The sequence below is a fragment of the Lagopus muta genome, chromosome 1 (assembly GCF_023343835.1).
Source record: "Lagopus muta isolate bLagMut1 chromosome 1, bLagMut1 primary, whole genome shotgun sequence".
Lineage (NCBI taxonomy): Eukaryota > Metazoa > Chordata > Aves > Galliformes > Phasianidae > Lagopus > Lagopus muta.
The window spans coordinates 116974727-117263084 of record NC_064433.1 but is presented as its reverse complement, the minus strand read 5'-3'; the positions used below and the strand labels follow the sequence as shown (position 1 = coordinate 117263084).

Below are 288358 nucleotides of genomic sequence, written 5' to 3'. Positions count from 1 at the left end.
GTCTGTACATAAATCCTGGAAGGGGGATGTTGGTAAAGCACATGGTCTCCCATCACCCCTGTAAATCCCCATGTTTCAGAGGGGCCACAGCAGATCTGAATTCCTAATACACAGTTAAGAGGGGAACTTTTCAAGGAATTCCAATGAATCACTCCCTTTGCAGGGATTGCTGCTCTTCTTCTCTGGCAGTAGAGGAGAAGGAACACAAAGAAGAGGATGCACAGTGGTAGTTACAAAGGTATCTCTGTTCATTTCCCAGTCCTGTAAGCAGTGTGTACCCCAAGCCTGGCATTCACTCCTGGTGTTATATTCTTACCTGGTCCCATTCTCCCTCTGCACCACTATTCCCCAGCAGCTTCCTACAATTTCTGCATTTCCATTCATCTCTTTTCCTTGCCATTCCAGCCAGACTAATTCACCTCCCATGATATCAGAGGAGGATGCACAAAACGTATATACGTAAACAATCTAAACAATCTCCACGGACTTAGCAGAATTGCCAGGGACCAGAGCAGCCCCTGGCTTCCAAAAAAAGCTATTGCAAAGCCCCACATCGAGGATGCTAAATGCAGTGTAGTTTTAGCAGCCATCTCCTAGGAACCATCTGCTAAGAATGTGCAAATAGTGACTTTTGAGATTATTATGAGTTAGTGAATTTGGGAAGAACTTTACAGGAACAGCAAGAAGAGGCTCTAAGTACTACCATGACATAAACATTACAGAATAATGAAATCATGATTTTAGTCTTAGGAACAAAATTCTTCTCCCATGAACCAAAATGTACATCTGCAGCAGCTTTGAAGAAAAAGAAAAAAAATACTCTTAATGATTTCCTCAAAACTTAACAGTAAATTTCATTGAAATATAAAGCAATCTTTCCTCATATGATATTCCCATGCAGTCAAAATAAAGTGTGTGCTTTCAGGTGCAAAGCCAAACTCAATTAGTATAATACACAATCCAGAGCACATCCTGAATTCTGATCAGAGGCAAGCTGATGATTCATACTGCCATGGTCTGCACGTTCGTATTTGCTAGGAAAGCCAGTGTACGGATTGATAAGGGGTTTTTGATCTAAAAATAGGCATGCATGCCATTTTAAACATTTGCCTTAGAAAATTAGGTTTTGACATTCAGTTTTAATTGTGTGTCATCTAACGCTGATGGCACTTACCCAGGTAGAACACCAACTCCTTGTTTAAAATGTAAAATAACATGTTACATTCACAGCAATAATACAATTCTGCATTTGTGAGTGGAAAGTGCTGTTTGGAATGCAGCTTTCATAGAAAGCACAACCAAAAAAAACCCTCTGAAGATCAAATGGATGCTGTACAGCAGGAGAATCCCCTGCTTCTGTTATTACCTCAGGAGCATCAGGAACAATCAGAACATCAAGCCACTCCTGTGAAGGCATGCAAGAGAAATAGGAAGCTATTTTCTTACTTTGCATACACACCTGCTTAAATCTCTAGTACTTCTGAACTGAAAATGTGCTTCATAAGTGCTCTCCATCAATGCCCTATGCATCTCACCTGTTCATAAAATGTACACCTGTGACTTACTGCAGTGGGTTTCTTTCAGCACTGTATGTTTCTTGTTTTGTCATGGAAGCTTTCGTTACTTAAAAAGAACACCAGACAGGCTCTTGTCCTACTCTAACACAGCCTTCAGAAACCTTCAACTGCACACTCTCCGCTTGGCAGCATGGGATAAGTAAGTAACAGGGCATTTTGAAGTGCTATTGAAGAGCTACGATATGCTTTAGTGACCACATTTAGCATAATGTTAATCAATAATCAATAGCCCATCTCCTGCTTTTAATATATTTTGGTTCGCTTGTTTAGTTTGCTCCTTAAAATTCCTAATTGATCTTCTATTTTCTCTTGAAACTAGACAGTTCCCAACTTCATTCTTGAGTACTTACAGCAATGCAGAAAAAAAAGGCATGTTTGTGGAAAGAACAACAGCAGCTCAAGACGTGACAGTGAAACAGCACAGAGGTACGGCCAAACTCTTGCCAAGCACTTACCTGGTGCAACTGCCTGGTGTGTGCTGAGAAAGGAGGCTGGGGCAGGGCTATAACAGTAGTTATATGGGACGTGTGTTTTCCTGGGAAGCTGAAAATGGGCTGAGTACAGAGTAATTAAAACTCACTTCCCCTTTACTTTTCATAGGATTATTTGGCTCATTTCAGCACTTAATAACAACTGATAAAGCATAACAAAGGGGATGTGATGAACAATCTTATGAATAAGGTTTCTCTGGTCTGAACACTGTACAGGTCGACACTGCTGCATCCCATCGCATTTCCTACATGCTGTTAAATTGCTGATTCTGCTTTCTCCACTCCCAGTGAGCAGCAGCTTATCTCATCCCCATTTTAGAGAAAGAAAGGCACGGGAAGAAGTGGCAAAACCTGCTTCCCGGAGCTTTCAGTCCTTGGTCCATAATTCCACCAATGCTTGCATTTTGTCCTGTGATGATACAGATGATCTGTATGATGATACAGAAAATCTGTAATAGTTTAAAACATAGCTAACCTGATACCAGTTCACACACACACTCTGAAAAGCTGAGGAAAAAAATACAAGAGATTTTTTTTAAATGTCCTTTACTGAAGGTCTCTTGCTTTATAGCCAACTACATTGTCAATATGACTCAATATGCAATCTAGATGCAGGTGGACAAACGTGACAGAGCAGCATGAAGAAAATTCTGAGTCAGAGTGCGCTGTCCCAGAGCTGCACATCCGTAATTCATATTTAGATAATTCTCTTTGCTAACAGCTTTAGAGACACAAAGCTGAGCCAAAGGCTATAAAGGGCATCTAAGTCAGAATGCAAAGCATTAACGGGTGAGAGACTGACCAGTGCTGCCCCTACAGCCTGGCTGCTATGCCAGGGACTACCAACAAGCCTGTGATTTCTGTTCTTGTAGGTGAGCTATGGAGCTGTTTTCCATCTCAGTACTAAATGTCTCTGCATTCACAAGTCGCAGACTATTTTACTTTATCAGATGTGTGTGTGGGACACCTAACCTACTCTTGAGCTATATTCTAGATTCACAGAAGATAGTGCTGGTGGACAGAGACATCACAAGGACACCTCATCCATCCTTCTGCCCCAAAGTGGGATTAGCTATGCTCATGTCACACCTTACCAATTCATTCAGTTGCCTTTAATGTCCTCCAATAACAGAAAGTCTACATAGTTCTCAAATGACCCAAGTACCCTGCAAAAGATATTAACATCAGAAAGTTTTGCTAGTGTATGATTTAAATGTCCTTTATTCACTTATGTCTGCGTGTAAATATTTATTTACATGTACACTCAGATATATGTATACAAGTAAACATGCACTTCCACACATGCCATCTATGTGTATATACACGGTTGCATACACATATATGTGTATATAGGTGTGTATATGCATACATTTACTCCTGAATTTGAAATGAAATGCTATCCTATTCCAATATAGCCATGTGTGTTTTCTTTTGCTTTTACTTGCAACCTACTTGTTTTGCCCAGTTTTATGTGAAGACACATCAACAGAAAAGAAACATTCACACTATTCTTGGAGTTACGCTCTGCCAAAATTCCAGTGTCTCCAGACATATTTACTAAACTCCTAGTTAACATTTTGTTTTCTACTAAAACTTGCCTCTTTAAAACCAAAGAAGCCTTAATTTTATACACCTGGTGGTGAATTCCTGTTTTCCTAGAATAATTTGTCCCTAAATGATATTTGTTTTTTTCTGTTGGTCTCTCTTGAGTGCTGAATAATGTAATTGTTTTTCTGGTATTGTCAGGGTTGTTCTAATATGAGCTACGTGTTGTGCACACAGGATAGTAACCAAACATATACGCTGCTTCATTGGTCAAAAGACTTTCATCCTAAAGAATATATTGTTTAAGACTGTCCTCTGCTTCCTTGGACAAATTCATGTTCCTGACAAAATAGCATTTCCTATTTTTAGGAAGCTGCATCATCCAGTTATCTGCTAAAACTACATTCAATTAACATCAACCAGACTGGGACAGCGAGCAGATTTATTGTGCTGTCTTGTCTGCTTGTTTTACTTCTTAAAACGTAGTATGAAAGCTGTAAATTGACTCGTCTGCTTATATTAGGTGTTACATTTCAGTACATCAGGACCATTTAGACTGCATTTCAAAATAAGAACTTAATCCATCTTTCTGCAAGGAAGGACCTTTCTTTAGATTATTGTTGGCTGTGGTGAAGGAAAGACCCTTTCCTAATGCTGGAGGCAGTGCTGACAGAGATGTCAGCAGTCACTGTTTTGAAACGAACAGGTGAGAGGCCAGGATTAACAGTCTGGTCAGTCACGAGCATCAGAGAGCCTGGCCAAAAATACAGCCAGAGAATAATGGTCTAAAGGCTTTGGCTTAAGTGAGCCTGCATCTTACAGAATGCGGGAGAATCTCACCAAAAGCAGAACGCTGCTTTTGTGCAGCCTATGCCAACATCCAAGGGAACAGAATCATCTTTCCCCTCTACCAAGTTTTCATACAAGCAAAGGAAAAGCACAGCCTCACTGTGACACTACAGTTTTTCAGTCTGTTCATGCTAATGGCTCAACCAGGGATCTCCCATTTTTGCATCATCACTGCCAGCAGCCAGCTAATGGAGCATCTCAGAGACAGACCACAGAGCTGCAGTTCAGCCACACGGGGCACTTCCCTCTTTTTATTACACTCTATAAAAGATAAGTCACACACGCTTTCTCTTAGCAGTCTTCATGAATCAGCAAAGAGCTGCCGAAGAGTGACCATTAGGGCCCTCGGGAAAGACATGGGTATCAGCTGTCAAAGTACTACTTGGTGATTTACATTTTTTTTATATGTCTCCGTATCCACTAGGCCAGTGAGGAGCACTTATGCATTTGCATTTTCAAGACAGGCTGCAAAAAGCAGACGTGTTCACGCAGCACCAGGCGGGAGGATTTCTTTCCTTTTAGCTCATGCAAAAAGATCCCTCCTGGTTCCTGTGTCTCCTCCCAAGATCTGCATTAGCAAGTCCAATTAGCGTACATATAGCCTGCCATGGGTGGCAGAACATCAGGACACGCGAGACTGCAATGCCAAAGTGCACATGCAGCCATAGCAGTCATAGAATCATAGAATCACCAAGGTTGGAAAAGACCTAAAAGATCACCCAGTCCAACCGTTCACCTATTCCCAATAGCTCCCAATAAACCATGTCCCTCAACACAACATCCAGCCTTTCCTTGAACACCCCCAGGCTCGGTGACTCCACCACCTCCCTGGGCAGTCCATTCCAGTGCCTGACCACCCTTTCTGAAAAGTAATACTTCCTCATGTCCAGCCTGAATCTCCCCCGCCGTAGCTTGAAACCATTCCCTCTGGTCCTATCACTAATGACACGAGAGAAGAGGCCGACCCCCAGCTCACTACAACCTCCCTTCAGGAAGTTATAGAGAGCAATGAGGTCTCCCCTGAGCCTCCTCTTCTCCAGGCTGAACATTCCCAGCTCCTTCAGCCTCTCCTCATATGGCCTGTGTTCCAGACCCCTCACCAGCTTTGTTGCCCTCCTTTGAACACATTCCAGGGCCTCAATATCTTTCTTGCAGTGAGGGGCCCAAAACTGGACACAGTCCTTCACCGCTACCTCTTCTCACCCTCACCCTTCTGTTCAGTGAACATTGGGGGCTCACAGACACAAGAGGAAGAATTTCAACAAGGCTGATTGTGGCAGTCACCTGTCTCAGGAGGTAAGGAATCAGCCATCTTGAATTCTGGCAATGAAATCTGTGAGTGCAGATGACAACACACGTGGCCATCCCTTGGCCATGGTTCATTTATTAAATACAAACTATTATTTGCACCAAGACCAACTTACAACTTTCCGCGGTGTTTCTGTAACACCCTTTTCAGTATAAGCAAATCCTGTCCCTGTGCTGTACACATCAGCAAAGAGATCAGTACTTCTGGGTAATTTTCCCTCTGCAACAGGATCCAGGCTGGAATTAGGGATACCTTCGACTATGCTCTCCTGTTAACTGCAAATGGACAAAAACCACCAATCAGTTCTGAGGTTCCCTCACCAATCAGCAATGGGAGATTAACTTTGTCATTAACCTTGTCTGTGCCCTCACCAATTTAATTGGTGCTGGCCCAGGTCCCAGGCCTAAGGCCAAGAAATAGCATGCAGAACACAGCTGGGTGATAAGATGAGAATTGCTGCTTTCCCCAGCCACCTTGGGCTGGCCTCTTGGCATTCTGATCCCTTGGCACAAGCAGAATGTTTCAACATGTCATCACCAAGACTTTCTACAGGTACAAATGAACATAATATGGGGAACTTCAGTGAAAAAGGGTTTGTATCCCTTGCAAACCTAGCCAAAGTCTCCTTGGAAATTTTTCTTTTAGCTCCTTCTCAAAAACAAAGACAACTTTTGTTACCCATCTCCTCACTGTGGGTAACCTTGTTCCAGCTGGAACCTGCATCACACATCGCACATCACTCTGCTGCAAAAATCATTCCCCAGTCATAGCACTAAATCCACTGCGCACACTCCTAAAATACCTCCTCTGGTTCCTCAAGCCTAACAGAACAGCACAAAATCCCAATTCTCTCCATACCTCCTACAGCCATCCCAGCTGCTCTGCAACCTTTCCTTTCCCAGAGGCCCTCCTCGCTCATCTGAAATCACCCATCAGGAACCCCTCCTCCAGCACTTCTCAGCTTTTTCTTGCACAGGAGCCCTTTGGAAAGGGAGGAGGAAGGGGTTAGTAGTGCTAAGTCACAGGGATCAGCCCAGCATCGAGCATCAGACTCCTTGCACAGGTCTTGAAAGAGGCGTTCTGCTCTCAATAGCAGACCTAAACCCTGCGCAAATGCTGTCTCTATGAGTCATGCCTTTCTCCATCTCCCTTTTACACTGTCCCCAAAAGTGGCTGCCCTGAGGCATTCACTTTGAAAGGACATAATCACATTGCCCTCCCCCTCCTTATCCCACTCCCCAGCACCTGCACCTCATTGGATGGTCCTCTCTTCCCATTCTTCTCTCCTTAATTTAGTTTGGGAACTCTCCAGAGCAATGAGACATCATTACCTATTTTGTAAAGCGCCATTCAAAGCTGTAGTAAAGTGGCACACAGACGTGATGATGGAAATCCTGCCCTCCTGCTCCCTGCAGAAGACAGGCACAGCTGAGGGGTGCTCAGCAGAGACAGGGCTCCTCCCTACAGCCCAGGCAGGCCTGCAGACCCCCACCTCAGCATGCTGAGGGCTGTGCTGGGTGCCAGCTCCTCACATTGACTTTGCTGAGGTTGCTGTGGAGGAATGGCTGCCTGCTAAAATAATTAATAGTCCCCTTCATTTTGAGTAATGATAAAAGTCAATTAATGGAGACCAAAAGCAATATGACACTGCCAGTAGCAATGACAAGTGCTCTTTGTGAGCTGCCAATGACAAGGAGCACAAGGCATGACCCCCACTGGGTTGGAAGATGGTGAACTGGGAGAACCAGGGGACATCGGTGGGCATAGCCCAGCTCCACCCAGTCAGATGATCCCCTCACTGGCCGTGTCGGAAGCTACGAAACACTGGGTTAGCCTTCAAGCACAACCTTGTTGTGAGGGAAGAAGTGGGTACGATGGCAAGGTGGCTGTCTGTGTGACAATACGATCTCGGGTCAGACACTGTAGAGATGCACAGGGAGGGACGATGTCAGTCAGCCCAGCAGTAACCGCACCAGGCAGCCACTGCTGCTCACACAGCGTAACAGGTGTAACACCCTCAGATTGAAACTTCCCCTTCGCCCTCCAGCAGGCAGCACGCAGGGCAGCATCTGGGACCTCACACCAGCACCGCCGAGCTGACAGCTAAAAGCCGGGGGCAGCTGACGAGCGCCAGGAACCCCAACAGCCTCATACCCCTTATCAGAAACACACGTTTTCGTCCGCTCTGGTCGCTAAGCTCAACATGTGGTTTATAGGGAGATCGCGCCCCGTGCCGGGAGACACAGCCGGCGCCCGGAGCTGCCCGGGGGCTACTCGGGGGTCCGGGTACAGCGGCCCGGGCAAGCGCGGCCCCGCCGCAGGCTCCCGGCCTCCCTAATGGGCATGTGCGGAAGGCGCCGCACATGCCCACTCTGCCGCCTGAGGCCGGGGGCTGCCGGGCAGCGGGGCGCGCCGTCGGGCACCCCGAAGCGGCCGAGGGCGCCCCGTCCGCTCCCGGCGGCGGCTCCGTGGGCGGAGGGCTCCCGCAAAGCGCTCTCGGCTCCCTCGCGGGGAGCGGCCGCCCTCCGCCGCCCGTCGGGACCGCCCGGGTTCGCCGAGGCGGACGGGGATGTGGCGGCGCGGCGGGCGGGGCCGGGCGGCAGCCGGGCGGGGCGGGGCGGGGCGCGGCGTCCCGAGCGCGGCCCCGGCGGGAGGCGCCGCCCGGCGTGGCCCCTCGGCGGAGGGCGCCGGCGGCGGGGGCACCGCGGAGGGTTGTCCGCGCCCGCCCCGCCCGCCGCGGCCGGCGGATTAGTCAGCACTCTGCGGGCGGCCCCGCGCCCGCGCCAACTCCGCGGCGGGGGCGGGGAGCGGCGAGCGGCGCCGGCCGCTGCCCGCGGCCAGGGGCGGCGGCGGCGGCGGGGCGGTAGCCCCCCTCTCCCGTCCCCTCCCCTCCCCGCGGTCCGCGCGGCCGCCCGGCGGCCACAGGCAGGAGCGCCTCGGCCGCCCCGCGCGCGCAGGCGGGAGGGAGGCGGCGCGCCCCGCACGGCCGCACGCAGACGCGCGGCGGCGGCCCCCGGCCCCCCGCAGCCGCGGCCGGCGGGGAGGCGGCGCCCGGCGGGGCCGCCCCATGGTCTTACGGGGGCCGTGGGGGAGCCGCGGGGGCCCCGGCGCGGCGCTCGCCCTCCTGCGCGCCCTCCGCACTAGGATGTTGCGGCAGGTCTTGCACAGGGGGCTGGGGACGTCCTTCTCCCGGCTCGGCCACTTCGTCGCCAGCCACCCGGTGTTCTTCGCTTCGGCGCCCGTGCTCATCTCCATCCTGCTGGGCGCCAGCTTCAGCCGCTACCAGGTGGAGGAGAGCGTGGAGCACCTCCTGGCCCCCACCCACAGCCTGGCCAAGATCGAGCGGAACCTGGTGGACAGCCTCTTCCCGGTGAACCGCTCCAAGCACCGGCTCTACTCCGACCTGCAGACGCCGGGGCGCTACGGCCGGGTGATCATCACCTCCTTCCGCAAGGCCAACATGCTGGACCAGCACCACACCGATCTCATCCTCAAGGTAACCGCGGCCCCCGCCGCCTCCCGCAACAGTTGGGAAGCGCGCAGGGGGCACCGCACCGCCGGCCCTGCGCTCCTTCCCTGCGCTCGCGTGTGTTTTATCCGAGTTGGGGCGGCTCGGGAAACTCCGACTCAGCGAGCGGCTGGGAACACGGCGAAGGGCAGCACCGAGCCATCTCCCACAGCGAGCGCAGCCGGCAGCGCTGACAGCATCTATCTGCCCGCGGCGCGGAGCGGGACGTTCCCGCAGCGTGTGCCGGAGCGCTGCGCCGCGGTGTCGGAGCGGGGAGGACGGGAGCGAATGTGTGCCGGGGAGGGTCGAGCTCACCGGGCAGGGCTCGGGTGGTGCGCATAGCCCAGAGTTGTGGCAGGCTCACCCCCGCGTCCGCTCTGTTGCTGTACGGTGTATGGAAAGCCCGGGGACTCGGTACCGCTTGTCTCCCCTGTGTCGGGCTATCACACCGCGGAGAACCAGGGTAAATTCTGTTCAGCGGCTCCGGGGAGTGTCCCTTCCCTAGCGAGAACATCGGCGCAGATAGCGCGTGTAGGCACTTTGGGGAGATGCGCCCCTCGCTAAGCACGGCAATAACTGTTACAGTGGGCTCGTGGGTGTTTTATTCCAACTGTAGCCATGTAAAGAGCTGTAGTGCAGTGCCCCTCCGTGTGCTCCGTTTCCTTTTTTCTCTGTATTGCCCAGTAGCGCTGGACACACCGCGCTGCCGAGTGCAGCCACAGAAATGTATGTCACCGCCGAGCGAGAAAACTCCAGAGGCGGTTTTCATTCCTTCATTTCCTTGTGCCGTGGATTGCATCCGCATCCAGCGCACACAGTTACTCAGTCATAGGGTAATGATGGCAATGGATTTTTTTCTCTGCGCTGCTGCTTTCTCTGGAGATCTGTGGTTCTATCGATAGCACAGTGGCACACAAATAAATGCTACGCTGAAGCTCTCCACGAGCAAACTTCTGCGTCAGATTTATCATATCAGCCAAAGAGCCATAACTTAGAAAGTTGTCAGCATTTAACGCTGCCTCATTTTTTAACAGACAGAATTTGCCAACAGAATGATTATTTCTTATTTGGTGAGATAATGAACACCATTGCTGTTTGCCTGTTTACTCATACCGTTAATCTGACATTGTCAGGCATCTTTGATGCATTATTTCCAACTCCTTACTTATCTAATTAATCCCAGCTTGCCTTCTGCAGAAAAAATCCCATCACTTGTCCCAGCTGTGTTTCTGTCTGTGCAGCCTGAGGTGCCCAGCAGGTCAGCACAGCCATCCGGGAAAGAGAGCTCCTGGCTCCCCATGTCACCGTGCCGGCTGCGACGCAGGGCCATATCGTTCTGTATCAGCAAGGCTCACCAAGAGGAGGAGGCAGAGAGAGAGGGGCCATCAAGGCTCTCCTACACACATATCCATATGTGGAGGGCAAAAGGGAGCAAAACCATCTAAAAAAATTCCCTCAGGCCCCCGGGCAAAGCCATGCCCCTCTAGATGCTGCGCATCAGTGTCATCCCACCTGTGAGTGTTATTACACTGCTCACCTCCCCTTTCCTGGGGGAGCGTTGCCTTCCCAAGGAAGAGCTTTTCTGGGCTCCCTTGCCAGGCAGGGAGTGCCTAACGCTGCTATTGCTGCCCTGGTCTCATGGAGGGGAAAGAGATGTTCTCTGCAGCAGAGAAAGAAGTGAGCTTCCATTATCATCCCCTTGGTAAAAGGATATGAAGTTCTGGGGTCTGAACAGCTGAAACTTAGTGGTACTGTCAAAAGTTAGTCACTATAATACCCTAATTAATTCATTCATTATTGTGGTAAGTTCTTCGGTGGCTTCTCTGAAGTGCTGTGGTTAGTGCAGTGCAGTTCTGACAGGCGTGCTTCAGCCCGAGAAGCTCCAGGTGCCACAGCTACGCAGCACCCTGCCAGCTGGCTGGCTGTGGTGGTGAAGGGACCAGCCCCATACCCAAACCCCAAGCTGGAGCTGACAGCCCGTGTGTGCCAGTTGGCCTCCTTGGGTGTGCTAGCGGCTCCGTGCAAGACTCTGCGCTCATTAGCAGGGAAGCATGTGACTGCCTTCTTATAATAGCTTTGATTAAATTGGGTAAATGTCCATCCATAATTCCCATAACTCTCCCCATAAATGCTTGAACTGTTTTTGTGCCTGCCATCCATCGTGTTTCCAGGTGGTGTGGTCGTCTGTAGAAGAGAGACAGGGGCTTTGAACAGATAATCCAACTAAAGGCTCTGGAGTGTCTTGGTGGACAAGAGATGATCCTGAAGCTGAGAGATACTAGAGGGAAGTGATGAAATAGTGCTCTACAGCTGGGCACAAGGTACTAGCTGTCAGTGTGTAGGGCCTCTTTCTTCTTCAAGATTTCACTCTGTCAAAAGAAAGAAAGATTGGAAGCACTGATACCCAACTGAAGAAGTGCTTATCCCTGTATTTCCAAGAAGTATTTGGAGAAACAAAAATAATTTGGATTTTTGGTGTGCACCATCCTGCAGAAGTTCAGAAGATTGTATCATTTCTGTACAACTCATAGAAGCCTAGAATCCAGTCTGAAAAGAGTCGAAGAGCAGCCCCCTACCAGGTCATTGCCTTAATTCTACTTGCAGCTAGAAACTTGGCAGGTTCAGGACATGCAGGCTCGCAGGAAATGCGGACCTAACCAGGTGTTTTGAACCCTTGAAAGTACATCCTGACTAAGCCAGGATTTGAGACACCCATCGTTTTGAGCCTCTTCATTCCTCCATATTTACAGTGAGTTAACTGCATTATTCTACAATCTAATTTAGTTTTCTTATGAAAGCTTCCTTTTTTTTTTCCAGAATATCCTGTCTTCCACTTTTATTATTGTTCATTACATTAACACAGTACTTTTTATTTTTTTTTTTGCCAGTGACTCTATTTAAGATGCACAGATGAAAAGGAAATGAAATGTGACATTCCATACTGAAAAGGATTGTATTTACAGTTTGCCTGTATGAAAGTCTGTAGATGAAGGTTTATTTCTTAAAGAAACCTGTCCTGACTACAGAGTTTCAGACTCTGGTTATTGCCTCTTTCCTATGAACTGGCCATCAGTGGGTATAGTTAGCTGGTTAAATACCTAGTGGCACATGCAAGCAAATACTGAAATTAGTCATTCATATACAAGGACACATTTATTTAAGTGCTGCATAACTTGTGATTGTTGCAGAACAAGACAGCTGAACTCTAAATTTTTGCAGACCTCATACTTGTTTGGATTTCTTTTCCTCCCTCTGCCCCTTAATTGCTGTGTCTGTGCCCATGTGTGCCTGCACACTCTGTCCACAGCCTGCCCGGATTTCCCCATTTATTTTCTATGTGTGAGGAAACTCGTGGAGGAAACAGCTATGTTTATGTTCCCATGTTTGTGTTATCTCTAATTGTTTTCTGTACCAACATGGCATGCTGAAGCTATTGTTTCAGTGCTGGCTGTAGCAGAACTGAGGGTTGGGTCTGGTGCAGCTCTGACTAGCGTAAGCACCCAACCCTGCATTTCAAAACTTCGCTACTTCTGAATGCTTGGATGCAGACAGCCAGCTGCAGATCTAGCAATGGATAAGTAGTCTCCACCTTCTCTGCATAGCTCCCGCGCTAACGGCGCTTCTAAAGGAATTGCCAGCAGAACAAATAATGAATTCTGCCACAAAAATTAAAGGATGAAGTCATGTCTTCAGAGCAAGGCTGTAAGATGAGGGGAAGAGTCCTAATACAAGAAAAACAAGGGTGTGAAAGCAGCAGAAGTGCAAGCCTGTTGTCATAGCAGCACAATGCTGCAGGGCTAAAACGTATCTTATGCGAAAACAGATGAGAATTAAGATACACAGGTGAGATCTGGGCGCAGCCAGGGAAGAAGGACGGCCAGCAGCATGCTGCAGACGGGCAGCCACCAGACATGTGGTCATCACACCAGGTTCTGCCTCCTGTGGCACAGTGCTTGAGGGGACAGAACCTCTTGGGGGGATGTCATGCTCCAGAGGAGGGCCCAGGGGTCAGGGATGCCACACAACGTGGACACCAAGGCCTGCCCACTGGTGTCCAGGTGGTGTTGCAGGAGTGCAGCTGGCTAATGTGACCACGCAGAGGATTCCTGACTAAGTGACCTGAAAAACAGCCTTGACATTGGGGTGGGTAGGACAACCCCCTCACTCCTGCTCAGGCAGAGAATCAGGAGCAGATACATTGATGAACATGAAGTAAGAGCCATCTGCCATACCTCAGCTGAGGAGCCCTTCGTGAGGGTGGGCCACTGCATCATCTGCCCCCCAAGAGGTGCTGCAAGGACAGAGAGAAGACAAGCTGATGTGTGATCAGCACCAAGAGTGAAGTCTTCCTCTCCGTGCCAAACAATGAGAAGTGGATTTCAGAGCCCATGACCAGGCTCCACGTAAGGAGCCCACTTGTGCTGCTCACTCGTCACAGCCTCCAGTAGCAGTCTAAAGAATTCTTCTTAGTGAAATCCAGGTAAACTTGCCATGCTGCTGATCAGAATTAAGATCACATTCATTAGGAAAGCTTCTCCACTTCAGAGTAGAAATGTCTTCGCTCGCAATTACCAAGTGGATAGTCAGGAATGTGTACATATACGTGTATCTGCCAACATACATGTTTGAGCAACAGCAGTTGCCCCTCAGTTGATGCTTTGTGCTTTGAACAGTTTTAGATTTTAATTACGTGAAGATTGTTTGGAGAAGATACAATCCAAGTGTTTTAGGCAGCTAGAAAATTAGTTGTAAAAATACATCGCTTCCATAATTATTATCTTAGCATATTTGCAGGAAATCTGATGGTAAGACTGCTGGAAAAGGAGTCCAGCTACAATTTCTGATGTGTTCTTCAAGCTGTTAGGATCAGCAAGCCTATTCCCTTGGCAGTGCATGCAGCCCCCATCCTTGGTTAGGAGGTTGCTGGCACCAGCAACCCCTGAAGCCCTGATTTAATTTGCAGAAGGCCATGAATTTGTTGACAGATATCACTGGACCCAAGTGCCCAGGCTGGCCCCAAGGCCTGGCCCTTCTTAGAAGTTCCTTGCCTTCCCTGTCCACATTTCCTTCTGGTTAAAATACGTTCCTAGTAGTTTAATTCTGCCTGTGTCTGCACAGTTTTGTCTTCTGTAAAGCTCTGTCAGTCTTTTCTCTCATGTAAACCTTTTGCTTTTTCACTGAGGTGGTCTCTCAAAGTGAATAAAAAAGCACTCTGCAAAGGTAGGACATGACAAAGATTACTGAGATAGTAGAGAAAGTGATGAAATTTATGGCAGTCCAAGAAAAGTTTTTTCCTCTCTTCATTTTCCTTGGCACAAGTACCCCATAAAAATTATCAAAAGAATGAGCCAGCTTTGCATGAGAGTGAAGCCTGTATAGAGAACCACTGTTTCAAATCAGAAAGCAGTTCAGAGCTCAAATCAGAGCTGGGATTTTAAGTAGTAATGAGTTCACTCGTTACTTTATCTCTGAGCCATCTCAGGCCTTCGTCCACACATGTGATCAGTGAAAACTGAGGTTCTTGAAAAACACCACTTCAGGCGCCACTGATGCTCTAGGAAACCACAGATTTGGTAAAAATGACAAAAAAAAATAATGAGTTGGCAACACCGAAAAAGGTGAAGCTCGTATTTAGTTTTAACCATCAGACAAAGACTGAAGGAATCAAATGTTAGCAAAGGCAATGTAATACGGCATGGCAAAGATCTTACTCCCATGAGTAAAACATGACTCCGTGTGCCAGCTCATTTGCAATAGGGGAAGACATACGTATATCTCACTAGTTTTATCTAGTTGGCCATTCATCGACTATATGTCAAGTAACAAAGCATGTTCAGGTCCTTATGATGAGTAATGTCACCTATAAAACACTGCACAGCACTGCTCCACAGAAAAGCCAGACTAACCTTCTCACAGGCTGTATGACAAGCACAGGCTAGCTATGTGTACCCTTCATACTGCAGCTGGTGGCAGACTCAGCTCCCAGGGTCAGGCTGTCCTTCCACAAGTGAGAAATGGAATGAGAAACAGTAGTAGGGAGCTGGCACAGCTGCCCAGAGAAGCTGTGGTGCCCATCCCTGGAGGTGCTCAAGGCCAGGTTGGATGGGGCCCTGGGCAGCCTGATCTGATGGGGGGCAGCCCTGCCCATGGCAGGGGTTGGGGCTGGGTGGCTTTGGAGTCCCTTCCAATCTAAGCCATTCTATGATTCTGTGAAGTGGGAGCTTGATGAAGCTGACACATTTACAGGTCTCACCCACAGCCTCCATGCAGGCTGCGTGGAGGTCTGTGGTGAACCCTCTGATGGTCCCTGCCTCCCTGGACTGCACAGATGAGGAGCTGGGCCTTCATGGGCTTTCATTAGGCTAGCAGATAGCAAAACATAGCCATAGAGGGTTTCTGGGATCAGAGCATTTTGCAGGTGAATCGGCAGTTTCTGAGCCCTCCCTGCTGTGACAGGATCTGTGTGTCTTGTAGGAAGGTTCTTATAGTCTGAGCAAGCCATCAAACCCTGGCAGCAGATGCTTGCTTCTGCATTACAAAAAGGACTTCTATGCAAAGTGGTGGAGCTAGAGGTCTTCCTCTTCCCTTCATGTGGCTCCTTGGATCTTCTTCATGGACTGAGGAGAAAAAGCAGTATCCTGGCACCCCACCAGGCCCACAAGCCTCACCTGCTGCTGCTTGCAGGGAGGGATTTGTCTCCCTGTTGGAGCCACCTTTACTCCATTTGAAGTGAGCAGATCAGCAAGCATGGGGCTTAAAGGCCAGGACAAAGGTGTTTCTGTTGAAACATGGAGAGAGAGGGATATAAGTTGTTCTGCTGAGAGGTTTAGACTGGATGTAAGGATAAAGTTTTTTACAATAAGGGTAGTGAAGTACTGGCACAGCTTACCCAGAGAGGTGGTGGATGGTCTGTACCTGGAAACACTCAAGGTAAGGCTGAAAAGGGCTCTGAGCTCCCTGACCTAGCTGTAGGTGTCCCTGTTCATTGCAGGGGAGTTGACCTTTAAATGTCCCTTCCAACTCAAACCATTCTATGACTATATGAGTCTATGATTGTATGACTGAGCACTTTCAGCCAAAAGCAGCGCGTGAGGCCGTGGCCAGCAAGCTCCAGCAGTGCTGCACAGCCCTCGTGCTGCAGCACTCCAGCAGCATTCCCAGGAGGAGAGCTGCCTCCCAGGTCACTTGCGTTGCTTGCTAACCAAACGGGCTGTGAGCGATGAGCAAGCAGTACGTGTCTCCCTTCAAGGAAAGCTATTCAGGCAGCCTTTGATATTCTTTTAGCTCTCCATCTCTACTAATAGGATCAGCAAGGATAAGAAAACAGTTGGGTAAATGAGAATCTGGTGGATTTATTTAGGATATAGTTCCCTGCTGTTCAGAGCTGAGCATGATGACGTTGTTCCCATCAGGGCAATCCATCCTCCTACTGCTGGCAGACCCAGGCTTCTGGCTGCCCTGTTGCTGTGTCAGGATGGGAGCAGTGTGGGGCTCTGAGCCCAAAATCATTGTGCCCAAGGAGCAACAAGTATTCAGCCTTCCATCGAAGATGTTAGAGCAGCTGTGACAGCTGAATTTATTTTATAACCTAAATATTAAAAGAAAGTGGTTCAGATGTAAAAGGAAGCAAATGCAGCAGGGAGGAACGGTAGGTAAATAGCAGCACACACAGTTTGATAAAACTTGTGTGACAGTTCCCTTCCTCTGTTTTGTGTGACTTGATGGATCCTTTCTGAAGCAGTTGTACTGTTAATCCAGTACGAGCAGTAAATTCCTTTTGTTGCTCCTAGTTGTCCTCAGCTGCACTTCTCTATATGACATCTGGCTTTACAACTGTTGTCAATGAAATACATACAGCAACTGCCATTGTAAACAAATTAAAATCAGATGTCTGTCTTTGATTCAGTAAGCCAGAGCATTTTCCCCAACCATACCTTTGAATTCAATGCTCTAAAACAGCTCTTGAAGAACTTTTCAAAAGCAAGCAGGAAAGATGGGAAGAATTCCCAATGCAGGATCATTTCTCTGGCACTTTCTTGCAAATCTCTTTATTATGGTTTTAGAAGAAAGGTTGTGCAAGAACCCCTAATCTGTCACACAGAAAGTTACTTGTTCCCCCACCAAGATGGAAAATTTCTTTCTCACCATGATAAGGTCCTGTGTTCTCCCAATGCCATGAAAAGGTTCATTAGTTTGGTTCATTTCTCAAATCTGTCTTTCTAATGTCAGTACTGAACTGTTCTTGTGTAGAAAATAAAAACTGCTCAAGTGTGTAAAAAACACACCTCCAAACTGCTGGAGAAACGCTGAGATTATAAGAACTTTGTATTTTTGCAGATATAACATCATATCAACCTGAGGAATGGAGGCGGCTTGGTTAAATTTATACTCCATCACAGACAGTACAATGTAACTGTAAAATAATCAGATTGATAGTATCATCCAAATGGCATTGGTCTTATTTTTCTGCAAATAGGTCTGAAATGGCACAGAGATGTCTCTACAACCATTTAAGTTCTACAGGATTTTAGCCCTGAGTATTAGACGTGTCATCTGTTGTCACCAGACAAGTATATGAGCTGTGCTGCTGTGCCATGTGCTATCTGCTGCTTTATAATCAGCATTTCTCTTCAGAAAAAACTAGTTCCATTAGATGTCACTTAATCCCAGCCTCTACTGGGTGCAGCAACCTACTGTCCTCCTTGGGAAACTGTATACGGTTACAAAACAAGAAATTGTGTCCCCTTAGCCCATCCTTTTTGTCTTGCTCAAAATCTTAAGGCAGAAAGTGGCCATTCCCCTCTCTAGAGACAAGCTGAATGTGGGCTGGCAGCCTCAGGTGATGCCAGCACTGGACAGCAGAAGCAGTGATGTGTGGGGGTCCCAGCATTGAGGTTCAGATGTCCCCACACCCACTGCAGGACAGCAGAGGACACTCAGCCACTGGGGCTCAGACTTGGTGGGAGGAGAGGTGGTCCTGGCCTTGGCAGCACCCTTATGGGAGGTATTGGTGTCCTTTGCACAGTGAACACAGCACATCAAGAGTTGCATGGTGATAGTAATGATTCAAGGTATTTCATAAGGAAAATACCCCCAAACCAGCTTGCACTTTGCTAAGACTCCTTACATTAGCAAGCTCAGTGCTCTACTTCTGAAAAATACTGCAACCCCACTTGTTAGCGCTCTTCCCTTAATGTCTTTTAGATGTCATGTTTCTTCTGCATTAATTAAAATGGATTTAGAAGGGGTTGTATGATTTTTCTGTACTTTGTCAGAAGAGAGCATAATCTTTCTGCCCTTTCGATGCTCCAAAATAACTGAATGTGCTTTGGATCAGAGCTCATGGAAAATTTCAGCAGGATGCAAAGCGACTTTTAAAGGAGGGCTGCATTAAAAGCTGCCCGAAAGCAAACAATAAGCAGGGATAGCCCACAGGCTCTAAAATGAAGGCTTCCTCTGATAAACAGAGAGGAGAACAGTGGTGACTGTTCTGTGACTTCTTGCTCTCGGGTAGGCAGAGGGATTGATGGGGTCGAGCTGGAGACAAAAAGTGGATGGCTTAACCAGTGCCAGCTCCAGGTGCTGATGATCCTGGCCCTCCTCTGCAGGCTGCATCCCAGCTTCCTCCCGCAGCCTGGGGGTCACCAGCGTGACGACATCCCCTGTGCCAGCCAGGCTGTCCCTGCCATCCCACCTGCCCACGATACCAGCAAGGGACGCAGGAGAGTGATGCTGCTATTTTAATGCATGCTTCTTTTTTGCGCTGAGTTTGCCGTGAGTACCGCAGCCACCAGAACGCTCGCTGCTCTTGTCTGGCTGGAATAGGAGAGGGACGGAGGCTGCGAGCCGCTGTTGCTCTGGCTGCTGCCGAGCGGGATGAACTGATGAATAACGTCTGTGATTTCTCTTTCCCTTGTAGTTGCACTCTGCTGTGACCAGGATCCAAGTGCAAAGACCTGGTTTCAATTACACGTTTGCCCATATATGTATCCTGAACAATGACAAGACATGCATAGTGGACGACATAGTGCATGTGCTGGAGGAATTAAAGGCTGCTCGTTCTTCTAATCGAACTAATTTTGCAATCACTTATCCGATTACTCACTTAAAGGATGGCAGGGAAGTGTATAATGGGCATCAACTTGGTGGGGTTACTGTGCACAGCAAAGACCGGGTGAAGTCTGCAGAAGCCATTCAGCTCACCTACTACTTGCAGGCAATCAACTCCTTGAATGACATGGTGGCAGAAAAGTGGGAATCCATTTTTTGTGACACTGTTGAACTTTTCCAGAAATCCAACAGGAAAGTCAAAATGTATCCTTTTACTTCTTCTTCGCTGAAGGAGGATTTCCAGAAGACGAGCAGGGTGTCAGAACGCTACCTGATCACAAGCTTGGTCCTTGTGGTCACCTTGGCCATTCTCTGCTGCTCCATGCAGGATTGTGTCCGCAGCAAACCCTGGCTTGGCCTGCTGGGATTGCTGACCGTGACCCTTGCCACCCTGACTGCAGCCGGGATCATCAATCTCACTGGTGGGAAATACAATTCCACCTTCCTGGGGATCCCCTTCGTCATGTTAGGTAACTATCTCCTACTCTCTCTTTTGTGTGTTTGTGCCTCCCTGACGCCTTTCCCAGCCGGCGGAGAAGCAGCACTGCATGACTCCCAGTATCTGCTCCCTGTAACGCTGCCCCGTGCCAAATCCGCACCGCCTCATTTCCTAAACAGCTTGTGCCGTGCCCGGACGTTGCGATTATTTCTGGGTTTCTGCTGTATGGCGCAGTGCCCACGTGGTGGTGAGGACCAAGTACGTGCTGCTGCCATGCGCGGTGCAAGGAGCCCTGCTGCTGTTGCTCTGCGTTTCAGTGGCCAGCTTTAGGAGACCTGCGTGTGGCTCTCTTGCTGGACTGGCAGCATCGGCTGCCCTGACAAATAAAGGGCGGATGGAGAGCTCGCTCCTTGGCAGAGCAGAGCAATGCAGGGCAGGAGCTCCCTGTGTGTTGTGCTGCAGCCCCTTGCCGTGCTGCGGGATCTTTTCTGGAGGATGGGGAGGAGGGCAGGAGGAGGACGGGCAGCTCCCAAGCTGCGATCTCGTGCCTTTGTGTTGGTGCCAGTGGTTCAGGATGTTTGCCCTCCAACCAGACAGGCAGGGGCTTCCCAAGGGGCAGAAGGAGCTTTGGGGATCTCACAGCTTCTGTGTTTGTGTTTGGTTCATGAGCAGCGTGAAAAGCTCCATGTGCCGTAGGTGTTTAATGTGCCCTCGTTCCCAGCATTGTTCATTGGTGGAGAATAATGCATGCATTGATTTGATCACAGCTTTCCCAGCTGAAAATCAGTGCTCAGGAATACTTCAGATTTCAAGAGTAAGAGTGCCTTTGCTGACTTAGCTGCATCATGTAGTGATACGTCGCGTTTCAGCACAGCTGTTTTTATACTGAGCGCCAGGTTCCTGTGCCATGCCCATGCTGTATCTGTGGTATTGCTGCACTTTAATTAAAGACTATGCTTCAGTGCCTCACACTACCAGCTAATGTGCAGAATGTATTTGGTGACAAAGAGAGTTCAGCTGCATTGCATCGGCTGCAGCGTGTCACTCTTGTTTTCAGGTGATATCTGTGTAAATTGAACTGCCTCATAATCTAGAGGAGAAACAGCACAAGGAGTCAGAGTTGAAGGCTTTCTGACCCAGATCTTTGTTTTCTTTTATGGGTTCTTATGTTTATGCATGTGTTAGAAAAATCTCTTTCTCAAAGTAAGTAGTCTGTGTAAGCTACAGAAGAGTGGCCATAGCGGGAAAACAGTTTGAAGTACAGCCTCTGAAAGGAAAGTGCCTGGGGAAAGTTACTTTGAAATATGAAATATTACCTCTTTTCAGGGAGCAAGGCTGCTGCTTTCCGGGGCAGCCTTTCAAATCATGAGTTCACTGATAGTGGCTGCACTGAGATTTGGAATCCTTAAATATTACAGATCATTATGAAAAATCTGGTTGTGCTTAGTGAGTTTCAGGTGCACAGCTCAGCTCTCACTGTGAGCAAGCCAGGACAGAGCAGTGTGTTCATGGGAATCTCACATGCTTCCCTGGCTTCATTGAGGTTAGGAGTTTTTAATGAGAACTGCTTTAAAACAGTAATAGCTGGAAAGGCATGACTTTTCTTTCTTTTTTTTTTTGTTTATTTTTTTCTGCTGCAGTAACACAGCAAGATTCATCATGCATTTCAAAATGTGCTTCATTCCTATACATCACTTTGCTTGCAGACGATGGTTTAGCTCAAGGTGGCTGAAGGCTGGAGACACAAACCACTTTCCATTATAGCTGGCTGAACTACTTCCACTTAATTTCAGTGACCATCAGATTAGATCATAGATTAACTGACCTTTAGAAAGCTAAAGGATTTCTGGCTAACAGTGTAGTCCCATAGCTATTACTCATAATCTCATGGCTAAAAGCAGAAATTAGATAGAAAAAATGCTTACGCTGGACACATTTCAGGCAAGGCCCCTCTTCTAGTATAAATCATTAATGAAGTTTCCCTGGTTTGTAGCAGCTGAGGATTTTTAACTTTCCATCAGCTCTGTGAGTTGAGGGTGCTCCCCAGACATGGTCTGACCTCTGCTGCAGGACAACATCACGTCTTCCCCAGCTCTGTCTCCTTGGAGCGCTTCCCGCTGTCGCTCACTGTGCTATCTCTGCAGCATTGGCATCACGTCTAACCCGAATTCCCCTTTTGCAGCTCAGCTGCCCTTATTCATCCACAGCATCTGGAAAACAACGTGTTTTCTTTTTCTTGACGTATTTGGGAACACTTCCAGTTGTGCAGTCCTCTTCTGTTCCATCCCGGCTTCCCTCAGGTGGTTCTTCCTGGCCTTACAGCAAACTCATTGCTCTTGGCTGCTCCACATCCCCTGTGGAGTGCGGTGCCTGGAGCTGGGCGCAGGATTTGGGCTGCGGCTTTCAGCACCAAGCAAAGTGGGAGGATTATTTCACACATCTCACATATGGCACTCCTGTTCATATATCCCGACATGACATTCATTTTTTGCAGCAATCTGAAGTGGTTGGCACTCGGTTTGTTGCATGCAGTAATTCACCAACCATGCATGCTGCTTTCTGCCGTGTTTGCACAGCCGATTGTTCCAGCACGAGGTTTACCCTTGTCCTTGCTGAATGTATCATTTATGTCACACCACTGCTCCTGTTTGCTAAGTTCACCCCGATGTCATCACTGCTGTTCCAAGATACGTTCACTGAAGATGGTCGGCAATGTTTTGCAATTACCCACTTTCTCATATTTTCAGGAATTCCTTTCAGAATAGCTTGGGTTGTTTGTCCAGTCATAAGTTTGTGTTAATCATTTAGACAATATGGCCACAGAACCCTCGGTTCGGTGCGCTCTGTAATGCTCATTTTTACCCATCATGTTTCCCTTAGCATCCCTCAGCACCAGCCATTTCCAAGAACAAGCAATCTGCAGGGAAGGGTGCCAGCCTCTGTGTGTGTTCGTCCTTAACTTCAGCACCACTGGGACAATTACAAGTACTGAAATTAGCACAGCTGAGCAAGCTGCACTCCCAAGCTCTGACAGTGTGAGCAGGCAGAAACATCTTTTGCTTTCCCCACCTGTTAAATACAACATACTACTTTAAACCTCCTGTGCTTTGGATTTAATCACCTTCAGTGTACTGTCTCCTAATTTATTTTCCTCTTTAATTAAGGCAGATTACAGTAGCTCAGCTGATGAAAGGTAACTCATTGAGTTGTGGTAACGCAAGCACCAATTCCTGCCTGTACCCAGGGCCAATGCCTGTACTGGATTTCTCCTGCAAGGAGGCCAGCAGGCTGCATGCTGCCTGCAGCCTCCCTCTTCTCCAGGGAAGGCTCAGCAGGTCTGGTGGGGATCTTCTCATCAGCTTGGCAGGCTCCCACCATTCATCTGGGTGTATTTAGAGTTAGTGTATGCCTTGCCGATTCCGTGGAGCTGCTGCCACCTGCACTTAGCAGAGTCGTGTAAAGGCAGAGGTACTCACATGCCTGGTTCAGATGGAATACTTGGCTGCAGTAAGTCTGCCCACTTTTGACCCTAAGAATTATATATGAAAAGAACAAATTCTTCCTAATTCAGACGAATTGAAAATAGTCAAGTTGTTGTGCCAGCTGAAAAGCAGAAACAAAATTCTGATTTCCTGCTGCTCATTCCACTGAAATCTACAGATGTTTGGTCTGGCACAGATGCTAATGTATTCATTGCAAGTTTTCCTTTATGCATTAAATATTGTTTAATAACTGCCAATCCTATAAAAATACCAGTTTCCTCAAAAAAAAAAAAAAGAAAAAAAGCCACATAACAAGGCACAGAACAAGCAGCAGGGCTGGCTGAGTGAGATTCTGGCCTGAGTGTCTTACCTCCTGCAGGTGCAGCACAACACTAGACATGGGGGCTCAGAAGCAAACTGCACGCTGCTCTCTGTCCTTAAGGGGATACCCACAGGGGAGGGACACAGCTTTTCCCAGCCACCAGCTGGGTGGCAGGGCTCAGTTCTGTAGAGTGGTTGGTGGTGCCAGGCACTGCCAAATAGGGGAGAGACACAGGGCTGGCTCCACATGCTTATATTTAGCCTCGGGTCTGAGGTGGAACTGGCACGGGAAACACAGCTAGCAGTTAGGAGAGCAGCTTGAGTTTGAAGCTTTCTGTAAACTGAAGGGGAGCAAGCCTGGTGCCAAAGCTAACATAACAGGGAGGGACTCTCTTACTGTATCCCTCACTCCGAGCTCCTGTGTCATGGCACCCACGGCAGCTCCTGCAGTGTGGTTACAGCTTCTGGATACTGGGTTGGAGGGAGCACAGGGGCAGGACTGTTTGCTGAGGGCTCTGCACTGGGGCCATGGAGATGCTGGAGACTGGACAGCAAAGGTCAAAGGGAGGAAAGGACTGGAGCAGCCAGTGCGCAGCCCCTGGGGAATGCAAGTGCTGCAGAGCTGGGCCAGATGGGCTCAGGGTCCCTGATCAGTTTGCATGGTACCAGCCTCACTAGGGAGCTGTGACATATGCCAGATTTGTAAGCCCTAAAAGCATTCATTATCTCCCCTATCAAGCACCCATGTGTTTGCTATATTCAATAAAACCAAAGTGTCAACTTTGGTTACATATAAAGATTTACAAAGAGAAAGAAACATCTCCTGAGGTACCCTTCAGTCCACACGTAAAGGTAACAGACACACAAATGTTTGACTTTGTATAACATTTTTCCACCGTTTTCTCTGCTGTCAGCTAATAAAAATGTGAAGTGTACTGAGCCTCTCTTGTCTTTATTCCCTGCACTGAGCTCTCTCACTTCTCTTGCCAACCTAACCCTCCAACCCTGCCTGCTGGGGGAAATCTGCTCTTCTCATCTGGACATCACCCTATGTCCCTCATCCCATTCTCCTCTCCCCCATCTCAGTTGCATTTTGGGGCAGCCCCCAAAGCAGATCTCACCCATCTTCTCATCCCAGGTGCAGCACTCTCTTCCCTTATCCCAGCACTGTTCTCAGGGTATTTTGTTCTTCCCCATCTTTCTTTGTCCTTTTCTCCTTGGCCATAGCTGTATCCACTGCTCCAGCCCTTTTCTCAGTGTTCCTCAATAGCATCCTTAGCTCCCAAATAGTTTCCCACAATACCCTGCAGTAAGATTGCTGCTGCTTCAGTTTTCCCAGTGATTTCCACTGTTCCCTTGTATATTTTGCAGTGCCAAAGGCTCCAGGGACACCCTGGAAGCACACTGTCGTGGGGCTTTTTTTGTCACTCCATCTGCTCAGCCTTCCCAATTCAATCCTGCTCTGCTCAGTTATGTTCCTAATCAGTTTTTTTTTTGTTCCTCGTTCCTCTGAGCAGCCAAGCATCTTCTGCAGTCCCCCAGCCATCTCCTGGAGGGGAAGGCCCCTGGTGCAGCCCTTCTCCCTTTGGCTACTACAGTCTTCGCACCCAAACTATGGCTCTGAACCCACAGGCAGGTAGAAGAACCACCTCCTTCACCTGCTGGGCTCTCTCAATCCAGTTCTCCTCCTGACAGATCTGTTGCCCTAAATCCATTGAGGAACCTGAATACCAATGAGCCACAGAGGCATGGAAAGGAGGTTTAAAATACACACAGTAACAGTGTTTTAGACACTGTCATGACAACCCTTCTCTTGAGCAGTGCAAAAACTGCATGTGAAGCCAGTCAAGTGTGATAGCAGCACAGCCAGCATGCACCCATGTTCCCTTTTCACCACCACAGATACCGGTGAAGCCTTCACATGTGCATGGGCTCCTTGGCTTCAAAAGCATATCAGTGACTCAGGAAATACAGTGCTTTATGGAGAAGAGGAGCTGTGGCGTTCCGTCCCTGGAGGCGCTCAAGGCCAGGTTGGATGGAGCCCTGGGCAGCCTGAGCTGGTGGGGGGCAGCCCTGACCACGGCAGGGGTTGGGGTTGGGTGGGCTTGGAGGTTCCTTCCAACCCAAGCCCTTCCATGATTTTTTGATAAAAACTTTGCATACTAGACTGAGATGCTCCACGGAGACCTGGGAAAGGTCATTAGGAGTTGATGCAACTTTTCATTTTAGGTCTCTATCTCATTTAGTGCCTCTTGTAAATGGCATTCTCCAAACAGGAGATGGCTGACAGGCACATATGGCAGGGGGCTGTGGTTTTCAGGTGGTGAGACCTCTGTGTTCTGAAGGAGGACACTGGTGGAGATGGATTATGTTAAATTAAATTGGAATATGCGTAAGTTGTTTTGGTTTCAGCTTTCTCACCAGAAAAGGCAGCTTGAAGTGTGGTAAACTAATCCATATTCCACTGTACCGTTGTTCCACAAGGAAAAATCTCCTAGAAGCAAATGTTATTCTAGCTTGTGGGCTTAAAAATTGAAAAGAGATGTAAAAGCTGATTTTGCCCCAGATACGCTCACTGTGCCTTGCTCTGCCATCAGTAACTGTCAGGCACGGTGTGTCACTTGGCTATTCTGCTGTGTGGTGAGCGTTAACCTTTCACAGATGATTGCAGGTAGCTTTCATTTACCTTTAAGTTATTGGCTTTTTTATACAACGTGCATAAAATCTGTTGAAAGCTCACTTCAGGGGGAAAATCCATTTGCAGTTCTCTAAGCATGTCAGATGCAAGACAAGCCTGGTGATACTTAACTCTACATCTGACAATCCCCTTGGCCAGCAAGGCTTGAGTTTCATGCATCTCAGTGAAGCTTATTGGCCACACCTGTCATTTCTTTGCCACACTGGTGCAAGACTTCCCCATCCCAAGTGGCCACTCTACTCCCCATGTGTTCCTTCCAGCCAGACCGAGCACTTCTGGCTCTGCTTCAGTTCCATCAGGTCAGCTCTGCAGAAGGTTCAGATAGGGGGTAGACGATCATGCCGCACGGATGTAAATATTCCAACAGCTAAAATCAGATTTCATCAATGCTCAACTCCTTCCATCACACTGAGTGAAATATGACTTTCAACTTTTGCCAGGCCTTTTCCAAAAACAGAGGAAAGTAAGTCACACGTTTAAACAGACTTGACAGTCTGCTATTTAAGCACCAAAACAAGCCTTTACCCATTCTTCAGGGGAATGAAATATTCCCTGTATATCTAAAAGTAGATTTTGAACCATAACTTGCTTTGCTTATCTTTCTCAAAATAAAAAAAGCCACTCGAATTTCCTCTCAAATGTATTCTTGTTTTTAAAATGTGCTTATCTGACATTCCTGCTACCACTGTAACAACAAAAATTCAAATATTACACTCCTTCAAAAATAACGATCCAAGCAAAACACAGCATTTTCCCAAATGCTAAATCAGTCTTTTTAACCTGCATTCAAATAAATGGCACAATTCAAGATTAACCACATAGTTGCTGGATTACCCATATATTGTTATATAAGGGCTGCTCTGAAAATAATGCCTCCTACTTTATGGTGTTAGCCCATGATGTCAGAAGCAGGTGGTGGTGGCATGACAGTAGAGGTCAAACCATCCCAGCAATATTCTATTACGTTTCATTCCATGCAACAATTGAATTCCTCCACAGAGAAAAAAATGGCACCCACTGACATTCATTAACACTTACTGAATGTTTCTGGAGACTTAACAGCGAATGTGAGCACAGTGGGGGATGGATGGTGCATTTCAAAAGCAGTGACAGTGACAGTGAATCACATCCACTGGTGCAGATTTTTCAAAGAGCAGCATGCAGGCTTTTGTTCATTGCTGGTGAAAATGCAGAGCTCACAACACTGTTGAAAAATAGTCTTCTGTAGCTGAGAATTTGCTCTGTCAAGTAGTGTTACTGTGCTCTTTGTTGCTGTTGTAGCTTCCATGTAAATAAGTAGGAGGCATTACTTTTGGAGCAACCTATGTAATAACTGGTTTGGTTTGAGAGATTTGAATATAATTTGGTTTGATTTAAAAAAATATTTTGAAAATGCACTATTAAGTGAGAAGATGGCTTTTTATAATGTGTAGCTTTCATATCCACCGAAAGTTAAAAGTGACAAATGATGTTACTGTCATTGCTAATTAGTGGTCACAGTAACATGAGGACTGTGAGTACTGAGGCATTGTTTAGTTCTAGCTATTTAAAATACTTCTGCTCTTTGCTTCTCCCAACAGACAGAAAAAATACGGGAATAACTGCATCTGTCTTGCGTGTGTGCATGACTTCAGAGCTAAGGACCTCTGTCTAGAATGACTTCAGTTTCAGTGGTATCATGTAGATCATGCTCTTAAAATTAGCTTGTGCTTTGTATTGGCTTCTGAGACATCTGACTGTGCTGTGAGGGATGGTGTATCCTGTACCCCAGTATCACTGGTCCTGAGTATTTACAGCAAGACAGAAGGTGTGAAGGTGCTCCTTTCCATCAGCACATCCTTTGTGCAAATGTGCACTCAGAGTGATTCAGAAAGAGTGAGCCCTGACCAAAGCAGACAAAAGCACAGAGAGTGCTAATCCTATGCTGCATTCTCAAAAATTATCTTTAGAAACAGAGAGAAGATAGATGGGATATTAAATCAGACATTCAGAAAGCTGAGATCAGAACGATGCCGGGCAGCGGATCTGTGTGGGTGTTAGGAGCAAGCGAGCCCCTTTTGCGCTGTGCTTGGAGGCTCTGCGCAAGTCCTGAACAAGACAGAAACCTTGTGCTGGACTGCAAGAAACACACTGCTTTCCTGCCTACGCACTGAGCAATCCGAGCGCAAGCTGAACAGCCCAGAGAGTCTTTCTGCAAGATCTAAACCTAAAAATAACGCTGTGGTCTCCTAGCATAAAGCACGGAGCACCAGCTGATGATTTCTTCTCTGCGTGCAGCAGCTTGTGCTGCGTGGTGTGCAGGGACGCTTGCTCTGCATTGCTGAGCTCCTGTGGGCACAGCCACCCACAGCTGTGAAACACAGCAGATACTTCCAGCTTAGTATTAAACATCTCTCTTAGTTTCCTGCCAAGTAAATACAGCACAAAGCACAGTGATGATCTTTCAGGAGACTGAGGCAGGTTTTTGTTTGGTGTGAATAGAAGGTGCTTGTATTTGTGGTCCCAGCAGCAAGCTAAGGACCATGGGCTTAACCAGGGCTTTCTGGCCGGGATGGATCTGAGGGAGTCTGGGGAGATTGGCCCCAGCAATGGAGAAGATATGGCTGTATGCGGATGTAAAGCAGTCCCAGAGCCTGATCTGCTGCTGTTGTGCCTGACAGACATATATACAGACTGACATATATAATCTCAGGAAGTATGCTTCTTTTTGGGGGAGGATCCCAATAAAGTTTAGTAAACATCTGCAGGCATAGTGTACCTTATTAATATACATGTAAAATGTACTAGTCTTTCAGACAGTAACTGCAAACACTGAACCTACCCAGCAGCGCTATATGCTGCTGAGATATGCTGCCACAGCTGTTATCCAGATACGACGCAGGTTAAGGAAGGCACTGTGATCTGTACAGCATATACCTATACCAATACCACCTATCTTGTTTTTCTTCTATGCATTTCCTTACTAAACCTGCAGGTACGTTTACTTGCCCCTTAAGCCTGAGGTTGGAGGTGTGAAGAAAAGTCAGGCTATGTGTTCTTGGCACTTCACTCGGTTTGGGCAGGAGAACACATTCAAGACGATCAGCTGCCTACAGTCAGTGACCTGTAGGTGTTACTCTTCACTGAAATGGATTGCCAGAAACACCCAAACCAGCATAGAACAAGCAAGTTAGGCTTGCAGGGCATCCAAAGGAGGGCTGTAAAGATGAAGTGTCCTGAGGACAAGGCGTATTACAAGCAGCTGAAGTCCCTGTGTTTGCTCAGCACACAGCAGAGGAGCTGAGGGGAGTCCTGACGGCGGCTGCAGCTCCTCCCAGGGAGCGGAGGGGCAGCGCTGAGCTCTGCTCTGTGTGACAGCGACAGGGCCGAGGGAACGGCGTGGAGCTGCGTCAGGGGAGGGCAGCTGGGGGGCAGGGAAAGGGGCTGCACCACAGGGCGCTGGGCGGGGAACGGGATGCACAGGGCTGTGGGCACGGAGTTTAAGAAATGTCTGGACGACGCTCTCAGACATTGGGTTTGATTTTGGGTGGTGCTGCGTGGAGCCAGGGGTTGGACTCCATGATCCTTGTGGGTCCCTTCCAACTCAGGATATTCTGTGGGTCTGTGATGCTTTTTTCTCAGCAGAACTGCTTGGGACAGGAAAGTCTGCACACTTTGGGATGTCCGACTGTGCATGTCTGCCATCCACACCACAAAGCTGCGGTTTTACACACAGTGTATGGGCCACCAATTTCATCTAGAATGATCTTTGTATTGCAAGAATGTATTGATGGTGACTTAGCTGTTCAGGTCAATTCACACCACTAAATTGTGATAAACCTGGGGAAACCTGTTGTTTAAGAATTAGAATTAGAATTAGAATTGGTCCTAATTCTGTTTTTGTGCAGAAGGATCTGGATTTGCTCTACTGTGTTGTTATTTTAGTGTAAATAAGGGTCTGAAGCTGGATGTTTGCTTCAGCTGGATGCACTTTCTCTTGCTCTGTCTGCTTGTTCAGCTGCACTGTGAACCTGCGGTGTGTTCTGCATTAACATTGTGCCTGCTGGGAGAGGCCACCTGGAGCAGGTCACTTGTGTCCTCAGGTCAGTTACAACTCCTGTGGCAACTGGAGTCAGGATTAGGATTATTTCACTTGGCTTTTCATAAGATGGGTGCTGGTGAGCTCACTGATCTATCTGGAAAAAGTAAGTCAGCACAGGGAAATTGTCTCAGCCTCTTTGTTGACATTACTGTGGAAAGCAATCACGTAGCTGAGCGATGTACATTGTTATTTTTAATACTGTCAGCTAGGAAAATTCATTGCACCTTCATTATATCATATGTTATTACAGATATCGTTTTGGAAAGGGCAATTCCTGCAACATGATGCTGATCTCCCACACACTAATTTTGCACAAGTGCAGTTCCTGAGAGCTTGCCTGCTCTGGCAGCAAGATGGGATGTGAATTTATAGCATCCTAGCTATTCTATGTTAATTCACCCAGTGTTTGTCTCCATGGATGATATTTCACTCCACTTTGAATGTGAATTAAGTTGCTCTTCCAGATTTCCACAAAGAACACTGGTGCAAGATAGCCTGTGCTCTGTAAATTTGTACACTTCCTCACTGCACGCTAAATGCCTCTTGCAGGCAAGTGTTCTGTTCACTGGGATGATTTCTGACTTGCATTAACCTAAGTGAGACTGCATTGCTATAGCTGAACCGATAGTGTTGCAAGGATAGAGTCATTACAATACAGGCAAAAGCCTTAAATCAAAATCCCAGCTTAAGCCTAGCGACATCCATGCTTCCATGTCAGGCTTTGCTGGTGCAGTTCACAAGGACACATGTATGCATCCTGCCATGACTCATTCCCATTTTCAGCCCATCGTTCATGCCACTGGTGTCAGGAAAACAGCTTGGATTAAAAAGTAACTCTCAAAAAATCTTGTGAATCTTTCTAATCCCAGTCATCCTGCTAGTCTGGTGCAGAAGCAGCCCTAGGAGCAGGAGCCTTGGGAGCAACAGGCAAGCAGCAGGCTCAGGTAGGAGAGAAGGAGTGTAACAAAGGATGAGAAGGACCTCTCTCTCCAGTTTTGCTGCCAGAGCAGCCTACTGCCTTGGGAGCTCTCTGTGCTTGTACTGGAGCTTTGTGAGCTGGAATGCTAGTGGTCAGTGGGCATCGTCCATGTTAGTGTGACATTCACCATGGCTGAGGCAGAGATCAGAGGGCATTAAGCTTCGTATACAGCTGCCCTAAAGTGGGATGAATGAAATTAATTTGTCATAAAATGCTGCCTTCCAAAGGAAGTGCCAAGAATGCAATTTCAGGGCCTTAAGGGAGATTTTATTCCGAGTGTTTTTGCTCAAGTATCAAACACACACACAGGCACACAACCTTGCAAAGATCAAGAACAAGACCCGCATTGTGCTGTTATTCTGTGACTTCATAGATGGGTAAAACTGCAAGGAACCAAAACTTCACTCTAAGTCATTCCCCATGCTTTCTCTCACTGGAAGAGTCTGTTTGAATACTCAGACTTCCTCTTACTGTGATAAGTAACCAACCTCATTTGCTTTTAATGCCAGCCTGAAGCCTCAGCTGCCAGATGTCTCTTGCTTGAGCAGCCACTTGGAGGAAGAAAGGCAGTACTTCTTTTCCAATATTTTAAAATGGTGCTAAAAGGAATGGTCACAGTGCCTATACATAAAGTACTGTTTAAAATTATATAAGTAACAATAATAGTAAGTAATAGAAAATGTTGCCTTCGCTTTCACAACTCCCCACAAGATTTTTTTTCTCTTGTGCGCACTCTAACGGATTTTGCAAAGCATGTGTAGTTGATCCTGAAGAAGGCTAATGAAACTTTTTATAGCATTTTCAGGCTACTCATAAAAGCACTGTATTGAAACTAGGAATCACTTGTTTGATGACTGATATTGTTATTATTTTCTAAAATTAAAAATAGCCCATGCTAAATTTAAGGTCCTTCAAAATAATATATAATTGTGGCTATGCTGTGTGGGTTTTTTTTGTGTACAAAAGTCACAATTTCTGTCCTCAGTTGTCCAAGACATGTGGTAGCGGTATCTGCTACAATGAAAAGTAGTAGAAAAGGACAGCATGCACAAAAAGGTTTTGGTCCCTATTTCTTCCAATACCTTTCTCATATCCCTATAACATTTTCATTTGCCCATTCAGAATCTCTTTTCCATAAAACAATCCAGTCCTTCCTTGTACTCCGTGTGCTCAGCACATAGTTGTACAGCCTAACTGTAGGGCACGACCAGTGAATCATAATAGCAAATGTCAACAGCAAAAGATCTCCAATAGCCCATTAGCTGTTTGAGTTCATATTTGTTATTTACTGAGTGACGGTGAATAATGAACAAATTGCTGCAAATCATTACAGATTTGTGGCTAAGTCTCTAGTAAAAAGGGAAAATCGGTTAAAGTAATTACGTAATTTATTTGCAATGGAAAAATTGCCTTGTTCTCATTAATATTATATAGGTTAGACATAGCACTAGCAAGAGAATAAAATCAGTTAGGGATGCAAAAAATGGAAACAAAAATTAGAGGAGAGTGAAAGAAATTCTCACAAAATGCCTCCGCTAACCAATTATCAGCCCTAATCTCTGTTATTGAGACCCGTACAAGCATCAGACAGTGCTGTAGATAATCACTCCAAGTTTTGCCTGTAGTCAGTAGTTAGATGAGTACATTAAGTTAGGTACATCTCATTATAGCTAAATCTTTGGTCAGCCATCCTAATTTTTGTATGAGTTCAGATTTATCTTTATGGGGTCGGGCCAGTATGCAAGTCTGCTGGCCATCCAGGCAGGCCTTCCGAGAGGTAAATCAGAATTCTGTAGCTGTTGTACAAATGGGCACAGGAGTCCGAGAGAGTACCACTGAAGGAAAATGACAGTTCCCAGCATACAGATTGAGTAGTGAGGGGCCGAGCCTAAAATAGAATGGTATCTAGCTATTTTTCCATTGGCTTTGCGAAGCACACAAGGGGATGCCTCTTCATGCATTTGCTTGAACCGTCCTCCAAATCAATTGCCATTTTAGGATAGTCTCAAGAACTGTGTAGAGTGATGTCCCGAAAGTGTTTTTATGTTTCCTCTTTAAAGTAAATACAGGGTATCAGGAGTTAGTCTTATCAGACATTATGCAAAATCTTACGACAGATAAAAAATCCTGCTTCATATCTAATTAGCTCTAATATTTTTTTCATTGCAAAGTCAAAGGCTGTCCGAATTAATGCAGCTATCTGAATATTTTTAGTCAGGAGCCTATTAATGCTGAAATGTTGTTTTGCAAAAACGTGCTATAACTAAAGCTCATGATGGAAGTAATTTGTAATATTCAATGACCTCATTTTATACTGTTTTGCTCACTAGAAGCTAATGCATACGATGCCATGTGAAATTTTCAGAGAAGCCTGTCTGCAGGACTTATGGGAGCCATAAATGGATTAAACTTCTCACTCCCTGCTTTGGCAAGTGATCAGTTACATTTAAATAAAGGTCAGTCTGTCTTTACAAAGAACACACTGGAAGCAAGCTTAATAGCTTTCCCTACTGAGCCTAGAACATAACTATTTGACGCATAATTAACAGCAGGGTGCCAGTCACTGATTGTGCTTTTTGCTTTATTTTACGTCTGGGGAGTTCCAGTATTCCCCATTAGTTTTAAGAGAGGGCACGGTGCTAGTTATCAAATTGACAGTCTTGACCTGGCATCTGAAAGCAGCTGTAAAACATTGCCTAGGGCAATTAAGATGAAGGCCAAATGCCGTATCAAGACCAGGACTGCAATATTGCTACAAATTGGACAGTCGTGTTCCATGCCATGATTCCAGACAACAGTGTAGGCATGGTGTCTGCTAGATACGAGAGTGTGGACTTGTTTACTCTCATACCAGGTGATAGTGATAAGGAAGTAAACCAGATGTCCTATTCCCTTGTCTTTAAAGGTACTGACCACAAAAGGGTTAATTTGTAAAGTGACTTAAATATTTAGCCCAGTTAAGTGTAAACACAGTAAGTCCTGGTTCCTGAGGATATCCCATTTGTTTAGGGTTTCTTGACTGATATTTGTAGCCTCTGTGTCAAAAGTGATAACCATCTACATGTGAAGAGAACATGGCCGACAGAACAATTTTGGTAGCCTGCAGACAGCCTGAAGTTCTAATGGAGATCTGTGAATTGCCCTGACCTGCTGGACTGGAGCACCAACTTGAGCAGTCCAGTGACTGCACTTCACTGTCGTCGGTGACTAATTCTGCTCTGATCATTTCATCTAATGCTACCAGAAAATGGGTAAGAGCAAAGCGCTGGGTACTGGCTTGTGAGAATTTCTGAGATAAAACAAGAGCAAACTGGAAAGGTAAAGAAAGGACAGGGAAAAAAAAAAAAAAGCCCAAGGAGGAAGAGAAAAGACAGTGAATAGGGTAGGATTCAATGGAAAGCATCTATTATAACATGAGTATATTAAAGTCTTACACTTTTGTTAAGGCTGTATTTTTTTCTTTCACCTCTATGTAAAACCAACTTTCATCTCATCTACTCACATCTGATTCCTGCTTGATGACTGCACTCCTAACTCAGGTCTACTATGAGTGAGCAGAGGTCAGTAGCCCTAGACTGCATCTTTTTTATCAGTCATAAAATAGGAACCAGAAGAGAAGGATGGCCAACAGGAGATTAAAATAAAACCATCCAATTTTCTCAGTTTGTCTGCACTTCGAAGTTACCCACAGGATTTTAGTTCTGCTGGTTGTTATTTCTTTTCGTGAACACAATGTCCATTTTAAGAGTTAATTAATTAATTACAAAATATAGGAATTGTCAAGGGAAAAAGAGCTGCATTTGGTTTCACAAATCCTTAGACATGCTGAAGTAAGAAAACGAATGTCTTAAGCAGTTTCATGTCAATTCTGCATTTCTTCCTCTCTAAAAGTTATTTGTGCTTTTCTTTCTTTGTTCCATTTCTAGGATTTCTTTTTCCTGATGGAAAATCTGTATAGGAAGCGGAGAAGTCAGTGACTGATTTACTTGACAGAATTCAGCTTATATGAAGGTTTCATTTTTTGCAGTCATTCTACAAAGCAGCCAACTAATGCTCTGCTTCCAGCATTGGCACTTCAAGGTCATATTTCTTTGTTTCCACCACAGGTCAGATTCCATCACCAAGAAAAACTAATTTCAAAGCATCTTCCATCACAGGCACTCCAAAATATTGAAACAGAACAGCCAGCCAGAGAAAATACTTTTTTCTTTAACCCATCAACCCTGCATCAGTGAAGCAGAACTCTCCTCCAGCTCTGGCAGTAAGGTTTGCTAGTCAGGTAGCAAACACGCTTCAGTGGCTTAGAGCTCCATAATATTTTCTCTCTTCTGCAGGATGCTTACCTCAAGAATTGTTAACATCCAAATGTATCTCCTTGGAGACCTTTAGTATGTCCATGTTACCTTTTTCCACATGTTTATTTGAGCACTTTAAATACTACTTTAAATACTTGCTTTGTTCTCTATTTTAGGTCATGGGTTATATGGGACTTTTGAAATGTTGTCCTCCTGGAGAAAAACTAGAGAAGACCAACATGTTAAAGAGAGGACTGCAGCCGTATTTGCAGACTCCATGCTCTCGTTTTCCCTCACCACTGCCATGTACCTGGTCACTTTTGGAATAGGTGCCAGTCCCTTCACTAACATTGAAGCAGCCAGGATTTTCTGCTGCAATTCCTGTATTGCAATTTTCTTCAACTACCTCTATGTACTCTCCTTTTATGGTTCCAGCCTGGTGTTTACTGGCTACATAGAAAACAACTACCAGCATAGTATCTTCTGTAGAAAGGTACCAAAGCCAGAGGTATTGCAAGAGAAGCCTGCATGGTATAGGTTTCTTCTGACAGCCAGATTCAGTGAGGACACAACGGATTCAGAGGAAACGAACACTTACGAGAGTCATCTTTTGGTGTGGTTCCTTAAACGCTATTATTGTGACTGGATAACAAACACTTACGTCAAGCCTTTTGTAGTTCTCTTTTACCTTGTTTATATTTCCTTTGCCTTAATGGGCTACCTGCAGGTCAGTGAAGGGTCAGACCTGAGCAACATCGTAGCGACCGCTACACGGACCATTGAGTATACGGCTGCCCAGCAGAAGTATTTCAGTAACTATAGCCCGGTGATTGGGTTCTACATCTACGAGTCGATAGAGTACTGGAACACCAGTGTCCAGGAGGACGTGCTGGAGTATACCAAGGGCTTTGTGAGGATATCTTGGTTTGAGAGCTACTTAAATTACCTTAGGAAACTCAACATATCTACTGGATTGCCCAAGAAAAATTTCACCGATATGTTGAGGAACTCCTTCTTGAAAGCCCCTCAGTTTGCCCATTTTTCAGAGGATATCATCTTTTCCAAGAAATACAACAACGAAGTTGATGTCGTGGCCTCCAGAATGTTCCTGGTGGCCAAGACAATGGAATCCAAGAGGGAAGAACTTTATGACCTCCTGGAAACCCTGAGGAAGCTCTCTCTCACCTCCAAGGTGAAATTCATCGTTTTCAATCCATCATTTGTGTACATGGATCGTTACGCCTCTTCAGTGGGAGCCCCCTTACAAAACTCCTGCATTAGTGCTTTATTTCTGCTCTTCTTCTCTGCATTCCTGGTGGCAGACTCTCTGATCAATGTATGGCTCACTCTAACTGTTGCCTCGGTTGAGTTTGGAGTTATAGGTTTTATGACCTTGTGGAAAGTGGAACTAGATTGTATTTCTGTGTTGTGCTTGATTTACGGAATTAATTATACAATTGACAACTGTGCTCCACTGTTATCAACCTTTGTCCTGGGCAAAGAGTTCACAAGAACTAAATGGGTGAAAAATGCCCTGGAAGTGCATGGGGTAGCTATTTTGCAGAGCTACCTCTGCTATATTGTTGGTCTGATTCCTCTTGCAGCTGTGCCTTCAAATCTGACCCGTACACTGTTCAGGTGCTTGTTTTTAATAGCATTAGTCACCTTCTTTCACTGCTTTGCCATTTTACCTGTGATATTGACTTTTTTGCCACCGTCCAAGAAGAAGAGGAAAGAGAAGAAGAATCCTGAAAACCGTGAGGAAATAGAGTGTGTTGAAATGGTGGATATGGATAGCACTCGAGTGGTTGACCAAATTACAACAGTCTAACTTGTTTGTTTGTTGCTTTTTTACAGTAGGTCTTACTGAGAAAAAAATAAACCAGTACTGACTCAGTATCTGGAGAGAGAAAGGGGTTTGGAGGTTTCTCCTCCCCCCTCTAAGCTAAATCCAGGAATATTCAAAATGAGAAATTTAAAAAGAAAATAAAAGAGCCAGGGGATTGCACCTTGATCAGCTCCAATAACAGGTATTACGAGAGAATTTGCACACCTGTGCAAAGAGGGGATGAATTTCAGACGCTTGAAGTAAAATCTAATGAGAGTGGTTGGGTTCCTAAGCAGCCTTATGCATTGCTTGTGCTGCAGATACTGCAATTATTGTTGCTAAACCCCATCAGATTGAAAGGTCAGCTGTCAAGGATGAAGTAGCACTAAGTATTTGCTGGATGTAAAGGCTTTACAAACTTTCTGCAAAGCAATAACTCAAGTCACTGAGTCCACTCTTATAGGTCTTAGCCATCATGTTTAATTTTTCTTTTCTCCCCTAATCTAAACATTTATGCAAGACTGTATAACAGATAGCAAACTGTACTGAGAAAGAAGGCAGTACACAGCAACCAAACACTTTCCAAACACTTTTATGCTATAAATCACTTTTTTTTTCTTCTAAAAATATCCTTATTTTAAAATGTAAATCATCCTGCGTAACATTTTTAATCATGGTTTTATAGCTGTTTCTTTTTCTTATAAAAACAAAAAAAGAAGAAAAAAAAAAGAACAGAAAATCCCAGTGACTCTGTCACTGTAGAAACCATATAATTCTATTTTATAAATGTCTCGCTACTAGCTAAACACATAACCTGCTTTACCAACTGTAACCTTGTTAGCACTCTACTAATACATGTGAGCGGATCTAGCAGCAGACAGAAGACGGTGTACTGGATATTTCAGCGCCCAAATCCATGATGCAAACCTCATGTACTAAAACGTTGCCGAGAAAGTGAATGTTAGGGCTCTTTTGGTGAGAGCCTATTTCAGGCCATTCACTAGTAATGCACACTAAAAGGATTAGTAGGTAGTTTTATGGAATGCGTGATTTAATCCCTCCATCTTCCTGGAGTGCCAGTAAAGCAATAGACCTGACAGCTATGGGCTCTTCCAAGACGCAGCAGACCCTCAGAGTTGTACGTAACAAACTGAACAACGTGCCCAAAGAGCCCATATCAAAGCGGCCTATTGGAAACATCTCATCCGAGAGAAAAAAGAAAAAAAAAAAGTACCTTACAAAGATTATATTACTGATTCTTGTTGGAGCTGTGAGTTCCAAATAATTCCATCAGTGTCTCTGATACGGAGTAATACAGATAACAAAGCATTTCGTCCCACCCTGTGCCCCTCTACCCCTCAGAACTACGTGATTATTACTCAGTGGTTTGTTACCGGGTTGGGATACATGAGCCAATTCTCTGGGTTTTGCTGAGAGTGCTCCAGCTATAAATGGCCTGCAAAAAAACCATCTGCAGGAAGGTGACATGTGCGTCAGGCAATCTCATGAATGTACCGACCCAAGAGTGCTGCACAAGTTCTCAGCAGCTGGCGTGGTGCTTGCCAGTGCCTGGAGGTCATTGGGTCCTGCAGGAGCCCTGGTGCTTGGCTGCAGGGCACCAGCATTGCACAGACTTAGCGCAGCTCTGGCCGCAGCCTGGGGGTGCTGCTTTGTGTGAAACAGCTCTACAGCATCAAGTCCCAGCCACCCCCAGCTGCCCCGTGCAAAATGCATTAAAGCCACCTTGTGAATGTTAAATTTCAAGCAAGCAGATACTTCTAGAGCTTCCTCCGTCACAGATGAGAGATATTTTGCCCTCCCTGAGGCAGTCTGTTGCATTCTGAGTAGCAAAACAAGTTGGCAGTGCAGCTGGCAGCATTTGCCTTTCCCTGCATAACTCTTCTCTGACCAAAAGAGAAGGAAAGTGTGTCCAGGAATGCACAGGCTCTTTGCTTGAACGAGCACCATTTGCTGCAGTACCAGCTGAGAAGCAGTAACAACATCAGCCTTGGCAGAAGTCAGACAGGCAGACAATTCAGAGACAGCCAAATGAATGTGAGGTGAAGGGAGAGGCCTTTTTCCCCTCCTTAGACTCAGGTGTGGGGCTATGTTTTTAAGCCAGAAATCATTCCTCCCATGTACTTCCACTGTAGAATTTCTGTGGCAGTCATTATGTCATTTCAATTACAATTTCCCTATGTTCTGACTGTTCAACAGGCAACTGCAGTGGCTTTTAAAATTCAGATGGCATTAACTCAGTTGAGAGCTGCAGAGGAATTGCAAACCATTTCTGACAGCAGCAATCTACTGGCTTGTGGGACTCCTGGAAACAGGAGACGTGTGAAAGAGGTGGTTTGTACACGGTAGAGAGAAATACATGGCAAACACTGATTTGACACCTCTGCTACCCCTCATGCTATCAATTCCAAATACAGGATGCAAGGATGGCTTCCATAAGCCTCTCACATCTAATTGAAATGCATACATAGGAGAGTCTTTAAAGAGATGTCCAATGACAACCTTGTACTTTCACAGATATCATTAAATCTCAGCATGCGAGGCATTCAGAGATCTTCAAGGAAAGTGGTAAAACCCATGATAAAATTGCCTTTCTGTCTTCAGATCTGTTGGGGAAGGTGTATGGAGGCAGTGCCATGGCAAAATGCCACAGTACTGTGGATGCTTGGGCATCCACAGGGTGAGAGGAAGACCACATCTTTGCCCCAAGGGAGAGCTAATGATACTGAAGTTGTTTCTGGGGGATATTTGCTCAACCCATTCTAAAAATCTGTTTAAAGGCAGATTCCTCCCCCACCAGGTCTTCCGAGCACCATGTTACCCACCAGTTATTCATGCTGGCTGTCCACAAGTGGGATGGGGAAGAGGACCCATGCCTCTCTCTGCACAGAGAAGTCCATGTCAGGTGAGAGGCAGTTTCTGAAGCCTCACTGCCCCCTAGAAACCCAAAACAGAAACAAAACCAACTTACATACCTGTCTCATCATGTTCCACCTCAAGCTGACCTTCCATTCCCCGCTTGTAGGTTTGGTGATCTGAAGTCATGGAAATGCTTAGGGTGTTCTTAGCCAAAGTCTATGAGATTCCAGCCTGAATCCTGATGTTTCAGATAGACAACAAATGTTCCTTCTCTACAGGTAGTCCGAATACCTCAACATGAACCCTCAAGGTCTCAGACTGTGCTAACCCACTTTGCCTTCCTTCCCATAGGCTTTTTCCTCTGGAGCAATTGTCTCCACCAAAGTCAATTGGTATGTGCCACATCCACTGATAAAGGTGCAGGTACTGTGCTCTGTTCTCAGTCCAAAGCACTCCAAATGGCAAACTGTGCATCAGCTTTTACCCTCACTGGTGAGCCTCCGTTTGGAAGACTACCTAGGTTTAAGCAGTCTTTGTCACCTTCTTAAGAGGCTTTCTAGCCCAGGTTTCACTGTGGTTTTGTTTACAGTAGAGATGACCCACTTTTTGTATATATTCAGTGAGTAACAGTATTTATTATACACTGCCAGGCACTGACTAAAATTTAACAGCAAAAATTTTGACTACAGCAAAAGAGAATATATAGGACTGTGGCTCACTGAGAGCGTTTATCTTCTACAAACATTAAAATTTCCACACAATAAGGTATGGTGTACAGTATATTTTTACTACAGGGTAAACATGGGGAAAAAGAACCAACTGAAGTGCATATGTCCACTAACACCTCGCCAGTTTTTTTGTAAGATATTTTCTAATGTTGGCTTAGTACAAGCCCATTTTCAATTTACAAGTTCCCTAACTGGAAGAAAAAATGAAGAGAGAAAAGTTGGTATAGCTGGAATAATTTCACCATAAAAATTAAGTGATGAAGCCAGAATTTTCTGCCCAAAGCTTTAAGTGAAATTGTTCCACTTAAATTAAAATTGGAGCTGTGAAGGCTGAGAAAAACCTGCCTAGCAAAGAACTTCTTTTCCAAAGGCAAGCAAACGCATTTATCTTGGACAACTGCATGAACCCGGAGGGAAAACAACACCAGAGTGGCTTGAGGTTGCATTGAGCCATGTGAGGATTCGTATCTGCTCTCAGAAGCTTTCTGAGCCAGCACTGCATTCAGGTAACATGTGTACTGTAAATTGAAAGGTGTACTTTTAAAGGCTTTTCTCTGGGCTAGCTGTCCTCCGGCAAGCCACCAAATCCCACCACAGCCAACACCCCGTTTATTTTTATTAACCAAGGAAACAAAACAGTAGCAGCACAACTGAGAAAATTCAGGAGAGGGAGAAAGAAATTGTGATTTCTCTTTTAAACAGGGAGAAAGTCAGAAATGAGCTCTTTAGCATGTGATCTTTGCAGGGGGGAACTTTGAAAAGCAAATGGATGTTTATTTTCCTGCTGCTTAGCTTTGAAAATAGAGTATTCTTGGAGATCTGGGAAAAGGGAGCAGGGTGGAGGAGCTGGCTTTAGGTTTGCTGTGCACATGAAGCTATTGCAATTACCCAGGCAGGGACAGGAGCTGTAGGCAGGATGGGAGCACAGGAAGAAAAGAGGACATGCATTGGGTCAGAACCAGAGCATGGACACTGAGTGCATGTTACAGCCCTGCCCTGCAGAGCACACAGGGTGTGTACAGCCCAGAGCCTGTGCATAGAGCAAGCTCCTGGACTGCCTGACACCTCTGCAGCACCTCTCTGTTCTCTGCATCTAGAAGACCCTGAACAGAAAAGGTTGTCCAAAGCCTTTCCCTCCCCTACATACGTGGATATTAAAACCCAAACTCATACAAACCAAGTTGTACAATTTGGGCCACATACACCGGGGTGAAATATATGTTCCAGCATCTCCAATGAGAAGGAGATGCATCTGGGCAGCATTCTCCTCTCACAGCTGGGCATCCCACTATTTCCATAGGGCACCCTGGATCCCCAGGGCAGGCACAGGGGAAACCTTACTCCCTCTCCCTATCTCCAGTCTTGTTAGAGAATGGGGAGATTTAGTTCCAAATTTTGGCAGGGATGAGCATCTGTGATCCCATTCTCTGCCAGGAAAGTGCAAGAGAAAAATTGTTGGTTTTTTTTTTTTTTTTTGAAGATATGGCAAAGGCTTGGACCCAGGAGGGGATCTGGAGTGTGTTCCTGCCCAGCATGCACAGGTTGGGGCAGGGGGGTGTGGTTTCTGCAGAGGTGGCCCCTATGCAGCTCCCTGCCTGGGGGATAGCAGGTCAGTATCTCCTGGGGCACCCACTGGTATTCTGCAGGTCATCACTATTTCACTTCTGGGGGGTAAAAAATACAAAAAAATTAAAAAAATTTTAAAAAAGGAAAGTCAGTATAAATAATTCTAGGTTATTTAAGCTCCAAGAAGTCTTAATCTGTGTGTCACATAAATGGGTTGCAAGATGTCAGGGGTTTTCATTTGGGCTTTTTTAACCTATTTTTACTATTTTTGTATTAATTTAGGGAAAAAAATATTGTATAATGAATCTCAATGTACAGCATAAGCCTAAAATAAAATGGCTATCTCTCTCTTTGCTTCCTGTGCTCCCCAAATGCTGCAGAAGCCCATGTCATTGCTTTGCCAGCACAGCAATTTGCCTGTCCTCTCCAAGCAATCAGGCAGCATCCTCTCCAGCTGCCACCAGAGAGGGACACTGGAGCAGTTTGGGGCACATGTTCTCTGCTCACACAAGAACTAGCCTTGTCACAAGCTGGTGGTGATGGAACTTCCCAACACCTCAGCGTCCACAAAGCTAGGAAACCCCATCATTATCACAGCGCATCTCTCTCTCTGTGGTTGCTGCCCCAGGATCTTCCCATCTCTGCAGTCCATCACCCTTCTCATTTCACCTTTCTCCAGGGTTTCCCCGAGCAAACCCACTCAAGCCAACTGTTGCACTGGAGCAGCATGGCTCTGTGCCAAGTGACAGGGGTGACAGGCACAGCTGCTCTTGTTGCAGCTGGTTGCAGTAATGAGACAAGAATCAGTTCCCTCTCCAGGTGAGGGAGCCAAACCCAGGCCTGAATCACTGCGGACAGCATCAGGACTGGGAGCGGGCTGTGGGCAGTCATAGCACTTGCCAAGGCTTTCAGTCACTTTGGTTTGATGGGGAGTGCTCCTCAAGGGTGGCTTCTGTCACCCACTCCTGACCTAGTCATACCAATCATAGAATGGCTTGAATTGGAAGGGTCTTCAGGGATCATCAGGTTCCAACCCCCCTGCTGCCAGCCACTACAGCTAGTACTGGATCAGATTGCCCAGGATCTCATCCAACCTGGCCTTAAACACCTCCAGGGACGGGGCATCCACAACCTCTCAAGGCAGCCTGTTCCAGCACCTCACCACTCTCTCTGTAATAAAACTCCTTCCTGACATCTGATCTAGATCTCCCCTCTTCTACTTTAAAACCATTCCCCCTTGTCCTATCACTATCTACCCATGTAAAAGTTGATTTCCCTCATGTTAATAAACTCCCTTCAAATACTGGAAGGCTGCAATGAGGTATCCCTGCAGCGTTCCCTTCAGGCTGAACAAGCCCAGCTCCTTCAGCCTGTCTTCGTAAGACTGATGCTCCAGCCCTAAGTCCCTGTCACCTGTTCATTCCCACATCGTCAGAACACCATAATTCCATACCGCCACATTTCATTATTTGTACAACTACACTGCACACACATACTGTGCAGGATTAGGGATTTGAAACAGTGCAGTGTGCTCACATTTACATGATCCCTTGATCCCTTTAAATATCACTTAATTGCGTATAGGTGAAACAAAATATAGAATTTGTTATGGGGAGCTGGTTTCGATATGCTGATTTCTTTTTACTGGCACAGAGCAACTGAAATATGTGCTAAGCACCGATCTGGAAAGAGTAGAACATGAGGCCATCACTGGTTAAAGTGATGTAGCTGGGGGGCCACAGTGTGTAGAACGTTCTATTCTGATTCACTTCTGCCATATTCAGTTCCCCTGAATACAGCCTGTCCTGGGAACAGACATACTTCTGAGCAAGACTGACACTTGTGTTCCTAGAAATTACCACACTAAATGGGTGAAGTTTGCTGGAAACAAAATTTTGAATGTATATAAACAAAGTGATGCCAGAAAACACAATGTGCAAAAAAATATGCCTTCACATACATTTCATAATTAGCAATCTGTTCACTGATTCTGCAAGAAAAAATGATTTTGTCTTTGTTAGCTCTAATCAGGAAATGATATGTCCCACTAATACATATATAGTGCAGACACCCCCATACCAATTATGTATTTTATGTACACACAACTCAAGATGGCTCTGTGAGAAAAGGAGGAGGAAAATGCAATCTGAAAATATAGTTGAAAGCTGGTACGAAGAATGGTCTAGCTGTGCTGGAATTAGGAATGTATCAGCATGGATGGAACAAGAGAGAAGTTATGAAGGAGCATAGGAACAAAGAAGGGAGCTGCAGAAATGCAGAAGTGTTGAGAAAAAGAAATCTTTGGGAATAACTGTGCCAGGCGGATGGGAGAGAAATGGCACAAAAACTTCTGAGCTGCAAAGAGAGGTCTGAAGGAGAGGGAGGAGAGAGCAAAATTATATGAGGGCACGAAAGATTTGCATCTGTAATTTATACCAGGGCTGCCTAACAATACACAGGGTCTGTTCACATAAGGAAAATGAAAATTCACCGCTGCCTAATTATACGAATTCAAATATAGATTCAGTACCTCCTTGCTTCAGAATAAAAGGTGGATATCATTTGTAATGGACGCTGGAGCACAGAGCAGGAGACTTTCGCATGATATATACACAGTATTATACAGAAAAAGAGATCAGTCAGATGCACTCTGGCTCATAACTTAGTGCAAATAACAAATGGTCCCTCCATCTCTTTGAACAGAATTCTTACTCAGAGAAAAGCAGCTGACTTTTAATGTATCTGAAACAGACATACCTCCCTGATAAAATACTCATCTCTCTGAGGGATTTTTTTTTCTTCTGACAATGCAATCGATTTTCTTTCTGGACAAAAGGAGCCCTCATGCACATCACCTGTGGTAGGAAGTGGGAAATACCAGTTCTCCTAAGGTGATCTCCAAGTCAAGAGCATCTGCAATTGAATTTCCTTCTTTTCTTTCCTCGCAGCATGCGATGGCAAGCTGTCCTGGGTTTCCCTATTCTCAGCCCTGTGTAAATCACCATACTGCACCAAGGGACTGCCAGGAGGTAGGATTTCAAGATATTCCCATTGGTCAGCCCCTCTGATGGGAACCATTTCTGCCCATGGTTAAGACCTTACTGGGAGGGTTGCTACAGAAGCTATGGCAGGAAATCCAAAAACATTTTGCTGCGCTGGCTTTTCTCTGATACATGGGAGTGATGTGACGTATACTATTCAATCTGGAAAGGAGAAACATTCAAAGCCCATTGTCAGAACACCGTAGTATATTTATGTCCCCGTCTGTGTGGATGTTATTCAGCAGATTTATAATATGGACATTGCAGAAGTGGGGAGAGTAACAAGAGAGGCAGAGAGAGAAAAATACCTCTCAGACGACTCATTTGGCACTCTCCAAATCTCTCTATCTCTATAAGGAACGGTTATTGCCTCACAGTCAGGGGTGACGCCAAGCCTGAAGAATCTCATTTACAAGGAAAGGTTAAAAGAATTGGGCTTAGAAATGGGAAGTTTGGAGTTGACATGTGTGTCTTCAGAATTACAGAAAGGATTGCTAACATCTGTGAGTTCCTTTTCTTTTCCCAGCATGTGCTTCAAAAGCCAGCATCTCAGACTACAAAATATTTGAAGTGAGAAGCAAATAATAAATTTATGGAGGAGGTTTCACAGGTAGAACTGACAAATATATATTGGAAATTTGAGACAAAAATTGGACTCGGATCAGAGATATCTAAATTTACTATAGAGAACTCCATAAAAACCTGCATGGAAAAACTCTCAGATGTACTCACAGACCCGAAGAACTAACTCATCAGGTGGTCTGTTCCAGCACCAGGCTGAACACAAGGTAAGAGTTTTAAATTACTGACACCTACGACAACAGAGCTTTAAACTCTGGAGCCTGGGTAAGGGAGAAAACTTTCTAAATGATGAGAAAGAAATGTAATAGCAAACTCTTGGTATATATCAGCATCTCTCCATGGACTTCATAGGTCTAATATCACTAGGTTAAAGCATGGCTGGTCATTCTCCAGGTGACTATTTCCCTCTTCCCCTACCAGCCGAAGGCTGAGTTTCACATTCCAGCCCTCTTCCAAAGGCAGATAGCCCCTCTGATACTGCCCAGGTGCCCAAGTACCTGGGGCATGGAGCCAAGGCTGCACCAGTACAGCCTTAATGAGGGGCACCCCATGCCTGAGCTGCTGCTGGGCATAGCCTTATTACTCCTTCATCAGAGAGACATGCATTCATATTTCTACTGCTCTTTAAAGGCTTATAAGACAAATTGGCCTCTGTGGTACTCTGTAGATGTGCTAAAGACATGGACGTGCTATGGATGCTATCCAGGCCTACTTACACTTGTGCTTTTCCAGTGCTTAGTAACCTTTGGCTTCATGCCATGCAGCCCATCTGAGATTCATACTGCAGGTTTTACTGAGATAACTGTTTTTGTTTACATCAAACCGGTCTTTGTATACATGGATTGCTTCATTCGTCCCAGAATGTTTTTCACACCTGCCATCTCTGTCCTTTGTTAGTGCATTAGGAAATAGATGTGACAACAGCAGGAAAAACAATAAGTAAAAGTCTAGGTAGAAGTCTCATTATTTTTCCTAACTGGCAGCTGATTTTGTAAGGCTCCATTACCAGTAATTTTGTGAGGTTCCATTTCCACTATCCAATTTTCAAAAGATTCTTCATTCTCTGTTCCTATGCCAGGAAACCTCTGGGTTTTCAGTGTACTGATATGGCAGAGTATAACAACCAGCTCCAAAACACGTTGCCCAGCAGGTAAAAATAAAACATCAGAAACAAGAGGAAAGGAGGACAGAATTATCATTCCTCAGATTTTCAGCATAAAATATGGGCATTTCGTTAATAAAAAAGTTCACATTTTTGCCTTTGTTCTGATAAGAAAACCTACTGAGTAACAAACTCCGAGAATCATTATCACAGAATGGTTTGGGTTGGAAGGGATCTCAAAGCCCATGCTGTCCAACCCCTGCCATGGGCAGGGCTGCCCCCCACCAGCTCAGCTGCCCAGGGCCCCATCCAACCTGGCCTTGAGCGCCTCCAGGGATCATAGAATCATAGAATCACCAAGGTTGGAAAAGACCTAAAAGATCACCCAGTCCAACCGTTGGATGGGGCACCACAGCTTCTCTGGGCAGCTGTGCCAGCACCTCGCCACCTTGAGTAAAGAATTTATTCCAAACATACAGCCTGAGTCTCCCCTCTTTTAGTTTAAAGCCAATCCCCTTATTCTATCACTATCAGACCACATAAAAAGTCAAAACTTGAGGCACATAAAATCATTTACAAAAAATTCTGTCCAAACTAGGCAGTATTACTGACCATCCTTCAGGAGCTGTAGTGAATGAGAGGCTGCTGTGCAGGAGGGCAGTGGTGGGAGCTGAACTGAGAAAAGATTTGTCTTTTCTGAGTATATTATAAAGTCTCAGACCCAGCTAACAGCAGTATGCCCAGCACCAGAGCAGTGGAGTGTCTGTGTTTGGATACAATAGTTTTACAAAACAACAAATTGGTAAATAGTTCCCCAGTATGGAAGACACCCATCAAGCTTATTTCAAAATGCTGCTAAAGGAAGGGAAGGTCTTGAGGTCTGGCTCCTCCAGCAGAGGAAAATGCAGCAGACAAGCTGAATGAGCAGCACTGATCAGAAAGGCAATGACAACTGCAAACAGCAGCAAACCTGGTAGGCGTGAGGAAACACAGACTTGAATGCAGACTGCTAAATGTTACAATAAATACCCCGATCCAGGAAAAAATAGTCAGGGAAAGATGACCAAAGCCTGACTTCTCTCTACAGATCTTAACTCCTTGTTACACTTTGCTCAGCAGTTTCTTCATGCTTACGCACCATTCCAATCTATAACTGTTTCTTTAGACATAGTTTCCATTAATATGCATTAAATCAGCTAACAAAGTGTACTTAGGTGGCCAATCAGAGATAGTAAATTCCAGGGTCATCCTTCACAGCTACTGCTGTTACTAAAACCTATAGGACATAAATATATTTCACTAAATAGCAAGAAAGTCTTCACAAAATTCAAGTCTACCTGAATACAACAATTTGCTTCAAATTGGTCAAAGGGAAGTTAAGAATTAGTTCCAGCTAATACTTTCTTAAGTTTAAAATGTGAAGGTGAATTATTTCCATTCATGACTTCTGTATAGAATTAGAGAGAATGAATGTGAAAAAACCTCATGGAATGCAATTCAAAGAAGCAAGCAAGCAAATAGTGACCTGAGTGTGTCTGTAAAGCCTTGGCAGTTGACCTTCATTGGGTGAAGATGTTAAGTAGTTTGGAGAACCAGCACTTCATGAAATGGTTGAGTATATTTTCACCCCTATCAAAATATGAACCAGCTCTTCAGGTAAAAATTGATCATACAAGTCCATTTGCCTGCTCTCAGTGAGCATGAAAAAGACCTTGTTCCTAACTGAACCCGCGTTCTCTGCTGATTTTGATTACAGTTATACCCCTACTAACCACTAAGGGGAAGGAAATCCAAAATAAGAATGCTCCAAGCTTTAATTCTTTTTCCTTTCTAAAGAACCTATCCCAACCCTCCCATTAGCTTCTTTGCTGTGCCAGACCTCTCTGATGAAATTCCCCAATTTCAGCCAATTGGCTCAAGCGCTCCCCTAACACACTCTTGCAATTGTAAGCACTCAGGGGTTCCACTAAAAGGGTGGCTGGATGCAGCTTCAGGACTAAGCGTATCCTAAGTTATAGAATTATGCACCAACAGCTAAAAAGGACACAATGACAAGGTGAACTATTGTGACACACACTGTGTAATGTCATACAATCAAATGCAACGTTTAGTAAACATGAACCTCTTTGTCATTTTGTATTTATTTATACAGGTTTAAAAAATAATAATAATAAAGCACACATTTAAAAGATCCCTTTCTCCTTTGTGTCTGTATGGCATTATGCAACTTCCCAGAGAGGCCAATGGGCAGGCAGTGGCTCAGTGCTTGAGGGACCAGGCAATGAGTAGCCAGGACTACGCCATACCTACCGGGCTGAGTTATGCAAACAGCTGCAGGCTTACCAAGGGAATGGAAGAAAAAGAGGGGTTAGAGAAAGAGCTAGGGGGAAAGAGCTAGGAAGTGCCTCTAAGTAGTGACCTGCAGCTCAGCAGAAAGCCAGGCTCCTGCCAGTTCACCCAAGGATCCATGGCTTGGCCCACAGTGCCTCTGTGAGATGTGAAGGCACTGCCTCAAAGGCTCCCATCAGGACAGTCTCCCTCCCTCTCCTCAGGAAGTGACAGCACACGTTTCCAGACAGTTCTGCGCTTCTTTGGAAGAAGATTTACCTGGCACTTTGCCCTCCTGCGTTGCCATCCTCTCTCTCTCCCATCCTCATTTATGTTCATTCTCATTTATCTCACACACACGTAAGATATTCCAATGCAAGAGAGGTGATCTCAGCCCATTCCCCTCCAGCTTAAGCCAATGCAGCCTTCAAAAGCAAAGGAAAGTAATCTGTAATTCTGGCAAAGTGAACATCTTTCTTCTTTTCTCACTTAGCCACAGAAACAAAGATAAGCAATCTAAAGACTGATACCCAAAATACCGCAGAGGGAGCAAGGGGCAAGCAAGCTATTAATTTCTGCAAACACTACGTCACAAGTCTAATGTAAGTACAATGAGTGCTGGAATTACATCATTTGTAGAAATGATACGGTGTCATTTTTTCCAGTGGTTAGTGAATCACAGTATTTTGTGGTAGCAGCTTTGATCTATGCTCTGAATACAGAGCAATTATGGTGTCAAGTGGCGTTATTCAGCAAAAAAAAAAAAAAAGACTACAAAATTAAATTTTGTTTAAATGCCAGCATTATTGTGGTACAATACAAAATATTATGCTAAATTTTAACCTCATCTCTGTACCTCCTTGCTACGCACTTGCACTGCATGTCTGTGTGAGCACATATTTTGTGCACTCAGTGTTTTACTTAGCAGACACATGGAAGGGAAATCTCACATGGGCTGTCGAGGCCCAACTATGTTCAACGTTTTCATAACTACTAGCATGGTAGTCATGGAAGGGAGAGGATATTAATAAAGTAGTTTCTGTAGTACTAAGTTAAGAAGGACTACACAATTTCAGCGGTTGAATTTAGAAGTCAAAAGGCACTTGACACATTCTAAGAATTATATGATATCAACAATAAGAAATTCAGAAAAGACAAGTTCACAAGCAGAGAGAAATCAGTGGCACGGAGACAAGACATGGGAAAATCTGCTAAACAGTAGTTCTGTAGGTGAGGATCTGAGGTTCCGCTCATTTGCTGCCTCATTGAAAATTAGTTACAAAACCACAAAACCTAATCCTTACTACATTTATTAAACCAGTAACAGACATGGAAAACTTTTTTTTTTTTTTTTCTGTTTACCTTGAAGAAAAGTCTTTGGCCAAATACCTCAGGCACAGCACTTCAAGAGTACAGAAGCGAATGAAAATGAGGAGTTGGGAAAATGCACCTTCTGTGGGAAAACCTGCTTAGCCAAGTAGAGATTAATTTAAGGAAAATGACAGTAATACTATACTGTATGAAAAGGATATACAAGAACAACAGGTATCAAGTGTTTGCACACTCTCTGAAGGTGGAGTAAGACAAAATCAGCTTAATTTGTAGCAAATATAATTTAATTTCCACATCTTAATTCCAAGAATAGGCACGCAGTGGGAATATGCTGCCTCGGCTGCCAGTGGAAACATCTTTACTAGGGTTTCAAAAACAAGTAACACCAAAAAACTGCTCGAAACATCTTGGATAAAGATTCAGCCTCTTTTCTACAAACACAAATGTATAATCCAGTATTTTCAAACTTCAGTATGTTATAGTGATTTAGGTTGCCTCTAGCTATGTCCCTTTAAATTGGCTCAGTTTGGATATTCTTGAAACAGAGGCACTTAGAATGGCTTTTCCTATTATTTAACGTAAAAGCTGGGCTCTTGGCCTGTAGAGGCCAAGATGTGTTTTTTAAAAATGGGAGATTTATGTATCTGTAGCTAATACTTTTAAGTATGGCAATTTAAAAATTTGTAGCAATTCAGCCACAAGTAAGAGGAGAAAATGTGATGCCTTCTACAGTTTTCTGATGCACTTTAATATACAGCTATGAAATCCAGGCTCTTTGGCTCACAGGAAATCTCTGATGTAAAACATTCTATAAAGTAGTCCATGAAATACAGAATAACAGCAGAAAAAAAGAGGCAAATTCATTCACCGGAGAGACAATTACTGGAAGCTGAGAAGAAGAGAAATACCAATCTAAAGGTTTTCTCCATTTCCTTCTTGTAAATCAATCTTTGGGTGTTTAATGAGTTCCTATCTGCCTATGCAAATAATTCACAATGAATAATTTATCAGGTGTTTCTTTTTCTGTTTGTGGGATCTCTAAAGGCAAATTGGTTTCAAAATTTTGTCAGCACAGCTTTCTGTATGTTTCCATTGCAGTCACTTTGCTCCACAGTTGTATATTGATTCCAGCAGCCTGAAGCAAGCACTCCAACAGATTCTTTCCATTCTCCAAGCAGAGATTCTTTCATGCTACAGGAGGTCCTGCTTTCAGTCAGCCTCTGCAGGATCTTTCTCTCACTAACCTCCTAATCTGATCCCCTGAATAGGATGCTTGCATCTGGATTAAGATAAACAGCAGGGATTGCCACTGGTGCCAAACTAGGGGCCCACCTTGGGCTCCCACTTTCTGAATTAGCTGGCTGAAGGGAAGCAGTATTTACCAGAGGAGCAGAAGCAGCACTCTTCTATGCTTTCCATCTCTCCCCTTATGCCGCCATCTTTCGTATTTATGGCCAAGTTGTTCTATTTCACTGTCATATATATGCTTACACTTTATTTGCACTCAAATGCAAAGATTCTGACCTTAGTCTCAAGTCTCATCTTAATAGTACCTGCCAGAAGGAAACTATCACCATACCAGGAGCTACTCCCATTTGGAATCAGAGTATGGTAATGTTCAGCACATGGATTAACAGTGAGAACTCTCCTTCTGCTCAAGGGAACAAAGAATAAATGCTTGTGCAGAAAACTTTCAGTTCACATCTCTCATGAAATCTGGGGATGCCAGATAGGTCAGCAGGCCTATCTGCCATGTAACACACCAAGGATGCAGACAGTGCCAGAAAATTGACAAAGTTCCTCAGCAAGAAAACTCTGAAAAGAAAAAGGGAAAATTAAAGAAGACTACAATGTTTTTCTTCCAAATATGCTCAGATCTTTGGATGATCAGATTATATGGTGGGAGTTCTATTACAGTGACTTCAGTGGAGACAATTAAGGGCTACAGTAACTGAACGCTGCAAAATATTTGAGTGGCAAGGAGCATAGTTTGCGTTTGAAGAATCATCTTCCTCATAAGCACACCTCAGATATTCACTATTTCAGATTACTAGAAAAAAAAGTCATTCAAAGCTATGAAGAACATTTCAATTCTCAAATGGAAAGGTTCATCTTCTTTACCTCAAGATAGGCCATCTAAAACTGCCATTTGTTGCTGACTTCTAATGTAAAATTGGGAGAGCTTGCATGGTGAAAATAAAAAGGGGGGGGAAGGAGAGGACAGAACAAATGGAAGAATAGAAGGCATTCAAGGAGAGAAGGAAGATTAAAGGAGTAGAGGAAAAATAGAGGTAAAGAAATAAGAGGGATGGGGAGAGGAAAGGAGAAATATACTTGTATGATGTTTGCAATAACAGCAACAACAACAAAAAAGAAACAGAAAAAAAGGATACTGGCAAAATGCGGTGAAAATACTAGACCTTAAAACAGCTCTAAGAAAATAGTAAACGGTCTCAAAATCCCAATAATTGATTTTGTTGCCTTGAAAAGCCAATTACAGTTTTGCTTCAATGTTTAGCCATATAAAATCAAACGCCAGGTCTCTGACTGCGTGTATTTCTAAGTGAAATCAATGAGAATCAACAGCAATGGCAGCATTCAAATCTATGCTGTTTTCATTGCAGAAAATGTAAGCGCAATACTCTTTCTGAATCTGCACTTCTGTCTCTTTGCAGCCTCCATCACACTCCTAATATATGACTATCCCAAAACCACTGTTGTTAGCTTTCCTCTATTGATGGCATCTAGCTGAACAGAAGCCAGAAAAGGAGAGTGAGTACATTGTCTGTTCTTAATAAAGAATCATTAGAAGATACATCAACAGCACCCCTGCTTCCTCCAGCACTTAGTCTATTTGCCTCTAGTCACTGCTCTGCACTTTATCCCTATTCTTGCATAATTGAATACTATATTTTACCTTTTTTTTCTATGCAAGAACTACTCTTATCTGAAAAGTATTGCAAACTCATTCAAATTTCATGAACTCATACTGGGCCTAATGCAAACTAGCCAGGAGGTGGTACAGGGAAAAACAAATAAATGAATAAACTGACACCTCCGCACTGCCCATCAAGAGTTGTGCTTTTGTTCTTTCTGTCCATGGCTCTCCAGTCTTGCTTACCTCCCCCGCCTCCTCTTCTATGGAAACTGCAAAATTAATGAGCAGCCAAAACTTAATTATTTCAGTCTCTTCAGACTTACAACTTACTGCACAAAGCCTGTGTTCAAGCAATCAGATTTTCACACTGAGACTTCTCTTGAACTGTTGAAGTTTCCAGTCACTCCGCATGATGGGTCTGGTATGACAACCTGCAAACAAGGGTCAAGTGAGGTAGCAATGGAGTCGCACAAGAGTTAGAAAGATGCTCCACTGGTGGCACCAGTTCAAAGATCTCCTGACAGTTTAAACAAAAACTCAGTGTCACTGTACATGTGCTGGTAGCCTATGAGGTCCATGGCCATCTGGAGGGGCTGGCAAGAGACCAGATGGTTTCTGGAGGCTGTAGAATTCCCCGTTTCCCATTGACCTCACAGACAGTAGTAACCTTATTTCCTACAATCTCCCAGCCTATATTATCTCTCTGTGATGGACTTCCTATATTGAGTAGGCTCTGGCATAGCACAGCACCAACAGTCAGTTCTGGTTCCTTCAAGTAACCCCAATGTGTGCCTTCCAGAGGAAAGGGTCAGGCTGCCAGGCTGCCCTTGTGCTGCCCCATGGCTGCCCTGGAGCCAGAGGGGAACACCACTTCTTCTCAACTTATGGTTTCCATCAGATCAGCTCAGGTTCTTTATACTGACAAGGGGATGGGCAGAAGTACTACATGCATTGCTACAGGCAGTGGCTCAGTGGCCCTGCCTGTGTGATGGCACACAAGGAGTTCAGCACATCATGTACTACAGATCAGCACGAGTGGGATACACCATCATTTAAAAGCTCACCCTAAAACACAATAGGGTGACTGTGTCTTCAAGCCTATTTTGTCTGTGCAAATGTCGAATTATTCTTCCTTTTAACATAGTCTAGTTACTGGAGCCATGAAAATCCATGGGGAGACATCAGGCTTGTAGCCTTCTTTACATGTCTCACTGGGGATGGGAGGACAGATAATACACAATCATGTTAATTAGCCAGAGAGAGTGACTTACAGTCTCCTGTACTGTGTGCTTTGAATTCTGACCATGGTTGAGCAAGGGAACAAACTCAGGTATGTACTTGAGTTGTCTGTACAGTCAAATATATCCATCTCTAGGCCCTAACACAAGAGAAATATTTGCTTCCCTTTACAAAATCAAGGTCTCCAAGCACAAAATAGTGAAAGAAAGAAAACTTAGTATTTCCTTTTAGAAGTCTTTTAGCAAAAGAACGTGTCACTATGATGTACACAGATAGAGCAAGAAGACAAATTTGATAGAATAAGAATAGTGAATAAAGATTACTTTTAAGGACACTGTCCCAAAACATTTTTTGTTGTGATTCAAAGTCATGTATTTGATTTGCAGTATAGAGCCTTTCCAGAAATACTATATGACTTGTAGTATGCTGGGTAGTAAATCAGAGTCATCAATCAGGAGGCAGAACAAGTAGGTTTCTTATTTAGAAAAGGATACAGTTCAACAAAGCTGTGAGGTCAGCTGAAATGAATAAGCAATATTCTTTGAATTTTTCAGTCACTGGGGCTGAGGAAAAGCCTTTCTGAATTTTTCTCATTTACAGTGTGCTTGTGAAGCTTGCTGGTGCTCCTGATCTCACCACAGAAAGAACACATTAATTATGAGGAATCACTGTGGTTCTACAGTTGCCAAGTGGAACTTTGCATGAAATACCTTTAAGAGATGCTAGCGCTAGATTTGCTTAGGCTGAAAATTAGGAACTATTTATCATGCTGCATCTGTAAAGCTATTTGTATGACCATGAACTCCTGGAAAACTTGCTGCATGTCTACTCTCAATTTCTTTCAATTTCTGCCCTAATGACCACTTGTAATGTTGATCTCTGTCTCGAGTGTGTTCCTCCAGTATCTTTCACCAGACCTTCGTGGCTTCTGCTTGCCTTTCTCATGCAAGTTAAACTCAGTGAAATTACCAAGTTCAGTAAGGTGAGCCAGATTTCCCCATTAGCTGCTGGAGAATTAATCTGCTGGGGCTTTGTTCTCTGAATCACACAGCTTCTGTTCCTGTCTTCTCCACATGGTTACACACATGGCCATGATGATAACCTGGCTCTCTGACGTGCTGCTTTCTCCTCATGTACATCTGCCAGATGGTGTTGAGTATCAGCTCTGAGGATGAGCGCTAAGCAATAGTGCCTGCTTGTTGTCAGACGGGATCAGGAACACACCGGCTGTGCTCCCAACTATTCACTCTTTGTCTGGAGTTTCTCAGATATTTCAGTGCCAGCCATACATCACAAATTTAAGAGCTGAGGTGACAATTCCAAATATGAAAATCATTGCAGAGTAAATGAAGCAAATGATCATTTTTGACAAATACACATGAGTGTTGCACTCCGAAATCTGGCTTGAATGTCTCTAAATAATTAAATTTATCTACCTCAGTAACTGCATTTGAATTGCAAATTAACTCACAAGCTCAGCCCTGCTGCGTACGTGTGCACCTACTGCTACCTGGTGCTCTCCATGGCTGCCATCCTGCGGTGTGCCAGCACATGTGGCAAGCACATTTTAGAGTGAGCATGCCTGGGCAAGGATACCAGGCCCTGCAGTGTAGGAGCAGCTCAGAACCACTGCACCATGTTTTGTCAGCCTCCTTCCTTGTGCTTCCCTTCAGTGCTGGAACTCAGCACTGCTGAGGTTTTCTCTCTGTGTTGCTTCTGTCTTTGTTCAGTGCTTCACTGTTCAACTTATCATTCAAATCCAGATGCACAGTCAGAATTACCCATTTCCCTGCATACTCCTCAGCAATTTCCCCCAAACAATGACCTTGTTCCTAGGAGATATGACTTCCTTATGTCCATTTCACAAACAGAAAGCTGACATACACATATGTTAATGCCAACAAGGTCAACACATTTGAAACACTTAGAGTTTGACTTTCCTTCTCAGGGAACCTGGTGTCCTATTGTACTATATTTCTCTGGAGCAAGGCAGAGCTCTCCTGGATTCCACTGGAAGCTCCAAATGTTCTTCATCTCATTTCAAGTTAGATCAATGGGCTTAGATAAGAAACCCTAAAATTGAAGAACATGGGCATCACCTGTGAAAAATGTTAGTGAAGTGATGTGATTTAAATCTCTGTGGGATTCAGGCAGCATCAAGAAAAATTCTCCAGGGCAGTATTTAACAGCCCATCCCAGGAGGCTGAGCTTGCTCCATTTTACTCTACTTTCCCAGTTCCTGCAGCAAAAATATAAGGAGATCCTAGAGACAGTATCCTCTCTCATCACAGCCCTGACACATCCTTCTGGCCTTCTGAACCATTTGCAAGTCTGCTACAGCTCTCTGCTTTCCTTCTGCTCTATCCTTTGCACTAGCCCTGTGCATGCAGAATGAAGCAAGCAGAAATTGCAGTCTCGCAGGGGTGTTTTCACAGGGAGAGCAAGAGACAATTCTGACACCAGCCCAACTCTTCCCTCAGCTTACCAGTCCTGCTGCAAAGCTCTTCATGTGCTGTAAAGTTTGGAACTTTTACAGTCAGGTAAGGCAGTCATCTCTTTCTTGCAAAGATCCAAATTGCATTAGAGAACTAAAAATGTAGGCCCGAGATAACGAGGTGACTTCAGCTGACAGCTGAATGGAAGCACTGGTTAGTGCAGTGTCCTCAGGTGGATGGCCAGTCCTCCACCAGCTGAGTCTGCAGGGGTAAATTCCTCCTATAGCAACCCTTTTCTGCATGCAAAAGTGAAACCCACAGTTCTTCAGCAGCACCTCCTGTTTACCCTTTCCACTTACGGATTGTGCCATCTCCAAAATCTTCTCCTCTCTCTGCACAACAGCCAATTATATCACTCTCACCCCACCTGGGTCAGATCATTGTGTCTGTCTGTACCACAGTCAACACAATCAGCACCTGCTCTGCCAACCTCATACTCGCTAAACGTGCCCAAAAGCCATTATGGCCAAATGGCAAACAGTTCTTAATGAGATTTTGCTGGCCCATCTAAAGATTTAGGTGTATTCAAAAGTGTAGGGCAACTAAAGGATGCCAAGCACCTTCTGTCACAGTTACTGATGTCAGATAGCCATGGAGAGAGGAGGAGGCTTGTGTGGGCATGCACTGTGGGAGTATGCTCTGTGTATTTTTAGAATTTTGCTCAAATCTGTCAAATCTGTCAAATGAAGAAAGGATTTTATATCGATTCCAAGCACCTTCATTACTGCAGCTGGCAGCAAAGTGCTGAGTAGCTGCACTGCCTGGTCACAGACCCAACCCACCAGCCCATTGGTCCGCAGTAGAACCACCAGCACATAGACAGACTCAACTCTGCAGCAAGCCTAGATCCATGTTTACCCCAAGCCTGAGATCTGTCAGCAGAAGCTTGGCAGCGCTTCTGACGTGTTCCACTACTGCAGTAGCCAAACTCATGTGTGGCAATGGCTGCAGCAGCACCCACCAGCTCCAGAGATGGTGTTTTGGCTGCACCATGTGCACTTGCACTTGCAGCTCCAGGTGGTGTCCAAATGCACAAGGGAAGTTTTGGGTAAGATTCAGTCTGGGTAGATGTCAGTTCCCAAAATCATGCGTAAGAAGTTGAGGAAGTTGCTGTCTTAACCAGGAGCCCCCTCTGCTTAAATACATGCTATATGCTGAAGTATTTCATATATATGCATACACACACACGTAATATTTGAGAGTTGGACCAGATGACCTTTAATGGTTCCTTCCAACTCAAATGATTCTATGTTTCTATGAATATCTTTTTATTCAAGAAACCAGTGAAAAAATTGTTTTATCTTCTTCTGATATAGTAACATAGGTACAGCATCTGCAGTTATTTCACTGCTTGTTGAAACACTCTGGTGTTTCGTGCAAGTGATGTCTTTCTGGAAATAATTTTCTTTTTGACATAACTCTATATGTATAATTTTTTGTTTAGGCATCCTGCAGGTTAATAGAATTGAGAGCCAGATGCCTTGAGACAAATTAGCTATTAGTAAAGTATAATGCTTCACAGTTTGACTTACGGAAGACTCTGATCGCATGGCTTTGGGCTGCCCATGCTGCTTACTGCTATGTAAGCTCTGTTCCTATTATGGCCTTACCTCCACAGAGCATCTATCTTTAAGCAAAGAGTTTATCTAAATAAGAGCTGTGAATGATATCAGATGGCTCTGCACTGAAAAGACCCATCTGACTCTGCACTTGCTTAGTCATTCTGCAATGCATTCTTCATCTACAAGCTTCACTACATTCACACATAAAACCAGGATGTTTTTATAAATGTTTGAAAAATGACAGTGTTCTGAAGCTGTTTGGTATGGCTTACAAATGTATTTGTGTTGATAAAGATCCCTCTGATTGGACCAAACATTCATCCAAGCAACCACACATTTGTTAACAGACAACTTGAGAGAAGACAGATTGTGAAAAAGTTTTTTTTTTTGTAATTAAAAATCACTCTTATCATCTCCAATTTTTCTTGCTTAGTTATTATTCATGTCAGGGTCCTTCTCATCTGGGCTTTGGTTAAGAAACATTCATGCTCCAACCTACTTTCAAATAAATCAGTAAGATTAATTTCTAACCAGTGCAGTTAATTACAGAAGACCTGTTGCCATGTCATAGTTAAATTTAGCATGCAAAATGCAGTTTCACCCTTTACTGTTTACCATATATTCTCTTTTTAAAACTTGACATTTATGAGGTGTTTCAAGAAAAACAGTAATTTAGGCTCTAAGTGCTAAGTAATTAATAGTTTGATCAAAAAAGTTTGTGTTTTGAGCTTTGTGATTTCTTGAAGCCCAACTACACTGACTATGATAAAACTGAGTAGGAGAGAATGTTCAAATGCTGAGAGTTTATTTGTTTCTGGGTGACTGTACTTATTTTACTCAGTAACACTAGCCTTTAACATTCAGACTTCCAGCAGTCACAGAATCACAGAATCACAGAATCACCCGGGTTGGAAGGGACCCCAAGGATCATGTAGTTCCAACCCCCCTGCCTAGCAGGGCCACCAAACATACACATTCAGATCAGGTTGCCCAGGACCCCGTCCAACCTGGCCTTGAACACGTCCAAGGACGGGGCATCCACAACCTCCCTGGGCAGCCCGTTCCAGGGCCTAACCACTCTCCTAGTAAAGAACTTCCCCCTAACATCCAACCTAAATCTTCCCTCCTTCAACTTGGATCCATTTCCCCTAGTCCTGCTGTTGTCAGCCCTTTTGAAGAGTTTACTCCCCTCCTGGGTGTAGGTTCCCTTCAGGTATTGATAGGCTGCAATCGATCAACAGAAAATGATATTTCTGAAAGTTTCCTTCCACAGAATGTGAGAAACATTTAAACCAGATCAAGAGCAAAATCCAATGAGATCTGCTCACATAAGAGCTTTCACTGAGGCTCTCTGCCTCCAAAGCCAAGGAGACAAAAAAAAAATAAACTTCAGTAGGCTTCTTATAACATCAGAAACATATTTTCTGGGCATTCACTGCTGGTGTATTGAAGACAGAGGCCCCTCTTTCAAGATGGAAGTCCTCAACTGGCTGACAACAACTGCCTCAATGGAAACCAAGAAATCTGTTCATATATCAAAGCTCATGGATCTCTCATGGTGCCCAACCCACCCACAGATATCCCTTTGATTTATAACTCCTTGAACCCTGACTTGAAAACATGAGGTCCTTTGCACTCCCGTCCTGAAAAAAAATGATTTAAAAAAAAAAAAAAAAAAAAAACTTTTTAAAACAATAAAACAATTTTGATAAGTGTGCTGTTTCTCCTAGACTCCTAATGAGCAGAAAAGAAAAAGTCATGTTCCCACTAACACATTTCTTATCTGAGCAGTCTCAAGAGGACGCATTTCTCAGCTCATGAAGGACAAATCCCAGAGGTAAGTAACCACATCCACCCAAGTTCTGACTGCCATCATCCCCTTCCCTTCCAGAAATCAAACCCAGTACAATGTATCCTCATCCATGCAACCCTGCCATGGAGTTCAAACACAAGGAAAAGAAACAGGGGTGATGAAAGTAGCAGGAGAGTGTGGATATTCATTCACGGAAGCACAGATTCACCATTCAGCCTGTTATTAAAAGCAACTGAACCTGGTTTGGTGTGGGTACACAGCCACAGCTACTTGTAGTTGCTACCCCTGCAAAGTTATCTTTGGCCACCCTGCTTGTAGCTTCCAGTAAAGTTTTAGGCCACCCTTCCTTTTTTTACACACAATTATGAAGTGCTGAGGGTTAAATTTGTTTCAGCAAATGGGATTTGGATGGAAAGGGAAAATGTCCTGTGGAAAATGTGTCTAAAGCAGGGATCTTCTGTTCAGCACCTCAGAAGAGCAGAACCTCTTCTGTTCAGCGTGTGTTACAGCCTTGGAACCTTTGTCTGACAGAGGAGCACTTTGTACTGTTACATGTCTACCTTTGAAGGTTATGAAGGGAGGGACAAAGCTTAAAGCTGTGTGTTCCATAAAATGGTTGGAATGTATTTCTGTGAGTGCCCTCACTATAGAAAGTAGTTGCCCCAGCACTGTGACAGTGTAAAGAACAAGTATGCAGCCCAACAGCTTGATTTCAAAAGCTCAAAAGTATGCAACATATGAATGAAAAAATATGTAGATTAGTTGCATGATGTCACAGTGTTCACCTTCCTTCTAATTAAACTTTCTATTTAAGGAAAAAGAGAAAAGGGATTTAAATCAACATGAATGCCAGAAAACAGTTTATATTCCATACCTTCATATTTATCATGTTGATGGCTAGGAAGAATTCAGCACTGTCAAATTGTGCCACTGAGGAAATATTCTTGAAAGCCAAATGAAACAGTCAGAAAGTACAGATTTTTATCCAAAGAAGGAGAAAAATGATTGAATACATTTAGGGGAAAAAAAAAATATTAATGAAAAAGGGGATTTTATTTCCACCCGAATCCCCACCTCTTTTATTTAGCAGTCAGGGAAACAAGTGCCTGTCATTCAATATCTTCACAAATTACAGCCCAACCTGTAAATACAAACTGAGCACTTGATCCAATGCTGAGGTGTTTCTATTTTCTCTTTAATATTGTTTCATGCATTCATGTGCTAATAGAGGTTAAACTAGATGATTCTTCAAGCTACCCTCTATGTTTTATCTGCCAGAGCTACAAAAGCCAAAGAAAAATCGACGCTTTTATATTGCGAAAGGAGAAAGTCTCCAAACACTGCTATGAAGTAGGATATTTCTTCTCATGTATCATTTCAGCAGCAGTTGTTTAGAACAAAAATATTTAGTCAGAACTGGATTTTTATGAGGAATACTCATGTGTTACTAATGTTCTGCTGGCATCAGACTGATTCCCCCGAATCTTTCATTTTCTCCTGGTGAATCACTCTGCTCATAAAGCAAATTGCCTTGTCCTGACTCTGATTTCCACATTGTTTTTGAGTGTTGGCTTCAGGTGGAGGATATGCAGCAGCTTATCCTTGAGAAAATTCAGCATTGTTGTGCTAGCGCAATCTTCATCCTAAATCAACACATACGATCATCCCTATGCAATGAACAACACACACACACACAAAAAAAAAGGGAGGAATCCATTCCTAAATGCTTCCACTCAAGGGATGACTGCCTTTTCATCGCTGAGTCCAGAAGCAGACTCAGATGTGAAATTAAATACAAGAGAGACCACTTAACCACAGACAAGAGGCAAACCAAAGTTTTTATCAAACTTACTGCTTATGCCCTTTGAATTCCCAGCTTTACCTTCAGCCTCCCTAAAAGACCAATTAATCCTCCTTCATACCACAAATACATGAGCCCCTTTTTAAGCCTCCCAGCAGTCTTAAATATGGACCCAAAAAACCCTCTGTGGAGCCCCACTATAAGAAGCTGACAAGGTCAGCTTTTCAGATTTCCACATCTTCCCAAAGATTTGGAGGAAGGTTAGGAACATAAACGGCTGAGAAAAGAGATTCAGAATTGGAATAAAAGTGCTATAAGAAAAAGATTTAATGAAAATCTCTGTAACTCACAAAAATTCCCAGACTGCCCAGTGGAGAGGGAACCATTGAACAACCTGGAGAGAGCAACTGGGTTTAGCAAAAGTGCTTCATCTGTTTCAACTAATCTTCAGATCAGATAAACAAAGAATGGTTTGGGTTGGAAGGGCCTTGGAAGAACATTAGTTCCAACCCTCCTGCTGTAGGCAGGGACACCTTGCTCCAGACCAGGCTGCTCAGAGCCCCATCCAGCCTCGCCTTGAATGCTTCCAGGGAAGGGGCATTCACAGCCTCACTGGGCAACCTGTTCCACTGTTTCAGCATCCTCACAGTGAAGAATTTCTTCCTAACATCTCATCTAAATCTACGCTCTTCCAGTTCCGCTTGTCCTGTTGCTACATGCCCTTATAAAAAGTCCCTCCCCAGCTTTCCTATAGGGCCCTGAAATCTTGATGCCTCCACTGATTGGGTTGGAGAAAGAGATCTGATTACAGAAAAAGCAGCATATTCCTTTGGACAGAGCCAGTAAGAAGTCTACAGAGAAGTAAAAAAGCAAGCATATGCATAGCAAAAAAATTACAATAAATGCCTGTGTGTTACTATAATGTTTCATAATCAAACAGGATTAGACACCACAAACTAAAGGCCAAATTCTGCTTTGAAAGTGCAAGATAGCCTTGCATTTATAGCAGCAGTGATGCAGGAAATAAATTTTGACCATGACCTTCTATTTCTTTTGTGTCCTTTGTGCCAGAAGCCAGATTTACAAAGGTCTTTTATGAGCTACAATTGCGTATGGGCCCATTGACATAAACACAGGGACCTGCAGAAAATCATCCCAGGATGTCTGGAAAGGCTTTTTAAATTTTTAATAACAAATGAATCACATTAGAAAGAGTATACAGAATGAGAGCTGCTACCATTGCCACCAGCAATGGTATTTTTAAGAAACCATACTTAAGCTTGCTGATTCTAAGTATCGCAACCTCCTTCTTTCTGTCATTTGCATGCACACACTTAGTCTGACAAATCATCCACAAAATTAGAGCAGTGGATTTAATTAAAAAAAAAAAAAAACCTGCAATGAAGATTTTTAGAAAAATCCACCATGGTACAGTAAGATTATTTCATTATTTTCCCATCTTTTCAATTTAATCTGAAAAATGGACATTTTGCTACATCCTTCTCTCAATACACTTCCTATGCATCCAAATTACATTAGGAACGCCACTTTTTTTAACAACTGTAATCAAGCCAAATTTGAGTTTCTCCAACATAATTTTTCTGAACTACTTCCTTCTCTTTTCATATGCATGTATTGACTTGAATTGTTTTTTGCATTTGAATTGGAGCAAGTGACATTGAAATAGAGCAAAATATTTAATTTCCTTAGATCAACAGTTCTTTACACTTTCCAAATACGGTCTTATAATCTGGGGGGACAGTGTGAGTTGTTCTTCCTATCAGAGACCGAGTCTGGTAATTTCCCTGTGCAGCAGGCACTGCCTGTTTACTCTAGAAAACAGCTCATCTGTTGAAATATTGAGTTATGTTCTTTGAATGAAGTATTTTGTTGCATCGCATTGTTGGGTTTTTTTTTGCTGAAATGTCTTCCTTGAATGCTTTTTGACATAAATTGGTAAAATGTAGGTCATCTAAATGTCTACAGTTGCCTGCATCATCCTCTCTTTATTCACTGTAGACTACGATCCTTGAGAGTCTGCATTTGACAGCAGTGCCATTATCCAAGTCACTTACAGAGTAAACACTGCAGCCACAGCAAGAACTTAAACTCATGCTTCAGAGGGTTTTTTAGCATCCCTAATTATTGTTCTTTGGTTTGGGGTGGTGCTTGCAGCTCCTAACAGCAAAAATGATCCCTCACAGGTATCGGGTGATGTGTAAATGAAAACTGGAAAGGAAGATGAGCAAAATGACTTGTTGATGGGTATTTTTTCACAGCTGTCATTTATACACACACTCACGCTTTCTCTTCCATTTTTATGTTAAATGCTTTAATTTTGACTGAGCTTGTGTTCAGCTTCAGCACCATTCAAAATATTTAGGGTCCAATTTAAGCCCTATCCAAAAAACGTGGCCAGAAAGACTGACTTCATGTCTCTGAGGATGGCACCAAGATAGAGAAGGCTCCTACATTCCTGCGGTGGCAAAAGCCAAGCCCTGGGGACATGGCACTGCAGTTGGTCCCCGCATACATCCCCATAGCATGGCACAGGTTGCTGTAGGGCCTGGCAGCTGCAACAACACCACTTCAGCAACAAACCCACCATGCTTCAGCACTGGTGCTTTCCTGCTCTATTCCCCCTCTTCTCTCCCTGTCTCTGGCACTAACACCAGCCATTTTCATTCCTGACATCACACTGTAATTTAAGAAACCTCTTGTTCTACAATTTGAAAAACTATTTTTATGACTGCATCTATTCAGATAAATCTTCCTCAAGTCTTTGTACCAGAGCTATTGAAGCAAGCAGGAGTCTCAAAATGGTTCTGAAAAGTGCTTATTAAAATTGTTATATCTAAAAAAGGCTTGCTAGGAAATCTTTACACAGGCTTCAATTCCAGGAAACAACCACGATCTTCCCTCCAAATGCGATGATCAGACGAACAAAAAAAAAAACCAAAAAAAACAGAGAAATAAAAAAAAAGAGAGAGAAAAAAAAAAGTATAACCTGGAAAACATCACCCTGCAATCAGAAATAACAAAAAAGAAACTCCACGGGCTGCATAACATTATCTAGGACCCATCTTCTTGGTAGGAGCATCACAGGGCACGTCTTTGGGGGTGGCAGATGGAGGTGCAGGCCTGTGAGGTAGAAGCAGGGTGAATGAGTGAGAGCTACTCATCTTCTGGTGAGTTCCTCTCCCCCAGAGAGAGTTACAAAGCCACAGGATGTCCCCACGATTCAGAATTTGCATTCCCACTTCAGAGCTAGATGAAAGACTTGCAAAAGCATATGTATCCACATAGCTCCTTAATGACTCTGCCTCCCAGGGGGATTTTTGTGCATCACTTATTCAGGAGAAAGACAGCAATAGGTTGTACCATGTACACTTACCAGTAATAATTGCTTTTTAAGCAGCTGTTTTCTTCTGCAAAGAGCTTAACAGGCACCTACTATCAATCTTCACAATGAGGGAAGGTTACAGATCTTCCAGAGATGCAGATAGGGAGCTGCGGGATAGCAGCCGAAGCCATTTCCATAGCCTAAGGCAGCATCTACATGGCAATTAGTAAATACATATGGAGAGAAACAGTTGGTGCTGAGGACCTAATGCCCACATTATTCAGAAAATGGGGAGGATTTTCTTCAGACTGCTCCTGTCTGGGTTGGTGGGCTGAATGCCCATGGGCGGCTGGGAGCACTTGTCTCCATGTCCTCCAAGAGGAGTTGAGTTCATTTAGTTCTGAGACCGCTCTGCAATGAAAATCAACAATGTCCATGCAGACAGCTGCTTCAGGATGCACTCCTGATCTGAACAAAACCACTCCTGAAATGCACACTTTTTCATCCCATCTAGCATCCTGCTCCTCAATACCTTCAAGAGCACTGAAATAAGTCATGCACAAAGGTACAACGCAAGGAGAAGAAAGCCTGTGCAGTCATTTCTCTTTTGATTCGGCTCGTACACTTTTCATGTTGCTTTGATAATAAAGAGAGGGAAAATCTGAGGCAGAGCTATTCAGTTAAACCACACTTCACTGCCTTGTTTTGAAGAGAGAAACTCCAAGCTTTTCTATCTTAACTATCGAGCTGTTTTAAGACAGAAAATTTCCTATTCTTGGTATTTTTTTGCATTTTCCTCTGCATTATTGAGACATTTTTCATTTTCTCTCTGAGAATTCAGCAGTTTTCTGAAGTTAACAATTCTACTTCTTGTTCCCTTACCACCTATTTCTGCATAGCAGAGAATGAGCTGCTTTTTGTTCGGCTGCAGCTTTCTGGTTATCTGCTGCAGCTGCAGTGCTGAGCACCTTTCACAGCAATACCGAACTCTTCCACATGCACTGATTTTGCTGCAACAGAATTAGAGCTTCCAAAGCACTCTTCCCATGGCTGTGTAAATGAGGGCATGAGGAAGCCCAAGGCAGGAGGCACAGCAAGGTGGGCAGAGCTGCAGTGTTTCTTCACAAGGTTGGTTGTAGGGGCAGGTGCTTCTAGTCCTTCATTGTGCACCTTTCTGAAACTGGGAATTGCATATGTGAATAAATACATAAGCACTTCTGCTTTCCCAGTCCCAATGCACACAGCAACACCATTTCTTGTGGCAATAGGGAAAGTAAATGACAGCTTTCAATCAAAGTGACTCTGTTTAAACAAGTACATTTGCTTTTTTTTTCCCCACTTTTCCACCCTTCCACATGCTCTGGCAGGTGAAGTGAGGCCAGACAGCTTCTGACACAAGCATCTCCACCTGCAGCAAAAATGCCTTTGGTCAATATTTTCTAGTGATGAGCTGCTGAATGATCTTCTGCTTGGCTGCTAGACCCAGATACACCATACTTCTAAATATTTCACATTTTGGAGAATGGTAAACTGGTCTGTTTCTGTTATTTAGTGACAAGTGCGATAGCACCACAGTAGAAATATAGCACATGCCTTTCATTTTTTTCCTCTAAAGTTCTTGTGTTACTGCTTATTGTAATAACTTACTGAGTAATCTCAGTGCCCACAGAACCGAACAAGGGGAAATGGTTTTAAAGTAAAGGAGGAGAGATTTAGATTAGATGTCAGGGGAAAGGTTTTCACTGAGAGAGTGGTGAGGAATTGGCAAGCTGCCCAGAGAAGCTGTGATTCCCCATCCCTGCAGGCACTCGAGGCCAGGTTGGATGGGGCCCTGGGTAGCTGAGCTGGTGCGGGGCAGCCGTGCTCACAGAAGGGGTTTAGAAATGAGTGGGCTTTGAGGTCCTTCACAATCTGAGACATTATATCATAAAATGAGTATAAGTTGGCATCAAACCAAGGACAATGCAATCGGTGTTGTTAAATCCCTGACCAGATATTGTAATCCGGTATTCATTTAAGAGATTCCCATCCTAGTAAATTTTCATATTTCTTCACGTAAATGCCTACTTTTCTTGGATGCAAAACACCAGAAAATGTCTTTTTAGCACTAAGATTATCCAAAGCATACTATGCTGGTACGTACACAAGCATAACAGAACAATCGAGATACAAATTCTGGATCTATTAGTTTTAGTAGATGAAGACTGTCTTTTTTTAGAGGAAATCTATGCACAAAAGTACACAGCCTCTGCATATAGACACATTCCTTCAGCAGAGCAAACGCCTATAAGAATTATTCAGAGCTTCACTTGAAGTTGGTTACAAAACAATAAGCAGAGGAGGTCTGGCAGGGCAGAAGGGAGCAGCTCCCTGCTGGAAGCAGTGCTGGGGTGCCACTGGGAGACCCGGCTCCTGCACCCCCTCCCTCCCTCCCTCGCCCTCTCATCGGTCTTTTCCTTCTCACGACTCTGCAGAGCTTTCCAAATGATGAAGCTGTTTCCATGACACCAAACCCTTAATTTGAAGCATACATATAAACAGCCTAGGATTGTGATCACAATGCACCATTCCATATTTATTTTATTCTTTTTAGGCTCTGTTTTGGACGCCGCTAGAAAAGCCGTATGAAATCTGAGATAAAGATGTTGTGTTGTAACTGCTGAACGGTTTCACCATTGCTGTTCTACAAACACCTCGATTTTGTTCTCTGTTAAATTTCTTGTCATATTCAATAAGCTGAAAGAGAGGACTGGTCGGTTAATCAGTTGCTTTGTGCTTTGCCCAACCCGGATCAGTCTCTTCGGTGATTTTTGTGTGTTTTGTTTTTTTGTTGGTTTTTTGTCTTGTTTTGGGTTTTTTTTGGTGCAGTCTCAGCTCACTGCATCTTTTTTCCTGGTTATTTACTTTTTCTCAAAAGCTGTTTTCTGGTCAAACTCTTCCTTTCTCCGGAAAGCTGTTTTATAGTCTTCTATCATGGCAAACAGACAGTACAAAAGTACAAATGTAAATATTCTCATTCTCTATTTATCCCCAAGATAAATATGTATCTAAAAGATAAATAAAGACTCCCTTGCACATAAAAGCTGTAAGAAAGTATATGCCATATTAAGGAAAACATAATATTGAGCTGAGTAATGAGCAGCACTGTCATCAATGGAACTTAGGCGCAAAAATCCATTTTATTTTTAATTTCATAATTGTGCCTACTTAATCATACAGTTTCACTTTCTTAAAGGCAGACTTCAGTAAAAATATCTTCTGCTTGAAACACTCTGATTGTTTGACTTCCAATGGAAGTGGAAGGCAAAGAGCAGGAATGAAGGCTCTGTTCGCCCACAGCATCCCCTCTCACCCAGCCACTGCCATGAGTGAACAGCATGGGCAGCAGTGCTATTGCCAGAGCAGCTAAATACTATTCACATCCTTGGCTTCATTAACAAGCCCGAGACACCTACAGGATATCCACGCACACACACACACACACACACACACACACACACACACACACTAAGTCAGCTGCCGGGGAAAGAGCTCCTTTGCTGAATGCCTGATTTTCGGTCATTCAGCACCAGTGGGGCAGCCGCACATGGGATGCAGTGCCCTCTGCTCCCTTTTCCCACTGGAAGATGAGCAGGGCGGCCCATGTCCACCCACCACAGGGCAGGGAGTGTGCTGCAGTCGCAGCTGATTCCTGAGTGTGCATGGGGGACACAGGGAAAACTACAGGGTGGCACGTTTCCATCCGGCCCTTATTTGTATGCTCGCTGCTGAGCAGCAGCTCATACCTTTGGGCCGTGTCTTTCACTGTCCTGGAAGCCACAAAGCAACAAAGAAACAAAAATATTGGGAGCTGCATTTTAATGTGGAGGCCTGGAGACTCCTTCCTGAAATCCGTGAGAGACAGTGCTAAATAAATCAAGTGATTTAATGCAAGAACCAAACCAGAACTGGCCCTTTTCCTGTCTCCAGATTATCCAGAAATTCCCATGTGCAAAGCCCGTGTGGCTTTATGGAATGAGACAACCACAGATAGATTTGCAAGCTGAGTAATATATATGAGTAAAGGGTGCAGAGAGATTTCAGAATTGAAGCAATAAATTATTTTACAATGTGATGACAGCAGACAAGGTCCTCCCATCCTAGTGCTGCTGTGGTGTGCCTGGCACTCACCGCCAAGGGTCATCTCTCTAATTTGCTGGTCTATTTCCTGACACAGTATCATCTTTCCTCTTCAACTGGGATCCCTTAATCCCTCAAAAGAACAGCTAGGAAGGACAGAGAGGGTCTGCAGATGGCAGCAGTGGGCAGGCAGCCCCATCGCACCTTCTCACACAGGGGCAATTGTGGAAGAGGGTCAGCCAGATATAGTCTAGTGAGTCTTCATCAGCAGCCACCCTCTCAAGATTTATGCCAAGTTGATGTCTAGCTCATGATAGCAGAGCCACTGACCCAGCAAACATCAGTTTCTAAACCTAGACAGCTTTGGGACTTGAGAACAAGTATTTTGAGGGCATCGCTATCCTGTTGTTGGATTATTTATCACCTACTTTGCAGAAAACTTAGAAGAAAAGGAAGGTGATTTCACTATTTAAAGAACTCATGTGAGATCATAGAAGAGCCATGCTCAAGCCTGTTCCACTACAAATTCGCTTTGGAAACCTCAAGCAAGCTTTTTGGTCATCTGTCAAGGAGACAGCAGCATGGCCACACATCACAGAGGGGAGATGAAGACAGACATGGAATGTAGACAAGTCTGAGGAAGAAGAAGGTTTGGTTTGTATCCCTGCCTTGCAGAAGGGTTATCTGATATAGGAAATCTCAAGCACTGCCAGCATATTGACTAGTGGGTGAAGTGTGGCTCTGGTCCCACCGAGACTGCCCAGAGCTCTGGCCTTGGTGGATGTACTTGGGGCTTCTTCAGGGCTTGCAGTGAGCAGGACAGTCTCCATATATGATCTGGGCTGTGAACAGGGAATGAGAAGAGGCAGTGGGAAGATGTAGGAAAGAAGTGGGGTAACTAAGGAGGGACAGAGTTACTCACTGGATCACACGTATAGCACCAGAGAAAAGTAAGGATTTATACTATTAAGGTGCTGCCATTCCATGTATTGTTCTGAAAACTACTCACGTATCTCTATATTCTAGTTGAATTATATTTTTTCCCTTTAATGCACTTGTTTATTAAGTCACGCCATTTTAGCAGTATTTATGTCTATCTCTCCGTGTGCTTCCATAGCTATTGTCCTCTTACTTTTTCTCCCCTATCTGTAAGTCTTTTTAATTCTGACTTTTGTGTGAGCCCCGTAGGCCAGGGATCATACCTACTTCTATTTTTGGAAACCACCTACAGGGAATAAATTATGGTAATTAAGTCCAGCAAAATTAGATTGTAGTGACTGCCAGACATGGAATAGTCACTGTCAGATATCCTCAGAACAAGGTATCTGGTTTTTGCCCTCAAGGAAGACAGAAACAAGGAAGATGCACCAGGCCAGTATCACGGAAGAACGTATTTCTAATCTCTAGGAAAGCACCTGGTGATCTGCCTACAGCCAGGGAATCACAGAAAAAGCACCTGTCCTTTGGGCCTTACTGCAGAAAGGATGCAATAACCTCAATGAATGCTGAATTTAAAACTGCATTCTACTAGAATTTCCATTCGAAGCTACACTTATTCCCTCACCCAGGGCTTTGAGAGGGTAAAAGGGTGACAAAAGTCAGTTGAACACAACTTTCATTTTACACATTGATATTTGAAATGTTTCAAAATGATTAATGATCTACATTTGCCTCAGACAAGCAGTGGCTTATCTAATATTCTGTTTATGAAAAATATGAAAAGATGAAAATGCTATTTCCCATATATTTGAAGCAAAATCTTCCATTTCTATAATGGAAAAAACGGTCAATTGTCCTAACACAGAAGTAAGTTTGTGGCATAAGCCTCCCAGAGGAAGAAAAATAAGTTCCCATTTGAAGATGCTCAGTTTAGCAGTTTTAAGGTGAAGGATGCTGAAGCTGAGGTAGTCACACATTCATTCAGTTTAGACACTTCAAGTTGCAGTGGCATGATGTTCTAGAGGTAAGGCAATTTAAGAAGACAAGGTGCAGATTGAATTGCCCTAGCTTGCTGATGCTTTAAGTACTTTAAGCACTTGTCCTATATTGATGCATCTAAATACCTCTACAAGTTTAAACATGGCCTGTGAAGGGAAATAAATAGGAGGCATTATTTTCAGAGCAACCCATCGTCCTGAGTAAAAAGTATCAGCATAAACTGCAGCTTCATAGCCTGTCTGCAGTGGGTCCCCGTTGTACCAGGTAGGTGGAGCTAGGTGAAGGATTAGGTGTCCCTGGAAGTGCTTTTCTACCCAGTAACAAACCACTTGGCCAGCAGGAGAGCAAACTGGAACACTCCGAATATTTTTATTCACACTGAGGCATGATCAATGGATTATCAGGAGAGCAGAAAAGAACAGATATTTGGGGTATGTGCCAGATCTCGTTATGATCAACCCCTATGAGTCAGACTCACAGATTTCCACGGTGGTTAACATAAAAAGAGAGGAATTCAGCAGGCAACCCATGTCTGCTAAAATCAGTGCCAAAGCCCCATAGCCTCCAACAGGTCTGGATCTTTCCCCATGAGCCAATGACTGATTGCAGATTTTAAACCTCTACTTAACCACACACAGTAGTCCTAAGCAAGGAAGCATTTGAGGACATAAATCTCAGTAACCAGTTTCTTGAACGAACTCCTTCAGATCAGTCTGATCTGAATGTGTATGTTTGGTGGCCCTGCTAGGCAGGGGGGTTGGAACTACATGATCCTTGGGGTCCCTTCCAACCCGGGTGATTCTGTGATTCTGTGATTCTGTGATTCTGTGACTACAACCAACATCCCAAACTGCAGCATTACGGCAACCTGTGAAGAAGTTTCCATGCCCACAGAATTTCAGTTCCAGCACAGTCCTTGGAGCTGGTGCATTCCACTTTTAAGATCAAATGTGCCAATTATCTGGTACTGAAGGATAAACCTGGACCAATTATACAAACCTTTTAATTAATGCAGTTCTTGACAAAAGATCCAGAAGAGAATAGTGAAGTAACATCCATTAAAAGAAAACTGTGTTGCGACCACTTGGAATTACTTCCCAGTCATATAAAAGGTAATTGGATTAAGTGAAGGGGAAACAAATTCAATGTGATAAAGGTAATAGATATTTATTGCTACAAAGGATTAGCTGACATTATGATCAGGCACGAATTCGATGCTAGATTCGATAATTTGATAAGTAGAACTTGCCTTTCCATTTCGTATTTTATCAACTTTTTTTTTTGTTATGATGTACCATAACGGGGAAAAATATTACATTATGGATTTGCTGGCCTGTGGGATAACCTTGAAATTGTGCCACTGAATTCCTACATCTTTTTTTAGATCCTCAAGATGGGACCAAAATAAAGTTGAAAGTATGCGGAAGATTAAAGTGAGGAGGAATGCTGGTAAATACAGAGTGTGACCTTCCCTTTGTGTGGAGAAAGCCCCGCCACCTCCACTCATCAGGAGTCAAGGCACAAATGAAAGCTCCTGGGTAGGAGAGGAAGAGCACACTCAAACACATAGCAAAACTTACTCCACCGGGAGCATTCCTTATTGAATTAGAAATAATTATTTTAAGCTATCTCCCTGTACATATTATGTATATGTAAATACTGGTGACATACTCATTTCGCATCTATATTAATTCCTTGCCAAGGGTTGTGATGAAGCACATTATATTTTCCACTGTAAATAATGACTCATGTGCTATCTATATTAAACCAAGCAGAGAGGGGAGGCACGATAGATACAAACACAGAACAAATTTGTGAGTTTCATAATTCCTATCTTCTTTTAACCATCCTGTTCTACTCTCCTTCGAGGAAAAAAAATCATAAGCAGCAGTTTTGTCTGAATAAGTAATGGCATAAACAAGGAGTTGTGAATCTATATTTTATCTTCAAATCAAAATTGCTGACACCTACATCATTACAAAGCAATTGGATTCGTCTTTAATTGCTAAATTCCTCAGTGGTGGACCTGTGTCTGTAGGACTGTCCCCCAGCACAGTGGGGTTGCTAATACAACAGCAATAACAACCTGCACGCACAGCCCCAGGGATATGACTCTTTTTCAACAAAAAAAAAAACCAAACCCGACACACAGAACAATTGTATGACACCATCAGACACACTCATTCCAATTTGTTCTACCTCAGTACTGACATTTTTCCCCATTAGCTATCACATCACTGTGATTTTAATATAATTATTTCAGAACATTGCTAAGCTCCTGTCTGCACTTGGAAATTTACCAAAATAGCTACAGTTATTCCGAGATGGTTTATTTCAATATAAATCCCAAAGTGGGCACTCTTATTCCAAAATAAGAGTTCTTGATTCCAATTTAATTTAATCTAGTTCTAAAATATCCTCCTGGGAGCTTATGCTGGAATAGCTATTCTGGTACATTTCCAAATGTAGGCAAGCCCAAGATCAGGGATTGGAGGCTGCAGTTTGCTGAAGAGAAAACTCTATTTCCACTTTAAAAAAAAAAAAAAATTCAAATCAAATAAGCTTCAGAAATCCATCCATTTGAGAAATATAAGCCCTTATACAAAAAAGGATATGGATTCTAATTTAATAATGGTAGTTGCTTAACTCGGCACATGTTCATATCAATTAATGTCTCCCATCACAAATCCTCTTCAAAAGAGTCACTCAAACCTCACCACCCTCTGTTTTCATCTAAACACCTGCTCTCAAAGCAAAAACAGACAAGCAAACAATAAGAGAGTTGGAAACTAAACTAAGAAAATCATCTAGCCTGAGCAGCTTTTTGATCCCAAGAGAAGAGAAATGCCAAAATTTCTATTAGCTCAGCCAGGGGCTTCGCATCCACTGTTGATTTTACACAAAAGGGATTCAAATGCTGAGTTGTTAGGCAGTATACAAAACCTAAAATATGCAATCTTCGAGAAAAGTAGAAAGAAGCCAGTGCTCCTACCTGGAGGGCAAGAAAGGATAGCATCTGCTGCTTTTGAAAAGCAGCTATAGGTGTTTTTAGTCTAAACTTTTTAAAGCCCGTATATTAGCAGACAACATTTGTGCTAGCTTAATTTCTCATACAAGATATTAAGTTAAATATTTGGTTCTATTCCTGTCAGATTTCCACAATATTGCACTGCAGGCATTTAAACAAGCAAACACATACATAAAATAATAATCCTCATCATAATGAAATCAACAGAGCTCTCTCATTCACTGAATGTAGATATTTGACCCAAAACAGTTATTTCAATAGATACGTCGCATGGTTGCTAAGAGTTGTGGCCTGTCCTTTACATTCTGTTGGAGACTGGCAGCAACACAGCTTTTGGTTCACTTTATGCTCCTCAAACTAACAAGAGAAATCCAGGCTTTCTCATTTTTAGAGGCCTTTCTGCAACCTGACCATGCACAACACACGCACAGCAGCGTTAAATTATGCTTCACTGGCTGCCCACAGTGCCAGCACTTGTCAGATCTACCTTGCATCCCGTGGTCACCTTTGAAATCTGTCCTGGGTATCACTACCATGTGGATCTCCTGTGCTGGTGCATGTGCTCTGCTCTGGGATATCCCAAACCCTACCCTAACCCTGCATCTCCACAAGGACCATCCCCATGAGCCTTCTCAGCAGCCTGGCTTCACATTGGATCAAGCACCATAGGCAGCCAAGACCCTGGGGACAGGGAAGGATTCTCCTTTGCACAACATCCACTTGTTGAGGTTCAAACGTGTGGAAAGGCAAGGAGTACGTATAGTAGCTTTGGGTCACTCAGATCAGTGACACTGGCAAAAGAGCTTTCACCAGGTACGCAGAAGAAACGCCTTGGTCTCTGCTGCTTTGTTCTACAGGCAACATTCATCCCCTCTTCCTTCAGCTTCAGAGGAAGAGCAATGGTCATCCTCTCCCTCACGATGCTGAGCTGTGAGAGCTCTGCACGTCCCGAGCTGCGCAGGCGGGTCCTGATTGAGATGGAGAACGAAAGGGCAAGAAATAGCAATAACAGCTCCCACAGCAGCTCACAGTGCGCTCCTCTCCTTCATGCCTCAGTAGCATCACCGCTACCTGAAGCAGCACGAGATACAAGGCGTTGCAAAGTGAGCAAATAGCCCCATCTAGCGTCCCCGGGTACTAAAGAGCAATTTTCCACCCCTGATTTCTTCCAGCCTCCCTAACTCGGTGAGAAGGACTAACGAGAGACCGAAAATCTCCGCTGCCCATCTAACAGGCACTGTGCAAGCTCTCGGCCAGGGCACCACTGATCAGAAGGTTTCTTCAACTGCAGTCCGAGCTTTCTCTTGCTATTCCATCTTACGCAGTCAGTAACTGCCTTCTTGGCTTTGCTTTGCTAATCTGACCACAAATTGGCAAACTATTTCAAGAGGAGAATTCAAAGGGGTTTTCCTGTGGCCTTTGCCACCTCTTTTGCATATAATGCCCGATGGCCTCCTTAGCTCTTCTAGAAAAGCTCTCTGGCTACAGGAGCCTGTTATTTGAGGGTGAAACGCATTAGCCTCTGTTTGCTCCAGATTTAATTCATCTATTTAAATAATTTAATACAGCATCCATCAGCATGAAAGCTACGCAAATTGAATCCAAAGGATTTGAAGACACATAGATTTAATAAACTACCTTCAAATCCTGGCTCTCAAATTATCGCTGTCTCTGGATTAATTCTACCTTAATTAGACCAAATAATTTTCTCAAACTGATTAAATTAACAAAATAAGGATGAAATAAACATAAAGCAAAAGCAATTGGAATATAAACAGCCAGAAAGTACGAACCATAATACTGAGCATCAAATCACACACGAAAACTCAATCCATGTATGTTCTCATTGGAGTTCCTCAAAGTCCCTGAAGGGCTACCCCAAAATACAAGAACGATGGGGCACCACATGAAAATTCCAGACAGAGCTTTGAAACAGACAGAAGTGGGGTCTTCCTCCCAGGATGACCATTCCATTGCCAGACTCATTGCCACAAAATGCTGCACTCATTAAAAACACGAGTAGAATTTGACAAGTCAACAGAAGAAAAGTCTACAGAGAGCTATCAAACACAAAGATCAGAACATTTTTAAGCCATAAACTACTTTGGGGTGGGACAGCACACCGAGGAAATGTCTCTCAGTACTTTCTTTGCTGTTACACCCTTTCCCTAATTATCAGCTGCTCCTGTCAGAGACAGGATACTGAGCTTGACAGGCCTTTGGTCAAGAATAATGGGGCTATCTTTATATCTGACAAGTCATTAATTGAATATACTTTAAGTTGTTGACTCTGGCTTTGGAGCCTTATTGCAGAAAGTGACTAAAGCTAAAGCTCAGCTCATGGAATGTAGGATAACAACTAGTCTCACAGGCTTATCTAGCCTACAAGGGTTGTTCATGTTACAACTCCAGTTAACCATCAGATCCCTTATTATTGCAAATGCTAGGTCAACAGCTCGTGCTGACAGCTAATTACAACAAAATGGACAACAAGACTCTAGGAAAGATTCCAGGCAAGCAGATTCATCAGAAACAAGGACTTAAGGACTTTTTGGAGGAAGAAAAAAAAAAAAAGCATCTTCAAATAAGACCCACTATTTTGGGTACAGGATCCAAATATTTTACCATATCTGTCCCAACCAAATAGCTGGAAACTACAGTCAATATAGCCTAATTTTTTTCTGGAAAGTTCTTTGAAAGAAAGAATAAGGAGAGCACCTTGTGCATGTCCCAGTTGGAAGCAGTGAACAAGAGCACAGAATCATAGAATTATAGAATATCCCAAGCTGGAAGGGACCTTTAAGGTCCTGGCTCCACACAAGACCACTCAAAAATCAGACCATGTGTCTGAGAGAGTTGTCCAGCATGGAAGATCCAAGTCAGAAAGGTCTTTGCCCAGACCAGCCCCTGGAAACAAGAGGCAGAGCAGGCCACCACGCCAGAAGACAGTGCAGCCTCAGTGCTGAATTCAAAGAGATATATGGAAATGATCTATTTTTATACCCTTCCAGTATTCCAGGTGCAGACCCATATCCCTCCACCTAACAGGCATCACCACCTCCAGGCTGATTTATTCCATTTTGACAGCACTGGCAAGATTTCAGAGCAATAAAACATCCAGGCAGCTTGGTTTGAAGCCAGTTAGCCTAAGAAGCACTAACAAGGCCAGGCTGGATGGGGCCCTGGGCAGCCTGGTCTAGTATTAAATGTGGAAGTTGGTGGCCCTGCCTGTGATGGGGGTGTTGGAAATTCGTGATCCTTGAGGTCCCTTCCAAACTGGGCCATTCTGGGATTCTGTAAGAGAAGAGCTGCTGGGACTCGGAGAGCTTGTCCTAGTTTTGCAGTCTGTGCTGAGCTTCTTGTTGACACATACCTTGCTGGCTGCACCTGAGCTTGCTGAAAGTGCAGACTTACAGTGTGACATCCTATGAGAGAGTTGCAACCATTCAACCTATTTTAGACAAAGAGAAAAAGGTGTTCAGTCCTGAAGTTCTTCTCCAAGCCACAAAATGACCTGAGAACAAATACAGCTGTATATAGTCAGTATTACCACAGCCACATCACCTCCTGCCAGAGTCGGATCCCTACACTGACTGTATTTTGCAGAAAAGCCCATACATATTTTCAGCCACTAGAAAAATTTGTGTGTAGTAGGAAAAAAAACTAGATAAATAGAGCCTCTGGGCCTGATACAGTTCTCACTATCACCAACAGAAAAAGCCCCAGCAACTGTCAGGAGAGCTGGAATGACCCTTCTGCCCATTTTAGCACACTAGGGCCCCCCAAAGGCTAGGCGGGCAGCTGCCCAGAAGGTGCCATGCAGAAGGATGGATGGAAAGGATGTGTTCCTCACCATTCTGCTGCTTTTCACAGTGGCAGCAAAACAAGTTCTTTTTCCTAAGTTCCCCCTGTTCTCTAGATAGAATACGTGAAAAAATACCAGAATCCAAGCCTGTAGCCTCTCCTGCGAGAACTCATTAAAATCAGTAATCTTTACCATTTTCCTCAGGACTATGAAATCTATTGTTTTCCATACTACAGCTTTGGACTACTGTAAAAATATTACACACAGTAAATGTGCATTTCTGCACGTTCACAGCCAGAAAGAGGTATCGGCGTCCCTCTGCTTGCATACAACTTGCACTTTGCCCAGCATTTAGAGAAATATGTTGAACCTGGATCAGGAAAGGAATTCGGCCTGCAAAAAAAGCTGTCAGTATCTCTTCTGAAAAACAGCTGACACAATACAGCACAGGTTCATCTTCAACTTGGTCACCTTTCTTTCTGAGAACAGATATTTTCCTCAAATAAGCTTCTTTTATGTAAACTCTTCTGCTTCCACTTTCAACATGCTTCTGCTTCCAGATTGTTTTCTCCTCTTCTCTTTGCTCACCGTACAAGAAAGAGCCTTTGGAGGACACATCCAATCACTTGAAGGACTAATCCATCCATTGTAAGAGGGAAGATCTCCATAGAATAAGATATGAATATGTGAGATGATAGTATATGTGAGAATAAGAACAGTGGAGCATGCTTATTATGGTAAAGAAGAGTCACAAATAAAAAATTAGACGAAACAAGTACGCCTGAGCAACCTGTCCAAATTTCATTAAGGCTGTTTAATGTGTTCCTCTTGGTCAACTCCACATATCTATCACACTGCATTTGCATCTCAGTTAAAGGATACAGAAATGATCTGCAAGACACGATTTGAAGGGGAACAAGAAAACTTACTGCTTCTTTTCAAATGTCAGTGCCCAGGAGAGAATTAATACCAGGCACTTTGAACACAATAATAGTGTTTTCTATTGACATAGGAAAGCATAATATTTTGCCCTGCTCTTTTTAAACGGAGTTCCGCCATTAGAAATGAAGAAACGGGCTGTGCCAGCCCCTGTCTCAGCATGCAGTGGTTGCCAGGGGCACAACCGAATCTCAAAAAGCATGAGGTGGTTCTGCCTCTTGGTATTCTCACCCACGTTCAATTCTTTGATTTAAAAACCAATGCAATGAAATGTGCCAACTGTGTTTCCACAAGCAACAGGTGGCTTCTGCAGTAACTCCTCATGGTTAATAAGGTCTCGAGCAGCACATCAAGAGGGGATGAATGTTGCTCCCAGGGGCATCCTCAAAATTTGTCATGCTTTCATTTATACCAAAATAAGAAAAACAAAACCTCAGGGATGCCAAATATACATACATAAAAGGAAAACAGAAAGTGTCTGCAACAAGCACGGTCTCCTCTGCAGCAAAAAAAGGCTGTAGAGAATTTCAGCTCTGGAAAGTGATGCTCCCTGTTATCCTCATTTCCATGAGGTAAGGTGGTGCTGCTGTAAAGCATCCAGCATGCATTGCATGAAGGGCAGAGTCACAGGTGGGCTACGTAGAATGAAGTGCGTGCATCTACTCCATTTTCCAGGCACCTAAACATCCACTCCCTTCTTCATATCCTTTTTGTAAGGACGGATCGTGCCTGTAGCAATTGTGTTTTCATTAGTTAACACTGAATCTGCCTTTCCCAACAGGAAGAAAACCATTCATTTTTAAAATGATGATGCAAAAAGCGCCACTCCACTGCAGGATATTTAAACCTTTCCTAATCAGATGGAAATCATTAAAATTAACACTTATATAGTGCTCAGATCATATTTTCTTTAATTATTCAACCAGTAAAAAATTTTGTACTTTCTATACTGAGTCCTCCACTTCTCTTTCGGAGAGTATTCCACAAAGAACAGCTATGGCTATTCAGAACATGGCTGAGTTAAGCCTGTAGTACAAAACATAAACATCCCAAATCCTGTTCATATATATTCATGTTTTCAAAGTAGAAGTACATAAAAACCCTCATTAAAATACAAAACACTGAATATTTGATTACTGTTTTTGCATCACTACAGCTCCCAGAGGATGTGATATTTTCTGTCACTATGTGTCAATTGAATCCTTATTAGCAGCACTATTATTTTCCTGACATTGTAATTTTGTTACCACCTGCCCACAAAAGTTTTGGCTTTGGTTTTGTAACTTACAGTGCTTGACTAGAAACTGTACCATAGAAATTGACCTTGGAGTTCTTCTGTTCCTGGAGTAACAGCACATGCAACTGCACAGTGAAAGTTAGGATCTCCTAAAGAAAATCTGCAAAGTGAGTGAAAACTCCTGTTGTTAGGGGAGCCCGGTTGTGACAGACACTGTAGGTGCTGCTGTACAAACAGTTCTGGGCATGCACTGGGCATAACTGATAATGTAGCTGATAAGAGTAAGAAGACTATTAGCTGATAAACGCCACCCAAGTGAGCAATGAAGGAAAGTTAGGTCAAAGGGAAAAAGCACAAATCACCTTTCACTAAGCACTCTTCCAATTCTTTCCATCCTCTCAGATGTCTACTGCAAATTATGGGCATGAAATATGTGGCAACTTATTGTATTTATAAGATGAGGAGGAATCCAGAGCATCAGAAGCCTTATCCACCTGTATTAATAGGCATTTTTAACTCTCACAGATACAATGAAAGGTGTTTTATTGCTGGCTGAGCACAGAACTGCAGCTGCTAGCTGCAGTCTACAGGCAGACTGGGATAGTAAACAAATGTGCATTTCATCTGGCTCATGTGGTTTCAGCACAACTGGTTTAGTTATGATGCTGTAGTGCCAACACTACCAAGGAGGGAGTTGAAGGCGGGGGAGAAAGAAATGCAAAGAAATGGGCAAAGAAACCCTCTCAGAAGTCTGAAAAGATAAAAGGAGGTCTCCTCATTAACAAATTGACCAATATGAGAAAATCACAATCGTCCATTTCCATCCATGTAGATTTTGCTATTAATAATTTCACATGAGTTCATAAAGGCTTTCCATACAGTTCTCAGCCTGGCAGAGTGTGAGGCAGAGTGAGTTCTGAGCAGGTGGTAGGTATGTTTCAAATACATCCATGGCTTGGCTTCATTTCTAATGGTTTCAAACTGAAAGAGGGGATATTTAGACTGGATATAAAAAGAAGTTTTTTACAAGAAGGTGCTGAGACACTGTCACACGATTTACCCAGAGAGGTGGTGGCTGTCCCATCCCTAGAGACATTCAAGGTCAGGCTGGACAGGGCACTGAGCACCCTGATGTAACTGTAGGTGTTCCTGTTCACTGCAAGGGGGTTGGACTAGGTGACATTTAAGGGTCTCTTCCAACTCAAGCGATTCTATGATTCTGTGTTCCTCTACATTTTAAGACAAGATATATATCATTTTGTCATCACCAGTAACAAGGACATTCCCATAGAACAGCCTTGAAGAGCCTTGGAGACGACTTTTAGAGTCATGTAGAAATATCCTCTATCTGTATTACCAGCCAGAGCTTCACTGTTGCTGCTGCAGGAAAGAGAAAAATCTACCACCTCTGAATGACTTGAAACAAGAGTCAATTAAAGCTGTAATTCCAAACGGACAAGTTTTTACCTGGAGTACAGATTTGGAGCCTGCTGTTAAATTAATATTTAACAGGAATCTCAGGGCATTAAACACTGCTACACACTGCAGGCAGTGTAACATCCTATTCATTATGCTTTTTAATAGTAAATAAAAAACTCCAAGCACCAGCTAAGGTTAAGTTGTATGGTTGTGCATCTACTTGTAATGGGGCATTTTGCAACACAGGTGAATACAAAATACCATATTTGTCAGATGTGAGCAGGGCCCACAACATGCGTGCACTGCTTTCTATCCCGTTAGAGCTGCTTCTCAGCTGGGTGAACAATGCTACTTGAAGCTGTGTGCTGCTGGGGCAGAACCACCTCCTTCACCTAAACAGCGTATTTGTCTTGGGTACCACGACAGTGTTTTGCATTCTAAATCACAGACAAATCCAAAAGGATTAGCAGCTGGAGAGCAGAAGATGAGCTGAGAAAGTCGCTCCGCCAGCCAGATCAATGTAGCAAATGAGTCCTGGGGAATGGAAGTTGAGGGTGCACCACAGTTCGAAAGAAATGCATATCACTGTCTCCTAAAACGAGGCCTCTGAAAGGACTGCCTGTACCAATTAAACTAAATCAACTTCACAGCCTATCTTTCAGCACAGCACAATCATCTGTAGATGGTGTTATTTAAATTAAGAGCATTTGCTCTCAGTTTAGATTAAGCCAGTTCATTGCAGATTTTTAAAAAGTCAGTATAAACCACTTCTGAAGTAAAATCACAGCGTTGACAGCACACCATTAGCTGATTTCATCAAGCCTTGATAAAGCAACTTCTCAGCAAGACATACAAAGTAACGAGCAAGGTTTTTGTTTCTGAGAAAAGATTTATTATTACTACCATTATTTCCAAAATTCATTTCTAAAGCATTGTAGGACTTCACTTTAGCATGGCTGGCATTTTGCCTGAGTGTCGCAAAGCAATTTGAACACCAAGGAGTTTTCTTGCTGATAAAAGATATTGAGAACTTACACCCTCTTAAGCTTGGACTATTACATGGTCACTGAGCATCTACCAAGTCCCAGGTGCAGTTTTATTTAATTAACGTACAGATTTGTTTAAGCAAATGTTAGATAACTTTTTAAAATCTTCTAAGAGTTTTTGTTTTGGTTTTTTTTTGCTATAGGAAAAAGAAACTCTTGAACAGTGATGCCAGCAAATGGTGTTGGTTGTTGAGTACCATCCATCAGATGTTAAGAACATTCAGAATTAGCATTGAAGTGTTCGGTCAGACTGAAACAGGTTTACAGAGAAAGGGAAAGAGTGAGAATATTTGAGTTAAATTGCTTACTGGGGATATCTATTGGAGTTTTTGTTCCCTGAAGCAGGGTTTTATTCACCTCATCAGAAGCAAGATCCACTCCTGGAATAATTTTCATTATAATCATTTCCCATGCATGTATGGGAAAGGAGGGAGAGAGAAAAAGAGACAGAGAGGAAACTAGGGAGAGGAAAAATGAGATCAGATGATGTTTTGGGACTTGACAGCATAGATGTATTTCTGTTGGAAAATCGCTGTAGCTCTTTTTTCTTTTACTCATATATCTGTATAAATAGGAATACCAAATGTAATATTTTTGCTGTAAGAATCTTATAAAGACTACAGCTACATTACACAATTGTGAGCAATCACATTACTACTGCTCAGCTCATAGTTCACAGATATGTAGTGAACTGTTTGCACATCCTGAGTCCAATTTAGTGTGAAATAGGTTGGACCATTCTGGCTCTGGCAGTTTCAGGTACAAATTACCACTCCCACAGCTTGAACACTTTCAACAACTTTCAGTCTGGGAGCTGGCTAAGCAGTCACAGCTTCTGCATCGAAAACCTTTTGAACCATCTCAACTGAGGATTTTGCACTTCTCTGGTTATACTATAAGAGGGGTGAGCAGTACAGCTATTTCACTGCAGTACCTTTCTTCTGCAGTATCCTATGCCCATGATCCAGGAAGACATGATCTGAGACACTACTTGCAACGTTTTGACAGTATTTCGTGGTCCCTTCTCCTACTGAACAAGCAGAAGTATCAGCCTTCAGCCACAGATAAGCAAAGATTCAGTGCCATCCCTCCAGCCAGCCCTCCCAGATCACTGCTACCCAGCCATATTATTTCAAAGAAATCACACTGATATGACTTCTGTCAGAAGCTCCAGCTTCTTGAACTGTTCTCTGGGAAGTTCTCCTCACCTAGAAAAGTTGATAACGTTCTTACTTCAGTAGAGAATACATTAGTTTTCTATAAGCAATCTACTGAGCAAGCAGGGAAGAACACAAGGAAGAATATGTATCAAGAAGACGCAATGTTCTTCTCTGGCAGTGTGGAATGACTGGCACATCACAATGTTCAGGAATACTAAATGACACTCTAGCACTTCCACTTCCTACTTGATCAATAGGCTTAACATACTGATGCATCTGAAAAACAACTATTAGCCCAGATCTGTGTAGGTCAAGGTAAGGGCAAAAGAGAACTATTAAAAACTACCTGAGAAATTTAGGTTGAAAACAGAAAGAGTTAAAAGCAGGTTACAATTTTTTTTTTTTTTTTTTTTTTTTTGCTCCTAAAAATAATAATACAAAAAGCAATATCTCAACTAAAAAAAAGAATATATTGTATTAAAGATACGCACAAAGCTGAAAGTAGTAGCTGACATTTGAGTGACTCATGTCACCTCCGCTGTAGGCTGAGTTCTGTGGTCAAACTGCACACCCTGTCATGCCTGAAGACATCATTCCTCCTCAGTCAATGTGAAATCATTGCTTCTGGGAAACCTGGTTGAAAGGGCAGAATGGAATCGTGAGGAAAATAAATGACAGTTTTCACAAGGATTTGGCACAACACTTCCAAATCCAAAGACTACTTTTGTTTCCAATGAAAAGAAGTACAAATTTCTGCCAGAATACCATTGAGTAATTATTTTATTACATCTTAATGATTAGAAATGTTGCCTCCTCAAATTCTGGGAATTCTCCTCCTTGATTCATAGGAAACAACAATGGAGTGATCTTTCTTCTTATATTAATACAGAGAGAATATGGTGTTATACAACTTGGCTAGTTTTGCTAGACTTCGAAATCTAGTAATTGTATTCTTCATAATTATTTAGTCTTTCTTAATTCCACTTCAGTTAGCTTTCTGCTTTAATTAAATCACAACATATTTTATGCCAGGAAAAAGTTGGTCATTTTGAACTGGTATAATTACAAAATACCACCACAATGCACAAGAGAATTCTGAGCTCGATGGCTATAAATAAGCTTAAGAGTTAATTTTCTGCTTCTATTTTCCTTACAATATTTACAGCATATTTGCATTGCTGATATGTTTTACGCTGCTATGTTTTATAGTGTTTTGCAGACAGTGCTGCAATTCTCAGCATGCAATAATAGGAATTAAATATTTATGGCTGTGTATAACTTCAATTATCTCTGCAGTCTTCAGGATTCCTCTCAGAAGTCAGCATTTGTCAGCTCAGAGCCTGCACTGGCGCCAGCAGTGGTTGTACCAGCACCGCTTCCCACTACAGCAAAGGCTCTCTCCAGCCCCAGCTCATCCATAATTCCAGTGCCTTTCATCCCATATTCTTCACAGAAAAAGTTATCAAAGTCAAAAATGTTGCCCTACTTTTCACATCCGAAGAAAACACTTGGCTGAACACAAGCCAGCAGCACGCCCAGGCGGCCAAGGAGGCCAATGGCATCCCTGCTCGTATCTGAAATTGTATAGTCAAAGGAGCAGGAAAGTGATCATGCCACTGTACTCAGCTTTGGTGAAGCCATATCTCATGTGCTGTGTTCACTTTTTATAGAAGAAAGACACTGAGGCACTGGAGCATATCCAGAGATGGGTAACAAAGCTGGAAAGAAGTCTGGAGCACAAGTCTTATGGGGAATGGCTGAAGGAACTAGGATTGCACAGTTCTGAGAAGAGGAGAAGTGCAATTCATGCTTCTGATCAGGCCAGGACTTCAGCTTTTTCTGCATCTGACAAAAGGTCATGTAAAAGATGCAAGGAAGAGGTATACTGGATCTCTCTCCATGGCATTTGATTCTTGCTGGAGAATGCAATTGAGGGACTGATGGAGCAGGTTCCCAGGAACAGCCAGCCTTCTTCAATAGCTACTACATAACAGGATCAGAAGAGTATACAATCTCTTAGCAGAGCCAAAATCACAGCTGACAATACAGTGGTTGAGACAAACTTTTGCCTACTGCTGTCTTGCTCCCTCCTGGGTCTGGGTCTCATCTTTAAAGCTGCTTCTGGCAGTGTTCCCAATTTTTAAGACTTTTTTTTCACTAGCAGACAGAAAAGCCACTGAGGAATTTAGCCGACACGGACAAAATGGAGCTGGTAACTTTAAGGAGGGATGTACTTTAACTATGTGTCACCTCATGTCCAGTCCCCAGCAGACACAGGCACAGCATAGAACCACTGCTTCCTTCCTGCCTCAAGCCAGCAAGCTGTAGCAAGCTACAGGTACACAGAGCAGAAAACTAAAACCCATAAAGAATCAGAAGCCTCAAGAAGTGCTTCTAAGGATCAGCATCACCACTCACGTGAATGACACCAGCATCTGATGTCACTGACCTTACCATTTACCCGAGAATTTAAAGCAAACAAAAAACAAAACAAAAACAAAAAAACCACCTCAAGTTACTATTATCTCCGCTGTACGAGATCAAATGGGCTGCAGTAAATCCACAGCCCCCTCTCACAACTTTAAACCTCTCCATGTAAGTGATGGGGAGGGAGGTAATAGCCATATGATTGTCATAAAGCTTAATTTCTTTCAAAAGAGCCTCAAAAGAGAAAGCTTACTTACAACGTTCAGAAGGACTTGTTTCTCTATCATCTGAACCCATCTAATGTTAGTCCTTAATTCCTACAAGACTGAGAGCAACCTGAATTATCTGTATCTGTATTCACTCTTGTGTCTATAAACATTTGCATTTATTCCCTTCCTGGCTTATTCCCTTATTGGATTTGTTGTTTTCTTCTCAACATAATCCGTTAGAGAACTGGTAAATCACTTTACATGGGCACATGTTGCCATTTTCAATCTTGAGTGTAACCATCTAAAGAAAAAGGGCAAGAAAGTCAAATATTCTTGTACTGTATGTACTCTTGTATATTGTTCCTAAATATAATTTCCATTTCTATCTGGCAGAAAGAAGGAAGGGACAGCAATGATTTCTCTTAAAAATGACAAAAGCTTAACAAATCCTGGAAAATGATTAATGCTTCCAAAGGCCTATTTGCCCCAAATGCCCTGCGTGTATGTCTCAGTATGAGCAAAGGAGTTACATGTCTTCTTGTTTGGACACCAGACTGTCCCCAAGTGCCCTTTCAGAAAGAACATACGGTTTGTTACTCGGACACTCATTACATAAAATAAAAGTGAGGATATCCTTTTTATAACTGTGTGCATAGACAATGATCCCTTGTGCATAACTGCATATGCAAATTTCAATTTTTTATACATGTGTATTTGTAAATACGTGCATCTTTATAATGGCATGTATGTAGAGAGAAATAATTAATTAGACAGATAAAGCACTTCTACCTATTCTGGTGGTAAAAAATTATAAATATCTTAATGAAGTACAACTGTGTGGTAACTAAACTGGTTCAGAAGGTGCTTGATGCCATTATGTATGCATGACAGCATTCTGCTATGTCTACCCTACATCTCTATTGGTCCAAAATTAATTCCCATTGCAAAAAAAAAAAAAAAAAATTGCAAAATGAAAGCAACTAGTTAAAGCTAAGGAAAAGCATCTTGGCTTTTAGGATCTACCATTACAACCAAAAGGAAGTAGCATTGTTCAGTCCTGATCTTACGTTTAAATCATTTAAATGCCATGTAGGACATGCTGATGTAGTAGATACAGATAGAAGACTTATGGTGAAGAAAATAAGGAAGTCACGATACATTGGTGCAATACAGATATACAACATATCAACAAAAAGAACAAAAAACACAACAAAAAGAAATCATGCTATCAAGAAGAATACATGGAGGAGACCAGGTGCTTTTCATCAAAATATAAAGGAAGACAATTGTCCAAACTTCTCTATGTAAAAAGTTGGGAGCACAATAGTTTTAAGGTCAATGTTTCTCACGTGTCAATAAATTGAGGACAACTATTTTCTTCATTAATTGTTCAATCTTCAGCTGATTAGCTCCAAGCGAAGTCTCAATAATCAAGAATTTAACATTCAACGAGAGACCAACTCGCTTTTCTACCACAAACCAAAACATCATTCCTTGGGTACATGGCGTCAAACTTACCCAAAAAAGTTGTTTGTCCATGACCTAATCAGCATATGACTTATTTGGTGTGCTGTGGCTTGTAACATTTAAAGTCTGGCCTTCTCTGCCTTTCAGAGCTGCTCACCTAAGGAGGCACAGCACAGAGTGAAGCCATTACTTGTGTCAGTATTACATCCTCTTTGTTATACACATATAACTGATAAAAATTGCCTTGGAAGTGAAAGTATAGATTAAAAACTGGGGCAAAGAAGTCTTAAAACTACAGTTAATAGCAGAGCATCAGCTAGCAAAATTTACAAACTATGTGCCATCTAAAGTTTGTATCCATGTGCCATCCTAATGCTTCAGTTAGGAAATTTATAGAGAAATAACATGGGCGGTGCCTGAAGAATTTGCTCAAACACCAGCTACATATGAACAAAGCTAGCCCCAGCCTTGCCAGTGATTCTCATCTGAATACCCAAACATAGGTGTCACCCATCCTGGAAAAGGGGTGCCCAAGGGATTTCTGCCCACTGATCATTAAATTTAAACCCCACGTTCACAAAGTAGAGTTACAATCTAGAGGTACCTTGACAGGTTTGAGAAGGAAGGCCATGCAAAATTCATAAACTTCAACAACACTAAGCGCAAGGTTCTGAAAACTTGGGTCAGGGCAATCCCTAGCATGAATACAGGCTAGGCAATGAGGGGATGGAGAGCAGCCTTGCAGAGAAAGACTTAGGGGTATTTGTGGATGAAAAGCTGAATATGAGCCAGCAATTTGCCCTCATGGTCCAGAAAGCAAACTATATCCTGGGCTGAATCAAAGAAAGTGCAACTAGCAGGTCAAGAGAGATGATTTTCTCAACTCTAGTTCCCTCTCATGAGAGCAACTACACCTGCATTCAGCTCTGGAACTGCCAGCACAGGAAGGATGTGGGCCTGTTGAAGATGGTCCAGAGGAGGGCCATGGGGATAATCAGAAGGCTGAAGTACCCTAATTTCCTATAGAGATGGGCTGAGAGCGTTGGGGTTGTTCAGCCAGTAGAAGAGAAGGTTCTGGCAAGACCTTATAGAGACCTTCCAGTTCCTAAAGGGGCCTATAGGAAAGACTGAGAGGGACGCTTTACTTGGGAGTGTAGTGACAAGACAAGGAGTAACGACATTAAACTAAAAGAGGGGAGATTTAGATTAGATCTTAGGAGGAAATTCTTCAGTCAGAGAACGGTGAGACACAGGAACAAATTACCCAGAGAAGCTGTGGAAGCCCGTTCCTGGAGGTGCTTAAGGTTGGATGGAGCTTCGGGCAATGTGGTCTACTGGAAGTGTCTCTGCCCTAGAGACTAGATGATCTTTGAGGTGTCTTCCATCCTAAGCTTTTCTATGTCAGGACTCATAGTAAATACATGCTTAAATCTCTATGAAGCCCATCATATATAGTCCATTGGGATGAGACAAGCCCAAGCAGAGAATATCTTTATTGTTTACTGAAGAGTAGCTTTGAAACTTGAATTTGAATTACTTGAATTATCATTCTGCTAGATGTATGCTTGATTTTTAAAGGAAAAAAAATCAAAACTAAAATGACTTCTTTTTATGAATTCTGATTAGACTTGAAACTTACAGACAGCTTACTAATTTGTTGGGCTCAAATTCTCTTCTTTAGCATTCTGACAATGACGGTCCATTTACTTTCCTTAGATGACTCACCTACAGTTAAATCTCACTGTCTGATTTAATTCTGAATTTTCAGATTAATTTTCTCCTTTCTTACCAATGTTTTGTCATTTGAGTACACTTTCTGATCCTAGCTATTAAGAAGAGAATTTGATTCAAGTTTTAAATTACAGCATTCTTCTCAGGACTATGTGCTGATAAACAATGCTATGCAAGTTTTGTGACCTGTCTCTTACAAAAAACAAAAACAAAAACAAAAAAACCACCAAAGCAATAACACTTTTATCTAAAGAGCACAAATATGCTGGAGGTGACCAACAAAGACAAAGCAACATTTCAATAGCTTAAATATTCTACAAAGTCAGCAGAGTAAGGATGAGTTTGACTGAAAAACACATCAATCAATAAAGCAACAATCATAATTTTAAATCACTCAGGGAAAAAAAATATGTTTATCTGTGGCTGCTTTAAAGACTGGAAAACTAATTCAGCCAACTTTCAGTGGTATATAAATGACCTTTTGCCAGAGCCACCATAACAAATGTTTAATTGCTTTCTAACTTGTTGCAAGAGCATCCCACGTGGCAAGTAAGTGTAGAGTCGCATCAGACAGGCCAAAGGGGGTTCTTAATACCACCAGTTCCAGTCCCCTATTATAGCTACACTGATATGGATAAAAAAGAAAACAGAGAAGGATGCATAGGCTAACTCAAATCTGTGATAAGGTGTGCTGCTGTATTTTGGATCAATTGCAAGTGACAGGTCAGTTTTACCAAACAAGATTGGAGTTACAGCTGTTAAATCTCATAAAAGCATGGGTTATTATTGCCAGATCAATATATGATAAATAACAGTGTATCCCACATAGACCATGTATCTTAAATCAATCCTGTCAAACTACGTCTGTTGAAGAAAAGTTAAAAATGTCATTGAAATTTTTCAAGCCATTTGTACTTCACAGTGAATCCGTTCAACCTGAATAGAAGTAAAGAAAAAGCAGATACTTTCAGAGAAATCATGCTTATCTAGCAAGAGCATTCCTGCTTCCCCAGCACTGAGGACATTTTTAAAGCATCTAACTAGCAGTGTCACTCAGGTATTCCTTCCCACGGAATTGGGTCCTTAATTGAAGAGTACATCGAGCATAAAACACAGCAGTGAATCACAACAGTCTTACACCTCATGTCTCCTTCTTATCTCCCTAGACACCTCCACTTTTGCTTTCAATAACTAGTTTCCAAACTTTTCTGACAAATGAGTTACCATCCATCCACCCATGGCAGAAAAGAAGCCACATGCAATTTTTTGGTGCTGAGAAAGGCTCACCCATTGCTACTGAGTGACTGAGGGCAGCTACAACATACGGCCCGAGGTGTGGGAGAGCTGGCCTCAGCACCGTGACCATATCATAGAAGCATAGAATGGGTTGGATTGGATGGCACTTTAAAGATCATCAAGCTCCAACCCTCTGCTGTGGGCAGGGCTGCCACTTACTAGATCAGGCTGCCTAGGGTCCCATCCAACCTGGTCTCATGTCCCCCATTACAGCACACATCCTCTCAAAAAATGGCTGATAGCTCCAGTTAACGTACTATAACCACTAACAATTTGGTTATTCCTCAAAAAATGGTGATTTTTATTTAACTATTTGAAAGAAGCACTTCCTATTTACCACCTTCCCTCTGAATCTCCAGGTTTACCCAAACATTTCACTTCATGCCTATCTCACCCTGTGTGGCTGCTTTTTCCACCTTCATTTCCTTCTCCACTTGTTCTCTCTATTACCAGTAAGCTTCTGTTTAATATTGTTTCAAAATTACAGTTTTAGATTAGTCCATCTAAACATACTCTATAAAAAAAAAAGTAAATGGCATTAAGCGTATTAGAAATTTGTGCTAAGCATAAGCTGAAATGAAATACACATCTAAAAGCTTCTGCAGCTCTTTACCATGTTATACTGATATTAGCCCCATTAGCTAGCTAATTTCTTAAAGTATGAGCCCTCTTTTCTTTGTATTTTCTCAGACACAAAATTCTTATTGTTTTATTAGCCATCTATTTTTAATTTTTTTTTCCTGGAGAATGTCTCTTCCCAATAGCATCACACAATCATCAAATGTTTGGGTTGGAAGACACCTTTAAGATCTTCTAGTTCCAACCCCCCCGCTATAGGCAGGGACACCTCCCTCTAGACCAGGTTGCTCAAAGCCCCGTCCAGCCTGGCCTTGAATGCTTCCAGGGAGGGGGCATCCACAACCTCACTGAGCAACCTGTTCCAGTGTCTCACCACCCTCACAGTAAAGAATTTCTTCCTAATATCTAGTCTAAATATACCCTCTTTCAGTTTAAAACCATTTCCCCTTGTCCTGTTGCTACGTGCGCTTATAGATATTCTGAAAACACCAGCAATCATTTCTGATCTATTATAGGTAAATCAGCAGTATTAAATTATCTCCAAAGCACTTCTGTGGATGGTGCAAAATGTATGTAAACTATTACAGCCAGTTACTGACAGAATTATCTACCTTCTGGTGCCATTACACTGAGCAGACTAATATACATAATTACAGTGATTATGCAGAGTACAGTAAAAACAAAACCAAAATGATACGCTGCTTCACGCTGGCACTCTTTCAATCAAATTCATTTTCACATTTAAAGTATTTCAAATATGGACAACATTATTAAAACACTATTATGAGTACAACTGCATGTTAAATTTGTGTTTTCTGTCTTCACTACATTGTAGGTTGCTGCTTTGATGTCTTCTCGATGGGACATTAAACCAGTGTATGTCCAAAAACCTGCAAGTTTCTCTCTGCTTTTCTATCAACCATATCACTGAAAGTTAAACATTCCAGTATAGGTAATCATCTCCCTGCTTTACATGGCACAAAGAGCTGGTCGGAATTATCAGATAAAAAGTCTTAGCATCGTGCCCAAAAAACTGGTCCAAAAATGACATCTACAGGTACGTGGTTATTTAAGAGAAGATGAGAAGCATGGGGAAGACCTTGACAACAGCAGCCTGGCTCCTTCAGCCACTGCCATGGAGTTCCCCAGTCCCAAAGGACTGCTTGAGAAGAAAACTACAGATTGTCTCCAGACATTCCTTTAACCAGCTTCAGTTCTTATTTTAAAATGAAAGCTAAAACACAAACATCTAAGGAAACAGGGCTATGCAACAATGCTCTCTTTTTGCCTTCTTGCCATTTAGTTCAGCCTATTGGCCAGTTTTCTTTTAATATAACAGGCAGGAAATCTCAGAGACTACACACTTACAGAAAATATGGTGTGGGTAGAAGACCTCCTTGATGCTGTCTGTGAGGGAAAGATTAGCAGGCAAATTCCCACCTCTTTAGGAGCCAGACTGCAACCAAAAGAGAAAGCAAGAAGTAATGAATATCTCAAGTATGTGAAAAGCTTCACACAGCTGCAGACGATACAAACAAAAAACTCAAGTTATAGGAATCCAAACTCCCTTTTTAATCTGTTTTTGACACTTGGTCTCATCATTTGGGATAATTCTACATTTTTAGTGTCATTACCTAAAATTAGAAAGGGACCGGGTATGTCTGTGTGTGGGGCCAACTGTGCACATCTCTGAGCTCACAGAAGTTTGATATAGGAGAGAAACAAACCTCAAATAAAACAAACAAACAAACAAAAAAATTACTCATGCACATCAACTGCCCTGAGCCTGGGAAACTGCTGTCTGTAACTGCTGATAATTGATGGTCACTGATGGAGCTCCGGCTGATGGGTGTCATGTTGAAGATGGCATTATATGGGCAGGGCAACTGCTTACAGGAAAGGAAAGAAAATGTTTGATTTCCACAAAACAGCTTAAACCTAAGATGAAAGCTTTATAATCAGAATTGAGGCTGTGGTTCACATATTAGATAAATATTCTGCTTCTTTGTGGAGATGTTATCCAGCTGACCAGAGCAGCTTTGACTCTTTGATAATATTCTCTGTTTATGGTTTAGAATCAAATAGCAGCCAGTTCCTCACAGTTCCTCCCCTAACTTGCTAGCCTCAGTTCTTGCACTCCTACCACGTTCTGACAACAAAATAGTCTCCAGTGGTCTTCGCCTCGAAGCTACAGCAACTGCTTACAGACAACAGCCTAAAAGAATTTTTCAAATATCTTTTTTTAATCTTAAATTGATTTTAATCTCAATTTCTAGAGAAGAAAAAAAAAAAAAAAAAGATTAAAAGGTTTTAAGTAGGGAGTGTGATGTTTTTATTTAACTTTTTTTTTAACCATAGCATTTCCAAATATTTGTCCTTTTCAAAAGAAAAACTTCCCCTATAAGTACTTGGTAAATAAAATTTATTACATAGAACATTTTCAGCTTCTGTCTTGTCATTATGATATTTAATTTCTGCATCCAGTTTATTTTATGGGAGTGTTATGTCCATTTTACTTCATTCCATGATGTTGCTAGTATGAATTAATGTCATGCTTCGATCAAACCACCTCCCTGATACGCTTGCTTATTCTTTTGGCCATGCTGCCAGAGTTCAGTGGAGCACAACACTGAAACTGCTGAGACAGCACATCCAAACCTGCACAATACCAATGAGAGATCAGTTCTACTTCAAAAAAAAATCATACGGCCACAACAGTATTAGAGGTAAAAGCCTGGCTTCTAAGCAGGTATATCCAGGTTAGGTGAAATATGGTGCTCACACTACTGTGACTGCTCCCTGTCTGCAGCAGATGTGATGGATGATCACTACCAGCTCAGGTATTTCTGCACATTGAACAGGGTAAATATTGCCCATGAGAGGGAAAAAAAAAAAAAAGGCAAGGGGATTGGATGGAAATTACCTATATACTGACCCCTGTAGGTACTTCAGTCCAACACAGAAACTCTCAAAATAGACAATGAAGGTCTCTCTCACAACCTATGTTGGCACCTGCATTTTTAGCCATAGTGTTCCTCTGGTGCCCAAAGTTCAGCCCTTGAGCATATCCAGGCAATGCTGGGCAGATCAGGACCTGCCTCAGTCACAGGATCCTATCAGGATATACAAACCCCAGCAGTCATCCAGCAGCAGTCCCAGAACCGCTTGAACGCACAACAGACCACACAGGGTAGGGACATAGGCAAAGAAGAGCATGCCCAGGGAAAAGGATATGGCTGCAGAAGTTTGGGATGAATGGTCCCAGCTGTGTTTGGGGAACAGCCCTCTCATTCATGCGTGCCTCACGAGCACCAGCACTCCATAAGGGAAGCAGCCATTCTCCTCTAGGTCTAGCATATGTCTGCTTGAGCTTCCCCCCCCCCACCCCCCCCCGTGCCAAGGAAGCAGGTGACAGAGACACTACCAATGGACAATCACTGAATTTTACATTATCCAAGAAGGAATTTTCTTAATGAGTGCTAATTAAGAGAGGTTCTTTTCTTGCCTTTCTTGGAACATCTTAAAAGATACAGAAAGCTAGCATCAGTATTTACAATTCTGTCACAAATTAAGATTACACTGAGTGCAGCCACTAATGGCCAAAAGGCAATCTTTCATAGTTTTCATGGGTGGCAGCAGGATAAATCTAGAATTACAGCCAGTCCCCAGGAGGATGGCTGTCTGCAAGCTTTTAGTTTTCAGAAAAAGAGGCAAAAAGCTAAGGATTTCAAGAAGTCAAGAAGGTTGACTCAGTAGAGATCCTTTTTGGAGTCATCTTAAACTATCTCTACTGGACATAAGGGCTCTGTTCTTTGCTCCTTTCCTCATTAGAAGGTCCTAACCAAAATGTACAAAGGCATTCATGTTTCACAAAATTGCAGATTGGTTGAGGCTGGAAGCCATCTGGTCCAACCCCCTGCTCCGAGCAGTCAACAAGCAGGTTGCTCAGAGCTGCTACATCCAGTTGCGTTTTGAAAATCTTAACATTTCCAAGGAGGGAGATTCCACAATCTCTCTGGGCAACCTGTGCCAGTGCTTGGTCACTCTCACAAAGAAGAAGGGGAAAAAAAGCTTTCCAGACAGTGTACTGGTTCATGTGACTGTTCCTCCTCAGAGGCAGAGATCTGCATTTTACTTTGCTAAATTTCTTGAGGCACCCATCAGAACACTTCCCCAACTGGTTGAGGTCCCTCTGAGCAGCAGCACAACTAGCCATTATGTCAACCACTCCCCTCAATTTTGTACTATCAACAAATTTGTTACGCTCAGATGTGGCTATCCCCTTCCTGAAGTAACTCCAGTTTTATTAGTCAATCATCTGGAAGCACCGAGAGCATCTCTCTCTGCATGGACTTTGTTCATATATTTAGTGATCTTCTGGCAGGAAGGCATGAGTTTTTTCCTATAGAGCTCAACATTAAATGACGCAATGTTTCTATAAAAACCTTTATCTGTAGTTCAATAAAAGATCTTTCTCCCTAAAACTTCACATCTCTTACCGACCAAAATGGTTGCTACCAGTACTGCTGCTATTGCTACTATAAAATTTCAATTTTCTTATATGGCTTTAAGAGCAGGTTTTATGGATTCTTCACCAGTAGACTATTACTGACTCACTTCCGACTGTGTCATAGGGTTTTTTGTTAAATTGCTATTAATCACACTTATTACTTGAAGATTTAGGCCTTCACTTGAGAGGTCCGTACACAGAGTAAGGAAGCACACAGTACTGGAGGGGTACATTGCTACCTACTTCTTCCAAGACACCAAAATCAACATCACCACTACAGCCACCCTACTTGCATCAAGTAGTGCTTTCCCTTTAACATCTGAAAACTATTCCTTATTTAACAATGGCAGACAATTAAATAATCAGAGATGCATCTGCCTATGGAGACCACTCAGTCCCAGACACAAGTGAGAGAATGTTTTTTTCCTCTCTAATTAGCACGGAGGCTGATTTCCTCTTTAACTCTTTATCTTACCACCCATTTGAATTTCTCAGAGCGTTCACTTTGACTCTAAGAAAAGCAGTGTTTAAAATGCTTCTACCTCTGCTGATGTCCGGATTAGCACTCCTCCTTTAGCAAAGCATTCCACAGAATGGCTCTGATTAGCAGGACTTGGCACCCTGTGTGCAAATCAATCCAGGCAATTTCAGGGTCACTTTTAGCAAAGGAAAGCCTGCCTGTTAAGACCAGATAAGAATGAGGTCATTGATTTATTTTTTCCTCATTATCTGGCAAGGTTTCAGTTGAAGCCTAAACCCATTATCTTGGAAATACAAACATGAGTTGGTCCCTTGAAGCAAGTTAATTTAGTTTGAAAACAGTTAGGGAGTTACCCTCTGAATTCAATTAGCTAATAACTCCTGGTGGGTATGGGTCATAGCAGATCAAGGCATCGTGCTGGTTCAAGCTGAATGCAATTGCAGGTGATATCAAAGAGGTGTGTTTCCCTTTCGTACTGAACCATAGCTGCAGCTTCCAGCCACTGTCTCCAAAATCTCCATCAATAAGAGAGAGAAATTCAAGTTAAGGGGGGAATGCCTTGGGGATAAGGACAGCGGCAGCACTTTGGAGTCACAGAAACTTCCCTTTGTGCAGGAAGGAAACCAGTGGGGAAAAGCTCGTTCCTTGCAGCCAGGCTAAACAGGGCCCCTCCACTCCCTCTTGGTGATCAGACTGCACGGATGTCAATACCCAAAGCCCTCCAAGCTCCAAGTCTGCAGCGCAGTGTGGGATCCATTTTCTATTCCCAGGCAGTGAGCAATGCCTGTTTTTCCTACGTTTCTAAAGAAGTGACACTTATGCATCATTCATGGGCCAGCATCCCAAGGGCTGATTCAGGTTGGGCTGGGAAAATATCTCTGGATTAACAGCCAGATTAGAAAACAACAGCCTGAGAGAAGCACTGGCAGTTCAGATTGGAGCACGCTTGCTGCTACTGCTGTAATGAAGGGGAAGCCAGCAGCACAAGGTGATGTCTCCCTTGAGGGAATGTGGGACTACAGCTAGCTATGTGCAGCTGCCTCCTACAGACACTACAGACACTATTCCTCATGTTGCATGAAAGCCCTTTTCTTCCCAGTATTACCTCAGGATGTTAGTGGGATTATAATTCTTCTGTTTTTCCAAACTGCTTTCTACCTTAATTTGATTTTGAGCACCTGATTAAATTTAGCCTCACTAAAGAAACAGACATTCAATTTAATTCCAGCTCGACATTATACTTGCACCAAAAATGCAGTGCTCACGGTTGCACTTTTAGTTAAAGAGCAATTTTGTCACTGTTTGGAAGTGGTACTCCCTAACCAGGGACGATATATTTGCTCCCTTCTGCATGCCTGCTGCTCTACACAAGCTCAGAAAGCAGCCACTGCAATGCAATGTGCAGTGAAGAAAGGGAAGCCAGGCCTCCAGAGAACTACCACGTGCCAGGTTACAGGACAAGGCCACGCATCACACGTGCTCAGTATATTGTGTGTGCCCTTCCCAAGTGACTCCTTCCATCCCACAAGATGCTCCATGGGACCATGCACAAGGTGCAGCATCAGTGTTCATCCTGTGTGTCATCCTGCAGGGAAGTGAGTTCAATACCCAAAGCACAGGGCTCTTTGGTTCATCATAACAGCCCTCAGGGCCCTCCCATTTTCACGTGGCTGGAATAGGACTTTCTCCTTTGAGATTCTGAGAGGATATTCAAACTACATCTAAATTATGTCAATGAAGAGAAAGCCTCAGGAGCTTGTGAGTTTCTGGTGTATTTCACATGCCTTTCTCCAAGGCTGACTCCTCATAAAAACATTACACAGAATAATTACATCAGATCAGATCAAAGTCCATTTGGTCCAGTATTCTGCTGCAGACAAGAACCAGTAGCAGATACTAATGGAAATAATTTTTAAAAGGAGCCATCGTGCAGACTTTTTTTCTCCTTTACACCCAACATCCAGCAGCCTGCCACCCTGGGGACTCCTGCAGTAGGGTCATCAACTCTGTGATTATTTTTCCCACTACTTTGTGTGATTAGTTTTGAGCCCATTAAAGCCCCTGACTCCCACAGGATGCCGTGGGGCTGATTCTAGTGTAATCATAGAATCATCAAGGTTGGAAAAGACCTCCAAGATCAACCCAACCATCCACCAACCATCAATATAGAGCACTAACCACATCCCTCAGCGCCACACCTCCACATTTCTTGAATACTTCTAGGTAACTCCACCACCTCCCCGGGGCAGCCTGTTCTAATCTCTCACCTCTATTTCTGAAAAGAAGTATTTCCTAATATCCAACCTGAACCTCCCTGGCACAACTTGAGGCCATTCCCTCACATCTTATTGCTGTTACCTGGGAGAAGAGGCCAACCCCCACCTCACCACAACCTCCTTTCAGGCAGTTTTAGAGAGCAGCAAGTTCTCTCCTGAGCCTCCTCTTCTCCGTACTGTACAATCCCAGTTCCTTCAGCCATTCCCCGTAAGACTTGTGCTCCAGACCTTTCACTGTGAGGAAAAGGCTGTTTGCTGCTGTTTGCTTAAACTGCAACCTGTCAGTTCCACATGATGTCCTACATTCTTGTTTTCTGAGAAACACAGTCATTTGCTATGTATGTCCTCCATGCCTCTTGTGCCTTTCTACCTCCTCTTTTGCCCTCTGAGGAGTCCATTTAATCAGTCTCAATTCAGAAGCCATTCCATTGCAAGCAAATACTTGTCAGGTTCCTCTGCTTCTTTCCAGCTCAACTACTTTTTCTCAGACAGGAAGATCAGAAGTGCTCATAGTAATCAAGAGGTAACTGCACAACAAAATAATTATTTTGTTTACTGTGTCTTCCCTAGTAATTTCTGACAATCTGTTTGCTGTTTTGAACATTGCTCTGCCAGAGCCAACATTTCTTAGAACTACTCACAGCCACTCTGAACTCCATTTCTGGAGAGGAAACGGGTAACTTAAAGCTCATCTTCAGCAATATACAGTTGGGTTGATTTCATCCCATGTGTGCTATTTTGCACGTTGCACATTAGCTCTGAATGGAGGTTGCCATTTTACTGCACTGCCACTTGGTGTGAGATTCTTCCACATTTTGAAAGGCAGATTTTTGTTTTTTCTACCCTGAATAATTTAGTTTACCATCTAGCTCTTTGTTGTTCAGCACACTTTCCAGGCCAGACATCACAGAAGCCAACACAGACCCTTGAGGGATTCAGGATGTTACCTCATCCTCCCATAGGGCTCTTGGATTTGGAGAGGACTTTAAAGACCATCAAGTTCCAACCCCATGCTGTGGGCAGGGCTGCCCCCCACCAGCTCAGCTGCCCAGGGCCCCATCCAACCTGGCCTTGAGCGCCTCCAGGGATGGGGCACCACAGCTTCTCTGAGCAGCTGTGCCAGCGCCTCACCACCTCTGAGTAAACAGCAACCACCCACACTGTTTAGAGCTGCAGCTTTTCTCTCACTCCCCACGACAACACTTTTCCAACCTCTCCACAGAAGTGGCCTACAGATGCTGGTGGGTGTTTCCCACAGCTGCTGGGTTCTGGGCATTGTTTCCACCCTGCCCATGCCCTCCACACCACGTGCAGAACAGCAGATATTAAATAGGTGAATGCCCATGACAGAATTCTTCTAACAGCATCCATTTGGCTGTAGATATGGTAGTTATTCCAAATTAGTCTGGTTACTCAAAATATGACTTAACTACATGAACATATTTAGGTTCTTTCTAATGTTGCTTATTTTTGTGTTAACAGACTTATTTTTATCATCATGCTTTGTAGACTTTTCCCTCAATGCCTTGAAATAGAAAAATGTGACAAGAAAACTCACCTTTTCAGGTTATGACACAATTCCTTAGAGCTTTGTAAATGTAATACATAAAAAATCCACCAAGATTGTAGGCACTGTTTTGCATGTATGAAGTGCTACCTGTAAAAGAAATCAATCAGAAAATTCATTACCAAATGTGAGAAATGGCCCAGAACCTGCAGTCCTAGCTGCAGCTGCAGCGTTCTGTACACAGAATTTTATAACTGGTATAAAGAGGAAAATTGTTTCCAGAAGGTACCAGACAGATAAGACAGTAAAGATGAAGTCTTCCAGACAAGAAGTCAGCAAACAGACCACACAGTGATGCCCAAAAAGGCATCAGTATAATTCAGATTACAAACACTCCAGTTAACTCTGAGCAAGTAAATATGTATCCACTCACATGAAGTAAGACTGAGGATTAAAAGTGTTTCTGTCTCTGAAAGCAGATATTATGAAGTACGTTAATATTAATGGAGCATCCTCTATTGAAGAGGCAAAAAAAAAAAAACAAGTTCATTTGAGTTTTCTCACCAACACGTCTGAGTGTGTACATGCATATAAGGAGCTCACAGAACACTGTGGAAGTACATGCAGCAATCTTTGCACTGCCCAGCACACACATGCTTTTAAAACTGCAATAGAAAACAGGTGAGGTGGTACTACTTTCCCCTTGTAAAACATTCAGACATTTCATTTCAGAAGGAATGCTCTTTGGATGGGCCAGATGGGGCCATTTGTGTCACTGTGCTACAGTAAGTACCATTAGTCAATAACCAGTATCATCCACTGTAAAGTGTAGTATACAAAAACCTCCTTCCACAGCACTCAAGCAGGCAGGATGACATGTATAAGGGATGTTTCAGTGCTTAGCTCTCATAAAGAAAGGAAAATCCAGCAGCATTAGATGCCAGACCCAACCATATTAGGACAATCACTGCACAGAAGCACACTGTGAATGCTGGCTTCTGGCTAATTAAAACCTAACAGCCACAGCAATGTTTCCAGCTCAGTGTGTGTCACTATTTTTTTTCATTAATGTTCATTTCAAGTAATATATTAGCAGTGTTTGTGCCTCCTGAGTCTGCTGATTGTAAGTCCTGATACACGGAGCTGATCCAGCTTCCTTGCATCCTTCTAAGCTAAGCTCTGCACCACAGACCAAGCCTGACTTGTGGCAAAAAGAAGGGACTCTTCAGTCCATCACTGTCACTATCTCAAACCTCCTGACTTTTTAGCATTTGGATTTGGCAATGCTGCATCAAAGCTGGAGGGATGTGACTCATCATGGCTTCTTCTAGGTAGCTTCTTGCAGCTGAGGAGGATTTTTATATAGGAAATTTGTCGTTGTGACAGGACAGAGATATACCTGCAAAATTCTAGGAAACTGATTGCCTGACAGGTCTGGGGCTTTTCTGTGACATTTCAGTCCAGCTATTTCCTCTGCTGTTGCGCTGAGAAGTGCATTGCTGCTTCTCAGCAGCAAGAAAACCTCACACTGCTTTTCTTGTGAGAGTAACACCGACAGCAGGCTTCAAACCAGAGACTTTGGGGCTAAAAGCAGAAATCTTCATAGCTTTTGAAAAGCAGACATCCTCCGTGGCTGCAGACAGAGCAGATCTACATTTTTTTGAGAGGTACAGACGGATTTAGCACACTTACTGAGAGGACTATGCATCCCTTCTCCCAGAGCCTTCTGTTGGCTTCTTATTCACAACTTATCCAAAAATCACAGCATTAAAACAGGACTGGCAACCCTGTTAGATAAGGTGGGGAGACGACCATCCACTGTGCTGCTGGGGACAGTCCTTTCCCAACACCTCCTCCCTGTTCACTGCCTTGCATCTCTCCCAGTATTATCAGAAGTGCCAGGAGATGAGAAACGTGGATGCCCTGAAGCACAAAGCAAAGTGGGACTGCAATGAGCTACTGATCCTTAACAAATAATTTGGTAAGTCCAAACAGCCGTTACCTATGGTGACCTATTCCGACACACACAGCTGATCTGCATACCAGCAGGTAACTTGCATGGCATGCTGCTGCTACCTGCAGAGGAAGGGAGAATAAAACCCATGGCATGGCAAAACTGTTCACCACTGTTGGCTCCAGTAAATAAACTGGCCTTGCAGTGGCACTAAAGTGGAACTGGAACTGGAACTAAAGTGAAATCACCAGAGATGACCTGGGGCATTTTTCACAGAGCAATTCTGAGTTATGCCTTGCTAACCAGCTATGTGTTCCATTCTTCTCATAATGCTGCTACAGACTCACCAGGACTAAAAGTGTTGAATCAGCCCTCTGTCAAATGGCAGAAAATGTTGCAAATGACCTTGAAGACTGCTTCCTTACAGGAAGATCAGGAGATATGGAACCTGACTTTTCAGAGGTCTGTTTTCTTTTTGTAAGTGTTGCTTGCTTCACTTCCATTAAAAATACCATCTGGCAGAAATCTTATCTCAGAAATCAACACTCAGGTCTAAGAAAGGAACTCTGCCCCAAAAACCATTCTGTGTTATCAACATTTTTAGCTGGGAATTTCAACTCACTCAGCCAACTTTTATGGAGTATTTCAAAGCATACGCCTGCAAAGCACTTCCATTTAACAGGGAGCTGTGTAGTATAGATCAACACATTATTTTATCTATCTCACCAATACCTACCATCTTAACCGCATGACCCAATCCACTTTTTGACTGCGTTAACACTCTAGATTCCACACTGAAGAAAGTTGTGGTAGTATTTTGGGTTTTACTCTTCTAATTTCAGTACTTAAATTGCATACTATACTTTACCATAGGCTTTGAAAAAGAGAGTAGCAGATACAACAAAATCAGCTGCATACAACATAGCAAAGATTAGGCTTTTCTAAACATTTTCCTCTATTTTTTTATTCTGTAATGGTGAGATCATAGAATATAGCCATATAAATAGTCTGCACACAAGTTGTATACTTTAAATGTAGTGTCCTGAACACATTTAGTATCTTGAAATATCTGCACTTTCACTTAAGAGATCATCAACAAAGTGTAAATAATCCTCTTCTGAAGAAAAAGTAAGAAAGAAATAATAAATAAAACTCTTAGATGGTCTTTTTTTTTTTTTTTTTCCATTAAACTATGGGAAAACAACAGCACTCTTCAAGGTTTAGATGCGGAGGTCAAATATTGGCTCTCACACAGAGGCATGGCTTCTCAAGGTCCCATGGAAGCTGATAGTCCAAAGCAGAGAAGGAGCTTTGACTCAACAAGGTATTATGTTAGGATGTGATGAAATTACTGTACAGTTCACCACTGATGCAGCTTATATACTAAATTAAACTGTGCGAACACATGAGGAGATACAAGATCTTGAGATCCCTACAGTATATTATATGATTTCCAATAATAAAGAAATTTTCTTTAGCAAGAAAATATCTAACTTCTCACATTTGACAGGACAAGAGGTAACGGCCTTAAATTGCACCAGGGGAGGTTCAGGTTGGATATGAGGAAATACTTCTTCTCAGAGTGGTGAGGCAGTGGCACAGGCTGCCCTGGGAGGCGGTGGAGTCACCGGCCCTGGAGTGTTCAAGTAATAGGCAGATGTGGCATTGAGGGACATGATTAGTGGGCATGGTGTGGATGGACTGATGGTGGGGCTAGATGATCTTAGTGGTCTTTTCCAACCTCAGCAATTCTATGATTCTGTGATTACACTAAGAATTTTCAGCTGAATCTCTGAAATGTACACAAGACTGGAATTGGAATTGGAACAGATGAGAATATTAACATTAGAATGGTAATAGAATACCACTAGAATTTATAGCAATTGTAAATGGACTGAAGACACCTTAGACTCCCAGTTTTTCCTCTCAGAGATGTTATAACATCTGTAGATTTCATATTCTAGAAAGAATAAAAAAAGATTTGAGGACTTACAAGCAATTGCAGAATGCCCAACTTCCTCTGCTTTCATTGGAAGAACAACATTTTACTGCCACCTAGTGAGCAATGTAAAACAGACCAACACATTAAGGGGTGTATTTCTGGTCAAACACAGTCTTTCACTTTCATGTGTCCACATAAATCAGAAAGGCAAAATTAGATATTGAACAACTAGGAAGTTAACAACACAAAAAGGCTTTGTTTTTCAACCAGGAGAGAGGAGGAGCAGGCAGGCTCCCAGCAGGAGAGGAGCTGGGAATTATTTAAGACCAAATTACCACAGAATCACAGAACTGTAGGGGTTGGAAGGGACATCTAGAGATCATCAAGTCCAACCCCCCTGCCAAAGCACTATCCCTGTCTCATGGAAATGTCACATCCTCTTCTCTGCATGCCTTGATGGGTTTCATGTCGTGGGCTTGATTGCAGGCCTGAGGAGGCAGAACCAAGGTCAGGACCCCAAAAGGGCAGATGAACCACTGCAAAGGACACCAACAGGGATCACTGAACTTGACATAGCTGTGCTTATCACTCTGTGGTGATGCGATAACCTCCCTTCTGCAGGCTCAGTGCAGGTAGTTGGGCCGGCCTTGCTCACAGGCTCCCAGCTATGCTGGTCTTGGGTTAGGTCTTGATGTCTGCACTGCTATTGAGGTGAGGTGCAAATGTAGTTCATGATGATGATAGTAGATGATGAACATCTAACAGCTACTGTTCAGTGCTGATATTCTCTGTCCTCACTGTCCAAACATGGCACTAATTCTCAGAGAAACAGGGGGCACTTTAATACTTGCTTTTTAACACAACGAGAATTGAAATACAGAGTGAACACATTTGTACACATCTGCAAGGTGACAGCCAAAGCAGAACTGACAGGGCCCTGCAAGGACAACATTATCTGTTAGGTCAAGGAGACAGTTTTGCAGGACTTGTTTGTATTCACCACTTTGTAGATCCTGTCAGCCCTTACACAGGTAAAAGAGAGCTTTGACCGGATGGCACGTTACCAACATGTATTCCCTTGACTAAAAATATCGAGTGCTCTTTTTTGTCATGCCCGGTCAAACACATTAATAACATGCTTAGCGCTGTCTCTATCACACAAGCCCCTCAGGGTTCCTGACACTGATGCTGCAAGGAAACAGAGCTGGCTGCAGTACACTCACAAGGAGGAGAAAGGGAAATAAATTAAGCACAGCTTTCCTTGGCAGCTGTGTTTGCAGAGGAAAAACACCACTTCATCCCCAAACACCGGTGCATTCCCCAAAGGTAGGCTACAGGAATAAGTACAGCTTTTATGCCACTCCACCACCTAGCGACGGACTTTACAAAGCTGCTGTTTGCATTTAACCAGCCCTATTGCTTCAGCAGTGCCACTCACAGCTGCAGTTAGGAGTCAGAATGACCTTGTCAGCAGACACACAGCTGGTCCCACCAGCCTTGCCTTATCAGGAGCCAACAAGGAAAACATTTCTCTAATTGGTGATTTTAACAGTGATCACTTACAAAACAGTTATTTTCCACCATCCTTTCTCCAGCAAAGTTTTCTACACTATAAATTTTTGGCAAGCAAGACAATGCATTTATTAAAATGTCCATGTAAGCTATGACAAGGACAAAACCAACTGCTAGTTTCACCTGCACGATGTTGAACATCTGGTGCATCTGTTCGTGGAAGTGGTGATTGGCATCTCACTGCAGTATGCTCTGCTATATTTTCCATTATATATTTTCTTTCTTTTCTTTTCTAGCAAGCTGAGGGTTGTTTTTTTTTTTTTTGTTTTTTTTTTTTAAACAACAAATGAGCAGACAGAAGGTGTACAACCATTTTTAGGCTACTTGTAGCAGTGACACTTTGACAGAAACAAGCACTTGCCCAAAAAGGGCGGGGGAATGGGCTGCCCAGTGAAGCTGTGGATGCCCCATCCCTGGAAGCATTCAAAGCCAGGCTGAATGGGGTCCTGGGCAGCCTGAACTAGGCTAGGGGGTTGGAATTAGATGCATTTTAAGGTCCCTTCCATCCCCAGCCATTCTTTCATTCTATAACTCAAACTGAATCATAACAGGGCTCAATTGCAGCACAGCTTGTAGTAACATAGCCTTTCATGCATCTGATAAAAGGAAGGATTTATAAGCAAGCTTTCACTTCACACATGGTAAACCCTACCTGCTTCAGAAGAGCTGTACAAATGGATGATATTCAGCAGAGTGATCAATGTAACACAGTATTTCCACTGTTTTATATTAACAGTATAACTAATTTCAGCAATTCAAACACAAAAATCAATCTTTGGGCCCAGCACTGGACAAAGAGAGAAGAGTGCCTGTGTTATCGTAGAATCACAGAATGGCCTGGGTCGAAAAGGACCACAATGATCATCCAGTTTCAACCCCCCTGCTATGTGCAGGGTCACCAACCACCAGACCAGGCTGCCCAGAGCCACATCCAGCCTGGCGCTGAATGCCTCCAGGGATGGGGCATCCACAACCTCCTTGGGCAACCTGTTCCACTGTGTCACCACTCTCAATTCAGTGTTCTCCATTTGAACTCTGAATGATATATATTTGGATTTAATCACGGATTTAATCTACAAAATTTTTCCTGTTTTAATGACATCCAGAAATCATCATAGTACAAGAGCCAGACAGTCTTTCTTTCTGATATTTTGAACTCTGGAAACGTCTTCAAATACATAATTACGCATGACTCTCAAATTAGTGTTAATATAATATCCTGCAGATCAAACCCGCTGTCCATCATTTTCTCCATTCACAAGTGGTTCAATTCCTTTTTATTTTAGAGCATTATTTTTACTGGTTTTCTCTCTCATTTATTGGTATTTGGGAAGTTTTATTGACTGTGGGATGTTAACACTAAGCAAAGTGTATACCCTTCAACCTCTCCATTTTTTTCCACCTTACTTTATGACTATTCTTCCAATGACCACTCTTTCTTATGGTTCAAAACACCAGCAAAACGAGAAGAGTAGCACAATTAAAATAACTTTCTGTGCATGCGTGGAGGCCATAGCTGTCCTTCATTACAAGCAGGGAGATTTAGGAAGACATGGTGTTAAATTCAGTACTAGAGCTGGATCATATAAGACAGTACTCTATCAATCACCGTATTTTAGCAACATTAACCATAAGGTGCACCTGAACTCAAGATGGATGGGAGTACAAAGACTCTTTAAGTGCTTTTTATCACTGGGGCCAGAGTGCCTAACACTTTGCATGAGCAAATGGGTTTTGTCCATATTCCCTTTAATGACTTGTTCTTGATAGAGGAGGAAAGTGAAACTTAAATAGCAGCATTAAACTGAAGATCAGATTTTATCCTGCTTCCAACATTTTAGGAGATATCATCAGATGCTGACACCACCAACTCACTGCGAAAAAACAGGATGAGGGAACATCAAACCTATCCACCAAACCTATGCACCATCCTGGAGGTGTGTCTATCATAGGTAGAGATGGGATGTGATGCAGATGTTCCCCTGCAAGATCCTGAACTGCCAATTTCTCCAGGGGATGGCATCCATGGTGCTCCGAGAGCAAAAGGTCCCCACTTTGGAGGAGGCATAGCTTCAGCTCTCTCACACCTTCATTTCCAAGGGCCCCAGTTACAATCTAACTGACCCACTTGAATCATAGCACATTGAAGGCTCAGCATAGCCCAGGGCAGCCAGACACAGTGCTGCTGTGACCTACTGCTTGTCATGGAGCCATAGAACACCCCAAGTTGGAAGAGACCCACAAGGATCACTGAGTCCAGCTCCTGGTTCCACACAGTACCGCCCAAAATCCAAACCCTATGCCTGAGAGTGCTGTCCAAATGCTCCCTGGACTCCAGCAGCTTGGTGCCGTGCTCACTGCACTGGGCAGCCTGGAATTATAGACCTATAGAATCATAGGGGTGGCAGGGACCTTTGAGGATCACCAAGTCCACCCCCAGCTAAAGCAGGCTCCCTACAGTTGGTCACAGCGCTCATCCATGAATCTGCCATGAACTGCTGCACACGTGGCACCTACTCAGGAATCTGAACCAAAAACCAGCATGTTGTTCTAAACTGACTACACCTATTAGTGCAGAACACAAAAGCTCCAAGCCAGTACAGACTGGTAAAACCGCACACGATGAAATGCCCACATTGCCACAGATGAGAACTATCAGATGGGAAACGTGACACAGCGGTACAGCTCCCTTCCGCAATCACGCACCGCACGCACGTTCTCCTTCCACAAATACCACTCCTCTTTCCGTCCAGGGAAGCACACGACGTCCCGCTCTCCCCGGGGCTCAAGCAGCCGCTACTTCGGGCCGGAGCCGCTCCCCCTGGCGGCGCGGCGCCGTGAGGCCATGCCGGAGCCCTGCCCGCGCCGCAGGGCGGCCAAGCTCCTCCCAGCCACCGCCCCTCCGCGCCGCGCGGCGGGGACGTGCACTCGCTCGGCGGGCCATGGAGGCGGCTCGGCGGGGGCCGCGGGCGGGGGTCGGGAGCAGCGCGTTGCTTCTGGCCTTGCTGCTGCACGGGGCGATGGGGGCGGAGGCGGAGGAGCCGCGGCCGCCGCGACAGCGCGGGGACGAGCAGTGCCACTACTACGCGGGGGGACAGGTCTACCCCGGGGAGGCGGCCAGAGTGCCCGTCACCGACCACTCGCTGCACCTCAGCCAGGCCAAGAGTAGGTGCGGGGCGGACGGGCGGAGAGGAGATGCTCCGGGTGCGGGGTGCGGAGCTGGGGGCGGATGGGGACGGGGGTTGGGGCGGGGGCAGCGGTGGCGCGGCCACGTCAGGACGAGCACTCGGCGCGGGGCTGGACGGGACTGGAGGGGGAATCTTTTGTGCTCTCGTTTGCGTTAGAAATACCGAAAAGCCGCCTCGCTCGCTCGCTTTGCCCGTGTCGCTCCACGTCAGCCCTGCCGCAGCGAAGCGGGCGGTGATTGGAGTGCCCGCAGTCGGTGCGGGGTTTGGTTGGCCGCCTGCCTCCGTGCTTCTGCCCGTCATTCCGCGGCCGCGAGCTCTCGGAGCGGCACGTGGGCTGGGAGAGCCTCCTTTGGTGGAGCAGAGAGCGCAGAGATCCATTGGAAACGATCTTTGCTGGGAGAGCTCACGCTGTGCAGTCGTTCCCCTGCGGCTTCCATTTTAAACGTTCCTCGGCAGATGCAATGAGAATGGACAACCAGTCCAGATGCACGAGGATTGTTTGTGCTTTTCTCCCTTTGTAATGCAACTCTGCAGAGTCTCAAGACAAGTATTTCGAAAGGAAAAACAAAAACGCCTGAGTTTAAAAGCAGGCCAAAATACAGCCTATTTATTTTATATTCCATCCCCCTCCTAATCGGAAAGCTGGCTGGAGGCAGTGCTTTCCTACAAAGAGAGGTGATTAGGATTGCTGTTTTTGTGAAGAGTGGCATTTGGAAGTCTTTGGGACAGTGTCCTCTGAGTAACTCAGGCATTAATTTCAGCTTTCTCTTGAGAACAGTCCCATACCTACATTAAAAAAGCATTAGAAGTTCTGAACTTTAGATCTGATCAGAAATAATTCTACACAAGACGTAAGAGGAAGAGCATTTCTTAAAAGTAGACTGAAATCATCAGTTGTGGCTGCTGATTCTCTCTGCTTGCATTACTGCATCCCTGTAGCTCACACAAGGTGAAACTGACAGAGGCCATTCCCAGAGGCCCTATGTCTGGGGCAATCCCTGTTACATCTCCTCACCAGCTGAATTCTGTAGCTGTGGGTCATTCTATGAAAACAAGCTTAACAGCACAGTCATTACCTGGATAGTAATTAAGATTCTATTTATTTTTCTCAACAGCATAATAATCTCCTGGGGCAGTGTGTCAACATCCTGGACATCACAGGTGTATTGACATCAGCTGGTTCTACCTTTTATATCTGACATACTCTACCCTTTGTCTCAGAATTCACATTGTTACAAAAATGGTATCTGTCAGAATATTTTTTTTAATATGTTTAAATTCAAGGCTCATCCTTTTCAATAGGAATAGTAAATACATTTCATGTGTTCAAAAAAGCGTAACTGTCTTCAAGTTACATTTGTATAGGAGCTGTAATTTGGCTAATACATACCCCATTTTTAGGCATTTGCTTCTGAACATGCTGTAGTATGTATTTTCACATGAATTTGAATTGCAAATGGTTTTTCATGCTGGAAGGATGAATTTGAACCATCTTAAGCTTCTTTTTCCTAACAATTATTCAAAATAGTGTGATTTCCTGAAATCTAAAACAGTTTCTCCTTCAGTCTAACAGATGTTCTCCTATGAACTGATAGTAGGCTTGTAGTTTGTTAACTATGAAGAGATAATGCTTGTGCAGCCTTGATTACCAGTGATTTGAGAAGCTGATGCATAAGCACAAATTGATTGCATTAGGGGAGGTTGGACTCGATGACCTTTTGATGTCCCTTGCAAAGCCCTGCAGTTCTGTGATTCTGTCATTAGCTGCTTTCCATGCATACTAAAATGCAGATTCCTTCACTGTTCTGTTACCTCTGCTGCTTTGACCTCTGCAAAGTAGTAAGAAAGGTTGATTTTGTGACTGTGTGCAGTAGGTTGTTTTTCAAGCAAAAGGACAGCAGTTGTCCTTGTACACGAGCTAACGAGCAGCTTGCTTTGAACACGTGCTTTATACTCTGACTTTAATTTGAATGTCCTTCATATTTCAGTCTCGAAGCCAGCGCCTTACTGGGAAGGAACAGCAGTCATTAATGGAGAGTTTAAAGAGCTGAAACTAACAGATTATGAAGGAAAATATCTTGTCTTCTTCTTCTATCCTCTTGACTTGTAAGTATGACATGAGTAGACAAAGCAACATTGAGATCACCTACGCAAAACATCTAATTCCTTCATTTTTCTGTTTTATTTCTGTTTTGTTTTATTTGGGAAGGGTTTGAGGTAGAAAAAGAGAGCAGTAGGAGAAAATACTCTCTTTGCCATCATATTATATTATCATTGTGCACTGATAAAACTAAAGCATGATGCTTGTTGTACTAGGTGTGTCTGCTGATTTGTGTTTTAATTTAAAAGATTAATCAGTCTCTTGTACCCAGTAGGGCAACCTCAGCATTCCATATTATGCTGTACATCACTGCTGCAAACAGAGGGCAGCATCCCATTTGTATTTTCCAGAGTATATGTAGGACACTGAGGGTGTTTGCCATTGAACAAGAAGTTACCAGTATGATCTTGTGAAAAACTTGGCATATTGTGCTTAAATGCAACCAGTTAATATACAGAAGGTCTGTAAAAACATCTGTATCTAGACTGCAAACTAACCGTAGGTTTATAACTTGCAGTAATAAAGCATTTGGAACCAAGCTAGGATCAGACTATGAAACTTGCAGGCAGTATTTTGCTAAATACTTGAAGAAGTAAGAAAAAAATATGTGGAAGCTGAAATAATTTCTGATGTAGCCACTACTTTCCATTATTTTATGTAAAAATGTAAGTGCTTTGACGAGGCTGCTTATTGGTGTGTTAAACAGAGAACTTACTGAACATATCATGAAAATATGACTTTATTTTGTTTAAAATTACCTAGCACATTTGTATGTCCAACCGAAATAATCGCCTTCAGTGACAGAATTGAGGAATTCAGAGCCATAAATACTGAAGTAGTAGCATGTTCCGTGGACTCCAAGTTCACTCACTTAGCATGGTACGTATCTTATCCTTGTCTTGTGCTGATAGTTATTCGTGGGTCCATCTGAGCTGAGGAACCATGTCCCCAGATTTATAGATTGTGTAGGTGTATCATAATGTGTAACAGCATGATGTTATTGATACACATGTTAGAATTGCTTTTCAGTGATAAAACATGTTAACTCTCTTGTGTGAAGATATCTTAATCTTTGAAGCTTGTTGATGTGCATTGTTTGAAATGTGCCCTGTCCCAGTCCAAAATTCTTCAAATACTAAAAATGAGATACAGATGCTAAAATCAATAAAAATGAGGTACGCTCTCCCAGTTGTAGGTATGTTAGTATAAGGCAAATATGACTGATAAGAAAGAGGTCACTGTTAATCAATGTGGCCAAACACTGCAGAAGAGCTACTGTACACGTTGCTGGAACCAGAGATAGCATTCACTTTCCTGGTGTGCAAAACAAAAAAAATGTCACTTGCACTGAATTCTTCTGTCAGTACTATAATGGCTTTTGGCTTCTAGTTTTGTGTAAAGAACAGAAATCATTATGAATAATGATTTGTATCTAATTACTTTCAAAGGATTAACACTCCTCGAAAACAAGGAGGACTCGGACCAATGAAGATTCCACTTCTTTCAGATTTAACACACCAGATTTCCAAGGACTATGGTGTATATCTGGAAGATCAAGGACACACACTTAGGTATTCCACTTGGTTACTGTTCATTTTGTCTCGATGAACTACTGTTTGCTAATTCATATCTAAAGATGCACTGACATTTCTCTTTTATGCTATCCACTGAGCTCTATAGATTAATATTGAAGTGGCTCATATTTTTTTGTACAAAATAGCATGTCTCATCTAACACTACTAGCACTCTGAGCTCTTCTTTATGGCTTGTTAGCAATCCCACAGTATGTGCATACAAAAGGTCTTACCTCCTCATATAAACAGTTTAAATATTCTAACAACACATCATTATTTATCCTTTAAAAAAGTAACATATGCTAAGGAACTTTTGTATGAAGTCTTCCTTTACTGCTTGAAAGCATATGAGTACTTAGCAGTCTGAGTGAGGTCATAGTAATCCCCCATAGATGTTGGCATACTCCTTTGACAAACTACTCAAAACCAAAATGTTGCCCTGTTGCAGAGCAAGAGCATTTTTTGCCTGACAATTCATACCCAGGGCTGAAATAAGAACGTACAAAAACAAGCTGTAATGAGTCAGAACAGAGAGCATGGTTGATAACCCTGCGTTACAGACAGCAGATGTGAGGGCAAGGCAAGCACATGGTGAGAATTCCCCTGAATTGTTATTACTCGGGGACTTCCAAGTTCAGCTGGAGTCAAGAATACTGGTAACTAACAGCCCCAAGAGGCAGGTCTTTTGTAAACCTCTGGGATCCACCTGACACCATAGCATCTGCATCATCTCCTGGTTGGGCTTGCCATCGTTTACTTGTATGTTTTGCATAAAGTGTATTTTCCTTGTTTTTAACTTGCCCTCATCCCATAGCCCAGGTAGACCAGTGGGTTAGTAGTATCCTAAGGAAATAGGTATCATGTAGTGCTTGCAGAGACAAAATTTCTCCCCATCCAGCAGACATAAGATAGGATGTGAATACAATGAGGCAATTAGTTTCGTTTCATTAAAAAACAAAATAAAGAACTTGTTTGTTACAGAGGCCTTTTCATAATTGACGATAAGAGAATCCTTCGACAGATCACCATGAACGACCTTCCTGTGGGGAGATCAGTGGATGAGACGCTGCGTTTGGTACAAGCATTCCAGTACACAGACAAACATGGAGAAGGTGCTCTTTTAAATATTTTCATGTTGAAGATTGTTTTACTTAGACCAGAAGTTGTATTTATAGATATATTTTTTAAGTACTCAGTAGCATTAGAGATTAGCCTTATCAAGTGAATGAAGTGGTTTGATGGTTCTGATACAATAATCTCTGGCTGGACACGGCTCTGAGCACCTCATATAGCTGTAGGCGTCCCTGTTCATGGCAGGGGAGTTGGACTACCTGAGCTTCCAACTCAAAACGATTCTGGTTCTGAGGCATTCCCTGGTCTGAATAGAGGCATTATCTACCTGTCAAAAGGACAAAGCAGTGTAAAATACAATGTCCTGAAGAATCAGGGCAAATATTGCAGTATGCTTTGATATCCTGAAAGAATCAAGATGCAGGTAGTCCTTGTCCTCTGTCATTTGTGGATGATGTGTGACAAATAACTGTCAAGAAACACAATTATGCTGTGAAAGTTATGCTGCCATTGCCGTATTCTTTATAAGCACTATGTGATAATTCTCCACTGACAAATAATGTTTCACTGGCTTGTTATAACTTCGTCTCAAGTATGGCTATATTTCCTCACTGCAGTTCATGCATACGATGAACTTGTCATGTTTTTGTTTTTTAAATATTCAAGTTAATGTATCTGTTTAAATATGTTTATTTAACTACTAATGTACGTATTTAGCACTTTAACCTCCATTTCAGCTCAGGTGTGGGTTTGGTTTTTTTTTGTTTTTTTTTTTTTTTAGTATTTAAATGTACCTTTATCCAAAGGTACAAATCATCATTATGTTTTGGTATACAGAATTCATAAACCTAAATGCTGGTACTTAGGATATTTGTATCCAAGTGAGGAAGTTGTCTCCATTTCTTAGTTACAAAGTCTCCCTAGTGCTTCTACTGAATCTGATGCACAGAATAGGAGGAAAAGTTCTTTGCAATTCCTGTATTGCATTGGATGTATTTAATCTGACAGAGCACTTAAAGCAGTATAGTAAGGCATAATGACAGTGGCTGAAGCATGACAACAGATGAGAGTTTCAATTTGGAACATAAACTGTTCAGATGGCCACAGAGCTTTTAGTCGCGTTGCATGTTAACTATGTGCTGTCATCCCATTGCTCCATTTTAAAGAAAGGTAGATAGGTGTGTAGTCACCTGAACTTTATCATGAAACTTCTGTGTTTAAACAGAACAGGTGTTCATTTTCAGATGCTGTGCTTTCCCTAAAAAAGCACGAGAATTAAACCAAGCTGCAGGCATCCATCCAGAGAGGGACAGTTTTCAGTTAACAGAAGTGTTACGTGGTACCAATTATGAACTGTGTTACTGACACCATCCCATGTATAAAAAAGACTGCATATCAGTTATTTGTAGATCCTTGTTTCTGACACTTCAGTGGTGTTCTACTTCAAGTTTGGGAAGAGAACATGAAGGAAATTCAGAAAAGGAAGCATGTGTGAAAATACTTGTACAAACTTTGTCTTTCTTTTCTTTTTCCTCCAGTTTGCCCTGCTGGTTGGAAACCTGGCAGTGAAACAGTAAGTCACTGTTCATATTTAAATGCATATCCTATTAGGAAACACCAAGATAATTTCCTCTAAAGTCAAATCCAGAATCTTTGCAACTCTGAAGAAGATGATAGGAATCAGTTCACATTATTGTAGTTAAAGCTTGAGTGGAAGCTGAAAGGTTAAGATTAAGTTGATTCTGTCCTGTCTTCTCAGTTATATGGCCATGTAAATTCTTGGTTCTGTGGATCCTAGGCACTGCCATGAAAAAGGGATGCGAGTTCACAGTCTGCTTTAGAATCTGGTAGAGCCAGTGTGCCACTATCACATCTCCAGCAGAGAGCACTGCTTTGCTACACAAAAGCTCTTGTGCATTTGTTATACTCACCCACGTGTTAACACAAGCAGAAGAGCTGGGGTTCAGATAAACACCCATTGAACTTGTTTGTGTTCTCTGGGCTTGGATCAAGCTTCAGCAGGATAATGAAGCTTTTACTAGAGGACTGAGCTGCTTAGGTCACATGAGATCACTGTGGTTAATTTGAGAATGTGGCTTTCTTTTCAACCATTTGGTGATGACCGAGCACTGTTGCTTAAGAGCTGTCTCAACTGAAGGCGGGTCCCAGTAGCCTGTAAATATGGAGAGTAGTGAGCATTTTTAACTGATAATAAAAACAGAGGAATGTTTCTTTACTGCGTGTGAAAATCTTCATTGATGACTGCAGTCTATGAGTCACCTCTTTGCAGCTATACAGTCTCAGTGGGTGCAGCTGGATTTTAAAATTGTAAGGTGAAGGAGGGCTGGCTGGTCTAACGGAAAGACACATTCTGGCACTGCAGAGCTCTGCCTGCTCTAGCCACAGGTTACCTAAATAATACAACATTAACATATTTTCTAAAGCCTATCAAAATGCTGAGAATAGGTCCAATAGTACTATTTTAAAGCCGCCACATAAGCAGTTGTCTTTCTCCTCGCTGCAAAATATGCAGATAATTTAAATAGCAGGGTAGCTCAGATACTTTCTCGAAGATGTAGCCATGCCTTGTAAATGTGTTTGATTTAATTAGATCAAACCAGAGGAAACCATGAGAGTGTGGTGGCCAAGGGAAGAACTGTAAGTAAATTCTAAGGCACTTGATTATAGAAACTAATTTATTAAAATATCTTGCTTCTGGGGCAAGGAGCATAAAGGTATCTGCTTTCAACTGCCAAAATGCTTCCATTGGTAGGCTGCACTCTCTCTTCCCCAATTAATTAACTAGTTTTGCTACTCCCATTAAGTATATTTAGTGATGAACAGTAATCTATTATCAGGTCAAATGATAAATTACTCTCCAGCGGTTATTGTGGGTTGGCTTTGCATCCTGATGAGATGCATCTGCAGGTCCTAAAGGAACTGGATGATAAAGTTGCTAAGCCACTATGCATCATATTTGAGATGTTGTGGCAGTCCAGTGAACTACCTGCTGTCTGAAAAAGAGGAAACGTATCTCCCATCTTTAAGAAGGGAAAAGGAAGACAGGGAAGTACAGAGCAGTCAGTCTCTCCCCTCTATGGCCAGCAAGATCATGAAGCAGATCTTCCTGGAAGCTGTGATAAGATGCATGGAAAACAAGGAGGTGATTAGTGACAGTCAGCATGGCTTCACTAAGAGCAAACAATGCCTGAAAAATTTGGCTTCCTGTGGTGGGATTACAGTATTGGTGGATAAGGGAAGAGAAGCTGATGTCATCTACCTGAGCTCATGCAGAGCGTTTGATACTGTCTCACACAACGTCCTTGTCTCTGAAATTGAGATAAATGGGTTTGATGGATAAGGATCTGCCTGGATGGTCACGCTTGTAGAGTTTGCAGTCAGTGGCTCAATGGATATGGGACTGAGTGCACCCTCTGCAAGTTTGCTGATGACACCAACCTGCATGATGCAGTCATGACACTGGAGGGGAGGGCTGCCAGCCAGAGGGACCTTGATAGGTTTGAGAGCTGGGCACGTGTGAACCTCATGCAGTTCAGCAAGGCTAAGTGCAAGGTTCTGCATGTGGGCCATCCCAAGCACAGATACAGTCTGGACAGAGAATGGATTAAGAGCAGCCCTGAGGAGAAGGATTTGGGGCTTATTGGTTGATGAAAAACATGAACTGGCACTGTGCATTTGTAGCCCAAAAAGGCAACATATCCTGGGCTGTATCAACAGCAAGTCCAGAGGAGGTCACAAGGATGATCAGAAGGCTGGAGCACGTCTCTAGAGAGATGGGTTGAGGGAGCTAGGCTTGTTCAGCCTGGAGAAGAGAAAGCTCCAGGGAAACCTCATTGTGGCCTTCCAGTACAAAAGAAGGCTTAGAGGAAAGCTGGAGAGGCTTCTTACAACAGGATGTAGTGACAGGACAAGGGGGAATGGTTTTAAACTCAAAGAGGGGGGATTTAGATTAGACATTAGGAAGAAATCTACTCAGAGGGTGGTGAGGCACTGGAAGAGGGTGCCCAGAAATGTCCCATCCCTTGGAGGCACTCATGACCAGGGTGCGTGGGGTTTTGGACAACCTGATCTAGTGGAAAATGTCCTTATCCAAACCACAGGTCTCTGATCTGAGTAATCTTTAAGGTCTCTTTCAATCAACCATTCTATGATATTTTGAAGTATTGTACTGTTCTGGATTCACAAGTTTTTGCATTTGCATAGTTTTGTTTTTAGACTAACATTTTCATTTTCTTTCTTGTGCAGATAATTCCAGATCCAGCTGGAAAACTGAAGTATTTTGATAAACTAAACTGAGGCTGACTTCCATTTAATTACTTAGGTCACGTTCAACTTGATTTTTGCCAATAAAATTTCGTTAATTTTCTTAACTTTCATGAGTGTGACTGATATATACCTGCAGCAGACAACTAAAGCTCTGGTAGCTTAAATACCTGTTAGAGGTATAAATACTATATTGTCAGAGCATGCTTGTGAAATACATGTTTACCCTGTAAGTTTTGTTTAGGTGCTTGGTTTTCCTAAAACACATTTTTCTTAGCACCTTGGGCTTAGATTCACAAGTTTTGCTACTGCTAGATAGCTTGATTTCTGCAAATATCATTTGCTCAGTCATGCTGTTAGAACTACAGAACAGGCATTTGGTTGTGGTATAACCATAGTCAGGTGGAAAGGGCAGCTAACCCTGAAGCCAGAAATACAGTTGATGAATTAAATTTCCAGTTTTCCAAAGCTAGAAGATATTTTTCATTAAGCTCCTATGCACATAGCCTAGGCTTCATTACTCAGTGCAACTGCATGACATAAAATAGCACTATTCTAGTTCATCAGTTTCAAGAGCTGAACCAGGATTTTTTCTTCCATGCTTGCATTTGTAGCTGATGGACTGATAAGATCAGTTCCATTACAGATGATCTGCATTTTCCCAGGTCTTACACTGCTACTGAGGTCCATACTGGTTAGTGTTGTGCTCTGCCCCTCTCATTAGCCATAGCTCCTAGCTGTAAGGGAGTGACCTCAAAGTGAGTGTTGATGTGCCCGGTGGCCTTCAGAAACTCCTGTGGGTCACGTACACATGTTACTTCTTTCAAGGGGAAAAAAAACTAATGACTTTAAAGACACACTTAATCCTTTTGTGCATTGGAGACCCCTTCCATAAGCATGTCTTTTATTGCTTGTTCCTATCTCACCCTCATTTTAATCTAGCATTCTAGTGTTTGTGCAGCTGGATAAAGATCACCTGAGAGCAGAAGACAACCTTCACCAAGATCATCCTTGCAGAGAAGGCTTCCCCCCAGCTCCAGTCCAGCAACGCTGCATTGCTAGCCTTGGCCCCCATGCTCCTGAGACTTCAGTTCCTCTTCCCCCACCAGACCATGCAATATCTGTCCCTGTGCACACATGTCACTAACTAGGGTTCTGCAGAACTAGCTCAGCAGCTTTGTTTTCACCATGAAGTTACCTGGCTTTGTAAACTTTGGTGAGTACTGCCCAGCTGTGTCACTGCAGACAGGGAGCACATGCAGCTGCTGGACCTTAGCTTCAGCTCTGACAGAAGTAATAGAAAAGTGCATGCTTCACTCAGGCAGAGGGACACTGAGCACCACGGCCCCATCCTCAGGAGGCCTGGGGAAAAGAGGAGCTTGTGGCAGAGGCACAGCTGTATGAAGAAAACTGCCAAGCTGCTGACATGTTGCTGCAGCCCCTGCCATCTCCAAGACTGGAGGGTGGCATTTAAAGAGCAGTTTTCTCATGTAACTGTGTTGTTAGTCAGCCATTTGATTTTACTCAGGGTTTTGCCTAAAGCCTTCAACAAGCCTGAGGCACCTAAAATATTATCGACTTCTTCCAGGCCACTGCATCATGACTAATGCAGGTGCAGTTATTCATGGCTGGTCATAAGCAGTCAAAGGCATAAAACAAGCTTCAGCTATGTGCCTGCCTGTAGCAGCTGTGCCCTGCTCTCCAGCAACACCTGCCTGCCTCCAGCCAGGTCACTGTCACTTAGTGCTAGCAGCAAGAGCCTCTGTTACACTAAACCAGCTAATGAGATGTTACAAAACAGCAGTAAGCTATCACCTGTGTTTTGAATGCGTGCTGACCTACACCCTCCTTGCTGAGCCAGGTAAGTAGCAAGTCAGAGAACAAAACCACAGGCTCTATCGCTGTAGCAGATCAGTGACAGCATCAAACAAAAAGCAGACATGGAAAGCTGGACAAAGCCCAAGCTGAGAAAACAGGATCAGGAATGTTTACTGAAAAAAAATAAATAAAAACCAGCTCTGCCACAGGTTGTCCAGAGAGGTGGTGGATGCCCCATTCCTGGAGCTACTCAAGGTCAGGATGGGCAGGGATCTGAGCACCCTGATCAAGCTGTAGGTGTCCCTGTTCATTGCAGGGCAGAGTTGGACCAGATGGCATTCCAAGGGTCCCTTCCAACACAAACGATTCTATCAAATAGTCCTTAAGCAAAGGCCTGACTCTCCATATTACATTACAGGCTTGAAATGCTATTTCCATGGAAAGAGGATGGGGTTCTACAGAGAGATCTGGGTATGCTGGCAGGGAAGCTGCGGAAAGACAAGCCTGAGTGAAAAAACACAGACATAGTGGTGTTTGAGGGGGAGAGGTGATAGCTGGCAGAAAGAGAGAAGTTCCAGGAACAAGAGGGACAAAAAGGAGGAAAGATAGTTCTATGAATGAAAGAATATTGGAAACTTGAGGAAGAAAAACACTGACGTCTCTCATTCTGGGATTGTTAGTAGGATTTGCAGAGATTTAAAATGAAAGGTAAGCTGAGAGTCTTGCTTGTTGCTGCCTACTAAAGCCACTACTCTTCTAATGAATCTATTGAGAACTTTATTTCAGAGCACTCTGAGCCACCATATGCCATTTAATGGCATCACTTGATTTCTGTATCAGCCTTCATCATACAATAGCATGAGAAACAACTCAGAGCACTCCAGGCAACGGTTCCCCTATCTCCGGGGTAACATCAAGGAAGCCGTGATGGAAAACAGAATATAAACTAACAGCATGTGGACAGAGTGATAAAGCTCTTGAAAGCGTACAGCTCTACTCTGCGCTGACATTTGCTGGAAGGATCATGTTCTTCATGTTACATACATGCCTGATAAATGCAGTAAAATAGCAATGAATCAATCGTGTAACTAAGGATGATGCCGTGATAGCTGCTACTTCAGAGTCTGGGGTGACTGATTAACACTTAGCGTGATACAGCCAGCATGTGGAGGTTTGGAGATCTTCCAGCAGAAGCACCAAGAAAAGTAACTAGAGTTTGCATACATCAGTGTCAATGTGGTCCGCAGTTGGCAAAGGCAGAGCAGAGGCAGTTGCAATTAAACATCTGAAGTTCATTCTGACTCATTCATGCTAATGAAGCGCTGAGGCAGTATGGAAACCCGCTTGCCTCTACTACGTGCAAGGCTGGTTCCTGCCCTTAGCTAGGGGTGCCCTTGGTCCTGTTAGCATACCTGGGAACGTCATGCCCAGATGCAGGGCCAAGACCTCCATTCTCTTCTTTTCCTTTTAGCTGGTGAAGCAGTACTGTCATGCACACCAACTTTAAAATGCACTCGAGGAGGACCAGTAAGCCAATCTGTCACCAAAGGCTGAACATACAGCAAAAGCAATCAGACATGCAGTAATTTTAGAGGCAGTTTCTGAACTAAAGCCCTCACTTACTGGTCAGTGCTTTAAGAGCTGCAGCAGGTTTACATTGTGACTTAGCTGCCACAGTATCACAAATATTTGAAGAGCTGCTCCCAGAAGCTGTTAGAGGAAGATTGTTTTTTAAACACAGAAAAATAGAGGCACTGAAAACAAAGTGCTTTTTGGGCACTCAGCCAATTGCAGAGTTCTCCTTTTACAGCAGCATTAACTGAGGAGGGTGTGGGGGAGGCCATCCAACTCTCAGCCCCCTCCTTCTTGCTGTACCCCATGGCACAACAGCACTGAATCATCTACTTCCTGCTACAGAGCTCCAGCCAGATATGTTAGCTATTAATACAAAGATTTTCAATTAATAACTCTAGACAAGTCCAGTAAAGGGTTGCTCATTAGGCTCCAATACAAACTTAGCATTAATTACTATGGTAAAATGTTTTTATTGTCAATGCAAGATCTAAAAATAAATAATTTTCATCTCATATGCACAGGTACACAGAAACATGCACAAATAATGTTCCTTGAACCAAGATTCATTTACCTATTTTCAAAGGTGACAGTGTGGAGTTACTGTCACAGACTAAAAACATGCGAGAACAAATTGTATTTCTATATAGTAAAAGATGCATTCTACATGGTTTATATATGTATCTATAAACACACAAGTTCTGCATAGCTGTAAATACATCTTTATAACTACTATGATTGCAGTAAATGGTTATCATGAACTATTACACCCCCATCCTTTTAAGTATCTTCAGTCATGTATTCCTTTTCTTTCCTGTGCCCAGAGGTGCGACGTCATGCTTTGCTTCAGACTCTGCCATCTCCTTTTCTTCTCTCCCACCCCCCTCTCAGAAGCTGAATTTAGAAATGATGATAACTTCATGTTTAAATAAAACAGAAAGGACAGAGGAACAATTTGGTGCCCTCCAATGTAGGACCCCTGGGTCAATGATAAAAGCTTGCAGATAGTCAGAAGCATCTGGTTCTGAAACATCTCTCTCCATTTCCTGCATTCCTGCTTATTTCTGAATACCCAGCAGTGACATAGGCAGTGTGGAAGAAAGAAGCTGGGATGGAATTTCAGTTCTCTACTTGTGTAGTCAGTCAAGTATATTCAGTTTCCAAAGAGTTTTAGAAATAAGGAAAACAGAAAATGTAATACATACCCACAGTGACATTAACCATTAAAGAAAATAACTGATATATGAATCAGCAACCAAAGAGAGAAATTTAAGGAGCCAGAAACCAGGAGCTTGCTATCTCTGCAGTGCAGTAATCCCATTTGGTCAGATAATAGCCCTGGTTCCACCAATGGAAAGCTGCCTAGCCTATAAATACAGGCAATAAATTCTTAGAAAGAAAAGGCAGATGTGTAACATCATCTCATTGCAGAAAAAGCTATTTAAGAGCCATTAACTTTACACTATCCTTCTAGGATCAAGGAAAGCTGCTCCTAAACACGAATCTTCAAATCTTTCTTACTCTGAAATAAAAATCACAACCCACTGATTTAGTTTGTCAACTTGTATCATCCACCTGTGTTGTCACATCACTTTCTCCCATCTGCTCAGCACAGATCCTCTGGACATATAATTCTTGCATCAATCAAACACACCCATTCCCATTTTTAAGGGAAGGGGGGGAATACAGCCCAAATTGGGTGGCAAATTCCATCTAAGGTTAAATACCAGCACGAGACCAATAGCCAACAAGTAAATGCAAGTGGAAAAGAACCTTTAAAGAACTTCTCTACCTCCAAGCCCTAAGAATCCAAAACATTCTGCTCTACAACACCATTTCCCAGCCTTACCCAATCTCACCAATCAGAACTGTGCAGGCAGTAAGAAATCGTTCATCCAAGAACTAGCATGCAGTTACAGCAAAGGAAAAAAAAAAGTTCTTCAAAGAGGCTGACAGGACCAGCTGTATAAAACTAGAGTATCAGAACAGACCTTCCAGCCACCTCATCACAGAAGAACTCTTCCCATGAGGACAGGAAACCATCCAAACCAGAAGCTGCAACAGTCTTGTAAAATCCCAACTGATTGAAAACACCTGCTTGGACAATGTGCACACACTTAGAACTTCTGAGCTTCTGCTGCTGCCCAGACGCCTGTGTCCTTCCTCAAAAACAATACCTTAAACCTAATTTACTTGCAAATACAAGTCAAATGGCTTCAGCTGTGTGTATCTACTGATGGCAGATATTTTTCTGAAAGAACTTCCATCCCCTCTCAGAAAAACACAAAGGGGAGCTACCAAAGGAAAGAAGGCAGATGGGGACAAGACAACAGGGGGGGTAATGAGATCTTTCAAAGCAGACAAGAGAAGCCATCTATCTAAAGTTTTTCAGTCTTATTTCCTAACAGAACTGATGTGCCAAAGTAGATTGTAACAAATCCTAAGAGCAGAGAATAAAACAAAATCCAGTTATGTGCAAATATATAAATAGCACTGAAAAGGAGCAGGGAGTTGCTTTGCTTGCTTTTGATACTGCAAGCACATGTCTCCAGAGATGGCTCACAAAGTTCCTTCCAAGCCATTATGCTGCTTACACAGCTGACACAGCATTCAGTGCCTCTCAGATTTCTTTCATGATTGCAGCAAAGTGTCGCTTCCCATCTAAGTACAACATGGACTCTGAAACAAGGTGAAGAAGAGAGAATGACATGAGAAACTTAGTACTGATATTGGGCAACTACACAGAAAGACAAGCTTAAGAGGCAATTCTTATTGTCATCAAAGCATAAAATAACCGTCCTTTGTCAAAAAATTGTTATATTATTCAAATGCCAATCATTCATCTAGTAAGATGATCAGTGTTACAACAGAAAGTCTTTTCCACAGTTATTGTGACAATGCATTATTTGGATACTTGCCTCCATATGTTTTGGGGACAACACGTGGGACCTCATTCTCTGACATAAATGTGAAATGGAAGATGTTGGTTGTGTGGTGCTCTCTGGTATTTGCATCATAAACCTCACTGTGGACTCGAACCTGGATGTAGTTTTTCTCTGTGTAGCAGACCTAAACATTTCAGACAGGAGTTACAGTTCGTAGTATATCATTGACACCAAAAAACTGTAGCAGACTTCATTTTACTACAGAAAATCATACTCTCTTGTAACATGTCGTTTGTTATCAGTGTCTAACAGTGCTAACAAGAGGCATAAGTTTTTCTGTTCTTCAAAGAGAAATCAGCTCCTACCTGTCCAGAAAGCAGTAACATGGATCCAACCTCAACTGGCCTCTGAAACATGATATCATCAACAGAGACAATAAAAGGTCTGGAACACCTGAGCAAGAAAAAGGGAAAATTTTCTCTTTAACAGCTGGTATGCTTGCAGAAATCAAAACTATTTCTTTGACAGCATTTTCATAAATGGACACTAGAAAATAAGGTTTTTATTTAATGTGTTAAAGAATTATGCTATCACCCAGGATAAAATTAAGTGGACAAAAGCTCTTGAACACATAAAAATACATGTCCTTTAAGGATATAATACTGCATTATTGTTGTATCTTATGACTTACACTTCCTAGACAATCTTCATACCATCTGTCTCAGGTTATGACCTCCTTCACACTTCGTAAGCACAACTTGCTACTAGAAATTGTTCTAGAAACTATTCCTCTTGCGTGCGGATGCAGTACTTATTTAACAGAACGTTTATTTAAACATTCAGAAAGAAAATTTCAAAAGTCCATCCCAGTAGCTTAGCAAGATAAAACAAAACAGAAAAAAGATGTATTTTCTATCTTCACATGTTTAAAAACCAAGCTCCAAGGAACAAGATATAAATCTCTTCGCAAACACGACAGGCACTCTAAGAAAAACAGTGCTGCACACAAATAGTGGAACATCCTGTAAGACATGAAGGTCTCTTCTATTCATGTCAATAGGTTGGTTAGCATGGTATCCCAATCAACCTACTGTGCATAATGTTCTGGATTTCATCCCTGGAGGTGCTCAAGACCAGGTTGGATGGGGCCCTAGGTAGCCTGAGCTGGTGGGGGGCAGCCCAGCCCACAGCAGAAGGTTTGAAATGAGTGGGTTTTAAGGTCCCTTCCAACCTAAGCCATTCTGTGATCTTATACATACTGCAAGTCTGCAACTCACCCATAGCTGCAAGCAGTTGCCCATCCCAATTCAAATGCCTTTCTCATTAGGAAGCCCCCAAAGATCCTGTTGAAGATGTTCCGCTCCTGCACACAGGAAAAAAAAAGAAAAAAAAAAAAGAAAAATCAAACTGCTATATCACATCTGTTTTCCTCAAAGTGCTGCATTGAAGTCTGCATCTCAATTCTACTCTGAGTTTCTGAACCCATGAGGAGCACCACTGAAATACATATACAGAACTCCAAATGTCCTAGGCAACTTTACTCATCTGATAACATAAGGCAAAAACCTCAAGACTGTCATCAGTTGGAAGTCCAACTCAAGTAATTTGCAAATGATTTTTCTTTAGACAAAATGAGCAGTTTGGTAGGAAAAAAAGGCAATGAAAAATCTTCTATTTTGCAGTGGTAATCCATATAGATATTTTCTACTGTATTCTAAATTATGGATTGTCTTTCCTATTAGTAGAAAAATGGCAGAAGAAACTAAAATCTAAATACACTGCAAGGACTACAGAACTTAAACAAAATAATGGATTGAGTAGTCTTAAAAGATCAATCATAATTCAGTAAGTAAATATTTTTGTAATTTATTCACATTTTTCAAAATACCTGAGGATGGCAAATCTGTAGGCCCTTTAGCTTTGCATCTTCCATCCACACTGAATTGGGTGGCAATATACGACTCCGAAAACTTACTGTCCTATGGATGAGACAATACACTTTATAACCTACATAACAGAATGCAGAAAGTCAGAAATGCACGAGAAGCAAATGCACACACACACAAAAATCTACAACCACCCAGAAATGTTGTCACTGAAAGCAGCTCCAACTGATCCTGAAGCCTTATCTAAAATGATATTCTTGATTTGTTACAGCATCATAAAGCCTACAGTTCTCATCTTGCAGAAATGCCTGCTCATGTCCAAGCCCATGTGAACCATCAATCTCGAGAAAGGTACATGAAAGATATTCACAAAGCATACACTTATCCACAAAAGCTCTACGTTGCTCATTAAGTCGCACCATGAGTTAAAAGTACATAAGCCCAAAGAGAAATTCAACATCAAGCATGCAGAGAGTTGGAGCTGTTCAAATCCAGGCAAAATGTGTACAAGGCACAGCTGTTCATTTTAATGGAAGGTATGTCTCACTTGGTAAACAACTTTAAAAGTAACAATTACACAATGCTAGAAAGTTAAAGAAATTATCCACAAATACAACAGTGCACTGGTCTTATTGCACATTTTTCTACAACCACATGCACTGGACAATTTCACAGAAATGTCACTCCAAAAATGTTGGCAGGCATTATACCTTAAATGCATCATGAGGTTACCTGATTTAAATATGTTCAACTCCTGCCCTGAAAGAAGTTTTTCTATCAACGCAGAAAACTCCTGCATTGTGCAAGTCACACAGCTGTAAAACCATCCAATTCCCTTATTTGGATAAACATCATTAACCTCTTTCCTTGAGATTATTCATAACAGCTTGCTCAAAATTTCTTCCACCAGCTTGGCACAGCTAACACTCCTGGATGATGAAGGACTCTTTCAAGAAGCGTAGATTGGATATGAAAGTTTGTGCCTGCATTTCCAAGTAAAATGCCCCAGAGTTTAAATGGTGAAATGGGAAAGCAAAATGTATGACTTCATACTAGACTACCCACAAACAGCCCACTCAAAACACTTTTCTTTCTCAAGACTTCCTTTCCCCTCCACCCTTCCCTTCCTTACTTTGAGTCCAGTGTATTAAGGAATATGTCATGAATGACATTTCTTTCTTCTGCAGTGGGAGCCATTTTCAGTAAGGAAGCAGTGCTGAAATCAATCCTCTTCAACTTGTTCACTAAGCAGAAAATACATCGGTATATTAGAATTCAAAGGTGAAAGAAAACAAAACACATTATTTGGCTCTGAAGATTTTAATCTGGAATCAAATGACTTCCCTCTTTTTTTATTCCTCCATTAAATTAAAAGCTAGAGGTTCACATTACTAGACTCAAAACAGAAATTTGGCTTTTAGAACTGACTGCAACTAAGAAAAAATAAAGACCTGTTGAATAATATCTGCTGCTCTTAGAGGGAATTTATGTACTCCCCCTGAAGATCAGAAACACATATCAAGCAAGAAACACTACAGAAAAAAAACAATCTTCTTCAGGTTTTGTCAATGGTACACAAATGCAAATTTATGATAAAAAAAGTGAAGATGCAGCTGCACTACTTCTACCCTCCATTTTCTGAGTGTCTTTCCTAAAGGTTCACGGGCACCCAGACAGGAAAGGAGCTGCTCCAGCAGACCCACCATGGGGACAAACAACCAACCACAAAGGCCACGTTCCTCTCAGTGCTGACATCAAGATAGCAGCCTGGAAATAGAAATACGGGGTGCAGAGTACAACAGGAGCATCCTTGTCCATCAGTTTAGCTAAAGAGCTTCCAAAAATGAGACAGCAGTCTTTGAAATTCTCCACAGTATTGACACAAGAGACGTGACAAAAAAAATTAGTGTTAAACAAATTAGGACCACTTGTAAGAAGCAGAACTTCTGCAGCTTACTTCCTTCCAGCAACTAATTTGGACTTGAGGCAAATTTGCATTCTGGTAAGAAATACAACTTACATTCTCCTTGCTTGAAGATTTCTTCTTCCTCAGGGCTCTCAGGAACAAGCGGATTAACAAAGGCTGACCTGTGGACAGAGGCTTATTTGGTAAGTTACAGACTATAAAAGAGTTTGTCCCACAAAAACATTTTAAGCGTTGCATTTACGTTTATAAACATGCTGTGAGATTAAAAGATGTACTTCAGATTATATCACAGAAATAAATTCTATTATTTCATAATGGCAGCTGCCCACGGAATATCACATTCACCTCAATCCTGAAGAGGCAGTGAAGTGAGCCAACCACAATCAAGCATAATTAAGAAAAAAAAATAACTGATGCAGTGATGTTTCTTAAGGAGCCAAAACCGTACCACAGATCACACGGAAGATCATTAAATATTTGCTGAGTTTCTCAACAGTTTTCTGTAGAAGATGATCTAGCAGAGTTTAAAACAGGTGCAAAAACTTCAACAGTAACATTCCTCTTGGAATAGAAACAACACAGTGCTGTAGGTAGCAAAATTTCTTATAATCTACACATTCCCATGACAGCCTTATCAACAGCCAAAAGCTGTTTACATGTGCACTGCTTATCAAAAAAGATGATGTGAGGCTGCCTTGAGTCCTAATTCCTATGTCTGTTTAACTGCACAAGTAAATGTACTCTAACGTAGTTGTAAAAAGCTTAATTATTCCTCTTCACAAGGCAAGGCAAAAGCTTATTTTCAAGACCCATTCATCCCTGTAATTTCTACAGATTATTTTTTTATATTTTAAACATATATATATATGTGAACAAATGCTCAAAATAATATAATGTTTAGACACACAAACACTCATATAAACACATACATTTGTTGTAATGTTGGACCATTGGGACACACCAGCTCCTGCCCTATTGCACAGCTCATTCTATCTCTTTCCAGCTCAGGACCCCTCTCCATTAGTTCTCTTGTCAAAGCCCCAAGAGGCTGAGATGCAAGTTTGCACTTTCTAAACACAGTTGGCTTGTGGTCAGCTGGTGTGAAGAACAGCCACTGAAGTCTGTAGGAAGACTTAAGCTACCTGCACAAGTCCATGCACATTTCTCCTTAGTTATCCTCAACCCATTTCTAAAGCAGGTGCCCAGTGGGAGGACCAGAGGCATAAACAGGAGCACAGGAGGTTCCTGCTTAACACCAGGCAGCACTTCTGTGCTGTGCAGCTGATGGAGCACTGGCACAGGCTGCCCAGAGGGGTCTCCTCCCTAGAGATATTCAAAAGCTGCCTGGATGTGGGCCTGGCACCCTGCTGTGGGTGTCCCTGCTGGGGCACGGGTTGGGTCAGTTGGACCCAGAGGGCCTTGTCAGCCTCAGCCATTCTGTGACTCTGAACCACTGAGACTCAATCTTTCAGTTTTTTAGGCAAGAAAGCAGTTAATTCTATTACTGTGTAACACGTGTGTTTCTGTTTTTGTGAGGACAGTCATTCAAACAGAGGAAAATCTGACACAAAAAAGGGACAGACCACATGGCTAGCAGCAATTCCTAGTGTCACCTGACTCCTGAATTCAATGCTCTGAAGCTTGCCCTAGCAAAGTATCACTTGCCAAGAGAATATATCAACCATACAATTCATTTGCATTTCACTCTGCACAGCTTCGCACATACACAACTGCCATGTTTCACACTTTCACCATAGTAGCAGTCTGTTAAGACTGTTTCCTTGTCTTACAAATTACCGTTTGTTTTCTGGATCCCTGGCCACCATGACAAAGGTTGCATCTAACACAGGGCTGTAATCACCATCGTGTAGCTGAGAGAAACAGGAAACAAGAATATCTTAAACTCTCAAAATACAAAAGGTTTTTAGCAAGTTATTCAGCTGACATCACCAATGCAATTGCACTTAACTTTCAGTTTGCCATCTAAAACCTCTCACAAAAAACTAAGCATAAAAGAACACAAAACTCCAGCTTCAGGAATTCTGCAACAAAAACATTAAGCAGAGGAATGCTAATTATCTACTATTTGCATCTAAAATATAAAATAAATAAAATAGAATAAAATCAACATAGGCACTGTAAAATAACTTACCTTTTATTCTGAGAAATGCCAAAACAACAATTTGTTATCAGTGCCAAACTGGCACCACTCTCAGCACCGGGATGCAGTGTGTAACATTATCTTCCACATTAGAGCCACCCATTTTGTCTCTATGAGTATACCATTCTCAAAGTTAATTACAAAATGCTGCTAAAGACAAATTAAAGTACTGAAGAGTACCTTGCCACACCTAGACCAATGGAAATCATCTTGGTCATTTTAGAAAGCGTAACTTAGACTGCTAATGTAATCACCCAGAACTCACTCTGCAGCAACTTGTAACTGTCACAGCAGAGGCACAGGAACTAACCTGCAACATGTGCATCTTCACTTCCATTGAGGTCTTCCCAACCCAAGAAACATTGCCCGTGAATTTGATGTCACAGTCTGGATATATGACTTTCTTGCACAAATCTACAAGACAAACATTGGACAATGCTGGGGACAACTCACTCATAGCTCATATTAGAAAGTCTTTTCTAGGACATGTGTTTCTGTGTCACGTGAGCAGCAATACACATGAAGAAAAGTCAGAAAAGATAGGGCTGCAAAGGACAACACTGCAGTTTCTGTTTTACCTGTTTTTACTAAAACCAAAAGAGGAAACAGGCATGCATCTGTCAGACGGATGGCCGACCCACACAGGGGTTCAGCAAAACGTGACAGGAGTGAGGCCCAGCTCCACCAGAACAAACACTGTTTAATAACAGAGCTAAGAAATGCACATGCTAATATGAAACCAAACACAGAAGCGCAGGAGATGTTAAAGTTGTGTTTTTAAAGGTAGGGAAATATGACATTCTGAAAAGCATCCTTTTCTGTTCCTCCCTTCAAGAAAACCCTGAGCATTCCAGAATTCAAAGCCAAACCATTATAAGGTGAATTCAACAGGAGAGGGAAGAAGGTATCCTCAGTAACAACCATGGCAACACAGTAGCTGCTGAGCAAGATAAACAGATGGAAACATTTCTACTGATCAAATAGCCACTTACTGATTTTATCTACCAGGGCTGTAACTATGGATAAGGGAGATCTCGGCTGCATTTCCTGCTTGGTGTGAGTATAGCAAATAAGAACTGTGGAGAGACCAAAATGGAGTCAGATCTTAGTTTTCTTAGTTTTTTTTGTTTTGTTTGTTTTTGTTTTTAAACAAGAACTTTAGCAAAAGAGATCAAAACCATCTTTGTGAAGCATAAGAGGCACCTACAAAACCCAAACTGAAGTATCATATTACAGGAGTGCACAATGTCCACATTTTCATGTACATAATTCATGGGATTGCTATTTAAAAAAAAAAGCAGTAATTTAGCAGCTGTGTCAGTTATATGCATATTTACTTACTATAAAGAGAAATTTAAATTAACCTATTACTCCACTCCTTCCATTCCCACCTCATCTGTTCCCTTATCCCTGCAGCTGTCTGCCACAGATCTTTCATAACCTTCTCACTGCCTACTTTGATTTCATGCAGGTTGTTCAGGGATACTATCTGAGGACTTGTTTTCAAATACTGATTCTTCTGAAGAGGTGCCAGATTAGATAAGCTATGCCTCACAGGCATCAACTCATGGTTGGAGGTATTTATCACACTGTAATACCTGCTACCAAATGACTATTTAACTCAATTAGCTTTGCTCAGAAGAGTATATGCAAGTAAACAGACTCAGAGTAACAATGTTGCAAAGGTATTTTTCTTAGTATTCAAGTGATTTTCATTCAGTACAGTTTTCAAAATTATCTCTCTGTATTTAATGAGATAAAAGATCTCTGTCCAGGAGATTTTCAGGAAATGCAAGGTTTTCTTTCCCTAAAATTCCCTAATTCAAAAGAACTTTTATGCCTATCAGTCATGGCATCAATTCAGTTAATAAGAGTCTGAATGGGATTTTATTAGAATCCCATTGCCAAAGACAGAATCTTATAAATGATCAGAATAAGCTGCCCAGAGAGGTGGTGGAATCTCCTTCTCTGCAGATGGTCCAATGCCCTTATGCCTTCATGTGCTTAGGGAACCTGCTTTAGCAGGGGGTTGGGCTGGGTGATCTCCAGAGGTTCCTTCCAAACCCTATGATTCTGGGATTTCCATCTCTTTCAGCATTGCTATCTTGTTCTCTTCGCCCTAGAGAAGGACGTCATATCGATGTGATCCTCCTTCTGTGGACACACCGTATTATAACAAGCAGTACTCAAACTTATTCTCTTTGCATTATTACCATATTCCTTTCACAGGCTCATATACACACCTCCTAAACTGTCCAGATCTTCAAGTATTCTTCCAAACCTGTAAGACACATTGTTTTATAATTACATAAATGAATCCATACTACATCAAAGTTAACACTTTATTGTAGGCGTAATATACTTGCTCTGTTACCTTACACTGTTGTGCACATTCAGATACTTCTCTCGTATTTCAGGTTGACTTCCTAGAGGCAGAAAAACTTCCAAGTAGCTATCTTTCATTCTTCTAGGAGGGAGATCTTCCTGTCGTTTTGCCAGTAAAGTATGAAGAGCTTTTCTTTCTTGCATTGCTTGCACATGATCCCTGGCAAGGAAAGATACACTCTCTGGATTATGACAACAGTATACTTGACAGCTGAAATCCCAGCTAACAGATCTCATATAACCAAAAGAAAAATAAAAAATAATTGAGCATTCTAAGGCAAAACAAGTGTGTCTTGAAAAGAAAGAGAAAGGCACATAAATTGATCACAGAATCACAGAATCACAGAATCACCCGGGTTGGAAGGGACCCCAAGGATCATGTAGTTCCAACCCCCCTGCCTAGCAGGGCCACCAAACATACACATTCAGATCAGGTTGCCCAGGACCCCGTCCAACCTGGCCTTAAACACGTCCAAGGACGGGGCATCCACAACCTCCCTGGGCAGCCCGTTCCAGGGCCTAACCACTCTCCTAGTAAAGAACTTCCCCCTAACATCTAACCTAAATCTTCCCTCCTTCAACTTAAAACCTTCCCCTAGTCCTGCTGTTGTCAGCCCTTTTGAAGAGTTTACTCCCCTCCTGGGTGTAGGTTCCCTTCAGGTATTGATAGGCTGCAATGAGGTCACCCCGCAGCCTTCTCTTCTCCAGGCTGAACAAGCCCAACTCCCTCAGCCTGTCCTCATAGGGGAGGTGCTCCAGCCCCCTGATCATCTTAGTCGCCCTCCTCTGGACCCTTTCCAAAATCTCTATGTCTTTCTTGTACTGAGGGCTCCACACCTGGACACAGTACTCCAGATGGGGCCTCACAAGAGCCGAGTAGAGAGGGACAATCACCTCCCTGTCCCTGCTGGCCACCCCTCTCCTGATGGAGCCCAGGATCCCATTTGCCTTTCGAGCTGATTTACAAAATTTACAAATTGATTTACAAAGCAAGACTACTGAAGGAAAGGATTAAGTAGTATTGTCTATCAGTCAATACAGAGATGAACAAAACACATCCAATTCTGAGCGCTACAAAATTGATTCTCCTTGAGAACAACTTAGTTTAAAAAAAAAAACACATAACTTACATACAATTGAACTGTAATGTTTTGTGCCTATTCATGTCTTCCATAGCTACTGTACTACAGCTCTTCCTACCCCGTCAGTTTTAGAGGACAGTCAACTTAGAATCTCACCCAAGAAGTAAAGCAGATGTACTGGTTAGTACTAAGAACTAAGAGAACTAATTTGCTAAGAATTGCTGTCATCTACAGATGATTTCTTCCCTCTCAGCATCAATTCATGCAGCATACACTTATCTAGCACACAAAAAAATCGAGAATTAATCCAGGTATTTCCCTTTCTATTCAGTTATCTTACAGCTAAACTGGAAAGTTGTGAAAAGAAATAATACAGGAAAGGGAGCAATAATTCAGTTACTTTTCCATCCCCACCATGTCCAGAGGAGCTGCAAGTCTCACAAGGCAGTGCAGCCAACTTGCTGTCATTTCCTTCCAATCTTCCAGGCTTGTTCCTTGCACAACCATCTGTGATGCAACAACCTTGCCCATCATATTCTCTTACCTGTTCATCCAAAACATCCTCACCTTAACAGTGCAGCCTAACTGAATAAAGCAAGTAGATCACAACATCCTTTGAATCAACAATAAAGCACTAGAAAACTCAGGGTTAAGTGCATGATATTTCAGGAGTAAAGCAAGATGTGTATGCACAACTATTAACTCATTTCACAGTGCAAGAGAAGGCATAAAACACTAACCAAACTCAATTGTAAACTTGTAGTGGATACGTGCCATTCATTCAGTAGTGCATGAGGCACTGCTGTGGTTTGAGTGCCATTCCGTTTAACAAAGTCAATTAAAAAATATATATATATATATATTTTTTTAAATAAAATGGAAGAACCTTTTCACCAAATAGAAAGTTTGTCTTAAGTTTTTGCTTTGGACTGATTTTGAGTACTAGTCATACCGTGAGATAGTGACTTCTTTGGTTCGGGTTTTTACGTTTGAGGAGAGGAAGAAAGCAGTAATACTGTGTAATCAAAAACAGTACAAGTTTAGTAAAAAATGTCTTTTTTCTTTTTAGTGTTTAAAAAAAAATGAAATGTTTTACCTCATTTGGGCAACATGATTACCACAGACTTCAAAAAAAGAGAGAAGATAACAACCCACTCTAAAATACTATTTTCTAAGTTACACCACTGTGCAGAAATGGAATATACCAGTTGAACAAGAAAAGGTGCAGTGTCCAAGATGATGCACCTTTACATTTGCTTTAAAGAAAAAAAAATACTTGTATTCAAGGCCTTTTAGTGAAACCTTTAAGAGAAATTAATCAGAAGCAATCAAAAATTTGCCTGCAAGCATACGAAAAACAACAACATTTCAACTACATTCTGTTTTCACCAGTGCCTTCCAGGCTCCTTTGAGTCAGCAGCAGAACTCTTCTGGCCTTCAGCTTCAGAATGTACTCTTCATTATACAGAAATATCGAGCTCAAGGCAATACTATTTTTCAACTGATAATACTTCTATATACAGCAATAATATTTAATTTAAGTAGTAGCTAATAACTGCCTGAAACATTCGGCAAAATGACATTATTTGTTTCTGAAATGGCTACGATTTTAGATTAGACCTCATTACAGTTCATGTAGTCATCCCATTAATCTGGCATTAGCCTGTATTGCAGACCAATTTTACAGGCCTTCTTACATACAAACCTTCCCACACAGTAAGCCTAAGTCATTCTCCAGCACTCCCAACTATGGGCTCCATGACATTGCTTCTGCATGACAACTGAAGTGTACAATGCCCTGCAAACCACTTATGTTGTATTTTATACAGCACAAGAAATGTGCCTATATAAGAAAAAAACTGCTTTGGTGATCCTGGCTTCAGCCAGCTCTCCTTTCAGACTGGGTGTCAGTGAGGGGAAAAGAAATGATAGAGAACTAGATTTGTCCAGAGCCTTGTGAGGCTTTGATCCTTAGACAGTACTTCATATAGCACATTTCCTCCTTAGCTATTCTGGGCTGAGGGAAAGACTTCTATAAACTTCTCAACCCATTAACAGGTGACCTACCACAAATTTCAAGCCCCACCATGCTTGATTATCAGTCCTACCAACTAAAAAACAGCCTCACAGATTCAGGTATTTTCTTCAGTGTGCCTATAATACTGTTGAGATTAACCTAGTTAGAGAGCCAGGATATATCAGTTACTCCACCGAGGCAAGCCTCTCCACATTTCCTTATCAGCGCTCTAAGTGTGAAATGAGCTCAGCAAATATAGTCATAAGAAAATCAGTGATCAAGAAAATAAACATGGAACCAACCAATCAGCAACAATTTTTCCCCTGATTGCCACACTGATTTATTCAGAACTCTTCAGAGTTATGGGATTATAGTAAACTCTGGCTTATCCAAGAGAGTAGAGAGGGAGGCAGGTAGCCTGGATAAAGACAAAATTTGAGATGACACAAATTAAATGTTAAGTCACAGCAGAGTAAGAAAATGCCTGAGATACTCCCAAATGGAGAGCACAAGCCCCAAGGTTACACTCTTATGGCTGCATGGATGCAGCCAGGCCGTTCACGTGTGGCCTGCTTCAAGCAGAACCAACTCCGTTGCCTAGAAATCCAGTACAGCATAAATTCAACATGGGGATAATCCACCAAGAGATAAGAGAAAATTGCAACATAACGTTTCTAGTATAGCTCTGAAGCTTTTAAACTTCCACCAGATTCCAAGTTAACAGGAGAATCTTGTAAGCTCATGTATTTTGTTCCCTTGATGCAGAAGATCTGCCAGAGAAATCCAAGAAGTTTGTGATTCACAGAGTAACAATTTGAAACTTTGTTTGCATTACTTTTTAGTTTCAATCTTGTTTTCTTCCCATCACTTAGTGATTATTGTTGATTTCTAATACCACAACTTTGTGCTCCCTCAGGGTTTAAGAAATAAGTTTAATATACACTGTACCTCCAGTTGGTAGATGCTCCCACTATATCCCTCAATCTGCTTCTCACTGAAACAAAACAAACACAAAAAAATCAAAGCAAACCAAGCTTGGTTCTGCACGTAATGAATGTGAGGTTGCTTGGTGCTAAAAAGCACAATCCTCATCCCAGAATAAGAAAATTAAGTAAATTCATGCAAGTAATAGCCTGAAAAAAAGAAAGTTTGGCCAAATCCACCGATGCTGTTAGTAGGTGTATGACAGTAATGGGTTGAGTAACATGATTCTGTAGCTTATTTTGTACAGCCAACAAAGAATGCATCTTGAGTGTCTGTTAATGCAATCGAATGCCTGCAGTGCTAATTAACAGCTGAATGAAAGAAAGAGCAGATCAAGACCAGATCACTGAATTCTGATGTGAAAATATTTTAGCCTAAACACAAACAGAAAACAAAGATAACACAGATCAGAAAGTCATTAAAGGACCATAAAAAGAATTGTGCAGCTGGGAGACACAGAGTGAAAAAAGATCATTTTTAGCTAGATCTACCCATGAAGGACAGGCAATGCCTGCACACTGGCTGTTACCAGGAGGACTCTATATTAAATTTCTAGCAGCCTTAAAGAACAACACTGAAGAGAGCTCTGTAAAATTGCTTACCACACTGTCTACACTATCTGTGTTAATATTACCTCTGCCTAGGACTTTCCTAAATTTCAAGAATAACCCACTTAGAGAGTTATTCTACTCTTTCATTAGATAGGACTATGAAGTGAGCCAGGGTCTCATCACATCTATGACAATTCTCCATCACTGTTAGGCAGGTGAACATATGCTACTTAGAAACATCTAAAACAAGTAGCAAAAATTCCCAAATTCAGAAAAGAAAAAAAAAAGGAAAGAAAAATCTGAGAATTGGAAAGCACAGATGCTTACAGAAGAGGGTTTAAATACTATGACAAAATAGTTGCTGACACATCAGGGAGGGGCTACCAAAAAAAAGAAAAAAAAACATTCCCAAGGAAACAGAAAGTAGGCTGCTAATGACTCATGAGCTGATTATTTTTATGAGACACCATCAGACCTTGCACACTACAAACTGAATGCCTGCGGGTTGGACTAGATGATCTCCAGAAGTTCCTTCCAATCTCCACAGTTCTGTGAGTATTCACACAGATCAGCCAGCTGACCACCAAACTCTGGAGCAAAGCCTAATTCCCTACAAATTTAAATCACAGAGCCCTCCATTCGTTCCTTACCTGCAGCACCCTCAGCTCTCTCTGGACACCCCCCAGTCAAGCACCAGCATGAGCTGTGGTCAGCCCAGAGCTATGCCAGCCTGACAGCCAGCTGCCATACATACAGAGGCCAGGTACTTGCCAACTGCCATCAGGTCACTGGCCAACCTGCAACACTAGCTCTAGCACCCTCGTCATCCCTGATTCAAAAGGCAATTTCCACAAACCTTCTGGACACACGGTTCGAGATTTGTGCTCATCTATTTTTGCTGGCACCAAGCAACAAAGAGTTCTGGAAGGGAAGAAGAAGGGGACAAGAAGACAGACAAAAAAAACAGATCACTTAGGCCTCATTTATTTGGGAAACCAAGCTAAACATGTTTTGAAATGAGTTCTACTACTAATTCCAACAACAAAATGTCAATTAAAAAAAAAAATGATTGGAAATTGAAGAGTTGATTTTTTTTTTCTTTTTTTTAAAAAGGCAGAAAGTTCTGACTCCTTTTTCTCAAGAAGCAGCAGGTTTGCTTACATAATAAGTACTACTTTCCTGTTACTCACATCCCACCTGTGAAGCTGCCATAGCATGCACTGATTAATACAATGTTAGCAGAAACACTGTTTTAGCTTCTAGAACACAAAACCTCCATTTTCCAATAGCATGTGGGCTGTGCAGGGATGGAAAGGGAATAAACAGCACTTTCTCTGTCTTGGTTTAAACTAGGTTCATCTTCCTTGTCAGCTTTAGAGAGGTAAAAAGCTCTGAAATACCGTGGGTCCACACCTGCAAACATGTATATACACTGTTAGTATAATTTAATACTTCTGATTTCAATTCTAGGCATACATTTGCCAAGCTGAAACCACATAATTTTTGTTTTAACAATAAGAAAATGTATTGTGAAAGTGTTTCTAAGATGTTGCCCATCTAAATCTAGTCCATTTTACAGGCTCATAAGCATATATTTCCTCTCTTTTTTTTCCCTGGGAAAACTACATTGTTATAAAATAATCGACATCTAGAAAAGCAAAGAATTAAGTAATTAAGCATAAAAATGCATATACTTTTTTTTTTAATTGGCAAATATCTCAGACACGTGCAACAATTACAACAAATGGATTGTATCTCTTATCACATTGTGTATTTCACACTAATTCCTCATCTGTGGTCAGTAGATCATTAAATCCAGAGCAGCAGGGCCTGAGTTTGTTTAAGCTGTGCAGCACAGTAACAAAGTATATGAGGGCTGCTGGCCAAGCTCACCACATCCACCTTTGCCATCCCCACTCCCTCATGCAGGGGCCTCCCCAGGTTGAGGCACATTACCAGGACACATTTTACAACCAGATCTGGTGTAGAGCTTGGTCTGGCCTTCTGGGAAGGATGACGATATCCACTGCATCTGTATGACTGACAGCCTTCTTCACTCGAACACCTAACATGAAGCTAAGTACTGCAGGAGCTGCTATGTAAGAGATTTTGTATCCCATGAGGCAGTTAAAAATGTGTTATCCAGCATGCTATCAGAAACAAACACAGGTCCAGTACAACAGTCTGGTCACAGAGATGACCAGAGCCACTCGCTTGTCATGATCAACAAGCCACATGTCAACAACCAACAAACCTTAAAGAAGGTAAAGGGGGTTTTAGGCAAGTCAACAGAAAAGAAGAGGTTTTCACTTTTCAATAGTGCTGAAGTAAGGCAAAACAGTAGCTAAGGAAGTTTAGCATTTTAGCAAATATTAAAATATATACAGGTTACCACAACACACCATTATTCACATGAATGGGTAAGTGTCCTGTGGAGTGGAAAACACAGGTTAGATTAACAATTAAAAGAAACAATGGAAATTACATCCATTAATGGCCTTTACTTATTTATTTTACCTGCCTAAACTCCATTTAATTAGATAGGCCTGAAGCTTAGTAAACAACTGTAAGCAATTTGTCCTTGCACATCACCAAAGATTTATAGCTGATACCTCTGTGGTTTCAACTGAGTTACCAAATTAAAGGAAACTAGTTAACTTATCAACAGAAGCTTGCATAACGTTCTTAAGTGCTACAGTTTTAGATCAGAACCTGAAATATTTACTGTCATTATAGTCCAAAAAATCTTAGTATTCCTTAGACACAATATGGAGGCAAGGTCAGGGTAGCTTTGCTACTTTTACAGGCCTCCTAGGTGATATAATCACAAAACATCCGAATAAAAGAGCAGGGCAATATTTGCAATTATGCAATGTCCTGTATCCTTACTTCTCTCCTTTAACCTCTTAAATTACTGTCTCTAAAAAATATTGAAGAAAAGCTATCTAATAACCGAAAGCCCTCATCTTCTCTTTAACTGGATAACCTGGGGTTTCTGTTTAGAGTAAAAGGGAAAAACAGTATCGGAAATAGGCAGAAGTCCACAAAGAAGTAGTTTGAGTGCTATTTTCAGTGCTCTTCCTCCTCGTTTCTCAGTACATGGGATAAGAATGCAAGGGAACATTTTTAATGCTTCTGAAACAGCAACAGTGTGGTTTATTAGTAGCAGAGTGTTAAAAGAATCTTTCCACACAAAGCTCCATTGAGCTTTGAGCACATTTTCACAAGGCAATCACACTAATCAGATTAACAGGTTTCTCTAACTTTATAAAATTAGCAGTACTGACAACTTAAAAGTTCTGCACCACTCATTGTTTCCACTCAGTTCCTCTGTCTTTTGGCCATTCTACTCAGGCTCCTTGGCACCTTGTTTTATTGCACTGACTTTCTATCTAGACTTGCTCCTCCAAATAGAATTGCTTGCTGTTCCAAGACTAAAGATTCAGGCATCTGTAACTTCAGTGACCTACGCGTACTTGTTGCCATGTATCTCCAAAAACATGCAGTAATTTTCTGACTCTTTCTAAACATTTATAACATAAGAGTCAAGGGCATGCCCATTCACAGTGTACGCAAACCATATAAACAAAGTAAGCTGCTGAGAAACATTCATAAATCTTTCAAAGTACAGGCAATTACTTTACCTTCAGCCATGTCTGGAAGCAATGGTGAGCCATTGGTCCCAGACACCAACGTTCTAGCCAGAAGAGAAGGAAGTTTCCGCATGGTGTACAATCTATGTGGAGGAATTCAGTGTGATTAGTTTTAAAGTTGTGAGAATAATATCAGATTTACTTTGGAATGGCACCGATTACTTCAGAACCCCCATGTTTTGTTTTTAGTCTGATTTCTTAGAACCAGATGCAATCTATACAGCAATTCAAGCCAGCTGCTACCGTCTGCAAACAGGAAGGATGAATGATTCACTGAGGTGAATATTGACTGTGACTGTTCAGAAGCAAGAGGGAAATCATTTTGTTTTTACATGGGTAGACAGGACAAGATGAGACAATTTTTAAATAAGAGATTTAAAGTAGATGTCAGGGGGAAATTTTTCCCTGAGAGGGTGATGAGGCACTGGCACAGCTGCCCAGAGAAGCTGTGGTGCCCCATCCCTGGAGGAGCTCCAAACCAGGTTAGATGGGGCCCTGGGCAGCCTGAGCTGATGGGGAGCAGCCCTGCCCATGGCAGGGGTTGGGTGGCTTTAGTGCCTTTTCCAACCTAAGCCATTCCACGACTGTATGATTCTCTGATGCCCTAGGACAACCAGCTCAGACTAAACTCTAGCTTTTACACCACAGGCATCCTGACACAGACAGGATCTGTGCACATCTGGGAAATCAACCATGACCCCAAACATACGCTTTGCCTGCATGGGGCTGGAATGCACAGAAGTGTAAGGTGGAGCACCCTGAGGTGCCTGTCACACAGCCTCCAAGTCAGCGCCAATCAGCTAACCCTGGTGCTCCTGCTCACGGTTTGGTATGGGTGCAACACTGAACAAGCCCAAAGAGCAGGATTATCCCTTAGCTGCTCAGCAGAAAGGGACAACCATGAAACCTTCCACAGAACAGAACGCACCCTGCAATTCACCGAGTGCTTAACCAGGCACCACAGCAAGCAGAACGGTGACAACACAGCACAGGATAAAGGAATAAAACCCCGGACAGAACAGAGTCCCCTTGGCAAGAGACGGGGGCTGCCAGTGCCTTAAGACGGGGCTGGGGAGCAAACAGTTCCGCAGACTCCCATACACAGCGATCAGAGCGGCAGTGACGGTACAGCCCTCCGTAAGGACCCAGCTTCGGGGCTAAGCTCCCCTCTCACAGCCCAGCCAGCAGCCGACCTGTTGCCTCTCACTTCAGAGCCCGCTGCCCGCTCCCACGGTCCCCTCACTACAACCGCAGCCGACGACCGCGCCCAGCCCTGCCGTTAGGAGCCACGGGACGCATCCCGCTCCGCCACAGCCCGTCCCCCCGGCCGGCGGACCGCACGGTAACGGGGGGGAAGTATGGCCCCCCTGCCGTGCCCTGCCGTGCCCTGCCGTGCTCTGCCCCGCCCAGGCCGCGGGGCAGCCTTACCGTGCAGCCAGCATGGTGCTCCCCACGTCCCCACCGCGGCTAGGCACCGCCGCGGCGCCACGCCTGCCCCAGGCACGCGGTCCTCCAGCACCATAGAGGCGCGGCTGGACGGCGCGGCAGCGCTCTTGCGCGGCCCTTCCGCTGGGGTGCTCCCGCCCCCAGGCAGGGAGGTGCCGGGCGCTGAAGGCCAGGCTGGAGGGGGCCCTGAGCAGCCTGAACTGCTAGAGCTGCCCTGCCAACGGCTGGGGTTGGCGCTGGGTGGGCTTGAACTGCCTTCAACCCAAACCGTTCTGTGATTCTATGATTCTGCGATATGTCTTCAAAAGCAATACCGTAATGCTCTTTGTATTTCTAGTAAATGGATATTCCATGTAGTTTGATTGCAGGGACCTGTAAATCCTGCATTTACCCCACATTCTGAGCAGTACTATCGCAGTATTTCCTTACCACTCTGCTATAAATGGATATTTTTGCCAGTGTTGATAAACTGTAAGTTGCTTGAACAAAAATATCTGAAAGCAACTGTGAACTTATAAATATCAATTCTAAGTATTAGCAGCAACAACAACAACAAATAACCAAGTGAAATGCTAAGAGAACCCTGCATGCTGTCCTAACACTGGTCAGGAAAAATAACAGATCAACACTGAGTATTATCTGAATATGAATATTTTGCTCTGGAGATTTGACAAAGAGATATAATTTGGACTGAAGTACTTATAAACAATACTGTAATTAAAAAAAAACACAAACATTAACTTGCCACATTTTAATGCAGATAAGCTTTTCTTACCCTTCTTTATCTATTATAAACAACAGGGCATAAGAGAGGCACTAATTTAGGAACTTGAGGAAACTTCCAGCAATCGAAAAAATCAAAAATTGCAGAGTTTGATTAGTGGAAAGTAAGGAAAGAAAGCTGGTGCCCACTTTGAGCCTTTCCCTCCAGCCTTCAACAGAGGAGAAAATCCAGGCAATTAGATGCAAATTAAAAACATGTTATCAGTGCAAGTGTCGAGCTGAGCTTCCCAACTCTGAATCAAACGTTTGATCACATCACTATTAAAGGATCCTGGGGAACCAGCATGACTGTTTCTTGTGGGCTAAGACCAGACTGGGCTTCTGTCTCTGTGGAGGACATGGGGAAAACATGCCTTAGAAAGATATATGGCGCCTCTTATGCTTGTATTAATACCAGTTAATACCAGGACACTTACACTCATTCCCATCAGAAGTGCAAATAAATAGGCTGACCAAGCCCTCAGGAAATCATCTGGAGTTTAAGTATCAATTTCTGCTACACCAGGAGTGACATCAGCAACACTGAGAAACGAAACTAGTGGAATGTGTCCCTGCCCACAGAGGGGGAGGGCAGAAATAGATGATCTTTAGGGTCCCTTCCAGCTCAAAGCACTTGGTGACTCATTCCGTGATTCTAAGATGACGTGAAACATTCTTAAAGGCAAATGGACCTGAGGCAAGTGTTAGAAGCTGCTTCCAAAGTATGAAGCTCAGCAGCCAGATTTACTCACAAAACTGAGTTCTTTTAGAACATCTTTGTTAAATATGCTTGCTATTACACTGAAAAAAATACCAATGGTAACATATAAATAAAGAATTGCATCATAAGTCTGAGATCTCGATATCTTAATCATGAGGTTTTTTTATGGAGTGGAGTAGGGTTGTTGGGTTGATTTTTTTCTGTATTTGCCATTGATTCATAAAACTATTTTTGAGGCTTGGTGTTCTTACAGTATTTTATTCTTGTGCCTTGTGAGTTTGAAATCTAACTCCAATGAACTGGGTTAACACAATGTCAGCATATTTCCAAGCTACTTAGAGCAAGATTCAAAAATGTTCAGGTTGGAAAATGTGGGTTTGTTTGTTTGTTTATTTGTTTTTCCTCTGAAATTTCTAAAATCACGACTCTTCTGACTTGAAAATGAAAGAAACCAGGGACTTTCTGCTCTTACACAACAGTAAGATAGTATTACTTCCTCATTGTGAAATAAAAAATAGTTGGGACAATTCATGTACTGTTTTTGACAGACACTATTCCCCATTTCTGATCCCAGAGAGATTATTTCTAGGAGTTGAAAATACATCTGTTCATGAAATCCATTGTAGTTAGGCTGGACCTGTTTTTGGTAGCTCATTTTGGTTGTCTCTGTACCAGATTTTCAGGGTTTTCAGATCCATAGCTCCTCCCGAACAAATCTTATCTCCTACTGGCCACTGACTGAAAGGCTGAGAGTCCAGGAACTGTTCAGCGTGGAGAAGGCTGAGAGGGGCCTTTACTCATGTGAGAGTCAAGTTGATGGGGCAATCTCTTTTTGGTGGTGAGCAGCAATAGAACAAGGGGCAATGGGCAGAAACTGGAATGCAAAAAGTTCTGTACAAACACAAGGAAAATCTTGTTCATTGTGAGGGTGACAGAGCCCTGGGACAGGCTGCTCAGGGAGCCTGTGGAGCTTCCTGCTCTGGAGACATTCAAGACCCATTTGGACACTTTCCTGCACAACCTGCTATAGGGAACCTGCCTCAGCAGGGTGTGGGACTCGATGACCTCTAGAGGTCCCTTCTAGCCCATACAGTTCTGTGATTCTGTGATTTTGTGACTGCCACTTCCTGTTTTGGATATGCTTCTGCTTTTTGGACGTCTACATGTTTGATCTAATAGAGGGCAAATGGAATTTAGGGTGAATTTAAGATGCTAGAGTCTCCCAGGAGTCTAAGCATGTGCCAGATGATTTTCTTGACCGAGCCTGGCCACCAGAATACACTTTTCCATACAGTTCTTTTGCATTATCATGTTCCATGTTGGTCCCCATGTCTAAATGAAGACAAACTTCTTAAGTCATTGTGTGCATTGAAAAACAGAGTGTGAGTGTTATGAAAATGTTCTGAGATCTGTGTTTTAAGAACTGTTATTCTGCATGACTTAATGTCTTCACATACCCCAAATTACTCCTGAAACCAGTTAAACCAGATAAAGCTAAATGTGGAGAGGAGAGGAGAGGAGAGGAGAGGAGAGGAGAGGAGAGGAGAGGAGAGGAGAGGAGAGGAGAGGAGAGGAGAGGAGAGGAGAGGAGAGGAGAGGAGAGGAGAGGAGAGGAGAGGAGAGGAGAGGAGAGGAGAAGCTCATTTACAGTATGCAGGAGTGGATGTGATAGTTGCAAGGTTTATAGAAAAAGGTGAAAATAAAACCACTTATATTCCAAGTCATTCTCTACTTCTCATCCAAGTGGCCTATCTGGTTGGCCTACAGCCATGCATGTCATTTAGGCTAGGATCCAGTGGACATTTACATTATCTGTAGGTCACACATCATACTCCAAAGCCTTGAAGAGCTCTATTAAGACAGAATTTCTCCAACAAATGTCAGGCTTATGGCCCTGATATGGTCAGGGAACAACAGCTTGGCTGGGCACTGTGCGAGCCCTCATCACAGGCATGGTGACAGCTTTGGCCAGGAGCGTACCTCAGTATCGGGCATTTTTGTTCTCCAAGGGATCTGGTTCTGTCACAAACAAGTGACAAACAAGTGACAAAGCCCCCTGCACACCGGACCCCCCCACCGCCGAGAGAAGGGAGGAGCCTGTCCTGCTGCGCCGCCCGCCTCCGCCAGGGGGCGCCGTGGGGGCGAGTCACGAGACATCCGCAGCAACTGTTGCTGGCAGGGCGAGGCAAGATTCCGGGGAGGGGCGCTGCCATTGGCTGGGGGCGAGCTCTGCGGGCGCTCCCATTGGCTCTCATTCGGGGAGAGGCGGAGCGCGGTCGTCTATAAATTGAGGCGGTGGAGGTAGCGCAGGCACACTTGGAGTTCGAGCCGTCGCCGTATCCGGGGGAAAGTGGTCTGCTTGTCGAGCGCCGCCGGGACATGCTCGCAGCCTGACTGACCGCAGGTGGCCGCCGCGCCCGGGACACGAATGAAGAAGCAGCTGCTCCTCCTGTTCACGCACCGGGGACTCGTCAGCCGAGGGGGCCGCAGGGGGAAACGCCGTCGAAAATGGCTTCGTTCAGTATCCGCGCCGCGCGTCCCGAGGACTGTTCCGACCTGCTGCGACTGATCAAGGTGCGGGCGGGCGGGAGGGTGGGGGGTGGGGGGTGGGGAGGCGGCCGGTTCCGGGGCAGGCCACGGCTGAGCGCAAACAGGGCGTTGCGCAAGGCTGCGGGGGGGGAGGGGGAGAGCGGCCCCAGGGAGGCGGCTGATTTGTTGTGCTCTTCCAGGAACTAGCCAAGTACGAGGACATGGAGGATCAAGTGGTGCTAACCGAGAAAGGTAGGCAGGCGGCGGCCGCCCGCCCCGCTGCGGCTCGGTGCCAGCGCCCGCGGCTGAGCTGTCCGTTTGTTTTGCTTTCGTAGAGCTCCTTGAGGATGGTTTTGGCGAGCACCCTTTCTACCACTGTCTCGTTGCGGAAGTGCCAAAAGAACAGTGGTCGTCTGAAGGTGAGGTTTTGTTTTTACGCTCGTTTTTATGCAAGTGATGCCTTGTGCTTACTGTGACCTATCTGACGTTAGGTTCCAGCGAGGAGCTGGGGTAGGAGGAACAGGCTAAGCTTAAATGCCGTAACATAGAGTGATGCTGTTCTGAAGTAGTTGCTAACCTTGGAGATGTTGGATGATCAGGTGTAACATTGTACTTAATGCCAAGTAATTAAATGGCTTTTCTTGTTTGACCCTAACTTAACCTTATGTAATCCTGTTGAATCACATGTTTTCTTTAATTTGTCCCCAATCTTCAGGTTACAGTCTCTAGCTTCGCCATGTACATGGCCCTTCTGTGTACATGGATGGGCGGGGAGGTAACTAAAAGATCCGTTACACAATAAAGTAGATGATCATAATATGAGGTAAGGTCTACAGGGACAAGTGCTATTCCCAAACCTTTACCAAAGACACAGTAGATCAGAAGTTTATGCACGCTTCCTTTAGAGTATGTGCAGAGTATTATGGTAGATGTTACCATTTTTAAGGCTTAGATTTGAGTATGCTACTGCTGGAAGAGTTGGTTTCTCTTTCCTGTTGAGCAGTGCGGTTGTACTTGAAGATGCAGCTTTATTTAGCTTGACTTGCTGGTGCTGAAGACAAAATAGTGCAATACCATCAGTGTGCACATAAGTTAAGGTATCAGAAATGCTGCTGAAACAGTTGTCTGTGAGAACACTTTCTCTCACAGTACTTACTGATAGGTACATTGGAAGATGAACTGTTCTGTAAAGTTTCATAGATGGTTGGGGTTGCCAAGAAGGCAGAGTTGGGGCGGTTACATAGGTTTTGAACTGCTCTGTAATGCTTTGTATTTCAGAAAGGAAATACTGATAAATCAGTAGGGTATGTATTTGTAGGAAAAAAAAAAAAGCCTTTGTTCACTGCTTACTATAACATTGCTCTTGAGCATTTCAGGGTGTGAAGAGGGCAGTCTTCTGTTAGGCTGATGCAAGTTTATACTTATGTTTTCAGTTGTGCTTAATTCTTATTCTAACCTTATAGCAAATGGCTGCATGTCACAATCTGTATATTTAAACATGCATGTAAGACTTAACTTGTAGTAGTAGTTTCAGACCAGCTAAAGCTGCATGCTTTGTTTCAGGGCACAGCATTGTGGGCTTTGCTATGTATTACTTCACTTATGATCCATGGATTGGAAAGCTGTTGTATCTTGAAGATTTCTATGTAATGGCTGAGTACAGAGGTAAGTACTACGGGCTTAGATGACTTGCTTCTTATAGGGCTATTTTAAAATTCAAACTTTCTTACTGTTTTTTCTCAACTGTATTTTTTGTTGCTTTTTTTTTTTTTTTCCTTAGGACTTGGCATTGGATCAGAAATTCTGAAGAATTTGAGTCAGGTATGCCTGAGTGATAAGTCTAAACAAAGAGCACTGAGGACATGTGACAGCAGTCTTGCTGGTCTTGCTTTTCTGTTAGCTGCAATCAAGTTTCTCCTTGAGCAGTACACAGGATTAGCATATCTGAGTTACTAAGAGAGATGATAGAGCACCAGACAGCCTTAAATACTGTCTAAAGGCAGATAAACAGTGACAAGTGCTGAACTGAGATATAAAATGAACTTCATGACTTGTAGTGATATGCAGCTGGCTGCTGCTCAGTGTAAGGCCAGTAAGACCCACTGGCCTGTGGCTGCTACTTGAAATGTTGTTGCACTTCTGCAGGTTGCTGTCAAGTGCCGCTGCAGCAGTATGCACTTCCTAGTTGCAGAGTGGAATGAGCCCTCCATCAGGTTCTACAAGAGAAGGGGTGCCTCTGATCTGTCCACTGAAGAGGGCTGGAGGCTCTTCAAAATCGACAAAGAGTATCTCTTGAAGATGGCAACAGAAGAGTAGTGAGAGAAGATTCCAGCAACTAAACTCTTCCAATGAATATACGTGCTCTCTGAATAAACTCCTTGCTTTCTGTGTTTGTAGTGGAATAAAATAGTGTGGATGCTAATACTATGCAACTGTGGTCATAGAGTAATTGGTACTGTGAGCTGGAGTGGAGGCAGCTCAAGTTGAATATGTGCTTGTATCCATCCTTTACCAGTGTGGGCTTGTAATCTTTGTATATGGAAACTTCATTCTTGTAAGTGTCATTCAAATGTGTACAATGTACACACTGGTAGGGTTTGTTTTATTTCCTTTTATAAAAATAAATAATTTTCACTCTATGACAGTGGTCTGATTTAATTCTCATGTGTAGCCCCCATTTTGGATAACAGTACTTGTGTCACCCATAGTTTCACAGGTGAAGCACTGCTTACTGCTGTTCCTAGAAGGGAGAGAAGACACTCCTGTTTTGTTTGGAGGACCTAGGGCTGAGGTACTGCAATGGCTGGACATCTCCATGTTTTCCACTGTGAGGAACATCCTAATCAGTGTTGGGTGTGCTTGAAGCTTGAATATACTTCCTAGGGAATGCATAAAGCTGTACTGCTCATCAACTCCTTAATCTTTTAAGTTTGAAAGTAAATGTATCAACTTCACTTTGTAATACAGTATCTGCCTCCCAAAAGGCCAGTGGAAATGGCTGCATGAGATTTTTATGTTTCTATCCTCTTGCTCCATAGGATGCCCACAATGATCAGTGCTGCTTTCATGTCTAAGGAAGAAGATTTAACCTATCTTGTAAAGTAAAGTGCAATGAATTAAAGGAAATGAAGTTCTACACTGACTTTGTTTATTGTATAAATTGCATTATCTGGAAGATGTCTCCTCATTGTAGAGCATTGGGCAGTAAGAGCATCTGGTAACCCTAACCTAAATTTGACAGTCAGGCACATGTCAGCCCAGAGGGTGATTCCTAGTAGAGCAGTTTAAGAATGCTTTTGTTTTCAAATTAACAGCTCATTAGATATCTAGGACAGAACTGCTTCAGTGTCAAGCCCCACTCCTGTAGCACAATCAAGCTATCAAAGCAGCATGACTGAATGCAACAAGCTTACTAATTAGGCACTGTAATTAGGAAAGCAAATACCCTAGACACATTTTCAAGCAATTTAAAAGTGTTTCTCATATCGTGCTCATCTTCTTCTGCCCTTACAGTCTGGCATTGTTTTTTTCTAAATGAATTCCATTGAAGCAGACTCTAAAGGCATCACAAAAAAAACACAGCAGGTGGTGGTGATGGAGAAGACAGCCAGCTGCAGTTGTGCTAAACTTTCACACGCAGAGGTAAAGGCAACCTTTCTGATGTGGTTTGTGGTACGGGTTCTAAAACCAGCCCCTAAGAGAGGGATGGCATAGCTCAAGAAAACAGCAGTGCTAAGGTTTGTTTGACGGCAAACCAGTTATTTTCAGTGCAGGAAGCAGAAAACCAGCCCTGTACATGCGTGTGGGCTGAAGGTATCTCAGCCTCCTGCCTTATCTTACTTGCATGGTATGGTTTTCCTGCCTCTGAGGAAGTTAGAAAAGGGGTGTACTGACAGATGGTAATGCTTGCAGGAAGGTGAAACCCTTGCCCTCCCAGAAACATTGGGAAAAAAGCTTTGTGCAAAGCAAGCCAGAGAGACATTTACAACTAAAACCTTCCCATCGGGTGGGGGTGGAAAGGTGGCCTCAGGATGAGGGAAAGGACAAAGGGACAGCTCCCCACCCCTCCTTCTGGATGCTTTCCTGTTCACAGGCTCCCTCACAACTGTAGCCGTAGTGACAGCCTCGAGGGAGGATTTTTTTTGCCCATTTCACTTAAAACATAAAACGTGCAAGAAAAACAGCCCAGCCCCCTCCCCTCTTCTTCTTGCTGTGGCTGTGGACCTCTCCCAGAGCAACCAGCAGTGTCTGCATGACCCCACGTGCTGCCCTGGACACTGCAGCCTGGCACATTGCCTGCTGACCGAGGCTGTGCTGGGAAAACCCCGGTGACGTGCGCAGCCAAGTGCAGAAAGCCATAGCAAAACATAATGCAAATGGGCTGGATGTAGCATAATACTGGTTCTCGTCTCCCTCTGTTGATGAGAAAGGAAGGAAATGCACAAGACCCGAACACCCTAAAGGAGGAAATCTTACAGAGTGTCTGAAGGAGCCTGAAATGTTGCAATACCAAGCACCTGACTTCAGCTGAATGAAACCAGCTTCCCCTGTGCCCCCATGCCCTGTACCACTGCAGTCCCCAGCCCATGGGGCACTCTGCAGCCTCCCCAGTGGTGCAGAAACCTTCTGCCAGCACTTTGGTGCTCCAACAGACCTTGGGAACTCTATTTCAGAGAAGAGGATGTAATTTCAATAAAAGCATCAGGTGCCCTAAAACAAAACAAAACACAGCTAGCAGGTTGGCAGCTGGTGTTTAATCTCTGCAATCTCAGAGCAGGCTGCAACTCTGCCACCCAGGCACAGCTCCCTCCCCAGGCCCTCCCTACCCCCAAGGCCCAGCTGATCCAAGCTCTTTGCTGGCAAACACAGCAGCCCTATCTGGTAGCTGAACTGAGCGCAGGTACACCTCTCCTCCAAAAACAGGGTGGGGAGATAACATTCATCTTCACGCCAGTCTCAGTTTCATTTTAAAGATTTAAGATAAAAAAGCCCCAGGGGGTGGTTAACTCATGAGAATGTAAAGCAAATACTGGCTGCAGAACTGCCTCTAAGTTACACAGATTGTTTATTTGCACTTGGACGTCTACTGTGAGCTGGCTGTGTTTGTTCAAAAGGAAACTACATCTCCATTTCCCAAGGCTCTCTTCCTTCTCCCAGGCAGAGGAGGCAAGGTCTGCTGCTCGTTCCTTGGCACAAGGCAGTGGTCATAGAATCACAGAAGGAACCCTTAAAGGAACCCTTAATAGTCCAACTTCCCTGCAGTGAACAAGGACATCCACAGCTCCATCAGGGTGCTCAGAGCCCTGTCCAGCCTCACCAAGTGTCTCCAGGGACAGGGCACCCCACCACCTCTGTGGGCAACCTGTGCCAGTGCCTCACCACTCTTACTGTAAAGCACTTCTTCCTTATATGCAATTTAAATTTCCCCTCTTTTAGTTCGAAACCATTTCTCCTTGTCCTATCACAACAGACCCTGCTTATGACTGCTTCATTCTTACCACTCCCCTTTAGATACAGAAAAGCCACTATCAGGTCATCTCACAGCCTTCTCCAGCTCTCTGCCTGTTCTTGTAGGAGAGCTGTTCCATCCCTTGGATCATTTCTCCTCTGGACACACTCCAACAGGTCTATGTCTCTCCTGTACTGGCAACCCCACACCTGGACACAGTACTGCAGGTGAGGCCTCACCAGTGCCGAGCAGGGGGACAGGATGTCCCCAACCCACTGTGGGCAGAAGCAGGTGCCAGCAGCGTTCCCAAGGTACTGAGGTGTTTTCAAAACCAGCCAGTTCACATGAAAGTGAGTGAGACCAAGGTTAGAGAGTCCAGAGAAGAAAACCTTACCATAAGCAAATATGCAGGATTTATAGGCATCAGGTGATGACCTTCTCAGCACAGGGAAGCAGTAAAAAAACTTCAGTTAAAGTGCAGGGGGAGGATTTTCAAGGCTGGTTGCTGTCACTTGGCATCCCACTACCACTACAGAGGCACCTTTGAACCGCTGTCCTCTAGCTTTGCTTATGATGGACTCCACCCTGGGTCTTTGTGATCTCCATGAACCTTTGCATTAGCCCTGTTCCAAACGACTGGCACAGCAACAACAACAACCGGACAGGAAGAAACAGAAAACCTTCTCAGTTTTGGTTTATAGACTCAATCTTGGCGCAATCAGTTTGGGCAGCTGAATTCCACTTTTTTCCCCAGACCAAATTTCCTAACACGGGCCAACACAGATTTGCAAGAATATTAACCACCACACAGCCAGAATACATTTTGCTGCACTTACGGAAAAAACACCCCTTGTCCCTTAAAAAACAACACCACTACAAGAAGATTTACCCCAAATGAGAAGCTCCTCCTTGTCTGGGATTCTAGAGGAGCAGCAGAAGATGCTGCAGGAGCCTCCCTGCACTCAAGATGCCCTCAGCAAAGGAAAGCCCAAACAAACTGGCAGTTTCCATGTGCATCAACCCAAAATATTTGGTAGGGTTGCTGTGTTGGTGTTTTTTTTTGTTTTGTTTTGTTTTTTAATTACTGCTACTTTTTATTGCTTACTAGATTGATCTTAATCAGCACAAGCCAAACTGCAAAGAAACAGAGGAAATGGCCCATACAGACACCCACCCAATGTGGGAACAGCCAAGGGGTGTCAGGGTGAGCCCACTGGTATCTCCCCTGGGGGTCCCTGAGATGTGAGGTCTGCCAATGCAGTAGGAAGGAAGGGCAGGAAGAGTGTCTGCAGCAGTGCAGGGCATCACGTGCAGGGCTGGCTGTGAAAATGGCCCAGAAACAGAAGGCTCCTACTTTGCAAAATGAGACATCTCATAGATAAATTCTTGGAATATATCAAGTACCCCCTGCATTACTGTTACCTTCCATTGATCTCTTCAGTCACACATTGATGGATTTGCAAGCAGGGGTTACTTGTGTCTGAGCAGCACCAGGCAGGCCTGGCAGAGAGGCAGAAACAAGTGTTAGAAGTAAGACTGTATTAATTCACTTTTAGACAAAAGTGGCTGAAGGTTCCAGGGGTAATGGGAGCACACACTGCTCCTCAGCCTTGCAGGGAAACACACCCATCTTAGGTAACGACATATCTCCAAGAGCTGACAGGCCAAGGGAATGAAGTCCACTGCATGACACAGTGCAGCCAGTTCAAATGAAAGCGAATGAGACCAAGGTTAGACAGTCCCAGAGAAGAAAACCTTACCATAAGCAAATATGCAGGATTTATAGGCATCAGGTGATGACCTTCTCAGCACAGGGAAGCAGTAAAATGATTCTGCATTTCCATGCCAAGCTTGCCATCATCAAACTGTGAAATCTGACCAGAAGACCTGCAGGAAGCTATGCCCAAGGAAAGCCCTTTATGCGCAAGGAAGCTGTGCAACAACCACATTCCCAGAACTGCTTTCCTTGCCATTTGGACTTGGCTGTTGCTTCAGGTTGTGCAAAGCCAAAGAACTTTTCACCCTGTAGTTGGACGCCCTCATGATCCCTGCTGCATGCCCCAGCAGGACCATCTTCAACTCCACACACCTTGGCCATGTTCCCCTGTACAGAGCAGGCAACCAGAGGCACAGAGCCTTTACCACAACCTGTTGCAACTGAGTGCTGCACATAGCGCACTCTTCCCTGCAGATGCATGCTGTGCTCAGGGGGGCTGAATCACAGAAAGACAGGATTGATGAGGCTGTTGGGTCCTCCAGGTCCATCAGGTCTCGTCCAACACCCAGAGGATGCCCATGCCCACAGCCAGACAGCTTTTGGAGATCTCCAAGCAGGAGACCCCACAGCCTCTGGGTGGCTCCAGCTGGTGCTTTGTCACCTGCACAGCACAGAAGTGCTGCCTGGTGCTCAGAGGGAATCTCCTGTGCCACAGTTTGTGCCTATTGCCTCTGGCACTGGGCACCACAGAAAAGAGAATAAAGTCCTGCACTGCAGAAACACCTTCCTCCAGCTGCTCCACAGTGAGGCATGACGGGTCAGCACCTGCAGTTCCTGCAGTGCCAGGTGCCTTTAAAGAAGCCATAAGAATACCGGTCAGGAATCTGAAACTCAACGGTTTCTTTTCAAGCAGAGGCTCCACTGCATGAGGTTTATCTGCTCTTTCCTGCCCAGCACGACCCATCGCCAAGCTGGCTCACCTTGAAGTAAACAACATCCTGACAGCCCGGCACTCAGCAGGAAATCCTTGCCTTTGCTACATCTGCTACGAAGTTATGAGATGCAGCTGTGACCTTCAAGTGTGCACCATAAGAAACATCTGGTGCTCTTTTCAGCAAAGCATTCCACAACATTTACAAAACCAGAACAAGCACCAAGTTGGAATTATCATACAATAAATTACTTCAGGGTGTTGAGTTTTGCTTTCAGGAAACTAACCAATGGCTGAAGCTTGTTAAACAATTAGGGCAGCATAACTAACAGGAGAGGACCAGTTAGTTTCTTCTTTGCCATAAGCACCGTTTTTCTAGTCTGTTTTTTGTTGTTGTTGTTTGTTTGTTTCTGTTCTTAACTTTTCCTTAGAACAACAGATTTGATGATTAAACCTATAGGTAAATCTCTATTCCAAGAGAGGTGAGCCACTCTTCTGTCCACCTTACCACATACGAGTCAGCTGTCCTCCAGGAACGTCTATAACATCTCATGTTAGTTTCCCTTTCCTGAAGTTAAAAACATTTGAATGTCAAAATGCTTACAGAATATGTTATCTGGAACAATCAAAACTGGGCACAAGTTATGCATTTGAGCATTGCCTTTCCACAGTTCAAACTTGATTTGATTCTCACATTTAATACCAATGTAGATTGGAAAAATTGATTCTTCCAGTAAAGAACTTCCCCCCTAAGGAAGGGGAAAGCTCTGTTAATGCACAAGTGGGCAGGCCTCCTCCAAACAAGCCATGCCCCAGCACATAGCAAGCTACAGGGGCATGTGAGGACAAAGCAGTGACAGCAAGGCATGGGGGCTGCTGAAGCCTGGAGAAGCCTCAGCCTCAGACTCCCTGCAGAAGCCACACAGCCCTCACCTGGCTATAAGTCACTCATGAAAATGCCCCCAAGGCTTTAGCTTTGGGAGGAAAATGACCTTGCCCCTGCTACAGAGCTGAAGTCTCCTCCTTGGAGATCTCCAAAAGCTGCCTGAAAGTGGCCCCAGCTCCCTGCTCTGGATGCCCCTGCTTGGGCAGGGGTTGGAACCCGTGACCTCAGAGGTTCCCACCAACCTCAGCCATCCTGTGACACTGTGACTAAGGGAGGAGGAGAGATGGAGCCAGCAACCCACCCTTACTGCTGGGGGAAAGACCTTAAATGACAGTAGGGACAAACACGCACACACAAAAGGAAGCCAGCAGTTTCTCTGCATGCTTTCACTGCCTCTCATCCTTGGCAGAGGAGAGGCTGCTGCGCAGCAGGGGACAGCCTCAGGCAGCTGCCTTGGCACAGGGCAATGCAGCCAGAGCTCTGGGGAGCCCAGCCATACAGCTGGAGGTACGGAGCTGGCACAGAGCCCAGCCCCATGATAGGTCAGCGATGCCACAGGGCCGCCACAGTGACAATTTAACACAGCTGAAAAGCTCCACGTTCCAAATAAATGAACATAAAAGAGTGAACTTACTGTTCTCTGGCTCTGAAGGTAATAATTGCCTGCATTTTAAGGAAATGTAGTTATGCGATCGCTGATAAAAGCCATAGCAGTAACTGCACATGAGGAGCCTGAAGGACCTGTGGTAGAGGAACCTAGAAAGCAGGGGAGACCAAGATGTGACAGCTCTCCCAGTTACTCTGGAAAGGGCCAGAGGTCAGAGCAGCACTGGGAAAGCAGCCAGAAAGGGGCCATGGGCCAGAATGAGGTTGTCGCCAAAAACCAGGAGCCCAGCCTGGATATGTCACTGGCTGTCCCACAAGGGAGCCCCAGGGGAAGAGTTGGGCATGCTCAGGGTAGGCTTCTAAGCTGGGCCCTGGGCAGGGCCATGCCGTGGGCTCACAAGGAAAACCAAGGTGGTGTTGCAGGCCTGCTGGCCCACAGCCTGCTGAGACAACTCTGTGCTCTAAGCATGGCCTGCTCCACACCGAGGAGCTGCAACCTACTGCAGGCACCAGAGACCAACAGATATGGGGGCTTTGTTCCTCCCACAGGTCTGCAGGGCTTCTGGGGAAGCAGGGGCTGGCAGAGGACGCTCCTGCATTAGCCATCCTCTAGCACACCTCAGAACATAAGGACAGGTCCTGCAGGGGCTAATGCCACTCTAAAAATGTGTCATGCATGATACATGACAGCAAACATACTGCTCCTGGACTGCTCCCTGCCTTCAGCAGCCACCATTTGTCCAGGCAGTTGGAAACTACTCTTTTAAGATAGATCAAAAAACCCTACGGGAACAGTTCCAAGGGTAGGCGCACAGCTGATGTCAGCAGGCTGTGTTCAACAACAAAACCCCGTTTTTTGTAGGAAGCCAAAGCATGGCACAGCGCTTTGAACGGAGGTTACCTTTATGATTCATGGCATGAATGAGCACTCGCTCGAGCGCCCTACGAGTCAGGAAATGGCTCCCTCAGGAAGTGAGTCTGAGGCCGGCTGTATTTACAGAGACGTTTGTGGACTTAATCTAGGGCAGATGGTGGGGGAAGGGAAGAATCCGTTTCACTATGGATGGATGCACAGCTCCGTGCATTTCTATACACAAATACTAACAAAAGAAGAAAGGATCCAGAAACACAAAGCCGTAGAATCATTAAGGTTGGAAAAGACCACTAAGATCATCTAGTCCAGCCACCAGCCCAAACCCACCATGCCCACTAACCGTGCCTCTCAGTGCCACATCTCTACAGTTCTCAAACACCAACAGGGACAGTGACTCCATCTCCCTGGGCAGCCTCTATAGCTTTCTGCTTACAAGCTTTACTTGGTGCATGCATGCAGCCACTTAGTCTTGCCCAGCTTAATGCTTAATCCTTCTCCCTACCCCCAGGAAGATGAAAGTGCTCACCTGCACCCTCCAGGAAGCCATCATAAGGCAGTAACTCTGTGCATCTCTGTTCCAGGCCTGCTTTGCCCCCTGGCAGGCTCCATCTGGGTCCAGGTGGGGATTGAGGTCAGCTCCATGCTGCAGGTGACTCCTCCATAGCATGGGTGCTGTGCCCTGGAGCTGAGTGCATCACGTTGACTACACAGACATTGGGTTTATTACTACAATGGGACAGAGACCATAGGATTTCAAAGAATTCCAGTATGGGAAGTGGTGTGGTTGTGTAGCCATCATGCAGTAACACTGAAAAAAGATTTCTCGTTCTTCCTTCTAAGTTAATTCACTTACCTGGTCACTCATTTCTGTATTAAAAGGCATCCTGAGCAAGTCCTGGTCCAACACCTGGACCAGCTCCCCAGTGTTAAGCTGTGAGCTGCCTTCCCTGGGCAGAAGGACTGAAGAAGGGCAGTAGCTAAAGGACCACAGCAAGAGTCTTCTGGAGCAACTGCCCTCTGCCACACAGTGCACCATAGCAAACGACCCACCTTGCCCACTTTGCTACTTTCTGTGTCTCTGTTACTAACCTCAGCATTCAGACTACAAGTAAAGCACATCCTTTAGCATTAGTCCCTATCACATTAAACTCCTGAGGTTTATGCAGTTCCTATATTCATAGTATAAACAAGTATAAACATAGTTTCCAGACCTTCACTGTCTTTACAGTGGGCAGAGACCTGAATGTTGGGATACTGTTTGTGTGTAGCTCAGTCTGCTGCATGGCTGCTCCTGGGAAGATACTAACAAGTTGCCCAGGGACAGCCTCCCTCTTTATAGACCCAAAAAAATGAAACACCAACCAAAATTTTGTCAGCCTGTGCCCCCAAGACACCTCACCATCTATCAAGATCATCCCTCGGTATCTGGGTCTCACGATGGGGCATCACACCCAGCTCACCTGCTGCAGCTGGAGACGCTTCAGACACCCACCTTGCTTTGGGTGTTGGCAGAAAAAAGGTCTGCAGAAATCACAAGAGCCTGGCAGCTTGGCCTAGAGCAGGCACTATAAAGAAAATCCATTTTTAGGGGAAGAAGACTGATAACCACCTGTGAGACCTCCTGACCCCACCTTTGATTTCTCCAGCTTTCAAGCCCAATGCAACAGCTACCAGTAACACCGGGTGAAAATGTGGTAGTAAAAGCAGCATTCTGGTGGAATCCATAACATCAAGATAGCAAGATGAAAGTCCAGATTAGGCACTGGTCTTTAACAAAATGACCAACAATAAACTTCACTGACATGGAATGGGAGAAAACAATGCAACTGCATCAGTACACCAACATGGCTTTCAGAGAGGCCTTGAGAGAGCAGTCAGCTCCTGACACATCAATACACAGTCAAGAAACACTAGAATCAGCTGATTGCCCAGATGCACAAGGACAGGATGTTGTTACACAAGACTTTTTTTTTCTGCTAAGAGATATCTCCTCTTCTGCTTTGTAGTTATGATATTGCTATCAAAGGTTTTCCTTGTAAACAAGCAGCTTTTGTACCTGTCAAAAACACTGCACAGAGCTGTTGACCCAGGCAGCTGCCAGGCCATCCAGGTGCAAAAGTTGATCCTGCTCTGAGATGCTACATTCAGAAAGATTCAGAAAGGCCCAGTGGGAAAGTACGTAGGCTCCTCTGGCAAGCCTGAAGAACTGAAATGCTCTCTGCTAACAGCAGATTATTATATTAAAACTGGCTTTACAAGGAGCTTGTAGTTTACAGGAAGGTATGAAAATAACAGTAATGAATTAGAAAAGGAAAAAAAAAAGTACTCGTACAATTTTTTGTGCCACGGCTAATAAACAGAGCTGCAGCAAGCCATTTCTCCAGCTCTAAAGTACCACTCCTGCTGTCTCAATCTTGCTTTCTCACACTGAAGAATTACAACTCTCTTCAGTAGTGACAGCTACAAGGAAGGTTTCAAAATACTGATGATAAGTTCATACTGGGGGCCTTCTGCAGTCAGAGCATTAAGCCAACTTCTTTTCTTTCAGTAAACACTTGTGTCAAAATAGTGTGATATTATTCAAGGCTGCAAGGTTTTCCACTTGCATGGGCTAGCAGGATTAGTCAGCTAACAACATATTTCTGGCAAAATGAGAGGCTGCATTATCCACATTTACTCAGAGAAAAAAAGAAACTACATATAGGAATTTCCATCCCAGACCAAGGGCTGAATTGGATAACCAGATCATCTCCACAAGCTGCAGAGCTTAAAGATCATGTTTTTAACAGGCAGCATTGCAACCCGTCCCTAGTAAATTTGCTGACAGTGTGACTGAGGGTGCTAAGATAAGGACAGTTTCCTCATTTACACAGGCTCCAGTTACCAAGTCGAAAGGCTTAGGGTGGAAGGTTGATCAAATTGCTGATGTGAAACTTGGGAGGGGAATGTACTGCTTTCATCTTATGTTGTAATACTCACAAATGAAGTCTGGCAAAAGATAACGCATGCAAAAAAGAGGCTGCAGCATCTGTATATGTATACATATATCAAACAGCAGCCAACTGCGCTCCTGTTCCTCACGAGGAGTGTGCCAAGTGTTGAAAGCCTATGACCTCGTGCACTCTCAAAAGCATGCAACATTACTTTTCTGTACTTGTGAAAAATCATTGCTAGAAGAGGTAAGGAGTCCAGTTAGGGACATCTTGTTCCAATTTTGGAACCATCTCCTCATTTGAGTGTGCAGGTGGCTGAAGGCAGCCTTTTTCTGCCAGATAAAAGCATTTGCAGCCTATTGTTTGGGGACATTTCTAAGAAGCAGTGCAAACAGGCAAAATGAAGATGCACCCAAACGAAAAGCATTTGAGTCACCATGCTTAGTTAACCTGGGATTTTTTTAAACAGCACATATAATTATTCACCAGCCTAAAACATTCATAAAAACATGTGCTGAACATTTTGTGAGATACTATTTCCTGCCTGAGGCAACTACGTGCCTTATGCCCTATATCAAAGAATTTGCCTGTTTTATAACACCCAGACAGACTGGCATTAGCATTGCCAAGGTTCATCTCTTTTTTTCTCTGTGGAAGTCTGTGGAATATAGTCAGCTGGAAAACCACAGCAAGTAATTACAAAGATGTTTAAAAACATTTTAAATCCTTCACATGCCTTCTTCTTCCAGAATACATCTTATAGCACTTGTTTAGTTTCACCCTTTCCTCATATTCACCGATGATTCATTCAGGAACATTTAAGATTCACCCACAGAACTTTAAATATTATGAGCTGCTTGGATTATAAGCACCACAACTGACTGTGTATCAGTATCTCCTCAAGCATCACCAAGGGAGACATTCCTGAAAATGGCAACAAATGATGATTTGATTGTGAAAAATGGTTTTATAGTGAAAAGATTTCAAGATGTTTGAAATCTTCTTGTACTTCCCTTTGCTACGCTTTTTCTCCCCTTCCCTAGCCCAGAATGAGGAAACAGACAAGTTATTCTATAGCTGGTTCTCACCACCACAATATTCTCATTCCCATTGAGCTGTGCATTCAAGCAAAAACGAGAACAAACATTAACAGCTCCATTCCCACCCGTCTACTAGACAGGAATTCACAGATGCTTCATTATATACCTCCCACTGGCACTGGTGAGGCAGAAGATTTGTACAGAAAGGAGAGGGAGACTCGACAAAACACAAGATTCATTGTAGTTGCTGTAATGCATAATTCCATTACCTAATGTCAACCAAAGCATCGTGCTGCTTCTTTTCCTCACTGTTAGATGTACTGGCATTGTCAACAGCACCTTAAGAACCTTTCCCAGATTATACCAAGGTCACATATACAAGCTTAAAGAACAGAGGAAAAGAAATCATAACTATTTTATGTAATAGGAATTTTATTGTATACATAAATAATAACAAGACTGAGGAATTTTGGGACTTGCTACTTGCAGTGCTGATCCTGCAACAGGACAAGTGTGGCAGACTTAACTCCCACTGCAGAACAGAGGACAAGGTCTCAAGATTGACCCAAAATACAGCGTCCTTTCACAAATACCATTGCAGAAGCCCAAGCAGCACATTGGCAGTCTTTCCTGAGGCAGAAGGCAGATTAGTCACATTCAAAATGGATTCCAATGGCTGTCCTCTTCTTCCTAGGAACTTGTTGCTTCTATCTATATTTTTATTCGCCTGAAGTCAAAAGGGCACAACTGATATTGAGACAAGGGTGAAGAAAAGAAAAAGAACAGAATTATGATATCGTAGGCCTTTTAATTGTCAAAATGCATTTATATTTTTTTCTTTGATGTTGAAAGCTGATCAAAATCCATTTGATGAACACTCTCACTATTAACATCTTGTGTAAGGATTTAAGTAATCATATTTCTGACATGACAGCACTAATCCTAGAACGGCTTAGGTTGGAAGGAACTCCAAGGATCATCGAGTTCCTTGGTTCCTATAGCTATGCTGTATGGAAATATAAAAGAGAGAATATTTCACAGTAACAAAGCATCAACTGGCATCTTTTGTAATAAATCAGCATTCTCAAATGGAATTCTATTTCATTCCCATCAGGTATACTTTCTCTAATCTGATTTACTCTGGTATAAATCTAGGGTAATTCAATTGGAACAAATTAGATAAAAATGAACCTGAACAGGTTAAAAACGACAGATGCCATGGAAAAACACAAACTCTTGTCACCTCCATAAAAGTTCACCAGCACAACTGGATAAAATTAAAGCTTGTTTCTCCCATGATGGGATGGATGTGGTTTGGGCTGTAGTTCGCATATAACTGCTAACCACAAACATGCACTGAAGTGCAATGCTGCTGGAACGGAGAAACATGTTACTGCTTCCAAGCCAAAGCAATTTTGTCCCTGATCAGTCAAAAGTCAAAGACCCATGCTGTGACAAATCCTTGTAAGGAAAATGAGACCACATTTACTTCATAACCAGATTCAACTAGGATTATTGCCAACAGTTTAATACACAGTGAGACTCTCAGGACTGATCTCATTCAGAATAAACAAACTCATCTTTTCAAAGATCACAGCAGCGTTCTCCAACGTTTGGGATCACCCAAACCCAACAAAACAGCTGGACTTGAGAATGGAGTTAAATAATCGGATTTGATTTCAAGCAGAAGTAACAAATTGCCACCCCCACAGAACAGCTGAAAATTGAGACTGAATTGAACTTCCATCATTTGGTTGCTCTAGGTCAAAACTCTAGTAGGTGTATTTATGCAGAAACAACATGTGGCAAAGCAAGCAGATTTCAAAACCAGCAGCACCCAAATACTTTAAACACATGAGCAATCTTTACTCTAGCAAGAAAGACAATAGAACATCTGAGGCAGCAGCTATTAAAAAAAGCATGCCTCTACTTATACAGCATACTCTACGTGTATACTAATGATTGAAATCCTGAGGATAAAGGTTTTGGATAGCTTTAGTATAAATCTTCCTGACAGCTTTTCCTCCTACTTTTTTTTTTTTTAATTTTTTTTTTTAAATTTAAAATTCTTCTTCTAAAGAAAACTTGCCATAAGCACAAGTACTGAAGTCTCAGAGAGCAAGTAAAGACCTGGCAGAAATTATGCTCATATGCTAAAGAAAATAAGATTTATTTATGGGTTTCTGTATTGAGCATTGGGACAGCATCCCATAAATATTCAAAACTTAAGCTTTCCTGGCTTTATCACTATTAACACTGTCCTAGCTAAAAAGAAGCACAATATGTTAGTGAATTTCAGAGCAGCTTTCCTTGCTTTTCTTGATATCTTACAAAAAAAAAAAATATCTTGTTTTGTGTATTTTTATGTGGCTGTCTAAGATACTAGAAAACACATTTAGAGACTTCATATTCTGACAGAAAACTAATTCTTGTGTCTGAAGGAAAACTTCAGTAAATCAGCCACTCAAAGTATCTTTGCCCTTTTGCAAACTAGCTATAGCAATTAAATATTTATTAATGGAAGCACAACATTAAAAACTAGTTTAGCTGGTAAAGCTGTAAAAGTAGAACACTTGTTCAGCAGACGTGCACTCTGCGTAGTGTTTGCGAGTGGTGATGATGCATGGAATAAAAACTGGGGGAGTTTTCTAAATCTGAGCTCTATTTAGACAGTTGGCAGCTAGGAAAAAAATAAAAGAATTTTACTAGTAAAAAGAACACTGAAAAAAAACTTAAGAGAAATCCCAACAATGCTAGAATCCTGATGAAAAATAACTCTTTAACATAATGTGGAAGTAACATAAGCAAAGACAGACAACTAAAAAACATGTTAAAAAAAAGACATCCTTACTATCTTCCATGTGAGAAGATAATCTGATATGTCCTAAATGATGTCCAATTACATAATCATTAGTGATAACAGGCCTTAGACACACAGCTACTTCTCTTCTATGAACTAGAACTACCTTCAAAAGTTAGGAGTTTCTGCCTTTTGTTTTGTTTTCTTTCTTTCTAGACAACTGCAACAATCACAGGACTTGTTGCATCTCAGAAAGCAGCCTAAACCAGAACTGGAGTCTCAACTTTAGCTTCTGGCTCAGAGCACTGAAACATTGCCTCCATTTCCTGCACTATAGTTACCAACTGAAGAAGCAAGTTTCATTAGTGAAGTGCACCAACATGAAAGGTCAGGCACACCACAGATTGTTACAGGCTGTAAGATGAGGCTGTACCTTAAAACTGGCAAAACTTTATAGAGAAAACCTAAGAGCAGAGAATAGGTTCCTCTCCCCTTCTCTATACCTGCACAGGCAAGCAGTTTTTTGGTACTGGAGGCAGAAATGGGATGGGGAGAAGAAAATAAACAAACAGTACTGAAATTATTACCTCTCTTCCCCTCTACATCAACATGAAGAAGATAATTACATACAAGTCCAATCTGCAAGTGTTTGTGTTACTTCACAGCTGTGGTCATATACTATTACTGATTTTTATCCTCTACCTGTTTGACATCAAGTGATCCGGTGTTCTACTTCAGGGCTCGCTCTTCATTTGAAGCAGCATGGACTTCCAGGGGCTTGTCACCCTCCACTTCACTCTTAAGGAGAGAAAAACAGGCACAACATTTCAATTGAGGCAAGCCATTAATAATATTTTTGCTAGAACAGGAGCCCTTGTCAAAAGCTGGAACAAAAACTTCTTGCAGAAATCAAGTGATTGATGAGGTTAGTTCATTGTGATACCCTCCCCAAACTGTTTTGAGATTTTAGTCTTCCTGTAGTTAGCTCAGCAATTAATGGATTTGAAAGAACAAGTAGCTCAACAGAAGATGCTTTAATTGACTCATTTTTGCCTGCACTAATAATAGAGGATGAATTCCCACAGAGTAGTTGCTATTTTGCATTCTTTGAATTCTGTGTGAACTTATACAATAGGCCTCTTTTATACATATCCTTTGAAAGAGTGTTCTCACACTTTCTCTGAAATAAACGATGGAAATCAAAGAATGAAGAGATGCTTGTTACAGCATCTGGTTTATCTATTTGCCAAGTATGCTATAACAAACAGCCACTTGATTACTGTTTTAAATAGATGTCAATAAAAAAAGAAAAAAACTTAAAGGGACATCCACACAGACAGAGGAACGAAGAACACAACATTGGAGAACAGGCTGAGAGACCTAGGCCTCTTCAGACTCAAGACCAGCCAAAGGGGAAGTCCAATTTCTATACACAGTCATTTAATGGCCATCTACACATTTGGAAGAGCCAGGCTCTTCCTGAGGTTCACACCAAAAGGACACGGGAGCAGCACAGCAAGTTTCTAGTAGTAGATATAAGGAAAGAGGGAAATAAATCACACCACAGGTTGCCCAGAGAAGCTGTTGAATCCCTATCCTTGGAGATATTCACCACGTGACTGGACAAGGTCCATGCCACCAAATCCATCTTCAAATCCGGTTCTCCTTCGAACGTGGGGAAGGATGAAATGACGGGAGGCCACACCCAACCTCAAACATAAAAGTTACTTTTACATTCTCAACACTAAAATTAAATTGTCCTTTGTTTGTATTCAGAAAAGAGATTTTTACCAACACGCCTTAAATAAATGTGATGGAAAAACATTGACTGAATTATGAATATCACTCACAGTTCCTACTCAAAATATCACTAGCAGGACTTTTAGAAGGCAAGTCTTTCTTTAGAAAGAAAAAACACTGATTTGATCACTATCCCGGATATTTCATAGTAAATGAAGTCACATCCACAGAACACACCCATTTCAAAGCAGTGACATAGTTTATAATTCTCATGTACAGGAACTTGTACGTTCTGACAGTGAACAAAGTGACTCATGATGCCTCATCTCAGGGATTACTCAATCCTGAACAAATGAACTAAAAATAAGTTGTTCACAGAGGGTTCTGCGTTCTTCCACTTGCTTGTTTTGACTTGTAAAAATAAAAATGATACCCAGGTAGAGTGCTTTTTCTTTTTTTTGTGTTTGGGGCTTTTTTGGCTCTGGAAGGAGAAGAAAAAAAGCCAATATAACAAACAATAACAAGTGTAGAGAAACAGGGATTCTGCTTAGTTCATTTGTGCTGATGAGATCAGCAGGTCTCATCACAGGACTTGCCTTCACCAGACCCATCAGGAGTTGTTTAATTCAAGTCAAACCACCACTAAACTGTCACTCCTCACATACAAACACGTTTGTTCAATTAGCAATTAACACATTCTTTTAACTCCATTTGCTGCCTGTGCTTACTGCATCAGCAATGAGTGAGCCTGATAAAGCATTAAAGCAGGTAGACAGAAAAAAAAAAGTCCTTCGAGCTGGCACAGGATATAAACACAATTTTACCAAGTTCCAAGATCCTCAAGTCTCACCCAAAACAAATTAGAAGCAAACTAACACGGTTAGGTCAATGACCCAGAAGACAGCCTCCTCCATGGCACAATGCCTTCTTGTTATTAGAAGCAGGCACATAGTCAAAAATCTTCCTATTTTCTGGCTCAACACAACCACTCCATAACACATCTGGGTGAACAGAGGAGTTCATGCATCAGATTTCTATCCCACAGCAGGAGCGGAAATATTTTGTACTCTTATGCAACTGACATTTTCAAACGCACGGTGACTGTAACAAATCTCCCCAATGCGCTCCTGTACTCAATACACAAGGATTCCACAAGATCTAAAGAAGAAATTCATTATTTGAAATTCAAAATAATGAAAGTAAGGTGACTGTACACAATGTTTTTTATAAAGTTTCAGACAGTGACTGATTAAAAAAACAGTCAAGTTGACTTTACTGAGACCTAGGCTCTAGACTTGAAGCCATCAGACAGGGGTTGCTATAACATTTTTACTCACATATTTAGAAGAAGTTCAGAAGCAAGCTGGTCTAGTTAAAAAAAAAAAAAAAAAAAAAAAAAAGGTGGGGGGGGAAGTGGTGGGGCTTGCAAAAGAGAGTCTGGTCCCAGAAAAAAAACAATTACAAAAGAAAAACAAGGCGTTTAGGCTCACAGATTATTAATTTGCCCTTTCTTCTGTCTCTTTTGTTTGCTAAATGTTGCTTAGAATAAAGACATCACCCTTTCCCAGTCAGTCAATAGCAACACATTCTCAGTTGCTTACTTCTAGTTGAGCTTGAAATTTGCTCTCTTAGAAATATGGAGCACTATAAAAATGTTATTGTATTTTAAGTCACTCTAGAAAGCACAACCTTTGGTAGGGTAGATTCTTCCTTTTTCACCTCTCAAACACTTCATTCATCACGACCCAAACTAAGGATTCAGCCCCTAAAAAAACTGCAGCCTTTTCAAGTTCCTTTCTGTTTTTGTTCTTACTACCAAAACAGTAAAAAGTGAATGTATGACAGCAGACAGTATTTTCTGTCAGAAGTAGATGTTTATCATTTAGTTCAGGTTGCTGTCTCTTAAGAAGCCACCACCACCAAATCTTCAGTATTTACAGGAAATCTGTCAGCTGCTCATGCTTTGTTTTAAAATATACTTAAACCACAAGTGACTCAAACCTCCCAAAACACGATTTAGGTTTGCTATGATGACCATTAATGATGTCCATGGTTAAGTTACCCAGTCAAGACACTGACACCACAACTTCCACTTTCACCACTCCCTTGATCCCAGTGCAAGAAATGAGCAACCCAAAGCTGAACAGTCTTTGGGTTTCAGAGCACTTTGTTACCAGCTGATGCTTAATAAGATACTCAAACAGCTGTGCTTAACTAAGCACATGTAGGTATGTATGTACACACATATGTACTTCTGTATATGCAGAAAGTATTGGTAAATTTCAGATAATTGCTATCACAGGACCAGGAATGAAACTCAACCAATAAGCTGTATGAGTTTCTCTGAATTTCTGAAGCTCCTTTAAAAAATATAAACAACAGACAGCATGAGAAAAAAAAAAATAATCCGTTTTCTGTACGATCTTATTACTGATTGGAACAAGGTGAAAGAAGCACACAAAGAAAGGAACACAAACTGAAAAGGGGGATGTTATCAGAGCTCTAGTGCTGTTCTGTTTCACTACATTTCAGCCATTTCAGTAAAAACAGTGGGTGCCTGGTTCACTATAACAAGGAAGAGGGAGAATCCAAAACATCTGAGAACAGAGCAAGCTAACTCTTTGATTGGTATGAAGAGAAGACAAAGAAAGAACTAACTGACAGAATAAAGCGTTTTTCTGTGTTTCAGTATGTTTCAGCTCACTGGCTGGAACAAAACCCGTGCCTAAGTGACTTGGTGCCAGGACACAGGCCTTCATCACTTGAAGATGAAACCACTGCAGCACGAGAGCTAACAACCCCACAGAACAGTACAGATGATAAAAATAGCAAAACCAGAGACAAAAGAGGAAAGACAAAAAAGGCCACATTTCATGACAGCTATCAGCAGAGGAGCTGAGTGACCAACAAGAAACTGACAGGTCAGCTGTATTAAACTGTAGCTCTGAAATACAGATGTTTAAGCAGTTCTCTGTAAAGAAGTTATTATTATCTTTTGCATGTAAAGCTACAGTCCTTAAAGCTGTTGCACAACAATCGTCCAGCCATTACAGTTATTTTAGCCCTCTGATTTAAGAGCAGGTATTACAGGTGATCTCATCGAGAATTAAACAAAGATCCTGTAGTGGGAAAAAAAGAAGCTGCAATTCACAGGCTTAACAGTTCAGCTAGACTTGAATGGTAAAGCAAGAAGAAAAGCGTAGAGGGAGGAGATCTTGCATGGATTTTATTGGGCAAAGAGACCAGTTACTTAACAAAGACTAACCAGAGCCAGTGCAGAGTATGAGCCTTCATAATTGCAAAATTCCAGTAATGAAAGTTTGGTGTTGCCTAAGGCTACTCTAAAGAGCTCCAAATAGCATTCATCATTCCTAAAAACCATATAAAATCATAGATGTGATTCTCTATCAACTGCAAACCAAGATAAACAAGGTTTGAATCCACTGCCACCTTTCCTGAAGGCTTACTACTTGGTAATATAAATGTTAACAGTAATTTCACTGATACTTGCGAAATCACTTCTTGTGAGTGAGTAATCAAGTAGGCAAAAAAATATTCAGAAGACAGAATGCTTCACATACTCCTGGGCTACCAATTAGCTGGTTACATTTCTTGTTCTGTCTTCTCTACTTGGGGGAAGATATAGCAAAGTTGTCCACTTGATATCAAGGTAACACACAGAGAAGCTAATTAACTACTCCTCGTGTCCTTTTTGAAGAAAATGTTTCACCCTTCTTTAAATAAAAAATCTGAACGTAGATTGTCACTGATGGTATCTGTATAGTTTGAGTTGAGCGCTTCTAATCCGACAACCTCTTCCTTCAGTAAACCAGCATCAGGATACCAGAATGCTATACTGCAAATCACATATTCCAAACTAGAGACTAACTTGGTGTACAGAGGGGCTCCAGTCAGCATTTCAAACACTGGAGCAAAAGGTCCTGGAATTCATCTTTCTTGGCAGAACCTAGTTGATATGACCTCAATTTGGCATAGCTTACTGCCTCATAAAACCTTTAGAAAATCCACATACCACATCAACAAACATGAAGTTATGCACAGCTGTGGTACCTATGACTATCAAACAAATTATGAGCTGTGTAACAAATTAACACAAGCCAAGAAGAGCCACCCGTACACAGTTTGATTATTTGCAAGGATGCTTTATGTAGCAACAAAGAAACACGAGAGCAAATGTCACAAAAACAAGCAAGTAACATCACTTGCTCTGGCGTGGTTTCAGGAACAACTGCCATGGTAAGAATTCAAGAATAACATTTGCATTTGCCTAGTTAGGAAGCCTAGCTGCCTGCTATATCAATTAGGGAAAGAATATATAAAAACAACCTGATTATTTCACCATGTTGTCAAATTAGGGTAGAAAAAAAAACCTGTTGTCCTACAACCTACCCCAGAATGCTTTGTCAACTTTGGTACATGATAGTTAGAAGTATTTACAGAATCATAGAATTGCTCAGGTTGGAAAAGACCTTAAGATCACCAAGTCCAACCACACCCTAACCACACTACCTTCATAACAACCCTCTGCTAAATCGTGTCCCTGAGCACCACATCCAAACGGTTTTTAAACACATCTAGGGATGGGGAATTTCTTGACATTTCCATAGAAGTCCTATTGATGTAATAGTTTGTACCGATTTTCTGGATCTCATCAACTGTAAAAACAGAAAGTACCTTTCTACATTAGTATAACTACAGAGCATTACAGATGGACAGAAGAAGTTTTTCTTTGGAAGGCTTCCCCTTTCATTTTAGTGGTGCTCTGATGGTCTGTATGTACAAAAAGAGGTTTTCATTAATAGGTATGGCTGACCACCTCATCACTACACTATCATTAATAAGCAAACAAAACAAACAAAATCATATCTTTTCAACTATGTATTTGGTACTGTTTCACCAACTTAGACCTAAGGAAATTGCCCAGCAGGTTTTTCTCATCACCAACTTAACTGACAACAGGTAACACCAACAATACCTGACCAGTTACATTAACTCTAGAAGGGAACTGTTAATCTTTTGTGCAAATAGTTTTGGAAACTGAGGAGCACAATATAAAGACTCGGCAAGGAGGAAGAGAAAGAAGTGTGTTTACTCAATGGTCTCTAACTTTGCATGTTCTTTGTTTTTCTGCTGAGGTAGCGAGTGCTTGAATAAACCTTATAGTATGATGAAGGCTTCAAAAGTTTTTGCCTTCCAATAACAACCACGTTTTCCTTTTGATATCTTAGGACACAATGAAAGAAAAAGCTCGGCTAATTTTTACTGATGCAATCAGTTTGCCTTTCTGACATATTTTTATGTTGCCTACTTTTCTGAGACATTTTTTGACAGACAAGGTTTTAGGAAAGGTACAATATGATTAAATAACCTTTGCTTATTCAAAGAGTAACACAAGTGCATTAATTAAACAGCCTAGGGGCCAAAACAGGGCGAGTATCCACAAGAAAAGTCAGCTGATAATGGCTCCCCTAAGACTCAGCAGCTGATAAAATAGGTGAGCATTTCTCCAACTCATTTTGTTTGGAACCAGCCCCACGCCTAGCCCTGCGCAGAAAACTCACTTCAATACCCAAAACTCACTCAAGTGCAGTTGCCTGTGCAACCTGTTTCTCTTGGTGGCCATCCCACTTACTTCTTAGACCTCTGGGTTGCAAATATCTTGCTGTGGTCTTCAGGTTTCTGTTCCCAGAACACCACCATTAAAGCCACGCATCATCGTCAACCTAGCATGAACTGTTAACATACTTATCAGGTCACAGTGAACCACCAAGGCTTTCTGCTGGTTCCAAATTGTTTTCAAATCACATTTCAGTTCTGCCATAACTAAAATAAGAGAAAGGAAGCAATCTGCTGCTAAGGCAGCAGTTTGCATCAGCAGAAATAGCACAGTTGCTTAGAAATTAGGAATAAAAAACACACTGAGTCTAGCAGTGGATTTTAAACCTCAAATGCTTTATGTTACATAGTTGAATTTTTAACTAGAAGTTTAAAAAAATTCCCTGAAAAATCTTACAGGTTGTCCCTCATGCACATTTTATATAACAGCACAATTGTTCAGTCTCTTACACTGCAATTCACTGAGCCATCCACATATATCTAGTTTCTTTATCTATATCAGAGGTACAACTACAAGGACAGCCTGCCCCTGAGGCCTAATGGAAACGTGTAGTAGATAAAAAACAAACATCATTATGATAATTAACTCCAGAAGCTTTAGGCAGCCTATAAATTATGACCTAGACATTACATAATGTAACGAATCAACAAAACAAGTTCCCCTTTCTTCACAAGTCAATTCTAATTGTCAACTAATATCACTTACTGCACTCATTAGTGCACACTGCACTACTTTTGAATCTTGCATTTTGTAGAATGCAAAGTGCATTTGAAGTAAAATAGCATCTTCCTTCAAATTTTGTGGATTTTCTTTTTCCTGAAGTATTTATGAATAGTTGCCTGAGCATAACGATGCCACTGCATGCTGCTCTATCAGACATTATTATCCAGTCACAACACATAGACCTAATAAAAATAAGCAATGATAGAAATATAAAACAACTACAAAAATAAAACTTCCAACCACTTTCTGAAACTGAAATAAGCCTCGTATTTTTCCACAACTTGGAAATATAACATGAAATCTTTGTCCTTAGAAATGTAAGCTAAGTCAGAGTAGGTAAAATTATTTCTTTGTCTGAAAACAAGTTGGTAGATTTTTCTCCTAATCCAGAAATCAAGTTTTTCAGTCTTCTTACCTTATCACCTTTTTTCCCAGACTTCTTCTTTTTAGGATTATCCTTCCAAAGAGATTCTACAGCAATATATCCCTGAAGACTCCAGTCATACAGATGGGTACCAGCAACCTTTGAAACAAAAGATACTTGAAAGCATGAGTCTAATCTGAGAAATGTTGATTTGTTTCTTGTTCATGTGGAAAAAAAAAAAATCCCAGAACCCAAGACCTTTAACATCTTCCTGTTCAAGCTCAGAGAATAAAGTCTTAATTAATACCTTGGGGAAAAATAATACATGGGAAATTAGAAAAGCCAACTCGCTAGAAAGCGCTGTTAGAAGACTAGATGAAATACATCTGTATAAAAAGGAGTGGAATGATGATGTGCGGAAGCAATTCTGAGTTTTATAATGTTATAATACGTTCAATATATTTAATATATATGAATTATTTCTTCAATCGGCCATGCTCACTTTAAAGAGAAAAAAATCATTCTCACTTTGATACTATTTTGCAATTTGACATTTTCACTGTTTTGATAGACTAGTAGGAGCTCTCCCTTGTTTCTTCTTATTTGCAATTTAGAACAAAAACTTTATGTGCTGACAGATGGCTGTAACAAACTAGCTATTAAGCCTCAAAACAGAAGACAGCTAAGGAAAGATAGTGCTTGCTGTATTACACCATTACACCAACAGTGAATTCTGTAACAGAACAAATTCCTAAGTCTAATGTGAGAATTCTCACCCCTTATGATATGGATCCACAATAATCATAGCATCCACAGATCCATAGCATCCTAACATCTACGAGTTTTAGGTTCTTACAGCTCCAGGTTCACATTAGTAGTAATTTTCAGATTAACACGTTTTTCTTATAAAAATGGACATAAAAACAGACAATTTGATTAACTAGACAGATTAAACTAAAAGCTAAGTGAAATTGAGAAATGAGAAGGTATAATTCTCTCTCCAAGAGAGAAACTGGAAAACTACCACTATCAGATCAGAGCAAGTGTAAGTGATTCTTCTGAAGTTTCTTCCAGCTTCCAACAATGTGCTGCTCAGAGTTTCCCTGAACCAGAGGCCATTCCTGTGTCTAACAATGCCCAATGAATGTACCTCCTTATGAACTTATCCTGTCTCCTCTTGAGTCACATGCAACTTCTAGCATCCAGAACATCATGTGCTGAGGAGTACTACAGCTAGGCACGTATCACAAAGAACTACTTCCTTTGGTCTGAACCAAATAAACTATGCCAATTGTGCACCATCACCATGACAGATGTGGGCAGAGATCACAGTGCCACCTTTGTATTGCAGCTTACGATTACAAACTTTCAAACAGTACTGAGACCTCCAGCCTTATAATTTTTTCAGTGCTGCATTAGATTTTAGGAAGTGCAAATAAAAACCTGCAAGCTGCTTACAAGGATAAATACTTGATAGTAAGGATCATAGAGTTCTCTTTCAGGTGGCAATTAAAATTCCACTCAAATCAGTAACATGAGGATTTGAAATACATCAGTAGACCAGCTTATGTCCACAAACATACGAGGTTCTAAAAAACACTGCATTGAAAACCCAGAGGCTTTATGCAGTAATGACCTTCTGCTGATATATTAAGATCACATTCACCACACAGGGAGTTTGGCATCAGCATCTCAGTAACAAATACCTCATTCCTAAATCCAGACTTATCAGTATACAGAGAAAACCAGATGATCTCAACAGCCAGCCACAAATCTGCATAAACCCTAACTAAAGAAGCTACTTAATAATGAACATACCAGGAATTAAAACCAAACAAACTAGAAATCCAAATGCAAACCAACAGCAGCATTTCTAAGCCACAACTGAATTTGAGACGTGGGATGTTTCAAATACCAACAGCTAGGATCTTCGTCATCATCTTTGATGATTACAGCTGTGATTTGATTTTAAACAAATTGATACAATGCACAGAGTTTTCCCCTATATTTTAAGTCTATAAAAGTCATCAGGAAAAAAAAAAAAAAAAAAAAAACTCAAATAGTTCTGGGGATGAAGGTGTTAAATCTCCAGAATCCTTCCATGCAAGCAACACAGGTATAACCATTCATCTTATACAGTATTCAGGAGTGCACACTCTCGAGTACTCCAACAAACTAGTCCTGAAAACCTCTGCCTGATCTCATAGGATGGTGCAAGGAGCATAAACGTTCCAGGACTGGAAGATAACTGCTACAAAACACAAATGCAGGGTTGGGTTTTGGTGGTTATTTGGGGTGTTTTGTGTGTGCTTTTTTTTTTTGCTGCAGTGTTACTGAGGACAAGCAGCAATCAACATAAAGTGAGAAGCAAGAAGTGTCCATAACATCTCTCTCGGTCCTGCTTAAAAACTGAACAGCACCATTTAAAAATATTCTACTGATGGAAGTCATATGATTAATTATGAATTATACTAAATGACAAACTGGTCCTTCATGTTGTTGGAATAAAGTAGCTACATCATAGGTACAGCAACCCACATAGGTTATTCTACCAGAGTCAACCACTACTCCAACATTTGCACACACCTCTCAAGAGGCAGGACCCACGCAGAGGCTCACAGTTCACATGCATTGTGAAACACAGTTCTAGAAAACTGTAAGCTGCAAGTTACAAGGTCAACAGGATTATTTCCAAGAAATTCTTGATAATCATCTGATACACCCTCTTATTAGCAGAAAGCTGGAGGTTGTGTTGTATCATGTACTTTATATCTCTCCCTTTCTGATAGAGCAGTTTCAGAGGAAACAGGCAGGTACTGCAGTCTCCACCACTATTCTAGGGAGTGGCACTTCCAATCCAGAAAAGTAAAAGGAACAGAAAGAGTACAAGAAGTTCATTCAGCTGTTCTAAGTGTTCATTTGAACACCGATACAGAGTTCCTTCCAGACAAGGACATGTTTTTTTCCCCAACAACCATCCGCAATTCTTAATTTCTGAAAGATAATTTCCAGTTTGTTTGCTTTAAATTATTACATGTTAAAATACCTCTGTTCACTGCAACGCTGGAAGAAAGTTTGTGTGCTAAAATGTAAACAAATGTTCAAAACTCAGATTGACTGGTTTTGCACAGGGCCTCTGAAATAGTTTAAAAGTGACCCTGTGCTATGAGTAGCCATATTTGGCCCTGCTGTAGCACCATCTGCATATCCCAAGGCCAAACGCACATGTGAACACTCTTCCATCTTTTAATTCCACACAAGACTGTAAGCATATAATACTGAATATTCTGTATGTTGGATGTCAAGATTATCAAGGAGAATTAGTTAGCAATTCTTTAGCAAAACTGCATGCTGAAAAACTAAATTGAGGATCTGCTGCCTTTTCTGCTGTACGCTGCTAATGAAGTAGTACAATTTTACATGCCTCTTCTATTCTGCAGTGAACATGGATCAATTGATCCCAACTCCTCCTTTTCAATCTATAGTCTCTGTAATTGTGTCATGCACTCAGTTGCGTCAGCACAGCTGTTTATGCCTCACAGAATAAACTGGACAAGGGAAGAGACACACATTCAGAAGAGAAACAAATAATTTTGTGTGTTTACAAGTAAATAAACTCCTGTATTAGGAAGTTCTCATTTCAAGAAGCGAGCAAACATAAATCACATACTGCTACATGGAACGTGACAAGTTCTAATACCAGGGAAAAAATAATAGTTCTAATGACAAAGAGAATGATTTCAGTAATTTAATAATGGAAAGTTTTCCAGTTGGAAGATAAATCATAGTTAATGCAAAACATTTTGAAATGCTTTATGGCTAGTTGAAAAGCAATGCAGCTCTTACACACTAGTTAAAGGTTCCACTACAACAAAAGAAACATTAATATTAAATTTGGTTCCCTTACCACTTATACAGCCTGACTGGTTGTTCTAAGGTATACAAATGAAAATAATGCCAACAGTGAGGAAATAAATCCCTTACAAATTTGCCATTTGTTAGAATGATTACTGAAGGACAGAAAAAAAGAACAAACCCCAACACCAAGTCCATGCATTTTAGTGTCTGAAAACTACATATGACTAACACTGTGCTCTGCTGCTATGACTTCAGTTTTCAACTCACACATTTCAGCTAAAGTAAAAAGATTTCTTCCAGATGTATCAAACATTGCACCTCAACTGCAGGTGTACTTTGCTGTGCTTATTTCCAGTTCTCCGATGAAGAGTGATTAAAAAAGGAGGAAGTATTTTTTTACTTTAAAAAAAAAAAAAAAGCCAAATCCATTAGTTTAGCAGATGAAAGCAACTGTACCTCTGCAAATGAAAATCGCTGATGAAAGACTCAAAAGAAGAAAAAAATACATAAAGAACAGATAACAAAACCTTAAAACTTATGTTCCAGCTTATTTCCTATAGTCCTCTATTAACCTGGCACATAAGCTTAGTGCTGCAGCCACCTATTTTAGTCTTACAGAATTTTTTTTTCACATGCCTTGAAAACTTTTCCAAACAATACTAGGGGAGCGTTTCCAATTTCAGATTCAAGCGTTCGAATGATAAGATAGGAAAATATGATATACTTAAAGCTTTTCTTCTTCAAGAAAAACACGTGTGAGGTTAGAGGAACCAAAAGAGCGTGCCTAGGATATCACTCTCTCCACAGAAGTTTTCAAACTCTTACATCTAGTGCCCTGACCAAGTCAACAAAGCTAAACCCGCTTCGATCAAGTTCCAGGCTCAGAGTCCCTCACTGGATTTTTTGTTATTCAGATTGCACTAAGACCCATGAACTGATCAAAGCAACACCGTGTACTTCAAAGTTATGGCAAAATAAACAAGGTATTGTGAAGCTGTTAGTAGTAAATCCACAGTTAAGACTGAACAGAGCTTTTTTTCAATACAGTAACATCAGTTTGATCACCATTTAATCATTTCTCACTTTATTGTTCAGATGACAAATAGAATTTCAAATTTCACAACAGAAATATCTGAGCTTCTTGAATTTTAGAGTCTTTTTCCTGCCACTTGTGTAATTTTCACTCTCTGTGGATAAGTCAATAGACTTATCTGTATTTAGAGCATCTGAGTCCTGAAAGCATTAAAAACAAATTCAAGATCAGCATATCACCATGGTGACAAAGGAAAAAATGCTGCATTTGAACTCCCCTTAAATCAGTGACCTGTCAATTCTCAAGCTGTATGTTCTTGAGAACATCATACTTTCATCCTGATATATCAGCATCACACACAAGCCAATTTATCAAAGCCTAAAATAAAAAATATTTCAGATACACTGAAATAAAGGCACTTCGTGGATTTGAAAAAAAAAAAAAAATAATAATTTGATGTAGAACTGGGGAATCTGACAGTACAGTAAAGAGCGTGTAGACAGCAAGGCATGTAAGATGAACAGGGAATGTCAGTAATTGTCAGTAATTCTTCCGTCCTCCCCAGCCCAAGAAATGCACTGTACATTTAAGTTAGAATGATGTGTAAGTGCATGAAACAACAAAGGCATCAAAAGAGAAGGCATTCAATAAGCAGCAGAACCCTTACGTCATTTCAGAACGTGCACAGTATCTTTCTTCAAACTATTCAGCAAAACCTAATTAATGATCCTTATCTCAAAATGTTATTCATATGATTTCTCCACAGAATTTCCTTTTGCTTTTTTTTTTTTTTCTTTTTTCTTTTAAATCCTATTTTCATTTGTTCTCAAGACATTTCAGGCTTCCTTGTAACTAAACATGCAAACTGTATGTACTTATTTATATTAATTTATAATTACTTGAGGTTCAGGATTCAGAAAGGAGGTTATGTACCTCAAACTGAGGACTATATCAGATTTTAAAAAACAAAACAAAGTCATTGAATGAAATGGAGGCACTGAGAGGCTTAAGTTGGAAAGGACCTTAAAGTCCATCCAGTTCCAAGCCCTAACAAGGGCAGGGCTGCCACACACTTCATGAGGCTGCTCAGGGCCCCAGTCAGCCTGGCTCCAAACGCCTCCAAGGATGTGGCACCCACAAAACGCCTGTCCTTCATTCAATGCATACCACATGCCCTTTGATGAAGCTATTATTTTTTTAAGCACCAAGCATGCTGACAGGACTTCTATGAAAACAGATTAATTTGAAAGGAAGCAATAATTTGAAGTAAAAGACACTTCTTCAAAGAAAGATATAGTCACTGACCTTTGCAATAGCAACTGCTTGTTGAGGATAATACATGGAAGCACCAATACTCATGAAACCTGCAGGATACACCAACTTCTTTATTTTTGATCCTGTTTCACAATGAAAAATACATTGTTAGGATATATGTTAGCAGACAACTGAATGGCCCTACTCAACTTTTACTTATAAATAACATAATTCTGTTATATAGGGTTTAGCACTGGTAAACGGTAATCCCTGGTAAAGTAATTACTTTACTAATACCAGGGAAATTTGGGAACTAACTAATGAAGCACAAACCACAGTTAAGAGATACTTAAGAGAATTTTATCAACTGATATTCTTTTCTAAACAAAGAAGAACAGCTCAGGCAAAGAAAGTTTAGGTCAGCATTCTCACAGAACAAGTAAAGCTCTACTATGAAATTTGCAAGTTACCTTGATTCACAAGCACTTATATGTCCATAGCTGTTCTTACAACTAAATTGTCTTTCTAAATTGTTTCATTACAGCAGTTCACAAAAAAATTGAAGTATTTCTTTAAAACAAAAACTAACAAGTAAGCTGTATGCCTACAGCTCAATCACCAGGCAAATTCTGAACATTTTAATCAGGGCACAATGCAGTTTAACAAGGAATGGAGATGGGACCAGGTATGGGTACAAAGCAAGTAGTAAAGCAGAAAAAAGAGGAATTGGGGGTCACAAAAGCGACACACTGGTGTCAGGATTCAGTAATTCTGTTCCTCATAGAACAGTTTTTTCTATGTGCAGTCATATATACGTCTAGCAACAGTTAGTGTTTTTAGTTATAACTATCATAGAATGGCTTGGATTGGAAGGGACCTCAAGGATCATCAAGCTCCAACTAGGTATTTATACTACATGGGATTTTTAGCTTTTATTAAAACTTAGGACCTTATATTTCAGATTCAGTCTCAATACTTCCCCCGCCCCTCCCCCCAATCTTCATGTTTTTCATAATTCTGCTACAGACAACTGGAAACTGATATCATTCATAATTGTGTAACTCAAGACGCAGGAGTTTGAAGAAAAATGTCAAATGGATTAAGACAGAGATCTTGATTGTCATGAAAATGCCCACACCAGAAAAGAAAGCATTATTACATCTTATGAGGAGTACAAATATGAATGTATACATTGATAGAATGATTTCCATTTCTGAATAGCCAAGCATATGCTTTATTTCTTCAACACTTATGTTTTATGTGTACTTTTATCCAAAGGGAGTCCTCCCTAGTGTTTCAGTTCTGCAACTTCGTAGTTCCAGTACCAAAAAGTATTCATCTTGTTTTACTTCATTCCACTACAGTACAATATTCCACTACCAATACAAAATATTTGTTCATGATTAACAGTTCTTAACATTTGTAACATTTATGTTTATTTCTGTGAAAGTATAACAGATTAGTTTCTTCAACTAGTGCAATGAAACTCTGTAGTTCTCTACAGTAATTTACGTATGTGATCAAGAACTAAAAAAGATTTTTTGGCTAAGAAAAAAAAATAAATTCCTTTCCTACTTTTGTTATATTAAACTAGAATTGAAGTGGATCAAAGGCCAGAGTCCAATAACAGATACAATATTCATAAACATTAATTAATGGTTATATACACTTTTTACAAGAAGGTTCTGTATAATTTGAAGAATACTGTAGAAACATGCTTGTACGATTAAGTCAGATCTCATGTGTCACAGTTAAACATTAGTAACAAGAAAGAAACCCACAGATAAATGCGTTATTCAAAATTTTACCATAAGCAGTTCAAAAGGTTCCCACTAACCTCTGGCAAGAAACAATCCAAGAATTCCAGCAAAACCTATCACACCGAGCCTAGGGTAAAATCCAGCAGGGGGGTTTTGCAGAAATTCACAGCCCTCTGAAAAGAAGTCAGAGCACAGTGCATTAATGTAATGTGAAAGTGTTTTTGTGATAAGAAATCATCAATATATGCTGGCGATTGTTACAAAACAGAGTTATCAAAACACATTTAACTATCAGGCACATTTTAGATCTGCTGGCATAAAATTCAAAAGCCTTTGAGATCTTCTCTAGTGACACATGAATGAAACTGAATATTGTATTGTATTTACCAATTTTTGTAGAAGACTTTGCCTTTGCTACCAGGCCGCCTGCTTTGCTCTGCTCTTTTGCACGTTGATTATAACCTTTTCAAATTAATGTTTAAAATCCTTTACAAAATAGATTAGTGCATTTACATGACGACAAGTATTAGTTTCAGTGAAACACTGTACATAAAACAAATCACAGATCAAAGGAAGAACACAGCAAAAACAAAGCTCACTCCAGGGTGGGAGTCTGATGAAGATGAAACACCTGCCATTAAAGAGATCATGAGACTGTTGAATTCAGGAAGGAAGAGGTGCAGTATCTGAAAGGAGCCCTAGATAGCATCCATGCTCAGTCTTAATGAGACTAGATATGATGCTTCCAAAACATTCACAAATGAGTAAGTTACTTTGAATTAATTCAAAATTCTTAGGAGATTCAAGGAAATAAAGCAGTACGAGGTAAATTTCAGTTGCTGGGCTGAGTCAAGCAAATATTAATATATTATGCTTGGTTTAGGCTGGGAATACTTTGTCAGTCTTTTCTTCCTTATGTGTTATTCTTAATAACATTGGTTATGAGAGATGCAGGTATCAGACTTCAGCTGTTTAGAAAAGGAAATTTAAATTGATACACTGTGCACAGAAAAGTAGTCTCAAATGGATTAAGAAAACCATATACAGTGACTCCTAGTGAAATTCCTTTCTGATAACAGATACACTACAGTCCTACATTTTAAATTGCTAGTCAAGAAAACTGAACTGATTTACCTCTACCATGCTCAACAGCTTTCTCTAATTTGGGCATAGCTTTGGCATAAAGATCCTAGAAAAAGAAAAGAAAAGAAAACAATGGTAAACAGATATCAATCAGATGAAACACTAACCATAGATTTTCACTGAAAAAAAAAAAAAAAAAAAAAAAAAAAAAGAAAAACTGTTGGGTCCCTCATGGAGCCTCCTAATTAAACTAACTATAATGCCTTTGTAGCTTTGGACCTGTAAAACCTACCTGTAGAACTTTTCATTTAATAAAAAATAGAAATAGAGGGAAAAAAAACATGCATTGCTTTGTACCAATATACAAAACCAGCAAAGAAACTGAGGAAAAACAGAACAATTTCACAGTTTCAATTTTACCCATCTTAAGAAAGCTACTTGTTTTTATTCCCACTTCCCCATTCACTTATTGCGGGGTTATGCTAGCATACATATTTTTTTCTCCAAGCGGTCTTTGGATGGAGATTAAACACAGTACCTCAAAACACAGGAGTCTCCTTCAATATTTCACTGATTTCCTGACCACATATCCAAATTATTTGCAGAGAGAATTTCAGGTTTCTCAGTGTATTCAGTCATTGCGAAAGTACTCGAGTAAATGCAAAGGAGGCAAGTACAGCACTGCAACAAACTCTTTCCTAGTGCTTTACAGGGGGAGACATGGCTTATTTTGCAAGGTGATACATTACTCTTTTCAAGAAACTGTATCTAACAAAAATGAATTTTCGAGGTGACTTGGAGAAACTAGATGTTGGTGCACTGTCCTAAGTAGATGGAAGGGCACCTTATCAAAGCAAGGTTTTACTTGGACTGAAAATATACAAGACATAACAGACATGCAGATAGATATATATGCAGAGTTCACATCATGTTTTATCACATAAAAGACTGAGTAAGAACAGCCTTGCTAATTGCTATTAAGCGAAAAACCTTTAACAAGTTAGACAGTATAAGACTATTCATTAATTAAGGAACAGGTTCATTAACATGTATGCCCAAAGCTAAAGAAAAGAATGGTCTTGCAACACCACTTGAGCTCTATCTGTGGAACAGCATTTGTTTGGGATACTGCACATGGATATCATCTTTAGAACTTCCATTTCCTCACTGTCAACAGTGACCTAACAAAAACTTGTGGCAAAAAAAAACAAGTATTAGCATGTGACACACAACAAACTTAAATGGGTGTTGTTATTACAAGCCAGTGAAAGAAACAACAAACAAACAAACAGTGTTCTAAGGACCACGTAGGCTAAGTAACTGTGACCTATCACAGCTCACACAAACCAGTTCATTTCTGTATCTGTGTTTTGAATTGTTTCCCATAGGGTTAAGTAATTTTAGAAAAGTAAAATTCTGAATATAGTCAAGTTCCTCAATGTTGTGGGTTGTGTTTTTAAAGACAATTGTGAGACAACTAAAAGATGATTTTCTTTTTTCTTTAGCGTGTCTGGGGTAAGAATCCAAATTATCTCTGACTACGGTTAAGCAAGCAAGATGATCCCAGGCCCATACAGGCTACATGTTCTCTTCATAGAATGAGTCAGTAAACCACTGCCAGGAAATGGCTTGTTGGATGTAAACAGAACAGCACGTTTCATGTACATGACCACCATCCAGCCAAAAAAAAAAAAAGGCAAATGAGAAGACAGCAGGCCAGTGAGACACAAAGCTTATGAGTAATCACTCCAATCAGCCAACACAATTTATCTCAAATTTCACCTCAGAATTACCACAGGTAAAGAGGGAATTAGAGGCCAGAACTCTAACCAAATTAGAGAACTCTAAACAAAGTCACCCATTGTCTTCAAAACTGAAGCTAGTACGTCTGCTTGATGATGGCACTTTAGAAACACATCACTAGTCTGAAAAACTCTGAATATTTCTGCAAAATGGTTTGGTACCATTAATGGTCAGTATCTCAACAGAGAACGTGCAGACAGGTAGGACACCCTGATCTGAACATTTTGGCTGTTTATGCAGAACAAGAGAAACAGTTTGCAGCTTAACAAGAGGGTTCACAGCTGTCAGTTTGTAAAGCAAAGAAACATGTACAGCTGCCAAGAGGCAACCAGATGACAAGGATGCCCTGGCTTCAAAAGTCAGCTTCAACACACCCTGGGCCATCATACAGCTCAGTACTCTAATATCAATAACTTAAACCTTCATTACAAAGACCTTTGCTATCGTCTTCGCTCCAATGACTGCTCTTGTACTGCATGACTGTTTATTATAAACATGATGGCTAAGCAAAATATAAAAGCAAGTTTCAGAGTAAGGCCCAGAGGTCAGGTTTGCTGCTGAGTAGCAGCTAGGGGATTTTTGCTCTTCTGGAGAGCCAAGTTCCTGCTCTCAACATTCCCAGTCAGTAAATACTGATTTTTAAAACTTTTTTTTTTTTTTTTTAATTTTGCTTTGACAGAGTTGTAGTGTGTCATATTTGCAAGGAGGGCAATTCAGTACAGCTGCCTGCAAAACACACTGCTTGAGCATGCAAAATGCCAATTTATCATTCTGCTGTCCTCTTGAATCACAGGACAGTACCAAATCCAGATATACCACAACCTGTGATACCTCAACCTTTCAAACTTCTATATAAGAGAATGGGCATCTAATTAATTGTACTAAGCAAAATGTTCAGGCTTCATTAGCAAGTCTAAAGGCGTGCTATAAAAGAGCAAACATGACTTTACATTATTAATGTACTTGAACAGATTTTTAATCAAAAAGATTAGTTTCCAGTATCTAGTGCTATCACTAAGGTGAGGGCACCTCAAAAGCCTTTTTTAATGCTTTCTGCACAGCAAGTTTCCTTTAGAGGTAATGCTACCCTGAAATAAATAAATAGATAAATCATTTTACAAACATTAGAAAGCAAACTTAAAAGCAAACAAACAAACAAAAAAAACAACTCCAAAACAGCAAGTTTTCCTGCTGTAAGTAAAACTTAGGAGATTTGTTCATGCAGACATCAGCACTTTCAACAATAACAATTGATTCTCTGTTTATGAAGTTGATCATCAACCTCTCAAGTAACTTTGTTCCCTGATAACTACTTCATGAAAATTAACTGCGCAAAGAATTTACAGACAGTAATTCTAAGCTTCAGCTAGTAACTTTTTTTAAACAGAAATTGTGGAAATAGAAGGGAATTAATTAACAGAAAGAAAAAATAGCTTGAGTGATAAGGGGTAAACACAGCTAGCTTGTGGAAAATATTAGGAGATGCAGCATTTTGGGAAAAAAAAAAAAAACTTGCATAGCTGTTATTTTCTTCCTAAAAATCCTTTGCTGCTATCTATTAATTCTGTGCCTAAAACCAGAACCCAACCTCCACCCTTACCACCAAAGCACTACCAGACACAACACAAGACCATGATACCTGGCACCAGGCTGTGTATGGCTCCATAGCATGCCGTAGCTGTGAAACCCCCTCCTCCAATTGGGTTTGTGGATTCTCCACATATTTAGTCTCACGAGCTGGAGAGGAGTAGAGTGACAGCTGTGAATATTAGCAAACGAGAGGTTAAAAACAAAGGTGTAACTGCAAATAAGTTCTCAGGGTACAAACAGTCTAACCAGAGGACATCTAATGTGGTGGTTACTATATGAACAATGCACAACAAAAATTCAGGTACAGCTTTGAGACAACCATTATGAACTCAGTTTAATTATACACTGTGATGAAGATGACTGCTAATTGCTGTGCATTCATCTGTAATTCATCCATAGTTGCTATATGATTCCAGTCACAGGTTATAGATTAATATTAAACTAGTTCATAAGAGTACAAAACATAATAGTGAAAAATGTTTCTAGTCTTAATCAGCACTGCTGGTTCCCAGTTAATACACTCTGAAATCACAGTTGATCATTTTCTATATTTGCACAGGCCATCATTAAAGAGTTTTAGTTGTTTCTAACACAGGTAACATCCAACACAAATTTGGCTATTACTGAGCAGGAAAATGGTGCTACATCCCAGTGTTGCTGTCATTAATCACATCAGCAACTGTCAGAATTAATAGCACCACGCGCCTGAGCAAATAGAAATCTGAAGAGCAGTGAGCATCCTCACATGGTAGATAGAAAAACACAGTGTTCAGAGTTTTGCATCACAGTGTATTTATTACAGTCACCTAAACACATTTGAGACTGTAGCACTCAGTTCAAAGACTGAAGCCTATTCTGCCCAGCAGTAAAGTTCAGATCAAAATAAAAACTGTTCCTAGTGGTTTCTACACTGCACAAATGTTTACAGTGAGATATTTTTATTTTATACCACATTTGCTTTGGTAGTTTTTTCTCAGCTAACATTAAGAAGCATAGCTAGCATCATTTCAAGTTGGAAAACAATGCCATCTCTTACATTAAAAAAATCTGCTGTTAGTTAAGATACAATCTGACAACTTGTGCAATTGGATGTCCCATAATATTTTCAAAGACAAACATCTTAAGTTTCATTTCCTCAGGAAATGCGGTCATCTCTTGCTATACTCAAAACCATCGTAACTTTGACCCCAACAGAAACCCCAATGGACGTGCCTGGCAGCAGAACAGAAGTCTCAGGGAGGAGAGTGAAATTCCCACGCATTTTATGAAACCGGATGGCTGCCTGGTTTGAAATGAACATAGGCTGCGAATGCTCAGGACAGCAGCCAGAAACCCAGTGCTGCACATTCTGCTCTGCTGCTGGTTGGCAAGCCAATGACTCGGCACACACGTCATGTCAGCCTGCTGCCTCATTACTGAGTCACACCAGTGGTGGCACGGGGCACGCAGAGGCCCAGGTTACCATCACCAAGGTGAAGTCAGGAGGCCGCTTCAACCGCTCCTCTCAGACTGACTGCCCATGGGAGCTGTTGTTGCAGACACACACAGATGACCCACGTACACACAGATAGGTTACGTTTTGCTTTCCTGCTCACGGAACACTTGAGCTTGGGCTGAAGTACTTCATATTTTAAGGCAGCCATAAAGCTGTATTTTTGTATTTCATAACCAAATACACCTTTCCACTGTTGGAGGCTGTTCCAAACCTATGCAACAATGCCACTGAGTAACCACAGAACTGCTTAACAGTGTGTTCGAGATCTCTCCTTATGAAACAGCCAGAACCTCTGTACCACCTTAGAGAAGAAATAAAGCAGCAGGTAGTTATTATCATTACTTCTCATATTAGTTGTTAGTTACGCCTGAATGCTGCGAGGCAGGGAAAACTGGTATAATTCTGGGCAGAGGCAATCTAGCCTGTAGGCTACAATGTTCAGGACTGAACTTCACCAAGAAAAAACTTTGCCTGAAAAAAAAGGAAAATAAATTACTGTGTTTTTAAAAATAAAACCTTTTGATTTTGCCACTTTATTGGAAAACTCAAATGAAATTTTATTACGGTTTTCCAACACTGTTTATTCATAATTAAAAATATAAGGTGTTACTTAGATTAAAAACAGTCCTGTGGATTTTAAACATGACCACAGTAGGTCTACAAATGGGAAAAAGTAATTTCTCAATGAAGAAGAGAAGGCTTCAACGCAAAAAAGACTTGCATACAGACAAGTCTATGCTGTCAAGCAGAGAGCAGCAGATGCAGCCCTGGGTAAGAGAAACATAGTCACATCAATGCCTCTAATGCTGAAAACTGAGAAGCAAGTTTAAAGGTAGGAATACAAAGTGTAAAGAGAAGTACCTAAATGAGTTTTATACATCAAAGTATAGCATCTTTCAGAATACTGCAGGTATTCTTGCATAGATACAATGCTAGCTGCTCTAACCATACTTACCTCATCAATTTTCAGCAACTCTTTTTTGGACGTTCCCTTCTCTGAAGAGGAAGCATAAACCTGGATAGAAAGCAAGCTCAGGCTTACTGGGGTGGCCCCCAGCCGAATTACCTATAAACATTAGGGGAAGACAAACATATCTGTAAGTTCAAACAGAATGCAAACATGTTTGAACATCCACCCATGTAAGCTACATACATGGCCCAGTAGATGATAAACAACAAATTAACATGGAAGTCAGGGGAGAGGGGGAAGTCAGCAGTGCAGCACCTAATGCTGTCAGGCACCTATATGAGAACATCTTGAATATTAGGATGGTATTTAGAAAAGCCTAACACTAAAGGAGACAGTAGCTGTAAAACCTTTCATCTCACAAAAGGTCTTCCATTTTTTCCCCACATTTGTCAACCTTGCCAGTATAAATTCTAAGAATATGATATTCATATTTTAGCTTTATGAGTGTCCATAGCACCATTATTTTTTATTATGCAGTCAGTACTAAAGAATTCAGCCTTTTATTTCTAGTTGTTGAAGGCATCAGATCAATCACCAATTTCTAACAATTTTAGGAATGACAGAATGCCTCAGACTGGAAGGAATCTCAAAGCTCATCCAGCTCCAACCCCTGCCATGAGCAGGGCTGCCCCCCACCAGCTCAGGCTGCCCCGGTCCTCATCCAACCTGGCCTTGAGAGCCTCCCTCCAGGGATGGGGCACCACAGCTTCTCTGGTGAAGCACAGGTTGCCCACAGAAGTGGTGAATGCCCCATATCCCTGGAGACACTCAAGGTCAGGCTGAATTGGGCTCTGAGCACTTTGATCTAGCTTTTGGTGTCCCTGTTCATTGCAGTGGAGTTGGACTAGATGACCTTTAAGGGTCCCTTCCAACTCAAACAATTCTTTGATTCCCAGAGAAAATTTCCCCCAACATTTAACCTACATCTCCCCTCATTTAGCTTAAAACCATACCTCCTTGTCCTATCACTATCTAGGCCACAGTGAGGTCTCCCTCGAGCCTTCTCTCCAGCTCTCTCAGCCTGCCTTTGTAGGAGAGATGTGACTGAGTTTAAATACCTCAGATTCAAGCCACACAACACAACCATCTCAATGAAGGTGAATGTAATTCTTCTTATATTCTTGACCTACACCAAATTGCATTTCTTTACAGAAGAGAGCACTTTAACAAAAAAAAAAAAAAAAAAAAAAGTATTGGCTGTGTAATGAAGCAAGCATGTGCATTTTCCAGCAAACACATCTCCTTATTAACAACAACGCTTTACTCAATAAATGCAGTTCAACATGAAACCTTTCAGTGTCTCATGCTCTCATTCCTGCTTGATAGGCCTGTGCTTTGGTTGTGCAGCAATTATAGCTAGGCCTAGCTCTGCCCACAGCACCCATTCCCAGCAGTCTTGCTTTGATGGCAGACACCTCCTATCATGAGGCAACCAACCCGGCCCATTTAGCCACAGGTCAGTCCTGCACAGGTGGAAAGCTTCATGCGGGGTCACCAAGTTGAGCCTACTCATGAACATATTTGTGCTGACAAGCACCAGAGGGCCGTGCAGTCTGAGAAGGGAGGGTGAAGAAGGAGAGGGCAGCACAAGAACCAGGTCATAGGATCGCTTTTCAGAAAAAAAACATGAGGGATCTGATGGATCAAAAGCTATGGAAAAACTTACTTAAAAGTGAAGTTTTTCTGTATTTGTATTTACAGACACGTTATTACAGCACTATAATGGAACACCACAAAGACTGGGTCAGCTCTGTTCAGAGCCAAGGAAAAACGGGAGCAATCTGCAGCATTGATGCTTAGAGACTTTTCACGTACTCCCATTAGCCAAGATGCACAAACACCACTAACCATTCATAATTGCAGAATACATTTCCTCATTCTCGCCTTTTTTCACTGCAAAGCTGTTCTCTCACTGAAAAGGCAAAGATTTAAGATGCATTTTCATTCAGAGAAATACGCTTTCAGTAAAATATTGCTTCCTGTGATTTTTCAAATGCTTAAGAATAAAACACATGGCTAGAAAAGATATCAAGACACCCATCCACTTTTACCAGAGTAATTTCAAACTAAAAGACAACTTCAAGGAAAGGCATAGAGACAAGTACCTAAAGTTTAATTCCCAAATATGGCAAAAGTCTGTTATATGAAATAAACACCTGCACATTTTTCACGTAATGTTTCCACGAGCGTTTACTGTATAAAGTAACAACGAAACCGAGCAACATCACAAAATAATACCAAAATTAATAGCATAATTTGTTTCATTATGATAAACAAATCCAGACTGCTGCATTACACAGTAGGCAAGGTTCTCCTGCTTCAAATACTACTTATGTTCTAGACATCAGCAGCAGAAGTAACAAGTCCAAAATGCTTCAGTGTACTTCAGTTTTCCATACAAGTCTGCATGCAAGCCGTGGAGCATAAGGATGAAACAATCCTGGTTTCCTCAAAGAGGCCAAACCGACCACACAACTACTCAAACAGAAAACAACTGCTGCTCATAATCATAAGACAGAAGTGCAGGAGGTCTTTGACGGTTTCATAGTTACATGTTAACCATTAGAAGTCTGAGATCAAGCTCTCCTTAATGCACTGCCTAAGCTACACAGCAATGGCCCTCCATACTGACTATGTTCCCAGGATAGACATAACCAGTAATCAAGTACCATATATACATACAAGCACAATAAATCTCGTATTCACCATTGTGAGAGATGAGTAGTTCTGCCTCCAGCTTCCAAAGCCTACATTTGGACTTCACATCTTAGCTCCATATTAACCATGTATTATCAAACCAACTGGTTTAGTATCACATTTTTGTAGAGCTGTGCCCTCAGTTTGCCTGTCTTACAGCTGTTCAGTTGATACCAAAAAAGTACAATAGGCTCTGCCTGGGTGCTCTGCAGGACTCTGCATTTACTTTAATGAAAAAAAAACCATGTTTCTGACTGAAGAAATAAACATTATCTGAAGACACCAGAACACTCCTAAGTAAATTATATCTAAAAATCCAAGTGGAAAATGCAATCACATTTCAAAGAAACAGGATATCTCAAGGTGGAAGGGACCCACAGTGATCATAGAAACACAGAACGGCTTAGGTTGGAAGGGACCCCAAGGATCATGCATCTCCAACCCCCCTGCCACATGCAGGGCCACCAACCTCCACATTCAGTACTAAACCAGGGTGCTCAGGGCCCCGTCCAATCTGGCCTTGAACATCTCCAGGGACAGGGCAGCCTCCTGGCTCCATACTGCCCTCCTCCGAGTTCTTAACCACAAAACGCCGATAGGAGGAATAAATCGCATATTAGTTCTCAAAACAAGTGATGGAAGATGAGCTAAAAGATTAAAGAGAAGTCGTGCCATATTTTTCCTCGCATCTATAGCTTTGCATTTTACTTGTTATCATTATTATCAACTTGTCAAAGCCGGGGAAGAATATAACAGAACGATTCCTCCACTGTACCTTCTGGGAAGGCTGATATTTGCCCTCGCATATGAAGTTACTACACAGAATCGCGGAATCTCAGAATCCTTAGGACTGGAAACGACAAACGCATCTCGTCCAACCTGCCCGCACCATGCCCACTAACTACGTCCTTACTGCCACATCTACACGGTTCTCGGCCACTACCACCACCACAGACAGTGACATCGCCGCTCCGGGCAGCCTGCCCCAAAGCAGCAGAGCAGTAGCAGGGACAGCAGTCATAAATAACGTGTGCACACCCGTTATCAGCCCGCAGCGCCGAGCTCCACACCCGCCCCGGTGCTCAGCACCGCTCCAAGGGCGCCACCTGCCGGTCTCACCGCGCTGCGCCGCCCGCCTTGAGGATCCCCGCGCCTCCCGCCCGCCCGCCCGCCCGCCCACAGCCACGCCGGCTCCTCGCCACTACGAGGTTCACTTGGGGCTGGGGCGGCCGCAGGGGAGGGCTAGCAGGAAATGCGGGGCCGAGCCGAGGAGAGAGACTGAGGAGTGGGGATGGGCAGCCGCGGGCGGACCGCGCTAAGCAGTGACGGCCACCAACAGCTCCCTCACCTTGAGCATGGTGCCACCCGGCTACTGCTGCACCCGCCAGTCGCAGTTATGACGTAAAACAGCGCGTCGTCGCGTTGTGATGACGTCGATCAGCGCGCCGCTACAACCACCAGTGAGCGACCGTTGGGGGCTTACGTCACGGCCTGCGCACGGCTCTGTCCCCAAGGCGCATGCGCAGATCCGCAGCCACCACGTTGTGGGCAGGGCAGCGGGTAGAGCTTGCGCAGCAGCTGGAGAGGGGCTGGGAGAAGGAAGGCGGGAGTGGCTGAGAAATGGCGCCTTGAGTGGTTGTTGCCACTGCGTGCCTCAAAGACAGTCATCCAGACTTATTCAGCCCATTACGCCTACACTATTGGGTTTGTCATTCAGCTGTAACTAGAATAATAAATACTAAATTCCTTTCAACTAAGATAAACCAAAACAGTGCTACGGTCTGATTTAAATAATGGGAAATCTCTTCCCATGTTATCAGTTAATTAGCTGTGTTCTTTGCTTCTAAAGATTTGCTGGTCAGGAGTTTCCACTTTCTACTGCTTTTCAGATTTCTCACACCGCTCAAGGCCAAGGCAGCAATAGTGGGCAAAGGAAAATGAGTCAACCAAATGAGATGATTTAGTTCATGTGTCACCATTTTCTGATCAATTACTAGGATCTCAGTACTTGTTATTTTTAACACTTTGGTAGATACTTATTCTCCTGCTTAATCATGCTCACATAGTAACACAATTCAAATGCAAACAAGCTTCATGTTTTCACAGAATACTGTTAATGTTTAGCTAGCAATGGAAAACCCTCTTTAATAAGAAAGATGTTTTAGAGCATTTGTCTGTATTCTTTGTCATGTACAGAATAATTGTCATGTACAGAAAATCCAAGTGCAAACAGCTGTGCCATACATTTACTATTGCAGTTCTGTTGTGAAGCCGTGCTGCCGCGACTTGGCGTGAAGGGGAGACAGGCTGCTTAACTTCCAAGATCCGAGAGGAACCTTTGCTGCCCAGGCATGGTGTGAACGTGAGCACCACCAGAGGGTGTTATGAGAACCTGTGTTCTGCTTTGAAATGAGCTCTATGATCAATCCAGTCCTTTTTCCTGGGACTGGGAGAGAAGCCATCGTGAAGTGGGGATTGGCCTCTTCTCCAGGTAACTACTGATAGAATTAGAGGTAACGGGTTTAAGTTATGCCAGGAGAGTTGCAGCTTGGATATTAGGAAACAGAAAGAGTGGTGAAGCATTGGATTAGGCTGCCCAGCGAGGTGGTGGAGTCCCTGGAGGTGTTCAAGAAACGTGTAGATGTGGCCCTGAGGGACAGGTTTAATAGGCACGGTGGGGATGTGTCGAGAACTGGACTAGGTGATCTTAGAGGTCTTTTCCAACCGTATTGATTCTATGCTTCTACACTTCTAATTTAGACACACTAATAAGAAATTGGAGAAGATAATACTGATAAATAATACTCATTATTTTTTTCAAGTCCAAAAATTACAGTAATTTAAAATATTTAGTATTGCTTTTAGAACATGAAGATAATCAGTCCTGCAGAAAATATAAAAAAGAATTAATACCTAGAAGATAAAGCACCTAAAGAACACAGTAGTAAATGTTAATCAGGAAGCATTTTATGGAAAGACAGATGAGCCATGTACCTCTCACAGTCGTAAATATTCTTTGTGATTACGGTTTTCTTTGTTCTCTCCTAGAGAAGGTTCCTATATTTGTTTATTGCAGTCTATTTATAGACTTAATGGAACCAGGTGAAGCAAGAATAAATATTTTCCTGATGAATGGGGATGTTTAAACCTCATATAATACAACCGGACAACGCTTCTCAATGTGCTGATTGTAAAAATAGCACAATCCTTATTTGCTGATAGATTCAACTGTTGTCAGGAGCCATTTGTCAGAGGTGAAGGAAGAAGACTGCAGGTTGTATCTGCCTTTTTTTTTTTGAAAGCTTTATCATATTTTTCTGTTGTATTTTACAAGCAGTGGGGGATGGTTACAAGTTAATGAGATATTGGAAGTATTTCAAACAAGTGGTACGAGTTTCAGTATCAAAACTAATAACAGGTATTGATTACAGATAACAGGTATTGCTGCAGTGAAAGATGCATGTAAGAAATGTTTTTACATCAACATTACAGGTTTGGTTATAAACATCCCCTCTCTAACAAGACTTGTATCTAAAATGCTAGTTGATGTTTAGTTGCATCTGAATGACCTCTGATTAAAGAATACTAATGGGCCTCTTTCACCGTTGAATTTACTTGTGCAGTCAGCTATACATGTAGGAAATAAGCCATCAGAGTATGGCAAACATTTCTGGAAAAGTGGTTTCCAGTATTCTTTGGCAGGTTTGTGAGCGTGCAGAGTGAATGGGCAGTTTGCAAAGCAGGCACATTTTTTTTAATGTCTTTTATTCATCAGCTGTATATATGTTACAAATACATATTTTTGTGATTGACTTATATGCAGTGATTACACAGCAATTATTGATAGATACATAAATACATAAAGAACAAAGAGTTGTTTTACAAAAACTTATGATGCACATGATTTTATCAGCTCTAGTATTGAATGGACTTTTTGTTTCACGTGGAAGTTTATCTATTAAGTGACTGATATGACTGACTGACAAGAATGGGAAAACCTTTATAGAGAAGACCAATAAAAATGCATTCGTTTTCATGTATGTACACTGTTATTTGCATTATATCAGTAATCTGGATGAAACCCCTGCATATTTTCATGGCAGAAATAACTGCCAGAGAAGGGTGTCTGCAAGATTTCTCCAGGACAGTGATAACACGTGACATAATGGATTGTGCACAGTCCAAACCTCTGTCAGACAGGCTTCCAAAGAAACTGAAGTTTCTGCAGCAGAGGCTACGGAATAAAGGCCTTTGACTCGATCAGCTCACAGCTGTTTCTAGTGTTAGGTAAGAACCTATACCAAGCTAGAGTTTCATTTCACATTTCACATTGCACCTTTCCCTGTCCTTGGTAAATAGCTTTTCTAAATACTTGTGAAATAAATGTTTTGTTTAGAAAGCTACAGCTCAGAGAATATTGAAGATGTTGATACAGCTCATAAACTGTGCCAGTCCAGGCAGAAATATAATTTAAGAAACTCATCTTTTGCCTTCCAGTCTGATCCTTTTTAATGCCATATTAGATTGTTATTTACAGCTGTTTTTTTTCAGTAAGATAGGAGCAATTCTTTACCAGCAGCACAACAGGTATTTATTTGGCACGCATTAAGAGGTACGGTAGAAAAAAAATGGATTTGTTGCACATTCTTGTTAAAATCTGAGCTTGTAACATCTACTTATTAAATATCAGTGCAATCAGCTAGTGACACTGATCCATGGAAAACATCACAAAGTGAAAAGCTAGCTTATTTTGGTGTTCTCCTACATGATAAATCTTGTATATTTTTTAAAACATATTTTTCCATGCACCTTTTCTTCTCTAAAATGAAATTTCTAACGCCATGGCTTGTCACTACTGTTTTGCCAGCCTGTTTAAAACTAATTCCTAAAATCTTTGCAAAGCACTCTGCTTTTCTGCCTCCTACCGCACTTTTATATGTTTTAACTTACAGGAATACTGTTCAGCACATCTCTTTTAAGTTACTTTCAAAGTATGTTGTTAAATATACAACTGTAACGGCTCCTGAACTGAAAGTGGCTGTGTGTTTTGGTGGGCTTTCAAAATATTCTGCACAAAACACAGATGTGACACATCAAGTATACAGCTTTGCCACACAGGTCTCCAAAACATACAGTCAGTTTTTTACATTCATGTGAATTTTAGCACGGTTGTTCCAAACAGCCAATTCAACTCTCTTTCACAGGGTGCAGTGAAAGTAGTACAGTTTGGATACTCATAAGCAACCTATTTAATTCTGTATTTCTCATTCCCCAGTTTGAAAAACAAAACAAGACAAAAAAATGTTTATTATTTCTGTGTTTAATAATATTTTTTTCTTTAATCTGGAGTTAAGCTTACCTTGAGCTTTTGCTTCTCATTCTTAAACGTATTTTTTAAAGCATTCTGAATGTAATGCTTCTCAGAGTTGCTGTTTTGGAATCTACAGGGTTTGTAGCAATATGTTGAATAACTAAACTGAAAACTAAGGACAGATGCCATTGCAGATTTCTTCATGCTTTCCCACTGACCTACCTTTAACTGCATCGGAGGCACTTCTGCATTTTAGCACACGCTGTCATCAACTTTGTCACGTTCTAAGAGCTTCCAAAACATACTTGGTGCTGTCTAAATCCTGAGAGGTGACAGGTAAAACAGACAAACGTATCCTGAAAAAAAAGTGTAGTTCAATTGAGTTGAGTTTCACTGTTGATAGCATCATGGTTAAACACTGCAGTGTTCCTTCCATAATCCAGATCCAGATTTCTTACTGCAGCTCGAGTTCTACATTTTGAATTACACCATCCCAGCAATGATGAACAATTCTTCTGCTAACAAGTTGCTGAAACTACCAGCAGAGATGTCAGCTAAAAGATGCACAGTTGTAGCACTACTAGTAGCAGTGAGAACATAAACTAACAGACATTTTTTGATGCTTCTTAGCACTCATCACAACAAAATCCAACTCTTCAAAATTTAATTGCATCTCAAATTTCTATTGAGCTGATTACATTTAGGATATTAACTGCAGCTAGAATGTAAAATGTCATGCAGCAGTTACGAATCTCTAAGATTTTAACTGCAATCTTTTCATCTTCATAAAAAAAGTTATTTTCACAGTACTGATGAATTTCTTAGCAGGAAAATGTTTTTATTTATCTTCATATTTATTGGCAAATGAGGTATTAACCTCAGCATCTATGTATATAAACACAAAATGTAGCACTTTATTTACCCAAATACCAATTGTTTTGTAATGCTTCTAACAGTAGCCACACACACTTCTAACAGTGAGAATCCATGGGACTTACCCATTCGCACCTACAAAGGAAACTGCTGGAGAAGGGAACCACTACATGCTGTGCTGCATCTTGCATGGTACAGGTTAGCTGCAAATATGAAAATATGGCTTCTCACACCTGTTTAACAAGTTTAGCAGAACAGACAGATTAATTGTAACTACAAAAAATAAAACAAAATCCAACTGTACTGCCAAGCTGGCATAAAACTGGAATGTATGCTATTATCACACTTGCTTAGGAGCAGAAATTCTCGTAAGTACAGTTGGTTATTTGGGTGTCACAAAACTTGTATGGAGATTCCTCTGGCTGGAGGATTTAGTTATTGAACTTACGCAGAGTTAAGCCTTACTCCTCTTGGTTTCAGAAAACAGTACTTAGTCAAAATCCAGTTGTCTCAGAAATCAGCTAAAATTTTCTGATGTTCTTAGTAATAATTGGACCATCTCCCAGCATTAAGAACATGAATATTCATTAAAATAGAAGCTGCAGTTCAGTTAATGATAATAATCTGTTTTTTTCCTGACTGCACAGTTCTTTTCAGTGCTTCGGATAATCGAGGAGAAACAGCAAAGGGAAACTATTACTTAACAGTAAGACTTTCAGGTTGCAATAATGTACTGAAAATCAAGGGGCAATGTTTTGCACTGTAAAATGTCTTAATTTTTAATGCTTTTGGTTTGCTGTATTAAAAATTACTACTGGAAGTTACAGTAATTTCTTGATATTAAGTTGCCATCCTTGTGAGGTTAGAAATCCAAGGGGAACAACCTGTGAGGGCCAGAGCCAGAAGAGATGTTACAAGGCAAATCTCACAGAACATCCACAGCTGGTCAAGAACAAACCATTGATTATGACTCCATCTTGGGAATAAATCAGCCAGCAGGGCTTTCTGAGAGGTGCAAAAAGTTAGCAATCCCTTGCTTTCCAGGAGTGAAAATGAAGGCTATTACTACAGCAATATGGAGGAAAGTGCTTAAGCCATCCATTGTATTGACTCCAGTGTCACCACCACGAATGCAAATGCATTTTGATGACTTGAGCAATCTGAGAAGGTAAACAGGAGAGGAATATACTGACCACCCTGCAATTCCTCCCTTCAGATTTAACCACACAGAAGCACATGGGTGAAATATTTGGTTTCAGCTCACGCCATACAATTCTTTTGAGAAAAAAGGGACGGTAAACTTAGAAAGTCTCAAATAGTTAGGAACACACCCATCACATACACATTTGACTTCAGGAGATAAAAGACTGTCACACAGAATAAAGAATGATACGATCGGTTTAACTCAAACTTGTGAGATGAGCTACACGACAAAAAGCAGTAAATGAAGCAATACTTAGACCGTGCCCGAGGATATGCAGAAAGAGGGTGTGGGAAAGAAAGCTGGCAGTTTATGTCAAAGATGCATCTATCTCATAAAATTAAATAGTGCAATAAAAAGGTTCACAATTGAAGCCATTTATCTCATTAGAAAAATAGTATTTTTTATTCAGAGGTATTTTCTGAACATTTATCCTTATGAGAACTGTTACCATGGGTGACATCAGCCTGAGACACAATGCTGACATTCCTGTGGATGGAAGACTAAAGAGTCACTGGGTACTTAAACAGATCAGGATGAGGTTTATTTTTACAAAGCACCTGTCAGTGCAACTAAATGGACAAATGTAGAAGTGAAAAACATTAATGAGAACAAGAAATTACTCATATTCCCCTTACGCTTCTTGAACAAGCAAAAGCTTTTCATGTGCCAAGAAAATAACACTGGCCAAGAAGGTACTCTGGTGAAAAGATGACACAATAAATAAGATTTGATGGGTTAATGGCTGGGGGCAGGGAGGGGATACATCAACAAGTATGTTATGAACCCAAAAACAAATACAGAATAAGAATTACAAAATGGTCCGGGTTGGAAGGGACCTCAGGGATCATGAATCTTCAACCCCTCTCACCACATGCTGGGCCACCAACCTCTGCATTCAATACTAAACCAGGCTGCCCAGGGCCCCCATCCAATCTGGCCTTGAACACTTCAGGGATGGGGCATCCACAGCTTCTGTGGGCAGCCTGTTCAGAATCTGTGTAACCCAAAACAATCAACAGTTTTCAAAATTACTAAGCTTACAGAATTAAAAAACAACAACAACAACAACAAAAAGCCCAACAATTTGCAGCAAATGGGGAACATCTGTCAAAAGGAAGAATTTCACATCAACAAGGGTGTATAATTAACAACAACAAAAACAATTAACTGAAAATTACCTTTGCCAAACTAGCTACATGTCATACAATCAGCTGAATGCAAGAGTGAAATATTGCCAAAAAATAAGGCAACAGAATCCAAAACAGTGAATAATTTGATAAGAGTAACTTTGAGCCAGTTAATTGGAGAGCTCTCTTTAGAGAAACAATGGATGCATTATCTGATCAACAAAGGAGGTGCTAACAAGGAAAAGCTGGCCAGCATCATGGCAAAAAGGTATTGTCAAAAACATGACCTGGCTCACAAAGGAAGGAAGCAAAAAAGACAAACAAAATTAAATAAATAAATGTACAACATGGAATGATTGCCATCTTCTTCTCTTCCACTGTATCAGCCCACAACATTTGGTCTCCTTTCCAATGAAAAACAGGGAACATCGCAAATAAGAGAAGCCCCTTCTCTTGTGATGCATTCCACTGCTGCACCGTTCCCTCATTAAACAGCACTAAGCGTAGCGTCAAGTTCAGCCAGCAAAGCAGGAGGGAAAAATGATTTCATGCAAATAAAGTCTTAAATCATCCTATGCACTGAAACAATATTAAAACACTGTTTTAGAACTCAAGATTAAAGAGAGAGAGAGAGAAAAAAAAAGAAGAGACGACCAGAGTTACTTTCAAACATTTTTCATGGCAGATTTTTAAACCAGGGTCTTTGACAGATAGAGCTGTTGAAGAACAGACAGTGGCAGAAAAAAAATCGTGGCAGAGGACTGAAAGGGAAGATTTTTCAAGCAGTCTCATGAAGGCAAGTCAAGACCACAGTCTCTCTCTCTCTGCTATTTTACCTCACCCCTTCCCTTCTTGGTAATGGATGTTGTCCTGATCTGAGGCATTAATCCTGACATGAATGCTTCATTATGGAAAACTTAAAGGATTATGATTTAGGCTTCTGGCACTTTGAGGCCCAAGTGTGTAAATGCATGTTATTTCAGAGCCTCTGATTCTATGCATTTGATAGATTTGATGGAACCATCTTTCTCCCAGCTCAGACTAACACCAAAGGCTGGCTTCAGTTCTCATTTTTTGTCGTTTCAAAGTATGCCTTCATGCTAGGTTACAAATGTAACCATTAAGTCATGGAACCTAGGTTCAAGCTTGAAATGCAGAGGGTACGATTGAATGTACTAGGCAATTAACACTGGGAAGATTGTAAAATATAGCTAAAGACACAAGAATGATGCTATATAAGGACATCCAACTTTTCTTGTTACTATGACGTTGGCTATCCTTAACACAGCACTATGAATGATAGCGACACAAGACATTTTTAAAGATTTGTTTAGCTTAGTAATCTCTGAAGTCCTGAAATCCAGGCACGCTGCACTAAATATTACAAAGTATACAGCAGAGTGTTTAAAGCTTAAAAATATTTTATTTACACTTCTCTTTATACACATTTTTATACAATTTTTTTTTTCAGTTTAAAAACTGAACAGAGCACAAATGCAAGTCTGAGCATACTGTACCCACAGCTAGGGAAAATTACCTTCTGCCAAAAAGAGACAAGAGAAAAGGCTTTTTAAAACAGTTTAAAAGAGGCAATCATAAATTTTTTCAGATAAGTATATAGCAGCCCTGATGTAGTCATTAGACAGTTAATCCAAATGTACATATGAGGTCACATATATATTTATATATATATATAACATTAATTTTATATAGGAAAAGTATTTCCAATTGCTAGACATAAACACAGCAGACTTCGAAAATAACTTTTCCTGTTATCAAATACATTCCTTTCAATACAAAGAATCTGATATTGTACACTAGAAACAAGTGGGATACTATAGCAGAATTGCATTCTCCAGCATATAATAATATACTTTAAAAAGATCTAAAAAAATAACAATATATAGGGAAAAATATTTAAAATTAAAAAACATAGCTCAATCTTCCCTTCACCTGTTCCCATAACTGATGTAGAAGTTAGGTGGGTTCCACTGAGGTAATAAAAGCCCCCTAAGCACAGCTGCAGTACAGTCCTACATAACACTGTATCTCCTAGACTTACAGCAAAGCTTTCTCTACCGGACCCATAAATTAAATCTACCATCTGCAAATAGAAGTGGTTTTCCCCTAGCTACCAACTCAATATTAATCCAAAGGTATCTGACCAAGGAAAGCTATTTTAAAAGACTATCTAAATGTTAATTCTAATTTGGGGAAAAAAAAAATAGTAGCGATCTAGTGAAGCTTTGCACAAAGAAGTAGGTTTTTCTGCCACCTGCCACATGACTGCTTTTATAATGTTTGCCTACAGAAAGGGAAAGTCTAAATTGTTTACAAACATCCAAACATAGAATACAGATGCAAACGTAGTCATTAATATTTATTTTAAGCAGCTTCAAATTGCTTTACAAACATGAAAACCTCAAAATGTTAGCTACAGGACACTGGCAAGCTCTGTTCTAAACGGATTACATGCATCTCTCCACTCTGTTCTCTCCCACATTCCTTCAGTGCACCCTGCCACATGGGACAGACCATACTGACTGAAGTAACTTCACCAGGTATTTGTTACTAAATGAAGAACAGGCTGGATGTTTTCTTTCATTACCAAACCCCTGTAAGCACTTAGGCACACATTTAATCATGTTTGTGCCTTTATGCTTTCTTTTACGTAACTTAGAGCTTTATGAATTCTTTATACGGGACTCTTCACGTGTGTAAAGTCCACATTTGAAGCATTAAAAAGAATGAGGGGCCCAATTCACTACTTTTCTAATGAAAAATACCTTTAAAAGGCAAATGTGATCTACAAATGTGATTGTCTCTATTTCTAAAAAGACCTTGTCATTTACAAAGGTGAAAGAAATTTATTTTTAGGGTAATTTGCATCTCCCTATAATGCTTACCTTCATTTCACGAAAGAACAGACATAATGAGCTAAGCAGTGCTTTTCTTTTCCTTTTTTCATTTGTACCTGTTGAATGTTATCCTTCAGTTCCTGAGCACCAGTGCTTCGTTCTTGACGCAAATATGTACTGTATTATCGGCAGGAAAAAAGGCAGCCCTTGTGTTTGTAAGGCAGGAGGTCTGTAAGAAATAATGGCTGCAAACCTCGGAGACCAGAGAAATATTGAAGTCACAAACCCTTAGAACTAGTATGAACTGCCACACTGCAGAAAGTGGGGCATCCCTATGTTTCAAAGGAGGTAACAAAAGCAGGTTGCCAGGTACGTGACACACAGCTACTAGCCCCTCTCGCTGGCAGTGCTTTCTGAAAGAGCAGATCCTTAGAAAAACTACATACTGCCTCCCTGCAGTTGAATCAAAGGGGAAAGAATTTCAAAAGGGTTTTTTTCAGCCTAATACCTCCCACTGTGAAACCACTGCCAACACCTCGTGGGGAAAAAGTAAGCTATTTTTTCCTTATGTAGTAGTCTGCAAAGAATTATCTGTTCCATTACAACAGACATAGCAGCAAGCTGAATGGCAACAGGCAGCGTTCAGCCAACTCACAGAAGCACTATGCTTTTTATCCATTCTGGATCATTTGGAAATAAAACTCCTTCCTGGAGTTAGATGCTAAATTAAGAAGTGAAGCCGATAATTTTTTGCTATGAGCGTGAATAAACTAGACTGTAACTCACTATGTCCACCTTTTCTTAAGGAAAGGCAAGTACGCTTGCAATTTTAAAGGAGGTCATATGTTAAATTTTAAATATCTAGGCAAGACCAGATTTGCAAGTGTTGTAGGAAGGACGGAGTGGAAATAGACAAAACCCCCCTCAAACTTCCCAATCAAAAATTGCAACTTACCTTCTTCTTGACAAATGAAAGATGCTTTTAAAATCCTCCCTCTTTTACCCAGTTTACTTTTGTTTTTATTTTAACACTTAACAATCTAGGGCTAAAACTTTCAATAAAACAGAAGATACCCCTGTGACATAGAACACAACGATAACTGCCTCACAAGTTCCACTGCAGTGGAAAAGAGAACAGAAGCCTCAAATTCATGCTTGAAACAATAAAAACATGGTAGAAATGTGAATTAACAAAACATTCTCACATACCCCTGTGTTACACCCAGCTTCTTGAAGACAAGACTGCATGGAGGCCCTAACCAACAGTTCAAGCTAGAATTTCACAATTCTGAACAATATCTTTCAGATCTGAACAGCTGGAGATGAACAGGAACTTAAAAGCAGAGCATCTAAAAATGATCTGGTTCTTAATGCTTCAAGTATCAATACACACCAAAGCCTTCACTAGCAGTTGCTTTGCCGACGAAACTCAGAAGTTGCTTAAATACAGACCTGAAACATAACTTGAAACACTTCCATCGTTACCATGACTTCTAATTAAGTCTTAAGTAACATCCATTTACTACACCTGAATCATGGAAAACCAGATTCCCAGAACCACATCCATTTCCCAGACAAGCCCTTGTGGTATATTACTGTATGCTACAAGGGCTGCTCCAAAAGTAATGCCTCCTGTTTTATTATGGTGGCCTACAACATCAGAGGTGGATGTTGGTGGTATGGCAGTAGATTCTGAACCTTCCCACCCATATTCCATTCCCTTTTGTTGCTGTGTGACAGATGGCTGCATAGGGACAGCGTGACACAATGATGTCTAACATGGAAGTGCAGGTGAAATAATGGTGTGGAATTGAATTCCTCCACGTGGAAAAAATGGCACCTACTGATGTACAACACTCACAGAATGTTTCTGGAGATCCAACAGTGGATGTGAGCACAGTGAAGTGGTAGGTGGTGGATTTTAGCAGTGGTGACAGTGACACTGAAGATAAGCCACATCCCAGATGGCTGCTCACAGATGTCACACTACAAGATTTATCCACGTGAATCAGCAGATTGTAATCAGGAAACTGTATAGGATAAGCGTCTACTTTAATGTGTTGGAAATAATGTTGAAATATCACAAAGCTTGCACTGAGTGCCAGAAACGCTCACACAGGAACAGAAAGAACACTGTATGAAAGTTTGTCAGGACCTACTGAGGCTGAAGGTGACAGTTTCCTCAACTGCACCATTACCAGTGATGAGATGTGGTGTCAGCACTGAGTGACTGAGTCAAAAATGCAGTCCTTGGAGCAGCAAGATGTGAATTTTCTATCAAAGAAAAAGACAAGACACAGCTCTCAGCAAGTACAGTAATGCCTTTTGGGATAGGAAAGGCGATCTGTCTGGATTTCCTGGAAACTGGACAAACCATCAACTCTGACCCATACATCATGATGCAGACTAAGCTGAAGGCTCTAACTTCCAGAGTCAGGCCAGAGAAGAAGACAATCTTTCTCCTGTTACACAATAACTCCAGGCCCCATACATGTTTGAAGACCATGGATCACACTGCCAATCTTGGCTGGACTGTCCTACCACACCCACTGTGTAGTCTGCATTTGGGGCCTTCTGATTTCCATCTGTTCAAGCTGAAGAAAGATGGACAGCATAGGCAACATTTTCAATGCTGGGGAACAGTGGGTCACCACCAGTGGGGGACACAAACTTTTATAATTGTGGCATGCACGCTCTTGTTCATTACAGTTGAGAATGCAGAGCTAATGGTGGCGACTGTGGTGAAAAGTAGTTTTGTAGCTCAGAATTTGCTCTATCAAAATGTTATTGTGCTCCTTGCATATGTTGTAGTTTCCATGAATATAAACAGGAGGCACTACTTTCAGAGTGAGCTACATATTATTAAGTCCCCTTGAAGCTTGCTCAAGCAGGATTAGATTTTTGCTGCCCCACACATTTATTAAGAAATGAGGTTGTGACAAAAAGAGTAAGAATAGTAAAGAAAAAGGTTTTGGCTTTTTTTTGTGCCCTAATACTCTTTGAGATAGATACAGAAGAACCTTTTTACTTGCACACAGCCAGCACCTACTGGAATCAGGTCATCTCTGCACCTACAAAGGACAATGTACGCACAAGTCTCACAGTAGAACTGAGGTTTTAGTGTAAATAAAGTTGGCTTTAAGTTAGACTACTAGGAAAGTAAATGATATTTCTCACTCAGTAAAGACTTAAATTTAAAAGCAACCCTTAGTCTACATGAGAAGGCTGAAAATCAATATTTGGTCCAGTCACTACCGGCATAGATAACATTAATACAGCTGTGATGGCATAAATTATCCTTCCTGTTAACTTATAGAAAGAAAATGCTCAGTAAGTCATTTTTAAGAAAAAAAAATCTACTGATCTGATTTAGATTAACACATCTCAACCCAGAACATAATTACTACAAAGATATCACAAATTATATAGATGAGGAGTTGTATACATTGTTTTCACTTCTGTTGATGATTTAAAATTCAGTTTAGGTAAGTAGATGTTATTTTTAACACAGGACATTTTGCAGTGATTTTGGTCCTTCTGCAAGTGCATTCTTCTGAACTCCCTGAGTACTGTACATTCCTCTTCTACAGTGATTTTCAACTAGAAGATGCTGAATAAAGTCGATTTGCAGTGCTGTCTATTAAGTCTACTGCTTAAAGAAAAGCAAAGTAGCATAAGACTTTATAGAAGATGCAAATGCATGTTTCAGTATTTTCTCCCTACACTCCTGAATCAAGTGTAAGCCTATGAGTTACCCAAATTTCTCCTTCAGATTCTATTGACGATTGTTTTTACAACATTAAAGAAAGTAAGAATTGAATTGTCATTATTTATACCTTGGCAAATCATTCTTACTGATATCTGCAAGTTAACACAATGGAGTTATTAAAAGCCCTCAGGAACAGCACATTTCATTTCAGGCACTATGAGGTCAGTAGCTACAGCCATGAAATTTGTTATTTTTTTTTGTAGAAACACAAATGGTAGTAGCCATCCAAACACCTAACTCAAAACACAGTAGTTCACAGCAGCAAATAATTAAAAAAAAAACCCTACTATTAATAAAAGATTTATCACTTCTATACGAGTACAAGCAAAGCCACTGCTGAGAATACACTATAGTACATCCAGTTCTGAAAATACCTGTGGGTCAAAGCAGTGCTGGTGAGCATTCGCTTACTGACACTTTCCATTTTCATAAAAAACAAGACTGGTAGCACATTCATACATAAAACAAACTCAGGTAAGATGTATTTAGTTTTTTAAAATAATTTATAAAACAACAAATTATTAAGAGTTCGTTACGTAAAGTCAGTATAAGGATTTTAAAGTTACTGAATCAATCAGTATATGCTAAAGATACTTTGATACCAAATGATGCTTCCAGTTATGTAAGAACTTTGACTTACTTAGCTCATTAATGGATAAAACTACACCTTAAATTTAACAGATATGGCTGAATTTGTGCACTGGTTTAAATATAGCTGCATGTAAAAAGGTTGTTTTTTGTTTTTTTACAATGTATATGCATGTACATACTTTACTTACCAACAAACATAATGCAGACAACAGAAGGCAGCACAGAAATAGTGTTTTAAATAATAATATTTTTAAAAAGTTAAAGTTTTTTCAATTCAGTAGAAAATGTGTAATTCACATTTTGGCAGACTTACCAGTACTAATATACAAAACTTGGAAAAAAACACATGCAAAGAGACTGGAGGTTATACTTAACAGTATTTAAGGGAAAACAGAAACACCTTGCAGATGTGAGAGTACTGTGCAGTTAATGGGAAGAGCATCCAAACACAACATAAAACACAAAAATGGTTTTAGCTTTGTTCTTTTAAACTTAATTGTATCCTACTACAGCTTATGAGTTCTACTTTGATGCTCAATAAAAAAAGAGAATCAGGTCTTTCTTCCTTCCACAAATGTTTTGTTAAACTCAATTGATTTCAGAAGAAATCTGGTACCGTGGCCACAGGAAAACAAACAAAAAACAAAAAATCAAACAAGTATGGACATGAAATGCTATCAAAAGAATAAGCACACCCCAAAATATATATTTTCTTTCCCCTGTTTACAACTGCATTTGTTAAAACAAAACAAAAACAAATCCCACAACTTTTACAGTATCAGACCAACTATTGGCTTTTCTAACAAACTTGGTAAGTATTCTCCCTGTAAATCGTGTTTCTCTTAAGCATTTAGCAGTTGTCCTTACACACAACATGCTAACGTCTCTGAAGGAATTCAACTAGATTGTATGTTAGCTGCTCCAAAAGTAATGCCTCCTATTGTATTATGTTGGCTCACAATGTTGGAGGCAGATGGCGGTGGTATAGCAGTAGAAGTTGAACTTTCCCTCCAATAGTCCACTACATTTTGTTGCCATGTGACAGATGACAGCAGACGGGCAGTCTGGGGAAGTGGGTGTGAAGTGTGTGTGACTGAAATTCCTCCAATAAAACAGGAAACAATTGCACCCACTGACATTCACTGACGCATGCTGAACGTTTCTGGAGATCAACAGTGGATGTGAGCACAGTGAGGCAGCGGGTGGTGCATTTCAGCAGTGCTAAGTGATGTGAAAGACAAGCTATGTTCCAGATGGCTGTACACAGCTGTCACATCATGAAATGAAGAGTGTCTCGATCAGACCACTTGCGTGAATCAGTGAGTTATGACCAGGAATCCAGTGCAAGGCTGAAAGTGACGGTTTTCTGGATCGCATTACTGATAATGAGATTTGCTCTCAAAATTTTGAGCCAGTGTCAAAACAGCAGTTCACAGAGCATGAATTCCTCACAAAAAGTTCAGGATGCAGCCGTCAGCAGGTAAAATGTGTGCAGTCTTTTGGGATATAAAGGCGGTGATCCTTCTAGATTTCCTGGAAGCCAGATAAACCATCATCTCTGACCGCTCCATCATAGTGCTGATTAAGCTGAAGGCTTAATCCAGAGCGAGGCTGTAAAAGATCAACAAAAAATACTTTATGACCTTTTGGGGTGTGCTTGGTATGTCTCAAACACTTGCAGTGCAAAGCTGTTGCCGTGACAACTAGCTGACAGGTGGGACGTGACATAAACCAAAAAAGAAGAGGGCCTTTCTCCTGTAACATAGTAACTCCATGCCCCATACTAGTTTGAAGACTGTGGATCACACTGCCAATCTAGGCTGGACTGTTCCACCACATCCATCGTATTACCTGGATTTGGGGCCCTCTGATTTCCATTTGTTTGAGCCGACGAAAGACAGACTGCACGGACAACATTTTCCTATGAACTATGCCATCAAAGCAGCCGTAGAACAATGGGTCAACTCCGCTGGTACAGGTTTTCACAAGCACAGCATGCAGGCTCTTGCTCGTTACAGTCGAGAATGCATAGCCCATGGTGGTGACTATGGTGAAAAACAGCATTTTGCAGCCAAGAACTTGCTCAATCAAGTAATGTTACTGTGCTCTTTGTGTATGTCGTAGTTTCCTTGGAAATAAATAGGAGGCATTACTTTCGGAATGATCTACTTTTTTTCTGACAAATAAGATTCAGCTTTTCATATTTCACTGAGGGTGTTTATTCTGTTTCAGCTGCAACGTCTAACATGTTCCAAAACATATTCAGGGAAGTGCAAGCTGCAGACCTGTAAGCCATCCAGCTTGCAGGGCATCCTTGGGTATTCATCTTCTTTCCACTTGTTTTCCTCTGGATCAAAGGTGAGAATTGAGTCACTGTAATGACCATTGTAACAGAGGCCTCCAAGAACCATTATCTGTTTGTCCAGAACAGCTACACCGTGACCACTCCTACCAATTGGCATAGAAGCCAATATAGTCCACTGATCAGTATCAGGGTCGTAAACCTCTGTAGAGGGACATCCTTGAGATTCAAAGGAAGCCCTGAGGATCACACAGACACCTCCAAAGACATAAAGCTTACCATTGTAAGAAATCATTTTGTGAAAGCATCTTGCATAATTCATTTTGCATTTGTTCTCCCAACAGTTAGTGACCACTTGAGTTCTCCTTGTTCGCTGCTCTACTGTCCCTTCTTTACTGGGATCAAATACACACACTTGCTTAGAAGTTGAAGATGATGTAATTCCACCAGTGATATACAACTTGTTACCCAGCACAGTTCCTTCATGTCCATATTTATTGACTGGATAGGGATCTACAAATTCCCATTTATCTTCAGTAATATCATACCGTTCAGTTGAATAAAAGGTTTCATCCCTGGTTCTCCCAGCCACTGCATAAACGTACCTCCCAATAACTCCAACAGCAAACTCAGAACGCGGGACAGACATGTCTGCCATTCGTAACCAAGTGTTCTGTCTTGGGTCATATCTAAACACTTTGGATGAAGCATGAAACTCACCATCTGGCCCCAGTTCTTCCCCACCTAACAGGAACACAAAGTTATTCACAATGGCAAGGCAGTCTGGTCGTAAAGGTACTTGAGGACCCTCTAGTTCCCACCAGACCCTCGGTTTGTGCAAGAGAAGAATTTTACTGTTTACCATACTGTGTCCTATCATTCCTCTAAACACGGCAGTCTGGGGTTTGGCAGAACGAATTTTGTTCGATTTCATTTCCATCAAAGGCTGCTGGTGAACGCTATGAAAGTAATTCATGGCTTGGTCAACCTCATGTCGCAGCTGCCGGGAGTATCGGTAAAACTCTGATGTTTTTACCTATGAATACATTTAAAAGATATTAAAATTCTGACCAAGAGAAACAATTCAGAAAACCTAAATGGCTATGTGTAATTTAAAAATTATTTTACTTAGTCTAAGTCAGGTGTTCTCAACAGCAATTGCATTCATGTATGAAGGTTAAAGATAACGTACAGTTATTCAAAATCTACAAGGGAGTTTAGTGATTAAAAGCACAGTGGCTAATGTTGTCACTGGAATACTCACACACAAAATTTAAGCAGGGATTACGCACAGGTGAAACGCCCAAGTCCAAAAATCATTATTCCTTCTTCCCAAGAAAGCCTCTTTACACCTTCTGCTTCATCGATGAAATGTCTAAGTTAAAAGCGTACTATTTCCCTGGTTTTTAACGATATCCTGCACACCCATTCTGTATTTACCTAAGTCCACTCTAGACTGACTTCTAATGAAGTCTCACAACAGAGCCCAAGTAGGTATTCCCAAACACTACACTCTGCTCACAGGACTATTTGTGATGGAAAGGCAAAGTTCAGAATCCCTTCCTTCCGAACACGCTATCACATTTCTCACTCTACAAGGTTCCCTCTCTGTATGTCTCCTCAAGCTAACACATATCTTTAGTACAAGAAGAAAACATATCAATCAATATCCCTTTGCTTGCACATTTTATTGGTGAACTGTGCAGGTAAGTTTGAACTTCCATCTCCCAAGTGAGCCTTACAACCTTTGTACTACCGCCTAGTTATGACACTCACCTCACTGTCAGTCCTCAATTTGAAGAGCCTGCTCAAATTTTCTTAAAGAACCATTATAAGACTCTACCTACTATCTAAGCTAATTTTGAGTTCCTCCAGCGTTTTCTGCGATGATTCCAAAACACATCCTCTGATTGAAACGTTCCAAACATTTTTATTTGTCTAGCACCAAACAGGTCTTGGATTACCTCCTGCTGTACAGACAGCCTTGTCTCACCACAGCATTCTCACTTATACCATTAAAACAAATTTTAAAAAACCAAACAAACCACAACAAAAACGAAAAGCTAAATATTGCCAAATGCTCAAATCCTCTATCAGACTTTTCACATAAAACTGGACTGCCTTCAAAAGCTCTGTACACCATTAATTCCTACCAACTCCAAAACAAGGAGCAGTACTTTAAAAAAATGTCATGCCAGTCCAAAATTTCAAAGCAACCACAAGAAAACATGAGAAGATAATGTATTTCAATATCTGTTCCCCACCACTTTGCATTCCCTTTCCCAAGGGGCAAAAACCTGTACCACCACCTATATAAGTAGCAGTGGTGTTAATGAATTTTCATGTATATGAAAAGCAATTTCAGACAGCTTCTCAAGACAAGTGAGACAATCTCTTAGTAGGTTACTACTTAACTTGGTAAGGGCACCACTATAAAAGCAAATCCCCAATCTCTTGCCGTAAACCAGGCAACAAGAAGCAAATGCATCTATCAATTAAAAACAACTGTCTCAGACTAAAATATGTAGAGAAGTTACCTACAAGCACAGACCTGAAGAGATATGAGTTCTCAGAATATTGAGAAAAGAAAAACAAGGTGACAATAGACTGTTTATCTATATTTCTGTGAGAAAACATACCTGGAGGCTTCCTAGCCTTTGCTGTTGGGAAAAAATGCTCTCACCAGCACAATCTCTACCATATACAAACCATACTTCTCCTGAGGCTCAAATGATGGTCTAAGATGAATGCTAGTATATGCCTACATGAGCAAGTAGAGACTGCTCACGTTTGCTTGATATTAACAAACTCAAGGTAACTGTAGGACAGTTTGCCCACTTTCATATTCACGTGTTTTCTGTGTGAGAGCTTTCAAAATTACGCTAAAGTCCTATTCAGCCCATCGTAAGGAAAATTTCCCATACACCTATACTTTTTAGTAATTTTATAATAATTTGCATGCATGTTCAAAAAATGAAGCAAGCACTGAAACTTAAGTGTTTCATTATTAAAACACAACAGTGGATTTGGCAAGTTTTAGTAAATTAAGAATATGACAGCAAGCCTTCTGTGGGAACTGCTGTCTGATACCCAAAATATGCTGAAGGAAAATGCTTAGCATCCAAAAGTATGCTTCCGTCATTCCCTGTAACCAAGAAGTAGTTGACCAAGAAATATCTAACTGCTAATGTACCAATTTTTTTTTCTGTTAAGTTCAAATGAAGAAGCTCTAAAAGGCTCACGTAGCCAATTGGTAGCATATGAAATCAAAGAGAATGCTCATAAGTTTGTTCAAAAAATGTGACACATGGACATATACACTGACTGGGATGAATCTTGAGGTGAAAAAAATGTGCACTGTTAAGAGCACACTATCAGCTCTGAATTGATTAGAAAAATACAAAAGCTTTACAGCATTCTCAGAGTTTAAAGAAAGACTTTCTGTTCTCCTTCCAGTTGATAAAGTTTCATTTGCGATTTTTTTTTTCCGCATTCTTCCCAATATTTCCCTTCAGTTTTCTCTATAAAATCTTCTTAAAGAGGGTCTGATAGGACATAGCATCAATGTAACTGTTACCCAGAGGTGAAATATCTTATTACATCATCTACCAGTTACAGCTATTCAGTCAGACAGGCAGGGAACATCATGAATATAATGAAACGTGCCTTTTCGTAAAAGAGGATTAAAGATAATTAAAAACATCAACCTACATTTATCCCTCAGGTAGCCAACACCAAACACATCAAAGTTTCAACAAAACTGTTGCCATCCACCCAGCCATAGTACATTGGGGCTGGAACGCATTTTCTTTTCTTCATTTTGTATCAATGAAACACTGCCTTCCCAAAATAAAGCAGCTACTGATGGTTGTCTGTTTTCCTGCAGAACTGCAACAATTGCAAATTGCTCTTCTAGTCCGACTGGCTATAGGTTTAAGAATTTCTCTATCTACATTTTAACAAGAGAAGAAGTCAAAATACAAGCCCTTACACTAGTTTCTATCTGAAAAGTGAAGTGGCCCCTGCAAAGCATCAGAGTGTTCTACATTACTCTTTTCTTATTTTTCCCTTTTAACAAATAAGCAAATTACTAAGCAGAAGAAAGGTAATGAAATGCAAGATAAGTTTTCTGTAACAAAGTTTGTCTTCAGTACAGAGCTTACTTTTTTTCCAGCAACCACGTACAAGTATTGCTATATTTTTATTTTTGTTATCTGGTGTTTTAGGGAAAAACCATCCAGAAAGACACTTTTAGTTACCTAGTTAACACATAGCTGATGTTTGAAGTGGGCACTCAAATCTTAACATGTTATTGTCTGGGGTACAAATGAGCCTGGTTCCTTCTGTAGATCCAGTAAAAACATCAACAACCACAGAATGGCTCAGAATGGAAGACACCTCAAAGCCCACCCAGCCCCAACCCCTGCCGTGGGCAGGGCTGCCCCCCACCAGCTCAGCTGCCCAGGGCCCCATCCAACCTGGCCTTGAGGCCTCCAGGGATGGGCACCACAGCTTCTTTTCTAAAATTAGTAATTCTGAATATCTAAGTGAAGTAATACAAAGTCAATACACGGAATACAGAAATTATGCTATGTCTTTTCAATGAACAAAGATATTTGTATCAGATTTCTAGAGAGCTTATTCTTCCTCTTCCTTGCAGATAAATAAACAATTGAAATTTGACCAGGCATTATGCTGACTGAAAACTAAGGATTCATCAGCCTTCCTACGGTTCATACTGTTTTCATATCTACTTATCTCTGGCCATATTCAGAACATAATTATAAGCCTGTCAAAAAACATTATCAAACTTTTGACATGCTGACTGAATTTTGAATTTTGAAGTGAAACAGAAAAAAGTTAAACATGTCTCTAAAATGGCAGCAACCAAAGTCAACCTGCAACCACATATCAGTATACACAACACTACGGATAAGTTGCTGTATGTAACTTTTCCTTTTTCTAGTCTGGGTCTTTACTTACATGTGGAAACTGGTCAGTACCTGCACAGGACTTGGAAGGGTTATTCTGCAAGAGCTACAAGTGCTTGGCGTTTGTCAGCCTAGCTATAAAAAGATAAAACGACACAGCCTCTATGCAGCAAGGACAATACTGTCAAAATCAGTGTCTCACCAGTTTATAAAAGGGAACAGCAAGAGAAGTTGTCACAGTCAAGCTGAAATGTAATGGCAAAGAACTCTCAGAACAAAACCAGCCATCTGTATGCCAGAACCAAGGTGCTCAGCAAAAGATAAATACTGCTAGCAAGTCTATCCAAGTCAGTGATAAACCTAAGACAGACAAATACAAGTGCAGAGCCCATTTAAGAGAAGTAGAAACCTCTAACCTTAACCACTAGGCACTTCTTGTTCTTAACTTCAGCATATGAAGTTGTAGAAAATATTTGAAGTGATTCACTAAACATGGAGGTGAGAAAAACATCGATAAAAAAGCGCTGAACATCCCTAAAGACAAAATGACAGGGACATAAAATTATAATGCCATCTTTCAAAAATGATGATATGCTAGTCCAGGAAACCACATACTCAAAGATGGACTAATTAATATGCTTTTCATCCTATCTCTGAAGTACAGGTTGATACTCCCAGTGATTAAGTTTCTGATTTAAACTGGGAATTTATTAATCAGCATGGACTAGTTGTAACCCTACACAAAAGGCACTAGAAAAAAACCCAGTTTTAAGGTCACAGAGTTTTGAAACAACGCTTCATCTGTTCTTATATACAAAAACTAAACGGAGATTAATTAAAATATGCAGGAAAGGCACTACATGCTCACAGTACAGTAACAGACAAACTCAACTTTCCTCAAGCCCTGCAGAGCTCAGGATAGGTTTCAAATAAGACAGATGTAACATGCACAGTGGAACGCGTGCTTCCTAGCCATAAACCTCTCCTTTCTTTACCAACGATTTCCTCAAATCCTTCCATTTTCCTCATCCATCTACATTAAGGGCCAAGCAACAACAGAAGTACCTATTCCTACCTCAGAGGCAGTTCTTCCAGGCAGTTCAGAGCAAGCACACAGGCTACACCTTCCCTTGTGCATCCCATGTGCATGTCAGTCTTGAGGTATTAACCCAGTCACTCATCACTTCCCTTTGAAAAATACAAGCCATCCCACTCAGATTGTAAATCTCTCTTAAAACTGCTGTAAGAAACAAAATGGCTTAAGATGCATAAAGTATTCTCTCTGTGACATGGAAAATTAAGTTATGTAAGTTATTTATGTCTCAGGATAATGCCACGCATCTTAGAAATGTCTATTAGAAAGATTACATAAGAATACATATGACAAGTCAGTGACTGTATTGTGAATGCTGAATTTGCTCAACGGTAAGAGTCAGCCTCAGACTGTATTTGGTACATTCACACAGGATTTTACCCTGTGCTTCAGCGAAGGATAAATTTTTATCTGCTCTGCAATCTCCAGAAAAGCACAGTTCCCAGTATTTTCCCCTTCCTACACAAAGGAACGTGTTTCCTTCAAGTTACTGACAGAACAGTTAACAAACATGCTCTTTTATTAAATAAAGAAAAATTTTAAAGCTCGGTCATATTATCATGTTTGCTTCAACCGCAGATGCCTTTTGTCACTGGTTATAATGAGTTACTCAGCACTCTCCAGCCAGGTCAAAAAAACATTCTTAGCTGCAGTGGTGAATGACATCCATGTTTAGCCCTTCTTCCCTCTACTTAACACAGCACAGTCCCACAATAGAAATTTGACTGGCTTTGTTCCACTGTCGCATACAATTAACGGATAGGGCATTCACCAAAAAAAATGCTTTTACAGGTGACTGTGTAGCCTGGGATGCTGAAAAAGACATCTCTCCTTTAGTTTAGCTGCTTGTAGCTGCCAAGAAAAATTGCAAGAAGCAATGCATGCAGAATAGATATCAGTGATACTAAACCAACTTCAGAAGTTAAACCTAAATAGAACCCTAAAAAAGCACAACACACATTTTTCACTTGTGCTTGCAGAAAATTACGCTGAAGACAGTTTGATACTTGAACTCCTATCCCAAAAACTCAAAGAGCTGAAATAGACTTTCACATGTATTTTAACTTATGTGATTGACTATAAGAATATCCGGTGATATCAGTTTTCCTAATGCAGACCTTAAACTATGCAATGAAGTAGAAGTTTTATTACAAGCAAGACACTACACAGCATCTTGCAGATTCCAGCTCTTACTAGCTGGAATCATTTTTAACCTGATATAAACATCACATTCGTGTTCTAAAACAATTCTAGGTAATTAGATTTATTTTATGTCCATAGGCTAGTCAATATAAGTTATGTATTAAGTCTACTCAATCCACACACACAAAACAATAAAAAAAAGTAATAATTCAGTCTGAAATTATTAATAGTTTTTATAATTTATAATACAGTCTTATCTGTATATAGATACCAAAGTAAAAATGTATGAGAAAATAACGGTAAGAAGCCCAACAAAATACACAGGGAGTTAAATCCTATTAATTCACTGAGAGGTGAAAAATACAGAATTTAAAAGTTCATCTGAACACACAAGATTAATAACAATGACATAACATAACAGCACAAGCTGAAGAACTCCTAACTTGAATACCCTTTCAGTTACTAGCCTGTGAGAGCTGCTTACAAGCTCTGAGTTCTCTACCCACATCAAATGTTCCCGAGTTTCTTAGGAACTAGAGAGCAATATTTTTTGTCTATTCTTCAACAGAGCAGTGGAAAAAGCAAGTTCTCATTTAACCTCTTAAAACATACAATCATTAGTTGAATTTTTTGTCACCTCTTACAAAGACTCCTCTGATATTTCAAGTAAGTCGTTACATTTCACACTGTCAATCACTTCTGACCGTATGATATGCCTTGAGTAAAATCACATGGACGTGGAACTTTGCAGGATCGGGGCTCACTCCTATCTGCTGTGTAATAGCACGAGTACTGAAGATACAATAAAAACAAAAACACTGCAGATTTAACAGCAGATGTCAGTTTTCATTTGTAAAGAAGAAAAATGTACTTAAAACACACAAAATCTACAGTGAGCACGTTTTGATTATATCAGTAACATTTGTTACAATGTATGCTCTACAAAATCTCTGGGAAGCAAGAAACAACTTGCAGAAAACAGAAAGAATGACTGAAATAAAACCAGATACAAGTGACCTTATCTTAAAATGTCTTTTCATATGAAGTAACTTCAACACATATATTACAACCTACCTGTTCTCCAGCCACTGTACATACTATTGCCTAACAATCAGGTGGCAGTACTTATAGATGTTTGTTTTCTACGGGTCTACTGTTCCTCCTAACAGGACTGGGAATCCTACTTGTTTAATGGTACGTTGCCCTAGCTAAATGATGAATTCTGCCTACTGCTTTTCAAATGCACCAACCTTCTCAAAAACACTGGATGGTGTCATCAAACAAAACCTGATGTTCTGAATGATGGTGTCCGTATGCCTCCAGCGTCTTCTATCATGGCGCAGCCAGGCCTGAACAGCTTCATACAGCTCTATCTCTGGAAACCTGCTCAGATGATCATTATCCAAGTAAGACATGAGCTTTTCAAAGCTCAGATATGAAAGGAAGTCAGGTCTGGACATGAGCGGCACAAAATTCTCTAGCAGGAAAGAGTCTAATTTTTCCCTGACTCCTTCGATGTTTACACCAAAATCATCCAGAAGTCTCATGATTTCTGCACAGTTTTCTAGGCAGATTTTAGCTAGGAGAAAAGAGCAGCAAAATTTTACCACCTCTATAAGCTGGACGTACATGGCAGCCTGAAGGATTTCGTGAACAGTGTTCATACTCAGTTCAATAGTTCCATAATACATGAATTGGAGGACATGACTGAAGCCTGTAGCTGTCAGACCTTTCAAATGGATTTTGTCCTGATCTCGTTCCCGCATGTCAGCTGTGAACATAATCCTGAAGTAATCACTCTGGGTGGCAAGCAGTGCTTTATGGGCCTGAAATTGGTGGTCTTCAATGACAAGTGTGACATCAAGAAGCAATCCCTCCTCATACAGTGCTCTGAATCCAGCAGAGACACTGGTGTCATGGATGGAGGAGCTAAACCCTTCCACGTCCCCTGCCATGAATCACCTGAAGAAAAAATAAAATAAAAATAAAAATAAATTATTTCTAGTATTGAACACATCACAAGCTCTTTCTGACCAGATAAATGCAAACAGAAGTTACTTTCATCAAGACTTAGAAGTCTTCCCCATCCTTCTTGTCTTCTGTTCAGTTGAAAAATTAACTTGAGATTTAAAACTGAAACTTCAATTATTTCCCACCCCAAAATATTCTCCATTTAAAGGTAATGAATGTGAATAATGATGAGAAAACACCAAAATGATTCTTCATTTCAAACTACTCAGAGGTTAGGATAATGCATATACGATGCCAACTTCACCACTGTTTTCTCCCTCCTCTCCTCTATCTTTTCATAGTTATCTCAGGAAAGTAATGAAACACCCCATCTTGAGTATCAAAGGTTTAACAAAGGAAGCAGAACTTCCTTCACTTCAGAAACAAACTCCAGAAGGCCCATACAAAACACAATCTCCCCCCAAAATGTAGTATTTTTTAAAATGTGTGTTAGTTTACTCATAAATTATTGCGAGGAAACAGAACAGAGAGATATTATTCAAGTTTCTGTCCCGTCTTTCTCAGAACACTACAGACCAGTATTTCCATTTCTTATTCTCAGCATTATTTATGTAATGAGATTTATAAACTGCTGGACACTAAAGCCATAGGAAGCACTAACAGGATTACATGATAATAAATAATATTTTACGTACAGAGTTTGGCGAAGCTTAAGTGTTTATTAAGCATATGAATATTAATAAACATATAGCGCTGCTTCTGTGCAAGCTAGAGTCAACTGCAAATAAGCAAAAAAAAACACAACAAAAAACAGAACAAAACAACAAAAACAAACGAAACACAAAACCATCCCAATGCCCTGTTAAGGAAACTAAATATTCAGTGAAAAAAAGCTGCATCAAAAACTACTCCAAATACAAGAACTTCTCAACACCTTGCACCCAGTGTCTAGCTGAAGGGCAGCTCCATTAAAAAGTCTGAACTAAACCAACAGTTTATGATCGTTCCCCACAGCAACTGTTCACTCCACTCCCCCCTGTCTGTCATTCTGGAATCTGAGCTCCTCCTGTCTACTCTGTGCATTTTTTGGTGTTTCTTGGACTGTTCTGGAAAATCCATTCAACTCATAAATAAACCTGACAGAAAATAAACTGTGAGGAACACCGAATACAGAGTCTGGCAGCAGAACAGATGTGATGCAAAAGGCAGGACATCACACATTAGCAGGAAATTAGCAGGAGGGTAACACTCTCCCCTTTTGGCATTAATAATCCATTACAAGTGGCTCAGCCATTTTTATCTTCACCCCACTTTGAATCACACTGGAGAATTCACTCAGACTGCTATTTGTGCATTTAATTACTTAACTCTGACATTCCCACCACTGTTAACAATTGGAAGCAGTACCGTACTGATACGTTGGTCCACACTGATGTGTTGGTCCACACACAAAGCCAAGTACCATTAAGATCAATACATGTAACAAACTGTTCATTTTCATGGCAACAGAGTGTTAAAACAGAGTATGGATGCTGAGTTGGCCAAGGTTTTGCAACTTCAGAAAGCAGTTATTGCGTTGTAGCCAGCTTCCTCAGTTCTACCTGCTGCCATTGTAACTGATGTGTATTTGATTGGACTCCATAAGCTGACAGCAGAACTGTCAGGAGCGTACATGAAAACTGAGGCTTGACAAGAAAACTCAAACTCCTCAAGGTTAGGGCAGGAGCAAGAGACAAAGCTGTCAAGCCAATCACTTTGCCAGCAGTATCCATGGTAGCACACTCCCCTCGATGTCCCTGAAGATGGAGAGAAAATTCAAACTGCTCTAGAACTACGTGTTTTGAGTCCCTTGCTCCTGAATACAGCATATCCCTACCAGAAAGGGAAAAAATCAAACCCTTCTTTTCTTAGTTGTTAATCAGTCTTGTATAAAAGCAGGCAATTATCTATCTCAAGAAATAGCTATCTCAAAAAGAAGCAACAAAGTGATGAGGAAGCATAAAGCTTGTGCTTCACAGTAGGATTTATGATACCAAATACAAGACAAGCAGTAATATCAGCATTTTTTTCTTTCATTAGAACATCTATAATACCCTCCTTCCACTCCCTGCTCTCTGATGTTGAGCTCACACTTCAATCTTTTCTCCTTATGAAATTTAATGGTCACTTGGCTTTTAACACCACCTCCCCATTTCCATAAAATACTCAGCAACATGAGACAACTACTTCTCAGTTTAGTTTGAAATTGAACCAGGGGCCCAATGGTGAACAAGATTCTCAGACAGTACAACTGAATAACATACATTTCCTCAGGAGACCAACCAAGCTGTGTACCTCAGTTCCAACTCCAAGATGAACCGAGGTGACAGCACATAAGGACAGGACATAGCTGGAATTTGCAAATGTTAGATGTGAACAGACTAACAGAGGAATATATATTAAAAAGACCAAAAAAAGCAACATACGATAATCTGGAAGTAATGGGATCTCTGACCACATTGGCTTATTTGGCTCATGCAGGTCCAAATCTCAAGGAAAGGATTTCTTCAAAACAGAACACATTACTGCATACAGAAGGATCATAAAAATTCTATTAAAAAGGCAAAAAAAACCCATCAGAAATAAACAATTACCATTCAAATTTTCAATGTATCAAAAAAGTAAGGAGGTAGCAATCACCAAAATGTGTTAAATAAATAAAGACAGCATTGAGGGAGCACTTCTTAGGCTCCAATTTCCACATGTCCCTGAAAGTGATTACTTGGTAAAAAACATATTAAAACAGGAAGTCAGATACAAAACTCTTCAACAGAGGCAGGTAATCAACACTCTGAAATTATTATTTCAGAATGTTTCAAAAACTATTAAGTTTTAAGTCATTTAATTCTTCTTTTCACATCTCCTGTATTATTTTCAGTAAATCCGCATTTTCCAATACTAAAATATGTTTCATCACACACATCAAACTGCATTTAATGGATTACTTAAGAAGAGCCAAAAATTATAAGACTTCTTCAAAACCCATCTAAAGTTCCAGAATTTTACAAGCAACATGGGAAAGAATACTCATCTCCCTCTATTAAATGAGTAAATTCCCCTTTACTGGTACTAACCCATACACTGTATCAGAAGTTATAGTTTTCTTCACAATACAAAAATGTATTGGGCAGCATATTTATTTTAACAAGGGGTTAAAATAGTAGAGAGACTGAAAGACTTAACAGTTAAATGCCTATTATGACCAAGTGGGAGAACTCCTCATTTCTAAAGCTAGCACACTAAGTCAAAAGCAAATGGCACTGCGGCCATTTGAATAACAGAAAAGCATAACAAAATACTCACAAATAAAGCCATTTTTCTAAAGCAGAGCTATCTTCATTCCTCCCACACACTTTCAATCTCAGATGTAATTCTATGAGCTATTCAAATGCTGCAGCTTATTTCCCTGAAGATAATAACGTAACATTTTTTCCCCTGTTTTCAATAAAAATGCAAAATCCAAGAGTTACAGCTTTTTCCACCCGTGCAAATCACAATGGCTCACTTGATTTGAAGGAAGACGTAGCCTACGGTAGTCTGTAAGAAAATTGGAACAAAAAGAAAATCCAACCTATAAACAATAAAGGGGGAATTAAAAAATCCCTAGTTGGCGTTCTGCATTGTCCTGCGCATACTGGAGCTGATGGGTATAATGCAGTACAGGAAGGAAGATTCTCTGCTGGAAGAAAAAAAAACAACAAGAAATACTCTTAACCTTATTCGCTTTTCCTGACATTTCTTTCTCTTCATTACAGCATCTACTCTGCCATGGCTGTAAAAGCTCCTTCTTGGAACACTGATTTCTCATCTTTATTCTGCAGTTGTAATAGAAGTCTGAAAACCCTGTTCCAGACTATTTTTCTTGCCAAACAAAAAGAACCTTCTTTACTCAGAGTGTTTGAGGCTTAGAGCAGAAGAGAGGGAGCCTCAATGCACAAGCTACCAAGGATGAAGTTAGGAAATACCCATATGTGGTTTACACCCTGCTTGAGAATCTACCCAAAAGCACAATTTCCCTATGGGCAAAAAGAAAAATAAAATGCACTGCAAGAAGCATCTACATATAAGCAAGCTCACATGCACTTTCTGGGGATAGAAATGTGTTGTTCTGGTAAAGCAGTAATATATTCCAGCACAGCATCTGAAAGGCAGATTTTTGCTGATCCTTCATATCTCACTTGTGATGCTGAAACAGAACTGGCCACCTTATAAAACACTACTTGGTTCATTCTACCTGCCTCCTGGAAATTCCGAGAAAGCATCTACATGAGCACAGCTTTTTCACCGAATAGTACCTACAGATTAGACAAAATATATTTCACCAGACATACAGAGCAGTGCTTTCGTATCACAGTACTAAAACAGAGCTTAAAACCCCCAAATCTTTTCCATCTATCCCATTCCTTTCATCTGTCAAATGGAGGCATTTCAATGCAAATTTTAAAGCTGGTACATATGCTTTCTGTAGCATCACACACAGCAAAAGCTGGTTTGAGCTCATGTCTTTGACCCGAACACTGTTTCAAGTGGCACTTTCCTGCACTAACAGGACATATCTCCATAGTCAAATTTCACACATACGTATCAAAATGCTATACATGCAAACAAGACATTTCCAATTGCTCAAACTCACCACCAGGCCTTTGAATGCAGCTAGATACACCATTAGTGTATTAACATGTTTATGCAATACATGTATCCCCACAAATTTAAATCTCTCTTTACATGGTTTGACACTGAACTATTAAACTTTGGCTAAGCCATCATTTTTCCTCACAATTCTCCACTAACAGCAACAGTAGGAATGACCTAGAAGTAAGTAAGATCAATAACCAGTGGCTATCAAAACTTTCCATTCCTGAAATAACTGCAGATGAGGAAACAATAAGTAAATAATAACCACTTTTCTGCATATGTAAAATCCTTCATAATTAATATGCTAAGCCTTGGGAACAATTACTCTTAAATCCATCGACACTATCTGGTAGCTTCACTCTGCAGACTTCCCACAGCCCGAGGTGAGGGTTCCCAAAGCACCAGGCTGCTCCAGAAGCACAGAGCTGAGCAGAAGCATCATGCTGCCACGGCTCTAGAAGCTAACTCTTGGGTTCTCCTGCAAACTACCCACTGCACAAAGGATTTCTCTTACTGGCACGCATCAGATGCTGACTGCTCTTCTTACAACCTTTACTGGTGCTGCTACCTGCAAGCAATCTGCACCAGCTCATAACAGCTGTGGCACTTGTGCAATGCATCAGTTGCCTGCGAGGTCGCTGTGGTTATGCTGGAAGTATCATCAGAACTAGTGTGACCAAGCATACTACAACTCTAAACAGACTGTCTCAGCACAGCTTGGTTATACGTCACACTGGAAGTGTACTGTGGCTGCCTTCACAGAGTACCTACCATACTATTTGTGTTTCCTTTTGAAAACACCTCTAACCCAAAGCACACGTGCTGCTGCATGCATTCACAATGGACAACTTTTCAACCCATACTACTTGCTGTTCCTAAAAATTGCCATCATAGCCCGATTTAGTCTTTCTGTGCAGAAAGATACAAATGTAACAAGCACAAAAAAAAAAAAAAAAGAAATCAGAACCATTTTGTTTTAAAATACTGATGTAGAGCATAGGTTTCACATACACTGAATTTAGATGAATACTGGAAGATTTTATGTCAGAAAGTTCTCATTTTACAACAGTAAGCCACCAGAGAACAAAATGCACTCCCCCAATGAGCTCCTAAATCAAGTCCTGCGATGATCATCAAAAGGACTCTGATGAAAGTACATGCCTCACAAACTTTTTAAAATGCTGCCAGACATATGCAGCAGCTGTAGCTGCTTGACCAGTTTAGCCTCACCAAGTTTCAATCTCATAAATTAACAGTATGGAGGTATACACCAGTTTCTCGTACCATTAGGTGCATTAAGTGGATGACGTAAGTGCACTTGACAGACATCAAAACAGCTATGAACCATTTGACTAAAAGATCAGTGCAGTTCTACCTGTACATAAAACCACACTACTTGCAAGGAGCAAGCTCAGCCCAATCTTGGTCGAGTTACATTTACTGATGCCAGGAACCCAGTCTGAAATATTTTTAACACAACCTTAAGAATCTACAAGAAAAACTTGCATTGCTAGTATGTAAGAGGTAAACGATGGCAGTGATGAAAATAACGCATTTGTCACTGCTCTTAAAGACAGGACCACCCTACCCTAAGTGTCAGCATTCTTTGTTATATATATTTGCATCTTATATCATAACTTTATCAAATGCCAGGATTATTAATAACCACTGATTTTCTCACTGCAAAGATACTCATTAAGAAAACTATGCTGTAAAAATCTAATTATATTTGTTTACAGGAGTGTTTGGGCTTTAACGGTATAATAAACGTATTAATAAATGGTAAGGAGCAGGCAGTGATATTGCAGTAAAAATAATTCTAGCTGTCAATGCTTTAGGATAATTTAGTAGTCCTCTGAGAAAATACAACTGAAAAGATTGTGCCCTTTGTCCAAGGCATGGCATTCAACTACACTGCCAAACACCAACTTCATTTGTCAGAAAGACAGAAAGCTTCTGCAGACTGGCAGCTCCATAGATGAATAAGACCCAGTACCTCCAGGGTGAGCCCAGCAGTGACCTGGCCCGCTCTGCCTGCTGAAAGGCAAATCAGCACGTGTATATCCATAGCAGCCATAGGATGTAATTAAGGAAAGTGAAAGGAGATGAGTGACAGTGGGAAAGTTTATAGGACTTGTGGTGGAAATTAAACTCATGGGGCTGGATGTTGGGAGGAACAACAGAAATGATGCTGACACGTGGTGGTGTGCTGAAGGGACTCGAGTTTGAATTGGGGCAATGGCAGTGGAAGCGCCGGGTTACATCTGAGGAACATCTCTACGACACGGCAAAGACAAGAGCATGCACATTGCTGCAGCGCTGCCTTTTTAATCGAGGAACAGTTTGATGGCTACGATGATCTTTTTAGAGAAAAGGAAAAAAAAAACACACCGTGTTTTTGTGCGATATTTACGTATTAACCAACCTAAGCCAAAGCACCCCAGCACCAACCCTGAGCAGCTGCCCGCTCCTTCTACTTACAACCACTATTCCGAACGCTGCGGCCGGCACCGTGTGCTGACCTACTTTCGCTCGCCCACCGACGCGCACACACCGGCCCGCAGCGCGGGAGCTGCCCCGAGGAGGACCGCGCCTGGGAGCCCTCAGCGGCCGCCCCAGGCCCCGCAAGGCTCTCCCGCGGAGGGCGGACCGACGAGGGGTTAAAGCGGGAGGCCCGGGGGCGGCTACACCTACCTGCGGGCGGCAGCGGTGCCGGGGCCGCGGCTCTTCCCGTCGAGCCGGCAGAAAGGGAGCTCGCGCGGAGCATAAAGCCAGAGGCGGCGGGCCGCGCCTGGGGGCCGAGCAGAGGGGCAGCGGCCGAGGCACGACCGAGAGGAGGAGGAGACGGAGGAAGGGGGGACCCTGGACTTCCTCCTCCCCGCCGCCCGCGGTCGGGGGAGCCGCCCCCCGCCGCGCCGCCCGCGCACCGTCGCTCCCAGCCCGGCCCAGCAGGGCCCGGCCTCGCCCCCGGGGTCCCGCCCGGCCGCCCGCCCGTCGCCGCGTTACCTTCGGCGCTGCCCAGAGAGGCCGCCGGCGCCATGTTCCCCCTCCGCGGGCGCCCCGCGCTGCCCGTCACTTCCGCCGCCACCTGCGGGCCCGGGACGGCGGCCGGCGGCGGGAGGCCGCGCCCCGAGCGGCAGAGGCTGCGCCGCCTTCGCCCGGCCCGGTCCCGCGCGTTCATCCCCGCCCGGCGGCGTTCCCATACCAGCCAGGCATCGGCCAGGCCGCATCCGTCGGCCGCGGGGATCCCGGGCGGATGATCCCCCGGAGAGGGAAAGGCTCTCACCGGGGGCCGGGAGCGGCCGCCGCTGGGGATCGGGAATGCAGTTCCAAGGAGCGTCATCTGCTTGGCTCGTCCGCAGGCGGCTGCAGGGCTGGCCGCGTCGTCTCGTCCTCCCGCTCGCTGCGGCCCCTTTCAGCTCCCGCACCGCAGTTCCCACTCGCCTCGGGCGGCAGCGCGGCGAGTACAGAAGTCGTACGGAAACCCGCTCCGAGCGGCAGCGGCCCCTGTCAGGAGCCGGCTGAACTCCTCCCCCTCGCACCTGGCAGCGACGGGCGCTGCAGCTGACCCCGGCCGCCTCCTCGTCACACGCAGCCCTGCCAGCCGCTGTGGGAACCAGGTCACAGAGCCAGGCGGGTCAGGGCCGCCGGCTACGGCTGCTCGGCACAGCCGCGAGCAACGAACTGCACGCAGCTCCCGGCCCTGAGCAGAGCTCTGCCTTAGCCCAAGCTTCCCCTCCTTGCTTTCTGTAGCTTGTCGCTGGCTGGCAAAAGGTAAAGAGGTAAAACAATCCAACAACAACCTCCTCATGTACTTCATGTACATCACAGAATGTCTTGACACTATACAAAACTACTGTCCTTTGGGCTGTCCCTGCCTTCTTCAAACTATTCACAGCCTGCTACGTATCTCCTATGTCACTCACTGCTTTAAATAACAGGCTGTGCTCTGCCATCCTCTCCCCATTTATTGCTGTTCCCATCCCCTTCGCTGTCTATTTTCAGTTGCACATTACCACCCCCACCCCATTCTTGGTTTCTAAAACAACAGCACAATTCCTCTATGACTGCCACCCCCAATCTGAATGTCTATCCCACCTCTTACTGCTTCACACAATGAACCTGCTGTTGCATGCACAGCTTCACAAAAAACTACCCACTGCTATTCCCACTCTGTTAACTGACCTCCCACGGCTCCCACACAGCCTACTTACTCCACACCACAAGCAGCCTGCTCCCATTCACTGACTCCTCCACACCGGTGACCTGACCTCTCTCTGCTCAGTCAGATTCATACCATTCCACCTCCCTCGCTTAACTCATACAGTAAATTTGCCCCATTTCCCCAGTTGCTGTTTCAAAACCTGTTACTCGTGCAACCAAGATGATATAACCAACCATTATCAGAGCAGCTACCGTTCCTAAGTCCCAAAGGAAAGACACGGAATCAAATGATCTTTCAAATGATCAAATGAGTTGGAAGGGCCCTTTAAAGAACATCTGGTCCAACTCCCCTGCAATGAACAGGGACACCTACAGCTACATCAATTGCTCAGAGCCCCATCCAGCCTCACCTTCACTGTCCCCAGGGATGGGATATCCACCAGCTCTCTGGGCTGGGCAATTTGTTTCAGTGCTTCACTACCCCTATCATAAAAAGCTTTTTTCTTATACCCAACCTAATCTCCCTTTATAGTTTAAAACCATTTTCCTTTTTCCTATAACAGACCCTGCAAAACAGTCTGTCCAAAATGCTTTCCTTTACACACTGGGTCTATCTTCTGATATACCAAGCACACTGACGTCTCATGATTTGGCAAAGAGAACCTAGAGCAGAAAATCTATTTTTCATGTACAGAATCAACACAACAAAACATCATACATCCCTCTGCACTCTGCAGATTTTCAACCTGCGTAGGTCAATAAGGGTAAAAAGACTGGCAGGGCTGTTTTGGCTTTACCTGACTGTCATTTTGCTGTTTGCAGTTTGTGGTAAGCTGAGGCGTAAGGTGATCTTCAGGTCTCTTCAATACACTGCCACAAAAGCGGATTCAAACCTACTCCCCCAGAAAACACCAAAAAACAACAAATAAACAAAAACATCCATCAGCTGTGACATACTTATTCCCAGCATTTAAGAGCACAAAAAAAGTGACTCCTCCATACAGAAAATTTACCTGTACTGAAAAACTCAAACTTAATAACGATTCAATCTCCTAAAACTACAGCGCTGTTAAACTTTACTACTAGGCCCTAGACAGTAACCAGTCTTCAGCTTTGCGTTTTTCTTCGTGCTACAATTATCCAGTACAGTAAATCAAAATATTAAGATAGAATATGTAAAGTAGACAATTTTATTGTTCAAATAGAAATGATAGTGTATTTCTTCAGATTTCTGACAGAATTCTTGGGAAGGAGTAAATCATTTCTACAGGCTGCTGCAAATGTAACAACTGTTTCTATAACCCTATACTGCACTGCATTATTGCATAATTACAGCAAGTAAGTACCTACAGAATCCAGTATTTTCAGCTCATTTTCATCAGTGATCATACATGCCTCATGCTGAGGCAACCACATTCAAGTATTGCATCATATTCTCCATGCTTGCTTTGTATGTCTTGGTCGTAAGCATATATGGTTTTCTCAGAAGCAAAGCATTTTATATAAAAATTGTATAACATCACGTAGTCCAACAGAAGATTAGAAACGAAAATTTATTTTCAAGACCAATGTGCAAAATTATTTGGTAGGAAGACGAAATATATTTTGTTATTAGCAACATCATTACTGTATTTTCTTACCACGTTCTTGTATTCTTTCCTTCGAAACAAGAATGCTGGCAATGCATTTGCTATTGTATATCAGGAAATACTATCAGGAAAGAATGGAAATGGCATTTGTGGAAGTGGGAAGTGACATATCTTGTTAAACCAGGCATACTGGTTTAGCACACATTTCCCTCATCGCGTTCCAATCATATTGCTGGGTGCCTGGGAATTATTGCCTTGACATAAGCAGTCAGGCAAAATCTGAAAAGCTCCACACTTTCTAGTGGGCAAAAAACACTGCTGATGAATATGAATGTACGTGACACAGATGGTTACTTGTATTGAAAGCAGTTGCTCTGATCATAGGGGAAATTTTGTTAGCAACAATGTCTTCTAGGCCTGTAAGGTGTTTCCACAGAGGAGGAATCAGTTCAGTTCCCCACAGGGGAGAGTTGTGAATTTGGCTCTTAGTCTCTAAACTGGCTGTCATCAGTGGATTAGGGATTTTACTTGATTTTTAAGGAAAAACCTCACCTGACTCTTAAAACAGGTGCTAGCTGTCTGGAATCAAAGACGGAAGCTGCTTGTGTCTTCGGGCTGTATACAGCACTCAGCCTACAGAGGACACACTAACATGCCAACTGAAATTAACTTTCCACAAACTACATGGCCAACCATACCTACGTTTGTCAATGGACAACTGTCAAATTTCTGTACTGGTTCCATTACAGTCAATATGTAATTAGAACTTGGAGCAAGTAGGTCCTGAAATGCTATCAGCACCACTGATCTGAGCCTAATATTTTAAATGGCCACTTCTCCTCAAATACCATTATTTCCATTTTAGGTACCAGACAAAACTGATGGCAAGTCATATCACTTACAGATACGTTCATTTCAGGGGAAAAAAAACAACCCTACAAATTAGTTGCTTTGTGTTCTGCTTTTTTTGTTATCTTTTCTGTCAGAAAAGCTCTTTGTCCAGATACAGCACAAGTGTTACAATCCACTGAAACATCCCTCTGTGCCATTTTCTGAATCTGCTTATGGTAATTTCAAAGCCTGCAGTGGATCTCTATGGATGCTGCTGAGTTCAACCAAAGATTCACGAAGGGAAAGACTGATGGCCAGCAGAGATGACTACCATACGTACAGTGGCCTTTACCATTAGTGCCAATAAGCTGATGGCCACCAAACCAGGGATGCTCACTTCCAGTACATACAGTCGCACACCGCTTTAACTGCACCCCCATCTCCTTTCTGCACCACATCCCTCAAACACCCGCAACACACCTACGTTTCCATGCTGTTAGATACGCATCGACAAGCGCCGACGTCCTCACAGCCACAAGCACGGGCCGAAGCCTCCTGGCCTGGGGCGTCTCCCAACCGGGCCGTGCCTCATGCCGATCCTCCCACCGCAGTTACTCCGACACTTTACAGGCAGCGACGGCAGGCGGTGACCCCGCGCCCGGCCAGCCCGCCGTTCTGAGAGATAGCCCCCCGTCCCGCAGGCACACGTGGAGGCACCGATGCCCCCGGCAGCCGTTACCGAGAACCTCATCCAAATCACCCGCACCGACCCGCCACCGTTACCCCGCAGCGGGCGCGAGGCGCACGCGCGCTGCCGCCGCGCACGCCCGCGCTCCCGCACGCCCGCGCATGCGCACGTCCTCGCTTCCCCGGCGGGTCCGGTTGCATCACCCGGTGCGAGGGTGCCGGAGGCCTTCTCGGGGCTGCCCGGCGCCGTGCCTGAGCCGCCGTCGCTTCGCTGCGGGGCTGAGGGCGGCTCCGCGTCGCTCAGCGCGGAGCGTCCCTGAGCTCGGGCGGGCCTCGTCGGGTGGCGAGTGCCGGGCGTGGCGAAGGCGGCGCCGAGGGGAGAGAGAGGTCAGGCGGCCGCGCGGCCGGCCCCGCTTCCTCTTGCGGCCAAGATGGCGGGGGACGAGGCGGGAGTGACGCTGGGGCAGCCGCACCTCTCCCGGCAGGACCTCGCTACCTTGGTGCGGCGCGTGCGGGGGGCGCCCGCCCGGCGCCGGGGGGTCGCTGCGGGCCGGGGGGCGTCGTGCGGCGGGCGGAGCGGTCCGCGCCTCGCCACGGGGCGCCGCCGTCTCGAGGGCCGGGAGCCGAGCAGGCGGCGCGCGGGGGTGGCTGCGGCCGGGCGGCGCGGTGGGGCTCCTGTGGGGACCGGGTGGGTGCGTGGCTGAGGGGGAGCGGTGAGAGCTGGGCGGAACGCGGCAGCCTTCCGCGTGGCTGGCCGGCCCGATGGTGCCGAGGGCTCCCGCTGTGATAAACAGGGTGCTGCGTCTTCGGAGCGGGCCGGCGGTGTGGGCTGTTCGGCGTGCCCGAGTCGGGCGGGTGTGCTGTGCAGAACTGTCGGGGAGGCGGCTGTTCTTAGCATCGCAGAATGGTTTGTGTTAGAAAGGATCCTTAAAGGCCATCGAATCTGTCTGCCCTATAAGGGGCAGGGGCACCTACGGCTACATCAGAGTGCTCAGAGCCCCATCTGGCTTGACAGAGCCCGGTGCAGCTTGGCAAACTACAGAACGTTTTGAACATCTATAGCACGTTTGGTGTTTTTTGTTTTATTATTATTAATTTCTTGTCACTATTCAAACTTGAGTTTGAATAGGAAAATTCTTTTTGTGTCCTAGCAAGTTTGTTAGTGAAGCACATCAGTAACTTCAGAAAGCTTCTTGACTTCTCTTCCTTTTTCACTGGGTATTTTGCCAGCTGGAAAGAGTCCAGCTACTCCTAATTTTCTGAACAACAGGAATTACCATTCAGCCCCATTCTGTACTTTGTTCAGTGGGCCCTTGAAAGCCTTCAGCTCACTGTAGCCTGTTGCTGAGCTTAACCTTATGCCAGCCCTAAAGGAAAATGGCATTTGTGCTGATTCTGTACTCGGGGAACAAGTCTTTTGGTGGCGGGGTTTGCATCATTCACGGTGCTGTCATCCTGCTGCACGGTGCCCCCTGCAGGTCGTGGGCCTACTGCCGGCCTCAGTGTGCTCAGGTGGTGAGTTAGCTGTCAAGAGGTACAAAAAATATAGTTGTGGCAGGTAGAAGGAAATTGCTTTGTTTTGGACCTGAACTTATTACTCATTTAATACTTGAGATATAAGTAAGATTACACTTCTGTACGGTTATGGACAATTGTAATTATGTACAGAACCTGCTTGTGTCGCAGTGTAAATATCCTTTGATTTCACAAAGCTTTATATCCTGTTCTGCAGCAGACACTTCATGAATCTTTGGTTGGACTCAGCAGCATCCATAGAGATCCACTGCAGGCTTTGAAATTACCATAAGCAGATTCAGAAAATGGCACAGAGGGATGTTTCAGTGGATTGTAACACTTGTGCTGTATCTGGACAAAGAGCTTTTCTGACAGAAAAGATAACAAAAAAAGCAGAACACAAAGCAACTAATTTGTAGGGTTGTTTTTTTTCCCCTGAAATGAATGTATCTGTAAGTGATATGACTTGCCATCAGTTTTGTCTGGTACCTAAAATGGAAATAATGGTATTTGAGGAGAAGTGGCCATTTAAAATATTAGGCTCAGATCAGTGGTGCTGATAACATTTCAGGACCTACTTGCTCCAAAATGTTAGTTCTAATTACATATTGACTGTAATGGAACCAGTACAGAAATTTGACAGTTGTCCATTGACAAACGTAGGTATGGTTGGCCATGTAGTTTGTGGAAAGTTAATTTCAGTTGGCATGTTATAAACAATTTAATTTTGGGCATGGATGGGGTGTATTTTTTTTTTGTTTGAAAGTTTCCTTTTTTTGTATTTCTTGCTTCTTTTCTTTATTGCTTTACAGCCTAATCTTATTGTAGACTTGTTCCCTTTTTACCATTTCACATACTTAAGAAAACTGGAATGTATAACTCGAGTTACTTTAAGGGGTTTGATTGGATTTTGAGAAAATATGTGTAGCACTCTAAGCATTTTGATAACAAATGAGTAAATTGTAAAATCTCTTTCATACAGGATGTTACCAAGCTGACTCCTCTTTCACCAGAAGTCATCAGCAGACAAGCCACAATTAATATAGGTAAAAAAGCAATAAATAAATCTAAAGAATGAATGGGGGACATGTTAATGTGGTGCTTCCTGGTGCTCATGTGTTAACGTATGGTACCTATGTGGAAAAGTAAATTAAGAAATTCATACCTATACATAATGATATAGGTGAGGTATTTTTATTACAGATTTTGTCAGGATGCAGGAAGAGACTTGTCAGACTCTTCTAACTTAAAAAGCACTACAGTTTTACTTCAAGAGCACTACTTTGAATGAAGTGGGGAGTAGTTGCTACGGGAAGGTCTTTTTAATCTTTAAATTAGGAACTGAAATGATTTTCACAGTAGTAAAAGGGTTTGTTGAGAGCTCATTCTAGGCTTTTGTTGGTTTAGACAAAGTAACTGAGGAATCCATATGTATTTTAGTGGCAGCACTGGGCTTACTGGCTCCAGAGTGTTTGGGTAATTGTGTTGATGGTCACTGTACACATTGAATAGCAGTTAACTGACAAACATTTGCCTTTGAAATATAGGTACAATTGGCCACGTAGCCCACGGAAAGTCGACAGTAGTCAAAGCCATATCTGGTGTTCATACTGTCAGGTTTAAAAATGAACTGGAAAGAAATATCACGATCAAGCTGGGCTATGCCAATGCAAAGGTGAGTCACTGATAGAAATCGAGCAAGTACGTCTCTAAGATATTACAAGGTGGACATAAGCTTATCAGTAACTATTAATGAATTAAACTCTAAAAAAAAATACTTACAGATTTACAAGTTGGATGACCCAAGCTGTTCCCGGCCAGAATGTTACCGATCCTGTGGAAGTAGTACCCCAGATGAATTCCCTACAGATATTCCTGGCACCAAAGGGAATTTCAAACTAGTCAGGTAAATGCTGTAAAATTAGTGGTGTAAATTATGTTTGATTTAGTTATACTTTCTTTACGTAACTAAAAATAGTCAGGGTTGAGCTGCATGCTGAATGATAACAGCAGACCACATGCTCTTAGGCTCTGTAGATTGGATGCCCCAGATATGAGACATCATGTAACCTTTGTTGTTTTTATTAGTTGTGGTGCATGATCTGAGGTAAAGCACAGCTCTATTTTGTGTCCATGAGTGCTTTGCTCTGAAGTGAAACAATATTTTTTCCTGCTCTGAAGATAAGTACATGTTAAAGCCACCGGAATAAAAACTAATGTGGGCCTCACATACTCATTCTTTTAAATTCCTTTTTTAATTGTGACCTTTCTCTTACTGGAGGCAGAAAAGTTTTCCGAGTTCCAAAAAAGAATGTTAAATAAAGCCTGATTCTTAATGTGAGATCAGTCCTTGTGCTGGAGCATAGGTGCCCTTTATTAATTTCATAATCATAGCGTGGTCATTATACAAGTCTAGTAATCTAGGTAGTTGTTGTGTGAGTCTTTGCAGTGATTGAATGAGACTAGTCACAAAGGCTGTTGCATGACAGGATTCTTAGTTCAAGCGTCTGTATGAAATACATGCACTGCTCTAAGTGTGTATTTCCTTCTTTTAATCAGATCTGTGGTAGAGCACTTGTAACAGTAACTGCTGATGGTGTGTGATTGTTACGCAGCCGTTAAGGTAGTGCTTAAAAGCATTAGGTTCTGTATCTTGGTGCTTATTTGCTTGCAGTAGTTTTTAACTTCAGGTTACAAAGCAGCAAATTAGTTCCTTGCTCTCTGATGGTGTGTTACATGGTTTCTTCATGGAGCCAGTTGGCAGCAGAAAGCAATGTATTGACTGTGATGGTCTTGCACAACAAAAGCATAAGGTTGGAGCTCATGGCTGTAGTGTTGTTTCTGTGTGTAAATCTTTGAAGTGAAAGGCAGTTTTAGTCATACAATTAAAGGCTTACAATTTTTGAATATTTCAGAGTGGGAGACAACTTAAGAGATGGGAAATGGGATACAATATGCTGTACCCTGTGAGTTTTGTTGTTGTTCTGATGCATTTGAGTCAGTCATACATTTGTGAAATACTGCAGCAATGCCTAGCATGAATATAAGGTATTGAATCATAGAACTCAAAACACAGAACATAGAATAGAATTGTTGTTTGGTAGCCTTTCAGTAGTCTGCATTTCTACAAATGTACTTCTAATGTGTTACTCCTCAGCAACTGGTTCCGTGTTCCTGTTTATTTGCTTCATTAATTTATCTTAAGGACTCATTTAATTGGTGTGTCTGCTTAGGCATTCACATTGACAGAAATTGTTGGTAATTGGCTTTTTGCCTTTCTCACTGTTGTCTACAACAGGCATGTCTCTTTTGTGGATTGTCCTGGCCACGACATTTTGATGGCTACTATGCTGAACGGCGCAGCAGTAATGGATGCGGCTTTACTGCTGATAGGTAAGGATTGCTGCACAAAAGCAGTGCTTCTCTTTGTTTTAAATGCCATAGGTCAACTTTGTGCAGGTTTTGAAGTCAGCTGGGGTGAGGTGAGTTATTAAATGAATGCTTTTGAGATGGGTTTGAGAAGCTTAAGTAAGCGGTTGTATAATGAAAATATAACCTAGCTAGCTGTTGTGGTTTTTTTTTTTAAACATAGCTGTACATACTCATTAGCCTGGTAGCCATCAGCTACGGTGATGGCTCTACAGTGCTATAACACTAAAATTTAGTCAGTGTATTTCCATGAGATGTTATTTTTGATTTTCCTCTGAAGTTCTCTTTGAATGTTTAGCCTCACCCATACAAAAGAGTCGACACACATCAGTAGTAACGGTACAGCCAGATGGATATGGGCAAAATCGAGGTATAGGAGGCAAAACTCGGCTGAGGAAATTGTTCTGTTTTGCAAGGGATAGGATGTGAATAAAACTTATTTTTGTCTGTAGAACACTGTAGTGTCTACAATGATAGCCAGGTCTGTGTTCCATGCTGTTTGTTTTCTTTTGTTTTATGAAGACACAGCAGAAATTAGATTTCTTAACTGCATGAGTTTTGTCTACCTCTATAGCTTTTTATATTACAATCGCTTTTCTTCTTACAGCTGGTAACGAGTCATGTCCTCAACCCCAGACCTCAGAGCATCTAGCTGCTATAGAAATCATGAAACTGAAACACATTTTGATTCTGCAGAATAAGATTGATTTAGTGAAGGAGAGCCAGGCTAAAGAACAATATGAGCAGATTCTTGCATTTGTGCAAGGTAAGCTTTTACCAGCAAAAGTCTGGTCAGTGTAGAAGTTCTTCACTGTTGAAGCACAGTGTTTTTCTATATATTTATGTAAGAAGCCTTGCTACAGTGGTGTATGTGTTTGTGGAAATATGTAAGAGGAACAACCATCAGAGTTGTTCCTCTTCCATATTTCAGATTGCTTAGAGACAATAATGTTATGGCTGTAGCTCAAAGCACTTGATGTAAAATAGTAGCAATACCTGATGTCTTATAGCTTTCATTGCATTTGTGGTTTCTTGGTAGTGCCGACAGTTTCTCTGCTAGGAACTGTACAGTAATTTTACTGCAGTTCAGGAGAGAGTGAAACAGCATTCATAGGGGTACCTTGGGGTATAAATGTGTCATTTTTCATCTGTTCATGAAAGATTGGCCTTGCCTCTTTTTAAGTCCAATTCAAGCACTGTCCATAATTTCTATTCAATTTTATTCTAATGCTTTGAGGTTTCATCTTTCCCAGAAGCTTCTGCCATTTTCCTTGCTTGTCTGCTTTAACTGGGATATGGTAAAAACTGCAGAGCTAGGTTGTCACCATCAGAGGTAGCTAATGGGTCTCCTTTGTTCACAATTGTTGCCTTGCATAAGCTGTTCTTAACAGCCACATCAGTGGCTTAGGATAGAAAGCCAAATTCCTTTGTGAGAACTGCAGACACTGTGGAAAATATAGATAGAATTAAAACAAATAATATTTAGCGAACCTTGATAACTAAATTCTTCTTTGCATAGAATTAGGGGTTTTTTTCTAAAATACTTGCACTGCAGAACTTAGAAAAGGTTGATCGTTAAGTTGATAGGAATTTTGGTTCATCAAAATTAAGTCTGACTTGAAAATTAATATTGATGTATGAATGTTTAGACACCCAATCTCGCTATGGAATTTCTCTTAAGATTTTTTTCTAATCTGACCAAAAAGCAGAATATTGTCTGTCACAGTTTTCACAGAGCAATTGTGAAACTCCATTGTAGCCAATTACCCGGTGGCAACACAAGGGCTGTTTCAGATTGCCTTGCAAAATAGGCCTGGCTGGTTTGAGCTGAAATATTAAAGGGAAGGGCAGATGCTGTGATACTTATTGCTTTGCAAAATATGTGTAAAGTGTACTTCAAACTTTGTTAGTGCTTTTAACAGTTACTATGAGAATGGTGAGGTGCTGGAACAGGCTGCCCAGAGAGGCTGTGGATGCCCCATCCCTGGAGGTGTTCAAGGCCAGGTTGGGTGGGGCCCTGGGCAGCCTGGTCTAGAACTAAATGTGGAGGTTGGTGGCCCTGCATGTGGCAGGAGGGTTGGAGATTCATGATCCTTGAGGTCCCTTCCAACCCTGTAATTCTGTGATTCTATGAACAGTTACAGAACTCTTGATCGTGTTTCTACAAATACAGTATTAAGGCTTGATGTCAAATTTCTTTCAGGTACAGTTGCAGAAGGAGCTCCAATAATTCCAATCTCAGCACAGCTGAAATACAACATTGAGGTAGTCTGCGAGTATATAGTGAAAAAAATTCCAGTCCCTTTGCGAGACTTTACATCTGAACCAAGGCTTATTGGTATGTAGATGCTTGTGTTTGAGCTTTTGTGGCTGCTATCTGTTATGGCCTTAGAATACCTGTGGCAGGATTCTTAAGAAGAGGTGGGTTTAAAAAGAGTGTACAAGTGTTCTCCTCCTTTTAAAGTATTTTCTGGAAGCTGTGTTGTTTGTTTGTAGTTAAACTACTACACTTAAATCTATCTGAGGTAATTGTTGGCTTGGTATTGTATGTACAACAGCAATAAAATGTGATAATGATGAGAAAGTTGTTGATTAAAACTTTAATTGCTAGAAATTCCATGTAACAAAGTACTGACAAACTGTTGTATGTGAGAATTATTTAATGAAAGTCCTACAGACAGGGTAGCCTGGTCAGATTTTCTGTATTAAGGAGTCTCAGTTCTTGTCCAGTATGCTTAGAAATCTAGTTCTGCTACAATGGATCTGTGTTTTTTGTCTTTCCCAGCAATCCCACAAAAAATGGAAGACCTTTTAAAAAGAAGTTTATAATTCATATGAACGCAGAATGTTAAAACACAGTTACAGAAATGTTGGAACTGTGAATATTGAAGCTTTTCTCAGAATAACTGGTCATTCCTTTCTTTTTCAGCTATTGATATTTATTCTTTGCTGTGAATAAATATCTTCTAAAATGTTGTTTATGTGGATGAGTGGCTTTAATGAATTTGAGAATAAAATCAGCTACATAAAATATTCCTATTTTATTCAGACTGAATTATGTTTTTGTAAATAATTACATACCTTCAAGATGATAGGGAAATAATCAAAGTTGTTAAAGAAAAGCACATGTGTTTTGAAAACTGGATCTTAACTATAAACTTGATTGTATTCTTTTTAGTTATTAGGTCTTTTGATGTTAACAAGCCTGGCTGTGAAGTTGATGACCTTAAAGGGGGTGTAGCTGGTGGCAGTATTCTCAAAGGTGTTCTAAAGGTAATCTTTTCTCTCTTCTTTGGAAATTTGTAGTGATGATAACGAGGAGGGCTTTTGTTGTTGTTTTTCTTCTTGCATGCTCAGTACAGAATCTATGAAATTGAGTTATATCTATATACCTGTCTTTTCTGTACGTGCTGTGCCTCATTGATACTTTCCTGGTTTTTACAGGAACAACAAACACTTATTTTGCACTTAGGCATGTAGATAGATAGATATCTATATAGATATATATCTGTTACTTTAGTCTTAGCTTTTTCTACTAATGATACCATCTTCATTGATTACAAATGTCAAGGGAGCTGCGTTTTTTTTCTGTCCCACCACTCCTACTTTGTGAATTACTCTGAGGAGAAAGGGGGAAGCCTTCAAATGTGCCTCTGAGGTGTGAGTGGGTTCTTAAAGATCCCACTTTCCTGCTGAAGTATTCTGTGTATGCATACGTATGTATATGTATTTTTTTCTCATGGGACATTGTCAATATATGGGAACTTTAAAAGTTATTCTTAGGCTGAAAAACAAACCATCTTCAAACATTCATTCAACGTACATATTCTTGTCTTTTAGTTTATTGGTGATCAGTTACATGAATCAGATTAACTCCGTTTTTCTCAGTGCTTTAACGTTTCTAAATGAAATAGTTAAAAATAAATGCAAACCCTACACTTTGAATGTTGGAGTTACAACTAATAAACATCCTTTGCAAAAGCATTATTTAGAATGTAGTGGAGAGAGAAAAGTTTTTGTTTCATTGGAAGTAAGATGCAGAGGTTTAGGTATTGTTGGGTTTATACTGAGTAGTGCAGAAGAAGTACTCAGCTTTGGTGAGGGCGCACCTTGAGTTCTGTGTCCAGTTTTGGGCCCCTCACTGCAGGAAAGGCATTGAGGCCCTGGAGCGGGTTCAAAGGAGGGCAACAAAGCTGGTGAGGTGTCTGGAGCACAGGGCTTATGGGGAGTGGCTGAGAAAGCTGGGAATGTTCAGCCTGGAGAAGAGGAGGCTCAGGGAGACCTCACTGCTCTCTATAACTACTTGAAGGGAGGCTGTAGTGAGCTGGGGGTCGGCCTCTTCTCTCATGTAACTGGTGATAGGTCCAGAGGGAATGGCTTCAAGCTGTGCCAGGGGAGATTCAGGCTGGACGTTAGGAAATATTTCTTTTCTGAGAGTGGTCAGGCACTGGAATGGGCTGCCCAGGGAGGTGGTGGAGTCACCGACCCTGGAGGTGTTCAAGGAACGTTTGGATGTTGTTTTGGGGGACATGGTTTAGTGAGAACTATTGGTGATAGGTGGGTGGTTGGACTGGGTGATCTTGTGGGTCTTTTCCAACCCTGGTGTTTCTGTGATTCTGTGAAGATCTGCAGTAGCCCAGAACCAAGGGTTTGTATCAATCCTGCAGTCTTGGAATAAGCACATCTTGCCTGTGACTAGAAAACTAGCTTCATGTTCCTGTGAAACAAATTGTTAACAACTTTCTCATTTCTGTAATTAGGTCGGTCAAGAAATTGAGGTCCGACCTGGTATTGTGTCCAAGGACAGTGAAGGAAAACTCATGTGCAAGCCAATCTTTTCCAAAATTGTGTCACTCTTTGCTGAACATAATGATTTACAGTACGCTGCTCCAGGAGGACTTATAGGTAAGGATATTCTTTCATTGAAGAGATTTGTTACCTAATGCTTATTGGAAGCACTTGTTTATTACACTAAAAGTCATTGCTAAGTGAAACCAAGAAGGCTATGAGCAGTTTAATGTGTATTTATAAAGAAACAGATGAATGATGTGTATGGAAAGCCAGTATTTATGAAATAATTTGTCTGAATGTCAGTAGCGAACTCAGTTCAACTTGAATTGTTAATTGTATCACCTTTAACAGTAGAATATTTTTTCGTCTGTTTAGACAAAGTCAGAATGTCAGCAAGACTCTGATAAGTGCTGCCCAGGTAATAGGGAATTCCCAGTACATTCTCATATATTGTTTTTAGATCTCATTCAAGTATTTGAAGATGCAAATGTGACAGCCACCTTTCAATTACTCCTTGTGACGTTCCTTGTCGTGTTGTAGGTGTTGGAACTAAGATTGACCCAACGTTGTGCCGGGCTGACCGAATGGTGGGGCAAGTTCTTGGTGCAGTTGGAGCGTTACCTGAGATATTTACAGAGCTGGAAATTTCCTATTTCTTGCTGAGACGACTGCTAGGTGTGCGCACTGAAGGAGACAAGAAAGCTGCAAAGGTCTGTACTGCTTTTTGGTTGTGTTTTTTGTATAAATTGAAGAGTACTGTGGGCTTTTCTCTGATTTCTGTTAAGACAACTTGTGCAAAGTTGTATTAATATGTACGTTTTTGAATCATACAGTGATTCTGTTTCCCTGTTTGTAGGTGGCTGTCATAAATCTGTTGTCTCTTTAATGTTGTAGAATAAAAGTTGTCAGAGGAGTAGGAATTCAGATCAGAGTAGATTAAAATACCATGAAGTATCTACGTCTTCAATTCAGATGTTCTTCAGACCTCATTTGTAGCTATCCTTTGCTGTCAACCTATTAATGTGTGCAATAATCAGCTTTATATACACACTGATCTACTTTCTGCTTGCGTACTCTTTGTAGATTCTCTCTCTGAAGAACTTTTTAAAGCTAACTATTTCTGAAACACTTAAGTGAGCTTAATACGTAGTATAGTCTTTTGTTCCATAATCCTTTTTGCACTAATCAAACTACAAGATCATTTTTAATATTAAAGCTCCTTTTTGAATTAGAATCTACAGATCACTTCCTGTATGAGTAAATTAAATGCTTTAGCTCTTTATCATCTGTGAATTGTTTTGGGTTTGTGGTGTTTTTTTGGTTTTTTGGTTTTTGTTTTTTTTTTTGAGAAATCCTTTTGATGTGTGTAGGCAGATTATTTAAAGAAACAGTAACTTCATAGCAATATCTAAGACAGTTGTTTTGCTTTCAATGCAGTATATGCAATACTTGGTATGTATTGTAGAAAATTGCATGACACACTTTCTTGAAATTCCTCTATTATCTGTGCTACTGCATACAGAGCATATTCATATGTTTGTCCTTCACAAGAGTTAAAAGTAGACAATTTTTTATCCACAAATGCTCTTTTGCATCATTTGTGCATGGGTTATATATAGTTTTTGCATTTCTCAGCTATCTTGTTTTTGTTTTGCAGTTGAATCACAGATGATGTTCAGTACTGTCTGTGGTATTTCTCTTTACTTGAGCAATTGTGTTGCTAAATACTATTGCTTAGTGTGAATAAGTTATTTTAAATACTACAGCTTACATTTAGAGTGTGTGTGTGTTATTTCAGGTGCAAAAACTATCAAAGAATGAAGTTTTAATGGTAAATATTGGATCTTTATCTACTGGAGGGAGAGTCAGCGCAGTAAAGGCTGATTTGGGGAAGATAGTGCTGACTAACCCAGTATGCACAGAAGTGGGAGAAAAAATTGCCCTGAGTCGAAGAGTTGAGAAGCACTGGCGGTAAGTTGATGCTAAATTGGTAGAATACCTGGCTGTTACCATGTAAAAAATAAATCATGTTAAAAATAAATAGATCTGATCATGATCTAGAATAGGAATCTCTATTTAAAAGAATTTCTCTGAATTCTAACACACTGATACTGTTACTGTGGGGTGCTTCATCTTATACTTTTGTCCTCTTTCAGAAGAAGCGTGGTAGGTGATGAGATGTCTGTTACTTGACAGACAAGAAAACATCTGATATTTGTGGTTCTGTTGGTAAAACAGCCATGCAGTTGAGCTAACAGTAGGCAACCTTGGAGCAGCAGGTTGAAAATTCAAGTAATGTTAACACCAAAGCCTGTCTTCATGTGTGCCACTGTCAGTGGAATTCAACCTGTGGAGCTGTATGGAACTTGCAGTGCAGCCTCTAAAGAAGCAGCAGGGGAGTGGAGATGGAGTGTATGAAATTCTAGCATTTTACGTTCCCTGAACAGAGGGAAAAGTATTAATTACTTCCATCTGTGTAAATGCCAAGTATAAAAATGGCTGCCTGCACTGAAATATATGGAGGCTGAAAATGATGAGCAGGTTTAACTGATGATTCGTTTCAGGCTTAGTATCATACTTGTCTGTAGATGATTATACATATGGTACCTTTTACATGTTCTACATATTTCATAAGGATTTAACACTATTTGGATTCCTTGACCCTACACAGCTCTTACAATGTGAGAGACAGTATAAGGGAACAGAAGCATTCACCTGAGATGTTCTTGCTGTATGAAAAAGAACTAAGACTTAAATATCAATGGGTGATTTTTCAGATAGAAAAAGCATGGGCAATTCAGTGTGTGCTGTCCTGGAGACAGCTGATAAATCAGAGAACTGGTTATTCCCTGGGGAAAGGGAAGAAAAAAAATGGAAAAAAATGGCATGTCTTAAGCAGGCTTAAAAACCCAAACCCATTAAAGTCAGTGAAAGCAAAATGAAGAGGAGAAGCTATGTATATTGGAAAGTATGTCATTTTAAGCCACTACTGCCAACCTATGCAAACTTTAATGTGAGTTTTGTTCCAAGGCATCTGGCCTTTGTAGATTACTTCCTGCTCGTGAAACATAACCAAATTTTGCCAAAAGCTGACTTATTTCTCTATGGTTGGTATGAGAAGGAACTTAACTGCTTGAGGGAATGGAATACTGAAAAATGAGAAAGCAAGAGAAGAAGAAATAAAATAGGAAATAAATATGTGAAGGCATAGAAGTTAAGTAGCTAGCACACAGCGAAGCAAACAGCGTGCATTAGTGATTGGAAGGAACTGTGGTTTCAAACATGGAATAGCTACAAGCTATGAATGTGGCCTCAGAAAGTAGGAAGTGCTGCAATAATATAATTCAGTTCCTCTTTTCACTTATCTGTCGGAGTCCAGAGGGAGCCCCTACTGCTAGCAAATTAAATGGGAACATGCTTGTGGTTTCTGTGTAATTCCTTGCCAAAAATGAAAAATGTGTTTAAGGTAGTTCTATGGACTGCCTGCTGACTGTGGAAATGAACACAAGCTCTAAGTATATTCTTCTTCTGAGGCAACAGCAGCCTTTAAAAGGGACTTTGGTACTGAACTTACCTGAGACTTGAGTTACCATTAATTTGGGTTGGGCTGCAAGCTCATTAAGAGTTAAATTTGCAGTTTTACTGCATTTGTCTGTATTTTTCCGTGTATGTTTCTCTTTGAAAGTAATGCAGCGCTTAGAGGTAGAAAGAGAGAAAGCTATAGTTAGAGTTAACTGTTGCAACATACATTACAGAATTTTCCATTTTTAAGTTCACCATTCAAAGGTACGTGATTGATTGATTACATACATGCCAGTGTTCTGTGTCCCCCATCCTTCTTCATTCTGTTTCTACTAACCACTCGTAGATCTGGCGAGATGTTCTGTGAGGGAGGTGAGTGGGGAAAAAAATCCAAAAGGCTCGAGTGTAATAGAAGTATGCTGATTTGTTCTGGCTGTTTCTGCCTGCTATCGAAAGTGATATAAACTGGTTTTCTTTTTGCAGTTTAATTGGTTGGGGTCAGATCAGAAGAGGAGTGACAATCAAACCAACCGTTGATGACGACTGAAGAACAAAAAAGAATGCTTCATTTGTAAAGATGAAGCACCCATTTCTATTTCGGAGGGAGGATATCTTCACAATGGAATTGGAAGCTGTGCAACCATTGTCTTTGAATTGTATGGCTGTCCTTGTACATTTTATTGAATTTTACCCTCTTACTAAAATACTAGTCACTGTCACCATTAAAAGTGTAAAAGAATTGGAGTGGAAGTGGGTTTCATTTTCCACATTTTAGTAGAAATTAATTGTACATGTCTCATGGCATGTCTAATGTTATTTTGTGTTTTGGACATACCTGTTTAATATCAGTCAAGCCAGCCCCAGTGTAACACACAAATGATAAATGTGGTATTGAAATAAAATATTGCTTATTTTCATCATGTAATGTTTTGAGTAACAAAAGGCAGTGGTGATTGTTCAACCAGTACATGAATTAAAGGCAAGCAAAAGCCATTCTGGCTTTGAAGACTAGTAACCTTTCTGCACAACATCTTGGCTTCTTTAGGTGTTTCTGCTGTTTACAGGAAAAGCTTTCTTCCTAAGTTTGTGTGGTTTTGACCCATGGGTTGTGGCTGTGCTACGCTTTCTAATTAAGATGGCAGTATTGACTGACTTAAATTTGTCCCTTCCAGTGTTACGAGGAGCTTTAGATAAGCCCTTCAAGAAAGAGACACAAACTGGATCCGAATTGGCAGTGCTTTCTTTGAACTTCATTTAGAATGGATTTATGAAAAGAACATAGTTAATGTGAACCATAGCTGCTTGTCCGTATTGAACTTGATGTGGGTGACCTGGCAGAGTTTAAATTTCTATTAAGCTCTTGAGCAAATCATAGCTGTGATCTTGAACTACAAAATACCAGGGAAGTGATGTAAAGGGAATGATACTGGAGGGGAAAAAAAACAGTATGTCAACCACGTGTGCTTGGCTAGTCTGGATCTTGCTCCTTGGGAGAAAACAATGTAGTATACTCACTGTAGGATACTAACACTCATTTAGGTTTCATGTTTTCATTTGTACTAATGTATTTAATTGTAGGTATTTTATATATACTGGGCTCTCTATGAAATCATGCTACTTTCCATATTTTTATACAGAGTACTGCCTTCATTTTCAAAACCTGACTTGAGTTATTCTGTTTAGTATCTTAAAGAGCTTTCTAAGGGTAACTATTTTTTTCATTCATCACGATGGACTTCAGTGAAGCAGACTGTTTTGTTTTCAATTGCACATTGTATTTCATATTGCCTTATTCCATCTATGTTCTTGTACTCAGTTTCTCTGTTTGTAAAGTACTTCTACCTCACGTGGTGTTGAGACTAAATACATGAATATTTGTATAGTGCTTCTCTTTTTTAAAAGAGAGTGTCAGATACAGTTCTTCCTGATTCTTCCATTACTTGACCAGCATAAAGCTTTGAATATCTATTTCAAATGCTTCATCTTCAAAGCTCTGGAAGCTCATTTCTGTAACTCTTGAATTCCAACAACTTAGATAAACTTAAGTCTTAACTAATTTACGGGCATGGGGGCACAAAAGAAAAAATAGGCCACCACAGAGAACAGGATTGATACTGCCACAAAGTTGAAATCTATTCCTAAGAGTTCTTCCTGGATGTACTGAATAGTGCATGGGTGTAACACTGCAGAAATGCCAAAGTGCTTCAAAAGTGGTTAAGCACCCACAGGTGTTTCTAGGCATCCAGATACTTTGGAGATTAGATGTTACTGTCTCAATGTGCAATTCGAAATAAGTGCTGTAGGCTTTCCAAAAGCCCTAATATATTCCTTCATGTAGGGAACTAGTAAATACAAAGCGCTTGTCTCCTCCTGCTAGGACTAGCAGTCATGTTTCCTTCCAGCTGAACAGCTGTGGGTCATTACTTAATTTGGGTCTAAACATACTCTGATACCATCTGCCGTGGTAGATACCAAATTCATTAGGTAGGTAGTGTAAATGGTATGAAGGAGTGCTTAGGTTTGTGCGTGCTGTGCTGTGCCATGCAGAACAAGCATAGCCTTAGAGCAGACTGTTGTTGAAGAACTGTCTGGACCCCACTCTGTTCCTGGCTCTTCCTAAGAGAAGGGATTTTAGGCACATGTCTAAGTGACTTGTGGGCTGTGACCTCTGTGACAAGCAGCGTGCTAAATATTCTACAAGTAATATCCATGTAGTTGTGGCTTTGTTGTTGTTTTTTAGAAAAGGGACAAGTCAGTGGTAGACAAAATAAAATCAAAATGGCTGTTTGTCTTTCCCCAGTACTTTGGCTGTTTCCACTGCTTAAGTTGTGTTCAGAATTACACTGAGCTGACTGAAGAGAGGAGGCACATCAAAGTATGGAGCATCACTGTTTCCTGGAATACATTGGTTGGCTCTACAGCTGGAAGGGTTACTCAGGAGAACTTCCAAAGGTGTGGTAGTGCTACTGGTAACAGCTACAAGCTGGCTTTGCCACTGTCACAGAAATACTGGAAAGAAGTCCTTCTCTGGTGACATAGTGACATTTCTCAAAAGCATCAGTACATTGTGACTTACACTGTTGCACATATGCAACATTAGCTCACCAGCAAAAGGTCAGTGAGCAGCTGGGCTGGAAATAGAATAATTCTGAAGTGCAAAAGAGTTATAAAGAAAGCTGAGAGCTTCTATTTGCATGTGTTACAACCAGAAAGATTAGCATGGTGGGAGGGTAACACAAAAATGTAACGACAGAGACTACCACGGATAGAATGGTATTTCACAGGAAGGAAAATGTGCTCACCTATCTCCAAAGATCTAGGCTCAGAGAAAGGACTCCACAGGGGCCACAGGATCTCCAACCAGAGATCCTTCCCCAAGTGGCAGTCAGCCCTTAAATGAGGTCTAAGAGGGGTGCAGCCAGGCTCCTCTCCTGGTCACACAGCTGAATTGCCCTCATCTGTGCTCCCAGGGCTGACCGGGTCCTTTTCTCAGGTGATCAATCCGTGGTTCAGGCCATGCTTGAACAGTTCCTATACAGCATGTGATGCTTTATGGAGTCTGTTCTTTGAAGAAGTAATTATAAGGCACTGAGAAAGATATCAAGTCTCGAAAACATGGTTAGGCTTAGATTCAGAAATAATAAAATAAAATAATAAAAATTAGGGCAGTGTTTTCTTTTGTTGTATTATATGCCTTAAGATGAAGAGGTTTTAGGAAAAGTTGGTTTGTAATCATAGCCAAAGGCAGTAAGAAATAGATTCCTAAAATGCAGGGCTAGTTGCTCTCTCCCAGTTAAACCCAGTGGGGGTTTCTTTAAGCTAGCCTGAATAAAAGGCAGGAGGGGAATAGCGAGGGCAGTAGCGGTTCTGACAGTCCAGCACCGGTTGTGTTAGCTGCTGTGCAACCCCAGCACAGTTTGAGCTGTCGTGCAGCGTTTTGTAGCGGCTCGGGTTAAACAAAAGCGTCGTGACAGGGCCGCTGCTGACTGCAGGCGTTGTGCCAGGCGCCGTTACTTCGGGATGATGTAACGAGGCGGTGTGACGCAACAGCGCTCTGCAGTACCGCACGGAGGCCTCTTGTGCAAACGGCGCGGAGCTGCAGCGCTGCATCAGTAATGCTTTCTGTAACTTTCACGTGTCTCTGGGAAGTGCCAAGCGCAGGCACAGCTCGCACCAAGTTCTGAAGAAGCGTGAATTTTTTTTTCAGGAAAGTCTTTGCTGATTTTGTTCTGCTACATACGAAATCCGGACGGCGTCTCGCTGCGTAGCCAGGGCTGGGCATCTGCAGGCTTCCCAGCGGCCGCCCTCCCTTTCTCGCAGCCGTATCCAGGTATTGCACCAAGCGCAGCGTTCAGAGCCCGTCCCTTCCCGGCCGTACGATGGCGCCTGTGCCTGTCTGATGGCAGCCAGCTGCCTGCCAGCCGCGGTGGGCGTCCGTCCTGCTTCAGCTCTGCCATTGCCATCGTCATTGCCATCGCTGCTCGGCGCAGTGCCCGATGCTTCCAGCACCGCAGTGTGCGAGCTTTTCAGCTGCAACAGTCGAACATGTTTGTAAATGGCACAAACATGTAAGTTCTCCTTACTTTTCTCGAAAGGGTAAAAAATGACAACCTGAAAAAAGCACCAAAAACAAAACAAACAAACAAACAAAAATTAGCAAATGCCACCAATTTAACTCTTATGTTCCATAATCATAACAAATGTTGGCCATTCCAGCTCCTGCCCATGGTAGGAGCAAGGCCTGCTGGGCAGCTCTGCATGCCTTTCTCCCACTGGCCGCTTAAGGGTCCATTTGGTGTGAGGCTGATCTGAAGGGATTTTGGAGCACTCGGATGAGTCAGGGCTCAGCTCTCCTCCACTGCCTCTTGGCCAACACTGGTAAAGAAATCAGACATATGAGACAGGGGTTGTTCTGAACAGAAAGATATTCTCAGCCTTCTTCCTCGCCAACACTGCAGTTAGTTACTGCTTCAGTTTATTTACAATATGATCGAAGGGCCTGAAAAGCTTTTCCTTCTTCAGATGCCTTAAGGTTTTCTCTCAGGTTGTATGATTCATTTTTGTTCCTGTTTGTGCTTAATCATCTGTTCTTAATCTCAAAATGTTTCATTTACTCTAACTACTCCCATTCAGAATTGAACATCTCTGCTTTGGGAAGGTTTCACACCAGGACTTTTTAAAAAACTATTTGATATGATTGGTACTGGATATACAGATATTTTTTTTCTTTTCTACTTTTTTCCTGCTTACAGTGAAAATGTCACTGATAACAAAGCTTAGCAAAAACTATTCCCCATTTGTTCCCGCAGTAGTAAATGTGTATGACTCAATTATTTATAAATTTAAGATGTTGTCACACTTTACACCAACAAAGGTATGAGATCATCATTATTCGTTCCACAGCACTTGCTGGCATTCCCATATTCCCACGTGGCTTTGGCCTCTCACCTGCCTATCTGATAACATGTGTGTTAATGTGCTGAGCCAGCAGCACCAGTGTGTCCCAGCACACTGAGTGTGTGCACACCTCAGGCACACAGTGTCCTACTAATACCATGGGACTTTCAGGTGCTTAAGGATAAGCTTGTGTTTTGTTTCATTGCTTTAATCTTAAATCACTTCCATTTTCCTGAAGGAGGCACAATCCTTTCTTCATGTTACTGAGTTCATGCTATTGCTATTCCAGCAGTGTGTATCTTTGTGCTGGAAATTTACCTTTTCAATGCCACGTTTGCCTTGTAAAGGACTTTCAACTTTTTGTCAAGGTGTCTGTGTATATACTAATAGCACAGACAAGTGGACTCTCCATCCTTACTGGTGCAGCTTGGCAAGCTGATGGACTGCTGACAAGTTCCTGTGCACATTATTACAGAGCACAACCCCCCCCCCACCAATGTAAGGAGCCTAGAGACTCTGCATTCCAACTCAAGTAAGGATGAAGAAATAAGGGGCTTCATCAGAGAGGCCTTTACTTCCAGAAGCTGTGCTTTGCTTTTACTTTTGTTCCATTCTCAAGTCCCATAGGTCTAATCGTACATGACAGTGTCACGTCACAACAGGTATTTTCATGTCAGTTTAGGAAAGAAATTGCTCGTGTCTGTACTGAAGGAACCCACTTTTCATGACTATATGGCATCTGAGATCCGAGAGTTTCCACGTCTCATACACACATAGCTGCAAGAATTTTGCTTGACACAAAGTTCACTTTTGGATTCAGTTTTGAAACAACAAATACATAACTTAAAAAAAAGCTTATACTATTCTACAATTCAAGTCCTACTGAAAACAGAGTTTGCCACTCAACGTAATGATTTGTTTTGTAATGCCCCACTGTCTTGCTTAACTATTTATTAGAGAAGGGAGGGGCTGGCACAGTCCTATTTCAAAACACAATGCTTGTGTAGTCACCAAGGCAGATAGCCCTCAGGGCCATGTGCAACTTCTTTAGCCAAAAAGAGAATAAAAATACCTTTTAACTGTCTGAGTCTTTCCTGGCCCTTCTTTTTCAGGATCTCTCAGGCTGTCCTCCAGCTATGTTAGGTTGAAATACCACTCCTTTCACCTTCATCACAAGTAGCAACAGCTCGCAAAGAGGTACCTTTGTTTCTTGAGAAATAAGACAAATGAAATGTGAGCCTACAGAATTATAAGGTAAGCCTTGGACTGTTTCCCCTAATCTTTTGTTCTCTCTAATACAATGAGAATTTAAACCAAGAGGATGTTATTTGAAACTGTAGAATGAATGTTTAACCTCCCTACCCTGTTAAAAATTCCTTTAAGCTTGCGCAGCACTAAATTATGAAATTAATGTGGAAATTCTGCCTTTAACAACTAAATGTCAAGAAGTCTATTGAGTACTGGTAAACCAAGAAATGTCAATGCTTTTCATGCATTATCCAGAGGACAGCCTGCTCCACACAAGGACCACTCTGCTGTTTGAAATTAAGATCTCTTTTAAGAACTTTTTTCTTTCTACAAATTTGATTTTCTTTATTACTATCATTTTTTAACAAGGGAAAATAGCCTGCAGCTTTGGTCTCAGGCAGCTGTAAAAACTGTGTCTGGAACCTTTCCAAAAACAATCAGTTTGAGGCCAACACCCCGAATGGAAGATTTCAGACTTGTTAAAGCTGGCAATGTTCTATGAGCATCTGAAAACTTGTATCATGCAAAATGTCACACATCTTCAAAGGAAGGGATGCTATGCTGCCAGCCTCCAATGATTTAACTGAAGAGATTACCTGAGATATACAACTGCTCAGATCTCATTGGCCTTCCAACATTTTCACCAGTTTAAACATATTAGGTCAGCTTAAACCCACTGCTTTTGCATAACAACCATGAGAAGGAATGTAAACAGACAGATGCTCTCCTGACACTTCTCTACAGCCACCTTGCAGAGCACAGCACAAGTAGACCCAACATAGGCCCTTTACGTTCCTCTCCTTGTTCCAAACACACCTCATGCTTCTGCTGAGATGCATGAAAACACTTGAATAAAGAAGTCAGTCATCAGATTGGTAATTCTGAACGCGTGTTTTTGTTACTCTTCTTTGTAAATAGAACAACTAGAGGCTCTGTCCAAATCTGAGCCCATTCTTCAGATATCAAGCTACACTGACAAATACAATGCTTACGTCCCATTTTATTGTTCAGCATGTGTACTTCCTATTCCTTTGCCATTCAATATCCCATCCTCACCATAATGAAATGCCTCCAAATGAAAAAAGTTGTAATTCTTTCATAGGTTTTCCTTTATACCTTATTTTTAATCATTTTACAGACCTCAGCAAAGGTATATGGCAGGACTAGGAAAAATTATATGGTCGAGCATTGGAACAGCCTGCTCAGGAAGGTGATGGAGTCCCCCTTTCTGGAGTATTAAAGGGAAATATCAAAATGGCACAGAAGGACATGGTCTGGAGAGAGGGCTTGTTAGATCAAGCTAATGGATGGACTTTCAGCGGTCTTAGGAAGTCTTTTCCAAACTCCGTGATTCCATGATTGTACGAAAGTGTGCTTTGAAAGACTGCTGATTACATGAAAACTTGCTTCTATGAGAGTGGTTGAGCATTGGAAAAGGCTGCCCACAGAGGTGGTGGGGTCATTGCCCCTAGAGACGTTCAAGAAACGTGAAGATGTGGCACTCAGGGACATGGTTTATTGGGCAATATTGGTGGTAGGTGGACAGTCGGACTGGATGATCTTAGAGGTCTTTTCCAATCTTAATTAGTCTATGATTCTATGAGCATATAAGCAGTTTTAGAGGAAATTATTTCAAAAGAATTTAGTGTACTAATAGACAATTCTTCAAGTCAATCATTTTTTCATTACTTCATTCACTACAACTAGCTTTCCCATCAAAGGAAAATATTTCTCTTATCCCTTCATTCATTTTCCTTAGTACCTAAACTTTTGGCTCCCAAGCATTTCAGCTGCCTGTACACATGGGCAGCCCAGTGAACATCTCCAACTCATCTAAATTTGTCCTAAATTTGGAAACAGATACACACGGTCAAATTCAACCACACTGCTGAAAAAACAGGAGAGCATTTCTGGTCCTAGAGATAATTATTAGGCTACATCATGGGGTGGCTCTGTATGCCTGAGCTCACTTGGCACTTATGTCTCTGAGTCCATGGGCTGAAGTGAGTCAGTAGCTTGGTGCCACGGATATTGGAATGGGCTGTAATATGCCTGTCTCAGTGGGCCAGACATTTATTCTGACAAACAACAAGCCAGATGCTGCCTAAACCCCAGGCTTTCTGAAAGCCTGGACACTTCTCCAACACAGGTTGTGCCTTCTAAACTTTGTATTCCATGAGGAAACAAACCCAGGAGGACTGCTGCTAGGTGCTGGAGTCAAGAGGATAGTGCAGGTGACTCTCACAGAGCTCTGTGCTGATTTTATCCTCTATTCAGTGATGCAAATAACTAGCAGAGCCACCTGAAGAATGAGGAAAACTCTGTTTGTGAAGAGCCTGTGACCGTTTTAGTGCCAGAAGAATACCAACAAGAGCTGTGATTTGGAAGAGGGTTGCAAGGTTTTAAAGCATTTGCCCTCTGATACTTATGGACCACACAATGCGTAGTGAGACCTGGGCAGATCTGTAGGCTTGCAATTCCCTCTCTGCAAGACAGATAAATGGAATTCATCTCTAATTTCTCCATGCAGCAGGAATTCCAAGCCTTGGCTCCTCTTAATATCCCTTCATACCTTGGTGCATCTTGTATTCTTTGTCCCACTGCATCTGCCCCATGCTGTGATTTCTCTGAATTTGATGATGTTGGTTTCTTGGGCATAAAATGACTCAACGCCTCATACTGCAGATAAGACATTTTGTCACTTCCAGATGACTTCAACTGTCTTCACTTTGCTGTAGGCAGTTTCAAGGGTCTTCATACATTCAGACTTGTGCATGACCTTATTCCTTTATTACTGCACACAGCAATAACTGGCACTTCCTGTTACTCTACTTGGAACTCTCCACAGGTTTGCTTTCAGCTGGGACAGTTATTTTTTCTTCACAGTGTCTAATATGCTGTGTTTTGCTTTGGGAGAAAACATGTTATTACCACACATTTTACTTCTTGCTGAGCAATGCTGTACAGAACCGACAATGTTTCAACTTCTGGAATTGTGCTGTCAGTGATGGGGGCTTCAGGGCACAGACCAGGACAGCTGACCATAACTGGCCAAAGGAATATTTCATACAATATGGCAACACTATAAAGCTGAGGGAAGTTGGAAGGATGGGCAGCCACTGCTTAGAGACTGGCTGGGCACCAGCTGCTGGATGGTGAGCAATTGCATTGTAAATCACTTGTTTGGTAAATGCATATTATTATCATTACTATTAATATTTCCCTTTTCTCTCATTTTCTGTCTTAGTAAAAAGTTTTTTATCTCAACCCATGAGTTCTTTGTTTCCTCCTCATCCAACTCAAAGTGGGGAGAGAGCGAACAACTATGTGGTGCTGAACTGCTGCCAGGTTAAACCAAAACAGTATTAGCTAATGACATTAGTTTAACTTATAAATGTAAATTAATGTCTGGACAATCCTTCAGAAATTTTGAACAGCCTTATGCAGACTACAAAAATTACAGTTTCTTACTGTCTACCCAACAGCAATAACTACTACAGGGCATGTCCTGACACAACAGAAGGAATGATTTGAAACTATTCTTAAGTAGAAATATGACATATTTCTAGAAATATGACTCCATGTATTCTTACAGATACCTGTAATTCTTTCCTCTTCTGAAATTACAGGGTTATGCGAATTTCTCTATGGCATAAGCCATTAAATCTCACTCACTCATGAATCAAATGGCTTGGATTCAGTCAAAAATACCAGAAACCCATCCTACCTTGAGCTGAAGAACTGAAGGGGAAAGGAACCAAATCCGTCCCTTGTGTTTTGGTTGTGGTTGATCACATTTTATTGTTTAGAAAGTAAAGTCTGATTTTTAAATGGAATCCACTGTTCGAACATCCAGCTACCAATTTTGGCTACATCTTCATGTATTTCTCAACATAGTAATCACCATTAGCCAATTTGTGTGGATGAGCTGATTGACACACTCTTCATTTTGTGGGGCAACAACTCTGCATGGCTGTCCAGAACGTGGCTTATCTTTCACATCACTGTCACCACTGCTGAAATGCACCTCACTGTGCTCACATCCACTGGTTGGTCTCCACAAACATTCGGCAAGTGCAGGTGCCATTTTTTTCACATGGAGGAATTCAATTCCACAGCATTACTTCACATGCACTTTGATTCGTCAGACGGCCCCTCTGTCACATGGCAACAAAATGTAAAGGGACATTGATGGGAGGGTTCAGCCTCTACTGTTACACCAATGTTCTCCTTGGATATCGTGGGCCAATATAATAAAGTGGAAGGCATTACTCTTGGAGCAGTCATCATACAAACACTTTCATATTTGGACATCTTAAGACATAACTCATTTAAATGGTTCAATTTACAGATTAATCCAATCTGTGTAATTGTTCTGCATTACTGTACTTCTCATTACTTACCCAGCCCACCATCATTGTCACAATGACAAAATTACTAGATGGAGGTGTGCAGCCAGATACCGTAACTAAGCCCTGACCTCTATGAACAACCAGCTTTGGTTATTTCTTCAGACCCATTGGCCCATCAGCTTTTAAACAATTAAATATACCGCACTGATGCTAAGTGAGACTGAGTAGTATGAAGTACTCTACCAAAGTTCGCTCTACAAAGTTTTGCTCTCAAGCTTCTTACAACACAAGTGATGAAAATCGGTATACTTGCCAAGATCTTTTCTCCCTAAGCCATACTTACTGGTGTTAGTTGTAGTCTTATCATTTCATTCCTTATCAAAGAAATCTCATGTTTTCCATTATTTTAATGAGGACTGACTTTAACACGATGGGCTGGTTTATTAGTACCTGACTCATCTTGCTCAGCCAAATGGGAACTGGTCCTGACACTCCTTTCTGAAACTGCTCAAACATTTTGAGATTTACATTTATTACATTAAATGGACCATCCATCTCCTCCAATGACAGAGGTGGGCAGGAGTGTATTTTGAAGAAGGTACCACTCTACACTTGCCTAGTGAGAAGTACAAGTGCAGGGCATTTTCTACTTGTTAGTGACCAGAAATACCTTAGGAGGTCTAACAGATCTTTGGTCTGGCAGCCTTTTCTTCATTATGATTACTTATAAGACTCCAGGGTTATCTGAAACTGCTGATCAAATAATATAATGACTGCTCACCCCTCATACTTCATGTTCAGACACCCTTTTACAAGGAATCCTTTTCAGTATAACTATTCCAAATACACTGTGCATGAAAAATGCTTCTAGTACAGTTGTAGCTTATACTGTAAACCACCACTTTGGTTGTTAAGATTTATGCCACGCTTCTTCCTAAGTAAAATAATTCTAATAATGGAACTAGCTTTGCTGAACAAACCTATCCCAGCAAAAGTTCACAATTTAAAACTTGCCCAGTGCTTGTAGACTGAAAACAGCTTTATTTAATCTCCATGAACCACAATTACAAAGTAAACCTTTCTACCACGGCTATGAGCAATCTTCTTTATTTTCCTTATTTATTTATTTTTAATTAAATAATTTCAGGTAAGTATTGAGACGTGAACAGTACTATTAATAACTAAAAAAGAAAAGGGTATGCAAGAGTTTAGACCCTCAGATAAGAGTATTTCCTCCGTATTATATTAAAAAGTTTCAAATATAAATGGGAAGACACAAAAATTTATTTGTACAAGAGCTGCTCTGAAATAACACCTCCCATTTTATTAAGTTGGTCCACAGTGTCAGAGGTGGATGTTGGTGGTGTGGCAGTAGAGGTTGAGCCTTCTCACCAATATCCCATTGCATTTTGTTGTCATACAACAGATGGCAGCTGAGAGGCAGCGTATGGGAACTGCCAAATCACAGCCTGAACCTCTGATTGACCACCTGAGGCAAGCAATGAGTCAGCCCTGGGAGCACAGATGAAGGCAATTCACCTGTGCTACTGGAAGGGGTGGAGCCTGGCTCCACCTCCCCTAGACCCATTTAAGAGCTGGCTATCAGTGGGAAAGGTTCTCTTTTGGAGATTGTTCCTCTTGGGGTCTTCTTAGGGAGCCTAACACAAGGGTAAGCTTTCTATCTATTCTTCTTTGGTGTGGTTACCTGTTTAGCCTAACTTTCCTGTATATTTCTTAATTATAGCTTCTGCGTATTTACTGATTATACAGACAAAATAGCACCTGACATGGAAGTGCATATGAAGTAAAGTTGTGAACAATTGCACCCATTGACATTCACTGATGCCTGATGAACATTTGCAGAGACCAAAAGTTAAGTCAGCACAGCAAAGTGGTAGGTGGTGCATTTCAGTACTGGTGACAGCAACAGTGTGTCACCTCCACTGGTGCAGGTTTTTACAACTGCAGCATGCAGGCTCTTGTTTATTGCTGATAATTATGCTGGTAAGTATGTTAAAAAGTGTTTTGTAGTTGAGAATTTAGTCTACCAAATGGTGGTACAGTGCTCCTTATATGTATGGTAGTTTCTGTGGAAGCAAATAGGAGTCATTACTTTTGGAATGACGTTCCAGGTCCTTCTCAGACCAGCTGCTCTGAAAGTATATTAGCAGAAGACCATTCTGAGAGAAACTAGAACAACCCCCCCACTTCCCTTCCTAACCCAGCAGCCTTTAATTTTCCTCCCTTACTGTGGCCACGTAGGAAGACCTTGAATATGCCAACAGGCTCTGAATAATTTTTTGTACTTGGCAGCTGATTTAACCCCAAATTGATGACTCATCACCAGTTGATGGGTTTGTCCACCATGAAAGGAAACATCATAATGTCAGTAGCTGATAAAACAACCCAGCAAGGTGAAAAGGCAAACAGATCTTACATAAAGGCCTACAAAGCAGCCAACAGAAAGTTGACTACCCCGAATGTAGTGTCCCATTTCTGTAACTTATGACAGTTAGCAATGGTAGAGCTAGAGCTTCAGAAATTTGATAGTTGTACTTGGACATCTGTTATCAGTGATGTGGGTGCAAGCATTAACAGCTGTAGCAACTTGCAGCCACACCAGTTTTTCATGATGAATAAAGCTTCTCTCTTTTTGAGAAAACTTAGATGGAACCTGAGCAAAACAGCATAATAAGCAATGCAATAATTAAGTCTCCAAGTAAGAGATTACTACTGTGTAGCTTTGGAATTAACCCAGTGACAAATGAGTTTGAGTAGAATCCAAAATGATATTTCATCAAAAGCCCCAAGCTCAATTGGTGAGAGCAAAGTCAGACATAGCAAGTTTGGTTACTTCTGGGCGACAGACACTAAAACAAGTTTTAGGGAAGACTAAAGACACACTGGACCATAGGTAAAATTAGAGTCAAAAGGTAAGAGCTCTGTTTGTAGGCTGTGGAACAACTGAGCTACAAACTAACATAGAAGCATCTTCTATCTTCTGTCTCTGTATTAAATCTAACCCAATCTCATCTCTAAGGTCTGAAATCCTACTGCTTATGATGTATTTTTTTTTTTACCATTTGTCTACTGCACTCCAAAAAGTGCAAGTTACATAAACATTTGTGCAAATACATTACTGTATGTTTTTACAAAGTGGTGCAAGCACTCTTACTTTATTTACAGCTTTCAAGCGTTCCTGCTCTTGGACTCCCTCATTACATGTGAGAGAAGAAATGGCTGAGAATATCAGTTGTTTACATGGCTTCCTTTCTGGCAACTCAAGAAATGGGAGTTCCCCCATTCCTGATCATGCCAAACATACAGGCTGACATCAAAAACATTAGTAGCTGGGGATAACATTTAGGTGATGAATAGATCAGGACAAGTAGTCTCTCCTTAATGACTTAAAAGCTGCTGTAGCTGGCTCTCGAGCAGCAAGGAAAAAGAAGATAGAGGTGAAATGGTTATATGTTGACAGGGTGAATAACCAAGAATGACCAGAAAAAAGTTAACATTCCTATTTTCACAAGACATTTGGCATGGAAGGCGATGCACCTTCCAATGGCATCACAGCTTTTCTTTTGACGCCTATCCTTCCAATGACCTAATGTTTGGATATGGTGAATATTTGAAGGTAATGTGCCACATTCTGGACTTCCATTCCTCAGTTGAATGACTGATTTGTATGTTCTCAGAACTAAACAGTTTGTGGGGTGCCCTGCAGTTCATCATAGTTTTCAATGCACTTTGAATTTGTTGGAAAAAAGGCTTCAAAAGTATAGAAGCATGAAAATGGCAGGTACCTCTGCAGAATATCTGGTCCAATTCCTGCTCAGAGCAGGGTCTTGAGCTACAGCAGGTTGCTTGAGGCTTTGCAGTTCTGTTCTGAGCGTCTCCGAATTTACCAGTTCAATCAACTTTAAGGTATGGTTTTTTTTCTTCTCATATTCCAATTTGTGCCACTGCCTCTCCCTCTGACACTGAACACCAATGAGTAACATTGGCGATGTTGTCTTCACTCCCCTCATGAGGTATTTTATGCACAGGTAAAATCCTCCTGAGCCTTCTTTCTTCAGCCTGAACGGTTCCAGCTCTTTCAGCCTCTTCTCATATATCAAATGCTCCAGTACCTTAACCACTCTAGTATCTTGGCTTCTATGAAATATTGTATAATAAAGGCCATTAGAGGCAAATCCCAGCCATGGAACTTACCAATGCACACGTGAAAAACAAATAGTTTGACCTTTTTAAGAATTGTCTATATGGTATCTGACTTGCTATTGATTATGAATCAGTGAACATCTTTCTCTACTCCTGCCTCCTCGGCCTCTTCCATCCTAACAAGGATATTAACTTATATTTATATCAGACTTATGGTGAAGACTAACAATTCTTTTAAAGGTAAATATTTTAGAAACCTGTCCTGCAATACAAGGTTGTGCTGATTCTATGAAAGCTTAACTAACCGGGGTGATGTGAACCAAACTAAATGTGTTTTTGAAGCATAGTGACTTCTCCTCTGTTAATGGTACCATGGTCAGAGTACGCACTTGCCATGTAAGAATTTCACAAGCAATCCCAAATTACTTTCAAAGCCTGTGTGTTAGGACAGGAAACACTAGAGCACAAAAGTACAGCTGAGTCAATGCTGAGCCCAAAGCATAAACATGCCCAACATAAACATTGTGTGTGTGCTGCTCATGTCCAGATAAGTAATGCTTGCATCAGTTGATAAGTGTGACAGTCAGTTTACTTCTAGTTTACTTCAATGGTAAGAATGGCACAAGAAGCAGTCTCCTCCAGCCCTGATCACATAATTACATGAATTTAACTCTTTGTTGCCATAAGGCAGCTTGTGGTATGTAATTTCTGATAGCTTGAACACTCTAGGCTGCATCTCTCATGGATCAACAGTGACTGTTTTCTTTGAAAATAAAAGAAAATCTGATCAACTTTTAGAACAAAGAGCATAAAACACTGCCAGCCAAACACACTGTTTATGACAGAACATTCCTCCAAATGTTCTGCAGTCTATGAAAGGAGACCCCTTCTCTAATCTTCTCCCATTTCTGTCTTCTCGTGTGAGCAGCGCTGGGTTGAGGCACCATGGCTGCCTTTTACATAGGTGCCAGTAGCCCTGGGGGTAGCACCGTTCTCAGTGCGTGCAGGAGCTGCTTTCCCCACTGAAATCTGGGGCCCCTCTGCTTAGTTGTTATTACTGTTAGTAATACTTGCGGGGTGCAACCGCACCCGGTGACACAAGGCAGCCCGAGGTCCCCTAACACCCGTTTCTCCATCTCCGCTCCCCGAAATCCCCCCATGTCCGCACTCCGGGACGCCTCGGTCAGGCCGGCGGCAGAGCGGGGCCCGCCGGGCAGCATCACAACAAGGCCGGGCCGGGCCGCGGGCCTGCACCGCGGGATAGCGGCCTTAGGGCGGGGGAGGCTCCAGTATGGAGGGGCCGGGCCGGGAAGGGGTCCCCGGGACCGCCGCTCCGCTCCAGGGGAGCACGCAGAGCCCCGAGCGGCGCTTGGCGGCCGAGCAGCGGCGGAGGCGGCGGCAGGAGGAGCCGCGGAGAGCCGAGCGCCGCCGCGCCGCGCCTCCCCCTCCCGCCGCCGCTGCCGCCACCGCCGCCGCCGCCACCCTTTCCCGCGCCGCACCAGGCACAGGCCCCGGCCCCGGCGGGCGGCTGGCCCGAGGCGGCGGGCAGCGGCGGCGACGCGTTCCCTTCCGCCTTTTCCTGGGTCTCTCTCGGGCAGTGACGTGACGTGCTGACGGCGGGCCCGGCCCGGGGAGCTTGGCCGCTTCCACTCAGCTCCGAGCTCGGCCCCTCCCTCCCCTCCCGCCCGCCCGCCCGCCCCGCCGCAGCCGCCGCCGCGCTCGGCCCAGTCGCGCTGAGAGAAGCCGCGCCGAGCCGAGCGCCGCCGCCCGTCACCCGCACGGTAAGCAGCCCGGGAGCGGGCCCCGCCGCCCGGCCCGGCCCGGGCCTTTCCCTGCCCGCAGCAGGCCGCGGCGCAGGCCCCGAGGAGGCCGCAGGTAGGCCGCGCCAGGGCTCCGTCACCAGAGCGGGCCGCAGGGCTCGGGCCGGCGTTTTCCGCGCGCCCGGGGCGGCCCTGAGCGGCGGGGACGGCGGCGGGAGGGGGGCGGGAGCGGAGGGGGGCGGTTGCGGGCCCGGGGGGAGGCGGGCGAGGTCGGTGCCAGGCCCCGGGCCCGGCCGAAGGGGGTTCGGAGAGTGTGTGGAGGAGGAGACAAAATGGCGGCGCGCGGGGGGGGGGGTGGTGGAGGGCGCTGGGCGCCATCTTGAATTAATCGCTCGCCATAGCCGTGCCTAAGCGCAGCCCGGCCGGGCCGGAGGGGGGAGCCCCTGGCCCCGCTCTGCGCGGCGCCGGGCCGCAGGCTCCGCAGAGGGACAGCCTGCCCACTCCGTCGCTCCCCCGCCTCTCCCTCCTCCCCGCCTGGCAGCCGGCGAGTCGCGGGGGAGCTCGGCGCTTTCCGGCCCGCGATAGCTTCCTGCGCTGCGGCGCCGGGGCTGCTAGCCCATCTCTCTCGCCTGCCCGCGGCCTGGGCCGGGCGGGTTTTTGCGCAGTCGGCGCGGCGGTGGGAGGTTTGCCCTCAGCGTCCTGCCCCGCCGCCAGCGAGGACCCAGGTGAGGAGGCGCAGTGTTCCCGGCCCTCTGGGCCCCCCTCGGTTGTGGCCTCTTCTCCTCCAAGCTGACCGACCCCTCTGCTGTAGAGGTCTCCAGCACAGTGGAAAGTAGTTTCTGAGGGACACCCAGCACTGGTTATATCTTTAATGTAGGTTTTGTTGAGCGTTAGCTTAGGTGTCGCCTGGTGCTCAACAGCTCTGTGAAATCTGGAGAAGGCCTCTTTTGTAACCAGTTTCTGCAAATACTCACACCCCTGAACTACAACAAAGAGGAAAAGACTTATTTTTTGTTTTGTTTTGTTGTTTTTTGTTTATTTTTACCGTACCACAATGAAAACAGCAGTGCTGATACTCCTGCTAAAACTGAGGGAGATGCATAAAGAAATAAACAGCAACATGATTACACTGTCACCTTTGTAACATTGTTTTTATTCCATTTATTCACCCAGTAATGGTGGGGGTTATATCCAAGATAAGGATTAGGTGCTGCAGGAGTCTCATTTTTAACCTTTCGTGTGTGTGATTGAGAGCATGTGTGCACATGGCATTCTCTGTAAATGGGTCACGTAGGGAGTTAAGACACTGTAATAGTGGTGTAGACTGAACCCATGGTGGTCTCATGCCACCACGAAGCTTCAGACAGCAAAGGGCTCCAATCCAATTGGAATGTATGAGGCATGCTGTTTTTTTAATGTGATGTAGCAAGGCATGATGGGGACGTGGTTGTGGTTGTACTCAAGTATTTTTAGTGTGGGCTGGGGCTATTGGACAAGAATGGGAAATTTTGCTGTTCTTTGCTTTATTCTAGGATGAGTGAGAGTTTCACTGTGTGGTATTTGGTTCTTTTTGCCTCCCGTTCTGGATGAACAGATAAACTGTTCTTTCCTTAGGAGTACACAGAAGAGTAGTCTGTGTATTTCTTTATCCTAAGGATGGCTTTTCCAAGGTCTTCCTCCTTTTTTTTTTTTTCCTTTACTTCCCCACTCCCTCTTTTTTTAGCTCAAATACTGACCACTTCTGTTGCATATAGTTATTTCCTTTTAAGTAACTCTATTTTTTTTGCTCTCTCTCTTGATAGCGTGGTCATTTTTTCTTAGTTCATCTTGATTACATTGCTAGGCCTATTAAGTCAGGGATTTGTTTGTGGCATAACTACTTCATGTCTGCATTTCTTTTCTTGACTGATTGTATTCAGGGAGGAGTTTTATGGAAAAGGCCGTATTTTGCTTGTGGAGTTTACTTTATTGCTTAATAGCATTCATTCCACAAATATGTGTATTACTATTTGTCCTTTCACTTGAAAATATTGCCTTCATATTCATAAAACCAAAACCAGGCAAGTCTCTGAATAAATATGTAAAAGTCATCTTGTAAGAACTGCCTTTACAGGTCAAATTAGAAGTTTTTTTAGGGTTGTATTAGTTCTAAATCTACATAACAATAGACTGAAAACAAGTAAAAGATGTATGTGTTTAGTTCTTTGTAGAGATGGAAACCCATTGCTAAGGTACCTGGGCTTTTCCCATTCTAGTTAGAAGAGCAGTTCCCAAATTACTGGGCTTTGGGCAAAGAACCATATAGATTCAGACACTGAGAAGGACTAAGTATTCTCTTTATGGGCACCTGCTTCTCTTCAAGAGTTTTGGTTCCCACACCAGAACTGGAAATGCTTCTGTCTGCTTCATTGCCAGAACCTGCTCCTGAGGTAAGTGTTGTTGGAATATTTTGAAGAGCTGAGAGGAGTTTCTGCCCTTCTTGAAACCTTGCAGGACGAACTGCTGGAATTGCTTCTTAGCCTGAAGATAGAGTTTAGGGCGATCACCAAGGAATGTGAAGGTATTTTGGTGTGGTGCTCACAGTGAGGCGCTTTGATGTTTCTCACGTCACAGCAGAATGGTCTCACCACAGAGCTGCCACTGGGTGCAGAACCACTGGGCATACCTTCCTTTGTGTGGTGAACCTAGGAGCACTGTGCTGGTCCACTGATCAGATGAAGAGAAAACAGGAAGAAGTTTTCATCCTCTGCTTAGAAAGTTCAAACCCTGAAATGGTTTTGGGATTTTTTTAGGGATTTTTTTTTTTTCTACCCATGGACAAATGCCTGGATGCCTTTTGGACTGCAGATTTTGAATTAGGTGCCTTTAATGTTTTGAACAGTTTACTTAAATCCTGTTTTAGATGCCTGACCTGATCCTTTACCCACAGCACACATTTCTGTGTATGAGTGGAAGTCTGTGCCCTACTGGAGCATTTTTGAGGCCTCTATGGCCCTGCACAGGTGTAGGAATTTGTGTACACGGATTTGTTGGCTGGATCTGGATACAGAGTTCATTGTGGGAAACCTTATGTAGGAAGAAATGCAGATAAATTTTTTTTTTTTTTCCCCCTTCTTTCGATATCAAAGCATAAATCTGTGTCCTCTTAAAGACTGAGTCTTGAAAGTTCAGTTGCTTGGGAAGCTTCTCCAGTCAGTTTGTGTAGAACATGAGCCTTCATTTTGTGGAATGTCATGCCTCTGTACGTATAAAGAGCTGGGTAATACAGAAGAGGCCTTACTGGTACGCAGAGTATGCAATTGAAGGTTTACTGGGCTGTCAGCACAGGTAGCTGCGTCTTTGCAAAATTGCATCACCGTGAACACAACAGAGACTTGCTGGCTTTAGCAGATATCACTGGGGATTTGGGCAGCAGGGGTGAAAAAATGGTGTTGGTGGAGAAATGGTGTTGGTGGGTTTGCTCCGGAAGCTGGGATGTGGTGGTGGTGGTCTCTTGAGTCCCACATGTGAGAGGACAGGCAATTGGAAGATGGAGAGCCTCACAGAGACAGTGAAGAATTTGAGGAAAGGGCAGGGTAGAGAAAGCAGGAGTGCATGTATCATAAGCAGTGGGAATTTGTGGTTGTGTGGTGGTCAGGTGGATGGCGAAAGCAGGAAATAGAGAAAACTAATGCCAGTTCCTCCAGTGGTTGGAGGTGAACTGACATGTCAAGCTCATTGGGTTCCAGTTGATCTGAGGCCAGTACGTATGGTAATAAAGCATAGTCATAAACAGTGCCTTGGCTTTTCTCCGAAACCTGGACAGTGAGCACTAGCTTCTGATGGGCCTCATCAGAGGAGGGAGGCCATGAGTTTCCACTAATCTGGAATGACTCTGCCTCCTCCCCAGAAAATCTCCAGAAAGCTGATACAATTTTGCTACAAATTTATGGGAGGTGTGGTTTTGTGTAAGTTATGGGAGTGTACTGTAGTTGTAAACTGAAAAGATCAAATGAGCAAATGAGCAAGTAATGGACAACGTAAGTACTGAGACACCAGAAGTTAGAGAAGAGTTCAACAAGAACTAAGAACTGAAAATAATGCTGAAGATGACAGCATGTTTAGGAGAGATTTGTAACGAGTTGGCTGTGTGTGTTGGGATGGAATTTGGGCAGGAATAAATCTTTAGTAATGATTGCATGAAACCTTGTTTCTTCTCTATTCTTGGTTCTCTGGCCTAGCAGAAGTTGATCACATCAGGCAAGCAACGTTTTGAAACAGATTGTTTGCTACAAATGACTGTTGCAACTTTGTGTTTTTTATCCCCATGAAGACTTACTTAAATGTTAGTTGGTATTATTTCGAAAAGATGATGTTTCTTATGGAAACATTGGGCAAAATCTTCATGTTTTTTTTTCTAGGCCTATTGTGAAGGTAGCAGTGAAGCTGGGAGATTCCCATCACTGAAAAATGGCTGGGGGATAGGAGAACTGCTGAAGTCTGTGTTGTCCGCTTGCACAGAAAACATTAGTTTTCTTGCTGGTTCAGTATTTATGAGGCTAGTTGTCTTTAAGTGCAAGTTTACATTAGATCTTGCTTTACCCAGCTAGGTTTGCCTTATCCTGGTAACAGTGCTTGTATGTAAAGAGAAAAACACAGAGTGGGGTTTTGAATCTAGTTAGCATTTTGACTTTGTAGTACTGATTGGCTCTTTTGGTAAGAGTGAAAGTGTTACATGTTGAAGAAGAGCAGACATTCGGTTGACAGACTTGTGGCAATTTTTGAGAACTGGTGATATTTTAAATATAAAAGCAAATTGGTACATTGTCATGTGGCAGGTGTATATTCTAAATATTCACACATCTGAAGTTTGAAAACTCATGGTGTTATACTCTGGAAGCAGTTTACATTGTTGACTTCAGTTCCTGAAGTGGACTAAGAGTAACTTTCTCTTGGCTGTCGTGTACTCTTTTCAGTATATGAGCGGGGATGTATCAGAAGTGAAGGGTTTCACATTGCTAGCTGCCTACCTTTAACTTCATCTTCTTCACCGTTCTTGATTTGAGAACATTGCATCCCCTGCTACCCCAAGAAAAAACTTGAATGTGAACTTGCTTAGGCTTTGACTTTTTGTTGTTCCCCATGTAAGATAATAAGAAAATCATGTTTCCATATCACTTTATCACAGCTTTTTCTATTCTCTCTGTATTTCTGGGTTTTTGACAAATGGTCTGGGATAGTCAAGAGATTGGCCTCCTCATACTGAATCATGAATGTTTGGTGTTCTGGAGTAGTAGTTGTTGAATGCCAAGTGATGGACTCTGAATGATACTTAGGCTGTCTTCAGGCCAAGAGATGTTCTCTGTTCAATTTCATATGCCCAAAATTTCAGCTTTTCCTGTGATGAGTATTGCACAGGCAGAGGCAACCTTCTTAGCGTAATACTTATAACTTAAATAACCTTTCTTCTTTACCTTCTACAGACAGTGTGACTGATGAGAGTTAAAGGCCATGGATGAAGATGGGCTTGAATTGCAGCCGCATGAGCCAAATGCGTTTTTTGATCCAACAGGTCTGTCAGGAGATAATATGTAAATAAGAATATACACATCAGATGCTGTTGACTGCTTTTAGTTCATGTTGTCTTTGCTTAAAGGTTCTATGCTTCATCAACGCTTTTGTAAAGAGTCATCACTTCAGATTTCATCAGCTTTTGTTACTCAAAGCAGTACAAATGAGCCACTCTTCTGTGAAGTAATAGTTATTTGGATTGGGGGAGATCCTAAAATCTGGTAACCTTTTGTTCATCACGTTGTTCATCTTAGTCATGTTACCATCTACTGAGGATTTGCTTTATCAGCTCCTGTATATCTGTCTGCCTGTTTTAATTGCTTGTAAGCTATTATGGTGGTTTTGCTAAATGGCTACGTAGTGTAAAAGATGAAGCAAAATAGAAATGATTTCAATATTAACTGCTTCATCTGAGTTAGTTTTACAATGTAAATGTTATTTTAATTGTATTTTTCAGGAGCAGATGCCACACATATGGATGGAGATCAGATTGTTGTGGAAGTACAGGAAACAGTATTTGTTTCAGATGTAGTCGACTCAGATATAACTGTGCATAACTTTGTTCCTGACGATCCAGATTCTGTAGTAATCCAAGATGTCATTGAGGATGTTGTTATTGAGGATGTTCAGTGCCCAGATATTATGGAGGAGCCAGACGTATCTGAAACTGTCATTATTCCTGAACAAGTGCTGGACACAGACGTGGCTGAAGAGGTTTCTTTGGCTCATTGCACTGTTCCAGATGATGTTTTGGCTTCAGACATAACAGCAGAAGCAATGTCTATACCAGAACATGTACTGACGAGCGAGTCAATGCATGTACCTGAAGTTGGACATGTAGAACATGTAGTTCATGATAATGTTGAAGAAGCAGATATTGTCACTGATACTCTGGGAACAGATGTTGTTTCTGAAGAAGTCTTGGTGGCAGACTGCGCATCGGAAGCAGTGATCGACGCCAATGGGATCCCTGTGGAACATCAAGATGAGAAGGGCAACTGTGAAGATTACCTGATGATTTCTCGTAAGTGTCTGGGTAAAGTCGTCAACATTTTTATGATGTGAGCTCGGTTGATGCTCGAAATATCTAAATGAAGGCTTACAACAGAACCAAAACCAGATTTTCTCTATTATTTAACAAAATGCAGGTCTCACTAATGTGCTTAAATTGAGCTATCTTTAGGAATGTGTACCAGCTAAAACTTCTGGTGAAATTAATGGAGAGGACAACTGGATGAACAAATGGATGACTGATTATAGATATGAACGGTAGAGTAAGAATGCCAGTAAACTGTATGCCATATACTTAGTAAGAAGTGAAAGAAAATAAGTGTGACATTGCTTGGACAACCATTTATGTACCAGTTGCTAAGATTACTGGCAAGTCAATAAGAAAACCTAAAACTTATGTAATGGAAAAGATAGAGTCAGAAAAATGATTTTTAGAAGCTTGAAACACCAATTTATCCTTGTCTTTTTATTTTTGTGAAGACTTCTCCTTCTACTTCATTTACGGGTAGATACAAGCAACAGTGTATTTTTCTTTGCTTTTTAGGATGTGGTCTTTTCTTTATTAAGCACAGGACAGAGGTGTGCTGCTAATTAAAAGAGCTGAGAAGCAGTTGTGAATATCTTAGTCTTCGGTAGAACAGTGGCACAATCCATTGGATTCACATTTCAGAAGGCTTAGAAAGTGGGCAAACACAGTGTATTATCAGTCTTTTTTCTACTGAGGATATCCATTAGTGTGGAGTAGAGCCTATTCTGTTACCCGTTGCCATGTTCGCTTAGTGCAGCGCCTAGAAACATCAGTGTCGCTACTGAATGTGTTCTTCCTAGAAATAGAAAAGCTTTGTTAGGCTGATATATTTAATTGCAACTCCAGGCACTTCACTTTTAGCCAGCAGTCAGTAGCTCTGTTGAGAGGCATGCTTTTTGCTCTCCTTCAGTTACCTTTTTTTTTTCCTTGTTTTTCTTTTGCTTTGGGTGCTTCCTTTGACATGTGTGATAATTTGTTTTAATTTTATATTCTGTGCTTTCGGATTTTAATGCTGTTTCTCCTTACCTAGGATCACTGCATTTCTTAAATTATCATCTCTTGAGTTTCTTGAGTAACCTTGTGCAGCCATGTTTTGAGTTTATAGGAGGTATAGTTAATTCTCTATTATCTGAGAAAACAATGAAATGGGCTAATGCAATATATGGATAATACAAAATATTGTAAAGTTAAGCTGCAGGGACGTACTGAAGTGGAGAGAGGAGGGATTAGGAATGCTGCTCCCTGAAATACTGTGTATCCAAACAGATAAATGCTCTCTGTACAGTATGCTGCATATAGAGCTTTCCAGTTCTGGTCCCCACTTAGGTCAGATGAAATTAAGCTTAAATGTTTCTGCACCTGCAGCATAGTTAGGCAGCAAAGTGGATAACCCATCCATGGAATTGAGACCTGACCGTAAGGGCCCTGCTGGTGATAGTTGTGTGTTTCGTATCCTCTACTCTTGTTCTTCCAAATGTTGTCTCACCTTCTTCTCTGCAAACCTTTTCCCTACAGCTTGGACAGCTGTGAAACCTCTGAGGTTGCAAGCACAGAAACACTTAGCATACCGTTGTCTGCATTCATTTAAGGGGGAGGGGTGGATAGAGACGTCTCCCATTCAGCCGTTTCTGGTGTAATGGAGGAGAGGGTTGATGGTTGAGGGATGAGGACAGAAAGTATTCCTTGATGCCATGTAGTGCAAGCCCTAAAATACCCGACCAGCTGGGAAGCCTGTTAGATACAGGTGTCGTCAGCAGCTCATACCTGATAGAAGACAGGAATCTGATTGCTGTGCTCAGATAGTCTCCATTTTCAGTCACATGCTTCTCCATATGTATTTATATGCTTTGATACTTTATTTAGTATTAAACGCTCCCTTAGTATCTTGCAAAGTAGTTTCTTTGGATTCGGAACCAGGCAGCATTTAAAATGTTTGCTTTTGTTACCAAACACGTATCTTCTGTATTTGTGTTTAAAATGTTAAATATGTACTACAGCTCATTTTAAAGGGAAGTTCCCTGTTACCACCTACTGTGTTTAAAGCCTGCATAACAAGTTCTTCTGGTTGCAGAGTCAGAGGCTAGTGCTTTCCCGTCAAGTAAAGGCAATCTTTCCAAATAGTCTCTTCGCTATGTGGAAAACATTATCTTGAATTCATTTCCTTTTTTTTTCTTTTTGCATCAGCAGTTATGTGTGTTTATTGATCTTTTCTGATGACTGTCTCTGTTCTTCAGCTGTAGGTGGTTTTTAAAAGGAAGTAAAATCAGCCCTGGTTTTTATTTATTCATCTTAACCTGTAAGCTCATGCTTGATTTTGGCAAGCCTCCTTGAGCTGCTGGGGTGGATGCTGGAATACCATTTTGTCGGCCATTACAACAGCCAAATGCAGCTGCTTCTCAGAACTAGAAGGCAGATGTTAGGGATGGTTTTGTCCATATTCTTTTATCTGGCTGCCTGTAAAGCGGGTGGTGACGCTTTCGGTTCTTTCTGTGGCCATAGGTTTCACAGAAGATCACAGACCAAACCTTTTTGCTATCTTTTTCCTATCTTCTGGCTCTCTTGAAATATTTGCATTCTTGTTTCCGATGAACTGAGCCTATACTGATTTTTTTTTTTTTTTTTTTTTTTTCTTCAAAATAAGATAATTTCTTCACTTTTATCCTGAAAATACTGGTTTCAGAATGACTAACATACATGTACTTCAGTGTTTGTGTCTCTGCCTTCTTTTTTGGTTTCATGCTGTTTGGTATCTTAAGTGAATGTGGTCCCTGTGGATTTCATTGAGTGACTTTCTTTCAATAAGCTAAGTTTTTTTTTTAACCTCCAAGATCATGTTCCTTGGCACAGCTTCTATTATCACTTGCTGATTGATATATTCACCTTTTTTTCTTGGGTATTTTGCCCTGAAGCCTCCTTTTTTTGGTCTGTAGTAGATTTGGGACACAGGAGGGCTGAGTCAAGTATATGCTCATCCATCAGAGAATGCAAACTGCTACTAATTAGTAGCTTGAAAAGGATTCAGGAGGGTTTGATAAATCAATTGTTCTTTCATGTAAGGCTTAAGTCAGTTCATAGGGATTGCCCATAAAGTTTGATCAGGAAAGGATAAATTGTGTTCTGACTCACACTGATCCGCTTTGTTTGATTGTGATTCTGAAGGCCTGAAAAATCAGCTCTCCTCATGTAAAGCAGTAATGGTGAGATAGGTGGTAGTTAGCAAAACCAAAAAAAAAGAAAAACAACCAGCATTTGCTGACAAAGGAGAGTTGTACTGTATTAAAGAAACTAAGGTTTTTGCTTGTTTGATTGTATTTATTTGTTTTTAACAGTTTGGCAAAGTAAGATGCTTGAACTAGTTCCAAAAGAGAAACACTCTGGTATTCTTGTGTTTAATTGCAATAAAAACAGTGAGGCACCAAGGGGCTTTGATCAGAGGAGTGTGGGGAGAGGGAAGGGTCACCTTGCAAATTTAATTTGGCCTTTTAGAAAGTTAAGTGATGTATCCAAATGCAGGGAATATGTCCTTTGACCGAGTTAGATGCGTCTTTGCATGCTGTATCTAACTAACGAACGCGTTTCATCACAGGAGTCAGAATCCAGGGTGCTCAAAGAGATGCAGTAATGACTGTGACTACTTTTTTTTGTAGGGTTAGGGGAAGCACATGTGTTCTCATCCATGAATAACATGCCTAGGTTGAAAGGAATGGATCTTACACACAAAGCCATAATGTTCGTGCCTTCACTGCTGCCATACCGTGGTTGACTTCTAGTTGACTTCTGCCATACAGTAGACTTCTGATCAAGAAAACAAGATGTTTTGGTTTGCTTTTCTGGTGCAACTATTGTAAATAGGTACCTCTCCTCCTCACCTTTTTTTTCCCTTGAGGCTCTTAAAGATTCAGGAAATCCTTTTTCTTTCTGCGAGGCAGAACTTGTTGCCATGTGTTCTGCTCGGCCTTCAGAAGGGCCCCAGCAGTTGTTGCAGATGGGCTGCACGGGAGGTCGCCGTGAGAGGGAGGGAGAGTTCCCTCTGCCCGGGCGTTGCCTCAGAGCTCTCTCTGTTTTGTGGTCTGGGGAGCAGAACCGGAAGGGTGAGTGAGAGTTAGATGCTACGGAAATGCTCCTTGATTGCTGCCCTGAGGGGAGCTTCAGACTCTTCAGGGTATGCTGTTGCTCATGTGTAATGGGAAGGCATTGAAATGAAAATAGAGCAGATTTCTCTTTTCCCACAGGTTAGGAAACCTACTTTGCCATTAAAGAAATAACTGGATGGTAAAAATAACTGAAGTGGGATAGGAATTCTTTGTTATCAAGTGAGGTACAAGTGAAATGTTTGTACGACAGATAACTGAGCACTCTGTCTGAGGAATGCAGCGTGCTTTTAATTATTTCAGAAAAAGCAAGAGAGTAAACTGCGTCCTTTGTCATTAAGAGTAGGTAAATAGGGTAGTTTCTTTTGTGTATTGGAATATCACTACTCCTATTTTTTTCTAGCATGTGACTTAAGTTTAATAACAACCCATTGTGTCTCCTTGAAAAGAAGTGGTCTCTATAAGCTAAAATGATGATTTTAAGGTTGGTCAGGTTGGCTTTTTTTTGTGTGTTTTGTAATTTCAAGGAGGAAGATGTGTGGGATCCTTTAATGGACTGTGAGTTTGAATGAAAACTGTGAATGTCACCAGAGCTTCAGTTTCTAATGTTGATCAGCCAAGTAGTTATGAATATGAATATTTTTTTCTGATTGTGGGGCTGAGATATGTGGCAAATGTAGAAACGTAAGGAAAGCGTTAAATAGAAATCAAATTTCATGAATGCTACCAGAGAGTTAAAGAATCTGTATAGATAAATGCTTATGTGTATCCGTAGGACAAAATACTGTGGAAGTGGTGCTTTGTAGGTAGATACCCCTTCTCTTTTGCCTTATTTCTCTCTCCCTATTTTCTATTCCATTTTCTTTCCATGCTCCTTTTCTTCATGTTTCCTGTTTATTATTATACTGCAAATACTATTACTTTTTCAGGTCCTTCAAGGACTTAGTTTTTCACTTCTTACCTTGTGTCGGAGTGATTATTTTTTTTCCCTTTTGTATGAGAAGAGTTGGCATAGTACTTCTACAAATCAATTTCATTACATTTGAATGGGGCTGTTAAACAGTACTTCGATTGAGAGACCGGGGAATGTTCAGCGTGGAGACTAAGGGGATCTTATCAATGCTTATCAATATCTGAAGGGCAGATGTCAAGAGAGTGGGGCCGAGGTTTTTTTCAGTGGTGCCTAGTGACAGTACAAGGGGCAGTGGGCACAAACTGGAATGCACAAAGGTCCATCTGAACACGAGGAAGATCTTCCTTACTGTGAGAGTGACAGAGCACTGGAACAGGCTGCCCAGGGAGGTGGTGGAGTCTCCTCTGGAGGTGCTCCAGTGCTGCCTGTAAACTTTCCTGTGCAACCTGCTGTAGGGAGCCTGCTTTAGCAGAAGGCTGTGCCAGGTGATCTCTAGAGGTCCCTTCCAACCCATACAGTTCTGTGCTTTTAAAAATACTGTTGGGTATGGAGCGAAGTCAGGGATAAACAAACTAGAAATTATGTAGGGAACTTTATTCTAATCATGTTGTTTAAACATGCTTTTGAACCTTGGAGAATTTACTTCAAAGAATAAACACAGTGTGTTTTTAAGGTCCGGAATTCTTCTGTTGTGTAAATGTTATCAGTGGATATTTCTATACATGTTCTGTTTTTGTTGAGAGAAACCAACCTGTTCCGTACAGTGCATGTAGGTTTTTCTCTTTAATTGCTTCAGCTGTAGTTTTCCTTCCTTGATGTTCCAGCATCAGTTGAACTTGGTGGTAGACTTCCCCTTTGGCTTCAGCGATGTAAAATCAGTCTACGCTGATTTGAAAGCCTTCCAAGTACACATGTGTGGCATTGATGACAGCCAAGTTAAAGGAGAGCAACTACGCATATCTAGTAAGGGCCAAAGCAAGTCTTCTTTTTGTCAGAGTTGCAGTGAAGTTTGATGTTTGATGCGCATGCAGAAGAATTGATAAAAGTCCACTCAATAACTGAGTGTGTGTAACTGTAGAGCTACACTGTTAATGTGATTCAAATCAACATCCAAGGGTTTTTACTTCTGAAATGCTTTGGGGTTCCGCTGAAAGACATTAAGTAGTGCCTTGCCATCGTTTTTTTTTAAACTACTGTGTTATTTGAAAGGGGAACTGTAGAATTGTCACAGATTCTGAACTTAGAATAAGAGTATTAAGATTTTTTTCTGCTGCTGTTCTTGTGAGGAGAGGAGGAAGCTAATTTATTTTAGTGCTCATTAATGCATTTAACTTTATTCGTATTTCTTTTTGAATAATGGTGCCATGTTGAGAAAAAATACTTAAATATCAATCATGTTTGATGCACAAGACAGAATGCATGCTACTTTTATCTAACAAAAACCAGTTCATTGGCTTCCTGGATTTTGAACTGAACTGAATTCCTGAACAACAGTAATGATAACAGTAATGAAAATGATCTTCTGAGCTTATATTTGAGCTTATATTTTTTTAATTTTAAGTAGATTTTCAAGTAGAGAGAAGATGTGCAGTCACTGAGTAGTAAAGTTGTGCTGTAGTTATGAGGGTACTTTTGTGAGTGCCAGTGAAATGAGCACCTGTATTAAAAGTTCTTATGTGCTAAGCATGGTAGCTAAAAATGCTGCAGCAGTTCCTGTTCTTATGCATCTTTTTAGTGTATGTCTTATACCTTCATGTTGTGAATCAAAGCTACACTCAGCTCTGAGGGAGCTGGATCTTCTTTTAAATGTAGTTAACAGTGAACTCCCCAATTTCAAAGGCATGTTGTCACATGAAGAATTCTTAAATAATCTTAACGCTGTGAGAAAGTTGTGGAGCTTTTGGAACTGGAAGATCGTGTAGAGGTTTTGAAATACTAGATTGGATTTTATTAGTGCATATTTAGCATTTTTTCTTGAACACCCATGCTTGGAAAAGTAAGATGGTGTGTGTGTGCATGTGCCCATGTAGTGTGTGTCTTAAAATCAGAAATATGTTCCTTAGAAAACTGGCTGCTTGCCACGCTTGTGTGGGAGGCCCAGGCAAGTTGCGGCAGTTCATGCTGGAGCTGGGTGTCAGCTCACTTCTGGGAGGGAGAAAAGAAAATTTGAGATGATAGTTAGGAGAGTTTATAGGACTGCGGTATAAAATCCAGTGCAGGTCCCCTCTGGTAATGGTGCTGTGAGTTGGATAGGTGCTGCAGCGTGAAGGCGGTGCTTTGAAACTGTGAGTGGATGAGAAAAGGTGCAGCAGAAAAAGCGGTAATAACACCACCTTGCAAGAAACCAGACTGAACTTGCAGAAATAATGGCACTTATATTAGAGGGAGTGGAGCAGCAGATAATGCTTTGGAAAATAAATGGTTAACAGCTTATTAGGTGCGAAGGGGAAAGCAGCTGAAACTGAGAATAAGTAAAATTACACCACAGAGTAAGTACTGACGTGCTGTTCCTTGCAACCACCATCTTGCTGCAGATCACCATTTCCCTAGTAGTGTTGCCGGGTGTGGTGCTCATGCTTCTAGGCATGCAGTACACTTGCACTTTCCCCTTAACTAGGAGATGTGGCTTGAATTTATTTGCTTATTGACATTGATTTCAAGGATGTGAAAAAGAATTACGTACGGGTAGGTTATTTTTCACAATGTAATTTTAAACCGCTTCCAAATTTGAGAAATAAAATTTTTCATAAATCTGTCTGTATATGGCTGGATAATTTTAATAACTTGTTTTTGTAGTGGATGATGCTGGTAAGATAGAACATGAAGGTTCTGCTGAAATTACCATGGAAGCAGAGTCAGAAAGTGGATCTTGTAAAGTGGATGGCATTTGTCCAGAAGTCATCAAGGTCTATATATTCAAAGCAGACCCTGGAGAAGATGATTTAGGTAAAAAATGCTCATTTTAGAATACTCCAACCTGACATGTGAAATTTTGCATAACTAGAGACGATGGTTTCTCTCAAGTCAGCTGTAAGGAGCTGTGGGTCTAAATGTGAAAGAGTTGCAAACTTTCAGTTTTCTGCAGTTTAGAATAGAATTCAAACAAAATGTATTAAAATATTTTGTCCTGGTCTTCCTAATTAGGGGGCACAGTAGACGTTGTGGAAAGCGAGCCAGAAAATGATCATGCAGTTGGCTTACTTGATCAAAATAGCAGTATTCGTATTCCAAGGGAGAAAATGGTTTACATGACCGTAAATGATTCTCAGCACGAAGACGAAGATTTAAGTAAGTAGGTGGCTTTCATTTGGGAACAGGGATTTTCACTTTCAGCTGTGCAGTTCTTATGAATTTTTTTCTTGATTTCTGTTTCTTTTAGATGTTGCAGAAATAGCCGATGAGGTTTATATGGAAGTGATAGTAGGAGAGGAAGATGCAGCAGTCGCCCATGAACAGCAAATTGATGACAATGAGATTAAAACTTTCATGCCAATAGCATGGGCAGCAGCTTATGGTAAGTAATATTCACACAATTCTTCCTGGTGAGAAAATACTGGGTTGGTTTCTGGAGGGCTGTGGATTGTCTGTGCTTTTGTGCTTGGTTTAGTCTAAGAATCGTTTCTGAGCGTAATGAGGCTTAAAATTAAGAGAAGAAGAGAGAAGCTGTGAAACAGGCTTCTTTCTGTTCCTTTTTTATCAGACCTTTTCCTTCATGTTGTCATGATGTGGAAAGGGAAGTGCACAACCTTTCAGTTGAAAAAATTGCATCTCAAGTACACTTGTCTTTCACAGTTTTAGTATATATTGATTGGGAATAGGACTCTGGGTATTTTTATTTGGAAGAGAAAAAAGCAGATGGGAATATGTAGGATTCAGTGTCACCGTGAAGAGCATTCCTGGCCTCTAGCTTGGTTTAAGTGTTTTCTGGAAGGAACATATAAATACGTGATTTCACAAATGGAAATAACTAATTAACAAAAAAGATGCTGGAGGGACGCATCTTAAAATTATAACAGAACCTTGAGAATATTTATTGAACATTAGTATCTGAGCACCAGCTGGTGCTTAAACTGATTTCCAAAACTTACATAGGCTATTAGAGCAAAATCTCATCTTAGGAATTTTTCTTTATTGCTCTCATCCTCCTCCTGAACATACTTTGAGTAAACAAAGCAGAAGAAATAGTGGAGTTGAGGACAAAACTTAGGAGATGTGTCTGCGTGATATGAATTTTGGTGATGGTGCCATAATCTAATGACAGGGAAGCGCTGAGAGTGCAGCACAGGGCTGGAATCGTGGATGTAAGTCAAGTGAGGGCAAGATTTCAGGGAGCAGTGTGTGGTGAAAAGTGCTTAGGAGGTGGATGGTAATGAACCCAGAGCCTTACCTTTGGCTGAATGTAGTCGAGCATAGTTTCAGTGCAGAGGAAAGGACAGACGTCTGGCTGAGTGGGAATTCAAAATGAAACGAAATGAACTTGAAAACAGTTGTAGAAAGAACGCTTAGTGATTGTGGAGAAGGAGGATAAAATTGAGCAGACTGCTAAGAACACAGAGATAGAGTTTAAAGTGAAGTTAAGAACATAGGAAACAGTAGAGAGACTGTGTCAGCAGCAGCAGCAAGCAACCTAGCATGCAGCTTGAGAGGTGGTGGGGAAGGGAAGAAATAATGAAGTATGAAGGCGTGAGAATGGCTGAGGTTTGTCATTTGCACTTTGCAGAGCTCTTCTACACTTCAAGATGTATTAAAAGTTGATGACAAATGGGATCTTACAGTGGCAAACCTGTTTCATTGCTGTATCGTAGCAAAGCCCCGTTCTTCTGTGCATTCTATTCCAAAAGCTATTTACTTTTATTTTAGTATTAGAAAATGTTTAAGGCTTTCTTTTTTTTGTGTTACCATCTAGAAGGACTCTTCATACACCTATTGCAAATTGTACTATCTGTGTGTAAGATGTGAAATTTTTTTATTTTCAACATTTACATCACTTGCCATGTTTGCTGTTCACCACTTGGGCTAGCAGATCAGAATCTTCAGGCTCTGCCCAGGGCCGTTACTGGTTCTGATTCCTTTTGCATTCAAGCATGAATGTTCATTCACAGCACTCTACAAAGAGAACAGCTATTGAGCATCTTACACTGTCTCCCACATTAGTCCTTCATGTGCTATTCTTTTAAACACAAAGCTCTGTGAGGCAAAGGTTGTTTTCTGTGTGTTACACACGCTCTCTGTTTCCAGTAGGAATAGTTTGTGTTAAAATAGAGGCGTACAAAGAGTGTACACACTTCACATGTGAGTTTATGGGCTGTTCAGAACAATTGGCTGATCACAGTTCCTGTTTTGAAACTTAGTTTGGGAACTTCAGTGAGGTGAATTCAGATGCCCAGAAGTGAATGAGAGCAGATGTGGATGTATTTCAGGGCTGCTGAAGACCATCAGGCGCAGTAAACATTGTGACCTGTTTTTGTTTACTGATACTAAACATCTGGGGTGTAATTAGTAGCCAAAGAAATGCAAAAAAAAAAGTGCACTTAAACTCTTTGTGAAATGGAAAGCCATTTACTCCTGTAAATTGTGTACTCCTGTAAAATTAGTTCTATGGAGCCAGGGCTTCCAGGTTGATATCACTGTAACTAGAATAGTTCATCAGTTAGCTACAGAGCGGTTTTTTAACTCATCCTGTATGTTAGAATGCTTTAATTAAATGTCAAAACAATAGCTTATCTTTTTTTTTTTTTTTTTAAGTAGCATTATAGAGTTTGTTGCTCAAATAATCTGTGGTGTGGTGACAGGAGGTAACTTTTAAACCTGCTTTGTTAGGTAATAATAACGATGGCATTGAAAGTCGGAATGGCACTGCAAGTGCTCTTTTGCACATAGATGAGTCAGCGGGACTTGGGAGACTGGCAAAGCAAAAACCAAAGAAGAAGAGGAGACCTGAGTCCAGGCAGTATCAAACAGGTAAGTCGTGGCTGTCTGCGTGCCTGCCTGTAAACAAGTGCTTTGCTGATAGCATGTGTAATGCCTTTTAAAAAAGAATACTTAGAGAGTTGTTTTGTTGGCAGTGCTTCTAGATCATGGAAGTGTGCAAATTTTCTTTTGAAGTTTTTTAATAAAACAGTATTGGAGCAAAAAGTTTAAAAAAAAAAAAAGAAAAGAAAAGAAAAAAAAAAAAGATGAACTTAACTTGCTACGCTGATTTTAATGTGTATTGAAATTAACTTTTTTTAAAGATAAGGTCAGATTGATAAGCAGTACTCAGTAATAGTACTTTTAAAAAACCTTTTTGTCTTCATTGAAATTATACAGAACAATACACTTTGTTACACCAGCTCAGCTAGGAACTGGTAAATATGAACATTGTATTTTTTGGTAGATAGCTTTAATAGATGCCCTTTTCTTTTTTAATTGTGAAGTAAATTGCCTCTGTTTATTGCAGTGTTCTTATTTGCATCTGTAAGAACAAATATACTATTTTGGTGTTATTTGGTTTCTGCTACTACTGTGTTACATTTTGAAGGGCTTATTTGGTCTGATAAAGTTGAAAAGGAGCACAACTTTTCTTTAGTAGTCCTGCCTTAAATAATACTAGAAGTTTCTTTCCAAATCATGACTTAACTGTAGGAGTTCTGTTTTGTCTATCTCTGAATAAGTAAACCCAGCAAGTCTTAATTTTCAAGTTGGCTTTTTCTATTTCCAGCTGCGTACTCCGTTCTCCTAAAACATTTTTGGATAAGAGAGTTTTGTAGCATGCCTAGACAAATTCAGGATAAACAGATCAGACTGATGAGCAAACAAGTTCCAAAGCTTTGAGGTGCCTCTGTGTGAAACGTGTTCTCATTGATCCCTGCTTGGTACCTCTTCAGATCATAACTGGCAGATGGCACAAGAAGGAGGTGCTAGTTTGGGGACATAGGAATGGTAGTCAATGGGAGGTGGCCAAACTGCCAAATGTGCAGATTGATGAAAGGTCAAAGAAGATGGTGTGATAGGCTTACTATGTAACGCTGAGCGAGCTGCCTGCTCCTCCTTGCTCTGATATTGACTTCTATGTGTGTTCAGTGTGTGACCTCAGAATTACTTGAGCTGATGAGCGGTTGGATGATGCTTTGGTTATCTCCATCTGAAATTAGTATTTCCTTTCTCCTGATGATGATAATAGATGAAAATGCTAATTCTCTCCATTTCTTTTACTTAGCCCAGTATAACAAGCCTGGTTATTACATAGCAAAGCATGTGTGTCTAACTCGATCTTAGCAATTCAGCTTGGTGTTAAGGTTGAAAGGAAAGAATGGAATGAAGTATAGAGTTGTTGAAAGGGTTTTCTTTGTTGTTTTTCAGCAATAATCATTGGCCCCGATGGTCATCCACTGACAGTCTATCCCTGCATGATTTGTGGAAAGAAATTTAAATCTAGAGGTTTCTTGAAAAGGCACATGAAAAACCACCCGGAGCACCTTCTTACTAAGAAAAAGTACAGATGCACAGACTGCGATTACACTACGAATAAAAAAATAAGTTTACATAACCACTTGGAGAGTCATAAGCTGACCAACAAAACAGAAAAGCTTATTGAGCGTGATGAGTGTGGGAAAAGCTTCTCTCACGCGGGAGCGTTATTTGCGCACAAGATGGTGCACAGGGACAAAGGAGTGAATAAAATGCACAAGTGCAAATTCTGCGACTATGAGACAGCAGAACAAGGATTGCTAAGTCATCACCTTTTAGCTGTTCACAGCAAGAACTTTCCTCATATTTGCGTGGAGTGTGGCAAGGGATTTCGTCATCCGTCGGAGCTGAAGAAGCACATGCGAATCCACACTGGTGAGAAACCCTACCAGTGCCAATATTGCGAATACCGATCTGCCGACTCTTCTAACTTGAAAACTCATGTAAAGACTAAACATAGCAAGGAGACGTCGTCCAAGTGTGATATTTGTTTCCAGACTTTTTCAGATACCAAAGAGCTACAGCAGCATACACTTATGCATCAAGAGAGCAAAACACATCAGTGTTTGCATTGTGACCATAAGAGCTCAAACTCGAGTGATCTGAAACGACATATAATTTCAGTCCACACAAAAGACTATCCCCATAAGTGTGATATGTGTGATAAAGGCTTTCACCGGCCTTCGGAACTGAAAAAACACGTGGCGGCTCACAAGGGTAAAAAATTGCACCAGTGCAGACATTGTGACTTTAAGATTGCGGATCCATTTATTCTGAGTCGCCACATACTCTCAGTTCACACAAAGGATCTTCCGTTCAGGTGCAAGAGATGTAGGAAGGGCTTTAGGCAACAAAATGAGCTGAAAAAACACATGAAAACACACAGTGGCAGGAAAGTGTATCAATGCGAGTACTGCGAGTATAGCACTACAGACGCCTCAGGCTTCAAACGGCATGTTATTTCCATTCATACAAAAGACTACCCTCACCGATGTGAGTATTGCAAGAAGGGTTTCCGAAGGCCTTCAGAGAAGAACCAGCACATTATGCGGCATCATAAAGATGTTGGGCTGCCTTAAAGTCTCTTTCACAGACTTACGGCTGGAATTGCAAAGGAATTTTGCCTTTCGGGCAGTTAGCTTATTTTAAAGCCAATCACCTGCGATCACACACACACACAAACACACAAAAGAAAAACCCAACAAAAAAATACCCCCATACTGTGCATTTGATTTGTTGCTGTATAAAAATAGGATTCTTGCTTCTAGTTGACTTTTATACTTTTGTTCAATAGCGTGTTCTGAATTCTATTCAGTTTGTTTAATAAATGAAGAAAAGATGGCAACAATAAAGTTGCATTTAATAAAGTAAACCCTGTCTCTTAATGAATTTTTCAGGCGTAATAGTTTAAGTATATTTATCTTACTGACCTCGTTGATACTCACAGTGTCCATGTTAATGCAGTTCTGTTGTGAATCTTAAAACTATGAAATTTCTCTTGCTGAAATTGTCAGAGGTGTGTATGAAATGGGGAATTGTAATGCTAAAGTCACTAGGGCCCACCTGATTGTCTTGTTCTGACTATACAGACTTTGTGGCAAGTTAACTGTGTTGCCTTTAAGGAGTTACACGTCTCACTTTATTGCGGGAAAACTTCTGCGTTTTAATTCAGATTTCAAAGATAAGATTTTAAAATGGTTTGGGGCGTTTTTGGTTTTTTGTTTTAATCTTTGACAAATTTAGAAGTATGCTCAAACATGCTTATTGTTCTGTGCTTCTTTGTCTTGGAGAGGTTTTGCGTGTTACAGAGGAGTTGTTTTTTCTTTTCAGTTTACTGTTGGCTTGGTATTGGAAACATGACATACTGTTGTTCCATTTGCAGAGTTAATAGGTCGCAACTGTCTGCACGTGCCGGTAAATGTACCTCAGTTGTAATGGTTTTCTGTGTATTAGCATTTCTTTGGAAGAATGGTGTGTTGTTGGAGTCACATTTCTATTCTCAGTTGACTTAGAATAAAATGTAAGACCAGGAGGTGCCTTGATTTTGGAGATGAGATGCTGACATTGAGAGCTTCCAAGGGGTCGGAACGGGGCAGTTGCGTTCATAAGGAGTAGAGGTGTTTTCATGTAGCTATGCTTCATCAGAACAGTAATGTAGGGTAGTAGCAGAACTGTTTCTAAATTGAATGTTTTTCCTGAGCCATTAGCAGCTGTGTTGAGCTGCTGCTTATTAACGAGTACAGCATCCAGAATTAACCCAGTTCTTGTAATCTGTTTATAAACAGCTGGGAGAACATTACAATTATTATATGCAGTTTTGCCACCTGAAGACTATTACAAAGCAGTGCTGTATCATTTGCTAATTGCAGAGTAAATAAGTGTACAAAGTGTGAAGTCATGTACGTTAACAACAACTGTTGGGCAAAAATGGAAAAAAAGATTTTGTTCTATGCCAGATTTTAGGGCCCAGACCCACTCCCCTTTCTCAGATCCTTTCCTGAAGTTGCCAGCTGGCTGTGCATTGCAGAATTTGGACCCGATTTAGATAGATTTGGAACCAACCATTCACTAACTATTGGCAAAGATTCAGAGCCCATCCCAATTCTTTCCCTTGTTTGTAGGCAGGTGAGCGTCCTGTTAAACAGGAATTTCAGTAACCATTTCAATTTGGGGGCCATAAAGGGACAAAGGTTTCCTCTCAGATGCGCACCTTCTAAACATTCTGTGTTTGGTTTTGTTACCAAATCTCTGTGTTTCACAATAAGCTTCAGTACTTGTGTTTATGTGGCTGGTTTAGGAGAGCCTAAAGCCCCGTCCCTGCCTTGTACAATGCTGCTGCTTTGGATGCTGCCTGCCAGTGCCCCCAGGCTTGTGCCGTGCGTAGCCCTGCCGGCGGCTGGCCGTCACCTCAGTGCGTGGCGCTGCTCTGCGCCTTGGCTCAAGTCCCCGCTGCAGTCAGTGGATGCTGTGTGTGGCTGTAGCTGTCCGCCTGTCGCCTACAGATTGCCAAATCAGATGCGTTACAACACAGTGGAGGTTCTTCACGCGCGTCTTACGGAGTTCCCTTCTTTGCTGTTGTTTTTTTCCCCCACCTCCTCTTACATTCAGGCATTTTCGAACTGGAAACTTGAGAAGTGTACAAAATCTGCATAAATTCCCATAGGATTTTAGCCATTTTTGACTTTGTTTTTTTTAAATAAGCTGAAAGACAAAGAACACAATTTTACACATTTGCTTTCTCTTACGTAGCCTGGAATCATACACACACTTTTTTTTTGTTGTTTTTTTTTAAAGCACAATGTTGAAACTTTTTTTTTTTTTTTTAATAATTGAGGGTTTGGTCAAGTGGATTTTGTAAAATGTATTTGTCTGTATAAAGAGAAAATGAAAATATAGTTATTGTTAATGTACTGACATTAGTTACAGGTTAGTTTTAATTCTTAAATAATTTGCTTAGCAAATGCTATGAATGGATGTTTCAGTTTAATGTTTAAAAAGGTACAGATTTTTACAAGGACATAATATAAATTATTGTTCTGTAGAAAATACCCTGTTAAATATTGTATACGTCCTTCCCTCTGTACACTTTGTAAAAAAGACAAAAGAAAAAAACAAAGTACATAGAATCATATAGGGATGTGTGACATTATTGTAACTGTGTACTTGATAATAACGTGAAAAAATAAAATTCAAAGTATTTTCCTGTTAACAAATGTTCGGTTTATTTGATGCCAGTACTGAGACCGAGGGTTCTGAGGGATGCGTTCCTCTCGAGACCTATTGAACTTCAGCCTGGTTCTCCACTTCCCATTTCTTCAGCTCATTTTATCTGTTAACAGGATGCAAGTGATGGAATCCCTCGTTTGATGCAATGTGCTTACGAGCAGCCTGTGAAAGCAAAAGAAGGAGACAGTAGGTCTTCAAAATCCATCTTGGTGTCCGTTTTTATATGGAAGGTTTAATGTCTGTCAAGCTTCTTGCAATGTCTTAATCTTTTTCAGTGAGGTGGCAACTTCTTAAGTGCTTCTACACTGTCCCACCCTCCCCTCCCCCCCCCCCCCAAAAAAGCAAATCTTGAGCCCATTGAGGCACTTCTAGCACACATTGGGGCAGGAGCTGGTGGCTCTGCTTGGCACCCTCTCCCTTGCCCTTTGCCAAAGCTCCTGGCTGGCTCTCCGTTCTGCTGCCTGTGCCCTGGCTCTTCAGCCCGCTGCTGCTTAGTGCTGCCACTGGTAGCAGAGGTGGAGAGAGCTTGTGGCTGCTGAAATGGGTCCTCCCACTCCTCTGTCAGTGCTTAAGCTCAATTGAATTAAACAGTGTAACCTGATGGCATCCAACTGCCCCCATTAACCCGATCGCAGAGCTGCTGCAGAGTGCCGCTGCCCTCTTGACCTGTGTGAAACAGGAGGAGGTGAAGTGTGACTGCTAGCTGGCCCAGGTGCCCTCAGGATATGTTTGCTCTCATCTCGCGCCTTGAGGAAATGCTTGCTTGTTACTCCCAATCTTGGCGTGTTGTACAGCAAGGCTTGCATGAAGCGGCTCTTCAGATTACGAAGCTGTGGCTCAGCTGCCCACCGTCTGCTTTTTCTATTTTCTCTGTCCTCCTCAACCACTTCTCATGGAGCCAGCAACACTCAGGGCACTGCAGAATGCACTCATTTGTGGCTGCTGGGAGTTAGAGGCAGGAGCAGTTGCTGCTTCTCCCATACGTGGACTGGCAAACCCTTCCCTCCTTGCATTTGTTCAGCCATAAAAGCTTGGCTGCTTGGCTCTGGAGCTCCCCTGGGCGAGGTGCCCACAGCCACACCAACAGCAGGGCAGGAAGGTGCCTATCAGGGCTTCCTTGAAAGCCTAACTTGCCATTGGAAAACCTAATTAGGAAAACTCGAAGCCAGCTGACAGGTCACCGTGTTTCACTGGCTTATTAAAGGTAGTAATTTGAATGACATGATATATAATTAATAGGAAACAATATGTAAACAATTACGACGGGTGAAGAACTGGTGAAGGTGTGGCTGAGTGGATGTCAGTAAGCAATGGGGCAGCAGCATGGTCTGCAGTGAGGAACTGGAATCACAGATGCCTCATGCTCAGAGCGGCTCAGGGACCACGCAGTGTACTGCTATTTGAGGCATTCACTGGAATTACAGAGGAACTCTGTGCATCTGGAAAAGCATTACCACTGAACTGAAGGCAAAACTCGGTATGCCATCTTGGCACGGGCCCAGGCAAAAAGAGGCAGTAACATGGCCCCCATTTCCCTCTTGCACCGGCACAAATGGAGAACACTGTTAAGGCTGCCAAGGCACTGTTAGGAAAACTGGGGCATGTTGCATCTGATACAGCCCAGGAACACAAGGAATGTGAGGGCTGCATCCATCCAACACAGTGAATCACTCCCTGCAATCACACACAGGTGTGGAACCTGGGTGGTGCAGCAGGCCAAGTGATCAGCAGAAGCAGAGAGATTAAAGAAATACATGAAACTGAGGATATTTATGTGTATTTATATTTTTTCTTTAAAACATAATAATGGCATCATTAATACCACTTTGCATATTGATCAGGACCTACTACCAGAGAGCTTTTCCTCAGATGTTAGCCTACTCATTCAATAGCATTGTCCTCTGCCAAGGAGCAATTTCTGGCCGCTGGCAGCAACACTGATACGTGACCAGACAGCCCCACGGAGCTCCTTTCCAGCAGTACCCGAAGCAGTCACCTCACCGGGCAGCTCAACAACAGCACAACAAAGCTGAGCTGTGCACAGGAAATATGTCAATCTACACTGCAGCACAACAGACCTTTACGCTGCTCACTGTATGCCTTGTGGACAGCAGCAAGCCAGTGCTGTCTTCCCTATGAACACAGACCAAGGCCTGTCCCATAATGTGGGGCCTCCTGATGGCTGCTCCCCTGCTGCAGCGGGGCTGTGGGGCCAGCGGGAGGACTGGGACAGTTGGGAAAGCTGAGCGACAGCCCTGTTTCACTAGCTGTCCCTTTGCACAGCTGAGAGCTTCTGAAAAGAGCTGCAGGCAAGCGAATGCGACCTGCTTGGGCATTGGCCCAAGGGATAAGAGAAGATTTCCTTCCTGCTGCAGGAAAATGAGAAGACAGTGGTTAGAAAGGGGAAATCAGCAATTAGGCATCAGCTGCAGTGTGTTTCCTAGCACACCAGACATGTTCTGAAAGGAACATCCCCACTCTCCAGTGAGGAGAAGTGATTCTCCATCTCTGCACAAATGCATGCAAGTGAGAGAAGCCAGGAGATGTCCCCTGGAGCACACACACTGCCATGAAACACATTGGTGTCTCAGGTACAAAAGATTTGGCAGATCCTCTGTTTGGTGTGTCACACAGCTTGCTTAGAAGGAAACGAAAATGACAATCTAGACTCTGAAAATCAAAAAACAATTTTGAATTGACAGAGGCCTCTTAGTTTTGAGTTTCCTAAGGTGCCTAAAGGTAGCTTTTGTGGTTTCTTTTTTTTCTTTTTGTTTGTTTCTGCAAATGGCAGGTACCAAACAGTTGGTCCTGAAGGCCCTGCCTACCTTAACCAGCAGGCTGGATGCCTACTGGAGGACCTGCAGAGGAAAATGTTTGGTGCTGAGGGCACGATGCATGCAGCTCATTGTTTGGTGCGTTTTGACCTGGATGCCCAGCAGGGCCACTCCCAGGCCGTGCCTTCCAGGTGCCAGCAAAGTGCTGGCAGTGCTGGGGGCTCACTGCCAAGGCATTGCCCAGCCTGCCGGGCTGGGTTCATCCCTCCCGCCCCGAGACCTTCTGACTGGGGGGTCAAGAGCACACGCACACAGGGCAGGATTTCCTTCCCTATCACAGGATTAAATAAACTCTATCCAAATCCTCATCAGACCTGACCATGCTTAGCTCGTTAGCACTAAGAGGTTTGCGAGCCTTGAATAGGTGATCCCTTTAGCGGAACCTGCAGTGGCAAACGCCAAGAGGAGAGGATGCTGCAGGAGGGAGCTGGTGCCTGCACCCATGCCAGTGGGAGATGGATAGGTCTGCGGGTTGCTGTGGGATCTCGCTGCTCCCTTCGCCCCCTGAGTCCTGCTCCCTCTCAGGGCCACCGACCTTGAAGGAGAGGCAGAAATCCCCGCGGGCCGTTTGCTCCTGGCTTTCAGTTTCAACGTCAAGTTAAACCCGGCTGACAGACCAAACGATGGCACAGCGGCCCCGCCCGGGTCCTGCCACGAGGCTGTCCTCCGAGGAAAAGCAGCTTGATTAAAAGTGTTGGAGCTCTTTCTGCTCTCCTACGGCGGCCGAGGTCGGGGCCGCCTGGTCGCTAGGTGGCAACAATGGCTAAGGCCAGGCAGGGCCGCGTCCCGGGCACCTGTGAGCTGCCGTGTGCTGAGGGAGGCGGAGGGTTTGGCTGCAAGGTGTTGGGGGGTGCACGGCTGCGCTCTGTTGGACTGAGCACGTTGGGCAGTGCCCTGTCCCACTTCCCTCCCAGTTGAGCAGGGGGCAGGAAAAATCCACAGCCAGCTTTGTCTTGCACGCTCCTCTGCCATATTTCAGCCATTTCTATGATGACCACTCAAGAAGAAGGCAAAGCGCTTATTTTAAGACACAGCATCTGGAGCGGTTTTGCAGTGGAAGAGGTGGGGTTGTTCCCGTGGGGCCTGGAGAACCCTGCGAGAAAAGTCATTTCTCAGAGATGCCGGCAGTGAGGGAGTTTATGTGGGGTTAAGAGACCTGCAGGTATCGCCCTGCAGGGACTGCCTGGGGGGTTGGCCCCTACCAACACCAACCGGCTACTCTGCTCCCAGGAATCACAGAATCACCAAGGTTGGAAAAGACCTCCAAGATCATCCAGTCTAACCGTCCACCTGCCACCAATGTTGTCCACTAAACCGTGTCCCTCAGTACAACTGCTAAACGTTTCTTGGATGCCTCCGGGGACGGTGACTCCACCACCTCCCTGGGCAGCCTGTTCCAATGCCTCAGCACTCTTTCTGAAAATAAATTTGTTCTTATATCCAAACTGAACCTCCCCTGGCACAACTTGAGGCCATTACCTCTCATCCTATCACCGCTATCTGGGAAAAGAGGTTGGCCCCCACTTCACGACAACCACCCTCCAGGCAGTTGTAGAGGACGATACGGTCTCCCTTGAGCCTTCTCCAGACTGAACAATCCCAGGAAGAATTTAAACATGGCAATGGCAGGGATGGTCCTTACCCTAAACTTCTTGCACAGGCTCACTGTGGCTGACAGAACAGAAATGCCACTGGTGAGCTGTCAGCATCAGTGAAGGAGGTGCCCAGTTGAGCCCCCAGGAGTGGGGAAAGTAAAAGGTGCCTGCTGTGTGGGGCATGGCAGCAAGAGAGGAGACCAGGACACTGACCAGCAGGAGAGCAAGCATGGAACACTGACACCAGTTCACTAATGAGGGGTGGAACAGATTGCCCAGAGAAGCTGTGGTGCCCCATCCCTGGAGGCATTCAAGGCCAGGCTGGATGGGGCCCTGGTCAGCCTGAGCTGGTGGGGGGCAGCCCTGCCCACAGCAGGGTGTTGAAGCTCAGTGGACTTCAGTTTCTTCCAACCCCAACCATTCCATGGCTCTGTCTCTATGTTAGTTAATGCCAAGTGAGGGAGAGATTATACATTTTCTCCATCACAGCAGCAAATACGTTCATCATAGGTAATGTTTTTACACCAAGTACCATAGGAATTAATGATTCACCACTTAATTTCCTCTTTCCCTACTCCCTCCACCTTTCTTTTGCTGGTCTTCAGCCAACTGCAACATCAGGTCTGTAATAATTTTAAGCACCATTTATGCTGCCATCGTGGCAATTTAAATTGTCACTTTCTATTAAAAGGTCTAACTCCAAATGGTTGTAGCTGAAGGCATCGGCACTGACAGTGCAATTAAATGAAGAAACTCTTTTCTTGGAATGTCAGTGCAAACGCATTTTAAATAAGGGTTCAGAAGTACTTTGCTAATTTTAAACTACAGTATAGCTTTCTAGTGAAGAACAATACCTGAATCAGGGGAGAATTTTCCACACTCTATGACAGTTTTTACTGTCATAGTAAGAGACTTAAAGGAACAATGTGCCAAAGGAGCCCAGCAGTCTTTGAAAGCCTTTTAACCATGAACATAGATGATGCTACAAAGGAGAAGCCATAATTTCCCATTTTAAACCCATGAAAGAATGTTTATCTGATTTGCTTGCCTCAAGGCAACTTTTGAGAACAGTTCACTTCATTGGGTGTACATAGAAATACTTTGTCTACAGCTACACAGGTTACCTTTTAGATATGTGCTATGTATGGTGCGCTTTGCATACCTCACATTTCTTTTATCTACA

At 42.2% G+C, this 288358-nt stretch overlaps 8 protein-coding genes and 2 long non-coding RNA genes across 29 annotated transcripts; 6 read left to right on the top strand and 4 right to left on the bottom strand.

The window, feature by feature from the left end:
* Nucleotides 1-8845: 8845 nt before the first annotated feature.
* On the top strand, nucleotides 8846-49657 carry PTCHD1 (patched domain containing 1). The gene is made up of 3 exons (XM_048953768.1): nucleotides 8846-9267; nucleotides 19199-19859; nucleotides 35861-49657. Exons 1-3 carry the CDS (start codon nucleotides 8917-8919, stop codon nucleotides 37513-37515), a joined length of 2667 nt encoding a protein of 888 aa, XP_048809725.1. The 5' UTR covers nucleotides 8846-8916; the 3' UTR covers nucleotides 37516-49657.
* Nucleotides 49658-85353: 35696 nt separating this feature from the next.
* LOC125685182 (uncharacterized) lies at nucleotides 85354-105419 on the bottom strand. The gene is made up of 4 exons (XR_007373395.1): nucleotides 105321-105419; nucleotides 101425-101523; nucleotides 93968-94055; nucleotides 85354-85523 (listed from the first exon to the last, which is right to left on the bottom strand). It is a non-coding gene; the product is annotated as an uncharacterized LOC125685182 (long non-coding RNA).
* Nucleotides 105420-109719: 4300 nt separating this feature from the next.
* On the top strand, nucleotides 109720-119172 carry PRDX4 (peroxiredoxin 4). Of its 3 annotated transcripts, XM_048928044.1 has the most exons (8): nucleotides 109722-110006; nucleotides 112018-112135; nucleotides 112893-113009; nucleotides 113579-113701; nucleotides 114686-114816; nucleotides 116314-116348; nucleotides 117387-117433; nucleotides 119042-119172. In XM_048928044.1, exons 1-8 carry the CDS (start codon nucleotides 109784-109786, stop codon nucleotides 119043-119045), a joined length of 798 nt encoding a protein of 265 aa, XP_048784001.1. In that variant the 5' UTR covers nucleotides 109722-109783; the 3' UTR covers nucleotides 119046-119172. The 3 variants fall into 3 exon arrangements, with proteins under 3 accessions (XP_048783984.1, XP_048784001.1, XP_048783992.1); XM_048928035.1 differs by lacking the exon at nucleotides 117387-117433; XM_048928027.1 differs by lacking the exons at nucleotides 117387-117433; nucleotides 119042-119172 and having other exon boundaries at nucleotides 109720-110006; nucleotides 116314-117370.
* A 3717-nt stretch (nucleotides 119173-122889) lies between these two features.
* ACOT9 (acyl-CoA thioesterase 9) lies at nucleotides 122890-143573 on the bottom strand. 5 transcript variants are annotated; one of them, XM_048959660.1, is made up of 16 exons: nucleotides 143409-143573; nucleotides 141972-142063; nucleotides 140730-140756; nucleotides 137741-137786; nucleotides 133683-133853; nucleotides 133552-133589; nucleotides 132301-132384; nucleotides 131619-131722; nucleotides 130945-131018; nucleotides 129241-129308; nucleotides 128353-128464; nucleotides 127223-127313; nucleotides 126612-126697; nucleotides 125700-125787; nucleotides 125368-125518; nucleotides 122890-125128 (listed from the first exon to the last, which is right to left on the bottom strand). In XM_048959660.1, exons 1-16 carry the CDS (start codon nucleotides 143420-143422, stop codon nucleotides 125070-125072), a joined length of 1305 nt encoding a protein of 434 aa, XP_048815617.1. In that variant the 5' UTR covers nucleotides 143423-143573; the 3' UTR covers nucleotides 122890-125069. The 5 variants fall into 5 exon arrangements, with proteins under 5 accessions (XP_048815617.1, XP_048815627.1, XP_048815636.1 ...); XM_048959670.1 differs by lacking the exon at nucleotides 140730-140756; XM_048959679.1 differs by lacking the exons at nucleotides 140730-140756; nucleotides 143409-143573 and adding an exon at nucleotides 139184-139248 and having other exon boundaries at nucleotides 141972-142054.
* Nucleotides 143574-147206: 3633 nt separating this feature from the next.
* SAT1 (spermidine/spermine N1-acetyltransferase 1) lies at nucleotides 147207-150077 on the top strand. The gene is made up of 6 exons (XM_048930805.1): nucleotides 147207-147483; nucleotides 147639-147690; nucleotides 147774-147857; nucleotides 149002-149103; nucleotides 149219-149259; nucleotides 149584-150077. Exons 1-6 carry the CDS (start codon nucleotides 147418-147420, stop codon nucleotides 149752-149754), a joined length of 516 nt encoding a protein of 171 aa, XP_048786762.1. The 5' UTR covers nucleotides 147207-147417; the 3' UTR covers nucleotides 149755-150077.
* Nucleotides 150078-162286: 12209 nt separating this feature from the next.
* On the bottom strand, nucleotides 162287-192156 carry APOO (apolipoprotein O). The gene is made up of 9 exons (XM_048965092.1): nucleotides 192031-192156; nucleotides 187971-188081; nucleotides 185570-185689; nucleotides 182179-182233; nucleotides 181122-181217; nucleotides 179336-179427; nucleotides 173191-173298; nucleotides 165377-165472; nucleotides 162287-162621 (listed from the first exon to the last, which is right to left on the bottom strand). Exons 1-8 carry the CDS (start codon nucleotides 192037-192039, stop codon nucleotides 165404-165406), a joined length of 660 nt encoding a protein of 219 aa, XP_048821049.1. The 5' UTR covers nucleotides 192040-192156; the 3' UTR covers nucleotides 162287-162621; nucleotides 165377-165403.
* A 118-nt stretch (nucleotides 192157-192274) lies between these two features.
* On the top strand, nucleotides 192275-207173 carry LOC125691463 (uncharacterized). The gene is made up of 2 exons (XR_007376143.1): nucleotides 192275-192386; nucleotides 192941-207173. It is a non-coding gene; the product is annotated as an uncharacterized LOC125691463 (long non-coding RNA).
* KLHL15 (kelch like family member 15) lies at nucleotides 206643-229939 on the bottom strand. Of its 11 annotated transcripts, none has more exons than XR_007376138.1 (5): nucleotides 229594-229939; nucleotides 227491-227586; nucleotides 217135-217846; nucleotides 208267-209753; nucleotides 206643-208026 (listed from the first exon to the last, which is right to left on the bottom strand). XR_007376138.1 is itself a non-coding variant. In XM_048940802.1 (5 exons), exons 4-5 carry the CDS (start codon nucleotides 217837-217839, stop codon nucleotides 208644-208646), a joined length of 1815 nt encoding a protein of 604 aa, XP_048796759.1. In that variant the 5' UTR covers nucleotides 217840-217846; nucleotides 220321-220445; nucleotides 227491-227586; nucleotides 229594-229939; the 3' UTR covers nucleotides 206643-208643. The 11 variants fall into 11 exon arrangements, 10 of the variants coding, with proteins under 10 accessions (XP_048796759.1, XP_048796748.1, XP_048796769.1 ...); XM_048940802.1 differs by adding an exon at nucleotides 220321-220445 and having other exon boundaries at nucleotides 206643-209753; XM_048940864.1 differs by lacking the exon at nucleotides 206643-208026 and having other exon boundaries at nucleotides 209118-209461; nucleotides 209580-209753.
* Nucleotides 229940-230018: 79 nt separating this feature from the next.
* Nucleotides 230019-243974, top strand: EIF2S3 (eukaryotic translation initiation factor 2 subunit gamma). The gene is made up of 12 exons (XM_048964931.1): nucleotides 230019-230300; nucleotides 232298-232361; nucleotides 232863-232990; nucleotides 233100-233221; nucleotides 234614-234708; nucleotides 235352-235510; nucleotides 236948-237082; nucleotides 237923-238017; nucleotides 239505-239649; nucleotides 240076-240245; nucleotides 241334-241506; nucleotides 243541-243974. Exons 1-12 carry the CDS (start codon nucleotides 230232-230234, stop codon nucleotides 243602-243604), a joined length of 1419 nt encoding a protein of 472 aa, XP_048820888.1. The 5' UTR covers nucleotides 230019-230231; the 3' UTR covers nucleotides 243605-243974.
* Nucleotides 243975-259903: 15929 nt separating this feature from the next.
* Nucleotides 259904-282344, top strand: ZFX (zinc finger protein X-linked). 4 transcript variants are annotated; one of them, XM_048954151.1, is made up of 8 exons: nucleotides 259904-259999; nucleotides 265441-265529; nucleotides 265986-266552; nucleotides 274368-274517; nucleotides 274716-274859; nucleotides 274951-275085; nucleotides 277392-277532; nucleotides 278913-282344. In XM_048954151.1, exons 2-8 carry the CDS (start codon nucleotides 265469-265471, stop codon nucleotides 280097-280099), a joined length of 2385 nt encoding a protein of 794 aa, XP_048810108.1. In that variant the 5' UTR covers nucleotides 259904-259999; nucleotides 265441-265468; the 3' UTR covers nucleotides 280100-282344. The 4 variants fall into 4 exon arrangements, with proteins under 4 accessions (XP_048810108.1, XP_048810118.1, XP_048810128.1 ...); XM_048954152.1 differs by having other exon boundaries at nucleotides 259993-260093; XM_048954161.1 differs by lacking the exon at nucleotides 274368-274517.
* The last annotated feature ends 6014 nt before the right edge of the window (nucleotides 282345-288358 follow it).

Coding starts and splice junctions, on each gene's coding strand:
- KLHL15 (XM_048940802.1), bottom strand. CDS start 217,839: ATGGCAGGGGACGTGGAAGGGTTTAGCTCCTCCATCCATGACACCAGT. Junction 209,754..217,134: donor CATCCAGTGTTTTTGAGAAG/GTTGGTGCATTT, acceptor ATGTATTCATAG/GTAAAAACATCAGAGTTTTA.
- APOO (XM_048965092.1), bottom strand. Junction 182,234..185,569: donor CATACACAGCCTGGTGCCAG/GTATCATGGTCT, acceptor TTCTTTTTCTAG/GATCTTTATGCCAAAGCTAT. Junction 165,473..173,190: donor CTGGGAAAAAAGGTGATAAG/GTAAGAAGACTG, acceptor TCTCTCCTTAAG/AGTGAAGTGGAGGGTGACAA.
- ZFX (XM_048954151.1), top strand. CDS start 265,469: ATGGATGAAGATGGGCTTGAATTGCAGCCGCATGAGCCAAATGCGTTT. Junction 274,860..274,950: donor GCACGAAGACGAAGATTTAA/GTAAGTAGGTGG, acceptor TGTTTCTTTTAG/ATGTTGCAGAAATAGCCGAT. Junction 277,533..278,912: donor GTCCAGGCAGTATCAAACAG/GTAAGTCGTGGC, acceptor GTTGTTTTTCAG/CAATAATCATTGGCCCCGAT.
- SAT1 (XM_048930805.1), top strand. CDS start 147,418: ATGGCTTCGTTCAGTATCCGCGCCGCGCGTCCCGAGGACTGTTCCGAC. Junction 147,691..147,773: donor AGTGGTGCTAACCGAGAAAG/GTAGGCAGGCGG, acceptor TTGCTTTCGTAG/AGCTCCTTGAGGATGGTTTT. Junction 147,858..149,001: donor AGAACAGTGGTCGTCTGAAG/GTGAGGTTTTGT, acceptor GCTTTGTTTCAG/GGCACAGCATTGTGGGCTTT.
- ACOT9 (XM_048959660.1), bottom strand. Junction 140,757..141,971: donor GCTTCCAGACATGGCTGAAG/GTAAAGTAATTG, acceptor TCCACTCCACAG/GACACTTACCCATTCATGTG. Junction 131,723..132,300: donor AGCCCTGGTAGATAAAATCA/GTAAGTGGCTAT, acceptor TTTGTCTTGTAG/ATTTGTGCAAGAAAGTCATA.
- EIF2S3 (XM_048964931.1), top strand. CDS start 230,232: ATGGCGGGGGACGAGGCGGGAGTGACGCTGGGGCAGCCGCACCTCTCC. Junction 234,709..235,351: donor TGCGGCTTTACTGCTGATAG/GTAAGGATTGCT, acceptor TTCTTCTTACAG/CTGGTAACGAGTCATGTCCT. Junction 237,083..237,922: donor ATCTGAACCAAGGCTTATTG/GTATGTAGATGC, acceptor TATTCTTTTTAG/TTATTAGGTCTTTTGATGTT.
- PTCHD1 (XM_048953768.1), top strand. CDS start 8,917: ATGTTGCGGCAGGTCTTGCACAGGGGGCTGGGGACGTCCTTCTCCCGG. Junction 9,268..19,198: donor ACACCGATCTCATCCTCAAG/GTAACCGCGGCC, acceptor TTTCCCTTGTAG/TTGCACTCTGCTGTGACCAG. Junction 19,860..35,860: donor GATCCCCTTCGTCATGTTAG/GTAACTATCTCC, acceptor TCTCTATTTTAG/GTCATGGGTTATATGGGACT.
- PRDX4 (XM_048928027.1), top strand. CDS start 109,784: ATGGAGGCGGCTCGGCGGGGGCCGCGGGCGGGGGTCGGGAGCAGCGCG. Junction 110,007..112,017: donor GCACCTCAGCCAGGCCAAGA/GTAGGTGCGGGG, acceptor TTCATATTTCAG/TCTCGAAGCCAGCGCCTTAC. Junction 113,010..113,578: donor AAGTTCACTCACTTAGCATG/GTACGTATCTTA, acceptor TTACTTTCAAAG/GATTAACACTCCTCGAAAAC.